General features: G+C 38.1%; 1 protein-coding gene and 1 long non-coding RNA gene across 15 annotated transcripts; one reads left to right on the top strand and one right to left on the bottom strand.

The window, feature by feature from the left end:
- The first annotated feature begins 13,906 nt into the window (after positions 1-13,906).
- Positions 13,907-186,012, top strand: RPS6KC1 (ribosomal protein S6 kinase C1). Of its 14 annotated transcripts, none has more exons than XM_001488504.6 (15): positions 13,907-14,343; positions 29,277-29,312; positions 34,929-35,049; positions 50,440-50,555; positions 64,336-64,429; positions 75,544-75,906; positions 111,286-111,404; positions 119,069-119,161; positions 144,212-144,259; positions 145,472-145,604; positions 154,875-156,470; positions 156,742-156,831; positions 173,904-173,986; positions 175,051-175,146; positions 185,036-186,012. In XM_001488504.6, the coding sequence occupies exons 1-15, from the start codon at positions 14,239-14,241 to the stop codon at positions 185,144-185,146; spliced, it is 3,204 nt and encodes a 1,067-aa protein (XP_001488554.2). In that variant the 5' UTR covers positions 13,907-14,238; the 3' UTR covers positions 185,147-186,012. The 14 variants fall into 14 exon arrangements, with proteins under 14 accessions (XP_001488554.2, XP_023496506.2, XP_023496505.2 ...); XM_070266696.1 differs by lacking the exon at positions 13,907-14,343 and adding an exon at positions 22,595-22,714; XM_023640737.2 differs by lacking the exon at positions 119,069-119,161 and having other exon boundaries at positions 14,081-14,343.
- Positions 105,937-107,403, bottom strand: LOC111773474 (uncharacterized). The gene is made up of 3 exons (XR_002807930.2): positions 107,034-107,403; positions 106,720-106,816; positions 105,937-106,320 (listed from the first exon to the last, which is right to left on the bottom strand). It is a non-coding gene; the product is annotated as an uncharacterized lncRNA (long non-coding RNA).
- Positions 186,013-253,070: the final 67,058 nt, after the last annotated feature.

Genomic DNA, 253,070 nt, shown 5'->3' with positions numbered 1-253,070 from the left:
CTCCCAATTAGCGAAGTTATATAATCATATATAGATGTACATAACATTTATATATAACTATGGAGTACAAAAATTATTTTTGCCCTTTTGCTCTAAAAAAACAGGATTTGGCAACATGTGAATTGCAAGGAAAAGCTGAAAAATAAAGATGAAAATCCAAATTTGAAGTGTCTCTCAACTCCCACACATGTTCTTATACTTCACTCTCAACTTCCAAATTCCAGAAAATGTTTCTGTATAACCTACCGACTCTCTCATTAAAAATATCCCAGGTTGTCATGGTGACTGTGGTTCTTACCCCTCCAGAACCTTGTAGTCTGGTGCAGTGGTTTTCTAATTCCTTATTGTTGGAGAATCTTTCCTTTCTTTTTTTTTCATACTGTTTCTCATTTTTTTTCAGCCTAATATTACATCTGAGTCTGCTAGAGTGGTGGCAAATCAAAGATTTATTTTGGAGCAGGGCAGACTTAATTAATGGTCTCTCAGTAGTCGGTAAGTTGGTCTGGAAAGCTGATGGCATCCTCCCTGAGTATATGTTCTGCAGTGGTCCTTGATGAAAACATTGCAGCACCCAGCCCTTGCTAGAATTTCTCATTTCTTTCTGAACCTGTATGGGCTGATTAAATTAAGAACTCTTGGTGTCTAGGCTTTTAACACAGAGGTACACTGATCTGAATTTGGTAGTCAGGATATAAAATTCAGGTAAGCCTTTGTCTTCCCTCCACCCCTTCACCCTTTCTTATTCCCCTCTCTCAGTCCCAGCATGGGGGCTTTGCAGATTTGTGAATCCCTATAGTGCAGAGGCTTGTGGATGTTATGGAATTGAGCTCCCCTCTGGCAAATGATCTTGCTTGGTCTGTTTTAGGGCTCCTAGAGTTATCTTTCCAGGGGAGTATTAAAGAGCAAGGGCAGACCTCAGCAGGGGGTCATTGGACAGAGAGGAGAATGAAGAAGCTGAGAGATGGAATGGCAGAGGAGAGCATGAGAAAGCTGCATGTAAGAAAGAGCAAAAATGCTTTTTATGGTTGTCTAATACCTATTTGAAGAGAGAAACCATGTCTTCTATTTGTCTAAATAATGAATAAATAAATGGCTGTTTGGTGGTACCTTTACCAAGTATTTTCACTCTGCCCATGCCAAAACTAGACATTTAGCTAGAAGCAGTATATGTCCTTTGTGAAGGCTAACATTAAGGTGTAAGGTATGCATCACTTTCTTCTCTTTAATGAATCTTTTGGTCATAAATACTTATCCCAACCTGGGAAGTCTGGGATCCTAGAGGTCAAAAAAGATTTAAGGGAATCTTTGACCTATCATAATATTTTGAAAAATCTAGTAGAAATTGAAGAAAAGTCCTCAACAAGGTAGCAAATGTTTACCAAAATCTCAAGTTTCTTTGCTTTTCACTGATATTGTATGAGTTTAGTATGGCTATATGTGTTATTTCATTCTGGTCAGAAGCTCAGCTCAGTAGTCATATGTCTCTGACTTTGGCAAAGAAGATAAAACAAATAATTATAACAATACATTTAGTTGGGTTGGCAGGAAAAAATCCTTAGAGCCATGGAGTTCATGCATTCAGCAAATCCCTCTTACCTTTCAGCCCCTGTGGCAGATACCGGGGTGCAAATGCAAAGGAAGAACAGCCCCTGCCTTTAAGGAGCTCACAGTGTAGTGAGATAAAAGTATGGCATCCCTAGGGGCCAGCCCTCTGGCGCAGTGGTTAAGTTCTGTGTGCTCTGCTTTGGCAGCCGGGGTTCATGAGGATCATAGGCCCTGAACCCTGGTGTGGACCTACGCCACTCATCAGCCATGCTGTGACAGGCTGTGACAGGTTCCACGTATAAAATAGAGGAAGATTGGCACAGATGTTAGCTCAGGGCTAATCTTCCTCAGCAAAAAAAAAAAAAGTATGTCATCCCTAAATTAGCCTATGCAACATATCACTGCCTTGTAATAGCTGGCTCCCATAGTAGAGATGTGGAATAGAGATGTGGTAGCAGAGAGGAAGGGGCACCTAATTTTCATTGAAAAGGAAGATGGGGGCTGTGAAAGAAGGTTTCAGAGAGAAATTAGTCCCTGAGTGAGCTGATTCCTGAAGGCTGGTTGGGGGGCGGTGTGAGGTGGTGATTTCAAAGGAAACAGATGGTTTGAAGATCTGAAGGTGTGAAATTGCAAAGGGTTTGGATGAAACCCAGAGAAATGAGTGACAGTTGAGGAAGGACCAGACAGGATGGATCCTAAAAACTATGACAGAGAAATCATGGCAACAGGACCCACTAAAGAGTTTTACAGAATTGTTACATAATGACATATGCTTTTAAAATGAATAATTTTAATGGGAAACGAAGGATGGATTGGAGGGGGCTAGGGAGACCAGGGTAGTTTTTATTGCCTTAAAAAAATTGTTTTAACTTATTAATTGGGATACAACATACACACAGTAAAGTGCACAAAACTTAAATGTTTAGCTTAAGTGTTTTCATATGTATACACTTAAGGGACCACTAACCAGATTATGAACTTTTCTGCATCCCAGAAGAGTCTCTCTCATGCTTCCCAGGCAATACCCATTGTACCTTCCACCCCACATCCCTGCTCTCTGTGGATAGCCACTACTCTGACTTGTATCGTCATGGGTTAGTTTTAATTGTTCTTGAACTTTATATAAATGGAATCATAGAGTATGTACTTATATCTGGCTCTTATGCTCAACATTATGTGTATAAGATTCATCGTTGTTGATGCATGTGGCAAGAGTTCATTCTTTTTAATTGCTGTGTAAATTCCATTGTATGATTTTATACCAAATTTAACTTGTTCATTTTACTGCTGATTCACACTTGGTTGCGTCGAATGTTTGGATCTTATGAATAATAGTGCTATCAACTTTCTTATGTGTGTCTTTTTTAATAGATATACCCACAGACTTTTCTTAGGTATGTATCCAGGAGTGAAATTGCTATTACTGTCAGTATTGTTACCTTTAGGTATTCTGGTACCACAGTCTGATAGGTGGACACTTAGGTTATTTCCATTTTGAGGTCATTATGAATAAAGCTGCTATAAATATTCACACATAGGTCTTTATATGGATGTACATTTTCACTTCTCTTGGGTAAAATATGGGATATGTGGTAAGTGTATGTTTATAAGAAATTGCTAAACTGTTTGTCAATATGGCTGTATCATTTTGAATTCGCACTGGCAATCTATGAAAGTTCCAGTTGCTCCTGTCCATGTCAACATTAGGTAGTGTCAGTTTTATAAATTTTAGCCATTGTTGTAGTTGTAAGGTAACTCTTGTAAATTTTTCAAAAAATTGAGATAAAATTCATATAACATAAAATTCACCATTTTAAAGTATACACTTCAGGGGCCGGCCCTGTGGCCGAGTGGTTAAATTCGAGCACTCCGCTTCGGCAGCACAGGGTTTTGCCAGTTTGAATCCTGGGCTCAGACATGGCACAGCTCATCAAGCCATGATGAGGTGGCATCCCACCTGCCACAACTGGAAGGACCCACAACTAAAAATACACAGCTATGTACCAGCGGGCTTTAGGGAGAAAAAGGAAAAATAAAAAAAATCTAAAGTATACAACTGAATAGTTGTTAGTATATTCACAAAATTGTTCAGTCATCACCCCATCTAATTCCAGAACATTTCTGTCACCCCCAAAAGAAACTCTGTACCTCCCAATTCCCTTGTCCCCCTCTCCCCCCATTCCCTGTCAACCATTCACTAGTCCCTTGTCTGGACATTTCATATTAATGAAATTATACAATATGTAGACTTTTGTGTCCGGCTTCTTTCACATAACATTGTGTTTCCAAGATTCATCCATGTTGTAGCATGTATCAGTACTTCATTCTTTTTTATGGCTGAATAATATTCCATTGTTTGGACATGTCATGTTTTGTTTATCTTTTCATCAGTGAATGGACATTTGGGTAGTTTCCACTTTTTGGCAATTACGTATAATATTGGTATAAACATTCACGCACAAGATTTTCTGTGGACATGTTTTCAATTCTCTTGGGTATATAGTTAGCAGTGGAATTTCTGGGTCATATGGTAACTCTATGTTTAAGATTTTGAGGAATTGCAAGCTGTTTTCCACAGGAGCTGCATCATTTTAAATTCCCACCAGCAATGTATGAGGGTCCAACTTCTCCACATCCTTATTAACATTTGTTATTGCCTATTTTTTAAAACAGCAATCTGTGTCATTTTGCTGGGGCTACCAGAACAAAGTCCCACAGACTGGTGGCTTAAACAACAGAAATTTATTTTCTCACAATTCTAGAGGCCAGGAGTCCGAGATCAAGGAGTTGGTAGGGTTTGTTTCTTCCAAGGACTTCTCTCCTTGGCTTGTAGATAGCTGTCTTCTCTCTGTGTCTTCACATGGTCTTTCCTCTGTGTGTGTGTGTGTGTGTGTGTGTGTGTGTCCCCTAATCTCTTCTTGTAAGAACACCTGTCATACTGGATTAGGGCCCACCCATATGACCTCATTCTACCTTAATTGCCCTCTATAGGCCCTATCGTCAAATGCAGTCATATTCTGAGGTAATAGAGATAAGGACTTCACCATATTCTGTGAGTTCTCTTTTCACTCTTTTTATAGAGTCCTTTGCTGCACGAAAATTTTTAATTTTGATGAAATCCACTTTATTTATTTTTAATTTGGTTGCTTGTGCTTTTGCCGTCATGGCTAAGAAACCATTTCCTAATCCAAGATCACAAAGATATACACTTATGTTTCCTTCTAAGAGTTTTATAGTTTTAGCTCTTGCATTTAAGCCTTTGATTCATTTCAAGTTAGTTTTAGTATATGATGTTGGTTAGGTGTCCAAATTCATTCTTTTGCACGTGAATATCCAGCTTTTCCAGCACCACATGTTGAAAAGAGGATCTGTCCCCACCCCGCCCCCCCATCTCCCATTCCTCTCCACCCTTCCCAGCCATTGAATGGTTTTGGGATCCTTGTCGAAAATCACTCGACTCTAAATGTATGGGTGTATTTCTGAACTCTCAACCCTATGCCATTTATCTATATATTTATCTTTATGCCACTGTCACACTGCCTTGATTATTGTAGCTTAGTAGTAAGTTTTGAAATAAAAAAATGTGAATCCTTCAACTTTGTTCTTTTTCAAGATTGTTGGCTATTCAGAGTCCTTTGCATTTTGACATGAATTTTAGGATCAGCTTGTCTATTTCTGGAAAAAAAACAGTTGGAATTTTGATAGGGATTATATTGAATCTGCAGATCAATTTTGGGAGTATTGCTCTGTTAACAATATTCCAATCCATGAACAGGGGATAGCTTTCTATTTTTTTAGGTCTTCTTTAATTTCTCTCAAGGATGTTTTGGAGTCTTCAGTATATAGTCTTGCATTTCTTTGGTTAAATTTATTCTCAAATATTTTATTATTTTTGATGGTATTGTAAAAGGAATTATTTCCTTAATTTTGTTTTCAGATTGTTCATTGCTAGTGTATAGAAATAAAATTTATTTTTGTATATTGATCTTTATCTTGCAATTTTGCTGAGCTTGTTTATTAGCTCTGTTTTGTGTGTGTGTCTGTGTGTGGATTCATGAGAGTTTTCTATGTATGAGATCATGTCATCTGCAAATAAGAGTTTTACTTCTGCCTTTCCACTCTGGATGCTTTTTATTTATTGTTCTGGTCTAATTGCCCTGGCTAGAACTTCCAGTACAATGTTGAATAGATGTGGAAAGAGTGTACATCGTTGTCTTGTTGCTGATCTTAGGGATAAAGCTTTCAGCCTTTCACCACTGAGTATGATGTTAACTGGAAGCTTTTCATCAATGTCCTTTATTGGGTTGAGGAAGTTCCCTTCTATTTCTAGTTTGTTTCGTGTTTTTATCATGAAATGGTGTTGGATTTTGTCAAATGCTTTTTCTGCATCTATTGAGATAATCACAAGTTTTTCTTCTTTAGTCCATTAGTATGATGTATTACAATGATTTATTTTCATATGTTGAACCAAACTTGCATTTTTGGGATAAATCCCACTTGGTCATGGTTTTTAATCCTTTTATTTTATTTATTTTATTTTTCCTTTTTCTCCCTAAAGTCCCCTAGTAGATAGTTGTGTATTCTAGTTGTGGGTCCTTCTAGTTGTGGCATGTGGGATGCTACCTCCACATGGCCTGATGAGCGGAGCCATGTCTGTGCCCAGGATCCAACCCTAGGCTGCTGAAGCAGAGCGTGCAAACTTAACCACTTGGCTAGGGGCTGGCCCTGGTTTTTTATCCTTTTAATATGCTGTGTGATTCAGTTTGATAGTATTTAGGTGAAGATATTTGCATTACTCATAAGGGATCTTGGTCTGCAATTTTCTTTTCTTGACATCTTTGTCTGGTTTTGGTATCCAAATAATACTGGGCTCATAAAATGAGTTCTCTCATCTTCTATTTTTAGGAAGAATTTGAGAAAGATTGGTGTTAATCCTTCTTTAAACATTTGGTGGAATTCACCACTGAAGCCATCTGATCTGGGGCATTTTCTTTGTTGAAGTTTTTAAGTGACTGATTCAAGATTTTTACCTTATAGGTCTATTCAGATTTTCTGTTTTCTTCTTGAGCTAGTTTTGGTTTTGGCTTTGGTCAGTTTATGCATGGTTTTCTTTAGCCCTTTCAACATATTTAAAATAGCTTATTTAAAATCTTTGTCTAGTAAGACCAACATCTGGGCTGCCTCAGGACATGGTTTTTATTGAATGCTTTCCTCCTGTGTATGGGCCATACTTTCTTGTTTTTTAGGATGCCTCATAATTTTTTGTTGAAAACTGGACATTTTGAATATTATAATATGGCCACTCTGGAAATCAGATTCTTTTCCCTCCCCAGAGTTCATTGTTACTGCTTGTGGTGGTTGTTTGTTTAGTAAATTTTTTTAGCTAATTTTGTAAAGTCTCTTATTGTTGTGTGTTGCCATTCCGTTAGTTTAGTGGTCAGCTAACAATTGGACAGAGATTTTCTTTTTTTTTCTTCAAGATTTTATTTTTTTCCTTTTTCTCCCCAAAGCCCCCCGGTACATAGTTGTATATTTTAGTTGTGGGTCCTTCTAGTTGTGGCATGTGGGACGCCGTCTCAGCGTGGCTCGATGAGCGGTGCCATGTCCGCACCCAGGATTTGAACCGACGAAACACTGGGCCGCCTGCAGCGGAGCGCGCGAACTTAACCACTCAGCCATGGGGCTGGCCCTAGAGATTTTCTTAAATGCTTGAAAATATAAAAATCTCCCAGTCTTGCAAAGGGGCTCTGTTTGTATGTTGGGGACACATCAACACTCGGGGAGTTTATAACTCTGCCTTAGCCTTCTTTTCTTGCTTTTGAAGAATGTCAAAGTCAGCCAGACACAAGAGCTCAGGATCTTCTTAAGCATATGCATTGTTCTGGTTATGTGCATGATTTTCTAGAATCCCAGGAGTATACTGGAGCTTTTCAAGGCCCTTATTCCCCAAAGCTTGTCATTCTCCATCCTTTCCTCTCAAGCTTCTTGGGCAGTCTGTTGTTTGCTCGACTGCTATCTGTTGCCTCAGGTGACAATGACTAAAACATTTGCCTTTAAAAGTTTTTGACAAATGTCCCTTGGTTAGTGGCTTTAGCATGGGCCAAGTTCAATGAGATAAAGACGAGCCTTGTGAGCCTTTCAGGGAGCCTTCCAGGGAGCCGCTGGACAGGTCAAAACAAATAACTATTATTCTGTAAGAATCAGGTCTTTTGTGCTCTCTCCAGTACTGGTACTAGAAATATAGGCTGTTATTTTCCAGGATACCCCTGAGTTGAGGAGTAGGGGATGAGAGTAGGGTAAGTTAAGATACTAGAAAGCTTGCTGTTCTTAGAGATTCAGCTGTTTTTCTTGAATAAGTGCTCCCTGGGTTGCTGCAAGCTTTTGTTAGTTTTCACAGTTCTGAAAAAGCTGATTCTGACAGATTTTTTTCATTGCTTGCATGGAGCAGTGAACTTTTGGAGTTCTCTACTCCCCTATTTTCCCTCATTGTGGTTTAATAGTTATTTCCTTAAAGATGAATGGTGTAAAACATCTTTCTGTGTGCTTATTTGCCCTCTGTATTTGTTTAGCAGTGAAATGTACATTTAGTTCTTTTGCATATTAAAAAAATTGGATTGGTTGTCTTTTGTTTGTTTGTTTGTTTGTTTGTTTGTTTTTTGGTGAGGAAGATTGGCCCTGAACTAACATCCATTACCAATCTTTCGGTTTTTGCTTGAGGAAGATTGTCCCTGAGCTAAGATCTGTGCCAATCTCTCTCTATTTTGTATGTGGGGTGCTGCCACAGCATGACTTGATGAGCTCTGTGTAGGTCCACACTCAGCATTGGAACCTGCAAACCCTGGGCCCCTGAAGTGGAGTTTGTGAACTTCACCACTACACCACTGGCCCCTGGTTGTCTTTTTTTAATGATTGAATCATAGAGCTCTTTATATATTTTGGATATAAATCCTTTATCAATTAGATGTTTTACAAATAGTTTTTCCCAGTCTGTGGCTTCTTTTTCATTCCTTAATGCTATCTTTCAGGGTGCAGAAAAATTTAATTTTGATGAAGTCTAATTTATCAATTTTTTTTTAAATTCGTACTTTTTGTTTCCTAAAAATTATTTGCCTAATCCAAAATTATAAAGATTCTTTCCTCTGTTTCCTTCTAGAACTTTTATAGTTCTAGGTTTTACATTTATGGCTATGATCCACTTCATGTTGCTATTTGTAAATGATGCAAGCTAAAGATTGAGGTCCTTTCTTCCTTTCCTTTTTTCTCTTTTTCTCATTTTGCATATGGTTGTCCAAATGTCCCAGCATCTTTTCTTGAAAAAACTATCCTTACCCCCATGGAATTATGTTGGCGTGTTATCAAAAGTCAAATAGTCATTTGTGTGTGGATCTATCTTTGAACCCTCTCTTGTGTTCCACTGATCTGTATGTTTATCTTTATGCCAATATCACACTCTCTTGTTTACTGTAGCTTTATAGTAAGTCTTGAGATCAGGTAGTGTGAGTTTTCCAACTATTTTCTTTTTCAAAATTGTTGATATTCTAGGTCTTTTGTTTTTCCAAATAAATTTTAGAGCAGCTTTTTCAATTTTTGTAAGAAAGATTGCTTGGATTTTAATTGGAATTGTACTGAAGCTTTAGATCAATTTTTAGGAGGTTTGACATATGAACAACACTGAACCTTCCAATCCATGAACATAATATATCTCTTCATTTATTTTCCTCTTCTTTAATTTCATTTAGCAATGTTTTCCATTTTCTGTGTGCAGGTCTTACACACATTTTGCTAAACTTATTGTAAATGGTATTTTTAAATTAGCTTTCTATTTTTGTTGCTAGTATATAGAAGTAAATTACTTTTTGTGTATTTACTTTGAGTCCTGTGATTTTGCTAAATTTACTTATTAGCTCTATTAGTTTTTTGTAGATTCCTCAGGATTTTCTATGTAAATGATCGTGTCCTTTGCAAATAAAGGCACATTTATTTCTTCTTTCCCAATCTATATACATTATTATTATTATTATTATTATTATTATTATTATTTTTGCACTCTACAGACTCTCTGGTACACACTGTTGAATAGAAGTCATAGGAGCAAACATCCTGGCCTCATTTCTGATATTAGCAGGAAAGCATTCAGTCTTTCACCATTAAGTATAACGTTAGTTTAGTTTTTGGTGTAGATGCCTTTCGTAAGGTTAAGGAAGTTTCCTCTGTTTCTAGTTTGGTAAGCATTTTAATCATGAATGGATGCTGGATTGTTTTTCAAATGCTTTTTCTGTGTCTATTGAGATGATTATATATATAACATTTATATTATATTTAACATATTAAATATTTTTATATATAAAATCATCTCAATATATAAAAACTATATATGTATTTGAATATATATATGTGTGTATGTATATATATATATATTTGAATGTTGATCCAACCTTGAATTCCTGGGGTAAAACTCACTTGGTCATGATGTATAATCCTTTTTATATTTTGCTGAATTTGATTTGTTAATATTTCTTAAGGCTTTTTCCATTTATGTTCATGAGGGATATTGGTCTGTAGTTTTCTTTCCTTGAAATGTCTTTGTTTTAAGGTAAAGTTGACTTCACAAAATAAGTGGTAAGTGTTCCCTGTTCTATTTTTGATGAATTTTTGTAGAATGGGTATCCCTTCTTCCTTAAAAGCTTGGCAGAATTCACCCCTGAAGTCATATTGGCTTCAAGTTTTCTCTGTTTTGAATGAAGATTTCAAATTCTTTAACAGATATAGGGCTATTCAAGTTCTCTATTCTTGAATGAGCTTTGGTAGTTTATGTCTTTCAATAAATTTATCCATTTCACCTTAGTCATCAAATTTATTAACATATAGTTGTTCACATAAGTCTCTTATTTTCCTTTTAATAACTATCGGATTGGTAGTGATGTGTCTTCTTTCATTCCTGATATCTACAATTGGTTTTTTCTCTTTTTCCTTTAGCCCTTTGGCTAGAGGTTTATACATTTTGTAAACTTTTTCCCAAAGAATCAGCTTTTGGTTTCATTGATTTTTCACTATTGCTTTTTCTATTTTTATTTTCTCTATTGCTTGTCTATTGCTTATTCTCTTTTCCATTTCATCAAGTTCTTGCTCTTCTCTTTATTTTTTTCTTCCTTATGCTTCTTGTGGGTTTAATTCAATCTTCTTTCTCTAGTGTCTTAAGGAAGAAGCTTAGATTGTTGATTCACGCCCTTTCTTCTTTTCTACTATAGGCCTTTAAGGCTATAAATTTCCCTCTAAGCACTGCTTTAGCTGAGTCCCACAAATTTTTGATACATTATGTTTCAATTTTAATTCAATTTTTTTTTTGGTGAAGATTGACCCTGAGCTAACATCTGTTGCCACTCTTCCTCTTTTTGCTTGAGGAAGATTGTCTCTGAACTAACATCTGTGCCAGTCTTCCTGTATTTTGTATGTGGGATGGCACCACACCATGGCTTGGTGAATGTTGCATAGGTCTGTGCCCGGGATCTGAACCCACAAACCCCAGGCTGCAGACGTGGAGCTCACAAACTTAATTACTACGCCACTGAGCTCACCCCAACTCATGAATTTTTAGGATTATGTTATTTACTTTCCAACTATTCATGAATTTTACAGGTAACTTTCTGTTATTAACTTGTGTTTAATTCCCTGAGGTCACAGAGCACATACTATTTATAGTAGTCTTTTTAAATTTGCTGACATTTATTTTATGGCCCAAGGTATGGTCTGACTTGGTGAATGCTTTGTGTGCACTTGAAACAAATATATTTTCTGCTGGTCTTGAGTGGAGTGCTCTGTAAATGTCAATCAGGTGGAGTTGGTTGATAGAGCTTTTCAGGTCTTCTCTATCCTTACTGATTTATTTTTCTACTTGTTTTATCAACTATGGAGAGAGGAGTGTTAAAAGTCTGAACTAAAATTGTGAAGTTGTCTTTTTCTTCTTTTAGTTCAAATGGTTTTTACTTTATACATTTTTAAGTCTTATTATTAGGCACATGCACATTTAAAACTGTTATGCCTTCTTGATGAGTTGAACGCTTTATCATTAAGTTTTGTCCTTCTTTATTCCTGGCGATTCATCTTCTTTCTTAACTCTTCTGCGTACAGTTTTCAGGGTATATTGTTTTCCTATTCTTTAAATTTTAACCAATGGCATTTGCCAAATCAAATTTGGAGAAAGTGGGAGAGAAAGTTGCTAAAGATGATTCCCAGATACCTGGCTAACGTAATGCAAAAGAGAGTAAAATCAGTCATGAAGGCAGGGATAGCCTTATGAGGAAAATAAAAGTTCAGATTTTATTTTATTTATATATTTATATTTTCTCCCCCAAGCTCCAGGACATAGTTGCATATCCTAGTTGTAAGTCAAAAGTTCAGATGTTAATCTGTCCTGTTTCAGTGGTAATTGGATATAAAGGTAAAGATGTAGGTAACTTGAGTCAAATCCCAGAAGAGAGACATGCCTGAATTTAGAGATTTGTAAATCAATGGGAATAAAGAACAAAGGATCAAAGCCAAAATCCTGAGGAACAGGAACATTAAAGGGTTCCTGGAAAGAGGAAAAATCAGCAAAGGAGACTGAAAAGGAGTGAATGACTTACAGTGTAAAAGAAAGAAAAAGAGAATGCTGATTCATATGCTAAAGACGGAGAGGAGTTTTGAAAAAGTGAATGATGCGGGGTCAGTGAGCCGAGGAGTCGAAAGAAAGATTTCTTGGACTCTCAAGGTCTGGCAGTAGTGCTCTTTTATTTAGAGAATAGTATAGAATAGCATGGGGACAGGACCCATGGGCAGTCAGAGCTGCTGCGTGGGGACAGGGCCCACGGGCAGTCAGAGATGCTGCCGGCATGGGGAGCTGCTGCTGCCGCCGCTGGCATGGGGACAGGACCCATGGGCAGGCAGAGCTGCTGCCGGCATGTTGCTGTTGCTGCTGCCGCTTCTGCTGCAAAGTTGGGTGGAGAGTAAGGCTAAATTTAAGGCGTAGGTATGTGAGTTATCTCTTTACGAGACAAAGAAAAAAAGTTAAAATGGTACCAGTGCCGGTAGGGTCTGGCCATTGGGCGGTCCCACAACTTTTAGATAAGAATCAAACCGGATTGAGTAAATGGCAGAAGTCACCGCTCAAATATTATCTTCAACTAAAGACAAAGGAGGATTTTGGGGTGGGGGGTCAGTTACATGAGGTTGCCAGACAGTAAACAACTTAAGTTCTTGCCTTCCCCATTAAGAGTTTCCAGAGATAAGGCCATCCCCCCTTCCTCCTGGTGCAGAGAGGGAGGTGAATTCAGGTTTAATGAATGAGTAATAGATAGATTTAGGCATATGTAGGCTAAGAAGAAGGAGCCAGTGGTAAGAAAGAGATTAAAGATACAAAAAGCAGAAGCGGCATGCCACTGATGGAATAGTGTCTTTAGGTCTGCCAAAGAGTACCCGTTTCAGCGCACAGGTGGACTGATTAGTCTTAAAAATGGGGAAGGGATATATCTACAGCTCACATGGGAATAGAAATGTGAGAAGATTGAAGCAATGTTACTAAAGGCTCCTTTTTTTCCTCTGTAAAGAAGTCGGGGACGGGGAGAAAAGGGTAAGAAGGCAAGACGAGGAGGAGGAGAGGTGAGGAGAATGGTAAAGACTTGGAATGAATGTTACGGGGAATGAGAAAGAATCCTGATCAAGGAAAGGTAAAGGAATTGCCAAGCAGTACATAGCAACCAATTGAAATGGGAAATTATCTTCGTAGTAGTTTTGAGAGGTGGTGTGATTTTTTTTCGCCCCCAGCTAGACGCAGGCTCCAGCTTGTAGAATCTGAGGGGTGAATTTTAAGATTGATATAGGGTTGGGGGCTTGTTGTGGAGGTAGAAAGACAGGTGCACAGGTGCGTGGGATTTGTCTTAGAAAGAAGGAAGCGTTATGTCTGCGAGAGTTCAGATGTTGTTGTGGGTATTTAAAATGATAGGCCGTGAGGGGCTGGCCCCGTGGCCGAGTGGTTAAGTTCGCGCGCTCCGCTGTAGGCAGCCCAGTGTTTCGTTGGTTCGAATCCTGGCGCGGACATGGCACTGCTCATCAGACCACGCTGAGGCAGCGACCCACATGGCACAACTAGAAGAACCCACAACGAAGAATACGCAACTATGTACCGGGGGGGCTTTGGGGAGAAAAAGGAAAAAATAAAAAAAATAAAATCTTTAAAAAAAAAAAAAAATGATAGGCCGTGAGTAAGGAAGGAAAGAAGATGCTCAGCTAGGATATCCCTCCATCCCTTTACGACTTCAAATAAGTTTGTACACGGGCTGGGCGGGGGTGCGGAGGACCAAGCTCTCGCCAGTGTGTCGCGGCCATCATAGCTCTCGCAGAATCTAAGAGGGGACGGAGCAGGGGCACAAGGAGACTTAGTAAAGATGTCTGGGCTCGCCGCAGTGACGAGAGCGGCGGCATGAGCAACCTGGTCACCGCCCGCTTGCCAGACCCACTCTGGGATGGGGGTCAGCGGGACGCTGCCTGGCCCGGAAGCTTCTTTGCCGACCCGGAAGCAAAGCCGGGCGGCGGAGGCGCCGCCGTGGAGCCACCGCCTCTTGGCCGCTTCGCCGCTGCTTGGGGATCCGGGACCGCGGCAGCGCCGGGTTGCCCTGATGATCCCCGGCAGGCGGCGGCGGCGGCAGAGGCGGCGGGAGGATGACCTCTCCTCGGGAGCGGGGTGCCGACCTCGCCCGTTTCTACACTGTCACCGATCCCCAGCGACACCCGAGGGGCTACACGGTGTATAAGGTCACCGCCCGGGTGAGTGCCAGTGTCGGGCGGGGGTAGGAGCCTGAATTGAGACATGCGTGACTGGGGAGGGGACCCTGGTGTAGGTTTACCTGACCCCGGGTCAGAGCCGAGGGTGGGTCTGGGTGCACCTAGTGCCGAGACAGGCGTCGGAGGTGGGGATTTCAGGAAGGCTGGGGTAGGCGCTGAGTACGGGATGCCCAGGACTCCGCTGGAAAAGGTCGCGGTCGTGTCCCCATTCCTGGGTGGGGCAGAGGTTGATGGTTTTAAATTGATGACTCAGCCCCCATTCCATTTAGCTTTTTCTTCTGAGGCTGAAATTTGCAGAAGTGGTTTTGCTTGTTTCCCAGGGAAAATGCAAATTTAAAACATTAATTTTTATATTATTTGGTATGTGTAATGGAAGGTATTTCTTCTCTTGACTGTTTATACAGCGTCAGGGTTGCACTGAGGCAGACAAGACTTCTTGGGAAGGATGTCAGTGTTAGGGCCACCAGCCTGGGACCTCGGTCTGGCTGTGTCTTTTTGCCTTCTAGTTTTTCATGGTTTACAGAAGGAAACGTGAGAAATTGTACTGAAGGTGTCTTGTGTGAGTCGTCTTGAGGGCTCACTTAGAAGTTGCGAGCCTCCTTTGCATCAACTGACCGATCCATTTTTAAATACCCACTTTATGTTTCACTGCTCTTGCGCTTTTCAAAGAAAGTTGTCATCTCTTCTTAGAAAATACGACTAATAAAATCAAATAAGTATGTATGTAATGTATGTATGAGTAGGTGTGTATGTTAGACATTTTGTACAGGTCACTCAATCCTAATTTTAATGATGAGGAAACTGAGATTCAAGGAAGTTTCGTTAACTTGGCACACGTGGGGTTTGAGCCCACTTCTCCTTAACTCCAAGTTATATAAAAAGTTAAGAATTAACTCTATCATTATCATTAATTGTTAAAAAAAGAGAGGTACAGATAGTAGTAATAGTATAATATACATTTGGAGGATGTAGTAATCATATGTGATAGAGAGCTCAGGAAGTAGGCCTTGAGAAGAACCTTAAAAGTTAAGTAGATTTAGATAAGCACAGTGGGGCATAGAAGTGGCATGTAATTTATGGAAATGGTACACAATTCAGACATATGTGAGAAGATGGTGTTGATGCAAATAACCCATAACCAGACTATAAATGAAAATGTGGGTGAATTTATTCTGAGCCAAAATGTCAGGACCACATAGCCCACGTGTGAGGACTGCCTGCCCCAAGGAAGGAAGGGCACCAAAGAAGTGGGGTGTACAGAGTGGTTATATACCCTCAAAGAGCATGTTTCACATGATTGAAATGTCCCTTTTACAGTAGTCACAAGACTGGGCACAATGACTGATGGACACAGCAGGGAGCAGGTCTGTTGTCTCCAGCTGGGTGGTCACAGATGAGCGCAGCACTCAGTTCCTAGCCTAGGGAAAGATGCTTATCCTTAAGGAAACCTTTATCTTAAGGGCATTTTCAATGCATGTGCCACGGCCATGTCAGGCCCTTTTGGAAAAAGTCAGGCCGAATTAGGTTTACACCCGGTGGTTTCCTCATATACTCCAATATGTCCTATTGCTTGTCGTTTCTATTTGTCAATGGGATAAGCAAGTTTGTTTAAAGATACTAAGACTAGGCCTGATCATTGCAGAGGGCTGTCCTGAGAAGAGAGAGAAATTCACTACTCCCTGTTTGCAAGTAAGGTTGTTATATAAGTGGAATGTTAGTTTCAGGTTATGTAAGAAATTTCTTAAGATTAAGGGGCCCTTATAATACTGCTCTTGAGACCTTTCTAGTCATTGGGTCCTTCAAAAAATCTAGACTTAGTTTCCTAATATAGTTTATGGAATTAGAACAAATTTTAACATACGTATGTTCCCCTCACAGCACCTGTTCATCCCTTGTTATAGCACTTACCACAGTTATATTGTATCAATCTGTTTACATGTCTGTCTCTAGTAGATTTAGAGCAGGTCTCTATCATGGTTATTTGTTTCCTTTTATATCACTTAAGGCAGTGGATGGCACATAGTGCATGAAAAACTATGGTTGAGTGTTTTCCTCTCCATTCTAGGCAGCACACCCAATAAATGTTTAGTTCCAGACACTAAGTGCTGTGAGGGATACAAGGCTGAATAGTGGCCCTCCCTTTCAAGGATACTCGTAGTAGAAGAGAGCCTACTGGACTTGAGGAAGTATAGTACAAGATAGAAAGGGTTGAATGTCCTAAGAGACTACAGAAAAGAGCTATGGGATTTCGGAAGACAGAGAGGTTGCTTCTGGCTCCAGGGATCAGGGAACATGTACCAGTTAAGACAGGGAGTGAAAGATGGGAAGAATCCAACAGGTGGATAGAAGGAGAGGGCATTGCAGGTAGGAGGGATCGAGCCCGTAAAGGCCTAAAGAAAGCAGTGTGAGTGTGGAAATTGAATAGGAAACACTGAGTATGATGATTACTTGTATTCTTACTTTACGAAAGGAAAGGTTAACCCAATTTAGGTCTTAAATATCTTTTCTTAAGCTGTGAACTGTTTACAGAACTATTCTGGCTACATAAATTAGAAGATAAAGTAGCATATTGCCCTAGAACCAACCAAATCCTTGTAATATGCATGCCACACATTGCTGTGGTTATTTGAACTCGAAAATTCCTTACGTTGCCTTTTTTCTCCTTGTAAATGTTTATGTCCTCATTTATTGCTAATGTTACAGATTTTATTTTTTGATTTTGAGGTTTAAGCGTCAACATTGAGAAATACTTTAAAAATAACTGTGCTTAATATTATAAAACAAGTAAAATATTTATTGTTTTTTGAGGCTTAAGGAGAAAAACATCTTTCCTTAGGAGAATTAACCAGGTAAGTAGTGGTCCCCTGAGAGAAGCTGATGAGATAAAAATTAGGAATGTCTTCTGTATGTTTCCTACTGCTGATTTACTTCTAGCTTTAAGGAACAAATCTCTTTATTCTTGATCCTTGCAGGCTTCTTTCTTTAGCAGGAGAATTAGAAGCCTTGGAAGTACCAATGCTAAGTTTTGGGGAGCATAACAACTCTTTTGTCTTAAATTTCCTTTGTACTTTTTTTCACTTCTCTGGAACCTGGCAGGCTTAGAGAACCTTGTGGTCAGTGAGCAAACTTGCTGACAGATTTCTTAGTTTAATTCTGTTTCGCTTCTTAATTTTTACCTAGAATAAGTACCTCTATTCAGAATTGGAAAATTCTGTAGATTTCTTTTGATTCTTTAGTTGAAGGAAACATAGATATAAAAGAACCATTAGCAGTGTTTTTGGTTGTTTCATCATGCTAAGTTTACAAAATTCTCATATTGTAATCTGGATTTCCCAGCAACGTTAAGTGCATGGTAATTCTTGCCTGTATTCTTTCAATGAAAATGGGAAGCAAAAGACAGACTTTTATTCCTAAAAGACAGTGCCACCTTATGACTTTATTTTGTTTATATTGAGGCATAATTTTATATACAATAAAATTCACCAATTTTAAGAGTACAGTTCGATGAGTTTTGGCAAATGTATATAGCTCTGTAACCACCACCACAGTCATCACTGCAGAAATTCCCTCATGTTCCTTTGCAGTCAGTCCCTTCTCCCCACCCCCTGTTGCTAGGCAACCACTGGTCAGCTTTCTCTCATTATAGATTAGGTTGTATTTTCTAGAATTTTATATAAATGGAATTATATGGTCTGTACTTTTCTGGGTCTGACTTTTTTTTAACTCAACATGATTATTTGAGATTCATCTATGTTGTTGTGTGTTTTTATTCTCTTTTATTGCTGATCAGTATTCCATTGTATGGTTACCCTACCATCAGTCCATTTACCTGTTGATGGACGTTTTGAGTTGTTTCCAGTTTTTGGCTATTATGAACATTTGTACGCAAGTCTTTGTGTAGACATGTGCTTTCATTTCCCTTGATAGCTCACATCCTTGTTTACTATAGCTTTATACTAAGTCTTGAAATCAGGTCATCTAAGTCCTCTAACTTTCTTTCTCAAAATTGTTTTGGCTATTTTAGATTGTTTGCGTTTTCATATAAAGTTTACAATTAGCTTGTAGGTTCTACAAACATGCCTACCCAGATTTTGACTGAGATTACATTGAGAATGTAGATCAATTTCAAAAGAATCGATGTCTTAACGATATTGAGTCTTCTGATCCATGAACATATATCTTCCATTTATTTAGCTCTTTAGTTTGTCTGAGCAATGTTTTCTAGTTTCAACGTGCAGGTCTTGCACATGCTTAAAGTAATTTGGGTTTGTTTTCAAAATGTGAGAATACGTAAGTCCTCATTTTACATAGCTAATATTTGTTGAGTAATAATTGCAAACACTTATATGGTGCTTACTATAAGTCAAGCACTGTTCTAAGTACTTTATATAAATTAGCATATTTTTCACGGCAGCCCAGTGAGTAGATGCTATGATTATCCTCACGTTGTCAATGAGGAAATTGAGGCACAGAGAGATTAAGTAACTTGCCCAGGGTCACACAGCTAGCTAGTGGTAGAGTCTAGATTTGAAGCCAGGTAAACTGGCCCCAGTCACAGTGTGTGCTTTTGATCCCAGTCCTGTGCTGCTGAATACCTATATTATAAAACACATTTCATTAGATTCTGTAGGTGTACATATGAGGACTCCTGTTTGTCCCCTCAGGGCCCTTACTGTAATTTGGCAAGAGTGATGGATACATGGATAATACAGTGACCATGATGACGTGAACAAAGGGGAGCAAGGGAATGAATGGAACAAGTGCTCAGCTTGACTTAAGTCTGAAAACGGACATTTCCAAAGATGCAAATAGAAACTCTGTTTGTATTGCTTGGAGGGAACCTGCTTTCAGTTCCTGACCGTAATCTTATGTGGCCTGCTTGAGCTTGGGAAGGGAATTATTTGTAGTTTCCCAGGTGTGCTAGTATACTGTGTTTTCCCATGCCGCTCTGTTAGGTGCTGTTTCCTCTGTTTGGAATGCTCTTCCCTGTTGTCTTGGCAATCCCTGTCCATCTCAAGTGTGTTCTCCTAGAAGCCATTCTTACCTGCAGGACTCCGTGTGTCTTTTATACTCCTGCATTAAAGCCTTTATCATACTGTACGTGTCTGCCCCCTCCTCTGAGGGCAGACTCTGTCTTTTTAACTTTGGATTCTTGGTGCCTCGCACAGAGCCTGGACTATAGTAGAGACTTGAGATAAGGCTAGAAATAGGCAATACTTTTCTTTTTTAAGTTAGCATACAGTAAAATTGATTTTTTTTGTTATGTAATTCAGTGAACCTCGACACATGTAAATTCGTTCGTCCACTCACCATAATCAGCCAGCAACAGTTCCATCATCCCCAAAACTCCCTCCTGCTCTCCCTTTTTCACACTCTTTTCCCCACCTCTTAGCCTCTGGCAACCACTCACCTACTCTCCACCCCTCTACTTTTGTCTCTTTTAGAGTGTCATATAAATAGAATCATATGGTGTTTAACCTTTTGAGATTATTTTTTGCCCGTTTTTTTTCGTTGGGTTGTTTGTTTTCTTACTGTTGAGTTTTGGGAGTTGTTTATTTGTTCTATATGTAAGTTTTTTGTCAGATACGTGATTTGCAAATATTTTCTCCTATTGTTTAGCATGTCTTTTCATTCTCTTAACAGTTTCTTTTACAAAGCAAAAATTTAAGTTTTGGTGAAGTCCAGTTTATCATTTTCTTTCTTTTATGGAGTATGCTTTTAGTGTCATGTCTAAAAACTCTCTACTAACCCCATGTCACAAATATTTTTCCCCAATGTTTTCTTCTGGAAGTTTTATTGTTTTGCCTTCTACATTTAGCTCTATGATCATTTTGAGTTTATTTTTGTATGAGGTGTGAGGTTTAGATGGAGCTTCATTTTTTTTTTATTAAGGTTATGAAGGTTAACATCCTTGTGAAATTACAGTTGTACATCATTATTAGTCATGTTGTAGGTACACCACTTCACCCCTAGTGCCCTCCCCCCACCCGCCTTTCCCCTGGCAACCACTGATCAGTTCTCTTTGTCCATATGTTAACTACCACCTATGAGTGGAGTCATACAGAGTTTGTCTTTCTCTGTCTGGCTTATTTCACTCAACATAATACCCTCAAGGTCTATCCATGTTGTTGTGAATTTGTCCTTTTTTATGGCTGAGTAGTATTCCATTGTATATATATACCACATCTTCTTTAGCTAATCATCAGTTGCTGGGCACTTAGGTTGGTTCCATGTCTTGGCTATTGTGAATAATGCTGCGATGAACATAGGGGTGCATGGGACTTTTGGAATTGCTGATTTCAGGTTCTTAGGATAGATACCCAGTAGTGGGATGGCTGGATCATAAGATATTTCTATTCTTAACTTTTTGAGGAATCTCCCTACTGTCTTCCATAGTGGCTGCACCAGTTTGCATTCCCACCAAGGTGGAGGTTCATGTAGATATCCAATTGCGTGTAGATATCCAATTGCAACAAAACGCCATTTGTTCAAGAAACTAGCCTTTCTTCATTGAATTGCCTTTGCACCTCTGTCAGAAATCAATTAGCCATATGTGTGTGGGTCTGTTTTGTTCCATATAACATTGTCTTGATTATAGTAGGTTTATACTAAGTCTTAAAATTAGGTAGTATGATTTCTCCAACTTTATTCTTCTGTTTCAAAATTGTTTTGAAAATTCTAGTTCCTTTGCTTTTCCATGTAAATTTTAGAATCAGCTTGTCTCTATCTACAAGAAATCCTGATGGGATTTTGATTAGAATTGGATTAAATTTGTAGATCAGTTGGGGGAGGATTGACATCTTTACTATGTTGAATCTTCGAATACATGAACATAGTTTGCCTTGCCATTAATGTAGGTGTTCTTTGATTTCTTTCATCAGCATTTTATAGTTTTCAGCATACAGATTTTGTACATGCTTTGTTAGATTTATTCTTCAGCATTTCATCTTTTTGTAGCTATTGTAAGTAGTATTTTTTTAAAAAAATTCAGTTTTCAGCTTTTTATTGTTAGTATAAAGAGATTTGGTTCATTTTTGTGTTGACGTTACATTCTGTGACCTTTCCACAGTGACTTATTAATTCTAGGAGTTTTCGTAGAGTCCTTATTTTTTCCTACATAGGCAATCCATGTTGTCTGGCATAAGGGATAGCTTTATTTCTTCTTTCCAATCTGCATGTCTTTTATTTCCTTTTCTTGCCTGTTGCACTAGCTAAGACTTACAGTGCAATATTGCATAAAAGTGGTGAGAATGGACATCCTTGCTTTGTTCATGATCTTAGGAAAAAGGCATTCAGTCTTTTACCCTTAAGTATGATAGTCACTGTGGAGTTTTTGTATTTGGGTGGCAACATGTTTTAATTTTTAGTTTAGTTAGCTTTTTATTTTGAAAGTAATGCATATTCATAAACATTTCAAGTAATAATTTGAGTTACTTTAAAGAAATAAAAGAGCCTACTAAATTTTAAACCCTTAACCTCTTACATTATTACAAATGCCCAGTGTTAAAGCAGTGAGAATTATTAGTGTTCAGTTGTTAAAACAGTAGCTCTGTGTAGATTTCATGAAGAAATATTGGTTTTGGCTTAATTTGGAGATATTTTCAGCAAATGAAGTAATTATGGGGGTAGAGAGGGAGATTAGTTTGTTGTAAAATGTAATTATGCTTAAAATCTTTGAAAAATCATGACTCTCAAGTTGTTCAGTTTTTCCCAGAGTCTGTTTTATTCTACCCTTTGTTTTTGATTCTTAATATTGTTAAGTAGAAAACTATGTTGTGTACCAAAAATTTAGTAAGTGGATTTTTAAAAATTCCTGTTTTTTGTTTATTGACAACTTGTATGCTCAGATATTAAGATTTTATGTTAAATTGCAAACTTTCTTTAACATTGAGAATTTTGATTCTCCTTGAACTTTGAATGGAAAATAGTTTACCTTAGAGTGGTACCATATAATTGGTAAAATTTAAGTGAGAAAAACAAGTTTAAGTGAGAAAGCAAATGTTTGTTGAGTACATAGAGGTAACTTGTTGTAGTTTCTTTATTCTCTCTTGAAATTTTCAGATTTTAATAATGTAGAAAACAGCAATTCCTTACTTTCAACATACTGCTTTTGTCAAAACTTGTTAGAAAGTTGAACGTCTGAAATTTTTCCCATTGGCTTATCTATCTTATGTTGGAGTTCTTCCACTCCAGAGAACTAAAAAATGTAAAATGTCTATTATGGTTTGTGCAGGTGCTGTCTCTCGGGTCCAGACTACCTGGCTGGTGGGTGATAACCAGCCCAAATATTCCTGCCAGCCAGTGACACCTGCAGCTCTGCAGGGAAAAGAGGGAGAGAGGAGCTGCGATGCAGGTGATGGGGTGGGAGGGAGCTTCAGCTGGGTAAGGGAACGCCTGCCCGTGTGCTTTGGGCGCTTTGAGGTACCTGCTCTTCTTGCCAGAGTTGTTTTTGTGTGTGTATGAAGTGCAGTTTAAAGGTTTCAGTATATTTATACGAAAGTGCAGATTTTATGAAAGTCAAATGTCTGAAAGTCAGGATTGCATGCATTATGTTGATGAATGTGCCATTCGGTTTACCTAACCCCCACGATGGGAAATGTTCAGTATAGCTTAGCCTTCCATTTTTGTATATCCTGTTGTACCTGTCCTACATTTGGAGAGTCGTATCTTTGAGAAATGAAGAGTGGGCCTGCCCCTCCTTTTCTTTTCCTTTTTTTTCATGTTTGATTACTTGTATCTTGACATTTAATTTTTAAAAAATCTATGTTACTCTTGGACTTTATCTTCTTAACCCTGCTGCTATTACCCTAAACTAGCAGCTGAACACCAATAGTGAAGTAGCCATCAGAAGACTCGACACATAAATTGGTCAAAAAAATACCTTCTTAAACTATGTGTTTAACTTATTTCTGTTTGTTTCTAACGGGAGTTATTTTGTGATCGTTTTTATTTAGGAAATCTAATAGTTAGATTTGAATAATTTTTGTAGTTTTGTTTTCCGGTGACTATCTCTTACTCTTATAGAGAAGACAGTTCTTCTCAGTCAAAAGGATAATTTCAAATCATTATTATAATAGTAATTAGATAAAAGAGTGCTTTTGACTTGACTTGTAAGGAGACTTGGTAATGTTCGTTAAGAAGTAGATAAAACAAGTCAGCTCCCTAGAAAGGATATAGAGGATTAGTGACAGTATGATCTGTTGATTATTATGGGCCTGAGTTAGGCCAAGCCACATCTGGTCTTTGTTTTAAACATTAAAGAGGGCTCATTTGAAGGTTGCTTTTTCTTTGGTTTATTACTGAACTGGCGAAAAAGCAGTTCGTGGCTAGTGTCAGGGCCAGTATGCAAACCCCTGCATAATTCTTTCCATTCTCCCACAGTGTTGCTTCAACTTCTACTTTTTGGTTGACTTAATTTCTTTGTAAAAGACAGAATGGGTTTACCTAACAGGCATGGGGAACGTGACTCGCATGCCTGGGATTTTCATCTCTTGGAGGGCCGATTTAGTTCTATCCTGGAAAGAGCATTTTGTTTGGAATCAGGGAGTTGTGAGATCCCGTCCTGCCTGTCCTGAGTGTATGATGAGGATGAGTGTTCGTCTGTACTGTCTGCTCTTGGGCCTTGGAGAGCTCATCCTACCGGGCAGGGCTGTTGTGATGAGCCAATGAAGGACGGGAGTTAATTTTTTAGCACAGTAACAGATAGTTACCTTCACTGTGAGCCCTTATTTGTTTTCCTAAATTCAGAATTTGCTGTTGGCATTAACAAAGGCAGATGGACTACAAGCACTGCAGAAGCATTTCTCAGCTGTTTTCCAAATTTTGGGAGGTGTTGCACTAAATGCATAAAATAATAATAAACAAGATAGGAAAAAAAGAAGTAGTTGAGTGGATAGATTGTCTTGGGAAATACTACATATCTTCCTTTTGGAGATTTACTAGGCATGGTAATGTATTAAAGACTTTGAGAAATTCTGCTGTAAGAAAGTTTTTTTAAACAAAAGTAAACTGAATTGATCATTAAGCCCTTCCTTTGAGAGCACTGATTTTGAAGAATACTGGTATTCCGTGCAGCATGGTTTATGAAGCACTGCTTCAAGGTGGTAGTTTTCAAGATGATTTTGTGATAGAATTCTCTATAGCAAAAGGCTCTTTAAGGTACTTACTGAGCCAGTGGTAGTTAATGCTTGCAGTGGAAATTTATGAACTTTAAATGAAAGGAATCACTGCTTTAACTTCCAACTTTTTTGGGAATATATTCGCTGAATTTTATGACAAAATATTGAAATTCACCCAGAAAAAATTACTAAATGCTAGCAGTCTATATCTGGGGAATTTATAGTATTTTTGTTTTAAAGTTGATATTACTTGTTGAGATAATTGGTAATATAGTATTAAAAGTTATAAAAATCTGGGTCTGAGGGCTCAATTTTGTTCATTTTCAGTATGATCGTATTCTTTCCTCATATTTCTGATTGATATTCTTATTTTTCATCAATTTTGCAGTCCCTAATTGTTGTTACTAATGGACATTTGGGCCCAATTCATCTTATCCTAACCCTTTTGTGTTTTTGGTTTCCATTTCAGAGGACACATTGTTAAGTTATTTAAATGAGATTATACATGTGGGAATGCTCAATCCCTTACATTGGGGTGCTAAGTGGTTGAACTGGGTAATGTATTTAGCAAGTGATTATATTTTTATAATGTAGTGGCATGGGAATCAGATCTAGTGTATTCTCCATTGACTTCAGTACCTAGTAACAGAGTAGGCACTAACATTTGTTAAATGAATAAGTGAAAGAATAAATAAAACCTAATAGTGACAGGGTTTTGTGGAAGTGAGAAAACTTAATTATTGCTGCAAATTCTAGAGATAAATTGAGGGATGCAGTATAGTGCAGTGGAAAGAGCACTGGACCAAGAGTCAGAAAATCTGAGTTCTAATTCCGAATCTAAAGGTGAATAACCATGTGACCTTACACAAGTCTCTGGATCTTGTTTCCTTGTTGGTAAAAGGGGGACTCATAATAACCACTCCTGCCTAATTCATAGGTTGTTGAGGGAATGAAATGAATCATTGATATAAAACGCTTTGCAAATGTAAATGTGCGAAGTGAAGGTTTTTTCTCCCATGCCTAGCACAGAGCCTTGAACAGCGTTAGAACAGATAAAGACTTTCTCTCTTAATACTGAAAAGGAGGCTAAGAAACAGAGTTTAGGACTGATTCTTGGCGTGCTCACAGAGTGCTGAGGGTAGAAGGAGGAAGAGAAACCTACAAGGGAGAAGCAAAGGAACCAAAGAGGAAAGAGAAGGGTCAGGAAGTGTAGCCCTCCACTTTCCAGACATGATTTTCACTCAGCTTTGTTTATGCTGTTGGGAAAGGGATATTTTCATTTGATTTTCTGAACTCTGCCTAAGTAAAATGTCCCCCGTTCATATGAGAAGTATTTGAGGGTGAAGAGAAATTCTTAGAAGCTTAAAATTAAAGACTTTCACTTAGGTGGTGTAAGAAAATTTCAACTTTGATTTTCTGTAATAGCCACGAGTAACTTATTACCATGAAAACGTTAACAGTCTTAAATCCCTGAAGTGTTCTTGACTGCTTTGGGGATGCCACTGTAGTCTGGACAGCGAGCACTCAGTGTCGTGGCAGTGCTCTGGGATGAAGTGCTTCCCAGTCTGTTGCTTAGCACACTGCTGTTTTCTGAGATACTAAAATAAGTTTGGGAAATGCACCCCACTCCATCTGCATGCCCCCTGCCCACCAGCCATGCGAACCGCTAGGCTGTGAGGTCCCGCAAGGCAGGCGCTTTGTTCTGCTCTCCAGTGTAGCCCCAGCACATAGCAGAAGTATGCGAGACACTGAGAGTGTGGATGAGAAATCGTAATCAAATTGGTTATTTCTGACAAGATGATTTTAAAATTGTAGATATTGTTCAGGGATGGCTATCATATTTTTGCTTGTATAGTACACATGTATTTGATTTCTAGCAATGGCTTACCTGGAGAAAATCCAAAATGTAATTCTTCTAATATGTACACTAAACCAGGAAATAATGTCTTTTGTCACAAAAATTTCATTTGCATATGTAAAGGACAATTACTTAAAATAGTAGGATACTTTGGTATATTTATAAAATGATTGAGGGGCTGGCCCCGTGGCCGAGTGGTTAAGTTCGTGCGCTCTGCTGCAGGCAGCCCAGTGTTTCTTTGGTTCGAATCCTGGGCGCAGACATGGCACTGCTCATCAAACCACGCTGAGGCAGCATCCCACATGCCACAACTAGAAGGACCCACAACGAAGAATATACAACTATGTACTGGGGTTTGGGGAGAAAAAGGAAAAAATTAAAAAAAAACCTAAAAAAAAAATAATAAAATAAAATGATTGAGTTAAATTCAGGAAATCTATTAATTTTTCCAAAAAATATAATTTGTAGAATGTAAGGTGTGCCTGAATAAACCCTATTGCCAGTGATCATATCAAATATATGTATACTCTATAAACAAAAAGATGTTAGCCATCCCTTAACAATAGTGACTATTTTTGGTGGGTGGATTATTAGTAGGTTGATTATCCCTGACTTTCTTCTCATTAGCGCATTTTACAAAAATATGAGAAGGATTTTTAGGAGGCAAAATTAAATCATTTAATAATGTGAAACAACATAATTTTGCAAAGGTGTGTGTGTGTTTGGTCGGGGGGGGCTGATATTTGAAAGTAATAGCTAAAGTCCAATATTTTAATAATATATAGTTGTTAGTTACTTGTTCTAGCCTCTTATTCTAAATTTCTGTTGTCTAATATGGTAGCTGTTAGCCAGATGTGGCTATTTTTGTTTAAATTAAGTGAAATAAAATTAAAAATTTAGTTCTTCAGTCACAGTAGCCATGTTTCAAGTGCTCAGTAGCCACACGCACGCTTGTGGCCAGGGGTTACTGTGTTGAACAGCGCAGATAGGGAACTTTTCTTTCCATCATCAGAGAGAGTTCTGTTGGACAGCACTGTTCTAAATTAATGAAAGTTGCTAAGAGATTTCACCAAATTTATATATCCTGAAAGTTGGAGGATAGAGTAGCAAGAAATTGGAAACCTTTCCTGTCTGGAATTCTTAGGGGGAATTCAAGATAGTTAAATTCTCTAGTAAGGGATTGAAGGAGCTAACTTTTTTCTTTTTAAGATTTTATTTTTTTCCTTTTTCTCCCCAAAGCCCCCCGGTACATAGCTGTGTATTCCTATTTGTGGATCCTTCTAGTTGTGGCATGTGGGGTGCCACCTCAGTGTGGTTTGATGAGTGGTGCCATGTCTGCGCCCAGGATTCAAACCGGCGAAACCTTGGGCTGCCGCAGCGGAGCACGTGAACTTACCACTCGGCCCCGGGGCCGGCCCCGGAGCTAACTTTTTAATTAGAGAGTTCTTGGTGCCTTCTTGTTTATGTCCACCACAGCCAGGCCAGGCAGGGAGCATTATTCCTGTTTTATAGAGGAGAGCAAGCCTGTCAGTGGAGGAATCAGAAGGTGAACTCTGGTTTGTCTGACTTTATAAGAACATTAAATAAAATGGCATAAATTTCAGATGCACACAACTACAACTTTTTTTTTGGTAAGAACATTTAAGATTTAAAATTGCATACATTTAAGATGCACACGACTACAACTTTTTTTTTTGGTAAGAACATTTAAGATTTAAAATTGCATAAATTTCAGATGCACACGACTACAGCTTTTTTTTGGTAAGAACATTAAAGATTTAAAATTGCATAAATTTCAGATGCACACGACTACAACTTTTTTTTTTTGGTAAGAACATTTAAGATTTAAAATTGCATAAATTTCAGATGCACACAACTACAGCTTTTTTTTTGGTAAGAACTTTAAAGATTTAAAATTGCATAAATTTCAGATGCACATGACTACAGCTTTTCATTTTGGTAAGAACATTTAAGATTGTCTGACTTCAAATGGTACGTTTTTTGTTTTTGTTTTGGACCTCCGGAGTAGTGTTGATTTGATCATAATCTCCAGTTCATGGTATTGTCACCAGTCATGAAAGACTTTTTTCGTCTTCTCATCCATAGGAAACCATTTTAATATGTCTGTATCTTTTTTGTTTGTTTTTGCAAAATGCGTATTGTCGTATCAAGTTGATAAATTTTACATTTACGTGGATGGCGTTATGCATCTAATGTGAGATTTTCCCACTCTGCAGTGCTGTTTGATGATAAGCACCATGCCTTCTTCTTTTCCTAGGTTTTGTGAGGAAATCTTTCTAAATAGTGTTAGACTTTTTGTCTTTTGTAATTAGAGAAATCCGAAAGAATCCCCCCTCAGGGGATGTTGGTGGGATTATTTGTCCCTGAATGTGGTATATAATTTTTTATAAGTTGCTTTTGTTTTCTTCTTTACCATTAGGTGGTCAGTGATTCCTTCTCATGGATATTGGTGTGTCTGAGCATTGTGGGTGCTCTTTTTAATTAATTGAAATTTTTATTGAGCTAATTGTAGATTCACGTACAGTTGTAAGACATAATACAGAGCAATCCTTTGTGGACTTTGCCCAGGCGCAGCTGCTTTTTATGCTTCCAGTGTATATACAGGCTGGGAAGAGGGGTAGACAGGCTGGTTAGAGTGATGTCAAGGAAGAGCGAGGGCCTGAGGCCTTCTCTTGTGAATGTGTAACGTGAACTTTAGAGTGTGGACCTTACTTTATCTGCCTTTTTGCTTAATTTTTTAGTATGTGTTTCAGATGGTGAAGTTACTGTGTGGCTGAGTTCTGCATAAGTGATATAGTATGGCATCTTCCTTTAAACAAATTGAATCTTTCATACAAATACTATTATAAGTAATTATACAAATGTGAGATCTTAAGTTTTGATAATGATTAGATATTTCTGTGTATGTTTTATTTTAGGTTGTTTCACGAAGAAATCCAGAGGATGTCCAGGAGGTAACATGTTTATCCATATGAAAATTTTATTTTATGTATTTGACACAAATTTAATTAAATGCTTTATTGAAGTAATTGAATTATTTGTATGTCAGTCTTTGTATTTTTATGTTTGTGTGAAGATTGTTGTCAGCTCACAAAATAGTAGCTGAACTGTCCTATTTCAGACCTATGAAAATGTACGTGTTAAATTTTAGTAGGTGTTAAGTTACATAAATAAGAATTTCAGGAATTATTCACACCTGTTAAGTACATATTAAGTTTTTGTAGGTATTAAGTTATATAAATAAGCATTTCAGGAATTCTAGTGCCGTTTAATAATGTGATAATTTTTCTGATAAATAGCACTCATAAAATTTCAATAGTAGTTAAGGGCCCCTACTTACTTATTTCAAAATCATGATGCCTGTTTAATAAAAAAATGAAAAGTATTTGGTAACTAGTATTAATTTTAAAGCTGATAATTATAAATTATGGATTTCTCTTTACTTCCACTTTTATATTGAGTTGACGTATTGACATCTTGGAAAACTGCTTTGGGCGTAGATATTTCTTTTTAAAATTTCGTAGTTAGTTCTTTTGCAGACTCTTTCCCTCTCTCTAAAATGATACCAGCTTGTTATGTTTTTGTTTAGAACTGTGGAATTCTATATTTGTAATTACTTTGTGCTTGTTACATATCTTTAGGAATCGTAACTGAGGCGTTTACTTCTTTTAATGTTTTTTGACTTGCTTTCGTTTTGGTACTTGTTCATTTACACTAAGATTAGAAGGACATATATTGGGGATTTTTTCCCCCTTACTAACGTGTTTAAAACAGATGCTGTAAATTGATAGTCTTGATTCTGCAATGTTTTTTTTCCCCTAATTAAATTTTAATGTTTTTGAGTGGGGTATGTACTTTCTATTTAGCCACAAGCCCCACTACTCCTTACAGACAAACCCGGCTTTCTTTATAGATTTAAGTTGATTGTTTGGTACTGGTTGGTTTGAGTGTGTGACAGCAAGTTTAGACAATATTTTAACTTCTATACATTACCATTTCTTGCTACTTCTGATCTGATATTTGTCTTTCTTCTGTGGTTAAAAAGAGTTCAATAAAAGATACCTTTTTAAAAGATTTCCTACTATTTTCCTTACGGGTTTAAGATAGCTTACTTTACCCCTGCCAATAGCCAGGAAGAGAATATTGTAATACTGTTATTTTGGAAGAAAAGGATATATATCTTTCCAAAATAACTAGATATATAGATGGTAGTGAAAGTAATTTGCACCATTGATTAATTAAAGTGTCTACAAAAGGGTCAATTGATTAGTATGTCCTATTCTTCTGAATTCCACTAATTATGTTGAATTAATAGTCAATACCAGGCTATTCTGCTTTTGAAAATTTACCACTCTGTTCAGATTGAAACTGGGTTGTGTTTCCTTTGAATACACTGTCTGATTGCTGTGCTGTAGTTTGTAGCTTGATGTTCCCCTTTTCCAGGGAGAATCCTGAACCAACCTACCCATGAACATACTCTCTGCCATTTCCTTAATCCTTTTTTGGGGAAAACTCTTTTATAATAACAACTGTTGGTGAACCATTCATCATAAAACTCTTGTAAGTGTCCTTTAGTTAGATTTGCATGGTCCTTTGTTAGAAATGGTATAAAATTAAAAAAAAAATGTCTTCTCTCTACCTGGCTTCTTAAAATATAGAGTAACCTTGAAATTATATCAATTTTTTTTTTTTTTTTTTTTTTTTAGTTTCCCATGTGTTTCATTTAAACATTGTAATTCCCATTTAGGAGAGGAATTCACCACCTAGAGTTTGTTTTCATTTCCTTTCCTTTTGCTTTCCCTTTCCGTTAACTAATTCATTTAGTTACTGCTTTAGAATTTAGTTAGGCTTCACAAGGGCTATTGAGGATTGGTAGATCCACTGTTAGTCTAACCAAATATGGGGCTAATAAATGCTGTTCTTATAAGACTGGTTTTCTTTTATATATGTATGTGTGCGTGTATATGTATATATATATGCACACACACACACACTTGGCACATGCTACCAGATATCAGTGTATTCGTCCTAAGAATGCTAAATACTCACATGGAGGAAATGGTTTAAAATTGTCTAGGATGGCTTGCTTGCTTTCTTTTTTTAAAAAAATCTTTAAAAAATTCCCTCTAAATTTTTATTTAGTAAGAGCAGCAGAAAGGGGAAAGAAAGAGATGGAGATATTGGGCCCTCCCTCCTCCACCTTAAAAAAAAGTAATCTAAAGCTCTGTTTCTATATAGGTAGTAAATTTCACTGGTGAAATTTGGGAAAGGAAAAGAAAAGAACTGAAATAGAACTTTCTATGTATCATGTCAGAAGGCTCTAGCTTTTAAGTCATTTCATGAAATAGTTTTAGAAAAACTATTTGAGAACATTCAGAAATGTGTCACGGGAAAAAAAAGGCTCTTGAAAATTGGGAAAAGAAAATCTGTAAACAGATAGTATGGTAGTGATGTTGGTTGCAAGAAAAAGTGATCCAGCAAGTTTTAAATACTATGAGGGTAAAGAGGACAGTTAATTGAATGGAGTGGTTTTGTAAAATACAAGAGATCTAAAGGTTTTTTGGTGTCGTTAAGTGAAATTATCTGAAAAGAAAACATTTATTTTATGTAAAAAATACTTAAGTGAATGTTTTTAATGAAAATTAAACTTTTGTTATTATAGTCTATGTATGGTTGCCACTGAATTAATATTTAATTGAGGAATTTTATTCAGAGTAACTTTAATGAATAAGAAATTTCTGCAGAGTTGGTTCAATAGAGCTATGGCTATTATACAACTATTTTTTTTCCAATAGGAAAGAATTGATCATTTATTAGAGAAAGTAATTTTCGCGTGTGTCTTTTGGGACTTTGTAGTCCAAATATAAACATGAGTACTTGCTAATATAATGGAAGTGTGCTTTTGTTCACTTTTCCATTTTGAAGATTTCTAGAAACATCAAAGTTTAAAAGGAGTGAGAAGAAAAGGAGGCAATGGATGTGACATGTTGAGATGCTTTGGTTTCCTGCATTTCTTGAGGGTTTACATTTGCTCTTAGGTATTTTGATTCTGTAGTCCCTGTGTTGAGAAGAAGGAATATGGAGTGAATAAATGAGGGCATGGTGGAGAAACACACATTCTCACTGTTGGGGTTCTAATTCTTGCTCTGACAGACTATCTACTGGTTTACATACCATGGTATTATTATCATTATTGTGATTAAATTATTAACTTTTTCTCCTTAAGTTACTCTGCCTTTATTTAAAAATGACCCTAATTAGAATGTAAGTTTTATCTGCAGACTGACTTCTTTCCCTGTACTACAGCCTTTTGAATAGCTCTCATGTCTAGTTCATAATGGCTTTGAGGATGGCATTTACCTTATGTAAGATACTACTTTCACAAGCCCATCACCATCATATTTGATCTATTTTAAATATATGAAAATAACATTGTTTTTTCCCATGACAGAATTATATACATGTATCAAAATTAGAAACTACCGAGAAGCAAAAAATAGGAAAATTAGAATCACTTGTAATTGCACTATCCTGAGACCTTTTTCTTTCCAATGTTAGTTGGTTCTCTTGGTTAGTTCCTCTTGCTGTGTCTTCTCCTGAAACTGTTGGTTCTGCGCTGTCAACATTTGTCTTGTTCACCTCCATTTTAAAGTAAGATCTCTTCTTCCATCCAAATGGCCTATCTCGTGGCACAGCCAAGCTTCTTAAACACTTTGCACTTGGTTTCCTCTTCCAACTCTCCCTGGGCCCTCAGGGTTAGGGTTCCCCAGCATTCTGTTGTTAGACTCCTCATCTCGTTACAAATCTAAGAAACTGTCCTGAGTGATTACCGCGTCTCTGCTGATGAGTCCCAAATTAATACATCTTGCTAGTCCTTACTCTTGCACTCCAAACCCATCTACCCTTTTGGACATCTCCAGTTAGACACCTCACAAGCACCTGAATCAAATACATCTAAAATTGAACTTTGTTCTTATCTCAAAACAGCTGCTTCTCCCTTGCTCTACACCTTAGGGAATAGCATCACCATTTTTCTAGTTGCAAAAGCCAAAATTCTAGTAATTATATTTGGCATCTTGCTCTTTTGAAAGCATCCCCAACCCCTTCTCTTTCTTTACTTTATATTTGTTGGTCTCATCACTACTTCCCTTCAGTCTGCTCACCTAGGGTATTACTTTCTCTAAGCCTTCTTAGATACCCAAGGCTGGCTTAGGTGGTCCTTCCATAACACCCTTGGGCTGCCCTTCTCAGCATTTATCACGCCGTCTTGTAATGTAGTTACTGTCTTGGCTTATTCTTTCTCACTACTCCAGGAGCTCTCTGAAGGCAGGGACCATGTTTCTCATTTTTTCATCCCCTTGTGCCAACACAGTGCCTGGCACAGAGCAGGGTTGTGAAAATGTTTGTTTTTGATGACTATTTTTGTTCTTGAATAAATGAATAAAAGGAAGCTTCAGGAGGAGTAGTTTGTTTAAATTAATTCATATTATAGTCTGACTAGTCTCCTAGGATTATAACTATATTAAACAGGAAACTTAGTAATCATGGCAAAATTTTTAGTAGTATAACAAAATTTAATGAAGAATTTCTTATATGCGGAGAGTGAATATTTTAACAAGAGTCTCTTAAATCACACTTGGTTACCTGCTTGGCCTAAGATTTGCTCGTTGCCATTACACTATTGAGTTTGTTAGAAGTGAGGTAATTGGGATTTTCAGAAGCAGAGGCCCCAGTATACCAGGTAACAGAATTTAAAACTCAGTTTTACCCTATTTTGTGGAGACTGAGCAGCTGAATCAGTGATATCAAGGCCATGTGTCAAATTCTTTTCCTTTACAAAGTGTTTTTTTTTTTTGGAGTCTGAGTAAGGTAGAACGATAATTCAAACTAATGAAGGTAAACTTTTATGTATTATATAATCTAGGTGATTGTTATTTTGTTTTTGAAATATACTAATTTTAATGGCATTCTGATCAGGATTTACCTTGTCTTCAGAAATCTTATTACTACTTTAAATTGAGATTTATGAAATAAGATTTATGAAATGTAAAAGTTCATGTTAATTACTTGCTACATGGCCATTTCTTCAGTTTTATTCAGTTTATTTATCCTTTTAGGCAAATGCTGAGTATGTACTTTGCTTAAAAATTGCCTAATTAACTATTTTGTGTTTATAAACGTGCTGTTTTTGAGACAGAATCTATATTTTGATATCTAGCTCATTTCCAGACCAATAGTAATTGATTTTTGAAGAAGTTAAGTGACATTTTATGTAGTATAGATGTTCTTTGTACTAGGTTGAATATTTTTCCAGTATGAAGAAAACGGTACTTGTTTAAAGTGAAATGTAAAAATCAAAACAGAGCAGTTGGAGGAAGAATTGCTGCTTTGTGTTTTTAAAACAGATATTAGTGGTTAATTCCATACTGTTAACCGTATTGGTTAGAACGTATATTTCTTGCCTTTGCATAACAGGTGTTAGTACTTTAATGAGGATTGTTTGTGGTTCAGATGTCTGAACCTAAATAGTTCCACTATGAGATACCCATTTGATTTTTTTCTCTCTATAGATAATCGTATGGAAGAGATACAGTGACTTTAAGAAACTACACAAAGAACTATGGCAAATTCACAAAAACTTATTTCGACACTCAGAATTGTTTCCTCCCTTTGCTAAAGGAATCGTGTTTGGTAAGTGATTATTTTGAAATTGTGATTTTATAAAATGATGATTAGCTGATTGTGTATATATGCTGAACCTTGAAATACTGTCCCATGAAGTCAGAAGCCACTTATTAAAATAATTCATATCATACAGTAGGCACTTGAAATTGTTTTTTTGTTCTTGGTGTAATTTTGTTAACTCAGAATGCATTTATTCCTCCCTTCCATGAAAGAATAACACAACTCCAACTCTAGCCAATCAAGCAAATAAAAAAATGATGTAGGAACATAAGAAACGATGATATTGAATCATTCTTAGGGCTCTGAAAGTTTTGGATCTTTAAAAAGTAAGTCTATCCTGTGTATATTTTCCTGACATGTTTCTCGTAATATGAATGGTTGTGGTTTGAGGCACTAGTCCAGATATGACCATTTTGGGACGGTGCTCTGGGTGTGTTATTGATTAACAACTGTTAGATTCCCAGAGTGTCTGAGACCAGTCAAGTAAAAAGAATATTTGATATGATTTAGTTACGTATTTGACATGGAATAACAAATATATCAAAAATAGGGACAAAAGGTGGAAAACGTGGAGAAGTACAAAGAAAAATAATGATGACAAGAACAGAACAAAAACCACTCAGGGATAAACATAATTATGTGGTTAATATTTTGGATTATGTCCTACCAATCTTTTTTTCAGTGTGGTTTGTATATGTGCACAGTGATTTAAATTAATGTTTTACTATGTATATTGTTTTGTAGGTTGTCCTTTTAAAACATATCAATTTGTTGGGAATACTTTGCTATGTCAATAAATAGTCTTCTGGGACATGTTTGGGAATGGCAACATGTATATATTTATCACAATTTACTTAGCAATCAGTTTTCTGGCAGACCTTTAGATTGATTTTAATTAGTTAAGAGCATGGGGGTTAGGGTCATTTGGATCCGGATTGAGTTCCACCTTTGCTATTTACTACCTGTGTAACTTTTGTCAAGTGACTTCTCTTTTCTAAGCCTCTGTTTTCCTATCTTAAAAGTGGGCATAATAATGTGCGGATTAAACAGGCAATGTGTATAAAACATTAGCATGTCTGGTACGTACTGAGGGTCCAGTAACTGGTATTATTTATATTATTTATCATTATTAATATTTTTACTGGTTAATAAGTCTGTTTTTTTTTAGGTTTAAACTTACCTTTTTATACCTTTTTGCAATCCCACTCTCTTGCCAGCAGTTTTTTGTTAGTCTCTGGCAAAAGGGGGCATTGGAGGGAGCCTGGAAGGCTGGAAGAAGACACAGCCTGCCTGGTCCTGTCCACATGAACCCAGCAAGCCTCTTCGTTTGTTTCAGCTGCAGGACTTGGTTTCTGGTTGTGTTTTTCCCGCATTCCCAGAACTTGTCTTGTCATGTCCTCCCTCTTGTGGGCTGCCTGCGCCTGGGCTGCAGGAGATACCAGCACCAAGGTGCCCTCCTCAGAGGTCTCAGTTTCAGTTCCACGGCCCCTCCTCTAAGCCTCTCAGTGTTAATAACTCCACCCTTTTCCCTTTGTTTTCTCCAGAACTAGGGCTAGTGGTTATATTTTCTTTCTTTTGAGCAAGCAAAATTAAGTTTAATAGGAAAAATGTAAAGTACTATATTTAGAAAACCAATTACACAAATACAGAATCTAGTAGCCTTGTGGCTTGATAGTAGTTCAGATTAAAAACAAGTAATTTTGGGTAGTTAACTGAAAAAGATCAGAATTAGCCAATAGTTTGACAAGGTTGCTATTAAAGCTTTTATAATCTAGGGGTTTATGTAATTAAAAATTTTTTTTCAATTGGGGTAAAATATACAGAAGGTAAAATTTACCATCTTAACCATTTTTTTTAAAGATTGGCACCTGAGCTAACAACTGTTGCCAATCTTCATCTTTTTTTAAATTGCTTTTTCTCCCCAAATCCCCCCAGTAAATAGTTGTATATTTTAGCTGTGGGTCCCTCTAGTTGTGGCATGTGGGACGCTGCCTCAACATGGCCTGACGAGCGGTGCCATGTCTGCGCCCAGGATCCGAACCGGCGAAACCCCGGACCCCTGAAGGGGAGTGTGTGAACTTAATCACTCGGCCACGGGGCAGCCCCAACCATTTTTAAATGTATAATTCAGGGGCCGGCCAGTGGCACATTTACAGCTTCCAGGGATTAGAACCTGCTGTCTTTGGGGCCCTTTTTCAGACTACCACACACGGTATATTTGTCTTCCTTTCTTGCTTGCTTGCACCCTTTGGGCAACAACTTTTAAGATCATGAAAATATCCTGCTCTTCTGGAAAATTGCCCCTTAGACGTAGCATCCGTTGATGATTCTTGCATGAACCAATGTTTACATGATGGTTACAAAATAATGGTTGTCCAATTCTAGCAACCCCCTCCCCCTACATTTGCCATTGTCGTTCCTTCTCACTTCTCTGTGTATCTTTGTATCTAGGCTTCTGTGTATCTGTTTCTATGTGTCTGTATCTGTATCTGTATACTTATTCATCTAGCCATTATTTATTTGGACTCGTGTACTACTTTTTTTCCTAGTAGTGTAGCATTCATTAATGTTCTTAATTATTTTGATGCTCAGATTGTCCCAGTTTTGACCAGTAGGAACCCTTTTACTCTGGCTTCTATGTCCTGTGACTTCTTCCTATCATACTAGATTTTTTTTTTTTTAAGCACTTCTGATTTTTAGACATAACAAGATGTTCAGTGCTCATCTTGAGTTTATTCTGCTCCAGCCTTGGAATTAGCCATTTCTTTAGGGAGCTCTGGTTGCTTTTGTGGGCAGTGGCATTAGAAACTATGGTAGTTATCAAAGTATTGCATTTTAGCTCTGCATCCACCTTTCATTGCCTTGTTGGACATACTTTTCCAATTTGCGTGTATAAACTTACTCTGTAGAGGGTGTTAGAGAGACCCTGTAGGAGGTAGGTTTGAGCAACCCAGCTAACTTCTCTCATCCAGTGTGCTGCAGCCACACTGTCTCCAGTGAGATCTGAATCCCAGCCTTGGGGAGGAGGCACCCCTTCCAAGTACTGCCTTTGGTTCTCTCCCTCAACCCTAGGGTACTCCTTAGAGTTCTCTTTTATTCCCTCTTAGTAGTTAATCCTGTGTAAATAGTTAATAATTCTTTGTAAGATTTTCCCTGTTCAAATTGCTGGGTGGATTCCATTTTCTGGCTGGATCCTGGCTGCCACAGAGATTACTATCTGGGTAGATGTGCTCGTTGCAACTTCCTTCTAGGCTCTTTCAGCAACTAGAGTTAGGAAACATACCGCATTTATGTACAAGTGTATGTACAACACACACATTATACATACTTCCATTTATATACAAACCTGCATACATACGTATTACTGTGTGTATATGTATTTGTATATACACATAGATATACGTATTTTATGTTTATGATAGCTTTTGCCAAACAAATTTTTATATGTTCAGTTCTATTTATGCCCCTTTCTCCCCCAAGATTTTGGATTTCTGGTCTTCATTAGAAATGTCTCCCAACACCTGTTTGCTTGCAAGATGATTTTCATAGCTTAAAAAAAATCCTTTTAGGGCCAGCCCAGTGGCATAGTGGTTAAGTTTGTACTCTCTGCTTTGGCGGCCTGGGGCTCACTGGTTCAGATCCTAGGCGCAGACCTACACACTGCTTCTCAAGCCATGCTGTGGCAGGCATACCACATATAAATTAGAGAAAGATGGGCACAAATATTAGCTCAGGGCCAGTCTTCCTCAGCAAAAGGGGAAGGATTGGCAGCAGATATTAGCTCAGGGCTAATCTTCCTCAAAAAAAAAAAAATTCTGGGGCTGGCCCCTTGGCAAGTGGTTAGGTTTAGCGATCTCCGCTTCGGTGGCCCAGGGTTTCACTGGTTCGAGTCCTGGGCGCGGACGTAGCAGTGCTCATCAAGCCATGCTGAGGTGGTGTCCCACATGCCACAACTAGAGTGAACCACAACTGAAAATACACGGCTATGTACTGGGGGGCTTTGGGAGAAAAAGGAAAAATAAAATCTTAAAAAACAATCCTTTTAATAATCGATGTGGAATTTATATTTGAATGGGATGTCAGATGATGCTCCATTTTACTTTTTTTAGATGGATTGACATCTGTTCTAAGATAATTAATTAAATAAATCCATATTTTTTTCCCAATAAAATTTAACTACCATCTTTGTTATATATTACCTTTTTGTATGCAGTGCCATTTATTAAAGGTTTTCTCTATTGTGACATTTATTTGTCTATTCTTATGTTAATACCTATTTCTACACCATGTTGATTTTTTTTGTAATGACTTTATAGAGTGTGTTCTGATACAGACTATATTTCTCATCGACATTGGGGAAATTGCTGCCTTTCAAGATCAGTCTGGAATACCTGGGGCTCTTACACTGCTAATTCTAAGAAGCCATGCCAGTTAGCCATTTATTGCCTCTTAGCTTCCAGTCTCTTCTTTCATTTCCTATTCTGCATGAATGGATTGGACTTTTAAGTATTTTTGCTTTACAGTGAATATGTTGTTAAGCTTCACAATGGAGGGCACTGGAGGGACTTTGCAGAAGGATAGGGGCTTCTCTGCCTTCTTCCAGTTTGCTTTGGATTTTGTTTTTCTTTTTGCTTCTACTGTGCTTTTGCTAGAGGCGTCTGCCTCAGACATGTACTTAGAACACAGTCTCTTAACAAGCTTGCAGCCCCAGCCAGTTTGGTGGCCATCTAGCTGGGCACACCAAGGCACCCTAGTCCTACTAGAGAGTGAGCTTCTGACTGTGACTCCCTCTGTGTACCTGCCCCTCAGCTTTAGCCTGCTAGTACTTCGGAAGGTTGCTTCCTGTGCGCCTCTTTACAGGGACACCGTCGACCCCAGACTTGTCGCCCTGCAGGCGAGCAGGCTCCTGATACCTCTTTCCTTCTGCGTGCTTGTCTGCCAGCCTTCTCCTGACTTTACCCCAGAAAGTTGTTTCCCATGGTCTTCCCAATGCAGATCCTCTGTACCCCGGGCCTTGCATTACCTTGCTTGTGAGTGGGCTCCCAGCACTGTGACTCTCTCTTTTTGCCCGCCTGCCAGCAGCCTTGTCCCATCTGAACTCTGGAGGGGTCTTTCATGCTTTCCTGGCAGCTGTGGACCAGCTCTGGCCCGGGAAACCCAACTAACTTCTCCCTCATTCAGTGGCTGCAACCACACCTTCTCCCAGAGGATCTGAGTCCCGACCTTGGGGAGGGGTTCCCCCTCCTAAGTCGTTCCTTCCTTGGGTACTCTCCCCACCCTGGGGCATTCTTTAGAGTTCTCTTTTCACCTTTGTCATTATTCCAACTGTCATGGTTAATAATTCTTTATATTCAACTTTTCCTCTTCAAATTACTGTGTGATTCTGGTCTCTTAACTGAACCCTACTTGTGCTCTATTTGATTCAGGACGGATCCTGGATGATCTGAAATTACCCTGTCTCCATTGACTTGTGGCCCACAGGGCGTAGGGGTTTCCCCAGGCTGACTGAGAGCCACAGTGCTCACTGAGCTTCACATTGACTTCTGCAGGATGTTCTGCACGTTTCACAACTCCTTGAGATCTGGGGAGAAGATGCAAAGCATCTTATGTAGTATAGCATCATCAGTGGCATTTATGACAGAATGAAGTCATCAAAAGGTTGTTGCTACAGTTCTTCAATTTTTACAAATACTTAATATTAACAATTTATGATATATAATGATATCTTTTTTTTTTTAAAGATTGGCACCTGGGCCAACAACTGTTGCCAATCTTTTTTTTTTCCCTGCTTTATCTCCCCAATCCCGCCCCATACATAGTTGTATATCTTAGTTGCAGCTCCTTCTAGTTGTGGGATGTGGGACACCGCCTCAACGTGGCCTGACGAGTGGTGCCATGTTCGCGCCCAGGATCTGAACCCTGGACTGCCGCAGCGGAGCGCACGAACTTAACCACTTGGCCATGGAGCCGGCCCCTATAATGATATCTTGAAATATAAGTAATAGCAAAGATATTTTGGTGCATAATTAAAGAAAGCATTTGTATTTTCTTAGGTAAAAACCAGTTGAGGGATGTGGGCAACAGGTCACTAGCAGTAGAACCATTAGTTCTGATGGGACCATCAATTCATTCTGTTCCTCTACTAAACATTAGGGGATCCACAAACTCTTGTTATTGTGTAGGCTGTTAACCTTTGACTCTTTGCTTTTGGCCTTTGAGCCCACACATTCAATGATGCTTTGCATTTCTGTTCCCTTCTCTTCATAGTTACTGTGCAACATGTGTGGTTCCTTTTTTTCTTGGCACCTGATTAAAGTTGTAGTTGCTCTTTGCCATTGAACTACTGCCTCTTTTGACCATGATTTTGCTTGTTCTGTGCCTGGCAAACATGGTTGCATGCGACAGTCTGTTATTAATAGAATCATCTTTGATTAATTTCAACCTAATGCTTAATTATCTGGAAATTTTATGGGCACATTTAACTCAAGAAATATTTTAAAAATAGGCACTGTGAATACAATGACTCAAATAGCCTGTCTTCTGACAAACTTAGTCTTGTAGTTGGAGTGAGCATCATGGTCCAGAAGTCGAGAAAGGGAAGTGCTTTAGGATGTGACATTCTCACTGTCAAGTTTTTTTGTTTGTTTTTTGAGGAAGATTAGCCCTGAGCTAACTACTGCCAGTCCTCCTCTCTTTTGCTAAGGAAGCCTGGCCCTGAGCTAACATCCGTGCCCATCTTCCTCTACTTTATATGTGGGACGCCTACCACAGCATGGCGTGCCAAGCGGTGCCATGTCAACAGCCGGGATCTGAACCGGTGAACCCCAGGCCGCGGAGAAGCGGAACGTGCGAACTTAACTGCTGCGCCACCGGGTCAGCCCCCTCACTGTCAAGTTTTTCAGTCTTTTGGTACTCTACTTTAATTATCAAGATGCAAATAATTTTAAAAATTCACCAGTCTGAGAAGTTTTAAGAACTGTGCTTCTAAACCCACACCAAAAACTGTTTTTTTATATTCTAAAAGTAAGAATCCTCCCTTATATTGTACTTAACTCTTTTCCTCCCCCATTCTCTGATTCCTTGACATTAAGCTGTGTGAGTGAGAGACTGCTTCATTCTTATGGAATATCTTCAGCATGTAGGCCCATGCCTGATAGATAAATGCTTGAAAAATAAGTTGAACAAAAACAAAGAATGAGTTAAGATTTAAGAGGTGGAGTAGTTACAGGCAGTGATATCACTGAAGGTCAATCTTAAAGCAGAAATTAAAAAGTTTGATCATACCTAGTGTGGGAACAGAGATGCACAACAGGAGGAGTATAAACTTGCGCAGTTTTTTGGAGGACAATTTGAAATATACCTTTTCTTAGCAATTCTGTTTTTAGTAAATTTTACTGCACATCTATTCTCATTTCTGCATAGGAGATATTTATCAATGATTATTAGACGTTTTGATCTTGAAAGTCTCCTTTACACTCTTAAAAAAATTATCAAGCACCTTGAAAAACTGTTATGTGGTTGTACCTATTAATATTTACCATATTAAAAATTAAAATGTACTATTGTATTAAATAAGAAAAAATACACTGCATGTTAATATTTTTATGACAAATGACTTTTCCAAAGCAAAAAAAAAAAAAGGAAGAGTAGCATTAGTTTACCTTTGCAAATCTCTAATGCCTGGATTAAAAGAAGATAGCTAGATTCTCATATCTGCTTCTGGATCTAGTCTGTGGTGATAGAATGTTTTGGTTGAAATATATGACGAAAATTCAGGGAGATACAGGTGATTTAGTTGAAAAAGGGAGGAGTATTTTAATAGCTTTTCAGATAATTGAAGATATTCATCTTTGATACACCAAAACTTGACAAGTAGTAATTTCTTGAAGGTTTAGTTGCATTATGGAATCTGAAACCCTATCAACGAACCTTTGGTACTTTGTTATATTAAGATCCATTAGTTTGTCTTAGATTTGAATGGATCTTTTACCTATGCGTGAGCTTATAACATCAAGCATTGGTCATTTGAAAAATATTGGTTCCCCGAGTTATGCAGATTTTGCAAATGTTGACCCATTTCATTAGAGTACCAAAAAATTGTTAGTATCACAGATCTCTAAAGGAAATTTTTTAAGTATTGGGAAGCTGTCAAGCTCACAGTGACTTGACAGCTTCAATTTGATCACTGACAACAATGCTGTTGGTAGTTTTCCTTGAAGTGTCAGGCTCACTTTGTTTATTTTATTTTATTTTTTTGGTGAGGGAGATGGACCCTGAGCTAACATCTGTGCCAATCTTCCTCTCTTTTGTGTGTGGGATGCCACCACAGCATGGCTTGATGAGCTGTGTGTACCACACCTGGGATCTGAACCTGTGAACCCCGGGCCACTGAAGTGGACTGCACAAACTTAGCCACAAAGCCACTGGGCTGGCTCCCTCACTTTGTTTAACTTTTGAGAAAATATCTGCGAAATATCCAAGTCTGAATAGTTATAGTTTGTTTATCTCCCATAAACTTTTAAAAAGAAATGGTCTCAAGGGTTGAGATTTAATAAAGTTAATAATTTTTACTGCTTCATCAAGGACGTTTTCCTTTTGAAATTTTATTTATTTATTTTTTAATTGCAATAACATTGGATTATAACATTATATAGCTTTCGAATGTACATCATAATATATTTTGAATTCTGTGTAGATTACATCATGTTCACCACCCGAAAACTAATTATAGTCCATCCCCTCACATGTGAGCCTAATCACCCCTTTTGCCCTCCCAAGGACATTCTTAAGTGAAACTGGCATTTAAAAAAATTTTGATATGAGAGAGTGGCAGTAAGGAATATGCTGGTTACTAGTAAGTATAGTTTGGTGCCGTTGTCTTGATTCATGCTAAGAGGTCAGCAATTTTACTGCCATTGCTTTTAGATTATCAGGGCAAATGTCAATGTGGTGAAAAATGCAACTACTGGCTTAGTATTATTAGAAATGATTTGACCTCGTTGATCCCTTGAAAGGCCCTCAGGGGATCCCCAGGGGTCTGTGGACCATGTTTTGATAACATACACACACAAATACGTGTACACATGTATGTACATACACATAGGTGTTCCTTGCAAGGTTTTCAGTAGAAGAGAACTGAAAATAAGCTGAATTTTCTCAATAGGTGATTGTATGGATGTGCCATAATTCAGCTCATTAACAGAATTCTTCAGCTATTTGATATACACTGGGATAGAAAGATGTCTAAGATGTATTTTTAAGATACAGAAAACAAATGTTGCACAGCTATATGTTTAGTAAGATCCCATCTGTGTTTAAATAGACATATGTATTTGTGTGATGACATGCCTAAACACGTCTGTGTAATGTGTGTAACCTCTATGGGCATGGGAGGAAGGGTAGTTTTGCTTTTTTTTTTTTTTTTTTTTTTTTTTTAAAGATTTTATTTTTTCCTTTTTCTCCCCAAAGCCCCCCGGTACATAGTTGTGTATTCTTCGTTGTGGGTTCCTCTAGTTGTGGCATGTGGGACGCTGCCTCAGCGTGGTCTGACGAGCAGTGCCATGTCCGCGCCCAGGATTCGAACCGACGAAACACTGGGCCGCCTGCAGCGGAGCGCGCGAACTTAACCACTCGGCCACGGGGCCAGCCCCTGGGTAGTTTTGCTTTTTGCCTTATACTTTCTGTGCTGTGGAAATTAACTGCACACATATACCTTTAACTTTAATATTGGAAGATACACAGCCCAGCTTCTTAAACAGTAAGCTTGTCACTGGGTAAAAAGGGAGTGGCTTCTAAATTGGTTGAAGTTCTTAGCTATTATTGTCTGTTACTAATGGATTATCTTCAACTTTTCTGTGCATCCTTTCATATTATAGAGTGAAAGTTTCTTATTAATCTTAATAAGTAAGCAATTTATCTCTTTCAATAAATGGTACAGTCCATTTGTAATACTTGATGACTGCAATGAACCCTGCAGGTAGCAGCTGTGGTTGTGTGCGGGGAATTGTTGGTTGATCATCTATCTTTTTAGCTACTCTCACATTTTTTAGTACATAAACCTCAGCAGCAAAAGAGAGTCCTATTGTAACTTACAGAACCACCAGAGATGTAGTTACTGTTATAGTGGTATAGTGAAAAGAACATGCCTTTTGGAATCTGATGGGTTTGGGCCCAAATCTTCTATCCACTATTTACTAGTGGTGTGATCTTGTACAAATTAACGTCTTAGTCTATTTTCTTATTGGTAAGATAGGGATAATACCTTCGTGTTCTGAGGATTGTATCTGTGGCGTGTCTAGCTCAGCTGCTGGACACGTATGAGCTATTGTTAGCTGTCATCTGTTGCTCAGTTGCCATTCCTCTCGTGTACCAGATTCTCTGGTGTCTCCTTCTTCAGTGTTGCGTTGCTCCACTGCCAAATTTCTGGTTAGCCTCTCAGACTGGTAGATGTGTCCTCTTCTAGAAGTTCTCTGTTTCCTTTAGGCTGAGTTAGTTGTTTTCGCCTTCTGGTTCTACATCTCACCAATATAGCACCTAACTCATTTTGGTTTTCCCCAGTTTTTTTAATTTGAAAAATTTTCAAATTTACAGGAAAAAAACCCCAAAAGAATAGTATAGTGAACACTTTTGCTCACGTTCCCTGAGTGTTAACAATTTACCACATTTTTGTATAACTCTCTATGTGTGTGTCTCTCATTTTTTTCCTAAACCATTTGAGAATAAGTTGTAGATATTGTGACATTTCACCCCTACTTCTCATATTCCCCTACGGCCACAATTCCATATCACACTCAAGAAATTTAACATTGATAGAATAATATTACCAAATATGCGATCTGTATTCATATTTCCCCAGTTGTCCTAAAAATGTCCTTTCTACATTTTTTTTGGATCCAAGGTTATACCTGTAGGTTTGTTTCTTTAATCTAGAATATTTCTTATGCATTTCTTTTTGTTTTTCATGACATTGACATTTTTAAGGAGTATAAGACAGTTGTTTTGTAGGTTTCACAATCTCCATCTGTCTGATTTTTTTTTTGTGATTAGATCATTGTTTTTGTTTCGTATCTCTTATTAAACTATGATTTCCCATGAGAAGGAAAAAAGCAGCTCCTGACAGCTGAGAAAGAACTGGCCTGGCACTATCCACCTGTTTGACCTTGGTGTTTCTTAGAGTTGGCCTGGCCTTCACAGTTAGGCTGTGTCGTTATTCTGCTGAACGTAAACAGTTTCACAGAACGTGAGTGTTTGGCAAGTCCACTCTGTGTCCTTGGACCAAGGCAAAAACAAGACTACTTCATAATCATGATCACAGACAAAAACATGAACACTGTTTATGTCACAAAAATAATCAAGCATATCTTCATCCTGGCTGCCATGGATGACTACTGCTTCTTTATAAATCACAACCTTAGCCTCTCTTCGTTCTTGTTGCCTCAAAGTAAGATTTATTTAAATCATAAAATCGTAGAATTAGATAGAATTCACAGCATTACAGTTACCCCAGCCTCCTGACAGCATCCAAACCAGGGCAAAGCCCCACTTCCGTGAACTTTTTCTGAAAGCACCTAACACAAGCCCAGACCTTATAAGTCCTTTCTGATAACCTCTTAGTGAAACACCCCAGAGTTCCCAGGGTTCTCCCTAGTTGTAAGAAGTAGTAAATCCAACTTGTTTCACTAGAGGTGTGTTCTTGGTGCTGTTCCCTAAAGGGAATTCATGCCTGAGATCCTTGGCCTCTCTTTTACTCTGTGAATGGATTTTTATTACAGTTAAGAATCAGCATCAAACTATTTTAATTTTTTACTGGTCAAGGATAATTTTTAGTTCTAATAACTAGTTTTTGATCATTGATATTTGCATTTTAAAAAAATGGTAAACTCTGCTGGCTAGGAGTTGTTCTGCATAAAAAAAAAAAAAACCAGACATAGAGAAGATCCCAAAGGCAGCTTGTAAATCAAAGAGAGACACTATTTCCAGTGATTTATTAGCTTCGTTAGAATGTTTGAATTTAAACCCCCCCCCCAACTTTTAATAAACCATTCATTGTTGGGTAATTGGGAGCAGGAGAGTGACTTAGATATGATATATACACACTTATACACAAATAATATAATACATAATATATAATATTGCCCAATAAATCTTCTTAGGAAAAATTTGTTTTGCATTTTCTATCATAGATTATCTATAATTTTTCTACTCTGTTTACAGAAAAATTAACATTGACCTCGTGAATGGAAATTTAAAGCAGTGATAAGAGAAGCACCTGTTTATGATTTCTCATTGTGGCTGCTTTTCAAGTGAAGCTTTGATGATATTAAAGGATTAACAAGTAGAGAAGAGCCACTAGGGTGTTGTCTGCCATTAGGATGACTGTTGAATCTTGCTACTTAAAAAAAAGTTGTTTTTAATTAGGTGGCTTTGTTATATATATTAGGGCCAGTAGTTATTGCATTAAAATTCATCTGCTTCTCTTTGGTTATGCTATCGATACTAAGTATTTTTTCTTATTTTGAAATATGTTAGGAACAAAGAAGTGAGTGTGTTCTTTCACCATATTTGTTCTGATGATAGGATTCAATGTAATTGAACCTTTTAATGCATAAGCCTTTATTTTTGCTTGTACTCCACTCTGAAAAATGTTTTATCTCTGCTTGTCCAAGTTTAGTGGAATGGAAATGCATAGATCAATAGAAGTACAATGAAGACGTGCTTTTGACGTATTTATTCTATTTAGAAGTTGATATATTCATTGCTTAAGCATATTAGTCTAGCTTAATGGGGAGGTGGGAGGAATCATTGATCACACTAGGAGTAAAGCTCCCAGATTTTTATGTATTTGTTTCAGCTACTAAATAAGATTATTTTAGGGTGGCGTTAAATATTCGGGAATTTTCCATTAAAATTTCTCAACAAGTAGTTAATGTATTTAAAGATAATATCAGTTGGTTTTTGGGTTGAAACATAGTATAATAGATGCGTTTTTTTGCGTTTCTGTCCTAAGATTATAGATGTTCACAAAATTATTAATATTAATTATTAATAAATTAATATATAATAAAATTATTACTATATAATAAAATTATTAATATTAATTCGCAGGCACTAGAATTTACTTTTTTGTTTAAAGGATAAATATGTTGGACTATAATCATAACCACCAGTGTGTACTTAATTTCTTATTTAGGCAAAAGAAAGAATAACGTACAGTTACCGGTGATGTTAACCTGTTTGGCCAATAGATTTTCCCCAAGATTGAATAACTTAGATTATTTTCTGGCCAGAGAATTTGCTTTATGGGTTGAGGAGTTTGTTTCCAGATGATATTATTGATAGGTAAGCTAGCAGTGTCATTTTAGGTGTGCTTTTGTCATTGGGAAAGTCAGGTTTAATTTAATTGTTGCATATGAACTGGAACTAATAGGAAAACAGACTTAGCATAATGGACTATATTAGGTGTGGTGACTTGTGACAAAACTTAAAACCAGATAGAAGTCAATTTCTTTCTCATGGTCTAAGACCTGGATGTAGCCTCAGGCAGGGCAGCTCCACAATGATAGGAATCCAAGCTTCTGCCTTGTTGCCGTGTCTTTTTTAACTTCTCATTGCATAGTCCTTCCTGGAAAGGGAAAAGGAGAAAGAAGAAAAGGTGAGGAGAGAGGGTAGATCAGCTCTCTCTAAAAGACATTCCTGGGGAGCCAAATATAACTTTGTTTCTATGTTATTGGCCATAACTTAGTCCACGTCCACATGTAACTGCAAGGCAAGCTGGAAATTATAGTCTTCTTTTACTGTGCTGCTGTGTCAGCAGTTAGAAATGGGGGATTATTTTACTAAGGAAGAAGGTGAGAACAGATAGTGGGATAGCAACTAGCAGCCTATTCCCTGGTAAATAAAGCAGTTTACTGGATGTTAGGAATCCTCTAATTGACTGCCACTTGCCTCCTAACCTTTACTGGGCCCTGGGCTCTTTGAGGATGCTGATAAAAGTTATAGACCCTTTCCCTAGAAAATGTGTCTGTGGACATACTCATGAAATTTTGTAGGATTGTGTCTCTGAAACCCACCCATTAAGCCTGGGGGGTTGTTTATGGACCCACTGTTAAGATTTTTTTTGTTAGTGAAAGATGACTGACTTATATTCTAGGATAGAAGGTCCTGCTGTAAGACTCCTTTTTTAAAAAGTTTTTCTGATTTTCCATTATTCACTCATACCGTCAACAAAAATTAATTAGCATGTTCCGTATGGTAGACACTATGATGGTACTTGAAGGTTCAAAGACACCATGATTAATTTATTAAGTGCTTACTAGGTGCCTGGCATGAAGCTGGAAACCCTCAGTACATTGTTCATTTTCTCCATTTTACAAAGGAGGAAGTAATCTGCCTAAGATTTTATACTTAGTGAATGATGGAGCTAGTATTTGAACCCAAGTTTAACTCTAAAACCATTTCTTTTAGTTATCATGAAGTAGACCCTTTGCCGTAAACATAAGACACATTGAGCAGAGGGTATTTAGTGGTTCAATTTTAAATTCTTGCCTTGGGTTATATAACCAGGAATCTGTTTCTGCCTCAGTTTTCTGTTAACATTTTGCAAAGCCACTTAAAATGTTTAAGTATGTGATGATGTTACTCTTGATTTTGCATTTTTTAAAACCTTTATTGCAATCAGTGTGATACATGGCATGTGACAAATGCCAAGCGGTAATCTGATCTAAGAGTAGTACAAAATGATACTTTAAAATATCTTATCAGCATTCAAATTATATGTATCGTAAAAAACATTTTATGAAAACCACCTTTCAATCGCCTTAGAAACCAGAGCTCACTGGTGCTTTGTGTTCCCTTTTTTCTCACAAGCGTGCTGTCATATATGCTGACAGCATCACACGTTGAATTTGGCTCAAAAGCTTTTTGCTTCAAACTGAGACTTTTGACCCCACTGATACACAGATGTCCTCATAATTTCCTCTCTTCAACTCCTTTATAAATAAAAAAGAGTTGGAAAGGGAAAATTATATAAGTGATTACAGTATTAAATAACTATAGAAAACCATTTGAGTTCTTCATAATTCTCTTTTCAGCTTTGGTTTCAAATCACCAGCTTCTTAAATGGTAAGTTTCTTACACTGAGGCCTTAGATTGAGACTGCGCCGTTATTTATCGGTTGACACCTCTGCCTCTTGCCTTATCAGATACGTGATTTTCTTTTCTGGCGTGAGTGCTGCTGATTCCAGTTGTAGACTAGACTTGACTTCAGAAGAGTTCCTAATAAGCACAGCACATGGGCCGTGGTAGGCCTGCTGCTGCTTTCTAATCTGTGGACATACACTGTCGTAAACTGGTGTTTGCTGCTGCTTTCCGTAAGTGTTGATTCTTATTGAATTCTAGGACGGTTTGATGAAGCTGTTATTGAAGAGAGAAGACAGTGTGCCGAAGACCTGCTGCAGTTCTCTGCCAGTATTCCCGCTCTTTACAACAGTAAACAGCTTGCAGACTTTTTCAAGGTTTGCTAGTCTTTCTGAAATATTCGGTATTTTATTAAATACCTTTGTCTTCTAATTCATAGTAAAGTGAGATTCAAGTTTTTTTTAAACAGAAAATGTCATTTACTTTTGAATTTCATGATTCAATAAAATAAGTAGAAGTTAGTAAAGTTAGTAGCTAGATAACAATGTCTATGGCATACCTTCTGTTTTTAGTATAGAAATGTACAAGATTTTTGATTCATAGATTTTAAAAAATTTATGTGAAGGGCTTAGAGATTATCTAACTTTATCATAATTGAAATAAATTAAAAAAATTTAAGTACTATGAATTTCCAGTAGTTATCTTCACTTTTTGAGATGTCTTTCAGTGGTAGATTTCTTTTTGGACTAGAAACCACTGTAAGTTTATGTAAAATTTATTATAATTATATTAATTTGTGTAAATATAGAAAAAATAGTCACTGTGCAATTTTAGAGAGTTACGCTAGTACAAATTATATTGCCAGAAATCATTGGATATTAGTGTTTTAAGTTTCTTGACATGTAATGCCTTCATTCTGAATTCTTTATTATTTTTAATAATAACTTTCTATTTATTTTGAACTGAATCTGTGCAATTGTTGGTTGATATCAATGTCTTTAACAAGCACAGTTTTCCTCCTATAGCCTTATGTATTTTCTAGCATTTAGCCTTCTATAAAAATGCTAGCTGATTGTGCCATAATTGTTTTTCCTTATTTAACTAAAAATCTGCTCATTTGTATAAATGTATTTCTTAGAACATATGGTCAGCAAGGTATATGAGCAGTGGGATTTTTAAATTTTCTTGATGCCAGTGCATCTAAAAAGGAATTTATTTATTTATTAATTTTTTAAATTTCATAATTTTTATTTGTTAATTAAAAAAATTTTAATTATTTTATTGAGGTCATAATACCTTATCACATTGTGAAATTTCAGTTGTACATTATTATTTGCAGTCACCAAAAATATGTGCCCTTTTACCCCTTAGGTCCACTCCCGACCCCTTTCTCCTCTGGTAACCACTAAATGGTTCTCTTTGTCCATGTATTTATCTTTCACATATGAGTGAAGTCATATGGTGTTTTTCTCTATCTGGTTTATCTCACTTAACATAGTACCCTCAAGTTCCATCCATGTTGTTGCAAATGGGATGATTTAGTCTTTTTTATGGATGAGTAGTATTCCATTGTATATATATATATATACACACCACATTATCTTTATTCATTAGCTGATGGGCATTTGGGTTGCTTCCACATCTTGGCTATTGTGAACAATGCTGCAGTGAACATAGGGGTGCATAAGTCTCTTTGAATTGTTGATTTCAAGTTCTTTGGATAAATACCCATAGTGGAATAGCTGGGTCATATTGTATTTCTATTTTTAATTTCTTAAGAAATCTTTATACTGTTTTCCATAGTAAGCTGCACCAGTTTACATTCCCACCAGCAGTGTATGAGCTTCCCTTTTCTCCATATCCTCTCCAACAATTGTTTTTTATCTTGGTGATTATAGCCATTCTATCAGGTATGAGGTGATATCTCATTGTAATTTTGATTTATATTTCCATAATAATAGTGATGTTGAACATCTTTTCCTGTGCCTGTTGGCCATCTGTATATCTTCTTTGGAAAAACGTCTGTTCATATCCTCTGCCCATTTTTTATTGGGTTGTTTGTTTGTTGTTGGTTGTATGAAGTCTTTATGCATTTTAGAGATTATCCCCTTGTCGGATATTTGATTTGCAAATATTTTCTCCCAGTTAGTGGGTTGTCTTTTTGTTTTGTTCATGGTTTCCTTTGCCTTGCAGAAGCTCCTTAGTCTGATCAAGTCCCATTTGTTTATTTTTTCTTTTGTTTCGCTTGCCTGAGTAGACATCGTATTCAAAAAGATCCTTCTAAGACTGATGTCAAAGAGTGTGCTGCCTATATTTTCTTATAGGAGTTTTGTTTTCAGGTCTTACATTCAAGTCTTTAATCCATTTTGAGTTAATTTTTGTGTATGGCGAAAGATAATGGTCTACTTTCATTCTTTTGCATGTGGCTGTCCAGTTTTCCTGACACCATTTATTGAAGAGACTTCCCTTTCTCCATTGTATGTTCTTAGCTCCTTTGTTGAAGATGAGCTGTCCATGCATGTGTGGTTTTATTCCTGGGCTTTCAGTTCTGTTCCATTGATCTGTGTGTATGTTTTTGTACCAGTACCACGCTGCTTTGATCACTATGGCTTTGTGATATGTTTTAGTGAGGGATTGTGATGCTTCCAGCTTTCTTCTTTTTTCTCAGGATTGCTTTAGCTGTTCAGGATCTTTATTGCCCCGTATGAATTTTAGAATTCCTTGTTGTATTTCTGTGAAGAGTGTTGTTGGGATTCTGGTTGGCGTTCTATTGAATCTATAGATTGTATTAGGTAGTATGGACATTTTAACTATGTTTATTCTTCCAATCCATGTGTATGGAATATCTTTCCATTTCTTTATGTCATCATCAATTTCTTTCAATAATGTCTTATAGTTTTCATTGTATAGGTCTTTCACCTCCTTAGTTAAATTTATTCCTAGATATTTTAATCTTTTTGTTGCGATTGTAAATGGGATTGTTGTATTCTTGAGTTCTCTTTCTGTTAGTTTGTTATTAGAGTATAGAAATGCAACTGATTTTTTTAAGTTGATTTTGTGTCTTGCAACTTTGCTGTAGTTGTTGTTTATTTCTAAAAGTTTTCCGATGGATTCTTTAGGGTTTTCTATATATAAAATCATGTCGTCTGCAAACAGTGAGAGTTTCACTTCTCCCTTTCCAATTTGGATACCTTTTACTTCTTTTTCTTGCCTAATTGCTCTGGCCAAAACCTCCAGTACTATGTTGAACAAGAGTGGTGAGAGTGGGCATCCTTGTCTCGTTCCTGTTCTCAGAAGGATGGCTCTCCATTTTTCCCTGTTGAGTATGATGTTGGCTGTGGGTTTGTCATATATGGATTTTATTATGTTGATGTACTTTCCTTCTATACCCATTTTATTGAGAGTTTTCATCATAAATGGATTTTGGATCTTGTCAGATGCTTTCTCAGTGTCTATTGAGATGATCATCTGGTTTTTATTCCTCATTTTGTTAATGTGGTGTATCACGTTGATTGATTTGCAATGTTGAACCATCCCTGCATCCTTGGTATAAATCCCACTTGATCATGGTGTATGGTCCTTTTGATGTATTGCTGTTTTCGAGTTGCCAATATTCTGTTGAGGATTTTTCTATCTATGTTTATCAGTGATATTGACCTATAATTTTCCATTTCATGTTTTCCTTGTCTGGCTCTGGGATCAGGGTGATGTTGGTTTTCTAGAATGTGTTAGGAAGTATTCCATCTTCTTCAATTTTTGGAATAGTTTGAGAAGGATAGATACTAAATCTTCTTTGAATGTTTGGTAGAATTCTCCAGAGAAGCCACCTGGTCCGCGACATTTATTTTTTGGGGGGTTTTTGATTACTGTTTTAGTCTTTTTACTTGTGATTGGTCTATTCAGATTCTCTATTTCTTCTTGGTTGAGTTTTGGGAGGTTGTATGAGTCTGAGAATTTATCCGTTTCTTCTAGATTGTCCAGTTTGTTGGCATATAGTTTTTCATAGTATTCTCTTATAATCTCTTGAATTTCTGTGGTATCTGTTGTAATTTCTCCTTTTTTGTTTCTAATTTTATTTATTTGAGCCTTTTCTCTCTTTTTCTTAGTAAGTCTGGCTAAGGATTTGCCAATTTTATTTATCTTCTCAAAGAACCAGTTCTTAGTTTCATTGATCAAGAGGATTTATTTTTTGTGACCTATTTTAGTTTACTGAAGAGAGTTGATCTTTTGAAAGGTATTATAAACTTATGGCTTATAGTGATAGTACTAGCAATAAAAAAGTTTGTAGGAACAGTAAGATTCCTGCTGATTGACTTTGTTGCTTAATTTTTCGTTAGTCTGCAAACTAGGCTGAGATGCATTTGGCTTCTGCTTATGACCTAATGCAGATCTTTAGGATAAAAGCCCAGTCAAATTGATAGAGTATTTAGCTTTGCTGTTCTTGGTTACAGCTGTTTCTCTGTGGCAAGGAGTCTATGCATAGAAAAAGGCAACGTTATTAAGAAGAATATTACTTTATAGAAATTGTGAAAGGTAGTCATGTAAATTAGCACATGCCAAGGGCTAAAAAAATCAGTCAAGGGATATAGAAATCAGATTGTAGACTTTGGAAAATTTAAATAAAAGTTACCAGTTCATTCCTTTTCTTTTGGATCTGGGAATTGCTGATTGTAACTGCTGCTGGAGGACACTTATGTTTAGGCTTTGTGAAACTGGAGACAAAAGAAGAGGAATAAAAGATTGGGCAGTTTAAAAGAAGTCAAGCTAATCTTGGAAAAAAGCAGTGTGCTGGGCAGGAGAGGGAGACTGATTTGACAATATCACAACAGTGGTATTCATTCTCTTTAAATAGAGATAAGGAAATATGGTTTTTGAGGTTATTTAGCTGCAAATAAACAACAAAAACAATGAAGCTGGCCATGTAAGAAAGGAATTTGTCTCGTACAACAAGAAGTCTGAGTGAGGAAGATAGGACAGGGCTGGTACAGAGCTCAGTAATGTCATCAGAGACTTAGGTTTTGGGTTTGAGTGTGAAAGGCAAAGGGCCAAAAGAAACATGGCAGTTTTTGAAAGCTGTCCCAGAAATTCTACCTGGAGATAGTCTTTACATGTCATTGGGCAGAACTGGGTCGCAGGACTATCTTTAGCTTCAGAGAAGTCCTGGCAGATGACTCTTTTTAAGTGTGCAAGTCAGTTATTTTCAGTAAATTTATAGAGTTGTGCAGCTTCTACTACCATCCAATTTTAGAACATTTCCGTCACCTCAAGTTCCCCTGTGCCCATTTGCTGGCAACCGCTTTTCCTAGCTCCATCCTTGGGCAGCTACATACCTGTTTTCTGTGTATGGATTTGTGTTTTCGGGACTTTTCAAATATGTGGGATCCTACCGTATGTGGTCTTTGTTCTGGTTTCTTTCCCTTAGCATAATGTTTTGAGTTTCATGCAGGTTCCATCATGTATCAGTATTCCATTCCTTTATGGTTGCTTAATAGTATTCTATTATATAGATTATACCACATTTTGTTTATTCATTGACAAATTAATGGACAGTTGGATTGTTTTCAGTTTTTGGCTCTTTTGACCAATACTGCTGTAAACATTTGTGTACAGATCTTTGTGCAGATATCTGTTACATTTCTCTTGGGTAGATTCTGAGGATTGGAATTGCTGGGTCTTATGGTAAGTTTAAGTTTTTAAGAAACTGCTAAACTATTTTCCAAAGTGACTGTACATTTTACATTCCCCAGCAATGTATGAAGGCTAGTTCTTCCATAACCTCACCACCACTTGGTATTGTGTGATTTTTATGTTATAACTGTTCTGGTACGTGTATAGTGGTATCTCACTGTAGTGTTAGTTCCAATTTCCTAATGACGTTGAGCCTATTTTCATATGTTTATTCATATATCTTCTTTAGTGAAATGTCTATTAAAATCTTTTCCTTTTGGGTTGGGTGGTTTGTTTTATTATTGAGTTACAAGAATATATTCTGGATACAAGTGCTTTATTAGATATGTGAGTTGCAAATATTTTCTCCCAATCTGCAGCTAGTCTTTTCATTTTCTTAATGGTGTCATTTGAAGTGCAAGAGTTTTTGGTTTTGATGAAGTATAATTTATCTTTTTTTTTTGGTGAGGGAGATTGGCCCTGAGGCAACATCTGTTGCCAATCTTCCCGTTTTTGCTTAAGGAAGATTGTCTCTGAGCTAACACCTGTGCCAGTCTTCCTCTATTTTGTGTGTTGGACACTGCCACAGCATGGCTTGTTGAATGGTGTGTAGGTCCTTGCCTGGGATCCGAAGCTATCAACCCTGGGGCACTGAAGCAGAGCACTTGAACTTAACCACTGGGCCTCTGGGCTGGCCCATAATTTATCGATTTTTTTCTTTTTTGAATCATGCTTTTATTGTCATATCTAGGAACTCTTTGATTAAGCCAAAGTCAAGAAGATTTTCTCCTATGTTCTTTTCTAGAAGTTTCAGTCTTACATTTAGTTCTGTGATCTATTTTCAGTTAATTTTTTTAGGTGTATAGTGACAGTCTGAATTTGTCTTTTGGCGCGTGAGTATCAAATAGTCTGAGCACCATTTGTTGAAAAGACTATCCTTTCCCTAGTGAATGCCTTGGCACTCTTGCTGAAAATGAATTGACTGTAAGTAGAATGGTTTATTTCTGGACTTCAGATGTGTTCTATTGATCTGTGTGCCTTTCTTATACCAGTATCATACTGTCTTGATTACTGTAGCTGTATAAAAAGTTTTGAAATCAGATAGTATAAGTTGTCCCACTTTATTCATATCTTTTCAAAATTGTTATGGCAATTTTGAGTCCTTTGAATTTCCATAAAAAAATTTTAGCATCAGCTTATTCATATGAACAAATAATTCTGATGAAATTTTGATTAGAATTGTGTTTAATCTATAGTTCAATTTGGAAAGAATTGTTTTCTTTTTTTTCTTAAAAATTTTTTTCCTTCTTCTCCCCAAAGTCCCGCAGTATATAGTTGTGTATTTTAGCTGTGCGTCCTTCTAGTTGTGGCATGTGGGATGCCACCTCAGCTTGGCCTGATGAGTGGTGCCATGTCTGCCCCCAGGACCTGAACGTGTGAAATCCTGGGCTGCCAAAGTGGAGCATGCAAACTTAACCACTTGGCCACAGGGCCGGCCCCAAGAATTGTTTTCTTAACAATACTGTCTTCCAATCTATGAACATGAAATGACTCTCCATTTATTTTGGTGTTCTTTAATTTATCTCAGCAGTGTTTTGCAGTTTTTCAGGGTATAAGTCTGGCACTTCTTTTGTTAAATTCACTACTAAGTATTTTATTCTTTTGAGGTTATTGTGAATGGAATTGTGTTCTTTCACTTAGCATTATGCTTTAAAGATTTATCCATGTTGTAGTATGTATCAGTACTTAATTTTTTTAATGGTTGTATAATATTTCTTTGTGCAGATCGATGGATATACTGCATTTTGTTTATCCTTTTATCCATCGGTGCACGCTTGATTGTCTCTCCCTATTGGCTATTATGAATGATGCTGTTATGAATATTGGCATATAAGTTTTTGTGTGGGCATATTCTTTTAGGTATATACCTAAGAGTGGAATTGATTTGGGAAGATTTAAAATTCTAATTCAGTTTATTTACTTGTTACAGGTCTATTCTGATTTTCTCTTTCTTTCTTCTTAAATCAGCTTTGGTAACTTGTGTCTTCCTGGCAGTTTTCATCTAAAATTGTGTAATTTGTTGGCATAAAATTCTTCACAGTATTCCCATATAATGCTTTTAATTTCTAGATGGATGATATTGATGTTTCCTCTTTCACTCATGATTTTCGTAATTTATGTCTTGTCTGTTTTTTTCTTGATGAGTCTAGCTAAAGTTTTATATTTTTGTGGATCTTTTCCCAGGACCAACTTGGTTTCATTGGTTTTTCTCCATTTTTCTATTTCACTTCTTTGATTTCTGCTCTAAACTTTATTTTCTTCCTTTTGCTTGCTTTGGTTTTACTTTACTCTCTATCTAATTCTTTAATTTCATTAAATGGGGGCTTAGGTTATTGATTTGGGATGGTTCTTCTTGTCTGATACAGGCATTTACAGCTATAAATTTCTCTGTTAGCACTGTTTGAGCTTTATCCCTTACATTTTTATGTTTTATTTTCATTTTTATTCAGTTCAATATATTTTCTGATTTTTTAAAAATGATTTTTCTGTTGACCCATTGGTTGTTTAGAAATATGTTCTTTAATTTCCAAATATTTGTGGATTTCCTAAAGTTTTTTCCTGTTGTTGATTTCTAATTTTGTTTTCTTGTGGTGTGGTCAGAAAACATACGTTGTGTGATTTGACATTTTAACTTTATTGAGACCTGATGTATTTCCTAGCATGTGATGTCTTGTGGAGAATGTTCCATGTGTGCTTGATAGGAATATATATTCTGTTGCCAGGTGGAGTTGTATGTGAATGTCGTTTCGTTCAAGTTGGTTGATAGTGTTACGTAAGTCTGCTATATCCTTACTCATTTTCTGTCTAGTTCTATCAGTTATTGATAGTGAAGTATTGGGGTCTCCAATTATTATTGTCGAATTTTCTGTTTCTCCTATTAATTCTGTTAAATTTCACTTTAATTATTTTGGGGCTCTGTTGACGTGTGCTTATATGTTTACAATGATTGTAGCTTCTTGATGAATTTATTTTCTTAGCCTTATGAAATGTCCCTTTTTGTCTTTACTAATATTTATCTTAAAGTCTATTTTGTGTGATTTTAATATAGCTACTCTAGGTCTCTTACAGCTGCTGTTTGCATGGTACCTTTCTTTTGCTTTCAGTCTATATGTGTTATTGAACCTGAAGAGTGTCTCTTACATGCACTTCATAGTTTCATCTTATTTTTAATCCAGTCTGAAAATTGCTGTCATTGATTCAGTTATTTAGTCCTTTTATATTTAAAGTAATTATTGATATTGATTGAATTTTTGCCTGCCATTTTGCTATTTGTTATGTCTCTTGTTTTTTGTTCTTTTCTTTCTCCTTTATGCCATCTTTTGTGTTAAATAAATATTGTCTGTTATACTGTTTAAATTCCTTTTTTTTGTTTTGTTTTTGAGTTATATTCTTAGTGGGCGATCTAAGGATTAAAATATGCATTTTAATTTATTTGAGATTAATACTAACTTAATTCCAGTAAAATATAGAAGGTTTGCTCCATAAAGCTCTATTTACTCCCCCTCTTTTGTGTTATTATTTTCATATATATACCTCAAATATATTATAAACCCAACAATACGGTATTATGATCATTGTTATTCAATCTGAGGTCTATTAAAGAAGTTAAGAAAAGAAAAGAGAAAAACATATATTCATATAGTCTTTTATATTTACCCTCATATTTACTTTTTTTTGCTAAATGTCTGTTCTTTATTTGTTCAGGTGGATTTGAATTACCATATGTTGTCATTTTTTTTCAGCTTAAAGGATTGTCTGTGGCTTCCTTTTTCTTGCAAGGCAAGTTTGCTAGCAACAGATTCTCTCAGTCTTTGCTAGGAATGTTTTTGTTTACCCTTCATTTTTAAGGAATAGTTTTGCTGGACACATAGAATTATTGTTTGCCAGTGTTTCTTTTAGCACTTTGAATTGATCATTCCACTGCCTTCTTCATTGTTTTTTTTTTTTAATGAGAAGTCAGCTGTTAATTGTACTGTAGTTCCACTGTATAAGTCTTTTTCTATTGCTACTTTCAGAATTTAGCCTGTGTCTTTCAACAGTGTGAGTCTAAGTGTTGATCTCTTTCTATTATCTTATTTGGGGTTTAATTTTTCTTCTTTATTTGTAGATTAATGTTTTTCATCAAATTTTGGAAACTTCCCACCCTCATCTCTTCAAATATTTTTTTCAACCCCTTTCTCTCCTGTCTGTCTGGTACTCCCATTACATGTAAGTTGGTATGCTTGATGTTATCCCACAGCTCTCTCTGTTTCTCTTTATTATTAGTTGGTCTTTCTTTTCTATGATTTTCATATTGTATAGTTTCTATTGATCTTCAAGTTCATAGATTATTCTTCTTTCTCATATTTGTTGTTGAACTCCTCTAGTTATTATGCCTTACAATTCAGGATTTCTATCTGGTTCTTTTTTTAAAATTGAGATTAATTCACATAAAATAAAATTTACCATTTTAAAGTGTGCAGTTCAGTGATTTTTAGTACATTCACAAGGTTATGTAATCATTATCACTATCGAATTCCAGAACATTTTCACCACCCAATAAAGAAACCTCATACCCAACTTAAAGTCAACAATTCAAAGACACTCATGCACCCCTATGGTCATTGCAGCATTATTCACAATAGCCAAGATGTGGAAGCAACTGAAGTGGCCATTGACTGATGACTAGATAAAGAAGATGTGGTATATATATACAATGGAATACTACTCAGCCATAAAAAAGACAAAATTGTCCCATTTGCAACAACATGGATGGAACTTGAGGGTATTATGTTAAGAGAGATAAGCCAGACAGAGAAAGACAAATGCCATATGATTTCACTCATATGTGGAAGATGAACAAACTCATGGACAAAGAGAACAGATTAAAGGTTACCAGATGGGAAGGGGGTTGGGAGATGGACATAAGGGGTAAAGGGGCACATATATATGGTGACTGACAAGTAATAATGTACAACTGAAATTTCACAGTTATAAACTATTATGACATCAATTAAAAAAAAAAAGAAAAAAGAAACTTCATACCCATTAGCATTCACTCTTCCTTTCCCACTTGCCCCAACTCCTAGCAACCACTAATCTACTTTCCGTCTTGATGGATTTGCCTATTCTGGACATTTCACATGAATGGCATCATGCAATATGTGGTCTTTTGCATCTGGCTTGTTTCACATAGTTTAATGTTTTCAAAGTTCATCCATGTTGTAGCATGTATTAGTATTTCATTGCTTTTTATGGCTGAATAATATTCCATTGAGTGGATATGAGTATAGCACATTTTGTTTATCCATTCATCAGCTGGTGGACATTTGGATTGTCTCCACTTGTGGCTATTATGAGTAATGTTTCATTTTGTTCTTTTTTATAATTTCTCTTTATTTATATTTGCTATTTCATGGTCATAGTTGTCATACTTTCCTTTAAATCTTTAATCATGATTTCCTTCCATTATTTGAACATGTTTATAAACACCTGCTTTGAAGTTTTTGCCTTCTAAAGTCCAACATCTTTCTTCTCTCACAGTTAGTTTCTGTTGACTGCTTTTAGTCCCCCATGTGTGTGGAGCACACACTTCTCTGTTTCTTTGTATGTCTCATAATTATTTTGTTGAAAACTGGAAATTTTGGATAATATAGCAACTCTGAGTTCTGATTTTTTCCCTTGAGGGTTGTTGCCATTGTTTTATTAGTGTGTTTAGGAACACATCTGAACTAAATCTGTGGAATCTATTTAATGTGCAATGTATGACTGCTGATATCTCTGTTCAGTTTTTAATTTTAATTTTATTTTTAAGCCTGACTAATTAAGGGTTAGCCCTGTATTAGCATAGCTTAGTGATCAGCCAGTAATTGATCTTTGCTTGTATTTAAACAGTTTGTTCCATTATGTGCCTCTCCTCTCTGCATGTCTTCAGAGTTCAAGCAGTTTTTCAGTTGGCCCTGGCTTTTACTTTCCTTTGGGATCTCTTGTATTTCCTGTGTATGTGTGTGTACCATCTCATGACTTGCCAGGCATTTGTAGATAGCTTGATCTCTCTCTGGTTTCTCCTGTATGGATGGGTAGAGAGCTTGTTAAGAACCCCCATGGCTGTGTTATTTTCTGGATCTCCCTGCTAAATATCTGGCTAATGTGCTAGTCTTTTGCTTACCACAACTTCAGTCTTGCTGAGCCACTATTCCTTGCCATTTGTTTGGCACTGAGATTGCTACTGTTGCTGATAACACTGTTTGGTGTGGACTTTTTTCTGTGCTTCAGTCTGAATTATGCCAGCCTCTTCTGCAATTGAATCTGTTGGTTTTCAAGCCTTGCTTTGCCCTTGTATAATTACCATGGCAACCCAGCTGGGATGGAAGATGGGAGCAACCCCAGGCAAGAATGCCACAGACTCCCACAGTTCATACCTGTGGTTCTCTGGTTTTTCATGAGTAACCGCTTCTTCATTTGCTTTATGTTTTTGGTCAATTTCCAGAGCTTTCAAATGATTGTTTTGACAATTTTCTCTAGTTTTATCATGCATTTTGTGGGGAGCATTTGCTGATCTAGTTATTCTACCATACCTAAACTCCTTCTCCCCTAGGTTGACTTTTCATTAGCAAACTTTGAGATGCTGTGTAAGAGTTTCTTTTCACTGCATACTCAGGAACACCAAAAAGTTAATGTTTTTGAACTAAAGATTTAAAATAGAATTGTAGCATATTTTCCTACTTCCCTCAAGTTCCTGTAAACGATTTTTGTTATTATTTTGTTTCATTAAAGATTTAATCTTTATTATTTATTTTGTATAATATTGTGTGTTAAATTAGGTAGATAAAATTTCTGTAGATTTATCAGCTAAAACATTTTCACATTCTTTAGTATTTTGTTATTTTGTCATGTAAGCAGATCTTATATCAGCTAATAATAATAATAAAAATTTATTGAGTGCTTACATTGTCCTTAATGCTTCACGTATGAAATCTTTTAGTCTTAACAAGTCCTTGTGTTATTTATACATGTTCTTTCCATTTTATAGGTAGGCAACTTAAAGTCACACACCTGGTGGTGGAAGAGGCAGTTAATTAGTTGAAAGGCACTTTCTGTTAAATGAAATTGTAAATAAAATCAACTTTGTCTATTAAAATTCTCAAGAATACTTGCAGATTTTTCTTAAGATTTGGTTTGGATGTTGTTAAAAGGAAGGCTTAGTCTAGAATAGATGTTCTTTTTTTTGGAGAAAAAGATGGAAGCTGTGATTTCAATATTTTAATAAATAAAGTAATATAAATTCTTGCTTCTAAAGAGAATAATGATTTTTAAAGTTTCAGTTTAACTTAACACTCTGGGAAGTAAAATTTGGTAATTTGAGAGGGACCATTTCAATTTCTCTTTTTTAAAAATAAGCTGACAGAGAGACTTTTGGTTAGTTAAAAATAGTTGTTGGGTTCTCTGTGTTCTCTGTGCTGACGTAGAGAGGAAATAGGGGTCTTGTCTTTCTCTTGGGTTTTGCTATTCTGGTAGTAATGTTTGGGGGCATAGAACTATTGGTGGAAGGTAGAAGGAAAGATTTTAAGGGGCAGAAGAGCTATCATTTTCATTAGTTATAGTTATTTAAGGATTACAAGCTCTTATATCTGTGATTGGAGCATTCAGTCCGTAAAGCCACAGCACAAAATCACATGGCCACTCGCCCGATAATAACATTCTCTAGTTGCGTGAGGGTAAGAGAAAATAGTCTTTTGAAGCCTGAATTTGCAAACCTAAATATAGAATTAAAATGATGGTCACATGGAGAAATCAACTTTATGTTTATTAAAAATGTGTCTCCTTAATAAAAATATCTGACATTTGGTTTTACCTACATTGTATTCACATGGTTTTCAAATTTAAGGTACTTCTGGAATCGTTGGAGGTGCTGTGTGATAAGTTGTAGTTTTTAAATTTGACAAAATTAAATGACTTCTTAATGGAGTCTGTCACTTATCACTAATTAGAATGACCAATCTTCAAGGATGCTGAACAATATTCTTTAGCTGGTGTGTATTTTCTCTTGCAACTTTTTTGTGAGCACTATTGATAGATTAAAAAAATGTGCTTTCATAAAAAGCGACATATTATAAACATAATATTCCTTTTGAATTTTTTGTAATAGATGATTTTTTAGAGCAGTTTAGGTTTATAAAAAATTGTGTAGAAAGTATAGTTTTCCCATTTATCCCTCTTTCCCCTCACAAGGTTTTTCCTATTATTGACATCTTGCATTGCTGTGGTACATTTGTTATAATTGATGAACCAGTATTGATATTGCTACTGATTTTTTAAAAGCAGTTGTAATTTAGTTTGACAGTTTTTGTAAGTCTTATGCATACTCAGTTGAGATTACTATATTTCATTTATTACTGATTTTTCGATACTCTGATTGACAACGAAACACAATTACTCTGATCTTTATAGGGTGGGATAATTAATGATGGTTCTGAATTGATTGGTCCTGCTGAAGCCTATTCGGATTCCCTCACTGATAATTTTCCTGAGTGTAGTACAGAAGGTAAGAGATTTTAATATTTTTCATTTAAATGGTTTTGATTGCAGAAGACTATAAATCATATCTGCATTGCAAAAAGTAGATGAATATAGGAGTTTGAGAGTATTTCACTAAATCTAAGATTTTTTTTTCTTCACTTTTTTTTTTTTTTAAAGATTGGCACCTGAGCTAACATCTGTTGCCAATCTTTTTTTTTTTTCTTCTCCCCAAAGCTCCCCAGTACATAGTTGTAGATTCTAGTTTTGAGTGCCTCTGGTTGTGCTATGTGGGATGCCACCTCAGCATGGCCTGATGAGCGGTGCCATGTCCGCACCTGGGATCCGAGCCGGCGAAACCCTTGGCCCCCGAAGTGGAGCGTGCAAGCTTAACCACTCAGCCATGGGGTTGGCCCCTCCTTCACATTTTAACATCACTGATATTGGGTGCATAATGTTGGGCCGATGATATCTTACACTTAATTGACAGTTTTTTTCTTTCTTAATGATATGTAAAATAATAATTCTTCCTACAATTAATGGCATCTTAGATTTGATGAAATGTGGTATAATGACTGTTTAGAATTTGTATTGTCTAGTATAAGAATGCCTTGCTTTAGTTTATTTAACAGCATTTGACTTTTAGGCAGTTAATTTCAAGACTGGGTTTGAAAGTTTAAACCTAGGGCAGTTTTCATTGTTTTTGATATTTTATAATAACATGACTCTAAACCAAAACAATTTTTGTACTTTTAGTCACTTTAATTCAAGAATGCTTCATCTCGTTTCCTTCCTTTATTAAGCCGTCCTTACATTTCTGTGAAGATTTAAAATACGTGCGTTTTGATCTTTGGATTTCGTTAGCTAGTTTTCTTCCAGGGAAGATTTTGGAATTAAAAAATAAAGAGATCTAAGGATAAGGGTGGGGAGAATCTTGAAAAATAGATTTGTTTGAGGTGGCTTAGGTTTGGTTTATATAAAAGTAAAATCAAAGAGTAGATGATATTTGTTCATCTCTTTCACGAGTAAGAGTTTATGCTGGAGGAGGAGGCTTTGTGACTCTAACATGAGAGGTAGCCATGATCTTATTCCAGTGATGTTTTTGTGGGGATATGTGCTGATCTCATGTATCAACAGACACATTGACCTAGATCTGTTGCAGTAAATTCCCATCTTGATTTGGTAGGAGCAACAAGTTCCCATCCGTTGTGTGGGCTGATGATCTTAAAATGTATGTTATGTTTTGGTGTTACCACATTGAGAAGTGATTAGCTTTTCTTGTTTTTCATGGTGGCCCCCATTGCCTTAAAAGCAAAGTCCATTAATTTACGCCCAGTGCTCTGTATAATGTCTGGAGACCTCAGGCTTGGATCTCAACTGATTCCCAGTACCTTTGACTCCGTCTTGAATCAGCCAAGATCATAAAAAAACATTGTTGACAGTAACTTTACTTTACAATCCGTCATGTTTTTTTGGGTAAAAAAACCAATCTATTTTTCATCACCTGTTTTGATCCTGAGATCCTTTCTAGGCTTTGGAAAATTTAATCCCTGCTTGGGATCCCAATGTCATTCTGTTAATAGAACTAGTGTCCTTGAAATGTGACTTATCTGGGATAACCTGATCTGGCTATTGCCTCAGAGATACCCTACTCCTGAGACAGAGGGAGAGGGTGTTTTCTGCCCATAAAACTTGCTGATTCTGTGATGTCCAATAGAGGGTAAGTAGGAGAGCTAGGAAGATTTGTAGGAGAGTATTCAATGAGGAGCACAGTTCTTGGAAATTGCAAAATGCTTCTTTTCTCTCTCTCTTTACTTTCTGATACAGGAATTGAAGGTTGCATGATTTGGGAATGTTTATATTCTTTTGATATCCATAATAAGCCTTTATTACTAAGTGGGCATCAGCCATGGTGAGAGAAGTGTGTCTCTGGAGCCTATTTTAGTGAAAGGTCATTCATGGATGGGAGTGGTCCAGAGGTCTTTTGTCCTTTGCTATAGTCTAGGAGAGGAGGGGGGAGCATTATTATTAAGAATGACTTTTCTTGAGACGGAAGAGTATTTTCTAAAATATGGAAGGCTGTTCAGGATAAAAGGGCGACTGTATTATTGTTAAAGGAGGTATAACCTAAAGCTAGGGTGAGCTCTTAATTTATTGTCCAAACTAAGACACTTCTGAGAGTTAAAGAGGATGCTATTAATAAGTAACCAAGACAACAAGCATGAACCAGGACTGCTTCAGGCAAACTAGGCAGTATGGGCCACCCTACCTACAGCATTTGTTTCAGAGTTGACCTTTGAAGTTTCAAAAAGATGGGTTTTCCTTAGAAGGAATTCTCTTTTATGAATATGCTTTTATAAGAGAAATTGGGGCAACATTGCTGTTAAAAACACAGCAAAAGACTTATGCTGCCTAAAATACTGCCAACTTATCCTTTCAGTGCATAGTTAGTTTTCCAACTATATTACCATCTCAGAAACACACTGTGATCCATGAAGAATGAAAAACATGAACTGGAAATGCTGTTAATGCTTATTTTTTTACCCCCTCCCTTTGAAAGCCTTTATGCCTAGCTAATTAATCCTGCTGAAAGACGCCTTCTTGACAAATACAGATCAGTGTCATACAGTTTGCAAATTCATTGTTATTTGAGAGGGGAAATGACTTTTAAATATCATGAGATTGTCTGGCCTACTGGGCAAGTGGAAGATTTACTTTCATACCAAAAGGTCTGCAAACCCCGGAGACAACCAGGGAGGGGGCTTCTAGCAGCAAAAAAGCAGGAAAGCCGGCAGCCAGCCAAGCCCCATAGGATGCAGCGAAATGAAGGGTTGTAGAGGGATTGTGGTGGCAAGTGCTTGTGATTTGGATTTAGACGCAAAATGTGAGGAAGTGATTCACTCCGTAACAACTCCTCTGAGTGTAGTATTTTAAGTGGTGTTTTGAAGGTGGATTCATTTTTCATATGTGTAATTTAGTTTGCCAGTGGAATGAGCCAGAGGCACAAATCTTAATATATAGTCTGCTGTTTCAAGGTCCTTCAGTAAGAGTTAGAATGACATGGCAAGTATATCACCTCTCAGAGAACAGATGTAGAGGCTAAGTGATCATTACTTTTATTAGTACCATAAAAATGCAATCAACAGGTCTTAATTTACCTTGAAACAAAGTTTTCTGAGGAAAACATAAAGAGCTGGATTAGTGGTTTTTTAAAAAATTATCATTTTGTAGTACAGTGGGATAAAGGAAACCCCTTTAAGGTTTCATAAAAAACAGTAATTTGGTGCTTAACTGGTAAATATATTTTGTCTAACATGAAGTTGAAAATTATGAAATTATTCAGTAGATTTTTAGATAAAAAGTTAGCTTTGTTTTATGTTTTTAAAATGAAATGCTGGTTACTTTTTATCTCCTTTGTTCAGAGAAATTATATATTTTCTCAAACATGAAAAAAGATTTAATTGATTGTTAACATCTTATTTCCTTTTGAAACTTCCATCTTTTTTGTTGGATTAAACTTAGCTGTGAAGTTACTGTGACATTTGTGGAAATCTGGCCAAAATGGTACATGAGCGTTGAGCTTCTTGACATTTTTCTCTCATCTGTTGGCCTTCTTGAAGGTTGTAGGTTGCTTTTTACTGCCATGCTGGCCTTGATATGGGAGCCTTTGATGTTGGTGTAGTCTCATCTGGTAACCCGTGTCATTTCCTCTTCCTAATACGTTCTTGGACTTTCTTTGCAGTTTTGGGAGGGACATTTTCCAGGTGTCTGCAGCAAATAAGAGAAAATAATTAAATCAAATGGAGAGAGCAGCTTCTTACATGTAGCATGTCTTGAGTGAATATTCTTGAATGTCTCCAGAGTAGCCAAATTTACCTTTTTTTTTTGTGCCTGTAAGTTGTGGATTAAGGTTTCCATAGGTGCTCATTGTTAACACTTGTAGACACAAGAAAGGATCTATTAAACTGTGTTGAACTGACTGTAGTAAATGAGATGTGTATTTTGAGAATAGCATCTATCACTGGTCTAGACAGAAAGGGATCTCTTAAAATCATTTTCAGTCCAAGATTTGTGTATTTTTTTGATGGCAGGGTAATAATTTTTTCCATTACTTAGGTAAGGACAAGATAATGAAAGTGTGTGAAATTGAATAACGTCGATTATACTTAAAACATTAGGGGGGACTAACTGGAAAGGTGTATAGTTATTTAAGCTTGAAAAGAATTCTTCTGTATCAAAATACCATTTTATTTTATTATATTTTCTTTTTCTTATTGGTGTTATTTTCATTTAGTTGATTTAATGTTGACTGGGGCAGGATTATTTTAAAAAGAAATATTCTTCAGTTGATTGATTACTTAATAATCCAAATCTATTTTTAAGGCAAACGTAAAATCTATGCACTACACCGTGTAGTGTAGGATGACAAAATATAGAAAGCCCAATTAAAAGGAATTAAAATTTGAAGTAGAATTTAGTGCAGATGTCCACTAGGTGGCGCCATGAGAACTCTAAATCTTGATGCTGAGATTGTTCTAGTCCCTCCTGTATTATGTTAGAATATGCTTATTTAGTTTGATGTTTCTTTTTCTCTTAAGTGCTTATCTACTTAACTTTTACTTCACTGTCCCTTATTACTTGAATTTTCTTTGGTGGGGGAGCTTAAAATAAATAGGAAAAAAAGAACAGGTCATTATTCTCGAGATAAGTAAGCACAAATGAGAATGTGTCATTGTGTGTGCGTGTGAAACAAATGATACAAATTATGATTATTGACTCTTAAAAACCCTAGGGCTATTGAGGATAATGTTGGATATTAGGAGTTTAGGAGTCAAGTGGGACAATAACAGATGTCGTAGGAATGGGAATGATACAGATAAATCCTTTTATTTTACAGTTAAAAATGGGTTTTCAGAGAAGTTAAGCCATGTGCCTACGGCAGTCAGGGCACTCCAGCTATTTAAGAACAATCGCAGAACTATAGTATGAAATGAAGAGATTTAATTTTACGGAGAGGAAGGCGGTGAGAATACGTATTTGGTGTAGAAAGCTCAGCGTGAGCTACTCGTGTGCTGGTAGCAGGTTTGGTTTGCAGAGAAGATTATGGAGAGAGAGGAGCTGCGTAAAAAGTTCATTGGGTAGAAAGGGCAGCCAGCTCATAGATCTTTGTTGTTCATGATAAGATAACAGTATTAGGGTTGTAATTGTGATTGATGTGTTGTTTTCTGAGCTTATTCTGTTTTTCACCAAATATACAATAGATATTCTGATGCTCTTTTCATAAATTTTCAAGGGTAAAGCAAAGACGTGTCCCAAGGACGTTATCAAAATGTGAAACATCAAAGGAATGGTTCTTTTCGGTAACAATAGCTATTACTAAATGATTACTCCTGAAACGAGTACAAGAATCTTAACTAGCATCAAGTTTTAGATTTAGGTATTCGCTTAAAATCATATTTATAAGGGCTTGTTTCTTAATGGAGATTGATATGTATGTCTTCTACCTCAGGGTGACCTTTGTTCTGCTGGCTAGATATCTTGCTTTGTGTGTGAAGCATGAGTCATTGCTACTAGGAAAAGTAGAAATTCCCTTTTGTTGACTGTGGCAATATTTGAAGCTCAGGGCTCAGTGAAAGCTATCAGCTAATAATAATGAGGCCGTGTATTTTATATATAGTCGGCCATGAGAGACCACCTGTTGTTCTAAAGGAAACTGATCTCTTTTTGCAGATGGTCTTCAAATACAGATTTCTGATAGTTTATAGTATAAAGATTTCTTTCTGTGGCAACTCAACCTTTTCCCCTGGTGCCTTTCAGAGATGGTGTCCTAGACAGATTTCACTATACTGCCCGACTCTGAGCAGTTCAAAGCACGGAAGGTGAGGGTAGGTAGGTGAACTGGGATGCTAAATAAACCCCTCATGTCTGTAGCTGCCTTTTAACCAGTCACCTGGGGCCCTCTAATAGCCCTGAGACTTGAATCTCTGTGATAGGAACCCGGAGGCAGAATGCTTTCATAGAACCTTTGACTTTCCCCCACCCCTGTGTCCCTTCCAAAAAAGGCTTAGGTTTTTGACTTGATGGTGTTGGGGAAGGATGTGTCTTTTACTCTCCTGATGGCCCAGAGGGCCCCTTTAAACATGGATTGACTTCAGGTTGGTTTAACTTTTAGCAGATAGTCGCTTGTATTGTCACTTGTTGCCCTGCCTTATCCACAATGTTCTTCCTACTCACCTTAACTGAGAACCTCCCTGTATCTTACTTGTTAACTTTCTTTCTGGGTTTTAGGGAGCTAGACTCTACTTTATGTGATATTTCTATGTAGCTTTGTATAAAACAGGTTGAATGACAAGATTGTGATTTCAAGGAGTTAAGCAAGCACTGTAATTAGGATATAAGAGGAATAAACTAGGTATTGAGTGTGTATATATGTAATTCATTGTTGTGGGGGTGAAGGGATGTTTTCTTCTTGAGCTGTTTGGGGAATGCCTCATTGAGAAGGAAGGAATTTAGAAATTGCTTAAATATGGAAGAGAAAGATATCAGAGAGTATTAGAAGATGATTAGTTGCAGTGTATGGTCAAGGAGATATGATAGGGTTAGGCTTTTCAGGTATGGTAGGGCGTATCTGAAAAGGAGTATTAAAGGGAGAAGATAGACAAGGAAGAAATGTTAGGGGTTCATCTGCTTTAAACAGATCTGTCTTTATAATCATTTCTATCTTCTCTCTGAAATTAGCAGTTCCTTGGCACTGGCTGCTGGGTGATTCATACAGGTCTATATTTCATAAGTGTTATCTGTGTAACAAATCTTTGTTCTCAAACAAATTCCCAGTTTTAGTCCTCACTGCATCTCCTTTGATATCTTTCATATGCAGAGCCTAAGGGCCTTGCTATACACATACAAGGAATATTATGAGTCACCTGTAATCCCACCATACAGAGAAAATTACTCTTAGGGCTTGGTGTACCTTTCTAGCCTATTTTCTTTGTGTGTGTGTTTTTTGGTTTTTTTTTGAGGTAGATTAGCTCTGAGCTAACATCCAGAGCCTGCGAACTTAACTGTTGCACCCCTGGGCCGGCTCCTTTGTGTTTTTAAGTTAGAATATAGTGTGTGTGTGTGTATGTATGTATATATGTACACACACACACACACTACTTTGCAGTTTGTTTTTGCAAAATAGATCATGAATAGTTTAGCATTAAACATTCTTCTATAACAATTTTTAATAGTTGTATAATATTTTATTATAGAGCTGTACCATGATCTCCTATTGTTAGGAATTTATTTCCAAATTTTCATTAATTTTTGTGATGGGTATTCTTCTATATAGATCTTTTTTCACATCTCTAATTGTTTTTGGTAGAAATTGCTGTATTTCTGGGCCAAAGATATAAGCATTTTCTACATCTGATATGAGCTGCCAAATTGTCCTCCAAAAAGATGAACCCAGAGGAAGTCATTTTGTTTCCCTTTGCTGCTCCCAGTTAGGCTAAAACCAATTCCTCTTCTTAACCTGCTAGTTTTTATTTGTTTGCTTACTTTGAAAGATTCTTCATTTAGAATTAGGTAGAGTTTGAAAAGGAAACAATTTGTATAGAATATTTATGACTTTACTATCTGACTTTCTCCTTAGGTATTTTGATGGTCTCACTTTTCTGATCTAATTTCATTTAATTATGATTTCCTTTGCTAATAAAATAAGGTTGGAAAGGTAAGAGGAAATATGACTATGTCACTAGATTTTTGTGGTCAAAAGTCAAGAAACTGAGTACACATAACTTTACCCTCTTGCCCTTTGGTATTATTGTTCTTGTTGGAAAGGAAAATCAGGCCAAGCATGAAACAGTACAATGTGATAGATGATGTGAGGGTTACAGTGGCAAGACACCGGAGAGCAGACGAAAGATTGATAGCAGCATTTCCTTTCTTTTGTGATTAGCCATATAAACCAGAACATTTTCTTAAACTTTGTCTATTTGTTTATTAATTTCAGTGGACCAGCTTATATAATGACACCATTTAAGGAAATAAGTTGCATTGAAATATATAAAATATTTTAAAGTTATTTAAAAAAATCTCTTATAAAGTCTATGTATTTTTCAGAACAGTGGATAAATAATTTTATAGATTGCTGTAAAAGTTTTTGATTTTGAAGTACTGTCTGTACAGTTGAAATGTCAAGGAATTGAAAAGATTTCCACCAGGTCCCATGAATCTCATCTGAGATTGAGGACTTAATGAAATCTCTTGCTTTTAGGGAACAAAATTGGTTCTTTATGGGCATTCTAAGGATTTGGAAAAAACCCCCTGAAAACAGGATATATTGACAGGGTGCCAAAGTACTGCCTAAAGCTGATTTGAAATTTGAGCTAAGCTGCCAGTAAGCATGTTTTTACCCTAGCTTATTTTATTTGATATGAAGTAAGCAATTTACATCTCTAACAGGGGTTGACAAACTATGGCCCGTGGGCCGAATCTAGCCTGCCACCTGTTTTTACGTGACCTACAAGCTAAGAATGGTTTTTACACTTTTAAATGGTTGACGGAATTCAAAAGATATTATTTTGTGGCATGTGAAAATTATATGGAATTCAGATTTCAACATCCATAAATGAAGTTTATTGGAGCACAGCCATGCTTCTTCATGTGGCTGCTTTCATGCTACAACACCAGAGTTGATTAGTTGTGACAGAGATTATGTGGCCCACAAAGCCTAAAATAATTCATTCTCTGGCCATCAGAAAAAAAGTTTGCTGACCCCCCCATCTAGAGTTGTATAGTCTAATCCACCTTTAATTTTGACTTTGTATATGATTCTGAGGAAGTAATTTTCTTCTTCGTACATTTTCTTTTCTGAGAAACTTGGCAGTCAGTATTCATGGTGATAAAGATCTCCTAGTTCTTCCCAAACCTAATTTTTACAAAACCCTATTGTCAGTCTTACTTACTGATAGATCAGTGCCTCTCAAAGTATGATCTTCAGATCACTGAGTATTCCTGAGGTCTTTTCAAGGGGTCCCCAAGGCAGAAACTATTTTGATAATCTAGGAAATTATTTGCATTTTTCATTGTGTTGACATTTGCACTGATGATGCAAAAGCAATGGGGGGTAAGACTGCTGTGCCTGAGCATGAATCAAGACAGTGACACTGACACCAGACTGTAACAGTAATCATTGCACATACTTACAGTAGTAACTAATTTCACCTAAGAATGTCCTTGATAAAGCAGTAAAAACCATTCATTTTATTAAATCTCAGCCCTTGGGTGCATGTCTTTTTGATATTCTATGTGGGGAAATGGAAATATACATAAAACACTTCTGCATGCTGAACTACCGTGGTTGTCCTGAGGAAAAGCACTTGTACAGTTGCTTGAACCATAAACTAACTGCTTTTTTTCCCGGGACACCATTTTTGCTTGAAAGAATGATTGACAGACAAACTGTCATTATTCAGACTTGGATATTTGGCAGATATTCTTTGAAAGTGAATAAAGTGAGCTGACACTTCAAGGAAAACAACTGACAGTATTTGTTGCCAATGATAAAATTTGAATTTTCAACTCAAGATTAGAAGTTTGCAGAATTTGTACCTGCCACTTTAAGCTTGACAGTTTCCCAATACTTAAAGAATTTTCTGATGATATTGGTGGTGATTTTGGGGGGATATTGTAATAATGAAATTTGTCACCATTTAGAAGATCTGTGTAACTCAGGGAACTGAGATTTTCACAGTGACTAATGTGTGATGCTACAACTCATGGATGGATAAAAGACCCATTCAGTGTGCAAGACAGACCAATGGATCTGAACGTCACAGAAACAGAAATTTCGTTGACAGGAATTTATATTCTACATAGCAACTAAGCTTTGAGAAACTACCACTTGTCGGGTTTTTGTGTAGTATCAAAAAACAATATCCACAATTATTTGAAAAGCTTACTAAAATATTCACTCCATTTTAAATTACACATCCATGTGGCATTTTCTTCAAATCTTTCAACCAGAACAACGTAAGACAACAGATTGAGGGCAGAATCAGATATGAGAATCTGGCCATCTTTGGTTAACAAGATTTGCAAAAATATAAAACAGTGCCACTTCTCTTACTAAATAATTTTTTGTTTTGGAAAATATAGTTATTTTTTATAAAAATTATGTTAACGTGTAATGGGCTTTACTGTTTAATTAAAAAAATTTTCAGTCCTTTTTCTAAATATCAATATTGGTAAATATTTGCAGATATCGTTCACATAAACAAAAGCTCTTTGAGGTCCTCATTTTTAAGAATGTAAAGGGAAGTCCTAAGACCAGAAAGCGTAATAACTGTTGTGTTAGGTCATGCTCATTTGCTACGAAGTCAGTGAAATGGCAGAGGTAGTTTTCATTGCTGAATATTTCAATAGCACCTCTTACTCATTTTCTGTCAGAAAACTAAGATGTGAGTACAGACCAAAGCTCTCTAAAAGCTTGTGGAAGACACTGAAACAAAAATTTCTAAAAGTTCAGTCCTTTAAAAAAAAACCACTAAATGACATACATTTTCCAGATATGGATGGTTACCTAAAAGCACACCTCTGAGGATACATTGTTTAATAGTTAAATAATTATTATATAATTGCTGTAATAGTTAGAATTTAATGATAGTCTATTAGGCTTTATATGCCTTAAGTCTATTCCTCGTTTAAAGCCTTGCATAATAAGTAATATTATTAAGTAACTTGCTCATGGTCACATGGTAAGTTTTAAGAGCTGGGATTCAAGGTCTTCTTTTTGTATTACTTTTTTGCCCCCTTTTCGTAATGTTGTTCACAGTAGCTGTGTGTACAAGCATCTTTCTGTAAACAGCTTTGTGTAAACAGTTTACAAGATCTTGTTGCTCTTTTTGACAACAAGCCTAGATAAAGACTTGTCTTCAGTTTTAGTTTGATAATTAAGACAGAGAGTCTTCCAGAGCAATGGAGAGAGAGTGCAGAAATGAACGAACTAAGCTGAAACAAATTGCTAGACACCGTCAGTAAATTACAGCCTTCCTAGTTGATTTGGATAGTATGAAAAATTGAATAGTCAGCATGATTTATATTCTTTTGGCTGATTCTCAATTTAATATCAGTTTTCTCTTTTGATAATGTTTCCAGGCTTCTCCAGCGACAGCGATCTGGTATCTCTTACTGTTGATGTGGATTCTCTTGCTGAGTTAGATGATGGAATGGCTTCCAATCAAAATTCTCCCATTAGAACTTTTGGTCTCAACCAGTCTTCGGATTCTTCAGCGCTAGGAGCTGTTGCTTCTGACAGCGAACAGAACAAAGCCGAAGAAGAACGGGAAAGTCGTAGCCTCTTTCCCGGCAGTTTAAAATCCAAGCTTGGCAAGAGAGATTATTTGGAGAAAGCAGGAGAATTAATAAAGCTGGCTTTAAAAAAGGAAGAAGAAGACGACTATGAAGCTGCCTCTGATTTTTATAGGAAGGGAGTTGATTTACTCCTAGAAGGTGTTCAAGGTACAATTTTATCTGTATTAATATGTTTTGGCATGTTCTCATGTTGGTATCTGGAAATAAAAGCATACATGTATAGCTGTATCTTGTGTATAATCCTGTGTAAAAACAAGGCTGGAAATGAGAAATTACTGAAGATTAAATGACCTAAATATGGACAGTACTTTTAGTTACATGAGATGGAAGACAGTGTCAGAGATACTTATTTCTCTACTTTGATTAATTAATGAACAAAAATAGGATTAAAAAAAAAATCAAGCCTCTAAGTCTCTTGTGTGAATAATAGTCTGTTTTTTCTGACATGGCCAGTGTTCACCAGCCTTCACCTCTCTCAGGAGATTCACAGAGATTCTTTAGTGCATTTACTCTTGATGGCCTACAGAGACGAGATGAAATGGGTTTTTAAAGTGAGCATGTAAAGCATTCTTGGATTTGCCTACCAGTCTGTTCTTTGTTAGTTGCAGTAAATTCTCAGCTGATTATTGGGGATGATATGGGACATGTAGAGCTGAATGTCTGTAAGTAGAATTTACCTTTTTTTGGGCGGGGTGGAGATTAGCCCTAAACTAACATCCACCGCCAATCCTCCTCATTTTGCTAAGGAAGATTGGCCCTGAGCTAACATCTGTGCCTATCTTCCTCTATTTTATATGTGGGACACCTGCCACAGCATAGCTTAATAAGCAGTGTGTAGGTCCATGCCTGGAATCCGAACCAGTGCACCTCAGGCTGCTGAAGCAGAGCATGCGAACTTAACTGCTACGCCATTGGGCTGACCGCTTACCTTTTTTTTTTCACAGTGTCAGTTTTTCTTTCAGTCATTTACCTTTTCCTTATAGAAGCAGAGTGAAGCATACTGCAGTTAGTTACATAATTTTTGGGACACAATAATCAAATATTGACAGGACCTTCTTCCAGTGGTTTTCTTTCCAGAAAATCGTAATTTTCATTGTTATTCTGTAGTCTTTGACTTGTTAGTACCATTCAGATTACCAGTGTCCTGTATTACTAATGCTTTTCTACGACGGTACTTCCGCCCTCGTTGTGCTGTAGTCCAGAAGCCTTCCTCGAGTGTGAACTTTCAGTCTTCGTATGTGGGGTCAAGATGAATACTTGGCGTACGGAGTGGAAGAGGGAGTGTGTGCAGTGGCATCCTAACTGCTTCTGAACCAGGATTTTGACTCATTCTCCTGTTGTTAGCCTCCACTCTCACTTCCACACGCAGCTGCCCAGTGCCACGAGTTCTGAAGTTTTGGAGAGATTTAGAGTGCTGTGTTAGCTAGGCAGCTTTCTTCAGTTTCCCAACTCAATAACCACTCATACTTTCTAGCTTCTAAAATTTTGTTTTTGCTATTTTCTCTCTCAATCTCATTGTCCTTGTGGAATTTTGCCTTAAAAATAATTCTTTTATTGTCATGTTAATGGAGTTTCAGGAGGGAGCATTTCTTGTGGTTTCACTGAAGAGCATTTTGATAAAAATTTCTGTTTTTCAAATAGTTTCGTAGTCTATTGGGGTTTTCTGTTTGCTAGTGGAGCAGCCTGGTCTTAAAGAACTATTCGTTTTTCTTCTTTGTCTTAATTCTCATTTTGGGTTGGGGGTTTAAAATGGAAATGAGTTGCAATCAGCTCTGATATTTTCCCTTTTCTTTTTGGATAACTTGTGCTAAAACATCAATAATGTTTAATTAATATAGATAAAACACATCAGTGTGATATTTTTCTGTGTAAAAGTTATTTGCATTTAACCTTAGAGCACTTCATAATGTTACCACTTGATGGCACCAGAAAAATAAAAATCTTTGCTTCAAAATGAGAATTAAGGATGCATATCAGCAAGTAACAAAAAATATATCACTTAATTAGTTACATTGTGATTATGGTAGTGAATTATTTCTCCACTAGAAATTGATACCAAACCTACTTAGACCTCTATCTTAAGGAATGTTACCATTTAAACATGTTTTTCCTTTTTGTTGTGTGCTTGTCTTTCTGAAACCACGATATCCATTCCTACCCTGGATTGTTTTTTTTTTTTTCTTTTTGATGAAGAAGATTGGGTCTGCGCTAACATCTCTTGCCAATCTTCCTTTGTTTTGCTTGAGGAAGATTGTCCCTAAGCTAACATCTGTGCCAGTCTTCCTCTGTTTCGTACGTGGGATGCTTCTACAGCATGGCTTGATGCGCAGTGTGTAGGTCCACACCTGGGATCCGAACCCATGAACCCTGGGTAACCAAAGTGGAGCACATGAACTTAACCACTATGCCACCAGGCTGGCCCCCCGGATTGGTTTTTATTGTTAATGTGCCATCAAATCAAAAAAGTTATTAGCCTTTTATTGTTTATTCATAACGTGACCAATTTTTATTTATACAAACCGTGGGAATCATAATCACAGAATTCTAATTTTTAACCAATATGTAAAATAACCTCTGTTTCAGTCCTCATGGTTATACGTTTAACTATGTGTCAAATGTAATGTCAGAGCAGTACTTCTGGTCTGTGGATTCTGTTTACAAGTATACCAGTCAACACCTAACAGACACACGGACATTATTCTTTTTAAAAAAATTTTTCCCCCAGTTTTATTGGGATATGATTGACATATAGCGTTATATTAAAGGTATATATCATGATTTGATATATGTATATATTGTGAAATAATTACCACAGTAAGTTTAGTTAGCATGCATCACCTCACATAGTTAGAAATCTTTTTCCTTGTAATGAGAACTTTTGAGGTCTACTCTCTTAGCAACTTTCAAATATACGATACAGTATTGTTAACTGTAGTCACATGTTGTACATTACATCCCCAGAACATATTAATCTTATAAATGGAAGTTCGTATCTTTTGACCGTCCTCACCCATTTCACCTATCCCCCCCCCTTGCATCTGGCAACCACCGATCTGTTCTCTGTTTCTATGAGTTTGGTTCTTTTTAGATTTCACATATAAGTGAGAATGTACAGTATCTGTCTTTCTCTGTCTGAGTTATTTCCCTTAGCATAACGCCCTCAAGGTCCATCCATGGTGTCTCAAATGGCAGGATTTTCTTCATTTTTATGGTTGAATAATATCCCGTTAAATGTACGGTTGTGTCACTTAACAGTGGGGATATTTTCTGAGAAATGCATCCTTGGGCAATTTCGTCATTGTGCGAACATCATAGAGTGTACTTACACAAACCTAGATGGTCTAGCCTGCTACACACCTAGGCTGTATGGTACTAATCTTAGGGGACTGCTGTCATATGTGGTCCATTGTTGACCTAATGTCGTTATGCGGTATGTGACTGCATATACCACATTTTCCTTATCCATTCATCCATTGATGGACCCTTAGGTTGTTTTCGTGTCTTGGCTATTGTAAATAATGCTGTGATGAACATGGGAGTGCTGATATCTCTTCAAGATAGTGATTTTGTTTCCTTCAGATATATACCTAGAAGTGGAATTGTTAGATCATATGATAATTCTATTTTTAGTTTTTTGAGGAGCCTTCTTAGTGTTTTCCATAGTGGCTCTACCAGTTTACATTCCCACCAACAGTACACAAGAGTTCCCTTTTCTCCACATCCTCGCCAACATTTCTTACCTCTTTTTGGTGAAAGCCAATTTAATAGGTGTGAGGTGGTATCGCATTGTGGTTTTGATTTGGATTTCCCTGATAATGAGTGATATTAAGTACCTTTTCATGTACCTGAAATTTGACATTTGTATGTCGTCTTTGGGAGAATGTCTATTCAGTTTCTCTGCCCATTTTTTAATCAGATTGTTTTTTTTGATATTGAATTGTGTGAGTTCTTTGTATTTTAACCCCTTATCAGATATATGATTTGCAAATATCTCCTTTCATTTGGTAGGTTGCCTTTTCATTTTGTTGATGGTTTCCTTTTCTATGCAGAACTTTTTAGTTTGATATAGTCTCACTTATTTATTTTTGTTTTTGTTGCCTTTGCTTTTGGGGTCAAACCCAGAAAAATCATTGCCAAGAGCCATGTCAAGAGCTTACTCTCCTGTGTTTTCTCCTAGGAATTTATGGTTTCAGGTCATACATTCAAGTCTTTAATCCATTTTGAGTTGCTTTTGTGTGTGGTGTAAGATATGGGTCCAGTGTCATTCTTTTTCATGTGGCTGTCCATTTTTCCCAGCACAACTTACTGAAGAGACTATCCTTTCCATAGTGTATATTTTTGGCTTCTTAGTCATGAATTGATTGACCATATATGGGTGGGTTTATTTCTGGGCTCTCTATTTTGTTCCTTTGGTCTATGTGTCTTTTTTATGCCAATACCATACTGTTTTGATTACTATACAATACTATACTATAGCTTTATAATATAGTTTGAAATCAGGAAATTTCATGCCTCCAGCTTTGTTCTTTTTTCTCAAGATTGCTTTGGCTTTTCAGGGTCTTTTGTGGTTCCATACAAATTTTAGGATTGTTTCTTCTACTTCTGTGAAAAATACCGTTAGAATTTTGATGTAGATTGCATTGAATCTGTAGATCGCTTTGGGAAGTATGGACATGTAACAATATTACGTCTTCCAGTTCATGAGCATGGAATATATTTTCATTTATTTTTGTCTTCACTGAGTTCTAATTTTCAGTGTACAGATCTTTCACCTCCTTGGTTAAATTTTTCCTTAGTATTTTGTTCTTTTTGATGCAAACGTAAATGGGATTGTTTTCTTAATTTCTCTTTCTGATAGTTCATTATTAGTATATAGAAACACAGCTGATTTTTGTATATTGATTTTGTATCCTGCAGCTTTACTGAATTTGTTTATTAGTTCTAACAGTTTTTGGGTGGAGTCTTTAGGGTTTTCTATGTGTAGTATCAGGTCATCTGCAAATGGAGACAGTTTTACTTCTTCTTTTCTGATTTAGATGCCTTTTATTTCTTTTTCTTGCCTAATTGCTCTGGCTAGGACTTCCAGTACTATGTTGAATAAAGTGACAAAAGTGGGCATCCTTGTTTTGTTCCTGATTTTAGAGGAAAACCTTTCAGCTTATCACTGTTGAATGTGATGTTGAGTATGATGGACATTATTCTTTAATTTGTGAGAAAATTGGAGGCTCTAGCTTACAAGCTGACTTGATGTTTATGAGCAGAAGAGATGTTTCCTTGGGGATAGTTTGTTCTAGTGTGGCAAAACTGTTATTGAAACATCACTATAACCAGTAATACCTATGAATCATTTTAATTTAACTCTTGCTGTAAGAATTGTGACCTGTGACCTTTGTTTGGACTGGTATGCTCCATGATAAAATAATATTTCTGGGTATCTAATAATCCAGAGAAAATAATTGTTCAGAGCTATATAGGAGTGCTTTATACAGGGATTCTTATGAGTTGGCAAATTTTGTTATCCTGAATACTATAGTCATCTTAAGTAAGTTCACCCTAGAGGAGTTTATCTGGGTTGTTTGTACATCTAATAAAGATGGCTTGATGTTTTTCTTACCTAACTGGTGTTTGCACAGCTGAGACTAGATGGCAAACACAATAGCAGCAGTTCTGCTTGCTCGTCTAGCAGAGAAGAAGCGTACCCTGATAGTAGTAACTTTGAATTCTCTTTTTGAACCCAACGCTTTACTTATTCCCTCAGTCTAGAAATGGCTCTTGAAATTAGGGTACTTTCTACTCTTCTAAGTCCTCAGGTCTTTGTGGATTTAAGATAAAAAATGCAAAAGTCAAGATTGAAGGAATCAACTTGAATCTTTGAAGAGAGTATTTCAGTACATATCCTTTCATTTCTGTCTTGTTTATGTAGTTCTGCAAGTGGCTCATATGATTAATCTGTATTCTCAGTGTGGGCTTATTGAAATAAATAGTTGTGATAATGTAGAGTGGCAAATACATGACATAAAGGTATGAATGAAATGTTTAAAAAACATCAATAATACCTGTCACTGTACCAGAGATTTTTCTTAATGTTATTTTTAGTCCTCAGAACGAGCTTATATGCTGAACTATGGCTGGTCATAATGGACTTTGTCTAAGGACACCAAAATTCAGAGGGTGCAAACATTTAATGTAATGATTCTAAAAGCTTGGCACCTAGTTAGCAAGAGTAATTATTTAAAACAGGAAGCTACCAGATGGCGAGCATTGTTAGTAACACCCATCTGTGGGCTACATTTTGAATTACAGAATTGATTTGAGAGCTGGTTTTGTTTAGTTTGTTCCAGGTGCCAACATTTCTGGTGTATTGTGTTTGTAAGGTAGATACTGTAATCCCCATTTTACAGGTGGAGAAAACTAAAACTTACATAAAGTAAGCAATTTGCTTAATGACACAAACCGGTAAAGGTTTCAGCCAGGATTCAAATCTAGGTCTTTCTGAGTTCAAATCTTGTCTTCTTTCCACTATACCGTGCTACTTCTCACAGATTTCTCCCCTAATTAGATTAGCTATTTGAAGTGGAGAAACAACAAGTCTTCTCCAGTATCGAACTTTTTAAACTTTCTTATTTTGAGTATTCATTCTTTTCCTTCTGCCCATTTGTTTGTTTGCTTATTCAACCATATATCCATCCAGTTGACCATTCAACCAACTTTTATTACTTCTATGTACCACGTGCAGTGATAGTGATTACAAAACTTTTTGAAATAAAAATATAGAATAAAATTGAGTGATGAGCCTTCAGAATGAGATCTCATCTCTTCTCTTTGTTTCTATTTAAATCTCCTGCGTAGACTATGAATCTTACAATGAAAAGAGCTCCTGGATGTTGTTGACATCTAATTTTTCTTTGATAATCTTGTTGATGTTTTTGACCAGTGAGACTATTTCTGATGTTACTATTCAGCTAAGGTAAGAGATGCAAACAATCTTCTACAATTTTCAGTCCGGTAAATGGTATAATAAGCAATACCAAGCCATTTTTTTTTAATAGTTTACCCCATCCCTGCGTACATGTGCTGGGCTCTCAGGCATATCCAGACGTATTTCAAAAACTATGACCCAGTGTGCTGAGGTACTGTATCATTCTGGGTCTCTTACTGGGTCTTGACTATTCTTCCTCTTCCCACAATGAGGAAGAGAATTCCTGGAGAAACCACAAACCCATATATACTTCTAGATTGCCTTTGAGTCATTTAGACTAGCTCAGAATTGTGGGTTGGTTCTAGAACATGTCCAGGCACTATGAATGTGGTTAGTCTCTGTGCACGCATAAGGATATATAGTCAACTGCTGTAAAAAGCAATTTTGGCCATTGATTTATTCCTTTGAGTGAGAGTTACTTAAATATTAGGAAACTCAAAGGATAAACTTGTCTGCTTTAGAATGGATGGATATATGAGAAAGGTAGTAAGTCTGTTTGATAAAGGGAAGCAAGTCAAATGATTTCTTATTGCTGAATTTCAGAAATGAAAATGTGTAAGTTTACAAATAAAATTTATTTGACTTATTTATGGTGTTTGTTAACTCTGAAGATACTACAAAAATATTGTCTAGCCTACTTTATCTAAAAGGGATTGCCTAGTTCAGTACAAAGTATGGTGTAGTATAAGGCTGATAAGACCAAAAGCTGTATTTTTAATATGCAATGGTGGTATGATATTCTTGTGTTTCAATGCGCTGACTCCCAGCTTTTTTGATTTAGGATCCCTTTTGAGAACTTTGTTCTTCTTTCTCAATAGTGTTTTGTCTATTTGGGTCCCCTTACAACTCTATATAAATTTGAAAATCACCTTTTCTTTCTTTTTTTTTTTTATTGTGGTATAATTGACATTTTGTTTTTAATTAATTTTTCAAATCAGCTTTTTAATTTTTGCAAAAAGGCTGTTGGAATTTTGATAGTGATTGCATTGTCTGTAAGTAAATTTGGGGAGTACTGCCATCTTAACGATATTAAGTCTTCTAATCCATGAACACAGGATATCTTTCCATTTATTTAGATCTTCTTTAATTTCTGTCAGCAGTGTTTTGTAGTTTTCAGTGTATGAGTCTTTCACCTCCTTGGTTAAATCTATTCCTAGGTATTTATTCTTTTAATGCTATTGTAAATGTAATTCTTTCAAAAATTTTCTTTTTGGATTGCTCATTCCTGGTAGATAGAAACAGAAGTGATTTTTTTTTTTTTAAAGATTTTATTTTTTCCTTTTTCTCCCCAAAGCCCCCCGGTACATAGTTGTGTATTCTTCGTTGTGGGTTCTTCTAGTTGTGGCATGTGGGACGCTGCCTCAGCGTGGTCTGACGAGCAGTGCCACATCCGCGCCCAGGATTCGAACTAACGAAACACTGGGCCGCCTGCAGCGGAGCGCGCGAACTTAACCACTCGGCCACGGGGCCAGCCCCAAAACAGAAGTGATTTTTGTATGTTTATTTTATATCTGGCAACTTGCTAAACTTGTTTATTAGCTCTAGTAGCTTTTTTTGGTGGATTCTTTGGGATTTCTATATATAGGATTATGTTATCTGTGAATGAATATAGTTTTACTTGTTCCTTTTCAATATGGATACCTTTTTATTTCTTTTTCTTGCCTAGTGCTCTGGCTAGAAGTTCCAGTACAATGTTTAATAGCATTGGGAAAGTGGTCATTCTTGTCTTATTCTGAATCCTAGAGGGAAAGGTTTTAGTCTTTGACAATTGAGTACGATGTTACTTATTGGTTTTTCATAGATGCCTTTTATCACGTTGAAGAAGTTTCCTTCTATTCCTAGTTTTCTGGATGGTTTTATCATGGAAGAGTGTTGGATTCTCTCAAATGCTTTTTCTGCATCAATTGAGGTGATCATTTTTTCCCCCCTTCATTCTGTTAATGTGGTGTATTATGTTGCTTTTCTTATGTTAAACCACCCTTGCATTCCTGGGATAAATCCCATTTGCCACAGAGATTTTTATCTTAGATTTAAACCCTGATGAAGCACATGAACTGAACAGCCTAACTATAAGATGTGAGAGGAGTGGATCAAAATGAGGAAGGGTAATTAGGCAGACACAAACAGAACAAATTGGAATGTCATTCTCTGCTGACCCTTTCTGACCCCACAGTGACACTTAATATGCTTTCTCCCCCTTCCTGTTAGAAAAATGGTTGTTCATATGTTTTCTCTTATATGTTTCTTAGACTGTAATTCTCTAGAGAACTCCATGATATCTATTCTTTTTACTTGTGATTAAGTTGTAATTAAATATATAGAAAAGCACATATCATAAGTACGTAGCTTGATGTATTTTAACACACGGAGCACGCCCATCTAACTGGCACCTGGATCAAGAAGCAGAACGTGACCCATACGCTAGAAACTTCCTTAGGTTCCTTTCCAATTACTACCTCTCCAAAGGTACTGCCCTGTCTCTACCAGTGCTGATTGCATGAGGTTTGCCTTTTTCTGTCCTTAGTCCTTACGAGGGCAGAGTTTTAGTTTCTGTCCTTTTCTGTCCATTCACCCCTCCTCTGTGCAATATTTTATGCATGGTGATGAGGCGAGGGGTTGGTGTCTTGCTTCTCTTTTTCTGTAGGATCCTTACCTTTCTCCTCTCATTTCCATCTCTCCCTTCACCCCTTCATTGTCATGTCTTCAAGATGTGGCATCCTTTTTTATATATCTGATTCTTCCCAAGAAGAAAAGCTTTACCAAAGCTCTCACTTTTAGTTCCACTCACTTGTTTATAGCCTGTGCTTTGAACTACGAAGTCCCAACCTGTGTTTAGTATTTTGGCATTTAATTGGACTGTCTCTCTCTGGGGGTATTTTTTTTTTTTTTTTTGATTCTGTGCTTTGGTGTAAATCCTATGTACCCCTCTAGACATCTCTTAAGCTTTTCCTCCCACAGTTTCCACATTCACAGGCCTGCAGTAGTGAGGCCCTGGGAGCTCTGTTGTGATGTGGTTTATTTCCCTATTTATAGATAATCCAAAGATCATAGTATTCTTCATTTCTTAGTAATGCTGAAGATAATGGATCATATGTGGTTTTATTTGCTCTTTTGATTTTTTGTTTGTTTTTTGAGAGGTTATGTGGACAGGTTTGAAATTCGGTGACTGCCCTTTTCCTCCTGACCTGAGATTCCACACTGATTGTTTTTTTGAATGTTCAACAACCTTTGCATTTCTGAATTAAACTTACTTGGTTGTGATCTATATCTTTTGTGATCTATATATCACTGAACTTGGTTGCTATTACTGAAGATTTATGTGTGTATTTTTATTTTTCATGTTTATCTATATCTATATACACACATACAAATATATATATATTTACTGAATTTAAAAATAAATTATAGATATCATGGCTTTGACCCATAACTAGTATATGTCTCCAGAAAATAAGATCATTTTTCTACATATCTGCAATGCAAGTATCATACTTAAATTTAAGAACAGTTCCAGGAGAAGGGTTTTAATACTACATTCTGTTTCTTTAAAAGATATCCAACTGTGGAAATTGTATATATTTCTTTTAGCAACTTGGGTAAATTGTATTTTTCAAAGAATTTGCCTATTTCATACAAACAGACAAATTTATCTATCTCTGCTCCTTTGCTTTATTTTAGTTTTTAAATTGAAATGTAATTGTCATATAACATTATATTAGTTTCAGGTGTACAGCCTAATGATTTGATATATGTATATATTGTGAAATGATCACCATACTAAGTCGTGTTAACATCCGTCACCACATAGTTACAAATTTTTTTAATTGAGTTCATAATAGTTTGCAACATCAAAATGAAATTTGTCATACATTATTATTTGTCACCATATAAATGTGCCCTTTCACCCCATGTGTCCACCTCCCAACCCTCTTCCCCTCTGGTAACCACTAATCTCTTCTCTTTGTCCGTGTGTTAATTTATCTTCTACATATGAGTGAAATCATACGGTGTTGTCTTTCTCTATATGGCTTATTTTGCTTAACATAATACCCTCAGGGTCCATCCATGTTGTTGTGAATGGAACGATTTTGTCTTTTTATGGCTGAGTAGTATTCCATTGTATATGTATACCACGTCTTCTTTATCCAGTCATCAGTTGATGGGCGCTTGGGTTGCTTCCACTTCTTGGCTATAGTGAATAATGCTGCAGTGAGCATAAAGGTACATAAGTCTCTTTGAATTGTTTATTTCAAGTTCTTTGGATAAATACCAAGTAGTGGGATAGCTGGGTCATATGGTATTTCTATTTTTAATTTTTTGAGAACTCTCCATACTGTTTTCCATAGTGGCTGCACCAGTTTGCATTCCTACCAGCAGTGTATGAGGGTTCCTTTATCTCCACATCCTCTCCAACAATTGTTATTTTTGTCTTGGTGATTATAGCCATTTTCACGAGTGTAAGATGATATTTTAGTGTAGTTTTGATGTACTTCCCTGATGATTAGTGATGTTGAACATCTTTTCACATGCTTATTGGCCATCTGTGTGTCTTCTTTGGAGAAATGTTCATATCCTCTCCCCATTTTTTGATTAGGTTCTTTGTTTTTTTGTTGTTGAGTTGTATGAGTTCTTTATATATTTTGGAGATTAACCGCTTGTTGGGTATATGATTTGCAATTATTTTCTGCCAGTTGGTGGACTGTCTTTTCGTGGTTTCTTTTGCCTTGCAGAAGCTCTTTAGTCTGATGAAGTCCCACTTGTTTATTTTGTCGTTTGTTTCCCTTGTCTGAGAAGACATAGTATTTGAAAAGATCCTTCTAAGACTGATGTCAGAGAGTGTACTGCCTATATTTTATTCTAGGAGTTTTATGGTTTCAGTTCTTGCCTTCAAGTCTTTAATCCATTGTGAGTTAATTTTTGTGTATGGCGAAAGATAATGGTCTACTTTCATCTTTTGCATGTGGCTTTCCAGTTTTCCCAACACCATTTATTAAGGAGACTTTCCTTTCTCCATTGTATGTTCTTAGCTCCTTTGTTGAAGATTAGCTGTCCGTAGATGTGTGATTTTATTTCTGGGCTTTCAATTCTGTTGCATTGATCTGTGTATCTGTTTTTGTACCAGTACCATGCTGTTTTGATTACTACAGCTTTGTAGTGTATTTTGAAGTCAGGGATTTTGATGCCTCTAGTTTTGTGCTTTTTTTCTCAGGATTGCTTTAGCTATTTGGGGTCTTTTATTGCCCCATATGAATTTTAGGATTCTTTGTTGTATTTCTGTGAAGAATGTCATTGGGATTCTGATTGGGATTGCATTGAATTGGTAGTATTTAGAATCTCTAAATAATACCATCTTTAGGTAGTATGGACATTTTAACTATTTTCAGCCAATCCATGAGCATGGAATATCTTTCCATTTCTTTATGTCATCATTGATTTCTTTCAGTAATGTCTTATAGTTTTCATTGTATAGGTCTTTTCACCTCCTTGGCTAAATTTATTCCTAGGTATTTTATTCTTTTTGTAGTAAGTAAGTGGGTTTGTATTATTGAGTTTTCTTTCTGTTAGTTTGTTATTAGAGTATAGAAATGCAACTGATTTTTGTAAGTTGATTTTGTAGTCTGCAACTTTGCTGTAGTAGTTGGTTATTTCTAATAGTTTTCTGATGGATTCTTTAGGGTTTTCTATGTATAAAATCATGTCATCTGCAAACAGTGAGAGTTTCACTTCTTCCTTGCCAATTTGGATACCTTTTATTTCTTTTTCTTGCCTAATTGCTCTGGCCAAAACCTCCAGTACTTTGTTGAATAAGAGTGGTGAGCTGGGCACCCTTGTCTCATTCCTGTTCTAAGAGGGATGGCTTTCAGTTTTTCACCATTGAGTATGATGTTGGCTGTGGGTTTGACATATATGGCCTTTATTATGTTTGAGGTACTTTACTTCTATACCCATTTTATTGAGAGTTTTCATCATAAATACATCAAATGCTTGCTCAGTGTATATTGAGATGATCATGTGGTTTTTATTCCTCATTTTGTTAATGTGGTGTATCACATTGATTGATTTGTGGATGTTGAACCATCCCTGTGTCTCTGGTATTAATCTTACTTGATCATGGTGTATGATCTTTTTAATGTATTGCTGTATTTGGTTTGCCAATATTCTGTTGAGGATTTTTGCATCTATGTTCATCAGTGATATTGGCCTGTAATTTTCTGTCTTTATGTTATCCTTATCTGTCTCTGGGATCAGGGTGATATTGGCCTCATAGAATGTGTTAGGAAGTGTTCTGTCATCTTCAATATTTTGGAACAGTTTGAGAAGGATAGGTATTAAATCTTTGAATGTTTATTAGAATTTTCCAGAGAAGCCATCTAGTCCTGGACTTTTATTTTTGGGGAAGTTTTTGATTACTGCTTCAATCTCTTTACTTTTGATTGGCCTATTCAGATTCTCTATTTCTTCTTGGTTCAGTTTTGGGAGGTTAAAGGACTCTAAGAATTTATCCATTTCTTCCTGGTTGTCCAATTTATTGGCATATGGTTTTTTATAGTATTCTCTTATAATCCTTTGAATTTCTGTGGTATCCATTGTAATTTCTCCTGTTTCATTTCATTTTATTTATTTGAGCATTCTCTCTTTTTTTCTTTGTGAGTCTGGCTAAGGGTTTGCCAATTTTGCTTATCTTCTCAAAGAACCAGCTCTTTGTTTCATTGATTCTTTCTAATTTTTTTTGCTTCAAAATTTTTTATTTCTGCTCTAATTTTTATTGTTCTAATTTTTATGTTCCTCCCTGTGCTGACTTTGTGCTTTGTTTTGTCTTCTTTTTCTAATTCTGTTAGGTTTGTTTAAGATTGCTTATTTGGAATTTTTCTTCTTTGTTAAGGTGGGCCTGTATTGCTATGAATTTCCCTCTTAGGACCACTTTTGCTGCATCCCATATGAGCTGGTATGGTGTATTTTCATTTTCATTTGTCTCCAGACATTTTTTGGTTTCTCCTTTAATTTCTTCAAGGATCCATTGGTTGTTCAGTAGCATGTTGTTTAGTCTCCACATGTTTGTCCCTTTCCCCATTTTTTTCTTATACTTGATTTCTAGTTTCATAACATTATGGTCGGAAGAGGTACTTGATATGCTTTCAGTCTTCTTACATTTATTGATGCTTGCCTTGTTTCCCAGCATATGGTCTATCCTTGAGAATGTTCCGTGTGCTCTTGAGAAAATGTGTATTCTGTTGTTTTTGGATGGAGTGTTCTATATGTATCTATTAAGTCCATCTGGTCTAGTTTTTTCTTTAAATCCACTAATTCCTCATTGACTTTCTGTGTCGACGATCTATGCATTGATGTAAGTGGGGTGTCAAGGTCCCCTACTATTATTTTGTTGTTGTTAATATCTCCTTTTAGGTTTGTTAGTAGTTGCTTTATGTACTTTGGTGCTCCTGTGTTGGATGCATGTATATTTATGTGTTATGTCTTCTTGATGGAGTATGCCTTTTATCATTATATACTGCCTCCTTTGTCTCTCATTTCCTGTTTTGTCTTGAAGTTTACTTTGTCTGCTTTAACTTTGGCAAAACCTACTTTCTTTTGTTTGCCATTACCTTGTAGTTTTGTCTTCCATCCCTTCACTCTGAGCCTGTGTTTGTCTTTAGAGCTGAGATGTGTTTCCTGGAGGCAGCATGTTGTTGGGTCTTGTTCTTTAATCCATCCAGCCACTCTGTGTCTTTTGACTGGATAATTCAATCCATTACATTTAGAGTGATTATTGATATATGAGGGCTTAATGCTCCCATTTTGTTTCTTGTTTTCCAGTTCTTCTGCATTTCCCTTGTTTCTTGTCTAGTATATTTTGGACAACCAGTTCAGTTTGGTAGTTATCTATGGTGGTTTTCCTGGTTTTGTCTTTATTTATCATTTGTGTCTCTGTTCTGATTATTAGTTTAGTGGTTACCATGAGGTTTGTATAAAAAATCTCGTAGATGAGATAGTCCATTTTCTGATAGCCTCTTATTTTGTTAGACTAAGCCGATTCCATTCTTTTCCTCTTCCTCTTCTAAGTTATCATTGTTACAACTTATTCCATCTTATATTGTGAGTTTGTGGTTAAAATGATGAGATTATATTCATTTGTGATGTTTTCCTTCCCTTTATCTTTAATGTTATGGTTGTTTGCTAACCTGTTCTGACAGAGCGCTGCAGTTTTTTGGTTTTTGTCTACTTATTCATCTCCTTACTCAAGGCTTCATAAACCCTTTTTTTTTTTTTTTTTCAGATATGAGGCCTTCTTGAGCATTTCTTGTGTGGGGAGGTTCTTGTGGTAATGAACTCCTTTAGCTTTTGTTTATCTGAGAAAGTTCTTATTTCTCTATTATATCTGAAGGATAGTTTCAGTGGATAGAATATTCTTGGCTGAAAGTTTTTGTCTTTCAGATTTTTTAATATATCTTCCCACTCTCTCCTAGCTTGTAGGATTTCTGCTGAGAAATCCACTGAAAGCCTGATAGGCATTCCTTTGTAAGTTATTTTCTTTTGCCTTGCTGCTCTTATTATTTTTTTTGTCATTGACTTTTGCTCCCTTTATTACTATATGCCTTGGAGAAGGCCTTTTTACATTGATATAATTAGGAGATCTATTAGCTTCTTTCACTTGTATTTCCAGCTTCTTCTCCAGGTTTGGGGAGTTCTCAGCTATTATTTCTTTGAACAAGCTTTCTGCTCCATTCTCTTCCTCTTCTTCCTCTGGAATACCTATTATACTTATGTTGCATTTTCTGATTGAGTCGAATATTTCTCGGAGAATTTCTTCATTTCTTTTTAGTCTTAGTTCTCTCTCCTCCTCCATCTAAAGCATTTCTATAGTTCTGTCCTCTAGACTGCTGATTCTCTTCATAATATCAGCCCTGTTGTTCAAGGAGCCCTGATTTTTCTTTATTACATCTATTGTGTTCTTCATTTCCAACATTTCTGATTGGTTTTTCTTTATAGTTCCAATCTCTTATGTGAAAAAGTTCCTCATTTTATTGAACTATCTGTATTTTCTTTTAACTCATTGAGATTTTTTATGGTAGCTATTTTGAATCCTCTGTCATTTAGATTATAAATTTCTGTGCCTTCAGGATTGAATTCTGAGTGCTTGTTGTTTTCCTTCTGGTCTGGAGTATTAATATAGTTTTTCATACTGTTTAATGGTGTGGGTTTGTGCCTCCACATAGTGATAGTATTCGGTTGCAGCTTCTACCTGTCGCCCCTGGGTGTGGGTTGAGAGCTGTATACTCTGAGCCTGCCGCAACCCCAGCTTGCTCACTCACAGCTGCTTTTCTATTGTATGTGCAGGTGCTCTGGCTGGCTGGCTGAGTTGGAGTGCTGGGTGGGAAGAAGGGGCACTTTGTTTCACATGTGTAATCCCAGAGGCATTCTCACTGTGCCCTTTCTATTTACTCTCCTAGGGTGCTGGCTTGATGAAGACACCCCTGCAATAGCTTAGGCACCTCCATGTCGGGCTTTCCCTTGCACTGTGAGGGAACTTGGAGAGCAGAAGTGTTCCTAGAGAGGGCTGCCCTCCCTGCTCTCCTCTTAGAGCTGTGCATGGTCCCAGGCTCTGGGTTGTTGCCATTGGGGGAGGGAGAGATGACCTCCTTGTCTCTGTCCACTTCGTGGCAGCCCAGCACCTCCACCTTCAGACATATGGCTGCATAGGTCTCTCAGACGTCTTTTGTGTTGTGTGAATGTCCTCTGTTGGTATATGAATGTCCTTTTCGTTGTATCTTTGGGGGAGAGTCTAAGGGAAGAGCTCATTTTGCCATGATGCTGACATCATTCCTAGTTAACAAAACTTTTTTTCTTGTGATAAGAATTTTTAAGATCTGCTCTTTTAGCAACTTTCAAATATACAGTACAGTATTATTAACTATAGTCACCATGTCGTACATTATACCCCCAGGACTTATTCATTTTTAACTGGAACTCTGTACCATTAGACCCCTGTTTCCCATTTCACCCACTTGCTACCTTCTGTTTCTGGCAACCACCAATTTGTTCTCCAAACCTATGAGCTTATTTTTTACCCCACATATAAGTGAGATCATATGGTATTTGTCTTTCTCTTTCTGACTTATTTCACTTAGTGTAATACCCTCAAGTTCTGTCCCTGTTGCAAATGGCAGAATTTCCTTCTTTTTTATGGCTGAATAATATTCCTGTGTGTGTGTGTGTGTGTGTGTGTGTGTGTGTGTGTGTGTGTGTGTATACCACATTTTCTTTATCCATTCACTCTTCACTGGGCACTTAGATTCTTTCTATGTCCTGACTATTGTCTATAAGGCTGCAATGAACTTGGTGGGGTGGTGGTGGAGATATCTTTCTGAGCAAATGTTTTAGTTGTCTTTGGATAAATATCCACAAGTAGAATAGTTGGATCATATGGTAGTTCCATTTTTAATTTTTTGAGGAGCCTCCATACTGTTTTCCATAACAGCTGCATCAATTTACATTTACACCAGCGTTGTAAAAGGGTTCTTTTTTCTCCATATCCTCGCCAACACTTCTCTCTTGTCTTTTTGATGATAGCCATTCTAACAGATGTGAGGTGATTTTTCATTGTGGTTTTGATTTGCATTTCCCTGAGGATGAGTGATGAGCACCTTTTCATGTACCTGTTGGCTGTCTGTATGTCTTCTTTGGAAAAATGTCTGTAAGATCCTCTGCCTATTTTTTAACTACACTGTTTATTTTTTACTATTGAGTTGTGTGAGTTCTTTATGTATTTTGGATATTAACCCTTTATCAGATATATGATTTGCAGATATTTTCTTCCATTTGGTAGGTTGCCTTTTCATTTTGTTGATGGTTTCAGTTGCTTTGCAGAAGCTTTTTAGTTTGGTGTAGTCGCACTTGTTTACTTTTTGCTTTTGTTGCCGTTGCTTTTGGTGTCAAATCCTCAAATTTATTGATTGTAGAATTATTTCTAGTATCGTTTTGTGTTTTTTGATAGCTATTGGATCTTTCCTGATATTGGTAATTTGTTATATTTTCTTAATCGGCCCTATTAGGGATTTATCAGTTTTATTAACGTTCAAAAGAATCAACATTTCTTTATTTTTTTAATACTATTGCAGGTTAGTTTTCTATTTTATGAATTTCTGTTCTTTTAGTTCCCTTCTTCTCAGGTCTTGCTATTCTTTATTTTTTGAGTTAGGATCTTGCGTCTTTGAGTTTTGGCCTTTTGTTCTATATATGTTTAAGATTATAAATTTCCTGGTAAGTACTGCTTTAGGTACATTCTGTAGGTTTGGATATGTCATATCTTCATTATTATCAGTTCAAAATAGTTTCTATTTTTATTTTATTTTAAAGTTTTAATATTTTCTTTGCTGACGAAGATTCATGCTGAGCTAACATCTGCTGCTAATCTTCCTCTTTTTTTTCATATATGCACTGCTGCCACAGCATGGCCACTGACAGACGAGTGGTGTAGGTCTGTGCCCAGGAACCAAACCCAGGCCGCTGAAGCAGAGCACGCTGAACTGAACCAATAGGCCCTTGGGGCTGGCCCTTCTGTTTTAATTTTTTTATTTATCCCATTTTATTAGTTTTCTATTGCAGCTGTAACAAATTACCACAAACTTACAACACAAGTCTATTATTTTATGGTTCTGCAGGTTAGAAATCTGACGTGAGTCTCATTGGACCAAGATGACTGTGTGGGCAGACTGTATTCCTTTCCAGAGACTCTAGGGGAGAATCTGTTTCCCTGCCTTTTCCATCTTCTAGGGGCCACCTGCATGCCTTCCTCCATCTTCAAAGCCAGCAATGTTGTCTCTCTCTCTCCCCTAGGTACAACTCACTCTGATCCTCAGCAAGGAAAGGTTTTCTGATTTTAAGGACCCCTGTGATTTGGTTGGGCCCACCCTGTTAATCCAGGATAAACGCCCTATCTCCAGATTCTTAACCTTAATCACATTTGTCAAGTTGCTTTAACCAAGTAAAGTATAATATATTCACAGCTTCCTGGGTGAGGATCTGGACATCTTTAGGAGTCCATTAGTCTCTTTCTCTGTCTGACTTACTTCACTTAGCAAAATGCCCTCAAAGTCCCATGAATTACTTCTAAGCAATATACTTCTAAGTCTATGATAAGTAGGCTATTTAATTTCCCAGCAGTTGAGATTTTCTAATTATCTTTTTGTTACTGATTTCTATCTTAATTCCATGTTGTTTAAAGAAGTTTGAATGATTTCATTTTTTTGAAAGTTGTTAAGGCTCTCTTTATGGCCAAGCTGTCCTGCCTATTTAATCATTTTAATTGGGGCCTTGAAATGGGGATGCTTGATACATTCAAAAAATTGCTTGGTGGTTTCATGATAGTTTTTATAAGATGGCTATCTTCTCTATGTTTGTAGGGCATTTTCTTTTTTTTTTTTCTCTTGAAGAAGATTGACCCTGAGCTAACATCTGTTGCCAATCCTCCTTTTTCTGCTTGAGGAAGATTGGCTTTGAGCTAACATCTGTGCCAGCCTTCCTCTATTTTGTATGTGGGATGCCCCCACAGCATGGCTCGATGAGCGGTGTGTAGGTCTGTGCCTGGGATCCAAACCTGCAAACCCTGGGCCGCCAAAGTGGAGCGTGTGGACTTAACCACTACACCACCAGGCCGGCCCCCATTTTCTTACCTTTTAGTAGTCTCTGCCTTATTTTTAGTAGTTAACCAAACATTATAGAACAGTCATAAGTACTTATGATTAAATTGATTTTTTAACTATATGAGATGTCATTAAATTATTCTCTGATTAATGGAACCATGCCTGTTTTACTGGCTGTGGGTGAAAAAGCTAACAAATATAATAAAATCTTGCTCTAAAATAGTTATCTTAAATGAGTGCAGATCAGTAGTAACCTCTTCCCGTACAAAAGAAAAGCACACTGCAGGACAAAAACAATGAAGACTTTGAGTACCCAAGGAAAGATAAAATTAGAGATTAGAAACAAAGAACTCCAAATTGGATTTTTTTTAGTTGATTGGTCTCGTACTTGGATGGGGAACAATGTCCTGACTTGCACTGTTAATAAAACGCCTGTCTTTACCCAAGCAACAAGAAGCAGGATTAGAAAAATGAATAATGAGAGGGGGCAAAGATGTGACATGTCAGTATATGGTAATAATCCCTTTAAATGAAGTGGTTCAGTAATATAGATCATAGACTGTTGAATTTGCATTATGTGATCTAGCAAGTTGGGTCAATTTATAGTCTAATTCAACAAAACATTAATGGATGACTACTATACTCACTAAAATCAATGAGGAGCTTATAAGTTATTAGAGGAGAGAGTGTGGTAAACAGTTTAATAAGTGCTATTACTTTGTACTTTCCTATTCTTCAAGTTACTTATTAACCCTTCTAGATGCCTGACCTACCCACTTTTTCTCTCTAGCATTTCTCAGCTGTCCTCCATTTCTCTATTTATCTTAGTTTTCATGATGCATCATTTTAAAAAGTCTTTTGGCAGATACCTTAATCTTGCTTCTGACGTTCTATCACATTCATGTGGCAAAATCCCAGCCCTGGATTAATTTATCCATTTGTCTTGGAGTATCCATGAGTTTTCCTTATTTCTTGCTTACAGAGGCAGACACCTGGGCCAACTGAGTGCCAGTGGAAGAAACTGCACGCTCTGGACAAATTGATAACCAAAATAAATTCATTGTTGCCAATCTTAACTCGGCCTTTATTAGTATTACTTATCCTTATTGTTCTTTTGTTAACTCATGTGTATACAATCTGCAGTGACTATTTCATACAACCTCAGCTTTCCTAAATCTCTTCTATTATTCCAATGACACCACACTTTTCTTACTTTAATAATTCTTGGGTTGACCTTTCTAAGTCTACTTTGCCAGCTCCTTCTTCCCCACTTGACCTTTAAATATTGAAGTTTATTGAGACTTGGTTGTGAACCTTCTTAGGCTCCTTACCTTACCTTCTTAGGTGATTTCAGCATTATATAATTGTATTAACTATCTCTACTAACACTGTATAGTAGAAATATAATGTAAGACATATGTAATTTAAAATTTTCCAGTAGCCACATTAAAACTAAGACTTCCACTGCTGGCCAAGGTGGGTAATGGGGACTGTATCCACCTTCCTTCCTGAAGCAACTGAAAGACCAGACAAAGTGTATATAACATGGTTTTCAAGACATTGGACGTTAGGCAGTGAAGGACAGTGGTTTCTGAGAGACAGGAAACAAAGGAAGTGAGTCTCATGATTATCCAGCTTACTGTGTTGAGTTTCCAGGCTGTGGTTCAGGAAGAGGGAAGCCAGCTGGATCATGGCAAACTCCAAGTTGAAGAGATGGAGCTGTGACTCCAGGAAGACCAAAGCTAGAGTTTTCAGTTAGAGCTTGCAGGACCATTGGCTAATGTCTAGTGTTTTATCTAGAGAGGAGATGGCTGTACAGAAATTTGCAGAGTGTCCTCTGGAATATTCAGCAGAGTACTGATTAGTGCATAGATGTGGAGAAACTACCCAAGACCAGGGAAAGATTCAGTGAAAGGATAGGGGAAACATTCTGGACACTCACCCAGCGGTGAGAGTAGTGTCTATTCCTGACGGTAGTCTCAAAAACCTCAATCATGGGGCACTGACTAGAATACGCAGAAGAGTCTTGCCCCAGTAGTGTGGAGTAACAGTTAGCTCTAGGCCCACCCTAACAAATCTTAGAAGCAAGAATCAGAAGGATCAGACTGCTTCCAAGAAACCTAACTATCTCACAATGAAGCCCAATATTTGTAGGAATTAGAAAAATATTCACCATATGATATAGTAAAATTCACAATGTCTGGCATCTAATAAATTACCATTCATTCAAAGAACCAGCAAAAATATGACCCATAAGGAGGAAAAAAATGAATCAATCAAAATGTACTCTGAAATGACAGATGTTGGAATTATCAGACAAGGACTTTAAAACTTATTATAAGAGTATTCATTATGCTCAAAGAGTTAAGTAGAAAAATGGAAGATTTTAAAAAGACCCTTATTGAACTTCTGGAGATGAAAGCTATATTATCAGAAATGAAAAATACAAGGAATGGGATTAGTGGCAGATTAGATACTACAGAAGAAAGGATTAATGAACTGGAGGACATGGCAATAGAAGTTATCCAAAATGAAACACAAGGATTCATAAATAAAGCAAAAATTAATATAGTATCAGTAAGCAATGGAACAACTTCTCTCCATGTAATTGTAACCCCTGAAAAGGGAGGGGGAGGGGGAGAGAGAAAATTATTTGAATAAATAATGCCTGAAACTTTTCCAAATTTGATAAAAGCATTCTACTGGTCCAAGAAGCCCAACCCAGCCCGAGAATAAGAAACATGAAAACTACACCAAGACACATTATAATCAAATTGCTCAAAATCAGTGATAAAGAGAAAATCTTGACATTAAAAACAGACAGAAAGAAAAGACATATATTGAAGAACAAAGATAAGAATGATGTCAGATTTCTTGTCAGAAACAATGCAAACAAGAAGACAATTGATTAACATCTTTAACATATGGAAAGGAAAAAAACCCTATCAACTGGGAATTCTATACCCAGTGAAAATATATTTAAAAAATGAAGGCATAATAAAGAATTATTAATTGAGAGTGATGGATATGTTTGTTATTTCGATGGTAGTGTCTTCTCTCTGTTTTTCTTGGTTGCTCTAGCTAAATGTTTGTCAGTTTTGTTGATGCCTTTAGAGAACCAACTTTTGATTCATTTGTGTTTTCTATATTTTTTTTATGTTCTATGTCATTGGTTTCTCTTCCTTCCTCTGCCTTCTTTTTGTGTAATTTGTTCTTCATTTTCTTTTTTTTGAGGAAGATTAGCCCTGAGTTAACATCTGCTGCCAATCCTCCTCTTTTTGCTGAGGAAAACTGGCCCTGAGCTAACATCTTTGCCCATCTTCCTCTACTTTATATGTGGGATGCCTACCCCAGCATGGCTTGCCAAGCGGTGCCATGTCTGTACCTGGGATCTGAACTGACCGGTGAACCCCGGGCCACCGAAGCAGAACATGTGAACCTAACTGCTGTGCCACTGGGCCAGCCCCTGCTCTTCATTTTTTAGATCTCATATCAAGAGTTGGAAGCTTAGGTTATTAATTTGAGATCTTCTTTTCAATATAGGTGTTTAAAGCTATGAAGTCCTTCTAAGCACTGCTTTCACCGTATCCCGTAAGTTTTGATATGTCATTTACATTTTCATTTAGCTTGAAGTGCTCTCCAGTTTCCAGTGTGGTTTCCTCATTGACATGTGTGTTACTTAGACATGTATTTTTCATTTTCAAGTAGTTGTGAATTCTGCAAATTTTCTTTTGTTGTCAATTTGTAGTTTAATTCTGTTGTGGTTGATGAATATAGTTCATATGATTTAAATTATTTTAAATTTATTGAGACTTCTTTTGTGACTTATCACATGATCTCTCTTGGAGAATGTTGTATGTGCACTTGTAAAGAATGTGTATTCTGGTGTTGAGTGGAATATTCTGTAGGTATTGGTTAATTCAGGTTGGTTGATATTGTTACTCAAGTATTCTACGTCATTGCTGATTTTCTGGCATCATTTCCCTTTTTTCCCCCCTATTTCTTGTAAGGCAGTCTACTAGCAACAAATTATCTAAATGTTTATGTGGGAATATTTATTTTGCCTTTTTTGTTGAAAGATAGTTTTTCTGCAGTTTGTTTTCTTGGTTGACAGTGTTTTTTCCTTGTCCGCCTTTTGAATGTGCCATCCCATGGCCTTCTGGTTTCCATTTTCCTGATAATAAGTCAGTTATTAATCTTGTTACGATTCCCTGGTACATGATGAGTAATGTTTATCTTTTGTTGCTTTTAAGATTTTCTCTTTTGGCTTTTGACAGTTTGGCTATTATGGGTTTAGGTGTGGATCTCCTCGAGTTTATCCTTTTTAGTGTTTGTTTCCTTGGTATTTGATGACTTTCTTGGATACGTAGATCAGTGTTCATCAAATTTGGGAAGTTTTCATTTATTATTTCTTCAAATATTTTTCCTGCCCCCCCCCCAACCCCCCATTCTCTTCTGTTTCTTGGACTGCATTATGTGCCTATTAGTGTGCTTTATGGTTTCTACAGGTGTCTGAATTTGTGTCTTCCCCCTTTATTGTTTAATTTTATTCAGCCTGGATAATGTCTGCTCATCTGTCTTCAGATTTGCTGATTTTTATTTCTGTAAGCTCAATGTGCTATGGAGTACTTTTTAACTCTAGATTTTCTATTATTTTCTTTTTTACAAGTTCTGTGTTTTTATTGTTAAATCTGTATTTGATGATTTATTGTCTTTGTACTTTAATTCCTTAAACATGGTTTCTTTTAGTTCTTTGAACTTATTTATAACAATTGTTTTGAAATGTTTGTCTACTAAGATTTATGTACAAATCCCCTCAGAGACAGTTTTTTTTTTTCTGCTTTTTCTCCACAAACACTCCTTGTACACAGTTGTATATCTTAGTTGCAGGTCCTTCTAGTTGTGGGATGTGGGACGCCGCCTCAACGTGGCCTGACGAGTGATGCCATGTCCGCACCCAGGATCCAAACCCTGGGCCACCGCAGCAGAGCGCGCGAAGTTAACCACTCAGCCATGGGGCTGGCCCCAGAGCCAGTTTTTATTGACTGCTTTTTTTTCTTGTTTATGGGCCATACTTTTCCTGTTTCTTTGTATGTCTTATATTTTTTGCTGAAAACTTGACATTTTAGAGAGTATAGCAACTCTAGATTGTACCCCTCCTCCCCCCATTTTCTCAGGTCGGTTGTTGTTGCTATGTTTTTGTTTTGTGGTCAACCAGTGATTGTTTAGAGATTGTGGTTAAACTGTGTGAATCAGTGAGGCTGCTACCATTTGCTGAGAGTCTCTGTGTATGGGTTAGGGCATTCAAAATTCGATCAGTTTATAAGTCTGTCCTGGCTTTTACTTTCTGCTTGTGCAAGGCTTCCCATTCACCAGGAATGTGTGGATAGCTGGGGCCCTCTGTGGTCTCTTCTGTGCTTGTGTGTAACTTTCAAGATCCCCGAGAATATGTGGGAGCTTATCAGAGCACACTATGACTATCTTATTCTGCAGATTTCCCTGTTAAATATTTAGTTGTCTGTTGTTCGTCATTCATTGCTGTTGGTTTCAATCGCATGGAGCTTTTCAGTGGAGATCCAAATCATACTAGTCCCCTCCAGCAGCAGGAAGGCTGTTGATCCTCACACCTACTGTTGTGTTGTACTAGGGGTTGGAAAGGAGTAGCTCCACGTTAAAACATTATTGTGTCTCTTATTGCAGTTTACTACTTTTTCTTATGTAAATATTTCTCAATTTGTTATATATCTCTAGTCAATTTCCAGAATTGTTGTTTTGATAATTTTGACCAGTTTTGTCTGGGGAAAGGTCTGCTGAGCTTTTCATTCTGGCATTCTGGAAGTCCCACCTTCCATCACCACTTTTATAACAACTTTATAACTGTTTATTTTGCTCCTGCTCTCACTTGATTCTAATCCATTCTTTCTCTACCAATAGCCTGAGTGATATTTTGAAAATGGAGTCTGACCATGTCACTTTCTTGGATTAAACCCGTTGCTTTGAGGCTAAAACACAAAGATATTACAGTCTACAAGGCTATGAATGATTTGGCTTCTGCCTCTCTCTGCAGGCTCATCTTGATCCCTCCTCTGCACTTGTTCTCTTTTGGCCACAGGGCCTTCTTTTACCTCTGGAAGGCACCAAGGTCCTTCCCATGTTAGAGCTTTCATAGAAGCGGTGCTCCATTTGAGTGCTTTACTGTGCTTCTTCAATTGATATCTTCTCCTTGTCCATCAGGTCTCAGTTTTCCTGACATTTCCTCAAGGAAGCCTTTCCTCAGCTCTGTTCAGACCAGAATGGATTTCCTCAACTTCGTCGTCATTGCACACTGTTTTGCTTCAGTACTTAGCATATTTACAATGAAATATATATTTGTGAAATTATTTGTTGAATTAATATCTCTTTATTTACTTGTAATGTCTTTGAAGGCAAGGCATTTTCTCATTCCTTATTGTATCTTCCAGCTTAGTGCCTGTTACGTAGGAAATTCTCAATAATATATGAATGAGAATGATTCTATAGATACATATGAATGGGCACTTGACCGGGGGAGGAGAAAGCCTATAGGGACAGCTTTGGAGGAGGTGATAAATAAGTTGAATCCTAAAGTATGTGTAGTAAACAGCCAGTATGCATTTAAGGTAGCTTCTGAAAATATCAGTGGGTTTAAAATGCCTCCTGTCTGGCATTGCACAGTCATTAGTATATTTGTCCCAAAGGTTTGACAATGTATAGGATTCAACCATTTAAAATGGCATTAATTATATGCATTATTACATTTATATTTGTAGCTATATATGTAGTGGAACTCGCTACTGGGACTTCTTGCTAATCTGACCCTGAGTTTGATTTCTAGCTTTAATAGTAAGCTTCTGTCTTGTTCGCTTTCCTTGTCTTGGTCATGTGTTTCCTATTCCAGCATCCTTGGAACTAGGGCTCTGTTCTCTTTGGATAAGACCCAACCCCAAATTCTCCAAAATAGGCATTTGACCCAAAACTCAAGCTTGGCAGCTGGGAAGCTGTCATTTGATTTGCTATAATACCTTTCTTAGGATTTTTGGAAACAAGGTGGGGATGGAAAGACACCTATAGCATATCCCTGTAGCTGATTAGACACCTGTAGCACATCCCCATAGCTGATGTATTTCACAGTAGCTAATGTTCAAGGAAAGAATGGAGTAGCTCAGTTTAGAATTATTTGTATCAAAGTAGAGTTACATAAACTTGGACCTGAAGGGCTAATTCCACACTATCTCTAAAAAATTTGGTTGTGAAAATAAACAAACAGAAAACCTTGTTCCCTAAGAGTTCTTTATTACCAAGGTTTTTCTATACTGCAGATAATCACCGTTGATATTTTAAAAATTGCCTTGTTTAAAAAGAGAAGGGACTCTAGGAAAATATTATAGAGTTCTGCTTCTTCATTGAGTTTAGATTTTGTTAGCTCTGGAAGCAGAACTTTAGAGATTACGTACCTTGGGCCTTCAGGAATGTCCATCTGAGGATGATTGTTGGTATGCAATATTAACATTATGTAATAATAGTAATAGTAATTGTAATAATTATGATGATCTTTCATGTAGTTAGAACTCAGGCAGGATAAACTGAATATGCAACAATATATTTTGGGCAGGGTTTGGTTCTTCATTTGTTGGTCTCACGTCAAAGATATATGCGTTTGGTGGGTCTAGGTGAAATGGCTATTATACATTAAAAACAATAAGGAACCTTCTAAACTTCTGATACTCAGGAAGTTTAGCATACTGCAGCTGATTGGCATAAACTGCTGTATTTCCCACAGAGTTAAAGCTGAAAGAAGAAAGTCTGGATGAATCGTTGCTGGGCATATGTTTCTTGAATTGTTGGCTATTTTGGTGTCAACTTTTATGTTGAAAGTTTCATGTTTTAATGACAAAAATATTTACTGGAAATTATAGCTTGGAAAAGAGAACCACTTTCCGGCTTCTGCAAAAAGCTAGGTAAAGCATTGATGTGGGGTAAAGTAGCTGTGGAGTTTTATATTCAGATTGTATGAACAGTAAACAGAGCATCTAAAATAACCACTTGCACATTGCAACAAACACATCATCATTTGCTTAAAAAAGAGTTATAATTACAGTTGACGAAGCATGGACACCATAAAAAATGCATTAGTTTGGCTTGACACATTAATTACCTGTTTTTGCAGATGTTTTTATGTATTGTTGTGTGAACAGTTTACAAAATAATTACAGGAAAGTCATATGGAAAATAAACTAAGTGGGTGGTTTCTCGTCTAAATATTTTCATTCATGTGGATCTGTGAGGCACAGCTGCTGTGTAGCAAAAGCAGAGAGACAGATGAGGATTCTCGAAGGGTTTTTTATTAGATGGTCTCTGTCATCAGTATCACCACATTTTTATATCTTTAGTAACACAGTTTAAAAACATTAAAATGAGAGGGTTGGTTTAATCCCTGTGATTACTAAAAAAAACTTGGTTCGGACCAGAAAAAATGTAGATATCTACAAGTATTTTAAAGTAAACCAAACTAAACTAAAAAGCTCTAAGTGGAAAACTGCCACTATTTCAGCATAGTCATGCACCCCATAACGATGTTTTGGTCAACGATGGAGCGCATTTATGACAGTGGTCCTTTATATAAGACTAGTACCGTAGAGCCTAGGTATGTAGTAGGCAAAACCATCTGGGTTTGTGTATGTCTACTCTATGATGTTTGCACAAGGACAAAATCATATAAGGACACATTTCTTGGAACGTATCCCTTTTGTTAAGTGATGCATGACTGTACTAGCAGGTTATTAGGCACTCTGAGAAAGAGTTAATCATATTTTTGTAATTACTGGAGTTACATTGTTTTATATAACTTATAGCTTAAGTTATATCTTAACAATTAAAAATCGAGTCTTGTATAAATTGCACAGAAGTTCAGCTTATCTATTCTTTTTTAGGAAGTATTGAACATGTAAACCTGGTTTTTCTCGGAAGCTTACTTTGTTGCCATTAGTGGTCTCAAACTGTGTTTCATTTGAAAAATAACCAGATCATTGTGTAGACATATTGTACTTTTACTAATTGTTAAGAAACACATTTTCCAAAATTGTAATTGTGAAACAATAAAAAGAGAGTTTATAGACTTCATTCTATTTTATGTAATGGTTTATAATTACTTAGAAAATCTGCAGTGTATTTCCCTCATTGATACTGTTATGACAACTTTTCATAAAATTAAATTAAAATGTAGCGTCTCTTATTAGACCAACCATGCCACTTCTATGCTCTGTTCCTCTACATTCCTTTTCTATGAATTTTGCCTACACAGATGATAAAGACAATTATTGTGCATGTTTTCTGACATGTGTTTCATATAACTATCATTTAAGTTAGAGAAAGGCACTAAGTTATAGAAAGAGGTAATTGGAGCATCTCTAGGCAGGAAGGCATCGTTATCAGACCATGTAAATATTGGTGCAAAATTATTCATTTACGTTTCCATTCATTTGTTTAACAAAATGTTGTTGAAGGTCCTCTATATGTAATGTTCTAGGACAATGTTGAGATGACTATAAGCATTGAGATGACTGCGTCTGAACGTAATAGATGCTCAGTAACTCTTAGGCAGCTCTCCTTCTGAAGGGGTAGGAGTGGCAGGAATAAGTGGTTTGGAGAACTTTGTCACTCTAGTGGCTTACTTAAAAACCAATTGTTGGGGAGGATTTTCTTTGTTATCCTGAGATACTCTCAGAGGATTGAGTGACACATTCTTTGAATTGCTTAGATGTGGGAGATACATCTGTTCATGTTAAATCAATCTGAAGAAAGATGGAGTGGAGTCTGTTCTAATTCTGGTATGCACTAAGTCGATTTATTTTTTAGGGTGGGGATGCATTAAAAATGTGAAATTTGTAGGATTGAGAAGAATTAACTGCTCGTGATCAGTAATTCTGTTGATCACTTTACATCATCTCTAAGGAAGAGTATGTGATTCAGTATCATGACTTAAGGAAAATAATTGTTGGACTTTAGAGTCTTCCATGGATTTGCTACTTCTCTTAAGGTGTCTCTTATACTCAGTGAAGGAATGAGCAAAAGCCTTTGTGGGGGTTGGGGAACTTTCCATATTTACCGGTGTGGCAGATAAAAAGTTCTTAGTTTATGTGGAGTTTCGTTTCCAAATTTTCCCCTTATTTTTATTATATCTCATATGGCAAAATTTTAGCTCCTTGGTTTTAATTTGTTCCTTTTTCCTTTAGTATATTGCTAACTCTTTTTAATCTTTTTACCTTAATCTTTTAAAAGCCATTTGATTACAGCATAAGGGAAATTTAGAGGATTATTACTGTTTTCTTAAGGGACACTTAGGGGGTTGATTATTTATTTACTTTATTTATTTATTACTTACCAAGAGTTTATTGTCACAAAGAGATGGGCCAGGCAATGTTGTTTTGAAGAGATTGAGTGATTAGTGGTTTGGGTACTACCCTTTAAAATTGCAAAACAAAGAAAAATAGGTTGGGGAGCAGAAAGAAATGGTTGAATCTAAGAGAAGGCTGACTCTGTAGGTGTTTAGCACTCTATGATTTAATGATGTGTTTGTTTTCATTCAGTATTAGTGATAGTGGAAAACCTGCTGAGCAGCATTGAAAGTGATCATAAGTGAGGCGGCGCCTGGGTATGAATATTATTATGACTTTTGCTTTTACTATCCTTTGATGACTTTGAACTTCGAGGGGTCACATTACACTTGGTTTTGAAAAAACATTAACAGGGGGTTGGTTAAATGCGAATGGGAAGCCGATTCCTTGACTGACCACGTTCGTGTTATACTCGGAAAGGCTGATGGCTCCAGAGTTGTGGTAGACGTGTAGAACCATAAATTACTGTTCTTCTCAAGGTTGCCTTTTGTTGTCAGAACACTTAGCATAAGTCAGAAATGGTAGGCTATACCTGAAAAGAACAAAAAGAACCCATTAAGTATAATCAGTCAGCACTTAAAAAGACTATAACCACCAAGGCCATCTCAAACAGTCATTCTTTTATGTGACTGAAGTTATAAAAAAAAAAAAAAAAAGGAAGCACCAACAAACAAAAACTCATTCCAGCAAACCCAGGTTGATTTCAGTGTTCTTTCTAATGTGATAAATCTGAGTGAAAACCGAGCGTGCTTGACCAATACAGCAGCATAGGGCCTATTGAAGAATGTTTGTGGAGTAGAGAAATAGAGATAAGAATATAAGATGTGGCTAAGTAGAGTTTTATGTGGGGATTAATTCTGTGCATGTGGTGAAAATCAAGTATAGTTAAAATACTCTTAAAATATCTCATAAAATACAGATGTAGACATACTGTCTTTCAAGAAGTCTAACATCGCCACTCCTTCCTCTAGCATTGCTCTTGTTTTGCTGGTCCAATGGTGAGGCATTAGCTATATTCTTTTCAGTGCCTAAGGGTAAAATAACAGAATTGGAAGAACTGCTATTTATTCTCGGTTGTGAAACTGATTTTCATTAGTTCTGTGAGTAAAAATGCCATTTTGGCTTTTTATGGGTAAATGAGAAAAGGCCTTTGTTTCCCAAAGAAGTCTTTGGGTAACAAGGATGTTTGAGAGACCAGTTTTTCTCAGAAAGGCTCCTTCTCTTTACATAGTGTGGAATTTATACCTCTTTGTAGCTCTGATTTTTTTCTGTGTGCTTGTCTGTCATCTTCAGTCTCTCTCCTTCTCTCTGATTCTGCTCTGCTACGTTGTCTGATAGGCTCCTGTCTCAACTCCTTATGTTTATTTTCTCTTCATCTTTGTTCCCATACTCACTTGTACTTGTCCTGTGCTCTGTATTTTGCTTGTTCTACTCACTAACAGCAGGATAATCGAATTCAAATTCAGTTACCTGAAGTGTGGTGTCAGAAGACCTGACTTAGGTTTAGCTTCATATTAATTTTGTACCTGAGAAGGCATTTCACATCCCTGAGCCTCAATTTCCTTAGTTATAAAAGGAAGGTACTCTATCTTCTGTAAATAGAATTTGATATAATGAAGGAGTTCCAAGTGGTGATGACTTCTTGGATAACTTAGAATTTCATGATCCTATTATCTGTAGACTATGCCTTGTATAAAACTTCTCTTAATAACTTAAGTCAGAGTTGGTGCTCTGAGAAACGCAAGATAGGCAATCCAGTGTTTCTAATAATTTCAGTGATAACTTTGGAATTTCTTCTCATTTCTATTCAGTTATACTCTCTTCTTTCACAGATCACACTGTATAACCACCTTATATCCATCCTTTCTCCTGATCAGAAATTGATAACATAGAGTAAAGAAATACACGTTGACACAGTATACATAAGACGTCTTTTATGGGACACCAGAACTTTTTGACATAAAGATTTGTAAATAATGGGAGCAATTTGTCTCTTTTGAATAGCGAAGCCTGGTGGAAATTCTTGCTTTATATGAATGATTAACAGAAATGTAGAGAAACTTATTGAAGATAGTGGTTTATCTTTAAGTAGAATGTAAAATATGTTTCCATTTTTAAAAGCATTTATTAAGTGTCTACCTGGATATATGACTGAAGAAATAGTATAGCCACATGAGATTTTAATGAGATTAAAAGTTGAATTCCAGATAACCTACTTTTCCTTAAAAAATAATCGTTATGTGCTGTGTGTCTTAAAATGAAGATAAATTAAGGGCAGGGTCTATTAAAATTTTTAATCAATATCTCTTTAAAGTCACATTTTTCAATAATTTGATCAGTTAGAATTATTCTGGAAATCTACAGAGTAATCTTTTCTTTCCTGGTACTCACTGTCCTCGGTAAGTATCCAGCAGCAGATATCTACAAGAGGTATTTTTCATCCTTGGCTGCTGCTATTGATCAGTAGTGGTTGTGACCTACTTTTAAGGGGCTGATAAGGAAGGAGTCGTAGTATGTATATTTAAGGTTACATTTAAAAAGCCTTCCAGTATTTCCATCACTTTGTTGTTTCCATGGAAGTGGAACCACTATCATCAGCAGGAGTCCATTTCAATTGCTGGCTGCCGGTTCTTGTTTCTCTGTTACTATGGAGACTGCCCAGAAAGTGACAGAAAAACCAAAAGTTTAAAAAACAGTGATTTGATTACAAAATATGGTTTTAACTCTAGCTTTAATTAGGTGTTCTATAATCTTGGCAGTTTTGAATTTCAAATTATTTTGGGGAGAAGTTGATTTTTTTTGACAAAAGCAAATTTCAAAGTTTTATTAAAGTTTAATCACACTGAATTAAAAACTAAATTGCCATAGTTTCTATTAGAGTTGAGCCCAAGATGAATCAAAAATTCTAAATGGGAATTTAAGTTAGGGCTTGAAAGGTATAACCTAAAATGAGAAGAGCTAATGATAATGGGTATAGCAGTTAGAGTTTACGAACGGTAAAGTCAAAACTAAAGTACTAGTAGTATGTATAAATAGTGAGTATTTCTTATTTATATGGCACATTTTATCTTCAAAATATGTTATAGTTACTTAGGTGATTTTCACAGATTATGTCCATTTTTCAAATGAGTAAAGATAAAATCCTTGTGTTTAGAAATTAAGTAAATTTTAAGAACAGAGGAAGGAAGTATACTGAGAGTAATTGAGATTTGAGGAGTTGGAGAGTTAATAAATTTAAATTGTTCCAGTTACAAAGCAATAGAGATTTTTTTCCTTTACCAAGACCAGTTATATTTGTGAATTACTCATAAAGGAGAGAAGAGATGGAATAGTAATGTAAAAACTGTAAAGGGAAGTTATTTAGCAAAATTGTAGTCCCAACTTTGTTGCAGTTTTTCTTTGAGGTCTGTATTCAGTGAGGGTTCTTTGGTTTGCATGTGACAAAATCCGCATTCGAACCGCCTTAGGCATAGAATGGCAGGAAAGTAGGTACAGCTGAAATCAGGGACCCCAGTCACACTAGGATTTCTTTTTTTGTCTCTCTTATCTGCTTCTCTCTGTCAAGTTCCTTCTTTCTGATTGGCTTTTTGTGCATTGGCAGAAACCATGGCTGCTGGCAGTTCCCACTCCTCTTATTTCCATCATCAATAACAGAGAAGGACTGATCGGCCCAGTTTGTGTTGCGCCAATTCCTCCCTTTTCCAACTGTGGCCAAAAGGGTGGGATTCTAACATTGGCTCAGCTTGTGACAAAGGAGCTCACCCTTGGCTAACTAGTAGTGACTGGGGGACTGAGATCTGCAACGAGATACCGGCTTTCATTCAAACCGTGTTGTTAAGAGTTGATAGCGGTGGCAGTGGAGAGGTGGAGGAGTATGCAGGGGAGGAGAAAGGGGCATTTCCCAGAAGAAATAGAAGATGCTGTTCCAGGCAGAAATAAGAAGAGGTTTTTCCACTAGTAGTCTTTTGGGGAAAGATGTCTGCTTTACTATGAATCAGTTCATTTCAATTCAGCAAACCAGGTAATATTATTTTATAGGATTTGGTTTTGAGAGAAAAACCAAGATCGAACACCTTTACAATTTAGTGCGTCCAATATTACTGGCTCTGTTGTAGCTTCTTTTATGTCTGTTGTCTCCATTAATCTCCACAGTCACTTCAGGTATGTATTTCCATTTTAGAGAACGAGGAAGAGGTTCAGAGAGTTGAGATGACCTATCATCAGTCACATGACTAATGAGAGGCAGAGTCAGAATTCAGATAACCAAGGTTTCTGGAATGTAATCTAGGGCACTTTCCACTGTATGATACTTGCTTTTTGGTTAACTTCATTCAGAAGATGCATAGGGTGGGGGCTGGCCCCGTGGCCGAGTGGTTAAGTTCCCGCACTCTGCTGCAGGCGGCCCAGTGTTTCGTTGGTTCGAATCCTGGGCGCGGACATGACACAGTTCATCAAACCACGCTGAGGCAGCGTCCCACATGCCACAACTGGAAGGACCCACAACGAAGAATATACATCTATGTACTGAGGGGCTTTGAGGAAAAAAAATAAAATCTTTAAAAAAAAAGAAGATGCATAGGATGAATTATAAAAACAGTACTATGTATTAAGTGCTTTGATAAAAATGAATCATGAATAGTATAGAATATTATTTATGAAAGGAACCTTAGAGATCATATCCTATAGTGGTTTTTAAACTTTTTGGCTTTCGGCCATGGAATCCTTTCTTCAAATGAAATGTTATATCACAGCCAAGCACATAAAGTGGATAAAAGCATAGGATTATCCCACTTTGGAGAGGAGAGAACCCAGTGCTTCATGGGCTGGTACACCTCTTTTTTAACATCTTGAGGTCTTTGGAGGCCACACTGAATACCTTTTGTTTAGGGAAACTGAGAGCCAGACAAGGTAAATGACGTGTTCACTTTCTCATAATTGTATATTACAAGGATTTCACTCACATTCTTGTTTTTAGTTGTAAAGTGGGTAACAATTTATTGTTAATGAAAAAATCATGAAGCTTTTAAAACTCAATTAGAGTGAATCAGTTACCTTGAATAATTTTACTCTCTAGTTTGGTGATACTTTTACAGCATGTTATATCCATGTCACAGCTGTTATTAAACATCTGTCGTATTTAGTCCTATTGGTTGAGTCGGACAACGGTATAGTGTCTGGACTAGGCTAGTCTTTTGTCTTCAGAGCTTTTTGCACTACATTTCTCGTATAGTGACTCATCCTATAAATTATATCAAGTTCTCTGTACATGTTTAAATGGGAGAGTTTCAGATTTTGGATAAATGAAATTCATGGGGATAATATTTAGATTTTGCTGAAATTAGTAACTTTGACGTTTGTTCCAGTTTTGAATCTCCCTTCTTTTCAGTTAGCAACGTGTACAAACAATGAATTGGGTAAAAGGGAGATAATCTTCAGATTGGATAAAACAAAGTTTATTTATTTTTTACATGTCCAGAATTTTGTTTTCTTCTTTTAGGAGAGTCAAGTCCTACCCGTCGAGAAGCTGTGAAGAGAAGAACAGCCGAGTATCTCATGCGAGCGGAGAGTCTCTGTAGCCTTTATAAAGGAAAACCTCAACTTGATGACGTAGCTCAGGTATGTCTCATCTTTCATTTTGTACTTTCTTTAGCCATTTTTCCTGTCTTGTCTCGGCTTTATTTCTAATTAGAATGTTTGAGAATTTTGGTCTTTGGAATTTTATCAGTAATTTTCTTAAAAGTTATTGGTGGAAAGAAAAGTGTTAAAGCAAACCAACCAAACATGGAATAAAATGGGGCTTGCTTTCTCCTTCTCTTTCTCAGTCCGTTGTTTCTTACTCCTTCCCTAGTATCCCCATGTGTAGGATGACAGTAATTTATACTGAATTTTATTTGAATTTTTTTAAGTTATGGTTCTTGTACAATTTCTTTATAGTTTTATTGATTCATGCTAAAATTAATCATTTAAGCATAAGCCCTACAAATATCTGCTATAGATCACCTAGAATTATAAAGGCATAATTCTAACAGGAATGTTTAGCTTATTTGGGACTACCTAGTCTTGTCTTGTCTAGAAAGCAGATGAATGCACAAAATATTAGAACATTGTGAATTATTATTATTGTTTTTATTTCATTTCCATCTGGATTTGGCAAATTCTGGAAGAAACTTTTCTGTTATTTTTTCTTTATATTAAACTAATTTTTTTCTGATGCAATTTAAGAATCATATCTTCTAGAGATGGGAGAAACTGTTTATTTTCTTAACTGATCTAAGAGGCAAGCAGGCTTGGATGTCTACATACAAATCAAGTGCCTGCCTTGTAAAAAGATCAGCCTCTCAGCCAAGCTTTTGTAACTTTATAACTAACTTAATAAGTTTTAGCCCTGTTTTTCATCTCTCTCCATATATGGCTTTATATACTTTTTTCCTCTTTTTTTTTATGCTTTACATGCTTTTTCAAAATTATAAAATGTCTCAATTTTCTAGTTTATAAACGGCCCCAAATTTAATCTTGATTCATTGGACCATTAAAACTTTTTGTTGTTTATTTTCTGAGTCCTTTTCATTTTCTGGGTGACCTTTTAAAACATGCAGTTATCAAAACTATCCATATTAGTGAGAATTTTTGATGTTAAGAGTTTGACCATTCCTTTTACAACAGAAAGATTATACTCCAACTTGGAAGTAATATACTCTCGTTACTTGCTCTAACATAATGAGTATGCTGTAAGATATCTGCTGACTCATTTTCAGATTGTTAATTATTGTGACTCTTTATTCTGTATTCTCTTTGCTAATTTTTCCTATTTTCTATCGTTGATTCTTAAATTATATTACTAAATTTATTTCCTTTAACTCTATACGATTGAATTTTATCTTTTTTTAAATGGAATATTTATCTAAAGATTACTTAGAATTCAATTTCTTATTTTCTGTGCAGTTGGCAACCCTTTTCATTCGCAATCCTGATGTATACATTCTTAATTCTGTTTTTGAGGACATTGATAAAAGTATTAAATAGGATGGACCCCTATGAACTTACTTATTTTACTAAATCCATCTTGTGTATAAATATTCTAAAAGTTTTACAGAGTCAAAATTACCAGTATTCTATTCTTCCTGTTAGCGTTAACTTTGAACATTCTACCGATATTTACTCTTTCAAACTCCCTACTTACACATTTCCTGTTTTAGTTCCCCATAATCATGTCTATGGAGGAATAATTTTTTAGGCAAATAAATATATAAAGCCTTCTGTGTAGCTTTTGACTTGGAGAAGGGAACCATGAAGCATATCAGCCAGAATTTCCCTTCAGTCATAGCTTCTAATGGAAATTAAACAGAAGATGGCAAATACAGGAAAGCTGATTGTATTAGGTTGTATATTGATTGACTGAGCATCTGTTAAGACTCTGTTTGCATGCACTATCAAACTAGGAACAGTTTGGAGTTATACAAAGATGATGACACAGTCTCTGCTCTTGCAAGCCCTATAGCATAATTGAGGACCAAAATAGGTACATAATTGAGGAAACAACACTTAGAGAGAATGGTGAGAGCTATATAGAATGATGGCAACTTAGAAAGGGTAAAAAGGGGTACCTAGTGAATCAGATTTTATGATCAGTTCTTAGGCAAGGAGGCTAGAGGAGAGTTTTTCTTGCTAGAGCAAGATGTTTTTCTTTTATGTGAGGAATTGCTTTTGATTTTCAGTTTTGTATTTTATTCTCTTAAATCTGGCCCTTATTTAGGTCAGGGACATGCTTGATTATTTTCCTATCCATAATTTAACTTAAATGTCTTCTAGAGGTTGGTTCTTGATTAGCTTGGTGAATTCATTATTTAACCATCTTTGGGCCTCAGTTTTAACAAACACAAGGAGAGGATTGATAGGAATGATTTCTAAGGGCCTTTTAGCTCTTAAATTCTGTGCAAAGCACATATTTCTCTCTTGAATCCTTGTTCAAACATTTCTTTCTAGCCTGGTTGGTTAACAGAATAAAGGAATCCTTTCTGATTTAAAAAATATTTGTGATTACTATTTTCCTCTTTGCTGCTGTCTGGGCCATGGCAACCTCCACCCAAGTTTTCTGTGAACGGCTTAAGCTTTTGCTTTATTGAATTTATTTATAAGACTTATGTGGTAAATATAAAAATTCTGAATTTCCCAGTCATTGATGGTAATATTCTTTTCAAAAGAGCCCAAGAAGGAACGAAAGTGCTCTCCTGTTCTTTCTTTTCTTCGTTACTTCATTGCTAAAAGGCTCCCAGAAGCTGTAAGGAGCAGCTTTCAGAAGAAAAGGACGTAAGCTTTGTTTGATGCAAAGGTGAAGTCTTAACTGAAGGAGACAGATTTTTTTTTTCTTCTCCTTTTTTGTTTTTAAAATTGTAGATGACTTTGAATAATTGAAGAATTAATATTAAAAGGAAATTTTCCTGCAAAAGACTTGGAATAGCTTTTATGCTATTTTTAGCTCTAGAAATTTTAAATTCAAGATGAATGAAATTTAGAAAAAGATAGTAAATGGTCTAAGTTTAGGACATAAAAGACTGTATAGTTTCTAAAATGTGAATACATTTTTTGTTATGCAGTTGCAAGGTGTGAATGAAAATTAATGTGTAAAAGGTATGCCTTGCCTGAATCTTTTGTAGATTGTGAGTACAATTGCTATAATGATACTGAAAATATATTTCTATTGTGCATTTTATTTCCTGGCATTATTGGTATTTCTCAATTCTTCTTTAGAAAATACTTGAAAATGAGTATTGTGTCATCCTCAGTGAGACGTGGGCTAAGTGGAGATGGCAATCAGGGGCATTTTAAATCAGTAATAAGACTGCGATTAAGAGTCACGCTTGAAATGTGATCTGAGAGAGGCTTAGGAGGCTGGGTGTTGAGGGTTAAAGATTGACAATGAAAGTCTTGGCAAAGCCAAAAGTCTGCAGATGAAGCCAAGTTTAGAAACTCGAGTGTATTAGCTCTCAGGGTTCACAGTGTGGTTTCTTGGTATGTTCTTTGTAATGCTTTCTTTTTGCCTTTGATTACTTATTTTCCCCCAAATAATGGAAACTTTAGTTGTTAGTGTCGTCAAGTCGATTCTGACTCCTGGTGACCCTGTGTAGAGCAGAGTGACACCTTGTCCAGTCTTTTTGCTCCATCCTCTTATCTTCTGGCATTATATCAGACATTGCTCTGCTGCTATTTGTAAGGTTTTCATGGCCAACTTTTTCAAAAGTGGGTGGCCAGTCCTTCTTTCTAGTCTGTCTTAGTCTAGAGGCTCCACTGAAACCTGTCCCACCATGGGTGACCCTGCTATTGTTTGAAATACTGGTGGCATAGCTTTCAGGATCACAGCAACATGCAGCCACCACAGTATGACAACTGACAAATGGATGATGTAGTTCCCTGACCAGGAACGGAACCTAGGCCTCGGCAATGAGAACACTGAATCTTAACCCTTAGACCACCAATGATGACTTATTCTCAGACTGTTTCAGGAGGAGTAGCTAATCCTACTCCAGATGTGGTTGGTGGACCAGCTTGTTGGAAATGCAGAATCTTAGGCCTCTCCACAGACTCACTGTATCAGAATCTCTGTTTTAACAAGGTCCTCAGGTGATGTGCATACGTGTTAAAGTTTGTGAAGTGCCACACTAACAGATTGGTGAGAATAGAGATAGAGCTCATTGAGAATAGGGAGTAATATCAGGTGAAAAGACTGTGGACAGAATAAATACTTCAAAAAAAAAAAAAAAACAACCAACCAACCCAAACCAAAAACAAAGCTTCACTTAGCTGTTTAGAGAATCTAGAACAAGAATAGAAAATAGACTTTCCTAGTGTGCTAACTCTAACCCACAAGTAGTAGCGTTCAAGAGCACTGTATTGAGCGGAGTGTGAGACAGAGTGTGGGGTTAATAGATGTGTCTGCCGTGGGCTTGCCCAGTTGAGTGATATGTACTTGCCATCTTCGGTTTTGAAGATTATTGGATCATCATATATTCCCGCCTCTTCCCCCTCCTTGCCCCTGTATTTAGTTTTGGTGTAGGTAAGTACAACTACTCCTTGCTTTTCTAGGCATCTTCTGCTATGGTAGCTCCTACATATAAGTGGAAATCTTACTTTTTTCATTAGGGAAATCAGCCATGTTGCCTAGAAATACACTGCATCTCTCTTCCCCCACCCTCACACCCACCTTATAGCGTTGGGCTAAAGTTTCCCCAAACAACGCTATATTATTTTCTAAATAAGATTTAATCCCCTCTTATCTGTTACTTAGTTTTGTCGTCTTAGACAAATTGCTTAACCTTGCTGCTTCCCAGTTTTCTCATCTGAAAAAAAAAGAGAATATTGGACTTGATCTCTGTCTCTCTTTATTCTTAAATTTCTGTGGATTTATGTTTCCTTTTGCCTTCTGAAAAAAGGAGTAGATCTATAGGGATTCTACCCAATTTAAATGCTGCATATAAGAAATACAGGATTTTTTTATTGATGATTTTATTTTATGATCTTTCTTTGTTCATTTCTCTGATCTTAAGCTTTTATAGATGGTTAAAGTAGAAAGAGAGCTTTAATGATCACTTTGCCTTTGGTCTTTCCCATTACCGTTTCACCATTCCCATCTTTGCAAAGGAAACCTTGCTAAATCACTGTTTTCACTGGTTTGTTTCTCGTATGAGACTTGTTGTCTAGACTCTGGAGAATATGATCCAGACTTTTCTTCCTGGCATTCAAGGCCTGTGAAAACTGACCTTAAGTGTATAATTTTATTTGCCTCTCTTCTCCAATTTGAATATTTTTTCCCCACCAAGCCAGTTTCTGTCCAATGCTGTATATAATATCCTCCTCCTAAGCTAATTTCTATATAGCATTTAAAATCACCTTTAGTCTCACTTCTTCCTGAGACGACAGTTTATCATACACTAACTAATCACTTAGCTCTATTGTCTTGTATTTTTTTAAAAAATTTTACTGTTATTTAACTTTTTATGTATTTGGCTTTTCTGCTCAAGTAAGTTGTAAACGTCTTGAAGCTAGGGACCGTGCCTTTTGGTGATATAGCTCCTTTTTGGTTATCATGCACATAATGGGCACACAGTAAGTATTTATTGAAGGTGCAGTAGAGATTCTGTAGTTTGTGATCTTCGCTGTTGAAATTGCTGAAGTGAGCTGATAACTTTCTTTGGGAACTGAAAGATCCAGTGACATGAGTGAGTAAAGAGGTGTAAGTAGGAGATAGGGATGTTGGAGGCATATTTTCAATGACTAATGTAATGGATAAATTATCATTTAAAGTATTCTTTTCCCCGTATAAGTTTTCTTCAACATCTCTTTTAACAAAATCACAGGCGGTTCTTACTCTTTCTTGATAATAGAGTAGGAGGAGATGAATTTTCCGTCATCAGACTGTGTTGCGTAGTAGAGGACTGCAGGCGTAGAGTAAGGAATTGGAGTCTAGTCTGGGATCGTCTACTGTCTCTCTTTCTGACCACAGTCAGCCACCCTGAACTCCCCTTTATTAGCTGTGAAACTGGGGATTGTAATAACAACTTCCTGTAAGTGCCACGCTCAGGGTGGCACGAGGGATGAAGATGAAATAATGTAATATAAACTAAGATAGAAGAGACTGTTTCTGTTATATGTCTGTTTACATGTATGACGTTAAGATACCTTGCTAAATGTTTTTATATCCTTAAAAATTCCCCTTAAATTTTAGGCTTTTAGGGAGGCAGAGATGTATTTGTTTTTTGTAGCATCTAGCTCAGCCCCTCATGAAGTGAGAAATTAAGTAAATGAAACATGTCCTAGAAGTATAAATTAAATCAATTTTAAAAAATTATTGTTATCCAGTCCAATTTCCACTATCACTGGTGTTCTCAAGTTAAATGTCTTTAAAAAATAAAAAGTCGACGTCGTCTTTTTCTTAAAATCAAACATCACCTCTTCAGACATATTGAAGTTCTTCTTTGCTTGCTAAAACAAAAAACAGAAAAATTTGAAAGCCATTCGAATTGCTACTTTTAGAAAATTTCACAAGTGGTAGTTTTCCCAGTTGTTGATGATGCCTAATTTATCTGTGCGAACTGCTCCGCTTGTTTCCCTCTTCTCTTCTTCCTTCCTCTGTTTTCTACTCCTTCTTCCAGCTAGCATCATAGACACGGTGAATATAAAGATGAATAGGGCATATTTCCTGTTCTCAGGGAGCTTCCTGAATAGTGATGTTGGTCCGTACAAGGACCTGAAGTATCAAAAATAGTATCTCAATATCTCTATTAATCATGACATTTGATTAACCAGGATATTTCTCTTCCACTCATGGGGATCACAGTGTTTCCTATATATTCTAATAATTTTTTTGACAACAAAAATATCTGCTTTGGGGATATAATAAGGCTTTGTGTCTCTTGTCATCCTTTGCAGCATCACTATTTTCATATAAGGATTAATATGGCATTGCTTTCTGGTTATAGATGCCAAATGGAAGTATCTTTGGAGTGTATCTAGTCTCATGTCTTCTTTACTGATAGGGAAAAACTAAGACCAGTTGGATGGGAAGTTAGGATCACAGATGTTTGAATATTTGAAAAAAAGTTTTCTTTATCCTGTAAATCATCTCTTTTCCAGGCTTAAACGACCTCAGTTTTGATAATTGTTGGTTCTATGGTGGAGTTTCTGAATTTTTTATCATTGTTGGTAATTCTTGTTGAACATGAATCAGCCAATCGTTCTTAAAATACATAGTATATATTTATAAAGTAACATTAAAGGACAGTAGTTTCATGATGAGAGAGAATGACTTGGGTTCCCTCTCTCCCCAAGTTTATCTATTATTACGTTGTTTTTTAGTCCCCTCCTCCCCCTACCTTCCAAATTACTCTTGAGGTCCAGTCTGGGATAAATATAAGGCTGTGATGGATTGTTGGCTCAGTTATGCATTTGTTACAAAGTTTCATTATAGCTGCACAGTTCTGCATTGAGTTATTGCTCTAGAAACTCTATCAGCTCATTAATTTTTCTTTTTAAAATTTTGTTTTCAGTGTTATCATGATTTATTTACTTGCAACTTTTTTCTTGCTTTTTCTTTTTGATTTTCTTTATTTTTGATTTTGTTATTTTTTTATTTTACATTACAGACAAACAGAAACTTCCTCCTTTCATCTTTCCGTTCTCTGATTTATGATAAATTTAGTTTCCTTTGGCCTGGCATTTGCTTTGGCAGGCAGTCTTCCTTCAAGTACCTCCCTGATTGATGTATAATCTTTGATATCTTCCATTAGCCTCCAGGATCACTAAGTTCAAGGCCCCCTTGGAACCTAAGGAGCCCTGCCGAGGAGCTGAAGGCCTTCAGAGTCCTTGGGGTGATTGACAAGGTAATTCTTCAGTGTCTCTTCAAGAGTTCAGTTATAAATCGACTGCATGCTGACATTATGTCTTTGAAGCTTTGGATCTTAAGGATATGAAACAAAAGGAGAAAATGACTCAAATGCATCTGCACTTTAAAATAACAAAAGCAGAAGAGAAAAAGCTTTTATCTAAGCAATTCATGTAAGGTCATGCAAAATATATTTGAGCTAAAGGAGAAAGTGCCTATTTATTGGCATTGTCAGAGTAAGGGGTTTGGTTTTATAAACCTGTGATAGCAGGGTAAAGATACATTTTGTGTTAGTTATAAAAACTTGTGAGTTAGTAGTTGTTCAACATTAACTGGTATAGTCAGCGTAGTGGTCAGAAAGAAAATTCCTTTCTCCCGATAACTCATTTATTGAGCACCTACTGTGTGGCAGACCATATAGTAGGCATTTTATATAAAACAACTTGCTTAATCCTTCTCACAGCCCTGTTCTTTGTATCTTAGTGGGAAAGTGATGTTTATAACAGGTTAAGTAATGTGATCAAAAGTCACAGAGCTAATTTAGGGTAGTGCTGGAATTCAAACCTAGATATTTGTGACTCCAAAAGCTGTGCTTTTTCCAGTACACCAAACCCCCCCTCCACACACACATAGTTTTATATCGGAATAAAAATACTGTGATAACAGAGATATCTGCCATTGAATTTTTACAAATTTGGTGACATCTCATAGATGCCAAACATTAACAGTACTGGACCTGTCAGAGAGTTTACGAGTGTAATTTTAAAACCATACACAATAAACCATGTTTTAAGTATATATGATCAACCACTACTTTACCTTTCAAAGTAAAAGAAAATACTTTATTTAACATTAGATATAAATTAATTTAGATTTTTTTACATTAACTATCTTTTATGAAGCACATTAGTGTTCACTTGTAACTTAATGTTCGTTGGGTACTTGTTGTGTTCTAAAGTGTGTGTGTGAGTCCATGCTCAAACTGAACAATGTGCAGTATATCTCAGGCAATTTAGACAGTAATTAACAGTTTGTGGTATTTCAAAGGGGACGTTAGGTGGGATGTTACATGAAGCTGTCAATGTCTTACTAAATTCTTACAAGCATCATTTTTCTCAAATAAATTCATGTGACTGAATTTTGAACTTAAAGAATTCTAAGCAGTAGGACTTTTGAGCCTGAAATACTCCCTTACCACATTTTTTCTAGCTTTTCCAGTTCGGAGAACATTCTGTTTGAGAGTACAAAGAAGCAAAATAGGAATTCGATAGTTCCTAGGTTCTTGGGTTTCTCTGCATGCAAATATGCTTTCTTGATGTACAGTGTCTGCTCCCTCTCTTATAGCTGTTTATTTTGACAAAGTGTGACCTTTCATTGCCATTCTCTAAACATGAGTAAGTCTCCTTGAAGTTCTGGTAATAGCTCTGAGTCTCAGAGATTTACCCAGGTAAGGGCTTGACAGTGGAAGAACTCCTAAATTCTGTGCTGAGGCATCATTTATTACTGTTTTTATTCTGTTAACCTGGGAAGTGTGTTTGGTTTTTCAAAGGTGACATTTAATTTTTTTAAGTAGAAATAAGGAAATACGTATTTGGGAATTAATAAGCTTTGCAAATAATCTTTTAGAATTTGTAACAGTCTCTACTTTATAAAAACATGAACAGATAGAATTTTGAAAATTTGAGTGGTTTTTTAAGATAAATTCCTTTCCATTGTACTGAGGAGTACCTAAAATTTGGGTTTTAGAAACTTAAGGTTTGGAAGAGAAATGTTGAATAAATTCAAACACTAGAATATACACAGGGTACACTCATCTAGCCTGTACAGAACAGTTTCTCTGATTCTGTTTCATTAAATTATTTGTTCTATATGAGTTATTTTGAGTATTAGCTATTAACTTAGGAAAATAAAATTTCCCTAGGAATAGGATTTTGCAAACTTTTATATAGAAAGTAAATAAAGCAGATTTGTTCATTAATGTCTAGACTGTAAACTCCATGAGAACAAGATTGTGTCTTTCTTGCTCACCTCTATGTTCTCAGCACCTAAAATCCTGCCTGGTGCATAATGGGCGCTCAATAAACATTTGTTGATTGAATGAATTGAAACATAAATAACTTTAAATACATCATATATAGAGTGACACCTACTGGTCTAATATGAGACTGCTTCCTAGCATCGTTCAAGATATTGAGGTGTCTTTACCCAGAGGAGCAGTAATTCTATTGCTGTATCTTGGCCTAGTATTTAAAGGGAAATAAATGACTTTCTGTTCTTTAATTGGTATTAGAAAATCCTTCATTAACATATATATGCAACAAGGATTTTAAACCTTAGGGTTCTTGGAATATAAATAAGCTGGTGTACATTCAGAAGCAAGAATGATAAGGCTAGTGAAGACTCTCAAAATTGTATCATGCAAAGAACAGCTGAAGAATGAGGGAAGGTTAACCCAATAAAAGCATGTGTGGTCTTCATATTTTTGAGGGCTATCCAGGATAGAGTGACTGTATAATTTTTTGTTCAAATCTTGAGGGCGAAAGAGGATATTAACTATGCCAGAACCATAGGTGCAAACTGGGATCATCTTAGGCAAATCAGGTTGTCTGGCTTTCCTGGAAGAAAAGTAGTGAGGGAGAACAGTTGCTTGTTAATATTCCCATAGGATATAGCTGCAATTAAATGAGTGCAAGTTTTCAGAATTTTGCCGAATGAGTGGAGATACCATTCAAAAATTAGGATTGACCAAAGGCAGACTGGACTCCTTCATATCTTGTTTGTTTGTTGCATTAGAGATATTCAAGTAGAGGCTGAAGGATCGTTGATGGGGATGTTGCCTTCATCCAAAATCGTCATACAACAGTTGATATTAAAATTGTAAGAGATACAGGAGAAACTTGTAAAATTGTAAGAGATACAGGAGATAGCCAGTTAGCTCTTACAATTATGGGCCAGATCATTGTAACTTTTTATATTACTTGAGTTTTCTGAGGACCAAACTCTTAGGATTACATACTTCCTGCATACCATGTACTATTCTAATGTCTGCACATAAACTATTTAATGCTCTCAAACTTCCGGCAGATAAAGAACCTGAACTCACAGAGATTGGGTGTATTGTCTAGAGACACCTGGCCACTAAGTGGTAGAGCTGGAGTTTGAACCAAAGTCCGTCTCTTTCCAAAACCAGAGAAGTCTCTCATATTCAGAGCTGTATTTTATGTGATTATAACATTTATGTCCTTTATCAATTTATTGTATTTCAATATCATTATTTTTTCAGCTTTCCCTTTTTAAAATCAGTATGCCCTTATTACTATAAATTAATATATGAATAATAAGAATTTTTAAACTACAGCCTTCAAAAACTCCCACAGTGATTAATAGGGTTTTGCTGTAACTAATTGAATGCGAGAGTCAGGTCTTATTTGATCCTTACTAACCACTATGCATTACTTGTTTTATAAACACTTTGATGCTTTCAAACTATACTAATTTAAAGGTAAAAATATTGAAATAATTATTGCATTTATTGATTAAAAAATTAGAAATTGAGATATACACCGTTACCATCTTTAAAGTATAAACCTCAGAAACTCTGTGTGATCCAATTGGGAAATGCTATTCTAAATTATTCTCTTTGATGGTTTCATACTATTTTATCATATACTGTAGTTTATTTAATCAGTTCCCTATTGTTTGGCTCAGTAGGTTGTTTTCCTATTTTTCTCTGCCCGTAATGAATATTCTTAGAGATAAATATCTTCTATTGTGATTCCTTTAGTGTACTCTTTCAGAGTTGGAGATCATGAGTCAGAGAGTATGTGTCTGTGTTTGAACCTCTCCAGAAATATTGTACTAATACAGGCACATGTCAGAGATATGGTGGGTTCAGTTCCAGACCACTGCAATGAAGTGAATATCACAATAAAGTGAGTCACACGAATTTTAGGTTTCCCAGTGCATGTAAAAGTTATGTTTACATTATACTGTAGTCTGTTAAGTGTGCAATAGCATTACATCTAAAAAAGTATGTATACCTTAATTAGAAAAACACTTTATTGCTAAAAAATGCCAACCATCATCTGAGTCTTCAGCAAATCATGATCTTTTTGCTGGTAGAGGATTTTGCCTTGATGTTGATGGCTGCTGACTGATCAGGGTGGTGGTTGCTGAAGGTTGGGGTCGCTGTGGCAATTTCTTAAAATAAGACAACAGTGAAGTTTGCCACATCGATTGACTCTTCTTTTTGCAAATAATTTCTCTGTAGCATGCGATGCTGTGTGGTAGCATTTTACCCACAGCAGAACTTCTTTCGAAATTGGAGCCAATCCTCTCAAACCCTGCCGCTGCTTTATCAACTTAATTTATGTCATATTCTAAATCCTTTTTTGTCATTTCAACAGTCTTCACAGCATCTTCACCAACAGTAGATTCCATCTCAAGAAACTGCATTCTTTGCTCATCTAAAGAAGCAACTTATAAAATGTTTTATCATGAGATTGCAGCAATTCAGTTACATCTTCAAGCTCCACTTCTAATTCTAATTCTCTTGCTCTTTCCACCAAATCTCCAATTTACTTCCTCCACTGAAGTCCTGAACCTCTCAAAGTCATCCATGAGGGCTGGAATTACCTTCTTCTAAACTCCTGTTAATGTTGTTATTTTGACCTCTTCCCATGAATCACGAACCTTCTTAATGGCATCTAGGATGGTGAACCGTTTCCAGAAGGTTTTCAGTTTACTTTGCTGAGATCCATCAGAGGAATCACTGTCTATGGGAGACAGCCTTATGAAATGTATTTCTTAAATAATAAGACTTGAAGGTTGGAATTACCCCTGGATTCCTGGGCTGCAGAATGGGTGTTGTGTTAGCAGCCATGAAAACAACATTGATCTCCTTGTCCATCTTCATCAGAGCTCTTGGGTGACCAGATCCATTGTCAATGAGCAGTAATGTTTTGAAAGGAATCTTTTTCTGAGCGGTAGATCTCAACAGTGGGCTTAAAATATTCATGTTACAACTGTGTTATAAACAGATGTGCTGTCATCCAGGCTTTTTTGTTCCATTTACAGAGCACAGGCAGGATAGATTTAACATAATTCTTAAGGGCCCTAGGACTTTTGGAAAGGTAAATGAGCATTGACTTCAACTTAAAGTCACCAGCTTCATGAGCCCCTAACACAGAGTCAGCCTGTCCTTTGAAGCTTTAAAGCCAGGTGTTGACTTCTCCTCTCCAGCTATGAAAGTCCTAGCTGTCACCTTCTTCCAATAGAAAGCTGTTTCGTCTTCACTGAAAATCTGTTTAGTGTAGCCCCTTCAGTACTGTCTTAGCTAGACCTTCTGGATGACTTGCTGCAGCTTCTACGCAGCACTGGCTGCTTCCCCTCGCACTTTCATGTTATGGAGACGGCTTCTTTCTGTAAACCTCGTGAACCAACCTCTGCTAGCTTCAGACTTTTCTTCTGCAGCTTCCTCACCTCTCTGAGACTTCACAGAACTGAGGAGAGTTAGGGCCTTGATCTGGGTTAGGCTTTGGTTTAAGGGAATGTTGTGGCTGGTTTATCTTCTCTCCAGACCACGAAAACTTTCTCCACATCAGCAATAAGGCTGTTTTGCTTTCTTATCATCTGTGTGTTCACTGGAGTAGCACTTTTAATTTCCTTCAAGAACTTTCCCTTTGCATTCATACTTGGCTAACTGTTTGGCTCAAGAGGCCTAGCTTTCAGCCTGTTGGCTTTTGGCATGCCTCCTCTCTAAGCTTAATCATTTCCAGCTTTTGATTAAAAGTGAGAGAGGTGTGACTCTTCCTTTCACTTGACCACTTAGAGGCCATTGCAGGGCTATTAATTGGCCTAGTTTCAATGTTGTTGTTTCTCAGGGAGTAGGGAGAACTGAGCAGAGGGAGTGAGGCGGAGGAATGGCTGGTTGGTGGAGCAGTCAGAACACATACAACTTTTATCAGTTAAGTTCTCCGTCTTATATGGGCGTGGTTCGTGGTTCCCCAAAACAATTACAGTAGTGACATCAAAGATCACTGATCACAGATCACCATAAGTATAATAATAATGAAAAATTTTGAAATATTGTGAGAATTACCAAAATGTGAAAGAGATACAAAGTGAGCAAATGCTATTGGAAAAATGGCACCAATAGACTTGCTCAATGCAGGGTTGTCACAGACCTTCAATTTGTAAAACGTACAGTGTCTGTGGAGTCATTGAAGCAAAGCAAGATACAAAGAGCTGTGCCTGTATCTGCTCCTGCTGCCAGTGTATTAGAAGGCCTATTTCCTAACATCCTTACCAACAAATGGCATTTGCTAGTTGAAAATTTGGATTTCCTTATCATTTTCATATGCAGTTTTAATGGCTAATGAGGATGAATTTTTAAAAATTTTTATTGGTTCTTTGTGTTTCTTCTTTAATGAAATAACAGTTTCATGTCCTTTTTCCATATTTTTTAATTAGAGGTTTATGTTTTCTTAGTGATTTTTAAGACTTCTCTCTTTATATAAAGATTTGTAAACCTTTGCCTTGAATATGCAGGAGTTATTTTTCTCATGTTTCTTCAACACAAAAATTTCAATAATACATTCAACAATACATTGTTTATTGTGGAAAAGTTGTGAAAGAAAGCTAAAATTAAAAAGATAGAATTCACCCATAACCCTGCCACTCGCTGAGAATCATTTTTACATTTTGATATATACTCCTCCTGTCTTTTTTCTGTGTGTAACACACACCTAGGCCCCATACACTATGTTTTCAAATGATGTCATAAAGACATTAACATCTAAATTATACTGACTTGGTAGCTCATACCTGCATCGTGGTGGGACCTCTTTCTCTCTTTTCTCCATCCCAGGAGTATTTCTGAGATTCTTTATAGCCTCCTATGAGTTTAAGAATGAATCTGCATCTGTGAGAAACTCCTGTTCTTCCTCCAGCCTTCCAGTTTTCAAGGAGCTCTCTGAAGGTCCCATGTCTGAATCTTTTTTGTTCCAGTTGCACCTGTAATTCTGCAGCATAGAACTTATTATAGTGTTTGTGATTGCCCTTCTCCCATGCTGAACTTTAAGCTTCTGTAGAGACCATACCTGGTATGTTCATCATGCTTTCGACCGTGTTGGGTACAGTACCTGAACAGACAGACAGTAAATAGACGTTGAATTGATTTGTTGACTTTTAACGTATGACGGAGGTGGGAGACAACCCCTACGTATTAATTTGCTTTTTAATTTTATGTATGATGTTAAATTTTTATCCACTATATTCTCAATCTTTTCTTTATGATTTACTTTTAGTGTTGTTTCTTAGTTTCTTTTTAATAGTCAGAAAGAGAACTTTTTGTGTCCGTTGTGTTTTTGCAGCACAGCACTTGAGGTTGGTTTTAGTTTTCAGTGTTAGTGATCCTGAGTAATTAGCATGTTAGAGTATATTGGAACAGATTACATAACTACCTCTAAACTCTCTCTTCTAGCAGCCTAAATCTGCAAAAGTTGTAAAGAAAACAGTTTTTCACAATTGTCAGTAAGCAATTTTTAATGTAATTGTTAATTTTTATAATAGACTTGAATGAGTCCAGTTGCTTTGCAAGTACAATGGCATTTGGCACATGAACGCACCTCATTTTAATACTGGCCAGACTATTTTGGGCATTGTGAACATTTTACCAATCCCAGGCAGCTTGTGGTATGCATTAAAGTGTGAAATACTTCTTTTTGGATTCATACATAAGTAGAATTGTGTTGTGTGCCTTGCTTAATCTATTATTTCATGCATCTTTGTTGGAGGATGACACAAAGAAAGTTGGTGTCAGAATGTGATTTCTGCTTGTAGTATACTCTGTTGATTTATTAAGACAGCCATTAGGAGACACTTGATCTTGTGCTGAAGACAGTTATATACTGAGCAGGAGGGCAGCAAGTTGGACAGACAGAAGTCGTAGTTTTAAGAATCCCATGGAATACCAGTTATTGTGAACGTGGGGAAAGCAATAAAGCAGTTGCATGAGGCAGTTTAAAAGGCTGTGTTGTGGGTGGAGGAGGGAATCCTCTCAGTCAAAGCTTTAAGAGTGACTAAGAGGCTAAGGAATCGTTACTAATAGGGCCAGATAGTGCAGATAACGTTAATAACCACAAATTAATTTATGTATATTGTTGAAGAGAATGTTGTTTACCCCTAGGTTTTATGTTTAGAGTCAGGACAGGCTTTGATTATAATTAATAATGTCATCTTTAAGGAACTACGTCTAGTATACCTGTTTTTTAAAATTAGGGACATCTTTGATACACACATGCGTTTTAGTTATGTTTCATAATGTTCAGTGCTTTGATGTGTTATTCTGTCTCCCTGTTGTTTAAATACATATCTTAATTATAATTAAGAGTATATATAATGAATTCTATACTTTCAAAACCCTTTATATGTGATATTAATGTTAATATATTGGATTAATAATGATTTTGTTCCAAAGAACTTAAATTCTTTTAGTATTTAAAGTATGATCCTCTAACATATTTTTAGGGATACGTTTGTATGGGGAGTTTTATAATAGGACAACCTAAGTAATTTTAAAGTAAAGGTACTAGTTTCATTTACCCCCTATGGCCTGGGGAGTATACATCTCAGAGTTAGAAAGGACTTTAAAGTCATCTGACCGAGTATATTATAGATCTCGTGGCCCATTTGTATTGTACCCTTGAATACAGGCCGTTCAGCTTCAGGGCCTTTTATTTATTAATTTAACAAACTTCTTTTGAGTGTTGCCTGGGGCAGGCTGTGTTAGATGCTGGGGATATTACGGTCGGTGTATAAGACATGGTTCTTCTCTTTGGTCCAGCAGGAGACGTATCGGTCAGTATGTAAATTCTAAAGCAGCGTGGAAGGGGCTGTAAAGAAGCATGAATAAAGACAGAGCTGCTTAGTGTTTCAAAGTCAGTCATTCCATTTTACACAGTTGAAACTCTTAGAAAGTCCTTTTTTCTCTTGAGCTAAATCCTGCTACTTTAGGTCTTAATTCTTCCCTTGTCCAGTAACCATTTTTTAGTTATTTCAAGATAGTTATGTTGTCTTTCTGATTGGTATTGTTTTTATGTTTATTCCTTCTAGTTTTATTTTGCTTAAATTTGGCCTAAATTTCAATCTGTTGAAATATCTCTGGGTCTTCCTTGTAAAAAATTTTGGTTTTTCTTAGGGTTTATAAATTGTCTCATTTTTTAAATTTGCTTAATTTTTCCTATGTGCCTGTCATTATTTATTCCTACATCCTCCCACAGAACTTTAAAACGTCTCTCAATACAATCAGACACCTCAGATAATCCTTCAGATCCATGGTTTTCTCAGAGCCCTCTCTCCTGGATTCCTTCTGTGTTCTGCTCAAGTCTGGATGACTTTGCTCTCTCGGCCTGCTACACAGCTCTCCTCTTCACTCTGCCACTTCCTGTTATTCTGGGAATTCCCTTCATCAGTCTTCTTTATTGTGTTCCAATTCCTGATCCTTTGTATGTGATCTATTTTTTCTTCCTCCCTCTCTTGTCAGGGTTGTATAGGATCATCTCTTTGTCCTGACTGTTCTAAAATTTCACATGGTATGTTTTAGTGTGGGACTTTTTTTCATTTGTTGAGCTGGGCATTTGGTGACTTTCAGTTTGGGTAACAGTCCAGATGTTTTGTTAGCAGACCTAATAAATGTCAGTATCTATGTCTTATTTTTTAGACCAATTGGTTTCCTTAGAAAAGAACCTTACAATTGCCTACCTACAGATCTAGTATAAAACCAGCAGCATTCTGGGAGCCCAGTGATGGAAGGGGGACTACGTCCTCACCAATTCGATGTGCAGATTTTCACATAATGCCTGTTTTAAATACCACTCCTCAGTCCCACCTTCAGCTGTCTGTACTGTCTGTCTGATTCCACAGCTTCAGAGAATGAACCGTAGTCTTCTGCTGGGGAGGAGCAGGGCAGCTACCTAGCTGGCTGTGCAGTGGCAAAGAGTATGTAGACTTTTTCCAATCCTTCTGTTTTCAGGAGATATCTGATACCTCTCATTTCTGGAGTTCTGCAGTAAGAATTGGCTTGCTTTTTGTTGGTTTATCCTCCGATAGACATTTAGCATCTGTTTTCTGTCTTCTAAAGTTTTTCCATCTTTTCTCGTCTCCTCTCTTGTTTTTCTTTTGTAGTATCACTCTATGTCTTTTAAAATTTCTTTACTGTTATTTAATGTATATGTATGTATGCATATTTAATGTATTTAGTGTTTCTATAGGGGATAGTGATTTATATTTAAGAGAATGTTAAATTTATCACATTTTGTAGCCCTCTCAGCTTCATGGTGTCCATAATTTTGATCAACATATCTTTGTTGACTTTTTTTTTTCTGCTTTATCTCCCCAAATCCCCCCGGTACATAGTTGTATATCTTAGTTGCACGTCCTTCTGGTTGTGGCATGTGGGACACCACCTCAACATGGCCTGACGAGCGGTGCCATGTCCGCGCCCAGGATACGAACCAGCGAAACCCTGGGCTGCTGCAGCAGAGCACGCAAACTTAACCACTCGGGCACAGGGCCGGTCCCTTTGTTGACTTTTTCAAGTTGTTAACAAATTTTTTTTGACAAAATACAACGGAGTCTTGTAGGTGCCATATAGCTAGAATAATTATTTCAGGTTGACCCAGTACCCTCTGGGTACTGCTAGTTACATCTAACTCATCTTTCCTTCATCTGTGTTTCAAATGAAAATTTAGGCATTCCAAATTATTTGTAATTTTAAAGGTATGCACTCTTTTCTTTATCCCCCCTTTTAAGATGTACTATTATTTGCCTCTAGTCTGATTTTCCTCCAGTTCATTGTCAGCAGTGCTGCCTGAATAAGTCATAAAACTGATGCTTTAGAAAAGTGATCTTTCTAAAACTAATAACTCTCTTGCTTAAAATCCTTTAATACTTTCACATAGTTTTTAGGATAACATTCAAACTTCTTAGCTAGGCCGACAAAGACCTTTGTGATCTGGCCCCTGCTTTCTCTATTGGTTATCAACTTGTTTCTTCTCCCTCGTTCCCCAGACCAACACCACATGCTTTCTTGGTCATAGCCTTGTTGAACTTGTAAGGTATACAAGGCATCATGTTTCACATGTGATGTACACCTCTACCTGGAGTGACCTTTTCTTCCTCACTTAATTTCATCTCATTCTTAATTATTGTCTTCTTCTCCTGGAAGCCTCCCTTACTTACCTCTACTGTCTCTTTTCAATGTCTTTTGCTGTGTCCGTTTAGTGCCCTGAACTTATCTGTCACAGCATTCATCCACATTGTATGGTAGTTTTTGATGTTATTTCTATGACTCCTCCAGCAAACTGTCATATGCCTTAAATGACCAAGCATTTTTCTTCTTCTTTCTAAAAATTAACATTTTTCTTTATTTTGGCACAGTGTTTACAGACATTTATTAGACAGAAAAGATAATCTAGATCCTGTGCTCAAGATAGTGTCTGGGGAGAATAAGTCTCTATAACATGTCAAACACCACTTAGTGACTATATCTTATTTAATTTTGTATTCTTGGCATTTAGCATAGTGGTTTGTAAACAGCAGATATTCAAATATATGTGTTGAAAAAATGAATGAATGAATGATACTTCCTTACTCACATTATCACAGAAAAGGTAGAAGGACCATTTATTCTAATTGGCCTGCCTCCTCACGTTCCTCTGCATGTCTTTTCCATTTCTATCTCATTTAGTTATTTATTTATTTATTCATTCATTCATTCAGCACATATTTACCGAGCTCCTGTATGTCAAGTGTGGTATTAGCCACTGGAGGTATAATGGTGAATAAAATACACCTAATCTCTACCCTCTTAGAGTTTATACTCCACTGGGAAATATAAATAAATAAACTGGCAGTTACAATACAGCGTGAAAAGTGCTTTGGGTGAAGGAAGTTGATAAATAAATGACAAGCAATAGGATATATTGGAGTATATGAGGAAGCCATTTGGTTTAAAACTAATTCGGCCTGACCTTGTTTTTCCAAAAGCACCTCATGTGGCCTGTTGAGCATGCATTGTGTATCTGCTTTAAACATTTACTATGTCCCAAAGACAAGAACGATGCCCCTAAAGAGAGGGATGTAACTTCCCCCCATACTGGCATGTCTTTAAGGATTTATTACTGGGAACTAAGGATTTATTACTGACCTGCTGTGTTCACCTTGTGACCACTGACCTGCTGACCACTGATCTGCCAGGCCAGCTAAGCATCTCGTGACAGTTGTAAAAGGGACATTACTGTCATATGTGATGTATGCTCTTTGTCCCAAGACAGTATATAACCACTCTGTACACCCCACTTCTTTGGTGCCCTTCCTTCCTTGGGGAAGGAAGGCCCTAGGCTATAGTCTTCAGATCTGGCTTGTAATAAACCCACCCCAGTTTTGATTTATAGATTGATTATGGATTATTTGTGTCGACAGAGTAAACTTGGGTATTGTGAGAACATATAGGAGGGGCACCTTGTTTGGGGCTCTCCAGAGGCTTCTGAGAGTAAGCAAAGCAAAGACATGTGGGGTGAGTAGGATTTAGCTCATCGAAGAGTGTTCCAGGCTGAAGGAATTGCACAAACATGGGTGTGGCAGACTCATAGAGCGTGCTTTCTCTCTAGTGTCTTCAACTTTTTCAGTTCTTCCTTTTTTTTTCCTTCTTGTCCGTCTATATTTAGTCCATTCTTTAGGACTTAGCTGAATGCTTACCTCCTCTGTAACTTTTTTTCCTTTCTTTGAGTTAAGCTTAGCATACAATTGTGTATTATTTTCACTTGTATGACTTTGGTGGCTTTAAATATATTGTTAACCTATCCTAGAGAGCAGGAACTATATCTTATTCCTCTTTATTTTCTCTGATAATGCCTAACTAAATATAATACTGTCCATGTAGTCAGGATTCAATAAATGCTTGCTGAATAGTTGTAAAGGGAACAAAAAGAGACAATATATGTGTTTTAAGATTTCCAACACTCTGTACCTCAAAATATACTACAGCCGTAGGATCAGAGCAAAAGGTTAGTTTGAACTGAAAACTGTCAAAACGTTCCTCCTGCTCCCCTTTTCACCGTCTCTCCTAGAACATACCTGTAGGTTGTTGGCAGGCTACTTTGTTGCAGTCAATAAAATTGTCAGTTTGAGAATGAGTGTTTTGTCTTTGTGTTTCATATGTACTTTAAAATATTTTGGAAATTTTCAGAACATGAACACATTGTATTCCTATACTAAATAAATGTTCTGGGTCATATTAAAACACTGTTAAATTTTAATCAGTACCAGAAGTTCAGCTTCATCTGTTCCAAAAGCACAAACCATTGAAAACATTTAAAAATAATAGCATTTAAATCTTCCTTGCTCTTAAGGCGTTTTCCTCTGAGTTGGAACTGGGCTCCCTTTGACATGGGCAGCTTAGCTGGACATGTGTGATGGGCTTGAAGATGTAGCCTCTGTGTCTGGTAGCGTTGTAAGATGGCGTTTATTAGCTGAGCGTACGCTGCACTGATTCTGAACGCTACAGAAAAACTATGTGGATGTATTTTTTAGGCATTTATTTCCATTTTCAGGGCCTATAAATTGATTTGAGCATATTTACAGAGCACATCTGGTAGCAGAATGAAAATATTAATACAGGCTATGAATGGACATAGTTTATAGCAGCACTAGAGTATTAGGTTTTTCTAGCAAATGCAAATAAGGATCTAAAGCTAAATACAAGAGACTATACTTTTTATTGAATTAATTTTCGTCTAAATTTAAGTATCAAGTCATTATCCCAAGTGAACTTCAGTATTCAAACCAGAGAAATAGAATAAATGGTTTCATTATGGAATTGAATGGCTTGAGTTGAATTTGGGCCTATAAACCCAGAACTTCAGAGTTTTAACCTCTCTTTAGCATAATCTCTTTGTGGCCTTGGGCAAGTTGCTTCGCAAAAACAGAAAACAGACGATCAAAATGAGAATGACAAAGGTGTAGAGATCTAGCTTTTAAAGCATTTGGATCTGAGAAGAGCCTCATAAGTGGATGTTTTTCCTAGCTCTTCAGTGTTTCTGTTTTAAACCCAATTTCTCTGTCTTTTATATTCTGCCTTCTGCTATATTTATATCAAGTTTTCTTACAAAGACACATCATGTCCTTTGGAAGCAGGTTTTATGAAGTAATAGATGTATAGGCCTAGGATTTGAAAAATTATACAGAGTAGAACTCTTTTAGCATATATATATAAAAGACATTTGTGTGATAGCTTCATTGTTCACTAAATCATTAACTTCACATCCTAGTGTGAGACATCATTGAGAAATGGCTCCCATTCATTGACATTTGGCTAATAGGAATATAAGAGATTTTTTTTTTGATTTTATGTATTTATTTATTAATTATTTTTCCTTCTTCTCCCCAGAGTCCCCCAGTACACAGTTGTGTATTTTAGTTGTGGGTCCTAGTTGTGACGCGTGGGACTCTGCCTCAGCATGGCCTGATGAGCGGTGCCATGTCCCCGCTCAGGATCTGAACCAGCGAAACTCTGGGCCGCCGAAGCAGAGCGCGCGAACTCAACCACTTGGCTACGGGGCCAGCCCCAGAATACAAGAGATTTTAAATTCATGTTTGTGGTCAAAATAATTACTCTTTGAATTATTTTCTGGAAAATAATGTGGTATTTTGCATTGCTCTAGGACAGGACTAGATTTACTTATTTGCCTACAGATGAATAAGCCAGGGGCTTGGCCAAGTTGTTACCGCTAACCGACGTGCATAACAAGCCAGTTAATTACAGCATCAGCTTTTGGGACAAGAGACCAGCTTTCTTCTGTGAGATTGATCTGCAGGGAGACTGGGGCTTGTGCCCTCAGATCTGTCTCCCCGATTCAGGATTTGGGGCAAAACTTAAGAGATTAGGGAGGACACGCTGGCACGTAGAAATACAGGTGGGACAGGTTTTGATTGGTGGGCTTCCAGCATTTATGGTAAGGTTGTAAACATTTATGATGAGGTTCCAAACTTTTATGGTAAGGTGGGGAAGGAATTGTAACACAGGATCTTGCTGAGTGACGGACCGCTCGCTCCTGATAAGAGTCCGACTTAAATTCTAGTCCTTTGGTTCTGTGGGGAGGAGAATCTTTGGTCCCCTGCTCATTTCAGGTCAAGATTTCTTCTGTGCATGCTCTGGCTACGTGACTTTACACATTTTCTGAAAGGCAATTCTTAACTACTCTTGATAAGATGGAGTCAGTTGAACTGATCCTGGAGGGCCCATGGTTACAAGGTGACTTTTCCATGGGAAATGGAGGAACGTTTTTTTTTTTCTTTTTTTTTGTTAATTTAAGGATTGGCACCTGGGCTAACAACTGTTGCCAATCTTTTTTTTTTTTTCCCCAAACCCGCCCCCCCCCCCCCCCCCCCAGGTACATAGTTGTCTATCTTAGTTGCAGGTCCTTCTAGTTGTGGGATGTGGGATGCCGCCTCAACGTGGCCTGACGAGTGGTACCATGTCCGCGCCCAGGATCCAAACCCTGGGCCACCGCAGCAGAGCGCGCGAACTTAACCACTCGGCCACAGAGCCGGCCCCGGAACGTTTTTTAAATCATTTTATCTTTCCTGATCCTGATATTAGCCTGTCAAAGAAGACAAACTTTGCCAACCATATTTCAATGCCTTGGAGGAATGGAAAAATGTAGGAATGACTGGCCTTTGAATTTTGAGTAAATTACTTGTATTTGTAAGTCTGTTTTAGCACCACCAAAATGTGCTTGTTTTCTTTTTCTAAAATTATGATTCATAATGTATCTTGGAAGATAAAGTTATTCTGGTAAGATTTACTCTATTTTTAGCTATCACAATGACAAACTATGACCCTTAAAAAAAGTCATGACTAGGGGCTGGCCCCGTGGCCAAGTGGTTAAGTTTGTGCACTCCACTTCGGTGGCCCAGGGTTTCACGGGTTCAGATCCTGGGCGGGGACATGGCATCACTCATCAGGCCATACTGAGGCAGCATCCCACATGCCACAACCAGAAGGACCCACAACTAAAATATACAACTATGTAGTGGAGGGATTTGGGGAGAAAAAGGAAAAAACAAATCATGATTAATATTGAAGTTACTAAGTATATGAAGGCTTAAATTGAGTTTAAATGGGGCATACACACACAGTACAGTATTGTATTAGGTTATAGAAACTGTAGGTAGTTGCATTCAACAGGTTGTGGTTGTTTTCGGTTTAAATAGAGGGCAGGACAAATGGGCTTCATTATGACAATTCTTTTTTATTTATTTTTTTGTGAGAAACATTGGCCCTGAGCTAACACCTGTTGCCAGTCTTCCTCTTTTTGCTTGAGGAAGATTGTCATTGAGCTAACATCTGTTCCAATCTTCCTCTATTTTGTGTGTGGGGTGCTGCCACAGCATGGCTTGATGAGCAGTGTGTAGGTCTGTGCCCAGGATCTGAACCTGTGAACCCTGGGCTGCCGAAGTGGAGCACACAAACTTAACCACTATACCACTGGCTGGTCTCATGACAACTCTTATGGTACATGAATGTTTAATAATGCCCTAGTTTTAAAGTAATTTATAACTAATTCCCTGTGCAAGCTTTGAGAAATTTTTAGATATCTGGATTAAGATTAGAATTAATGCAAACTAAATGCATCTGTTGCCATTTTAAAACCAAGAATAAAAAGATGCTTTTTGTATTATTTTCTGTATTGATTTTCTTTTAGCTGCATTTAAAATACTAAAAAATAAATCAGAAAGCAAATATGAAGCACAGGAAAATTTCATATTAGTTCATTTCTTTTAAGATGAATATATGCCAGTTATTCAATATTATAATCGAATATAATTAGGTTCTTGAGAATCTCTGTTTTTAATATTTTAAAAGACACCACAGTATTTTGTCTATATGAGGTATTGTGGTAAATGTGATCATTACCATAAATAAATGGCATTTTTGAGTAGCCAGAAATCAGAGTTTTTAGTTGGTATCTTGTGTATTTTATAAAGCCCTGTCTCAAAGTACGTTTTCTTTGGGTAATGTTTGGAATGTGGGTATGATAGTATCCAGAAAACAAGCCTTTCACAGCAAAATGCCTTATTTTATGACTACATAAAAATTGTATACCTGTATTATTATTCATAGACAGACTGATTAAAACACCTTAAAGTTTATATTTCATGTTACTCATTGTACAAAGCTTATTTTGAATAAAATTATAGGTGATTTTAAATGTGACTAGACCCTCACCTCTTTTTTTAAAAAGAAAAATCTTCCCATTGACTTAATTTACTTAAGTAAATTTCGTTAGTCTTAGTATTTCTCTTGTCTTTTTGTTTAGCTGCTAAAGTCTCTTGTGACCTTGGGTACATATTCTACAGGGTGACTGATGCTTCATGATGTTCCGTATTTTCCGGTAGCTTGGCTGTTGTCTGCCTCTGGGTTCGCCATCCCCTTCTGCTGACTTAGGCAGTATTTCTTCAGTCTCTTATCTTGGGGCTTTGATGCGTCTGTTCTGAAGGCGGCCACAGTGACTTTGGGTAGCAGCAGATGGTAAACCTTCAGGCTGCCACCGGCTGTACTGGTGTTAAGTTGGAAAGTTAGCGTTTGATGAAGAATCAGTAGTGCATATGAAAGAGCTTTCACTGCTGAAATGTCTTTTAATTAAAAAATTAGCATACTAAAACCTTTGCAAATGTCTGGGCATTTAAAGAAATCTAAAATCAGTTGTTTTCTTATAGAGATATTAGTTATTTACCAGCTTAGTTTTGTGTTGCTTGCTCTTCCTAATGTGGTTCTTTTCCCCCGTCCCTACCCCAGTTTGCTTGTAGTTAAGATAATTAGATAACTGAAATAGAGGATGATTTTAGGAGTTAAAGGTATTTGGATAAACATTTAAAGTATACTTTGAGTTACGATATTTTGGGTTTTAACAACTGAAGGAAATGTGGGTCTTGAGTACTGCCTCCATAGAATCCTGGTAGATGTGGTCTGTTGTTTCCTACCTTTGAAGATAGTTCTAGGTTATATAGAAGCCTGAAGAACTCAACCTGCCTCAAACAGATAATTCACCTTGTTCTGAGCTGGTTGGTGATTTTTGACTTTGCCGTCAATCCACAAAGCAATACCTTTTCCGGATTGTTTCTTCACTTACTTCATGATAATGTGCCCTCTTGGAAGTTCTAGCACAAATAAAACACTGATAAGACTCCAAAGGATGTTTTTTCTGTTCCCATTAAATCCTAGGGGTACATTTTATGCTTTTCTCTACTGAAAATATATCCTTCAGAGTAGTAAATGAAAATATTCTTTAGGCCAGAGTTATAAGTATCCATGTCAAATTTTACTCTTCATACTTCAGTTCTCATTAGTGAAACAACTTTTGTGAGCATATGACCACCAAGAGCAGATTGGTTTCATGGCATAATATGAGAGGAGTGCCTCTGCACAGTCTGTTCATGCTGATGCTCTTAACGCTGCAACTTCTGATGGACAAAAGCTGTAGGCTCTACATCTTTTGCTTTTGGAGTTGCTGGGCAATGGTACAGGGAACATTGCTAGCCTTCTGATGCCAGAGAAAGAGAAAATTAGACCACAGTGGGAAGAATTGTCGGTATTAAAGGTCACCTCGTACTATTCCTTGTTTTCTGGTGGTTGAATGAGATGGTGGTTTTATGAGTTATCTTATGAGAATAAGGTTTGGAATGAACAGTTAAAGTAGAAATACGTTTTGAATATTTGAGATGAGTCTTCAGCAGTAAATATAAATAACATTGGATTATCATCATGTAGTATTGGGGGCAAAGCGAAGGTCTAGGCTTGTTGTTCAAAACCGTTTCTACAGAACCATAGCATTACCAGCTTCTGTAAGTCTGTCAAGATGAGTTTAGTTAATAACTCGTCTAATAATGGTCAAGAGTGGACTGTTTTAAAAGAGAACACGGTATTGTCTTATTCATATAAGTATTATCTTATTCATCTGAAACTTATTTTGAGAAAAACTGCCTAATTTGGAGATTTGGACTGTGTGTTTTCTCTGGCTTCTTTATTATGTTGATCCCATTTTTTTCTGGTATGTTTATTTATATTGAATTCCCAGTAGTATAACTTGCACAGTTGAAGTCCGTTCACATAATATCTAGCAAGCACGAATAGTACTGCAACATAGTAAGGGAAAGGCTGTGTTTGTCCAAAGTGATTATCTCTGTAGACTTTTCTTAAACATTTTTTTAACTTTTATTAATTGTTTTGGAGTCCCGTGAAGTAATAGGCCCCAAAGTAGACAGATGTTCCCTCAAATTATCCAAGTAGTCTTTCTTTTTAAAGGAATTGGAGCTGAAGTTATTTTTAGAGATTTAAAGACTTGGAATGTCAATGTTTAAATTAAATATCTAAAAAGGTTCCAGAATGGGTGACACTTAATCCTCATTGAAGGGAACTCTCCATACTTCCCCATGACAATTATAGTGACTTTATAGTAGCATTTCTCTCTTTTTTTCCTCCAAATTTATTCTTCATATGCTTAAAAAAATAATGATCATTTGGTGATTTGATATACTCCCCCACCCCTCCTGTCTTTCCAAACATGGTACCTAGTTAAATATTAGGCCTTCCCTATTCTAGTTAACAAAAAGACCCAGACCTATAATCATTTGGAGCTTTTGCTACTACTGTTAGGAAAGAAGAGTGGACAAGTCTCATTTTGCTGGTGGAATTGAAGAACAGATGAGGCTAATCCTTAAGGGATAAGTTGTCTGCTTTTTTTCCAGTTAGGAGCAGTCATTCTTTGTATTACTACAGGCAAAGATGGAGTGATCTCTTCTGGTAGACCATATGCTAATATAGTGCTGATAAGTAAGTGTGAAAAATGAAAGGGAGAAATACGTTAATTGTATTCTCTCAATAAGGTATGCTATCCAAGATAATTATTTCATGACAGTTTTAGTTATAGTACTTGTTTTATCATGAAATAAAAGATGGTTTTAGGAGCCTTTTATTGGAAAGACAATTGTATCAAATTAGTACCAAATTAGATTTTTGTCTTTATAAAGGTGAGCAAACCCATGAGCAGTTTTTAAATTGATGTATTCTAGTCTACAAATGAACAAATTCTGTTTGAGGGTTAAAGAAGCTATTATTTTGTCCTTTATGCTGACAGCTTCATTACGGATTGGCCTACTGTTGGCATTAAAAAAATGTTTGGCTCCTTATGATCTTTGCGCATGCAACTATAATATTAATGCAGTGCCATAGCACTGTTCATTAACAAATGACTTTAAATGAGGTTGAAGCATGTAAATTTGGAAAGATACAGATGTTAAATGCAGTCGTTTCTCTTTGTATACAGCCGTATGGCTAATAATTTCCAAGTGGCTAAAGCTCTTGTTAGCAGGAGTGCTGGTGTGTTAAGAATGGCTCTATAAATAACTTTAAGAACTGAAGTTGAAGGTGCTTCTTTTAAAGACCATTGTTAACTAAACATTATTGCCAAACAGATGGAAAGCATTCACCAGCCTGATGTTTTTAGGTCTAATTATATTATCACCAGCCCTGTACGGCTCAGTTGAAGAGGTGTATCCAGAGGCCAATTTATAATCATTTAGCCAACACCTGTTTGGGAGAAATTGACAGTCAAAGGGCACATTTAAAAAAAAATCACATATGTTCTTGTGTTTATTGCCTCAATGTGAACGTTGTCTAGTTGCAAACAAACTTGGTAGGAGAAAAAAGTAAAAATGTAAACAAAGCAGCACTTCCTATCCGTGTTTATCCATCTTAATTTGGCCTTTTATCTGATCCACTTCGTGCTTCATGGATAAGTGAGACCAGTGAAGAGATATCACTCGTAATTTATGTAAGCATATTCTGTTTAGTCAATTAAGAGGCTTCCAGTAGGAAAAAGAAGTTCTTTCCCTTGTACAGCTTCCACACCTTTAGTGAAACATTTTCTACTTCATGTAGATATATCTTGTTTAAGAAGGATTGGCCTTCTGGTGAGTGGCTTAAAAGGGTCACAACTTGATGTAAAAACAAATGAGATTTAAGGAACACGAAGTGTCTTCACAGACTCAGTAGATGTGCTCTGAGCCCTCCTTTGTAGAAAGAGGGCTGTGCTGCCTCCTTTTTGCACTCATAATCTATTAATTTAACTCTCAAGGTTCAAGTTTTTAAAATGTGTTTCCATGCCTTGGAGGTTCAAGATTGGTAGAGAATATAGCTCAAAGGGAAATTATGGGGAGAATAGGTCTACCCTATCTCAAAATAGTTTGAACCTGATGATCCTATCAACTCTTCCATTTTCGTGTTTTGCCGAGTTCTGACGTATTTCGCTGTTGAAGGTTTTGTATATGTCACTTCCGTTTTCTTATCACCTGTTATTAACTCAGAACAGTCTGGCTTCTCTCCTTCCCAGTTCACTGCATAGTGCAGTATTGAAAGTTACCAGAGGCTTCCTAACTGCCTGGGGCAGTAATCATTTCTCAGTCCTCATTCTTCATGGCTTCTTTTTGTTGTTTGGCACAGGCGATTACTCTCGTCTTAAGCTTCTCTTTCCCTGACATCTGAACCACTATGTTTTCTTTGTAACTTTTCTCACTGCACTTTTGGTGGTTGTTGTCTTATATGCCCTCAATATTTCAGCTATTTATAATTTTCAAAATTCAGACATAAGTAGTATAGCTTAGCAGTTTAAAGAGGAAGAAGTCTGGAGCCAGACTGCGAGGGCTTAAATTTTACCTCTATCACTTCTTAGCTTTGTGAGCATGGGCAAGTTAACAGTTTTATGTTTGTTTCCTCATCTGTAAAATCTGCTAATAAAAGTATACCTCATTGGATTGTTGAGTGCATGACATGATTTACTTTTTTAAAACCGAGTACAGTGCCTGGTATAAAGTAAGCACTCCAATGGGGTACATTTTCATGTCTTTAGTTGTTTCTTTATGGAGAATGCCCAAATAGAAATCTTTAATCTCAACTTATTTTCTAAGCTCCATTCCCATATTGCCATTTACCTTCCAAACTTTTACAGTGAATTCATTCGCATGATTATTGAACAGTAACTATGGGAGAGGGATGTGTTATATGTTGGAGGAAATATAACTTCTGCCCTATATTAGTTTTCTATTATTGTCATAACAAATTATCACAAACTTAGCAGCTTAAAACAACGAAATTTATTGTGTCATGTTTCTTTGGATCAGAGGTCTGACACGGGTTGCCTTGGGCTCAGATCAAGGTGCTAACAGGGCTGCATTCCTTACTGGAGGCTCTTGGGAAAAATCTACTTTCAAACTCATTCAGGTATTGGCTGAATTCTTTTCTTTGCAGTTATAGGACTGAACTCTCTTCTTGCTGTTTATCAGCCAAGGGCTGCTTTTTGTGCCTAGAAGCTGCCTGTTCCTTCTTATTCTTGCTATGAGCTCATAGGGGCCTCTCTCTGGTGCTTACATGTGGGTCTTCTAGATCTTAAAGCCAGCAACTGTGCCTCCCTCTTATACTTCCAATTTCTCTGATTTCGCCTTCTGCCATTTCATTTCTGTGCTTTCCACTGCTGGCCAGAGACAGTTCTCTGCTTTTAAGTGTTTATGTGATTTGACTGAGCTCACTCAGATAATCCAGAATAATCTGTTTTAAGGTTTGTACCTTAATTACATCTGCAAAGTCCTTTTTGCCAGTAACGTAACATATTCACAGGTTCTGGAGATTAAGGTATGAACGTTTTTGGTGACCATTATTCTATCTACAATATGCTGATAAAAAGCTTGAAATCTGGTTGTGAGATAGACAGGTGAACAAATAAAACCAAAGTGAAGGGTTAGAAATGCTATAATAGAAGTTGGTACTGTATGCAGGGGGAGAACAAAGAAAGAAGAGTCAGTGTCACTGAGAGATAGACATTTGAGCTGAATATGGAAAGATGAGTACTTGTTTGATAAGTGGCTGGGGGAGCATTTCAGGGAGAAGCTGCAATAACAGCAATAGCAATATTAATAACAACTGGCTATACCAAGTACTTTTCAAGATTCTATCACTGAAAGTCTCAGAAATGGTAGACATCTGTTATTCTACCATTGTAACTTCTGCAGATGAAGCTATAATGTCTTCATACCCAGAGTAGGAATGGTAAAGTGATCTCATTCAGTGGTTGAAAGAATTAACACTGATTACACATGGCTAAAGCATACGCTTGGTAAACACTTAAGACATGGTGGGGAAAAGAGTGGAGGGTGGATCAGAGAGATACTTAGGAGGTGGAATTGATCGGAGTTGGTCACTGTCTATGAAGGTAAGGGACAGGGGAGAACTCATAGTGGCTTAGGGAGCTTTTTAGTTTGGGGGGGTTACCTGAATGGTGGTGTTATTCAATACTGTAGGAGGAGAAACAGGCTTTTACTTTGCTTTTAGGGGGGACAGGGCTTTGGGAAGCGGAAGGGATGAGTTCAGGCAGTATCTGTGAGAATATGCAGTTGAAATTAAATGGAGTCTTACGTAGTATAAAAATCAAGCACTGAGAAAAGAGGTCAAAGATGTTGTCAATATTACCTCAAACTCGTCATGTCTAAGATGGAATTTACTATCTTTTTCTCAAACTGCTTCCCCATCTTAACTCCCCTGTTTCTTCTCACCATTCTTTTATTTTTCTCAAGCTTGACATCTGTTTTTCATCCTTCACTCCCAATTCTCTGGAGAGGGGAAAAAGCCCTGTTTACAGTGTTTGCAGATTTTTGTGGTGTAAATACTCCTGCCATGGCCCGTTTCAGACCGTGGCTGCTGTTGTGCTATGATGGCAGAGTCGAATAGCTGCAACAGAGACCACATGGGCCTACAAAGCCCAAAATATTTACTATCTGGATCTTTATAGAAGAAAGTTTACCAGCCTCTGATATAGTGTCTCCAAAATAATAAAATATTAATATGGTAGGATAATTCCCTATCCCTATTCACTCCTATCCGTCAAGACCATCAAGATGGGTGTGGGGAGCGGGTCATTTGAGAGGGGAATGTGTGAGATCATGAAGGGACTTAGGCTTTTGCTTTGAATGAGAGGAATGACAAGGTCTAACTTATGTTTTAAAAAGAAAACCTTGGCTGCTATTTTGAGACTAGATCATAGGGCAGAAAAGACTGAAGCAGACAGATCTGTTGGAGGCCATTGTTGTAAATTCCAGTAAGTCTTTGTTTGGATCAGGGTGAAAGCTGTGGAAGTGGTGGGGTGAGTTCAGATCCTGGATACATTCTGAAGATAGAGCTGACAGGATTTGCTGATGAAAAAAGAGGAGTCAAGGATGAGTCCAGGATGGAGAAGTAGCACCAAAATGATGCCTTAGGCTGGAGCCTGAGTTGTTGAGATCACGTTATAGCAAGTTGCTATATAAGGAGTTTTAGGAAGAAAATTGAGACTTTACCAATTCTCATAATTTTTTTTACTTCTTCTTAACCATATATGTTTCATGAGGAAAAATTCTTTGTCTAAAATAATTTTTACTTTACTTTCAAAAAATGTATTTTAAGGGCTGGCCCCGTGGCCGAGTGGTTAAGTTCGCGCACTCCGCTGCAGGCGGCCCAGGGTTTCGTTGGTTCGAATCCTGGGCGCGGACATGGCACTGCTCATCAAACCACGCTGAGGCAGCGTCCCACATGCCACAACTAGAAGGACCCACAACGAAGAATATATAGCTATGTACCAGAGGGGCTTTGGGGAGAAAAAGGAAAAAAATAAAATCTTTAAAAAAAAAAAAAAAGTATTTTAAAATAAATGTAGGAAGCATAGTAAGGTTTCTGAAATATATCATTTTTAGAAGAGGAAACCATGATAAAACCCATGTTAGATAAGACTACTTTAATCCTGTGATTCGGTGGCTTTTTAAAAAAAATATATTCAGAAATTAACAATTTTGGCATAGTCAATGCCAACACCTCCCCCCAAAATCTTGAAGTGTAGTTTTAAAAAGTAATGAGTTAATGTTTCATGATGTTGTGAATAAATTATTACTCATGTCTTTTATGTAGGTTTTACTTGTAGTGGACACAAGGACAGAGCAGACATTCATTTTAAAGGTGAGTAGAATTTGTATGTTTAATGAATTTAGAAATTTATTTTCAAATTATGCTTCTGAAAGAAATAATATTTAATGTGTTTTTCCTGGGTGTTGAATGTTCTCTTCTGTCTGTGATAATCTGTATTTGTTTTACTTTCTGTCCTTCCATCATAGTTGATAAATGCTCTATAGCGTACATTTTAAAGGAGTTTTAGATTATAGAGAATGGGGAAAATAATTTGGATAAGTTGAAGACTCATTTCATGCTGTTGAAATGTACAGTGTGTAGTTTAAATACGTCTCAATGCATTTTGAAGACCACGCACAGTCTCACCTTTGACTATGATTGCAGCTCTTAAGAGCTGAAGTTTTGCCTTAAAGTCTTTGTTGCAGGTATTTGGGAAGAGTTATCTACATCCCTGGCCCTCTTCTTGATATAAATTCAATTTTGATTCTCTATATAACTCAATTTGTAACTAAATGAATAAGGAAAGAAAACTCCCTAAATTTTGTAATTGCGAAATTGTATTTGAAATGGATTGTGACAGTACCTATTCTAAAAATATCCTAATTTAAGCATTTCTACAGCATCCCAAATTAATCAATTTCAGATTAATTTTATCTTTCTTTTTCTGATACTTTTACTTATCAGTATGGCAATAGGTCACGTTGACATACACTGAAACAAATTTCTTTTTATGAGTATACTTCATCGCTGGGCTTTCCCTGGATTTTTAAACCAGGGTATGACACCAGAAACTACACACACCTGTTCATTTGGGGAAAACTTAAAATAACCTTTGTACTGTTTTGGAATAGAATTTGGAAATTGCCTGTTAAATCTGGGAATATCTTTTGTGTCTTAGGAATTTGAATTGATTTCACAATGTCTACTGCTTTAAAGATATACCTAAGTAAAATAAAACTTAAGGAAAAGGTCATAGAGAAATAACTGTGTGTCATCCTGATGACTTAGTTTGAGAGCATCTCTAATAAAAACACTGACCCACGTAATTGATTTTAATGGCAGCTTTGTGGCATCTTCCGTTCTCTGGATCCGCGCCAGATGCCATCAGCAGAGCCTCCAGGGACCAAGGGGCATAGAGCAGCAGATGAGTGGTTTCTCTGAAGCCCAGAGTAACTCGGATAGATTAGTTTGGTTGATAAACACAGAGCACAGCAGGCTCCAAAGGCAACTGAGGGTACAACTGACCTTTTTGTTCTCTGTCAGGGTCTAAGGAAAAGCAGTGAATACAGCAGGAACAGAAAGACCATCATCCCCCGCTGTGTGCCCAACATGGTGTGTCTGCACAAGTACATCGTTTCTGAGGAGTCGGTGTTTCTTGTGCTGCAGCACGCAGAAGGTTGGTTTGTAGTTTAAACTGTTTATGCAGCAAAGACTGTCACCTGTTTAGCTTTTCAGTTTCTATAATGTCCTTCTTCTGCCATTACATGAGCGGATAAAACATATGAAATGTGTGAAAAACTGTTTCCTTATTCCTCTGCTCTCCCTCCCTATTTTGAGTTGTGGGGGAAAAGAAAACCCAGGTGAGGAGCAGGTTTCATTTGAACCACAGCAACACTCTTGGATAGACAGCTACTTTCTCCTAGAATTGATCCGATAGGATGAGAACTTTAAGGTGAATCTGTGCTAAAGAGAGCCAGGCTTTATTTTAGGGATTTCATTTTGTTCTCTGCTAAAAAGATCATAAATGTTAGATGACTAAAATAAAAAGCATCCCCTGAAGAATTAATTAATTACCTCCTTTTTTAGAAGGCATGGATATTTGCTTAACATTTGACATTACCCAGTGATTCTGATCTGAGTTTTTACGAATACAGCCATTGGCATCACATATGGGTACAAAGCAGAGGTAAAGTGCTCTGCCTTCGAACTATTTATGAAATTTCAGCTCTTAGTAGAGGGAACAGGTGGCAAAAAAATGTTATGTTTTGATTTGTTTTTGCCCTTTAACATCTGAATTTAAGTAAATAGTCTTTTATTTAGAATGACTGAATACAGCATATAAATATAAATCCACATAATAAATATTGACTTTTGGCTTTTAAGAGGTGTTCTTAAAAATAGTAAAAAAATTTAAATTATTTGCCGTATTTCATGAAGGTATTATTATTTTTACATTACTGAGAATAAAGAACTGTTGTGCTTTACTAATAGGCATAACATTTGAATTTAATGCATTTTCCCAGGAAAATGAGTCATTGCTTTGTGGAATGAGGTCTCTTATAACTAATGCAAGATTTTTGACGGGGGCAATAAACTATTAATATTGTTTATTATGAAGTACAGCACAAGATAACTACAGATGGAGGGAAGACCTCCATATGTAGTGTTTAATAGGAAATTCAGAAGGGGCTCCATGGTCTCTCAGGTATTAAGAGAGTTAATTGCGTGTGTGAATTGGATAACTAATTCACCTTTGTTCAGACATTATAGACAGCTTTTATCTGAGGATACCAGTGCATTACAGACATTATTGAATTAGAGGTCATGTCATCTGATAGCGAAATACAGCCACCTCTGGTGTGGAACAAAATAACTTGCGTAGTAATAATCCATAATAATTTAGAACAAGGTCAGTAGGATGAATGTAATTATAGTCAATATTCTATTACCCAGTGTGGATTATTCATGTTGGAGATTATCTGTGGCAAATTTTCAATCTTGGTTTACCTCTGCTATTTGCGACTTCCTCTTCCTGTTCCCCTTCCTCTTCCTTCTCCAAATCATACTTCAGGTTTTCTTCTCCCATCCTCTTACCTTCTCTTATACTCCTTACAGCTGGTATTTCAACTAATTTTACTTTTATACTATAGAAAATCTTTATAATCTGTCTTAAAGACATAGACTTATGGCTTTCAACTTTTCCACTGTTTTAGATTATCTTTACCAAGTCTCTTTTCCTTTATTATTGACTGTGCCTGCCTTCAAATGGTCACATGACCATAGCATTTGTTCTGGATTATTTAAATTTGGCGGGGGAGGATCTCTTTTGATTGTCATTTCAGGTGTCTGTGGTTTAATTTTAAGAAGGTTTTATGATACAAAGATAGTAAATTATAATGCAAATAGGGACTCTGGCTTCATTTACTATTCAACAAATTTATTGAGCACATATTATGTACTAGGCTTTTAGGTGAACAAGACAGGAAAAGAGCCTGTTTCTTTGAAACTTACATTCTTGTTGTGGAGAGTCCAACAGAAAAACAAAAAGCAAGAGAATATTGGATAATAATAAGGAGTATCCTGATCTTTAACTCAGAGAGATCTAATAGAGAACGATTGGTGGGGGACTACTTTAGATTAGTAGTCAAGGAAGTCAAGGAAGCCTGCTCTAAGAAAGTGACATTTAAGAGGAGTTCTGAATAACAAAAGAAATAACCATTTGGATGTAAGGGTGAAGCACATTCTAGCTGCATGGGTCAGTGTAAGAAATCAAGATAAAAACAAACTTGGAAATGTTTGATGCACAAGGAGGGAGACCGTGTGGTTGGGGTGTAGGGGTGAGGGCAAGAGTGGTCTGTGAGGCTGTTGGAGAAGCAGGCAGGAGCCTTTCCAGCAGGGTTAGGACTTTGACCTTTAGTGACAAGATCTGATTTACACTTTAAAAAGATGACTCTGGCTGTTGTAAGGGGAAGGAAGTGTAGAAACGCAAGAATAGAAGGCAAGAGCTGGTTATGGCATGGCCTTCTGGGGTACTAGTGAAGATGCTTTGAGGGTAAAATCAGTGGGTCCTGTGATGGATTTGAGGTTAGGGAGAGAAGAATCTAGAGTAATTTCCTGGATTTGGCATGAGCAGTTGAGTGAACTGGATGATGGACAATGTGTTATCTTTTACAAGTCGTGGTACTTTCTTTGTTACCTCTGTGAGTTAGGCGGGTGTGCCTATATCATAAAAAATGTCACTTTCATATGTGCATATTACTGAAAAAGTTAATGTTGAACAATTGTTTTCTCCATAACCTGAATGTTTGAATATTTATGATTTGTGGCTTTAGCTTTCCTCTGCTTACAGAACTATTCATGATTCACATGAGTCTCTTGGACTCATTTTCTTTTCATTTTTAATTCATTTGGTTAGAAATATATTGACTGCTTACTGGGATACAGGCTTAGTTCTAATATGGTAGTGGACGAAATAGATGCAGACTCTGCCCGCATGGAGCTTACGTTACAGAGGCAGAACAGGCAATAAGCAAATACATGGGTAAATATATGTCAGATGGAGATGAGTGCTATGGAGAAAAATTAAATAAAGGAAAGGAGAAGTGGATGCCAGAAGGGTGAGGTAGGAGTTGCTATTTTATATAGAGTGGTTACCTTATAGAAGGATGTTTGGCCAGTTACCTGAAGGAAGTTAGAGAGAGAGCAGTGTGGGTACATGAGGGAAGAATATCTTGGCAAGAGAGAACAAGTACATAGGCCCAGAGGCAGGTGTGGACTTGATGTACAAGAAACAGCAAGGTCAGTGGGTTGGAGCAGAATGCGAAGAGTGGCAGGAAATGAGTTTAGAGAAGTGGGGAGGCGGGGTGGCAGATCCCGTGTGGCCTTATAGGCCGCTTTAAGAACTTGATTTTTATTAGAATACATGGGAAGTCACTGGGGGCTATTGAGCAGAGGAGGGACAAGATGAAGATTGTGCTGGCTGCTTTGTGGAACATCGAATACAGGAGGACAAGGGCCAAAGCAGGAGGCCTGGCTGGAGGTGGTTGCAGCAATCCAGGTGAAAATGATGATGGCTGGGGTAGAGTGTGAGTGGTGCAGGTGGTGAGAAAATGGTTATAAGATTCTGAATATATTTTAAAGCTAGAACTGACATGATTCTGCCTTGCATGGCTCCATGGTTTTTGGCTCAAATAACTGAAAAAATGGAGTTTCCATTTATTAAGATGAGGAAAGCTATAGAAGGCATAGATTTAGAGGAAAAAATCAGGATTCCGATTTGGACATGTGAGTTTGAGATGCTTATTAAATATCCACTTGGTCTTGGGTAAGCAGTTGGATATACAAGACAGGATTTTAGGATAGAGTTTTAAAATGTCTATTGTTCCTATTAATGAATCCCTTATTTTAACTTTGAGGAAGAAAAGGTGGGAAAATAATTGTATTCAGTCAAGGCCATGTGTGTTATTAAAACTTTTAAGTTCCTAAGATTAGGCATTATGTCATATTCATCATATATATTCCAGCATTTAGCAGACTGCTTGGTACATAGAAGGTACTCAGTGTATGATTGTTGAACACTGAGTCAGTCAGAGAAGAGATGAATGACTAAGTGAGAAGAAAATGATTTGACAAGTGTGGACCCACCTGGCAGATGGGGGATGGGAAAGAATTCTCCCCTAGTTACTTGGGGACCCACGGTTCTCTTTTTATTAACTAATTAAAAAAAATTATACGACTAGTATATAAAGAAATAAATTCAAACTGTATAGAAGTATATAAAGTGAAAATAAAAATTCTCCCTCCTTATTCACTTTAATGCCCAGTTCCATTCTCTAGAAATAGAGGAAGAAATTTCCTGTGTGTACTATAAACATATTCTCCCTACCTGTCTGTTTTTTAACAAAACAAACATAAATGGATCTTACATATTGTTCTGTAGCTTGCTTCCCCCCTCATCTTGGCAGTGTACCTTGGACAACTTTCCTTGTCAGTATATAGTATGTGTAGGTCTGCATTAAGAGAGGCAGCATAGTGTAGTGATTAAAAACAAGGATTCTCGAGCCAGACTAAGCTCAAAGCCTGGCTCACTATTTACTACTTGTATGACCTTGGAAAGTTATGTAACTTTTTTTGTGCCTCCATTTCCTTATCTATAAAATAGGGATGATAATAATGACCTTCCTCACAGGGTTGATGTGAGGATTAAATAGTTGAGATATGTAAAGCACTTAGAAAAATCCTGGTACATGGTAAATGCTATGTAGGTATTTGCAAATATTCTTACTATTTTTTTTTAGTAGATACAGAGTATTTGTTGTGCAGATTTACCATAATTTATTGGGCCACTCCCCTATTAATTGGTGTTTAAATTTTTCTGGTACTTTTACCTATATGTCTTTGTGTATTTTAGGGTTTTTTTGAGAACTATTTGTAGGACAGATTTCTTGAAGCAGAATTGCTGGGCTGAAAGATGATCTTGATCATTGGTCCAGTAATATTTTATTGTACATATTAAATTAAAGTTCTAATTCTGGTCAAGCAAATTTAACGAATTTTCTTTGCAATCTTGCAGAAAACCAATAGATTAAAAAATGACGAGAGACAAAGAGTGAGTTTTTGTTAAACCTTATGAATTGCTGTTTTCATAGTGGGAAATAAGTAATGCCTGCAATTGTATATGCTTCATTGGGCCTCAGAAAGGTGTCATTTATATTTTTAAAGTGTTAACTGTAAAGATGTTAGGTATTTTTTATTTATATTATGTGAGTTAACAATAACAGGTTTCTTTAGGGTTACTGTTTTTAATGTCACAATAATAATGTTGACATTTGTGTAAGTTTGTTTATTAGGCCTGATCTTAACTCTACAGAAAGGAAAACCCACTCTGCTTTAGTGGGTGAGAAACTTCACAGGGAATAATGTATTCTTATAAGTTATGTGATTTTCATGATTTTTAATTTAAAAAAAGTATATGATAGGACCAAATTTTATTTCTTTAGCTTGATATCGAGCATTAAATTTAACTGGGCACCCTGCAAAGAGTGGAGAAGAGCTAAGAGTTTTTTTCTTTCTTGAAAATGTAGAGTTTTATAATTCATGTTAAGGTACTTGTTTAGGCTAGGGACAAATTCCATAAAGAAAGTGCCAACAGTCACATTTAGAAATTTTATCTAATAATGAAAAGAATGGAAATTAAATAAGATGCCGTATTTGATTAATCAAATTGGTAAACTTGCTAATATCCAATATAAGCAAGTTGCTTTGAAGATGGCATTAATACGCATTGCTTATAGGAGTGGATTCTGGTACAACCTTTCTGTAAAGCAGTTTAACAACACATTTCAGAAGCATTAAAAGTATCTATGCTTCTTCATCTAGTATTTTCATTTCTGGGATTCTGTCCTAATGAAATAATCAGAGACGTCAAGTATTTGTATGTAAAAGTATATATTATTTTAATTCTTCAAATAGTAAAAGACTGGAAGCAACTTCAATGTCCAACAATAGAGGAACATTTAAATATATCGTAAGATCTATCACGTGGATATGCTATATAGCCATTCGAGTTCATAGTCTCATGAAAATTAGAAAATATTTATGATATGAGGTTAGTCGTGAATAAAAAGACTGAAAATAAACGTGCTGATGGTTAATAGTGTTTATGAGTGATTTGTGTATTCTGATTTTTTTCTGTTTTCCTTGTTATTTTCTGTATTTAAAATTTGTCTTACAATAAACCCATATATTTGTTTTAAAATAGAAGGTGTGACCAAAAATAAAGATGATATTAACATGAATAGACCTTTTTCCTTGAAGGTTTTCAAAAAATTTGTAAAGATGTCATCTTTTTATAACCCACTTTAATAAATAATTACTTAATACCTATTATTTTACATGCTAGACAGAATCCTCTTCCTGCAGTTGTGAAGACCCTGCAGTTTGGTAATGGAGACAATAAAAGCATAAAAGTAACATCACTATAAACTGGAATGTTGTAAATGTCCTAAGAGGGATGAAGTGGTATAGAGGATTCAGAGAAGATAGGAGTTGTATCCAGTGAGGGGATGCAAAAAAATTGGTAAAATAAAACAAATTTTCAAGGACCTTCAACAATGGGTAGGATTTTGACAAGAAGATATTGGGGAAACTAATAGGGAAGAAAATTCTAAGTGGTAGGTATAGTTTGAGGAAAAGCCCAGCATGGGTTATACATGGAGAAATCCAATTCAGATGAATTGTGTAGTAAGTTGAGGGAGAGGACCAATTCATGGGTTGATACCATATAACTGAGGGGTTCAAATGCCTCTGTGGAGTTGGTACATCATTCAGTAGGTGGAAGGGATTTGGGTTCTTGAATGGAGAAATGACATGATAACATCCGTGCTAAAATGGAAGATTAATTGGGCAGCGGTTAGTCTGATAGAGTGATACAGGAAGGACTTGAAGTAGCGATCTAGTTGTGGCTCTAACATTATTCGAAGAAACAGAGTGGTTAAAGGAATTGAAAGGAGGAAGACTGGTAGAACCATTATGGGTAGATCTTCTCGGACTTGGAAACTTGTCACATGTAAAAAGAACAAGGGAGAGAAAATAATCCAAGTTTGGTCCAAAGTTTTTGTGCTAGAGTGGCTTGGAAGTCAGAAAGAGGAGGCAATTTTGGAGGCAAAAATAAAGAATTTAAGCACATTGAATTTTAGATTTCAGCAACTCATTCCGGTAGACTTTGCCTAAGAATAGTGAAGCTTCTGCAGGAACTTTTGCAGGTCGGGTGTCTTGCCGATCACTGAAAACTTTACAGCTACAGATACTGTTTACTCTGTGATGGCACATTTCCTTCTGATGAGTTGTCATCTGAGTTAACAAGCATTGACTGAGTGCCTGTCATGTCCTGCACACCGTCTAGGGAGTAGATATACAACGATGAAAAAGACTTGGTCCTGTCCTCACAGTAGTCACCATCTAGGAGAATTGAAAACAACACGTCATGTTTTATTTGGATTGTATACAAGAGTCCCAGCTTCAGGTTCGGACATTATTCTTAGTGTGCCATAATAGAGGTGTTTGCGATAAGAGGAATGGGGTTATTGTTGTCAAAAGACTAAAAAAGGTGGAATCAGTGCATAGCTTCTTTTGTGAATGAGTTTCAAAGCCATATATGAATCCTAAAACTTTAGTTTGAATATGGGGAAATAGGAAACTCCGAATATAATCTAGTGAGGACAGAAAGTTAGCTAAGAAAAAATGAGAGGGAGAAGTCAAACACCATAATGTCCTATAGCACTAATTATTGTCAAAGTGGGAGAAAACCGTTAACTAGGTCACTGAAGAGGGGCTGTATCAGTACCCTAGGATTAATATTATGACAAGTACTCTTTATTGAGCATTTACTCTATGCTAGGCACAAGTATCGGGTGCTTTATCTGTTTATTGAGTTCTTCTAAATGAAATGAAATATGAAGTAAAAAAAGATTTTTTGGATGCTTCCATTGACCTTTTTATACATACAATTGACTGTCACTGATTATTACCCTTAAGATTTAGTATTTCCTTTGGTATTTGATGTTTAATAATGACATTAAAAATATGCTGAAAAAAATTGCCTTCTCAATGTTAATAGAGGGATTCATTTTTAACACACTGTTTCCCATTTTTGGAAACTACAGTTACATCTTCACAAAGTATGCTTCTGCAATTACTGTTTTTAAGATTTCTGGATCAAATTTAACTATTCTTTCTTTTTATAATACTCTTTCTAATCAGTAGAGCTTTGGTAGGTTTTTGATACTTATTATAGTTTATTTATTCAAAGATTCTAATTAGCAAAAGAGATTGAGTTTTTAATGGTTAAAACAAAAGAAAAATAAGATGAAATAACTATCTAACGTATTGCTGGTAAAATATTGGAGTATTTCTTGTTTATTTGATCTCTATATTTGTGAAATTGATTTATATACGTTTCTGATATATATCAGAATACCGAATCCCAATTACAATAGCTTGCCTCAATAATGGCTGCCCAGTTAATTTTCCTCAGTTGCTTTACTTGCTCTTAATACCACACATGATATATATGGGGAAGGGAGAAAATGGGGAAAATGTTACTAGTATGTCATTTATAATAGTATAATTATATACCAGATGCCGCATCTCCTTGCTGATCCTGGGCTGGGGCATTTTCAGAATGGAATAATGTTGATTTTTTTCCCCACTGTAGTATACAATTTTAAGCAGCACTTATTTGTATATTTCCGTTTGACCAAGGGGTCATACTTGAAAAAATTATTACATAAACAAATCAGAACATAATCAGATGTTTCTAAAACTAAATTATATTTAACTTTAAAGCAGAATTTTACTTGTATTTCATACTAGTATTTATTGTAACTGTTTTCCCTTCAAAGTAAGAAATAGGTTGTCCTTTTTTTTTTTTATTAAAGATTTTATTTTTTTCCTTTTTCTCCCCAAAGCCGCCGGGTACATAGTTGTATATTCTTCATTGTGGGTCCTTCTAGTTGTGGCATGTGGGACACTGCCTCAGCATGGTTTGATGAGCAGTGCCATGTCCGCACCAAGGATTTTAACCAATGAAACACTGGGTCGCCTGCAGCGGAGCGTTCGAACTTAACCACTCGGCCACGGGGCCAGCCCCTAGGTTGTCCTTTTAAAGATAATTGTTATCGGGAGATATGGTTGAAACTATACTTACCAGTCGGCAATAACAAGAAGGCATTTTATTAAAATGCTTGTCTTACACCAGACTTGATATTAATGGTTATTATTGACTTGCCTTTGATTGATTATTAGAATATTAGATACTAGAATATTAATATTAATAATATTCTAATATTGATACTAGAATATTAAAATTTTGTTTTTCTAATGGCTTCAATAAGTAACCACTAATTTGGGGATCTTAAAATTTTTTTTTGGTTATACTTGTTCACAGGTGGCAAACTCTGGTCATATATCAGTAAATTTCTAAACAGAAGTCTTGAAGAAAGCTTTGACATCGAGGAAGTGAAAAAATCTACACTTAGTAAAGTTCACCTGCAACAGCCGACTTCTGGTCCTCGGGACAGCAGCAGCTTTGAATCCAGAGGAAGTGATGGTGGAACCATGCTTAAAGTTCTGCCCTTGAAGACTAGTCTTACTCCAAGCTCTCAAGAGGATAGCTACCAAGATGATGATGGCCAAGATAGCTCTCCAAAATGGCCAGATTCTGGCTCAAGTTCAGAAGAAGAATGTACTACTAGTTATTTAACATTATGCAATGAATATGGGCAAGAAAAGATTGAACCAGGGTCATTGAGTGAGGAGCCTTTCATGAAGACTGAAGGGATTGGTGTTGATACCAAAGCTATTGAAAGCTTCCCGGCATGCCTTGCTCCTGACAGCGACAGCCCTAGCACACAGCTGATAGCTCACGAGCTAAAGTTCTTCCCTGGAGATGATGGCCTAGAAGCAGTTAGTTCTCCAGGAACATCAGATTCCCTCAGTAGATCTAAAAACAGCCCCATGGAATTCTTTAGAATAGACAGTAAGGATAGCACTAGTGAACTCCTAGGACTTGATTTTGGAGAAAAATTGTATAGTCGAAAGTCAGAGCCTTTGAAACCATTTTTCACTCTTCCAGATGGAGACAGCACTTCCAGGAGTTTTAGTATTAGTGAAAGCAAGGTAGAGTTGATAGCTCAGGACACCATTAGCAGGGGCTCAGATGATTCAGTCCCAGTTATTTCTTTTAAAGATGCTGCTTTCGATGATCTCAGTGGTCCAGATGAAGGAAGGCCTGATCTTCTTGTAAATCTACCTGGTGAATTGGAGCCACCAAAAGATGGTGCAGCAATGGGACCTACTAAATTTGTACAGACTAATATAGGCATAATGGAAAGTAAACTATTGGAAGCCCCCGATGTTTTATGCCTCAGGCTTAGTACGGAACAGTGCCAAGCATATGAAGAAAAAGGCACAGAGGAATTGAGTGATCCCTCTAGGCCTAAATCCCATAGTTTAACAGAGAAACACTATGCACAGGGCGAGCTTGGGATGTTATTTGCAGCAGCTGTTGATCACTGTAGTTCAGGAGACAGGTCTTTGTTACACAGCTCAGATCCTAAGTTTCAAGGGCTTGGAGTGGTTGCATCGGCTGTAACTGCAAACAGCACAGAAGAAAGCTTATTCCATATTTCTAACCCACTCTCAGGTGCTAATGAGTATAATGCAAACACGGAGACTTTAAAAACTGAAGAAGTATTGCTGTTTACAGATCAAACTGATGATTTGGCTAAAGAGGAACCGACTTTATTCCAGAGAGACTATGAGACTAGGGGAGACAGTGGGTTAGCACTACAAGGAGACAAGGAAATACATCACATTTTTGAGGACCTTGATAAAAAATTAGCACTAAACTCCAGGTTTTACATCCCAGAGGGCTGCATTCAAAGATGGGCAGCTGAAATGGTGGTAGCCCTTGATGCTCTGCATAGAGAGGGAATTGTGTGCCGCGATTTGAACCCAAACAACATCTTATTGAATGATAGAGGTCAGGAACTTTTGCAAATGCATTTCTTTTTATTCGCTGTTGCTTCCAATTAACTGAGTAGGCGTTTTATCTTGTAATTAGTATCTTCATTTCCTGTCTAGAGCTTCATTATCAGTGCAGCAAATTCACCCCCAGTAATAGCTTCTAGTACTTAATGATGCCATTATTCTTAATGATACTGTTTTTAGCTACAAAAGGAGTAATTACAGTTCACTTCTGCAGAAAATGGAAGAGAAAAATGTTTTGATTTCTCCTGTCGTTTTGTTTTTAGGACACATTCAGCTAACGTATTTTAGCAGGTGGAGTGAGGTTGAAGATTCCTGTGACAGCGATGCCATAGAGAGAATGTACTGTGCCCCAGGTTAGAGCAATCTCCTAAAATGTTTCACTTAAAAAAGTAGTTCGGCAGCTCTCATTTCTTTATAGAAGTTGTATTTTTCACTAGTAGTTCACATATGTGTTGGATTTGATTGTCTTTTTAACTCTTCAAAAAAGAAAATTGGGAGTTAAAACCATTATGTAATCCATAGTTATATATGTGTATGTATATGTGTGTGTGCGTATTTGTTGTTGTTAAATGAGTAAATGTTGAGTTAAATGAGTCTATACTTTTCTTGGAACTGTCAATGAATTCTGTCTTTGAAATGTCTTAACTTCTTAGTGTTTAGAAGGACCTTTAAATACCCTGAACCTTTAAATGGAGAGAGCTGACTAAAAGGGTAAGATTCCTAAGGCTAAAAATGGATAAAATGCAGAATTAAAGAAAATACAGTGTTGTAACTTTACTGTTGAGCCAACCTGGCATTTTAGAGCAGATTTTAAAGAGTTCTTTCTATATTTGACCAGTTTTAGGAAGTATGTTCTTTTTGTTTTAAAATAGTCTATTTAGCCAAGTATTTGACACAGAGGTTTCTCTTACTCTATTTACTGTATAGTCTTTATTTTCTAAAAAGTAGAGATTTATTTCTGGGGGTGTTAGATCCTTTGTTGATAATTACAGGTCGCTGAGGCATCTGAATTGGATTTGAGTTAGTTTCTCTCTGTCTCAGTGCAGATGGGGCTGTATTTGAATTCAAAGTCCCTTCACCTTTTGCCTAGTGTTCAGCCTCTTTGGATGGCCAAAGTTGTTTCACTCGTCACCCCTCTGGCTTGCAAAGGAGGTTCAAGCTGATTATATTGACATGATCTGCTTAGTTGTTGATTAATACAGTATTTAATGCTTACTAGCTAACCACCATATTATTGATGCTAACATTGTTTCCCTGCATCTTGGGAAATGATTATAATTAGGATCAAAAGAAGTATATTGTTTTTAGTTACAACCTAAATTGTTAAGATTTCTGTATTGGGGAATAGCAACGTGTTTCAACCTACAAAGCAAATATCCTAAAACTATTTCCTGAAAACAATGATTTGGATTTTCTTCTTACTTATACTCTTTCTTCTTTCTTCCCCCAAATTAGAGCTGTTTGATTTCATTTCTTCCTAGGGGCAATAGAACATGCCTACATTTTTTGTTTGTCTCAAATTTAGATAATGTTATGCTGTTTTTTTGAAACCTTATTAGTATGATTTAGTTAATGGGATAACAAAAAAAATTTCATAGTGAAAATCACTTTATTATGTTATCTGGTTCTTTTTTATCTTTATTTTTTAACAGACCCTCCCTCTTTTCTAATTTGATAAAAAATAAATCTTAATGTGGCCAGCCCAGAGGTGTAGTGGTTAGGTTTGTGTGCTCCACTTTGGCAGCCCAGGAGTCTCAGGTTTGGATCTTGGGTGTGGACCTATGCACCGCTTGTCAGGCTATGCTGTGGCAGCGTCCCACATGCAAAATAGAGGAAGATTGGCACGGATGTTAGCTCAGGGCTGATCTTCCTCAGCAAAACGAAACAATAAAACCCCCCCCAAAACTCCCCACAAAACATCTTAGGTACCAGTGTACAAAAATATGTATGTTAATTATAATGAATTTGGAGGTTTTAGGATCAAAATTAAATGTGAGAGTTCTTTTAAATGAAACCTGTTAAATCCTGAAGTCAAGTGCAGTATAAACCTCACATCAAAACCAAATGTTTATGGGGCGTGTTAATGTTTATAACTGACTCCTTATTTACTATTCTTATTGTCACTTGCCTACTGGAAACTCTGTAGGCTTGTCCTTTGGCATTCTAGCAGACTGTTTTTCTTTAGTTCAAAGTGCAGTCATATTTACTTTAACATCCGTAGCATATTGACCTCCTAAGAGTTTTAGTATATGTGGAACAAAACCATACTACGTTCATCAACAGATGCACAGTTTCAATTTTGTATACTGAAATACTGAGTTTAATCCAGACCAGTTTCCAAGTTCTAATTTTTAAGCCTTTTCCCAGAAATCACAATTCTCATAGCTTACCAGCAGGTGGCAGTCTACCATTAATGGATCTTTACTGTCATCTTCCAGGTTGTCCTTCACTAACATTTGGAAAAAGCTGCAGTCTGAAGAAGGGCTTTGTGTTAATTATTTGCATGAAACAATTGTACTTTCAAGCTTTGTGAGTTGCAAAAGTGTTCTAGTATAGTGGCATGCATTGGACAATGTGAGAAGTCTCTTCATTCCTTGGGCCTATTAATTTGTTTTATCAACAGGATAAAACAAAACCAGTAATGGCCTTAACTGAAAAGTAACGCTAGTGTTCTGATTTAGATGAGCTTAAACCTGGAGAGTTGCAGAACTCAGTTGTCTGTGTACTCCGGCCCCTTGTTTACAATGCAAGAGGAATTGGAGCAAACATTTGTAAATTACTGTTTGTCTTGAAACTGAATAGCAGTGATACTGATGAAAACTACAAGTAGGCTTTTCTCCTCTTCTCAAAGGAGTGGGAGCAATGATAATAAGCTAATATTTCAACGCTTAAAAGTAACAACTCAATGAATACCTGGGGACATAGAGTACTTAGTCATCTTTTGATCTATCCTTAGAAACGCTATGTGTTGAAGTAATTCTCCCCCTACATCCCCCCTGCCCTCCCATTTCCGAACTCTAACCTTAGTGTTATTGTCCAAGTAACTCTAAAGCATGTTAAGCAGCTGATGTTTGGTTAGAAAGTAAGTTGTCACAAGATTATGATGAGAACGATTCACTTCTGTTTAAACAGCATGCAACCTCTACCCCTACCACTCCTCCCTCCTGGGAATCCTTATCACATATTTGTCCTAAAAACATTATCCACCTGCCCTGTACTTTATAATATCAGCAATGTATCTTTTTATCTTGTGGATGATGTGCCTTTATATTTTGAGAAAAATTTCCAGTAACAGATTCGATTTATATGGACAGAAATTTGAGCAAATGCCAGACTAGCAGGGGGGCCATTATTCTACTCTATAAATAAGTTTAAAAAAGAAAAAACACACACACAGAAACCTGTGAATCAACATGTTTTGGTCTAATTGAGGGGAAAAGCAAGATAGATAAATTTTGAAATGCAAATGATCACCTTCTGTTATTTAAGTTTAGTTTCTGCCAAATTTGTGATCTTAGATTTTAAAAAGTGACAGTCATTTCAACAATGTACACTACCAAGGACGTCCAATATTCACAAGTTTCTACAACAAAACGAAGAACTTTTTTTAAAAAGTTGCCACGTTTTTTACATTAAAGAAAACAAATCCAACAACAAAAAGACAAAAACGATGGAGCTTTCTCTGTCTACATCTGTGAAAAAGCCAGTAAATAAATGGCTGCAGCTGCAGGCCCATCAAGAGGGTCTTGAGAATACGAATTCACTGATGAAACCCAGCCCTGTTTTCAAAGTAGAAGCCATTCCTTTTAGGTTCACTTTGTATCCTTAGATTATCTAGGATGATTCTCTAGAAAGGTTTTATTTTAAATAAACATCATTTGTGGTAAATGGGTACCTTTCATACCAGAAAAACACCGGATGGAGTTCAGGAAGAGAAAAGGCAAAGAAATAGTTCCCAAAGTAGGAATAGATTGTGTGGCATGACATTATAAATATAACACTGTCTAGTTTCCATTTTAGGAGACTTTCAGATGCTTTATTAATTTAGATAGGTTCTCCTATTTTTTGTTGTGAGAGATTATAGAATAACAACTGGAGTAATTGGTTATTCTTCTCTAGAGGACTTCCTTGTAGTTACTCTGATTTTATTTCTAATTGTACATGCACACTTGCACATACACACACACAGGATTTTATGTGCTTTGTCATTGGAGCTATTAATTTATCATAATTTAGAATAAATTTTTGTTACAGCATTTTAAGTATAAAGGAAAAATAAAATGTCCAGAAAGTATTTTTTCTTTTACCAGTATTTTTTTCTTAGCAGTCTTGACTCTCCTCATAAAAAAGCAGCTAGAAAATAGAACCTATAATATTAAGCAAATAAAATACAAAAGACTGTATTTGAAAGTTTAATATGCAATCTAAGACAAGTGAGTAAAATTGTTTATATGTTAGTTATTATGCTAATATAATAATCACTTAAGTTTCCCATTCCAGTCTTAACAAGTTGATGTGGTACCCTATCAGTGTGTGTCCTTCACCTTTATTTTCCACCCCATTATAAGCCTTTATAAATGCTTGAAATTTACATTGATATTTCTCATTGAATACTTTTCATACTTGAGTATGTATAGGTGAATATGTGTGTAAATTGAAGAAGTCCAAAATGCTTTTCACTGCAGTCCAATCTCCACGCTCCCAGATGTCAAATGACAGCTTTGCTTCCTCTCTTAGGCGATTTCACACTTGGAAACAGCTCACAGCTGACGGTGGAAAGTGAAACATAGAAAAATCATGCTGAAAACTATCTGCAAAATTCAGTTTTAGAGCATGACATTTATTTACTACCACTCTTTGCTCTTCTGGCCTGACTGTATCAAATAGTCCATGAATATATTTTTTGGGGGGTCGTCTCCCCTGCTCTTCTCCATAAACATGTTTTACTTGCGATTTGTTGCTTTTTAAGCATGGTGCTCTATGTGATAGTTAGGTATTTGATAATTAAATCTAAGATTCAGACCAGGGATGGTTTAAAAATATCATGAGGCCATCATAAGTTTAAGTTTTAGAATATTAGGGTGGAATTGAGAATTACCGAACCTTGATATTTATCCCACATCAGCCATGAACTCATTGCATGACCTTGGGCAAGTTATTTAAGACTTTGTAGGCCTTAATTTACCATTAGTAGAATAGATTTGTTGAGTATAAAAAAGATCACAGATGTCAAATCATCTAATAACCTTCTTACACAAAATTTAGTCTAAATTCAAGTCCATCTTATTAAGGCAAGAATTTTTTCCTCCAAGGATAAATATTGGTTTCTGGTCTAACATTAGTAGGGTTAAAAGAATTCTTTTACTTGAAGGACTTCTTAAGTATGTATTTTTACTCATTTATAGTGTTTTTACATAAAGTGTATAATGTAGAAATGAGGAATTTATAGAAAATATTTTCATTTAGAGGAAAAAAGCCAAGACAACTTGTGAGTAGGGTGAAATTTGAATGCCGAGATTCTCAAAAAACAATATTGTTTAAAGAAGAAAGAATCATTTAGATCTGAGAATTTTTAGGTTCTGGGTAACTTTGCTAAGCATGAGGAATCTAATCTTAGGAATGCAAAATTGATGAAGAAAGCAAATGAATATAGGTGTATATTTTGAAATAGTAATGATATAAAGAGGAAACATGGCTCTTCCTGGTGTAGTGTGCCCCCCCCCCCCCGCCAAAGAGAAGGAAGAGAAAGGCAAGAGGGAGCTGTAGAGATAATTTTAAAAGAGTAAAATATTTGTGGTTAATATTTAAACATTATGTTTCAAACAGTAACTCTTTTGTTTGATTTACCTTTAAGCGAAACTTCAACAGTAGCTCCCTTGTACATAATAAACATTTTAATGTTTTCCTTGAATGAATAGCAAGTACTTTTAATCTTTTGCCTTTAGTTCCTGTTGTCAGAAAAACTAAATCTATATCTTCTTTGAGAGAACCAGTAACTTTTCAGGTTTGCCATAGAATAGAGAAATTTTACACTGAGGAGAATTCCCTGATGCATTTCACTCCTATGTAGTAATGAAGCTTGTGCCGTGAGTATAGAGCTGTGTTAGGATAAGGAGAAAGAGCTTCAAGTCGACTCAAGTCTTACCTTGTCCAGGCAAGGCCCTGTGGTGGAAGGAAGGTTAAAGGGTTGCTTTATACAGGTCTCAGGGTCTGGAATCTTGGGATTCGTCCCTAAAAGATACATCCTGGAGCCCTCACAACCTCCCTAATGATGGGCCGGTCACCTTCACCTTTGCGTTAAGGTCACTCCATGTTGAAATAGGCTCCTTCTGAAATCGTACTTCTCATCCAGCCAGAATGTGATTTGTCTCTAGTGGTGGGAATGAGACAGAGTAAGAATAAAGTGTTCAGTCCCTGTTATTTGGCACCTTAGTGAATAACACATTAGCTCTTCTCAAGAGAAGAAATTCTTCAGCTGTTAGAACTAGAGAATTTATAAGGGTGAAAGAATTGATACAGTATTTTATCTCTTCTGTATGAAAACATTCTCTCTGTGCATTTCATAATACTACCTGATACTGGAGAGTGGGGGTTTTACCTCAAACTTCAGGTTATTAAAAGGAAGTTAATTTTAACCTGTTTACTCCAAACCTTTTTCTTTATGATCTTGGACAAATTTATTTTTTAGAAGAGGAACAAGAGACTGGATACTTGTAGTTTTAAGTAATGGCTGCATTGTAATGCTTCTTAATTTTCGGGTCTAGATTGATATTTGGCAATTATTCAGTTAATTGGCCTCACCACCATATCGTAAAGAAGAAAGTGAACTATCTTTTACTTCTGATATTCAACAAAGAAGATGTAATGCTGAGTTACACATCATGTACCAGAACTATTGCCCAGCTACTCTGACCAAATCATCAGTTTCTATTCCGTGTAAAATCTTGTCAGTTTGAATCTCCATGAAGTAACCAGGGCTTACTCCTTCTAAGCAATTATTCACAAATACTTTCTTCAAACAAATGATTAAAAATGCTAAGGTTTTAAAAAATTGATGATAAAGCAAATAGAATTCCTGATGTTCCTTTAATAGCAATGCCTGTAGCTCTGCCTGCCGAACACAGCAACAGAGCAGCGGAGAGAGACAGAGAACTGTGTCTGTCATTTTCACAATTTTCAGTTAGCCTTTTTCTCATCAATCAACTTTAATGGCTTTGGTTGGGTAACACTGTGACACCCGATGGCTATTCAGAATGGAGTTGTTGTGATATGATCAATGGAAAATGGAGCATGCTGTTGGTTTTTTTCCTACGAGAAATGCAGGGAGAGAGAGAAAGCAAGATTGTATAGAGCTCAGAATTATAATTATAGTCAGTCAACCAGAAGTCATATGGTAGTTACTCATTTCTTATTTTATCTCACAAGAAAACGGTATAGTAATGATAACTATAAACTCCCTTGAACAAGTAATTCTTGGCTCTGGAATGCTGAATAAGTTAAATGAAGGAGTTTTGACCCAAGTTGTGCAGATAATTGCAGGAAAACTCAGAACATGGTTGCCAGGTCACCACGACAACAAGAAATTCAGAGCTGGGTAGTGGGAGAAAAGCAGAATTAGGTATTTTGCAAGCCTAGCTTGAATTAGCTGAGCGTGGTGTGTACTTACATCCAAGTCCCAACGATACAAAAGGCCCAGGGTTTCAGATAACTAAATTACCTGAAAACCAACTGAATTAATGTGGTGGTGGCAGGAAGCAAGGCTAGAGCCTGGGATGAGCCAAGAAAGCAAGGGTGTGAAAGGTGGAGCAGGGCAGTATCTCTCCCATCTCCTGTGCACTGTGGAGAAGAGCAGAGACCCCACTGCTGAGGACTCCTCTCTCTGGAACGTGCTGGCCTCTGTCATTGGTCTTCTCTAGATAATCCTCTAACGAATTAGAGTGATGTGATATTGGTGACTTTTAAACGGTTCACGTGCCCTACTCGATGAATATGACATTTGAATAATCAATTGCGTACAATGTTGGAGGACTTTACGGAACGTGGAACAGATAATTGGGCAGCCAATATTTTCTGAAATAGTATAAAATAAGAGAAAAGGAGCAAAAGGCCCATTTGAAAGGATGGCCTAGGAAATGCAAATTCCAGGCTCTAATTAGTCTGTCACTCTGAGAATTAAGATCTTCTGCCTCAGAGACGTGAGACCTTAGGCAAGTAAGTTTCTTCTGTCCAAATTACCTCATTTCAAATACACGATCTCCAAGCAGTTGTCTACCTTCAGACTTTTAAACTTCGATAATTTATAGGTATTAGAGGAACAATCCAAACCTGAAATTAAAGTGAGGTTTTATTCTCAGAGTTGCTATGGCTTTTAGTTTTGCATTCAGTTGTAGCATTTTATCTTGCTGTTTGTGGAAACTTTAAAAACTGTGTCTCTATATCAAAATAATACCCTTGGGAAAACTAGGTAGTATATTTGTCCTACAATGCACTTCAATGAATTTGTTTTTGATGACACTTAAAAAAATTTCTAACTGATACTAGTTATCCCACCAGACCAGCTGCTGAACATTATAGCCAGCTTACACATTTGTAATACATTTCATGTAACGGTGTGCCTGAATTCCTTACACTAGGCAGAGGCAGGGGAAACCTTGAGTTATCCCTCACTCCTGTCTTCTTCCTGCTCCCAGGCCTTTTCAGCTTTTTTTCCTCGTCACATGCCCTCTGTGCCAGAGCAAACTCTAGCGGTCGTTGGGTTCTCCAGAGGGGAGCACTGGAACTTGGCCACTCCACCACTCCCCTTTAAGCATCTCTTGCCTAGACTACTGCAGTCATCAACTGACTGACCTCCATTCTCACCCTGCTCTAATCTGTGCTTCATCCAGCAGCCAAAGTATGCTTGTTCACAACTTTCTAGCCTACCACATGTAAAAGCGTAAAAGGACTTGAGGTAGATCTCTCTACTTAATGGGGCTTAAAGAAAATGAATGTGATGAGGTCTTTGTAGGTATTTTGAATACCTTGAATGAACAGTGCTACAAAACACAAAATGGTTTTATTTATTCAACAAACATTTATTAAATGCCTTCTCTGTCACAATCACTGTGCCTAGAAGCTAGAAATAAAAGACATAATTGGTATAATATTGATAGTTACTTTTGAAGATTTATATGAAAAAAGAGACTACCCAAATAGAAGACATATGCAATTGGTTAACTAGGACGTTAATAGACCTTTATAAGTAAATAGTTGTATTTATAGAACTGTAATTTACCAAGCTAGCAAAAGGTATGCTTAGCTGTCCCTCTTCTCACGGTTTGGTTCCCTATATTGTTGGATACAAAAAAAAAAATGCTTTCTTCCATGTTTCTTTCTCTTTGCTCTTTAGTTATCAGCTGTAGTGGAAGACTAATGCTCAGCCCCTGCGTAGAAAATCTTTATACACAGCAAGAGCTGGTGAGAGAAATCGACTAGAATTTTGTAATTCTAGTCCCTTTCAATTAGCAACAGATGCTGCAGGGAAAGATTGTCTGTGTAGGAACACAGCACTAATGTCTCTGTGCTCTAGCTGACACGGAATGCTCATTGCAGAAGAAAGATGTTCTTTTCCTTGGTCCAAGTATGTCACTAGTGATAGATCAGATTTTTTTTTGTTTTTTACTTTTCTCTACTATCTAAGGCCGTTAATGAAGGCTCACTCCCTTGGAAGAAAGTTCACAAATTCTTGACTATTTGTAATAGCATTTTAAATTTTATTGGTCCCTTACAGAATTTATGGAGAGTTTAGTGCTTAATTTTAAGGTTTATAAGAACATGGCTCAATTTTTATTTTGTTTTATTCACAGAGGTCTCTCTTTTATTCCAAAAGTCTAATGTATTTACCTTACTTATGTTTCTTTTCTAAAAGAGAGAGTTGGAATCCATAAGGTCAGATATTTAAAGTCAAATTTTTAAAAATTATTTTGGAAAAAAATCCTGTGGCATTAGAAAATTACATTTATCCTCCCCTTTCCCCAAAGTCTATTCACTACTGATTATCATTTTGATGTATTGTATAGGTCTGTGCCTTTAAAATTTTCCGTCATTCTTATATTTAGATAAAGTGCTGTATCATTTCTGTGACAAATTCTCCCAGCATCTAAAGGTTGGTTTAATTTGACTATTACATAAACCCTTTATTTGTAACAGTTGTTACTCTTCCTTGAGTTTTAAATGACCTCTTAATAACAGTTCCACAGTTACTATAATTTTGAGAGTGAAGAGAAATGAGGCTTCTAAGATTCTATTTATTAAAAAAGTATAGTTGAGGAAAACAGTTTTGGAGAAATATTTAAGTACTTGTTCTGAATTGAAATAGAATTTCTCTATATGTGAAATTCTCTTATAAGAAAGTTCTGCACTTACTGTATTTCCTACTATATCCTGGAAGGAAGATGGTAACAACAGAACATACAGCCCGAAGGAGGTTATGGGATTGTCTCTGGAGATTTTGGAACGGGGATGGACAACTCCATTGTTAGTATTCGTAGAGGTCAGGGGAAGGCTGAGATGACCTGTGTGGGCCTCCCTTAGTGGAAAAACCTGGGAACAGAATCAAGTGTCATCAACAGTCTGAAGTTGTGCCTTAACAAATCCATCAGCAAACTAAATGTAGACTATCAGACTCCCTTGTTTATCAAGCTTCATAGCAGTAATGTCTCTTACAGAAAAGTAAATTCCGAATTTGGGATGTTGAAGGCACCAGAATTGCTTAAGATGCAAGATGATTCATTTTTAGAAAGCTTGGCCTTCATTTAAAGCTTGAGTTTGAGACACATTTTCTAGCTTTTTCCATTTTCTATGCAGTTTCCAGCATTGTTTTAGCATTATCTGTGGTTATTTTAGAGTCACGTCTTTGATAAATCCGTGTAGTTTAAACTGTATAGTCCTAAAAGTCAGGGCCTGTGCCCGTGGATAAGCCTATGCCCTGATTTCAGTAGTGCCGGGATCGCATGGTCTCTCCAGTGTCTTTCAGACGTCCTCCTTCTCATGTCTGAAAGTGTACATTTTGCTTCTTTCCCATCATTTCTTGTACATAGATACACACATTTTATGTTTTCCTGGCTTTCTGCTTTTTTGCTCCTCTCGTTATCAGAAGTGATGCTTATTATAGTCATGGTTTTGGGGTCAGGTTAGCTTTATTATTTTTGGCTATAAGAAGGAGACTTAGTAAACTCTGATTATCGTAAGGACTATAAAACTCTCTTGTTCTATGTTTTAGCAAGCCCTTTGACAATATTGGTTACCAAGGCAGCATTGTTTTTCTGAAAAATATCCTGGCTTGTTGAAAAGTGTTCTATGAGGTGTTAAACATGAGTAAAACAAAGGTAGGCAAAGCACATTTTATGTTGTGATATCTTTATTGTTTTATTTAAACTTGTTTATTCACTTGTGAAATCTGAGAGTTTGAATCATTAGTATGAATCAATAAGATTCTACATTGTGTTAGAATATGAGAATTGATGCTGCTAAAATGAGAGTTCTAGAATTTTACTAAACTATTCTCAGATGTTTGATGTCCTTAAAAGATTTTGGATGAGTTGAAATCTAATCTGGATCTGATTCTGCGTCTTCCTTATGTTAAAAGATGACAACGGTTAGGTTCAGCGATGCGGATTCATTTCGCTTGCCACCAGGTCTCTAAGGTAAAGGGAACAGTGGCTGTGTAGAGAAGGGAGAAAAGGGAAGATTGAGGAATGCCAGCTCATTTTAGCATAATCCCACTCTTTGGGCATCTTAAGTTAATGGAGGGAGGAGAAGTTATGAGAAAGACTCATGAGTGCTTTTGAAAACACTTTCAGGATCATAAAATTACAGGTAAAAGAATATCAGAGGCCTGGCTGTCCTCATTTTCAGAGAAGCTAAGTGCCATACCCAGCCAGGCTCAAACGGGAGCATAACTAGAGCCTTGCCAATACATTTCTTTCACTCAAAGACAAAAATCCAGGATTCTTTGATATCACCATCTCTTTTTGAGTTTTTTTGGGAATCATCCGAGAATGCGTTTGATTTCTTGGGGAATAGTTTGGTTTTGCCCCTGATCATTTTGCTGAATGCCTCTAGTACTGCTGCACTTGCAGAGGATAAGCATAGGATTTACCACCCTGGAAACTGCAAACGTAGAATGTCGTGGTGGGGGAAGGGGTGGGCACGGAAACTTGACACGTTGGGTTTTATAGGAAAACACCTTGAAAATCGACAAAGCAGTGGTGCGATTTATCCTTTAAAATGATTTTTTTCTGCTCTTTTTTTTTTTTTTAGAGATTTTAAAAATTCAAGGTAGGAGTTTAAAGGGACTTCTCAGCTTCATTATGTTATACTTTTTAAATAGCCTCACAAATCTATTTGGTGTTTCTTTATATTCTCTGTTTCTGACGATAGACACACATCCCTGACTCTTCACCTGGTGTTTGTCGTAGTTATCATGTAGCTCTATATAGAAATCAGTGCTCTTGGTTTATGCTTACATTTTTGGTATAGATTTTGCAGGGAAAGCAGTTGTAGAGCTGTAGTTTTGACAGCCACACAACCTCAGGCTTCTTTTTGGCAATGTAATTTCAGGGTATATCTTTAAATTTTTAATCTAAGAATTATTGGTCCTTAAGGGATGTTAAAAAGACAACCAAAATCCTTTATTCTGATTATTAAAAGAAGAAGAAAATTCTGTTTTAAAACCCTAAAGAAGAAATTTCACAAGTACCTGCTTCCACTTGTTGTAATATTTAAATTTCCTAGCTGTTAGAGGTTCTTTTTTGTATCTTACCTAAATAGAGAACTCTTTGGTGTAGTTTAGAGTCATCTATGAAAATCAAGACCAGTTGGATAAGATGTCAATTTCACATTAATTAATGAACCCATGCTTAATACAAAGTCATTTTGACGCGTTTCAAGCTACACTGTTAAGGAGAAGGACTTAAAACTTGTTCACTGTCTTTTTTCTAGATTTCCATGAAAAAAATTACCTTTTCAAAGTTGTTATCCTTTTTTACTAGCCCAGTCAGATTGCAGATGGCTTTTAGCCTCGTCGCCTTCAGACTTTCGGAAGCAGTTTTTCTTAGATTGGGATCAACCGTCTCTTTATGCTTGAGTGCCATTAGAAAGCTTAACTAATGCCATCCAAGAGGAGGGAAGAAAGAGAAAATGAGGGGAGAGGAAAAGCAACAGGCTGTCATTGGGAGAAAGTAGAGGGGAAGATAAGGAAAGATGGAAAAAGAAATGGGGAGTGAAAGAAGTAGACTAAGGTTGACAGTGTCGAGTGTCACCAGCAGTTATGTCAGGCGCACTTGCCGCATCCTGGACTGAGTAGCGAGCTGACTGAAGAATGGGAAGTGAATTGGCTTTAGGACCTGCATGTGTCTCTTGCTACTGTCTGTGTTGCCTCACGTTCAGATTGGGGCCCATCAGGTGCTGTAGCAGTCCACGTTTGAGGCAGTATGTTGGTCCTTATCTCCCTGTTAAGGACTCTGGCAGAAAATTGCGAGGGATTTCAAAGCCGCATAAAACCAGTGAACCTAGTTGTTAGTCTCCTTAGTTGGGCAAGTTCACGGAAACCAAGAAAGGAATACCCCTTGTCTGTCTCATGAAGTGCCTCTCAAACTGTTCTGCCCAAGTGCTTCTGACTGTAGAGGTGATATGAAATGGGTACCCCAGGGGACTAGTGAAAGATGATCCTCAGTTTCTTTGAAGTCTTTTTATCTTGCAAGTCTTATGCAAGTTTTACTTTCTGTTTCATAATAGATCTGTGTTTCTTATAATAGTAAAACAATATCCCACCGCCTCCTACACATATAGAAATCTTTGATGCTCAGAAGATGCACTATGCTTATCTGGTAGCTTCAAGGCCCACCCCTCCCAACCTCTCCCCTACACACAGCAACACATTTCTCCTTGATAATGATGCACATTCCCAGCAGCGACATGGGAAATAGTCGCAACATATAGCTTTCGATGGTCTAGGCTGCACTGGTGATGGCACTTTGGACTTTCGCTGAATTTAAAAGGTGCCTTTATTAATTAGGTTAGCCGTTGATTACATTACATAGACTTGACTCAGCGACCTTCTGCTCAGTTCTAACAGGAAACCTTTGTGAGCAGACACTTAGGGTGTGGCTCTGGTCTAAAGCTCCTCAGGGCATGTTGTTAGACCCTAAAAACCCATCTCCGTTTTCGCAGCTTTCCCTGAGCTGACCAGTCCGATGTTCCTCTTTTCCATAGACATAGAAATGCAATATTCTTTCTCCTCCCAAGTCACTCTACCCAAATAAGTTCTCTATAAGATTTCTTGGAAATTTTAAATAATTCATGTAAAATGTTAAACACAGCTCCTTACACACAGTCAATAAACATTGGCTGCTGTTTTATTGTTGCAACTGTAATTAATTGTAGTGCGTACCGACTACAAGCAGAGCAACATTCATACAGGAAAGTGAGGCTTGTTGGTGGCACATTTGAAACAGATGGTTGATCAATAATTTCAGATCTTGAGTTGTGAACAGATAGCACCTCTGTAAAGCTGAGAAATATATACCACTTACTGTATGATCAAAGAAAGTGCAATAACTTAAATTCTTGAGCAAAAAGATTAAAAAATAAAACCATTGACCATGTTAGTGGGAAAGCTGATTTTAACTTCATATTATTTAGCAATGTGGCCAGCACAGAGAGTTCTGTGGAGGAAAATGCCTAGCATAGTGCCCGGTTTGTGCTGTTTATGTCTGGTGGGTGAATCAATCTGATAGATTGAGACCTCATTGTTGGGGCCTGAATATATACATGCCTGATTGAGCAAGACGTTTGAATGTTACTTAATGGTTAATGAGAAGCCATTTCAGAATTTTGAACAAAAGGAGATAATGTAATCTATTGCTTGCTTTAGACTGGAAAGAAATATGCGAAAGGTTCTATTTGATGACAGGACTATGGTAAATTTCTTTTACTTTTCTGGTTTCTAGAGCACACACCAAAGGTGATAATGGCTCTCCTCTCCTTGGGAAATGGGGGTGGGGGCAGTGTATTTGAATCTGAGAAGGGTAGCTTGAGTACTTTGAGAGCCCCCAAGGAATTGTCCTTCATGAGAATCACTATTTTAGGAAATCCTTGAGTATCAAAATTGTAGAATTTAGAGTTGAATTTAACCTAGAGGCCCTAGCTCTAACCCCTCATGTTATGGATGAGATCAAGTGAGTTCCTCAAGGGTCTTAACCCAGGACTCCTGGTTCCTAGTCTGTTGTTCTCTCTAATATCTAATAAAGTTGTGGGGGAAACTGTGTGGGCAAACAGACTCTTAGGGAGGATTGGCCTACATAGCTTTGTCTTCCCTGCTCCAACAAGCCTAAATGTTTTCATGTCATCTTGCTGTGCATTTAAAATTGTACCACTTAGAAATTCATGTAGGTTTATAAGTATAAAAATGAAAATAAAAATCTCACCACTCCAGAGGCAAATTGCTAAAACATTGTCATATTTTCTTACTAGTCTTTTTTTAGAATACATACTTTTAAAATTAGAATTCTGTTGTTTTATAGCTTGTTTTCTTTAATATATCCAGACGTTTACTTATATACTTAAACTTTGTATGAATACATCATTTTAAATCCTTATGTAGTATTCCATCACACTGATGTGCCGCAGTGTATGTAATTAAACCTGTATTGTTAGATCATTAGGTAGTTCTCAGTTTTTTTTAAACAAGCTATTTTATAAATGCAGATGGCTCTGGGAGGATTAGGAGACTTTTGAATCACACAATAGTTTGAGTTTGTTAAATATCTATATTTTCTTTTTACCGCTGAGCTGAGAGCAGCTAGTTAGAGAATGGAAGTTCTGATTTGGCATGAAGCAAATTAAGAAGGGCAAAGAGGGCCTGGCCCTATGGCTGAGTGGTTAAGTTTGCGTGCTCTGCTTCGGCGGCCCAGGGTTTCGCTGGTTCGGATCTTGGGTGCAGACCTAGCACCACTCATCAAACCACGCTGAGGCGGCATCCCTTATGCCAAAGCTAGAAGGACCCACAACTAAAATATACAACTATGTACTGGGGGGCTTCAGGGAGAAGAAGGAAAAATTTAAAAAAATAAATACATAAAATCTTTAAAAAGAAAAAGAAGAAGGAAAAAGACTGGGTAGGGGCTAGTTGGAAGGGGTCTAGTTCTACACAGGCCATTTGAAGCCTACAAGAGGGTAGGTGCAGATATGGAAGAGGGTTGCCCAAATGGAATAGTATCAGTATTTTGCATAGGAATGGCTGCTTTTTCTTTTTCTGGCCCACATGACCTTTGCTTCAAGACTTTACACTCAAGCTATTTTATGAGTTTTGTGGTTCTCCCACACAGTAGATTTACAAGTATTGGTTATAAGGCTGGGCACCTGAGCACCACTTCCAGTTATTACTTTCTAAATTTCAGCCTAACTACTTAAAAACTTTTGAGCATCATTGTTATGAGTTGTGGACTTCCTGCAGACAAATAAAAAGTGTATTTTGTCAGTCAAATGAAAATGTAGGGGCAGATATTGACAAGGCTTAGTGACTAATTGAATGTTGTTAGGAAAGGACAAGGAGACATCAAACATGACTTAAGAGCTAAAAGCCTCAAAAATGGTGAAATGAGGAGTTGTTGATCTGTGGAGAAACCTCAAAGATGATACCCGAAAACTGTATTACATTTGAGGAACTCGTGCTGGTGAGAGAGAGAGAGAACACAGATAAAATTGTAATTTGGAGATATTCTAAAAGCCTTTATCTTAGCCAGTAGTTTCACTTGTGGCTTAAAACAACATATCTATCTGTATTTCTAAATAACAAAATGGATAAATTTGCATTTCACATGCTTCATCTTTAGTTGGGAACAATTGATTATGTAAGAGAAGGGCGATACTAGAAACTAGGCCTTAGTTCTGCTACTGCTTTACTATGTGACATTGGCCAAGACATTTCACCTCTCTGGTTTCTGATCTCTAACTAAAAGGCTAATTAATACTGGTTTAAATGATTTTTGAAGTTCCTTCTGAACTTAGAGTCTTTATTTCTAAAACAAACAAAAAAATGGCCCCTGAGGTAGAGTTGGTCATACTTTCTCGAATTTGAAAAATCGAGCAAAATGCTGATCTAGTAGATTCATATAACTTTTAAGTACAGCGTCTTGAAGGTGTCCCTCTATCAACTAAAGAACAAATGTCCTCGGTTTAATATATGACTGCATCAAAAAAGAAAAAAAATTGCAACCACAGTAGGTGACCAAAGGGATAAGTAACTTTCAGGAATTTTGAAAGCCCAGGAGTATTTAGTATCTGCTCTCTCAGCATTAAAAAGGTCACCTTGCTAATATATGTTAATTTTGAAAGTTTAATTGACCTTTGGAATTTTAATATCAACCTTTTTTGGTGTGTTTAGAGGTTGGAGCAATCACGGAGGAAACTGAAGCCTGTGATTGGTGGAGTTTGGGCGCTGTCCTCTTTGAACTTCTCACTGGCAAGGTAAGCAGTGACCTGGACGATTAATAAGCTTGCCCAGATGCTACCTGGATTTCAAATTGAGAACATTTAGCCTTTGCCTTTCGTTTTTAGATCAGCAACTAAGTAAGAAAACCTGTGATATCAAAAAAAGCAGAAAAATGCAAGTTTATCAAGATTCCAGATTTTTTAAAAAGTAGAATTGTATTACATTGAATAAATTGATGGTAAAATTCTGTCATGTCCCAATGTTAGTACAAAGTGAAATATAAGACTAAACATTTTTTCTCTTCATTTTCTATAATTCAGTTTTAACAGAGTAAATTTGCAAGGTTCCTGTAAGGGTATGTTAGAATTCTCTGGATGTTTTAAACATCTTACCTGAAACCAGGAGGGAATTCTCATTTTAGAAAATTAGTGTAAATATTAAAGGTAACATGTTTTTTCTCAATACTGTAAATTTTTCCTATCTGTTCTAGCTTAAGGACAGAGTTTATACTGTCTCTGATAAATAACTTTTAAGTAAGATGTTTGAGGTTGATAGACTTTAATAGAGTGTTGTGTAGATGGCCTCCTGGGAAGAAAACAGAGAAAATGAACATACTTTTGTAAGTAGTCATCTACTTTAAATATGTAGGTAATACTGAACTCCTAAGGTGGTTGTGTAATTTACAAATCACCTGTACATACATGTAAATCGTAAGTTGCTATGCATATATAAAGTATTATTAAGAAATTCTAAACATTGAAGGTTTTTAAGAACATTAAAAAGTTTCAGAGATATCAAGTCCCTTTTTAGTTTCTATGTGTAACGTCAGCCTTTCTATTACGAGCCATTCTCGTTATAACTAAGGGGAAGAGCTGGCAGCATATGCTTCTGATGTGATTTCAGCGATTGCCTTCACCTCAGTGAGAAGTTCTGTAGCTCATGGCCCTCGTCCTAAACCGTTCAGGCGGCACTCTGTTGGTTACTACACCTCCAGTGATGATGGTTGTTGAGCTCTCTGTACTTGCTGTCCATAAATCCTGTGATAGAACAGAATATGATGTTATTTGGGATAAGAAGTGTACCTGATTGATTGTTTCAGACTCTGGTTGAGTGCCATCCAGCAGGAATAAATACTCACACTACTTTGAACATGCCGGAATGTGTCTCTGAAGAGGCTCGCTCACTCATTCAACAGGTAATTTAATTGACCTATTGGCCAAGTATATCAACCATGCAAATTAGCAGAGCCCACAGCTTCAAAACCTTAAAGAAATTAGTCTAGGGCAAGAAAGACCCATTACTAATTACAAATTCGGAGCTAATACTTCAGGCTTCTGCTATTTTCTAAGTATTGGTGAGGTTGGAGAGAACAGTTAAAGCTTATTGGTATTAACATTTTTTTTCCCCAAAAGTCCAGGCTAATGTTTAGTCACTTCCATCTATTTGTGTAGGTGTGAATTTAAGTACTTTTGCTTTTAGCTTGTCTGGAGCTGCTCTGTTTTTGCTATTACATTTTGTAACTGTGTCTGAATGGCTATTTTCAGTCTTTCATTCATATTTATATTAGGAATGGGCTACTCAGGTTGCTTAGGAGAGAAGTAGTGTTAGAAAATCTTGCCAAGTTAGATCACTCCAGCTCCATCCGTTTATGCAACTTGGGCATTGGTGTCAGTGCATTTCTGGTGGCTTTGAGGAAAGAGACTATGAGCTTCTTAAATTGATTCCCCACATTTAAAATGCTCCTCTAGTTTTGGTGAGTACGCTGAGGGTTGTCACCATTGTGCTATGATAGGCTCATAGCAAATCAGCAAGAATTGTCAGGCCTGGGATCCTTGTACTTTTATGAAAACAAAGGGAAAGTTTATTTAAAAAAGGTCAAGAACTGAAATTTTTGTTTGATGAAACATGAATTATTTCTTTCATCAGGGGACAAAATTTTAAAAAAAGGGGAGGAGGGTAGACTATATTAAGAAGAAAATCGCCTAGTATTCTCTTGAAGACTATTCTTGGTTCCATTCAACAAATCTATGCAAGGCACAGTGCTGTGAGCTACAAAGGAAAGACTGACGAGTAACTATATCACAGATGGGTCTGATAAAGGCTCTCAGAGAGGTTTAAAAAATACTTCGGCAAGTCAGGATAAGGAGGGGTTATAAGTTGACGCAGTGGTTGTATTAGGAAAGTTTTGTGTAGTGGATGTTGTTTTTGTGGAGCCTTAGACAGAATTTGGGCGTGGCAGGGTTGGATGTGGGGGGAATAACTAGGTGGAATGAACAGCTTCAACGAAAGAAGGAGTCTGAAAGACTCAATTTGGGCAATCAAAAGTTTGGTTTATCTAGAGTAGAGGGGTGAATATGGGGATGAATAATAGTAGTGGATAAGTGTGGAAAAATAAGTTGGGGTTCTCTTATAGGTTCTGCTATCATGAACACTAGGGTAGAGTGATAATATTTAATTCAGTAAAAAACTTGAGATTTGGAGTTTTCATGCAGAAGAGTGAAGGGATCAGGTTTTTGCTTCGAGAAGATTAATGCCCAGAGTCTGTAAAATATGAAGAAACATAATCAGGTTGGAAATACTGAGATGAAAATACTCTGAGCACTTTGCAAAAGGGCTAAGAGGTAATATAAAGATATATAAAACATTTCATTCTAATGGGAAAAAAGGACAGCTGCTCACTTGATTTCGTCTTATTTCTTGTGGCACAACAAGGTAAACTCAAAGTATTTTTTGGGTAAATAATTTAAGGAAGGCTAGCAACTGCTATTTTTTGTTTCTCTTTCTTTAAGAAGTAGCCATTATTACATAATGTTGAGAATAGAATTCCTTGCATTAATTCGTAAAGGTCTGCTGCTCCTGTCTTTATTAGCAATTATGTTGTAAAGGAGTCTATGCTTAAGGTATGTTAAATCTCCCAGTACACATACATACAGCTTAGATAGTAAATCAGCGTTCTATCATTGGCCTGCCTGAGGAAACTACCAGTCATGTTGAGGAAACATCATCAGGAAAGGGAAAAGGGGTCTCTTGGCATGATTAGCAATTTGTCATTTTGACTTTCCTCTTCCACTACCTCACAGGTCAGAGAGGTCATTTTAAAAAATCACAGAATGATTTATATGGAAATAATTATTCTGCTTTGGGGAGATTTCCCTTTCTTTGGTCTTTCAGCTCCTTGCTCTCTTCTTAGATTTCATAATCCGCAGTACTTATGGTTCAGTCATCTCGGTGAAGTGAATGATGCTAAAGTAAACATAGTTACATTTTAAGTGCAATTTAAAAAAAAGATACTTAACATTTTACAAATCCTCAGAGCATGTGTGTTTGTACTTCACAGTATACATTTAGTTAATTATGACACAGGTGCTTTGTCAGTTGGAAGATATATATGAGAAAAAGATCTTCAAAACAAATTTCTGTGCCTTTATTGCTCAGCTTTATTGCCTGTTCTTGAGGAGAAAGGAGGTTAGTGGTGACTATCTTGGATTTGTCACTGGCTGACACATTCTCTTAAGCAATAGAATTTGTGTGTAATCTCTCTTGAGGCCTGGAATAGTATTTAAAATTGCAGAATATGCAAGATAGTCATGGGTAAAACAATTATGCCTTTGTCTATAGGTTTGTGCTTGCAAATTTATAGAGGAGTCCATGAACTAAATAAATTGACTTTAGTAAAAGTCAAAATATGAACCTTTATTGGAATTTCCTAATGAGGTCATGTTTTGGAAAGAATGGGGGTGAAAAATTGTAACAAAGAAGAGAGAAATTATGTTTCTTGAAATGTTAAAAAGTATGCTATGGTTATAGTTAATTTTTACCAATATTTGATATTTTAGATTTATAATAAAATGTCTGATGCCCCCCACATTTCTGTCAGTAGACATGAATTGTCTCATTTTGAAAATGGATTTGATATATTTAGGATATTTTTATGGTGTATCTTTTATAAAACCAGCTTTTCTCTTAATGCATTTTAGCAGCTTCTAATATAAAAATTCTGGGAGCAGTTAGCTTTAATAAACAGTGGTCATTTTGAATGCTAGGTGTAACAATTTCAAGTGAAAAGACTGTGAGTGCAGTGTTTTGAAGTGTATGCTTCCCCCTCTCTGTGGATTTGGTAATATCAAAGTGAAGTCATAGATTCTTGGCATTTGCAGGCCACACACTTGTGAGGCAGTATAGTGTTGCGGTTAAAAGCATAGGTTCTGGAGCCATAGTGCCTGAATTCATATCCTCTCTTTGCTACTTACTACTTGTATGATCTTAAACAAGTCATTTAATTTCCCTGAGTTTCTGTTTTCTCATCTATAGAGACAATAGTGGTAGCTATTTATAGAGTTGTTGTGAGTTAAATGAATGAACCTATGTCAAGCACTTAGAATAATGCTTGGTACACAGTAAGTGTCACTTAAATGATTTGTATTTTTATTATTGATAGGGCAATGTTGAAGGTTCATGACATACAGTAATTTGTAATTTGATGAAGCATGTAGTTGAATTATAGGGCTGCTAACGTAACAGTGAGGCAACTGCTGGTGAGACAGGTAAAAAGGTCTGAGAACCCTTATGTTCATCACAGCATTATTCACAAAGCCAAGACTTGAAAACAACCTAGGTGCTCATCAAGGGACGAATGGATAAAGAAGATGTGGTATATATACACAATGGAATACTACTCAGCCATAAGAAATGATGAAATCCGGCCGTTTGTGACAACATGGATGGATTTTGAGGGTATTATGCTAAGTGAAATAAGTCAGAGGGAGAAAGTCAAATAGCGTATGATCTCACTCATAAGTAGAAGATAAAAACAACAACAGACAAACACAGAAACAGAGATGGGATTGGTGGTTACCAGAGGGGAAGCAGGGAGGGAGGAGGGTGAAAGGGGTGATAGGGCACATGTGTGTGGTGATGGCTGGTAATTAGTCTTTGGGTGGTGAACATGGTATAATCTACACAGAAATTGAAATATATAACAATGTATGCCTGAAATTTATATAATGTTATAAACCAATGTTACCTCAATAAAAATAAATAAAAAAAACCAAAACAAAACACCAAAAAACAACAAAAAAGAAAAGGTCTAAGAAAGTAGTAGACTGGCCTATAACAGGAAGTCAGTTGATATTTTTCAAACAAATAATTGAATTAATGAATGAAAGAAAAATAGAAATAAAGGAAGAAAGAAAAGAAATAGAAGTTTTGGTTAAATTTAAATAGTGGGATTTCCTATATGTATAGAACCATTAATGTAAAGAAATCAGTTAGATATTTCAGTTGCAATTGGCTAAATTTGTGGAAAAAATTATTTGCTATAGGAATATTCTCAGATTTGAATGGCTATAGCAATATGAGTAAGTTGGCAAATTCTCTCTTCAAAAAAGGAAATTATAAAGTTGGACAGAATTGGCAAAAACAACCATCTCAATGCTCTGGAAATTGATCAGAGGTATACAACAATCTGAAAAGTGTTTATGCTTGAAAAATAGCTTCACTGTAGGAAAGAACAGTGGGACTCTGTGGCATTCTTATCTGGGGCTGAACCCATTCTCTCTTTCCTGCTTGGTCAGGTGTAAAGGTTCTGCCAGATTGGGGTAGGGCGTGAGGACCAACCCTGAGGCTGCATGTATGTGCATAGGAGCAGGGAGAGATTCCAGAGGAAAGTAAAGAACAGGGCAGACTTGAACATGGCCTAAACTTTGAATGTGTTCTCCTATCCGCTGGCAGATGATGAAAGCTTTAATGGCTGAAGTATTCAAATGCAACCTCTTTTCAACCGCTGGTTGACCACTAAGCTATGCAGACACAGGGATGACCCCTAGGAAGTGAGGCTTAAAAATAAAAACAAAAAAATAAGCAGAGATATCAACAGTTGCTTGTTACAGTCGAGTAGGGGAAGCAGATTTACAGATCTAGCTGAAAGAAGTTACCAAACAAAGAACAAACCAGCCAACAGCAATGATAACAGTCTTTGTGGGAAAAAAATCAGATCCAGAGTTGCTAACATATGTTATTTAAAATGTCCTGTTTTCAGCAAAATATTATGATATACACAGAAACAAAAAAGTATGACCCTTATGCAGGGAAAAAAAAATCAGTCAATAGAAATTGTCTTTGAGTGTCCCCAGATTTTGGATTTAACAAAGACTTCAAATCAGTTTTATAAATATGTTCAAAGAACTCAAGGAAACCATGTTTAAAGAATTGAAGGAAAGTATGACAACAATGAATCAACAAATAGAGATTCTCAATAAGGAGATAGAAATTATATTTTAAAAAAAAGAACCAAGTAGAAATTTTCAAGTTGGAAAGTACAATAATTGAAATGAACGGTTCACTAGAGGGAAAATAAATTCACTAGAACATCTCAACAGCAAATTTGAGATAGATGAAAGAAGCATCAATGAACTTGAAGATAGAATGATAGAAAGTATCCAAATGGAAAAACAAAGAAAGTTGAAGACAAATGAACAGGGCTACAGAGACCTGTGAGACAATATCAAATATATCAATATACATATAATAGGACTCCCAGAAGGAGAGAAAAGAGCAGCAAAAATATTTGAAGAAATAATGGCTGAAAATGTCCCTAATTTGATGAAAAACATTGATATACATCCAGGAAGCTCAGTGGACCTTAAGTAGGAAAATACAGAGAACCCCACCTGAACATATTATAGTTAAGTTGTTGAAAGAAAAACAAAGAGGAAAATGTTGAAAGCAGCAAAAGAAAAGCCACTCACTGTATATAAGGGAACATTAGTGTTTGACGTCTCACCAAAAACAATGGAAAACAGAAGACAGTGGACTGATATAGTCACAGTGCTGAAAGGAAGTAACTGTCAACCATGAATTCTATATATCCAGTAAAATTATCCTTCAAAAATGAAAATGAAATAAAGAAGGTCCCAAATGAAGACTGAGAGAATTCATTGCTATCAGACCTGCCTTACAAGAAATAATACAGGAAGTCCTTCAGGTCTGAAAGGAAATGACACCAGATAGTAACTTGAATTCATAGGCGCAAATGAGGAGCACTGGAATGGTAAATATGAGTTAATAGAAAAGACTATATTTTTTTCTCATTTCTTGTCTCAATTTTCTTTAAAAGATGTAAGATTGTATGAAGCAATAATTATAACATTGTGCTCTTGGGTTTATAATATATAGATGTAATATATAATGTATATGACAGTAATAGACAAAATAGGTATGGAGCTAGAGTAGACCAAAGTTTCTACATTTCACGGGAACTGTTAGTGTTAAGAAGCATAAATTAAGAAGCATAGCAATCATAAAAAAATAGTAAAAGAAAATTAATAGAGGAACTGAAATAATACAGTAAAAAGTATTTGACACAAAAGAAGGCAGTAAAAGAAGAACAAAAAAGAAAGTGGGTGTGGAAAACAGACAGCAAAATGGCAAATGTAAACCCACCGTATCAATAATTACATTCAATGTGAATGTCTAAACATGCCAAACAACAGGCAGAGATTGTTAAAAAAGTAGGAGCCAAATATCTTCTGTGTACAAGAGACACTCCTTAAGTTCAAAGACACAAATAGGTTGAAAGAAAAAGGATGGGAAAAGATGAGCCATGCAAACAGTAACCATTAGAGAGCTGCAGTGGCTCCAATAAATACCTGACAAGATAGGTGTGAAGACAAGAGACTTACTCGAGACCAAGACAGGTGTTTCATAATGATGAAGCGTTAGGACGCAGAAAGAGAGAACAAGTATGAATGTGTGTGCTCTGATAGCAGCCTGAAAGCATAGGAAGCAAAGTCTGACCAAATGGAAGGGAAAAATACACAATCCGGTAATAATAAATGGAGGCTTCAATACCTCATTCTTGATAATTGATAGAAAATCAGCAAGGATATGGAGGAGACTCACATAACATTATTAAACAACTCTAACTGACACATAGAGAACAATGATTGCAGAGTACATTCTTATCACCTGCACATGGAACATTCTCCAAGATAGATCATATGCTATGCCATAAAACAAGTTTCAATATTTAAAAGGATTGAAATCATACAGTATACTCTAACCATAACAACTTAATTAGAAATCATCAACAGAAGGAGATCTGGTGAAGTCACAAATACTTGGAAATTAAACACCACATTTCTAAATAACCTATGAGTCAAAGAATTAATACCAAGAGAAGCTAGAAAGTGTTTTTATCAGAATGAGACCAAACGTACAATATATCAAAACTTATAAGATGCAGCTAAATCAATTCTTGAGGAAAACTTATGGTTTTAAACACCTATACAGTAGTCCCCCTTTATCCACAGGGATACATTCCAAGCCCCACTGTGGATGCCTGAATCCACAGATAGTACTGAACCCTGTGTGTACTATGTTTTTCCTATACATACATTCCCACGATAGAGTTTAATTTATAAATTAGGCAGATTAACAACAATAATAAAATAGAACAATTATAATAATATACTGTAATAAAAATTACTGTACATCTTAGCAATGTCAGCATACAATTTTTTTTCTTATTAAGTGGAGAATTCTCACCTTTTCAGTTAAAGGAACCACTTTACGGCTTGTCTTTGGCACATCTGAAGTGCCAGCAGCACTATTCTTTACTTTGGGGCCATTATTAAGTAAACTAAGAGTTACTTGAACATAAGCACTGTGATATCATGACAGTCAATCTGATAACTGGGATGGCTGCTACATGACTAACGGGAGGGTAGTATATACAGCATGGATCTGTGGGACAAGGGGATGATTCCCATCCTGGGCGTGATGGAGCAGGACAGCACAAGATTTCATGGTGCTACTCAGAACGGTGTGCAATTTAAAACTTAGGAATTGTTTATTTCTGGAAATTTGCACTTAATATTTTTGGACCACAGTGGACCACGGGTAACTGAAACTGCAGAAAGCGAAACCAAAGGTAAGGGGGGACTCTGAATCAGAAAAGAAGAAAGATCTCAAAAAAAAATCTCACCTTGCACCTTAGGAAACTAGAAAAAGACTATGAACTATAAAAAGCAAAGTGAATCCAAAGCAAGCAGAAATCAATGAAAAAGAAAAAAGAAAAATAAGGAAAATCAAGGAAATCACAAGTTGAGTCTTTGAAAAGATCAGCCAAATTGTGAAAAAATAGTCTTTTCAACAAGTGGTGCTGGGAAAATCAAATATTTACATGCTAAAACCAAAATGAACTAAGACCCTTACTTTATACCATATGCAAAAATTAACTCAAAATAACTCATAGACCTATATATGGGAGCTAAAATCATAAAAATTGTAGAAGAAAACAGAGGAGGAAATCTTCATGACCTTGAGTTAGGCAAAGTTATTAGATATGATACCAGAATCACGATCCATAGAAGAAAAAAGTTCCTAACGTGGGCTTCATTAAAATTAAAAACTTTTTGCACTTCAAAAGACATCAGTAAGAAAATGAAAAGATAAGCCACAGACTGGGAGAAAATATTTACAAATCATATAACTGATAAAGGACTTGTATTCAGAGTGTATAAAGAACTCATAACTGAATAAGCAGACACCTCAGGGTAAAGCAGGCAAAGATTCGCTAAGGAAGCTATGTGAATGGCTAATAAGAACGTGAAAAGATGCTCACTCTCATGAGGCATTAGGAAATGCACATTAAAACCATAAGATACCGCCAATACCACCCACTAGAAGGGCTATATTCAAAAAGATAGTTTCAAGTGTTGATGAGGATGTAGAGAAACTGGAACCCTCCCACATTGCTGGTCGGAATGTAAAATGGTACAGCTATTTTAGAAACGTTTGGCAGTTTCTTAAACAGCTAAACATAAACTTAGCACATGACCCAGCAGTTCCACTCTTAGGAATGTCCTTAAGAGAAATGAAAACATATGTCTGCACAAAGACATGTATGTGAATGTTAATAGCAATATTATTCATTATAACCTCAACCTAGAAAGTCTACATGTCCGTTAATGGGTAAATAGATTAACAAAATGTGTTATATCTAAACAGTGGAATGCTATTCAGAACTAAAAAGGAATGAACTGTTGATACCTGCTACAATGTGGATGAATCTCAGAAACCTTAGGCTAAGTGAGAGAAGGCAGCTGTAAAAGACAACATACTTCCTGATTCCATTTACGTGAAATATCCAGAAAGGGCAAGTTTATAGAGACAGAAAGCAAATCAGTGTTTGCTTAGGGCTGGGGATGGAAGTGAGAATTAACTGCAAACAGCATAAAGAAACTTTTTAGGGTGATCAAAGTGTTCTAAATCTGGACTGTGATAATGGTTGCACAACTCTTTAAATTTACTTACGATCATTGAACTGTACACTTACGATAGATGAATTTTATGCTATATATATAAATTATCCATCAGTAAAGCTGTTAAAACAAAATTTGAGGATACATGAATGTCAAGACACAGTCTTCCAGCATGCCCAGGGTCTACTATAATTGTATGTGACGACTACTGCTTTCTCACATTTAACAGTCCTGTTCCATGTAACACTATTAACTTATTTTATACATGATTCCTATTAGTGAAGAAGTCAAAACATGTTTCACTCATTGGATTAGATTATTCCATGTGAGCCAGCTATTCCAAAGAAGGTTATTTTGCAATACAAATTGGCTTATTCAGACTAGGTAAAGTTTAGTCTCAGTGCATCTGTAATTCACTAGGAGTTGAAAGATTGCGCGTCTCAAACTTTCTAATCATGAAAGTAACTGGATCTCTCAGAATTTGGTGCAATATCTAATTAATGTCACAGTGTGTTTTTGGAATAGGAAATTGATAGGTGTAGCTATCCTATTATACTCTATGAGGATGAGAGAAACAAAGTGAGTTACTCAAGGTCATACTTCAAATCAGTTGAGAAGCCGTAAACTCAAATTTGCCCCCTCACGCCACAGCTAGAGTGATGTTAGACATAGCTCCCTTTCAAGGCAATATAGTCAGTTGGATATTAATCAAGTCCATTTGTCACTGGGGTTGAATTTGAAAGTTCTTTCCTTTCAGATATTTTTGTTTTCCTTTGATTTGCTGGTTGGATTCCTGTTACTCACTAAATCCCTCTTTTTTAGCTCTTGCAGTTCAACCCTGTGGAGCGACTTGGTGCTGGAGTTGCTGGTGTTGAAGATATCAAATCTCATCCATTTTTCACCCCTGTGGATTGGGCAGAGCTGATGAGATGAACATAGTGCAGGATTATCTGCACACATTCTGATCTTCTCCGTGATGGGCGTCTCCAGCGCAGAGGCAGCTCTGCTTCATAGTCACTTACGGAGCACCGAAGCTGTGGGATAAAGACCTTCAGAGGAAGTGCGGGAAGGAAAAGGCTGAAAGAAAACAATTCCTTTACCGTTACTGTCTGGACAAGATATTGGCTTCATTTGCAAGGGGCTGTTATGTGCAAACCTTTAAGCAGGTGTGATCCCTGTTTTATCTGCCTTTACATGGTATTTCAGATGAGTTGTAAACCCACCTGAAAGAGGAACGCCCTTCAAGAACTTCCTCTGATATGAAGCTCCCAGTGTGGAATTAAGTGTTACTTGAAAGGAGGACCTTTACATGGCAGCTAACTGCTAACCAAGATTGGGTTATATGATCAAATTAGTATTTGCTGAATAATATATTAAAAGTGCTCCATGAATAGTGTCATCTCTGGAGCTTAAAAAGTGAGAAAGAAAGAATATACACATCATGTCTGATAGGAAACCTGTACCACAATGCTATATAACTAATGTATGTTGAATGTGGCCCGATATTGTTTCATCCTTTCAGAAGTCCACGTGAGAGGGAAACACTTCATGTTGTCACCTTGGTGCATTGTTGGTTGGTACTGCTTACAGAAAGTTCTTACAGGCACTCACTGGCTCTCTCTTTGACTTCATCTTTCTACTTCCTACACCCTTTGCCTATTCTCTCATATTCTGTTCTTCCTACCCCTACTAATACATATGCAACAGAAGAGGGAAGGGAGTATTTATTTCCCCAAATTGTATCAACGTAATAAGGACTAAGAAATCATGATGTAAAATAAACATGGTAAAAACTTAAATCTCTCCATTTAATTGCTTAAGATTTTTTTTTTAGGAAAGCCTCTCTTTCTTTTATTTTGGAATGTTAGCAATTTCTGCTGCTTCTTATGCTTGACTTTATTGTAGTTTTTGGCTTGATGTACTAAGAACCAAAGGATCTCATCTAAGTGGAATTGAATGGCAATCCTATTTTATTACTTACAGTGATGGGATTTCCAGATTTGACCTCCTAATCTGCTTGACTTTGTGTAGAAAGAATATGAGTATTTACACATCTCCAAACATTTATATTTATCTCTTTCGTGTTGCTAAGATAGCTCCTGTAGTCATGCATTGTTTACAACAATTTTCAAATGGTTTAAAAGTGTTAATATCTGTTTTTTGAACTTTATCCAAAGAAGAAATAAGGTCACTATTTCCAAGTTAGGAGCCACCAGAAATAACGAAAGTTTTCTATATATTCTAATCCTTTGTATTTTTGCTATCTGTGTGAGACCCCACCCCTACTGCAAGAGCATCTGTACAGCTTCCATCTGCCATCAGCCAGGTCCTCCCATCAAATTAAATGGAAGCAGCAAATGCTTTAGTGAAACACAGGAAATGTGCAAGCATTTTTCCTTTTTCTATTATCCTGCTCCCCCTTTTTCCTTTTTGGTCCCCTTATAACCTGAACCCCAGCTGAAGAACTCCGACACCACCAGGATGGGGAGCAGGTCACCAGGATCATAGCTCAGTCAAGATGACATCACGCCCTGGAACTGGATTTCAACTCATCAGCCACTGGCCTCATAACAGGAACTCATGCAGGTGAGACACAAGGATGACTTCCTGTGTAGGACTAGTAGGAAATCTGCAAGTACTTAGAGCTGGCCATTACAGAGCTTCCTTCCAGAAGTGCCCTATGACATGAAAGTAGGACTTCACAGCTAAGGTGAAGTTCCCAGCCCTACCACATGATTTTGGTCACTTGGATTCAGAGAACAGTAATGTCAACAGATGGTTACTTTGTCAGTGTGTTGACACAATTCCATTGCTTCAGTTTCTCTCTGTGTGTTTGATTGGAACTTGTGGTTAATGAAAATACATTATTCATAATCATGGTGGACAGGAATTATTTTAGTAATAAACACACAGGATAAGTGGCTTTGGAGTGATGAACCCAAGTCTGTTTTTATTTGATGATGTATATTAGAAATACTAGTATTTCTAATGCTGTGGGTGATACTGTTCTTCTTTTTTGTATTTTTTTTTTGAGCATATATAATCTGGGTCAAAATCATAAAAGAACTTGCACTTAGTATTTCTCATTTGATTTTGTTATTTTTATTTTTATTGTGGTAAAATAGACATAATATAAAATGTACCATTTTAACTACTTTTAAGTATAAAATTCAGTGGCATTAAGTACATTCACATTTTTATTCAACCATCAGTACTATGCATTGCAGAACTTTTTTTTTTTTTGGTGAGGAAGATTGGTCCTGAGCTAGCATCTGTTGCCAGTCTTCCTCTTTTTGCTTGAGGAAGAGTGTTCCTGAGCTAACATCTGTGCCAATCTTCCCCTGTTTTGTATGTGGGATGCTGCCACAGCATGGCTTGATAAGCAGTGTGTAGGTCTGTGCTTGGCATCTAAACCCATGAACCCTGGGCCACTAAAGCAGAGTGCATGAACTTTACCACAGGACCAGTCCCCATCTCAGAACTCTTTAATCATCCCAAACTGAAACACTGTACCCGTTAAACGCTAACTCCCCATCCCCTCCCCCTGCCCCTAGTTACCACTGTTCTACTTTCAGTCTCTGTGAATTCGACTCTTCTAGGTCTGTCGTATAAGTGGAATCATGTAATATTTGTTTTTTTGTGTCTGGATTATTTCACTTAACATTATTTTTTCATGGTTCGTCAGTGCTATAGCATGTATCAGAATTTCATTCCTTTTTAAGGCTGAGTAATACTTCATTGCGTATAATACCACATTTTGTTTAGCCATTTATGTGTCAATGGATGTTTGGCTGTTTCCAACTCTTGCCTGTTGGGAACAATGTTGTTAGGAACATTGATGGGCAAACATCTGTCCAAGTCCCTGCTCTCATTAGATTTTATATTTTTATATGAAATTACCAATGTCCTTATTATTTTAACATGCTCTTTGTGAGAAAGCTTTTCTAGCAGGTTGCCAGTAACATTATGGTGTATCACCTATCTTAAGTTATGATGTGAAAATCTACCATTTCTATTTCACAGATGGGTAAGTGAAGCTCCCTAAGAGTAAAAAAGAATGCCATCATTTTAGCAATTTGTTTTAACTCTGACATGAATTAATACTTCTTGAGACATAAGTCTTTTCAACTTTTGTGTTATAATAACTAAACTCTTGATAACATATCTAAATCTTCCTTTTAAATGTTTTTAAGTACTACAATTCCTGTTGTGTTTTGCCCCTCAAGCTTTTCCTATCCTATTTCAGAGTCATTGTGAACCAAGACTGAGTTTTGCTTTCATATAATGCATGTACTAAAGATTATAAAATTTATAATAATACTCGTGCTGTGACTAGTAACACTACACCAGGACCCCACACATAGTATGTCTTAGTTGAATTCACTTGCCTATAGCTTATAAATCCAAACAGAAAGAAGTCTGACTATAGCATTAAAAAGCTCTTTGCTTCTCAGGAGGCCTCTTATAGCATCTTTATTGGACTCACTTAGGAATTACTTTATAGCAAAGGCCAAGGCATAAGATGGATTGTCTTTCTTTTTAGAGTAGTTGATAAAACCCCTGATCTATCTATATGCTCTGGGTAATGAAGCAAGCTCTTTCTCTGAGGATTGTATAATATAATGGAAAGTCCTAGAGTGGAGTTCTGGTCTTATCTCTGTGACTAACTAGCCTTTTAACCTTAGGCAAATAACAATATTCTAGACCTGTTCCTTCTCCTATAGAACGAAGAGGTAGGTGAGTGCTAAGCTCCACAAGCCTACACTGGACTTTCTATTTTTCAGAGTGAGCTGATTTGATAAACCAACATTGTAGGAAGACAAGGTTAATGAAAATCTTTAATTGGTACTTAACTGTTTTCTTATAATTATTTTTCTAGTAATCCCAGATACTTGGGTTGCTGCCATATACCCGTTCAGTAGCATAACCCTTAGTGGTTATGTGGCTATAAAATTTATAAATAGAATGGAACATTAAAAGGTTATTTCTCAGTCAGCTCTACACTGGAGAAGGAGAGTTGAAGGTCCCGATAGTCGTACATGAGGTGAAAGGAGGTTAGGACACACCTACATTTGCTCACTTCTAGACCTTTCTCAATAACTGTGGTGGTATTCCTACCCCAGTTGCCCTCATCTCTCATATTTTATGTGTTTGTTTGACTCAGTTCTTTAGCAGGCATAATCAGAGTACAAAATTGATACTTTCTGTTCCTATTTAATGCAGAACATTAACCTCTACCAGGCTAGGTAATTTGGACTTTTGAGTATTTGATGTCCACTCAGCTCATTTTAAGGATTTCATATTAAGTCCTTATGCTGAAGGGTTACTAAATGGCAAAAGCTGTGAAGTCAGCTATTTCTGAATCAAGTTGTAAACATAACAGCAGTAGGGAAATGGGAAGCAAAGTACTACAGGGTTTTGTGCCTCAGCATCACTTATTCGCTCAAGGACAGTAAAGAGGAAACCAGAGAACAAGCTTCCTTTTGGGGAGGGTTTACAATGGTGGTGATACACAGTCAGATGGCATGGCTTTGCTTTTTTTGTTCCTATCACATGACTTCTTCCCTTGTTCCAGGGCTCTCAGCTCAGGGAGAAGTAGAGGCAGAGAAGGTTTGTGAAGGTGTAAGAAAGAAAGTAACTCGAGGGAGGTGGTCTAGGGAAATGCCGCGGCGCACTCGTCAGGCGGCGCACTCGTCAGGCACGTTGGGCCGGGGATCTGGAGCAATCGAGAGCCTTCTTTGTTGAGCTAGGTTGGAAATGCGATTCTTTGTTCTCCCTCCAGGAAGAGTTAGGCAGAAACGGAAACTGTTGCAGCCATCCCAGGAAAAGGTGCTGAACTGCCTCTTGGGAGAGGGCTAAGTGACAAGCTTATCTAGAGTCAGGGCATCCCCATCTCCTTGCTGAAGACAGCTGGGAGAGCTGGGGTAAAGGGAGAGGCCGCGAGTGTCTGCGGAGAGCTGCTGCGATTTCTTTGGGCAGGAATCCCTCTTAGTGGGTGTGGTAAGGAAGAATGACACCTGGACCAGCTTTGGTCACAGAGTTACTGGCATCCTGCTTTTGTAAATCTCAAAACATTTTATAGCAAAATGTTCAGATTCCCCCTAAAGCTAAACTACAAGGCAGGAATTCGACCAACCCCACCAAAGAGGCAAAAGTCGAAGGAGATTCGACAGATGTAAGGGGGTTTGAACCTGTTTCAGTGCCAAAATAATAATGACCACAATGTGATGTTGCCCTTGTCACGTGGGAGATATACATGTAATTGACTCAATGGCGACATAGAGGGAAAGCAAGGAGAAAGGAGGTGAGGTGGTGGCAAAACAAAAGAAAATTTGTATGACTATTCAGTCTCTTGGGATTGTTCTGGAAAGAAAAAGTGTTAGATATTTGAAGGCTCTGTCTTCAGCAAAAAGATTCTCAATGCCAAGGAAAACTTTAAAACTGAACTTTTTCCCCTCACCATGCTCTCCTACTGTTATCTCATTTCTTCTGCTTCTTCCCCTCTTCATGCCCTCTTCATCTACCCTCCGCCTCTGTTATGGGCTTCTCTGGTCACTGAACAAAAGACATGGTGCCCGTCTTCAAGGACCTTATCCCACCCAGGGGAAGGAAGGCATAAATAATAAGTAGGGCAGAATGTCGTAAGTGGCGTAGGTACAAATAGAGGATGGGAGCGCACAGAGGAGAGATCTGAGGAGCTGCAGGCAGGCTTCCTGTATTGCTGCAGAACCTTGAAGTTTGAACAGTATTTTTAAACATAAGGACTTTTTTTTTAAGATTTTATTTGGAGAGAAGGAAAGTTTCCAGGGGAACCGAAAAAACAGTTGTGTACAAAGGAGATGGGAAATGTAAAGCTGTGCATATTCTGTTTGGGCTGGTTTGTGGGTACGTGAATTTGAAAGGTAGGTTAGGGCCAGAGGACAGCCATGCTGAGACACTTGGACTTCATTCTCTATGTTGTAGGGAACTGGAGAAGGTTCTTAGAGAGCTGACATTATTGCAGCCTGCTGTTAAAAGGATAATTTTAGGGTTAGAATGGAGAATAAATTGGAGAGGGCGATTAGAGGCAGAGAAATCAGTTAGGGGTTATTGCAGAACCTCAGGCAGGAGAGAGAGTCCTGAGTTAAGGTGCTAGAACACAGAGGGCCACGTCAGCGTCCTCTTGTCCATGTCTCAAGTGGACAGTTTCCCTATCAAATAATTGCTTTCCTTTTTTCTTGAAGCCACTCTATACTAGGAGACTATGGATTTGTTGTTTGTAAATTACCCCCAGGGAACCACCAGAGAGACAAACAGTTTCCCCCATTGGTTGATAATGATATTTGCTATTCAGAGCTTAAAACCCCTGGGTCCCAACTCACTTTCTTTCATCGTTTCGTGGCACTCCTTCCTGCCTTTTGCTTTAAAATAGCTGGTTTGCTTTCTGTTTGGATCGTGTTCTGCTCTTGCTTGTGGAAGGAATTCCATCCTGCCAGGTGGTTGCTCCCTGTACCAGACCCCTGACATAAGTTCAGCTTAGCTCAGAGGTTCTCAAAAAGTGGTCTCAATCTGGGTCAAGAGAGTGGGGTGATTTTTACTCCTCTTGCAACTTTTCTTTAAGTTTGAAATTATTTCCAAGGAAAGAAGTTTTAGGAAAGTAAAAAAAAAAAAAAAAAAAAGTGATGCCCAGACCATCAACATTAGCACCCCCTGGGAATTTAGAAATGCAGATTCTCAGACCCTCTTCAAATCAGAACTCTGGGGCTGGCGCAGCAATCTGTTTTAACAAGCCTTTCCAGGGGATTCTGATGCACGGTTAAGTTCGAGAGCCACTGGCTTAGTTGAACGTCAGCTTATCGCCTCTGCCTTGTGTTACCATAAGCCTCCTTCCTTGTGGTATGTGTTTGGAGTTTGAAGACATTTCCCAACACTTAATATATTTCCCAGGAACTGGCCCTGGAAGTCCTTGCATCAGTGGGAATGACCAGAAGTGACAGGGGAAGATAGATCATGAGGACAAGCAGGAAGGGAAAAGGCAAGGGGAATAGCCAACTGGATAAAGAAATAAAACAGAGGAGGGGGCAAAAGGAGGAGCCCGTGATGGGGAGTGATTCCATTCCCCCAAAGAGACTCAGCCCCTTCTGTCATCGTTCTCTAGCTTCAGATAACTCACCCTCTATAGATAGCTTCTCTTATCTCAAATCCATTTTAGAAATAGAATAAATATCAAATTATAATGACAATTCTTTTGATTACGTGTTGTGTATTGTTGGCTTTTTTGCTCCTTCTTAAGCAGAGCCACAATGAAACTTAGTATTTAGTCCCTGCGTTGCTCAAAATCTGAATGAAAAGAATCTAAACTGTAAAGTTTGGGAAAGACACCAGAATGTTCTCTTCGGATTCTGAAGTGTGGCAGAGCTGCTCGATTGTCTCTTTAGAACTGAGGGACTCAGCTGGGGATGCTTTCTCAGTGGACTTGATTTGCCTTTTGAAAATGGACATCAAGCTTCCCAGGAGTGAAGTGAAATGCAGATGTTCCCCGAAGGTCAAGTGTGTTTGCAGGGGGCATGGGGAATGTGGGTGACCCACTGTCTCCGTATTTTTCACGTTAAGGCTCTTTTGTTTATAAGGCACCAAGATTATTAGATGAGACTGTTAATAAATTATATTTTGACCAAATATGTATTTGACCTGTCGTGAGCGTCTGCAAAGTGTTTCCATGATTTTGTGTTTTCGGTAGGTGAGACTTCATTGTCGGCGGTTGTGTCATCTGTCTCTGCTCTTGCCATGCCTGGACTCAGCCTCAGTAGTAATGTGCTGTCCTTCTTTAAAAAAAAAACGACAGTATGGCTTAAACCGCCATCGATAGGACATGCTTTGCACAATTTTTCCAATGGTAGGCTGAGGTTCCCACTCACACCGCACCCCCATGCACTAATTATGACCAGAGGCACACCCGGGTGGTTCTGGTTAGGGAGTACAGTCCCTGGTGAACAGAGAGAAGCCACTTTGCCCCTAAGAGAATCAACCCTCCTGTTGGTAAATGGCCTTTGGGGCTGTTTCCCCCAGTCTTCTGACTGCAGAGGCCAGGACTCTTCCCACCATGTAGTCTTCTCTCGTTCTCTTGCTCCTATAATCTGTCTTTCAAGTGTAAGGCCCTGAGCTACTCTTGACAAACATGATGTGGGTAAAGGGGATGCTACATAGAATTTGATATTTTGAGAAAGAAGAACTGCTGCCTGCTTTTTATTTTCTCGCCTCTTACTTCAAAGCCTAAATTTACTCAGTTCAGCGCACCCCTCCTGGGCCATACCTCCACCTCCTGTGACTCCATCAGGACCTGAAGCCTCATTCCAGCTGGGATCATCTTAGCATGAAAAGTCACCATGAGGCACAGGGCTTCCTTTTGCCTGCACCCTGTTCCTGTGATCAGCACACCCCTGATCACATCTTTCTTGATCGTAAGTATCCCTTCGAGACTGCTGGTCTGGATCTCGTCCTCAACATTCAGTTGGCCTTCCTGGCGCTGGTAAATCTTGGCACCCATAAAGCAGAAGGTGGCAGCCATCCTGATGTTGCCACTCTGTCCCTTTGCTGCAGATTTACGCTATATCCAGTAGCTTATCTCCACTGTGGGCTATCATGGCGTGAGGGAGAGGAGGGGAGAGTGCTTGCTGCCTGCTGCAGCTGTCTCCGTTTGAATCAACCACCCCCACTCCCCAGGTGCCAGAATAGCTCGCTGGGTTTCGAATGCTCCCCATCTCTACCTCTCCCGCCCATTGCAGCGTTGGTAGCAGCTTTCCAACCGGTCTTTTGTTGTGGAAGCTCTAAATCCATGGTAGGGAAATTACCGAGAGACTCTTCCACAGTCTGCCCTCCCTCCCCTTGCTCCGTCTCTTTCTTTCCTTCCTTTGTCTCCTTCCGTAGCTGGGGTCAGAATCCCTAGCCAGACTGAGAACATGGTTGCTATTCCAGGACCCAGATGCCAATATGTGGCAGCATCTGGCTTATTGGCAAGCGTTGCCGGCAGTTGTGCTGGCTGCTTCTAGGCCTGTCATGTGGCTGAGCCTGCTAATGGGGACCCTGTCACAAAACGGAGTTTCTTTGAGAATATGGTTTCAACCAAGGAACTCACCAGAAAACAATGAGCTGCACTGAGAGGACATGAATTATTGGGCAGGGTGACTGCAGACCGTAACTTTGATGCTGATCCTAGACCTGTTTTGCGAAAATCCCTGTTTCATGTTGTTGGAGTCTGCTCCTCGCGTAACCTTACCTTCTTGTGCTGTTAGTGTTTCAGGTGCCTTAAGGCATGGAGCTCCTTGAAAGAGAAACACAAATCACTAAAAATGTTGAGATAAAATCCTGCTCCTCAGAGGCGCCTGTTTGGCACGGGGAGTGCATGATAACAGCTTGCTTTAGAAAGGTGACATTTCTGCTGAAGGCTGAATAATAAAAAACGCATTTAAAACTCAGCTCTTCCGTGTCTTCTGATGGTTGACTTTTGGAGTCAAGGCCATTTCTTCGATGTGAAGGGTCTTTTTTGAGGCTAGCCTCCCCAGCTCCCAAACGTGTGTATTAACTCTTGTCATCCTTGATGAGGCTGAGGAGCTTTTTAAATTAATGATCACATAATAGGACTGTTAAGGCTTTTTTCAAGGTGCAAACATTGGGTGCTCAGAATGTGTCAAGCAGTGTCCGAGGCATTAAATCGGGGCAGAGGCAAAGATGAAGAACAGTTGGTTCCTGCTCCCCAGGACACAGGTCATTGGTGACCAAATTACTCATGCTTCCATTATTTTGTTTCTTCCCCACAGCTATACATTGGACAGGGCAAGAGATATGCACTGTCTTTTACAAATGGAGAAACTAAAGTCCTGAGAAACTGACTTGCCCTGGTTGGCGTGGCAAGCTAATAAGAGCTGTGATTGGAAATTAGGTAGTTGCAGTTCTGCCTCACTGAGTGGATGTCTGCTGGATTCTTAGGTTATAAACTCCTAAGGGCAGGGACTGTGTCTTTAACTTTTGCAACTCTGCCCCCAATTAGCAACCTCTGCTCACCCATGACCCCCTCTCCACACATCTCCCAAACACACGCACACACTATAATTCAGGGGCTCCTTACAAATGGAGGCCAAGTTCTTCCTGTGACAGGCTGACGGAAGGAATCAAGAGGAAGTATAGAGCAAAAATTAGCTTGAATTAAAAGATGATGATGATGCTGGAGGGATGGTGGTGGTGATGGCAGTAGCATGCTGCCTACATAATCCCGCATAAGCACAGCACAACTAGATGGCAAAATCAAAAATTCGTAGACAACATTTACAACAAAACTAGGTGACAAGATACCAAAAGTCCCCAAATAAAAGCAGTTGGAGACAAAAATACCAGTAACCACAAGACTTGCATGATACGGGTATCGTGTGTGTGGGAGACAAAAGAAAGCAACAGTGTAGCTTCTGACTGGACCCGCGAACAGGAGAACCCCACATAGCCAACTGGTATTCGCTAGGAAACTCAGCGGGCCGATTTGAGAACAGCCGCTGAAGGTGAAGGCGTTTTGCCTGCTCTAACACCTGGTGAGTGCAAAGAGCTTGCAATAAAAGGCATTAAAGGGGCTAACCCTTTGAACTCTCCAAATTGACCTGCCAGAACTGCCTTCTAGTACAGGGCCCTACGCTGAAGAGAAATTGCCGGGAATGGAATCAAAATTGAGCAGGGCAGAGACCAGAGAAAGGTCCAGTTCAAAGGAAGGGAAGAAAAGCAGCCAGGAAATCTCAGAAAGCAAGATGTCATACTTTTTTTTTTTAACTCTTCACAAAAACAACAGAAGAGGGAGCTCTATGAAGTTAGAGCCTTTTAAAATTTAACCCACTTTTTTTCTCATAGTTTTGAAAACTAATTTCACATAAAAATGCACAACAGAAAAGAATCAACATCAAGTCCTGTGCAAAGCGATTATAAGAAAAGAGAGAATTAGGAATAGAATAATATCCTTACAGACAATAAAAGCATTCCAGAAAGATGTGCTCACAAAACAGATGAAAACTAATTTGCTATTTCAAAATGAACTGAAAAGCATTAAGAAAATTATATAAGACATGAAAGAACAACATAAATCATAATTAGAAAACTCAGAACAGAGGTGACAATTCAGGAAAGAATTATAAACAAAAGAAAAAAATTATTTCAGAAATGAAGACTAAACTACAAGGACCAAAGGAGGGAATAAACACGACAGATAATGCCCTAAGAGAAACGTAAGGTGAAAAGGGAAAATTAAAAAAAGATTTTTATTAAGATTTTTAGAGCAGTTTCAGGATCACAACAAAACTTAGAGGAAGGTACAGAGATTTCCCATACGCCCTTTGGCCCGCACATGCATAGCCTTCCCAGTTATCAACATCCCCCACTGGAGTGGTAAATTTGTTACAACTGATGAACCTTCTTTGACACGTCATAATCACCCAAAGTCCATAGTTTGCGTTATGGTTCACTCTTGGTGGTGCACATTCTGTGGGTTTGGACAAAAGTATAATAACATGTATCCATGATTATGGTATAAAGAGTATTTTCGCTGCCCTAAAAATTCTCTGTATACCCCCTAATTCATCCCTCCTACTCACCGACCCCCAACCCCGGTAACCACTGAACATTTTACTGCCTTCATAGTTTTGCTCTTTCCAGAATGTTGTATAGCTGGAATCATACAGTATGTAGGCTTTTCAGATTGGCATCTTTGAGTTGGTGATACACACTTAAGATTTCTCCATGTCTTCATGGCTTGATAGCTCATTTCTTTTTAGTGCTGAATAATATTATTCCACTGTAGATGAACCACAGTTTATCTCTCCATTCACCTACTGAAGGACATCTTGGTTGCTTCCAAATTTTGGTAATTATTAATAAAGCTGCTATAAACATCTGTGTGCAGTTTTTTTTTAATAAAGATTGGCATCTGAGCTAACATCTGTTGCCAATATATATTTTATTTTTCTTCTTCTTCTCCTCCTCCTCCTCCCCCCACCTCTCCTCCCCCCCCCCAACCCCCAGTACACAGTTGTATATTCTAATTGCAGGTCCTTCTGGTTATGCTATGTGGGACGCTGCCTCAGTGTGGCTTGATGAACGGTGCCGTGTTTGCGCCCAGGATCCAAACCAGTGAAACCCTGGGCTGCCGAAGTGGAGCGCTCAAACTTAACCACTCAGCCATGGGGCTGGCACCTGTGTGCAGTTTTTTGTGTGGATGTAAGTTTTCAGCTCCTTTGGGTAAATACCAAGGAGCATGATTGCTGGGTTAAATGGTAAGAGTATGTTTACCTTGGTAAGAAACTGTCAAACTGTCTTCCAAAGTGGCTGTATCATTCTGCATTCCCTCCAGCAATGAATGATAATTCCTATTGCTCCCCATCCTTGTCAGCATTTAGTGTTGTCAGTGTTCTAGATTTTGGCCATTCTAATTATTGTTTTAATTTGCATTTCCCCAATGACATCTGATGTGAAGCATCTTTTCATATGCTTATTTGTCATCTATATATCTTCTTTGGTGAGGTGCCTGTTGAGGTCTTTGGCCCATTTTTAGATTGGGTTGTTCATTTTCTTATTGTTGAGTTTTACCAGTTCTTTTTATGTTTTGGAGAACAGTCCTTCTTCAGATATGTCTTTTGCAAATATTTTTTTCTCAATCTGTGACTTGTCTTCTTATTCTCTTGATGTCTTTTGCAGAGCAGAAGTTTTAAATTTTAATGAAGTCCAGCTTATCAATTACTTCTTTCATGGATGGTGCTTTTGGTGGTGTATCTGAAAAGTCCTCACCATAGGCAAGTTCATCTAGGTTTTTCTTCTATGTTATCTTCTAGGAGTTTTATAGTTTTCCATTTTAGATTTAGGTCTGCGATCCAATTTGAGTTAATTTTTTGTGAAAAGTGTAAGGTCTGTGTCTAGATTCATTTTTTTTTTTTTTGCTTGTGAATATTCAGTTGTTCCAGCAGCGTTTTCTTCCAGTTTCATTGAAAAGAAATTGACATACGTTACTATATAAGTTTAAGGCATACAGCATGATGGTTTGATTTACATATATTGTGAAATGATTACCACAATAGGTCCAACTAATATCGATCTTCTCATATAGACATATAGACATATATCCATCTTCTCATGTAGAGGAAAAGAAAACAGGAAAAAAATATTTCTCCTTGTGATGAGAACTCCTAGGATTTACTCTCTTAACAACTTTCCTATATATCATACAGCAGTATTAGCTATAGTCATCATGTCGTACGTTACATCCCTAGTACTTATTTTATCTTATAACTGAAAGTTTGCATCTTTTGACCATCTTCTGTAATTTCCCCCTCCCTCCGCGACCTCTGCCTCTGGTAACCACAAGACTGATCTCTTTCTATGAGTTTGGGGTTTTTTTGTTTTAGATTTCACATATCACTGAAATCATACAGTATTTGTCTTTCTTTGTCTGACTTACTTCACTTAGCATAATGCCTTCAAGGTCCATCCATGTTATTGCAAATGGTAGAATTTCCTCATTTTTTTATGGCTGAATAATAATTTCATTGTGTGTGTGTGTATATAGATATACTCACACATATATATACATATATACATATATACACATGCATATACACACACACACATATATGTATATATATGCACACACAAAATATAGAGATATATGTATCTTTTTGACTTAGTGTTTTCATTTCCTTTGGATATTCCCAGAAGTGGAATTGCTGGATCTTATGGTAGTTCTATTTTTAACTTTTTGAGGATCCTCCATACTGTTTTCCACAGTGGCTGTACCAATATACAATGCCATCAACAGTGCACAAGTGTTCCCTTTTCTCCACATCCACGCCAGCATTTATCATCGCTTGTCTTTTGGATAATGGCCATTCTAAGGGGTGTGAGATGATATCTCATTGTGGTTTTAATTTGCATTTCCCTAATGACTAATGATGTTGAGCATCTTTTTATATACCCCTTGGCCTTTCCTATATCTCATTAAAGAAATGTTTATTCAGGTCCTTTGTCCCTTTTTAAATTGTGTTATTTGGTTTTTTTTGTTACTGAGTTGTATGAGATGTTTATATCAGATATATGGTTTGCAAATATTTTTTCCCATTCCATAGGTTGTCTTTTCCCTTTGTTAGTGGTTTCTTTTATTTTTTTTTAATTTTTTTTTTATTGTTTTTCCCTTTTCTTCCCAAAGCCCCCTGTACATAGTTGTATGTTCTTAGTTGTGGGTCCTTCTAGTTGTGGCATGCGGGACACTGCCTCAGCATGGCTCGATGGGCAGTGCCATGTCCACGCCCAGGATTCGAACCGATGAAACACTGGGCCGCCTGCAGTGGGGCGCACAGACTTAACCACTCGGCCACGGGGTCAGCCCCTTGTTAGTGGTTTCTTTTGCTGTGCAGAAGCTTTTTAGTTTGATGTAGTCCCACTTGTTTCTTTTTGATTTTGTTGCTTGTGCTTTAGTTGTCATATCCAAAAAATCATTACCAACACCCACGTCAATTTATTCCTATATTTTCTTCTAGGAATTTCATGGTTTTAGGTCTTACATTTAAATCTTTAATCCATTTCAAGTTAATTTTTGTGAGTGGTGTAAGATATGGGTCCAGTTTCATTCTTTTACATGTGAATATCCAATTATCCCAGCACCATTTATTGAAGAGACTGTCTTTTCTCTATTGAGTATTCTTGGCTCCCTTATCAAGTACTATTTGACTGTATATGCTTAGGTTTATTTCTGGGCTCTTGTTATGCCACTACCATACTGTTTTGAGAACTGTAGCTTTATAGCATAGCTTGAAATCGGGAAATGTAATGCTTCCTGCTTTGTTCTTCTTTTTCAGGATTTCTTTAGCTATTCATATAAATTTTAGGAGTGTTTTTTATACTTCTGTAAAAAATGCCATTGGAGTCTTGATTGGGATTGCATTGAATCTGTAGATGGCTTTTGGTAGTATTGTGATATTTTAATATTAATTCTTCCAATCCATGAACACAGGATACCATTCCTTTTATATGCGTCTTCTTCGATTTCTTTGATCAGTGTGTTGTAGTTTTCAGCATAGAGGTCTTTCATCTCCTTAGCTAAATTTGTAAGTATTTTGTTGTTTTTGATGCTATTGTAAATGGGGTTGATTTATTTCTTTTTCAGAAATTTTGTTGTTAGTATATAGAAATGCTACTGATTTTTGTATGTTAATTTTGTGTCCTGCAACTTTACTGAATTCCTTGATTAGATCTAACAATTTTTGGTTGAGTCTTTTAGGATTTTCTATATATAAAAGCATGTCATCTGCAAACAGAGGCAGTTTTATTTCTTCCTTTCTAATTCTGATACCTTTTCTTTCTTTTTCTTGACTCACTGCTCAAGCTAAGACCTGTAGTACTATGTTTATAGATCTTGTCTTTTTTTGTTCAATTTATACCTAAGCATTTCATTTTGGGGGGGTGGGCGGTCATAATGTAAATGGCATTGTTTTTTTAATTTCAAATTCCACTTACTCATTACTGGCATATAGGAAAATATATCCTGCAACCTTACTATAATCACTGATTATCTCCAAGAGTTTTTTGTCAGTTCTTTCAGATTTTCTACATAGACAATCATGTAATATGTTAGTAAATACAGTCTTATTTCTTCCTTTCCAATCTGCATACCTTTTTCCCCCTTTTTTCTTGTATTATTGGATTAGCTAGAACTTCCAATATGATGTTGAAAAGAAGTGGTGAGAGGGGACATCCTTGCCTTGTTCCTGATCATAATGGGAATGCTTCAGATCTCTCACCATTAAGTATGATGTTAGCTGTAGGTTTTTTGTAAACATTATTTATCAAGTTGAGGAAGCTTCCCTCTATCCTACTTCACTGAGAGTTTTTATCATAAATGTGGTTGGATTTTGTCAAATGCTTTTTCTGCATCTACTGATATATCGTGTGATTTTTCTTGTTTAGCTTGTTGATGTGATGGATTCCTCAATTGATTTTTGAATGTTGAATCAGCCTTGCATACCTGGAATAAATCCCACTTGGTCGTGGTGTATAATTCTTTTTATACATTGTTGAATTTTATTGGCTAATATTTTGCTGAGGAATTTTGCATCTATGTTCATTTGAGATATTGGTCTGTAGTTTTATTGTAATATCTTTGTCTGGTTTTGGTATTATGATAATGCTGGCCTCATAGAATGATTGGGAAGTATTCCCTCTGCTTCTATCATCTGGAAGAGATTATAGAGAATTGGTATCATTTCTTCCCTAAATGTGTGGTAGAATTCACCAGTGAACCCATCTGGATGTTTTGTTTTGGAAGATTTTTATTATTGATTTAATTTCTCTAATAGGTATAGGCCTATTCAGATTGTCTATTTCTTCTTGTGTGAGTTTTGACTAACTTTGTCTTTCAAGGAATTGGTTCATTTCATGTAGGTTATCAAATTTGTGGGCATAGAGTTGTTCATAGAATTCCTTTTTTATCCTCTTAATGCCCATAGGACCTCTAGAGATATCCCCTCTTTCATTTCTGATATTAGTAATTTTTGTCCTTTCTCCTTTTTTCTTAGTTCAAAAACAGATATTGTATGATTTCTATTCTTTTAAGTTTGTTAAGACGTGCTTTATTGCCCAGAATATGAATATCTTGGTGAATGTTCCATGTGAGCTTGAGAAGAATGTGTATTCTGTTGTTGTTGGATGAAGTAGTCTATAGATGTCCATTGTATCCAGTTGATTGATGGTGTTGTTGAGTTCAATTATGTCTTTACTGATTTTCTGCCTGCTGGATCTGTCCTTTTCTGTTAGAGGAGTGTTGAAATCTCCAACTATGTTAGTAGATCATCTGTTTCTCTTTGCAATTCTATTCATTTTTGCCTCACATAGTTTGATGCTCTGTTGTTAGGCACATGCATGTTAAGGATTGTTAAGTCTTCTTGGAGAAATGACCACTTTATCCTTATGTAATGCCTCTCTTTAACCTTGCTTACTTTCGTTGCTTTGAAGTCTGCTCTATGTGAAATTAATATAGCTACCCCTACTTTCTTTTAATTAGTGTTAGTGTGGTATATTTTTCTCTATCCATTTAATTTTAATGTATGTGTGTCTTGATGTTTAAGGTGGTTTTCTTATAGACAACATATATTTGGTTCTTGTTTTTAGATTGACTCTGACAATCTCTGTCTTTTAATTGGTGCATTTGGACCATTGATGTTCAAAGTGATTACTGAGATAATTGTATTAATATCTGTCATATTCAGTACTGCTATCTATTTATTGTCCTTGTTCTTCCTATTTTTGTCTTCCATTCCTTTCCTGCCTTTTGTGGTTTTAATTGAGCATTTTATATGATTCTGTTTTCTCTCTTTTTTTAGCATATTGGTTATATTTCATTTTTAGTGGTTTCCCTCAAGTTTGCCATATACATTTACAGTTAATTGAAGTGCTCTTTCAGATAACCCTATAGCACTTCACAAGTATTGTGAATACCTTATAATAACATAAGCATCCTAATTCCTCCCTTCCATCCCTTTATCATTGCTGTCATTCATTTCACTCACTTATAAGTGTATATATATGTATATATGATATGTACATATATGTATACATATCATACAGACATAAGCATATATAATCGAATACATTGTTGGTATTATTTTGAATGAACTGTTGTCTATTAGATCAATTAAGAATAAGAAAATAGGGGAAAGGGGGCTGGGGAGAGGGCACAAAGGGTGAAGTGGTGTACCTACAACATGACTAACAATCATGTACAACTGTAATTTCACAAGGTTGTTAACTATCATAATCTTAATTAAAAAAAAGAATAAGAAAATAAAGTTTTTACTTTACCTTTACTTATTCCTTCTTTGATGCTCTTTGTTACTTTATGTGGATCCAAGTTTCTGGCCTATATTATTTCCCTCTCTCTAAAGAACTTCTTTTAACATTTCTTACAGGACAGGTCTATTAACAACAAATTCCTTCAATTTTTGTTTGTCTGAGAAAGTCTTTTTTTCTCTTCCACTTTTGAATATTAATTTCTCAGGGGTCAAAATTCTAGGTTGGTGGTTTTTTTCTCTCAACACTTTAAATAGTTTGTTCCACTCTCTTCTTCCTTGCATGGTTTCTGAGAAGTCAGATGTGATTCTTACCTTTGTTCCTCTATAGTTAAGGTGTTTTTCTTCTCAGGTTTCTTTCAGAATTTTTCTTTATCTCTGATTTTCTGTAGTTTAAAATGATATGCCCAGGTGTAGTTTTTTGGAGTTTTCTTGGCTTTTATCCTGCTTCGTGTTTTATGAGCTTCCTAGATCTGTGGTTTAATGTCTGACATTAGCTTGGGGAAATTCTCAGTCCTTATTGTTTCAAATATTTCTTCTGTTCCTTTCTTTCATCTCCTTCTGGTATTCCCATTACACGTATGTTACACCTTTTGTAGTTGCCTCACGGTACTTGGATATTCTCTTGTTTTTTACACTCTTTGTTTTCTTTGCTTTTTGATTTTCAAGGATTCTATTGATATATCTTCTGGCTCAGAGATTCTTTCCTCAGCTGCATCCAGTTTACTAATTAGCCCATCAAAGGTATTCTGTATTTCTGTTATAGTGTTTTGTTTTTTTTTTTTAAATCTCTAACATTTCTTTTTAGTACTTTCTTGGGATTTTTATCTCGCTGCTTGCATTGCCCATCTGTTCTTGCTTGCTGTCTACTTTATCTGTTAGAGCCCTTACCATATTAAACAGCTGTTTTAAATCCCCAATCTGATAATTCCCTGCCATGTCTAGTACTGGTGCTTGTTCTGTGTCTTCAAATTGTATTTTTTGCCTTTTGGTCCACCTTGTAATTTTTTCTTGATTGCCGTACATGATGTACTGGGTAAAATGATTTCCTAAATAGGCCTTTAGTAATCTGATGGTGAGGTGTGGGGGAAGGGGAAGCAGTCTATAGTCCTATGATGATGTCTCACTCTTTTAGTCAAACTGTGCTTCTTGGACTGTGAACTTCACAAGGGTTTCTCAGGTTTTTTCACCACCCTTAGGTAGGACAGGATGGCTAGAGCAGACTGGAGTTATTTCCCTTCTTCCAGGAAGGCTAGAGGTGACTGGAGTTAGGTATTTCCTGTTCCCAGGTCAGTTAGGCTCTGATAATACCCCGCAGGTTAGACCCTAGTTAACTAGTTTCCCCTAGGGCAGGTCTTATTAAGAAGAACAGAGTCCTCTGGTGTATTTCAAAATGGTTCCTCTTCCCCTCCTCTGCCAGAAGTGTAGAAGCATGAGAGGATTCTTCTTTTAGATTTACTGTGGGAACTTGGTCGAGCTCCTGGAGGTAAATCTCACAGCGTTGTGGAGACCTCCCGCATGGCTGAGTCCCCTGGGTTTTTAACTCTCAGACTTGTCCACAATGAGCCTACAGCAATTTGTCAAGAATAGTTCAGTTTTCCTACCACAGCATTGGTTCCCACAGTGGTTACCATGTGTGAGTCTCTGCTCGGCTAAGCCACAACTCTCTGTATTCACCTGTCTGTCTCTCCAATCTTGGGGGGCAGTGATTTGCTTTGTTTCTCTCTTACACATCCAAGAAGAGTTGTTGTTTAGAATTTTACTTGTTGTTAGGATGGAGTGACAACTTCTAAGCTCCATACATGTGGAATCGGAAACTGCAAGTCAGAAAAATTTTAAAAATAAAAAATTGAGAGAGAGAGATAAAAAAAGATTCAAGAGAAACTGCCAAAAATTGAAGTAAGCAAAGAAGATCAAACATATGGTTGGTAGGAGATAACAAAGAAAACCAAAGCAAGGCAAGTGAACTAATGAAAATTTTCCTGAAATTAAAAAAAATTGAAGCTACATAAGGAAAGAGCATCCTGCATACCTGAGAATGTTGACGGTATGAGTAACAGCAAGAAAAGGACAAAATGCTTTGAGCTTCTAGAAGAAAAACTGCACTTGATTTATAAGGGAGAAAAATTAGTTTATTATTACACTTCTCAACAGCAGTGCTTTTTTGAGGGGGAAAAATGAAACAACATATTTAAAATAAGGAAAGAATCAGCCAAGGATTTTTATACCCTGCAAAACTGACTTTTTTTTTCAGTGAGGAAGATTGACCCTGAGCTAACATCTGTTGCCAATCTTCTTCTTTTTGCTTGAGGAAGATTGTCCCTAAGCTAACATCTGTGCCAGTCTTACTCTGTTTTGTATGTGGGATGCCACCACAGCATGGCTGGATGAGTGGTACATAGGTCTACACCTGGGATCCAAACTTGGGAACCTCAGGCTGCTGAAGCGGAATGCACAACCCTAACCACTATGCCACTGGGCCAGCCCCCAAAACTGACTTTTAAGTATAAAGGGCATAAATAGTTATCAACATGCAAGTACTCAGGGGGTATTGTTCCCATGAGCTTTTCCTGAGAAATCTAGTAGAGGATGCATTGTAGATGACTAAAGTGATGAGAAAGACACCAACATAAGAACTTAAGCATTAAATAAGTAGTTGCCTAGAATAGAACTAAAGGAGGACTAAGGGGGAAGAGAGTACAGTGTGTAATGGCTCTATCCTCTGACAATGTAGATTTAATAGAACTATGTTTTTTAATGGAGAAAGTAGGGAGAGCTTGTACAAAAAATTTCTGATATTTTTGATAATCATATTGGTGGTGACGTTAGTATTGTCATTCTGAGACCGTTGTGCTGTAATGTGGGATAAAACAAGTGATATTAGCATGTTCTAATTCTAACATCCCGTTTTAAGAACTAGGCTTCTTAGAATGGAAGAAAGGAGATTGTCATGTTATAGAGAAGAGGTTAAGTAAAAGCTCTGTAGTATTGAATTTGAATAGAAAGTGTCGATGCACATTTATGAGATGTTTTTGTCTTTGAATCAATAATATTTCCTAGTTTATTTCACTGAAAAGTCCTAGAAACTATGTCTAACTTAGTTAAGAGCATGTCTAGCACCCAGATTGTGGTTTTGAGATAACGTTCTCTGTAAAATAAAATAGGGCTTCTTAGAGAAATAGGTATGTGGCAGGAATTTTACAAAATGAAGCTGGAATATCTTAGATAACAAGGAAGCTATCAAAGATTTCTAGGGTCATGTCAAAAAGATTCAGAGCCTCCTACTGGCCAAAGATGGGACAGTTTGACCTTCAATAATGATGAGAATTGAAACTCATCAGATATGTTTTAAAAATCCATGATTTAATAGTGATATTATAAAGAATTAACTACCTTCAGAGAATTATAGGGAAACAATTCATTACCTTGAAAACTGGGAAATAAAGGGAAGGAGTCAAGCATTTCTCCTGATTTTTATATAAACTATACCACTGGGTATCCAAATAGTAAATGAGGGCAGAGTCTCTTATAAACCTGTTCCAGCTACAGAGTGAAAAAAGTGATAGAATTAGAATATTACCCTTTGTAACTGCCAATGGATGGATACAGGCGTTCAGCATCAATGGCTGCTAAGATCACAAAAAGGAAGACAACCAGACATTTGTGCCTCCTATAGTATTGCTAGACACCACTGATAGTCTTGCTAAAGTGCTCCAAACTGGGTCTGATCCTTAGGCACTGAGCTTCCAATTTGCAGGAAATACAGAAGATACGGGAACTTGTTGAACTTTTCCATGAGTATGCCATCAGCAACATCAAGACTCTGGACAACTGTAGGTCAAGTTGCCTAAATTCTTCAACAGATAATTTGTTAAGAAATGAAAGGAGTGGAGGAGAAATCTATAGATTAAAGTAGAATGAAAAGATATTGAAATTTTTAAGAAGGGCAGGATGAAACAATAGTCTAGAGATGCACATTTGGGAGATAAAATGGTTTAAAAAATGCAAGGAAGTGACAATTGTAACAGGATAATTGTCACTTTGGGTGAAGTGAGGGGTTATGATTGAGTGGAGCACATGGAGGGACTTCTTGGGTGTATATATATATATACATAAAATTATATATAAACATTATAAATATGTAAACTATATTATACATTATATGTAAAATATTTATATATTTTATAAATATGTATAAAGATAAAAGGATGCTGGTTACCTTATTTTATAAATAAAATAAATACTTTATAAAATAAAGTAAATACTTTATAAATAAATAAAAAGATAAAAGAGGATGCTAGCTACCTGTCCTCTTACAAGATAGAAGTTTCTACAAAGCTACTGCTAGCCTTCATTGATATCTTTGTGCAGTTTGGAAAAAGGCAGCCTTTCCTCAAGGCATTTAGGCTATTGGCCAGTAAATACAAAAATCTGTAATGCCTGTGATGTGAAAGCTGCCTCTTTGATGGTGCTCTTATGCAGTGTATAACCTGCACAACTTTGTGAAATGACATTGAGTCTCTGTGTTGGTTCAAGCTCAACTCCTTTTGGTGTTATTAAGGAAAGGAATTCTTCTTGCAAGCACCATTTTGTTCTTTGAGGAATTTTACTTCAATGCAATTTAGCAATCCAGGGGGATAGAGAAAGTGCTATTCTAGCCAATATTTCTCTTGCTCATTTTAGCATGCAGCATCCCTGAGGGAGAATTAAGTACTTCCTGAGATGTTATGTAGTATTAGAAATGTTTAAGAGAGCTGGCTGCCTGGGGAGGCAGGAAGTTCCATGGTATACCCCTGCTGTAGCTAGCACAGTTTTGGCTCTAGACCCCATCTTGGCCAGGTCCAGAACTTGATTCACCATAATTCATCAGGTTCAGAGACATAGACACACATTAGCAAAAGTTTAAAAGATTGTGATATAAATCAGAATGTCAGTTTATTAATTTTTCATAATAATGGTAACTGCTAAATGAACTAGAGTGCTCGTGTTAGCTCTATTTTTCTCCCTTCTAGGCAAGCCCCTTTGAAGCCAAAAAGTGTGTGGTTTGCAATGGGAGGTGGATGATCCTAATGGTTGGTGACATTCTCATCACACTCTGATCCACCCATCTCCACTCCAGGGAGATACCTGCCAGCTGGACCAAAACACTTGTGTCAGCCGTGTCAACATCGTGCAATACACGCACTTACAAATTCTTGCTTTCTAGCTCATCTTTTCCCAGGTTTCACAAAGAGGGAGGAAGGGAACACCTTCCCAGTCAGTCAGAACATCTGGGTCAACCCTAGTGATTAGTGGCATGACAACTGAAGCAGCCAGCTCACCTCACATGCAAAGAATTTCAGGTAAATGTATCTAACAAACATGGAGCCCCTTCCATGGACTAAACACAAAGAGGAGCCAGCAGTGGTTCCTGGCCTTATGTAGCTTACAGCCTCGTAGGGCAAGATTTAAACACAGCTTCCCCATTTCCAGTAGCTTCCTGTTATTTAATAGCTTACAGCCTGGTAGGGCCAGTTTTGAACATCCTTTGCCTGCTTCTGCTAGTTGATATATACAGTGTGATTGAATCAGAGAAAGCATCAAAGTAAACTTCAGCTGGGCCTGTGTCTGAGCTATCCAAAATTCAGATTCCTGGGTTTCTAAATAAAGTTTTATTGGATTTCTTTTCATGGATTTTTGTATAACAGGACTGAACTATATCTGAACCCAATCCATAGACTTTATTAGATTGGATTGGATTTATAGGATCTTGTTGAATGCAGCCTTATCCGATAGAAGCCTGCTGTTTGATTGTGTATTTAGAGAAATAGCAGTAACTTCCTCTGAGGGTGGCAAAGCGCTGAGAAACGGGGCTGCACCTTCCTTTAAGGCTGCAGGTATGGGGGATGGAGTTTGGCTGGGTTTTTGTTTGTTTGTCTGTCTGTTTAAATCCGGCATAGAACGTGGAACTGTTGCTGCTGCTCCAGACTCTGGGCTCGTCCTGCTCTGAGCTCAGGTGATCACGGTGTGTGAGGCTCAAGTCTGTTCCTCAAGCCTGTCAGCCACACGGCCACTTGTATTATCTTCTCATAGGCCTGGCACCAGGTCTGGAAACATAGTATCTAAAATTACAGAGTTCTTTCCGCCCTGGAATTTTGAACTAACCTTTAGAACTCAAGTGAGGGCTTGGCGAGGGCAGCGAAAGAATTAATCTGGAGAGTTGAATGCTCAAAAAGAAGACTTAAAGATCCCATCCCTTAAATATATTGGACCTGAAATGGAGAAGATTATGTATATTTTGGATTTAAAAGAGTTTTGTAAAGAAATTTTTTTTCCACGAGTTTTTGGTTTAATTGCCTGGCAGGGTGGGAAATCCCAACACAGCAGCGTGGAACTGGGGCATGAAAAGCAGCAAGTGAAACGGATTTATGAAGCCCATAAATAAAAATGAAACTCATTTCATTGTCCAAATTGAGTGGAAAGGCACAATCTATCCCAATTCTGATAAATGGAAGAATGGGACACACATAGGGGAAAGATCTTTCCATTTTAATAAGGCAAGATAATGGGTGGAACATAACTGAGGAATTTCAGAAAAAGGGACATTTCATTTTGCCAGACTTGACCAAGAAGGCATGTTTCCCATATTTACTCTCTGGGGGAAAATGCACTTTTTTTCAAAAAGAAGTACAATTGACTGCATGTTTAAACAGTGCCCCAAATGAGCATTTTCCTATAAAGGCGACAGCAGTGAAAGGAATGGGAAGCCAAAGGCCAAGGTGGCAGCCACGTGAGGCAGGAGATTTCCATACTTCTGGAATTTGGGGGGTTGCCAGCCTTTTGTCATTCTCTCCTAAGAAGACCTTGGCGCTTAAGTGTTCTTTGAAGCCTGTTTGTTCCTGTACAAATGGATCAGATAAGACAGAGGTGAATGTCAACGATGAACATCTATATTACAAAAACAAAAGAGAGTGATGGAGAGTGCCTGCAACTTGAGGGCCAGGATGTTGGTGCTCAGTGGCTCCTCATGAGGTTTAGGCCACTGTCTGCTTCCTACTCCACACCGATTTCCAGCCCCACCTTCTCTCGTGTGTCAATTTAGCCTGTTCCCTTCCCAACTAAATTCTTAGGTTATTTCAGATTTTTGTTTGCAGTTTTTTGCTGGTCCGTTATCTGTCTCTCCCCAGGCCTAGTGTGACAAGGGCAGGTGTGCAGGTTGGTTGGTGTAAATTAAGAGCACAGTCACTGGTCCTGAAACGAGAGGGAAGCCAGTGGGTTTATAAGGGGATCCAACCCAGGCATGAACTTATCGTTTGATATGGAACTAAAAACTCACTTGTCATTTATTTAATAAACATTTTGAACATTTGTCTTGTACTACTCATCCTGCTAGGAATTTCCATGATTCAAGATAAATTAGCCCTGGCCCTCACCCTCAGTAATCCCACAGCAAATGGCAGTGTTTTCTTCCTCCCTCAGTTTTCATCAGCACCCCCAGGCCACCCCAAGATATGTTCGATCTAGGTAAAAATAGCAGGTTTGCTTTGCAAATGTTTCTTCCAGACAAGTTCTCTAAGCTCCTTCCAACTGAATTGCTCCCTAAGCCTGTCTTCAATAGAAATTCTGAAGCTGCTGCAGCCTCCCAAGTCTACACTGAAAATGCACCCTGATGACTAAAAGGCCACATCATCAAACCATCTCTTCATCTGTCTCTTTATCCATGCCTAATGGGAGACTTAAACTGAGGCTAAGAAGACAAGGACATCCCCTCCCCCTTCTTTGTGTGAACTCCTGGAAGCATCCTGCCGCATTTTTGTACGTTAAGGAGAAATCACCCTTCTCTGGGAGAGGATGAAGTCTCTTCACCGCCTCCTCTAGCCTCTTAGCTTCAAGAATCGACTCTGCAGCAATTTAGCCATCTTGATATAAAACACGTCCAATGCACACTCCTGGAATTGATCTTGCTTGGTTGGTGGTCTATCCTTGGATCGTTAAAGACCGGGACTGGGAAGAGCTTCCCGTGTAGTGAGATTTTGACTAATTGAATTACCACAACGAGAGGAACTTTGTTAGATGAAGCAAAATATGTGTCCATGAAACCAGGGAGGTATCTGCACTGAAAACCGGAGTCCAAAGTCAGCTCGTTTGCAGCACTGTGCAAGGAAGAGGCACTGTGTGCGAGGGATCAGAGCACTTTGACCACAAGAAAGAGGTTCCCTGTCGTGCCGAGGGGAAATTCCATGGGCCAGAACCCTCCCACACCATTCTGCTTTCCTGCTCTGCTGTTGAGTTCACCAAGGAGCCTTCTGATTAATAACTGAGCTTCCTTTCCTGAACACATTGATATTGGAAAGGGGATCACCTGGATAGGGAGCATGAGAATTCCAAGATCTAGAAGGGGAATTTCTGAACTCCTCCATGATAAATTATGATTTATTGGTCAATTGTGTGTTAATTTTGTTAGAATAAGGTCATCACTGAGAAAATCTGATTTGTAAGGTTGAGGATCATTCTCTGGAACTTGTTGCCTTGAGGTTCTTGAGAGCTCCTTTCCTGCAACCACCCCCATGGCGTCTTCCTGGATGCTTCCCCAAATTCCAGCACACTCCCCATTACTTTGGACTCAAGGATGAGACCATCCGTCAGACTATGTGCTAGTTAGGTTGCGAGTCTTAAAGATTTTATGTCTTTCTCTTCCTTACCACCTTATGATAGACAATAATTTTCTAAAAGGAAGTCGGATAGAGGGAGTAGGATTATGCAAATTAACATGATTACTAAGAAACATAGGAAGACCTGCAGGCCCTCTTGAATCCTAATTGGGTAATAGTTCTGATTTGCTAGTGGAGACTTGACTAACACCTTTCTGATCAATGAGTGCTCCCCCACAATGCTCCCTATAAAATGGGGAGAGAGAAGAAGAGAAACTCATCATTAAAATCAGGCCAACCTCCTCGTTGAATAACTCTGACATGGATGAGGGAAAAACCCAGAAGAAAAAAATTTGAAAAGTTTACTTCAGGTTGAGAATTTCTAATTCCACCACTTTTGTGTGTGTGTTGTTGTTTGATAGACATGACAGCATCTCCTCATTATTATGGAAAATATAGGGTTGGTGGTAATTACTATCTGAATATGAATGGGAGCAGAAGTGGGCATAGCCTGCACTGGCCTTTCTTTGACAAGGTATAACTTTCTTCTGAATTTCTGTGTTAATTAATGCTTATTTAAAAACCACTTTAATTGGTAGTAAACACCTCAACTTTTTGTACTCATTAAAATGCAGCCATTGATGTGTGATGGATTTTTTTTAAAGCTTAATTAACTTTCCTTCTGTATATATAACCTATAATAATGACAAACATATTGGGAAAAAATTACCCCTGCTTTTTCCCCCTCTCTCCCTACCCCCATTATAAAGACATTTTTAGCTGTGGATGTCTCACTTTGTTAGGCTCAGATGCCATTAATTTGGCATTTTGGAGAAGAGTAGGTGGCAGGAAATCAAAGCTTTTTGAGATCTTGGTTATTTCTAAACCAAATAGACATGTTTCTGATGAAGAAACAGGCTATTTTTTTAAAGTAAAGAAAATAATACCCTAGATGGTTCAAAACTTATCTTGAGTAGCTTCGTGGAAAACATCAAATTTTTAAGCTTTTTTGCAAGTCTTTTCTTGGAGTGATTATAATTGTATAGGAATCAAGTAATGCATCCCTTCCCTTTTTCATTAGGAGATATAATAATTACTATTAAGATAATATAACTACCTTAGAGAAATTTTGGAAAATAAGAAACGATTTTCTTAATAGTCTCATTATCCTCACACATCAACAGTTTTTAATTTTTCATAATCTCCTTGTGTTCTTTGTCCATATTGGGCACAAAATTGTTAAACAGTAAAACCACAGTCAGCAATGTAGAAGGAAATTGACCAGAGCACCATTAGGAGGAATTGGAGGAATGAGGTGGAATGATCCTGTGGTTTAATAGCCATTGGATGGGAAACTTGGGTTTTATCCAGAAGGATGGGAGGAACAGCTGCAGGGGCCAAGTCATACGAGGGCCACTGTGGGAAATTTTCAGTCACTTAGAGGCTCTTGCAGTCCCTTCTTTTGGTCAACAGGGAGAACAAGGCTCAGCATTTGATCAGATTCTGATTTGTTCACACCTCCAAATTATGTATCTCATGCTAGTTTCAGTCTCAGACTCATTGGTGATGACTATTAATCAGAGTTTCTTGTGATTTTTGCCCTTGTAGCTGAATTTCAATCATTTTTTTGAGCGAATGGCTGACCAGAAGCATGTAAGACTCTGGAGAGAACACAGTGAATGACTATGGAGACAACACATATTAAAGAAATTATCAAATGGCCTTGGATAATGCTTATTAATCAAGATCCTGACTCACCTAAGATCAGCCAGGAGAACAGTTCCATCCCCAACCCAAGGAGAAGGGAGGTTTGATATTAGTAAATTTGCCCAACACTTTGTTCATCCTCTTGATTTACTGAGGTTTAATCTCTGGCATCCAGAATAACATTACAGTATTAGGGAAAGGAATTTTAAGAATCTCATTTTAACAAAGTTTTAAACCAAGAGAGAAGGGAAAAGATAGTTATGAAAAGAAGAAAGAGACAAATAAGGATATGGCAGTCAGTGGCTTCCTGTGTTCTGGGGTCTTGATCTGGAGGTCATGGGCCAAAGCTGTCCATGTCTAGCTGTCTTGGGATTCTGGGAGATTCTTGGGAAAGCTGTGTCCTTTGGGATGCCATTTGCTTCAGAAGAATTCTGAAGGAGTCTCTGTTTTAGATCTCCAGTCAATATGGAAGTCCAGGATGTGGGCGTATCAGATCTTGGGAATCACGAATCCAATGGAAATGATTCCTTGGTATCTGACTGCAGCGTTTCTATTTGATGGTTCCTGATAAGGTCCCTTCCAAGAGGTACACCTCAGGTTTAAGACCACCAACCCAGAAAGTAGATAAGACAATTGTGATATCTTTATAGGGAGATCAGAGTAAGCCTGGAAGGTGAGATAATTAATAGTCTCTGAGATCAGGATGGCTTCGTTCAAGGACTGGATTTTTGACCACTCAATTTTGACATGAAAGATCTCAGGGAGAGCTGCCAAGAGATCTGTCAAATACTTTTGCCCTTTTCATATCCATCCGTGTTCAAATTTTGATCCACGTATTTGACATCATTTTGATAATCAAATAAACTGATAGGAGTCCCAGGATGTATGTTCCAAGGACAACCCTTAATTCTTTAGTGAACTTCTGTCTTTCCTTATTACTAGGGGTTGGGAAGTCCTTAACTAGCTGGTGCAAATCTGATCTTGGCCAAGAATTAAAGTTATAAATCCATTGGCCTTGGGGGTGATCTTCATCCCCATCTATATTAAAAACCATTGTGAGGAGACGTTGTCTATTAAGCAGGATGTGTTCAGGAAGGGGCAGCAGAGGAGAGGAAGGAGGGTCTAGTGACGGTGCAGAAGGAGCAGAGCAAGAGTGAGGAGGAAGGCGAGGTTCGGGCGACAAAGGAGAGGCCAATATGCAATCAATTGTGTTAGGAGACGGAGAAGGGAGTTTAAGTTTGGATTTTAGATCATCCAGGGTTTTATTAGCCTTTCCTAAGGAGTCCTTAAAAGAAGCAACTTTAGAATTTTCCTGTCTCTCAGAGGCCTTCTTATACTAGTAATAAATACTGACCATTGAATATTTGAAGTCTTTGATCCCTTTGATTCTAAAGTGCCATGCAGATGGATTATTTTACCCATATCCCAAGTTCACTAGAGTGGCCTCTGAAGTTCTAAATTGTTCTTGGTAAGATTGCATCAGAGCTTCAAAGATTTGGTGCTGTTGGCACCATGTTTGTATATGTAAGAAGCTGGAGAAAGACCCGGAGGCTCATTGAATGGCTGGGGACTCTCAGAGTCGCAGCACCACATAACCATCTTGTTGTTGGAGCCCTGAGTTGTGAAATAAATCAAATGAAAACTTTTCACCAGGGCACTTCAGAGAGAAGAACAAAGGCTTAGGTGGTGCTTCAATGTAAAGAGAGCCACGTCCTGTGTCAGGGGCAGGACTTACTCAGCTGTCCAGTCCCTGGGACTCCCAAAAGGAGAGACTCAAGGGGTCTGCTGCGTTCTCTGTCCTCAGTGGAGTGGTCTGGGCTGAGCAGCGGTGGATCCAGGCAGTGATTAGAGTCTTGGCATCAAAAACTGTGGAATATAATCCACCAAGGCACCATTAGCATAAGCCTTTGTTTAGAATGCTACAGAAGGAGAAGACGGAAGGAGCATTCTGCCTTGGGGAAGAAGGGGATCCCTTTTATAGAGCTTTTGCAAGAAGACTCAGCTGAAGCTCAGCTAGTTTGGGGAATAATTGGTCAAAGGTGGTTCTCAGAGCGGGAGGGATCATTCTTATGGTTTAGCAGCCATTAATTGGGCAATTAGAGTTTATCAAAATGGGTGGGGAAAACGTTTACAGGCTAAGTTCAACTGAGGGTCATGGAAAATTTTTCAGTTCTTTAGGATCCTTTATACAGGCTTGCTACAGCGACAAAAGAAACAACTCTAGTGTGATGGGAGAAGAGCGAGTAAAAGGGAAGAATCTTCCAAGCGGCCCTCTGCTCAGCAGTGTTGTTCTTTACAAAAGCAGGGCTGGGGAGGTGGAGAGGGTTGTGGTGTCGATTCTTCCTCTGTATGCCTTATCCTTATCTCCACCCTATTAGTCCCACAACTCTACCAAAGCAGCAGGAAGAAGTGAATTTATAACTAAGCAGGGATAGAGAGCAGTATAATGCAAAGTTCCAAAGAAGATGTTATGGACTGAATGTTGTGTCTCCCCATAATTCCTGTGTTGCAATCCTAAGCCCTGATGTGACAGTATTGGGGGTGGGCCCTTGGAAAGTAAGAATCTAAACACAAATATCCCTTGTGCCAGCCCAGTCCAGATACCTCTGCTTGCAATGTCTGCAGCAGTCTCTTTAGTTGAGGACCTTATAGAGTCAACGAGAACGATTAGCTGAGTATACCTGGGCCCACATGATGGAATGAACCGCATGCATTTAATAAACAAGTGATGTAAGCCTGAGTGTGCATACCTAGGAATAACTACACGTGGTTTGGTTTGGATGTAAGTTTCCCATCCTTCCTCTAGTTTTGCTGCTTCTTTCTCTGGTTTTGCCTTATCCACTGATCTCTGAGCATCGCAGTCCCTGTGCAAGCTGAGCCTCCCCAGCTTGGCTGCCTCAGGGTGAGTTCCAACTTGGGAAGATCCTCAGCCTGGTTGCAACAGCTGGGCCGCTGTCCTGAAGCTCCTTCACTATCATCCTGGGAATCCTTGAGTCTCTCCTGTGTTAGATTTCCAAATTCCTGAATCCCACGTCTTCATCTTCCGTGTTCTAATAACTTCCAGAGTAATGGTTCAGAGGAGATAACATTTTTTTGAGTGTTTTGCCTGAGAGTGTATAAGTCCTTCAAATTTGATAGTTTGGCTAGACATAGAGTTTAAGCTGGAACCATTTCACTCAGAATTTTAGAGACAATTCTCCTGGATTTTACTCGTATTCTTGACCCTCTTTTCCTTTTTGAAAGCTTTTAGGATCTTTTCTGAATGGCTATTATTCTGAATTTCCCCCTCATGTGCCTTTTTCTCAGTGTCCCAGTGATGAGGCGTTTGCGGGACCTTTTGATCTAGAGACGTGTATCCTTCAGCCTAGAGACTTTATTATATTATTTCTTCTGTTTGCTGTTCTTTCAGGAATTCCTGTTAATTTTGGGCCTTTTTGAGTGATTTAAACATTTTCTTTCTTTTCTATTTTCTTTTTATTCTCTCTGGGAAATTTCTTCAAATTAATTTCCCAGTGTCTCTATTGAGTTTTCTTTTAGCAGTCATCTTTTTAATTTTCAAGAATCTTTCTTATTCTTTGGATTCACTGATTTCATAGCATTCTGTTCTTATTTTATTAATGATGTATTTATGTATGTTTGTCTCTCTAAGGAAAGAGGAATTAGAGTTTTAGTTTTCATTTTTCTTATTTCCAGTGTGATTCCCTCTGTTCTGATTATCTAGTGCTGTGTAACAAACTCCCCTCCCCCTGATCTCAGTGGCTTATAATAATATTTGTGTTGCTCATGCACCTTCGATTTAGCAGAACTCAGTATGTACAGCTCATCTTTGGTCCATTCAGTGTCACCTAGGGCCAGAATCGTCTGAAGCCTTGCCCACCCGCATGTCCGGCATCTGGGTTGGGGAAATTTAGACAGCTGGAGCGTCTCTCTCTAGCAGCAGGTGTTCCTGCCAGCACAGCAGCTTCAGGGGCATCAGACTTCGATGTGATGAGTCAGGGCTCCTAAGGCACATGTCCCAGGAGTGTGAGCTGGGTGCAAGCTGCATCCTTTTTCTTACCCAGCCTCAAAGGTCACATAGTGTCATTTCCCCTAAACTCTACTGCAGTTCTGTGCAACTGAAATATAATGTGAGCCATTATATTTGCCACACGTGTTACTTGAAACTTTCTAGTAGCCACATTAAAAAAGTGAAAAGAAATAGTGAAATTAACTTTAATAACATATATTTTTATTTTATTATTACTTTTTTATTGAGGTAACATTGGTTTATAACATTCTACAGATTTCAGGTGTACATCACTATATCCTTATTTCTGTGTTCACCACCCAAAGACTAATTACGTCCGTCACCATACACATGTGCCCTAAAGTCATATATTTTAATTAACCTAATATATTCAAAATATCATTGTAATGTGTAATCAATATAAAATTGCTAATAAGGTATTGTACATTATTTTTTCCTAGTCTTCGAAACCCAGTTTATATTTCATACTTACAGCACATCTCGATTCAAGTGCTACATTTTTTTAAGATGCTAAATTTTGAATAGTTAATGAAATGTAGTCCTCAAAACAATCAAATCAGTGGAAAAATATTTTATACTGCTTCAATTTTTGAATTTAAATGATTTTGAATTGAATAACATTATCATTTCAGTTCTTCAGTTGTGATAGCTGCATTTCAAGGGCTCGATAGCCACATGTGCCTAGTGGCCACCATCTCTCGTATTGGACACTATGACTCTGTTAGTTGAAGTCCCACCCAGATTCCAGAGGAGAGAACTTAAACCCCACCTCTCAATGGGAGAAGGGGAAAAGTTTTAAAGAAGATGTGGGAACAGAAATATTGTGGCTGCTTTCGGAAAATACAATCCATACCCTCCAAGTTTTCCTTGGTTTATTTGCTTTGGTTTCTGTATTTCACGGTGAAGACTTTCCTCTGACATCTATTTACTGCAACTGAAGCTCTCAGAGGCTGATTGCAAGCTGTGTGTGTGGGACCAGGCTTATCTACTGGGAGACTTCACTGAAGGGTGATTGACGGGGCCAGTTATCTTATTGGGGATGCGTCACAGGTCAGCATCAGTTGGTTGTCTCTCTTAGGTCAGATTGTTCAGAGAAGAATCAATCTCCTGGGGGCATTTAAGCCTGGCTGTCAGTGTTCTGGAGGCAGTGGAGGAGGCAGGGGTGGTGTCACTTTTCACCTAACGCCATCACTTCAGTAAGGCACCCCACCTCTGCCCTCTGTTGCACCTGGTGTCAATACCAGAGCTGCTCTAATCTAATTAGACAAAGAATAAGCCTCTCAGGGCTTGCTGGGTTGGGAAGGAGTCTCCTGGCTGCCACAGGTAGGGTTGGGGAGCAGCCAGTCCTCTTCTTCCAGCTCCACCTTCCCTAAGCCTCCGGAGGAAGACTCCTGAGCGCCTCCGGGCCCTCTACTGTGAAGCTGTCCCACTTCAGGGGCCTCTTCTCTACAGGCTCTTATCTTTCATATTTTTCCGTGCTACTAAGCCAGTTATCACTCCTACATCCACTTTCTGTCCCCAAAATATTTGGAGACATTCGTTATGTGCTGTCTTCTCCTTTCTTGTTTTCCTTGTCCTTTGTATATCCCTTTGCTTACTATTTTAGCAGGGTTTTAGAAGGAAGCAGAGATAGCTTTAAGGAAGGAATGCCCCCATGTCCTGCTAATATGACAATGCCATGCGAACAAATATCGGGGCCATTTGGTGCCTTAGAACTGTTAGCTGTCGGGCTCAACAATTGTGCTGCTTTAAAAATTAAAATTTAGGGTCCAATTTTATGATAAATTACGGTTGATATAGTGACCAGTCAATAGATATTCACTGAGCAGCTGGTATACGCTGAGCATCGTCACTGCCATGGGGATGCAGTGGTAAACAGGGCCGAAAGGCACGTCGTCCGGCGCTCCCAAACTTTTGTGTGTGCAGGTCACTGGGGATTTGTTAAAAGTGCAAATCCTGTGTCAGTCAGTCTGGGGTGGGGCCTGAGATTCTACCGATAGAGAAGACTTATCCCCTCACACAGGACTCCCAATCAACTTCTGAACCCGCCACTCAACGTGAGCAGACATTAGAAGAAAGTCTCTAACATGAAAGATGTTTCATTATAAACTTCGCATGGGAGTGGCATGCTCTGCCTGTCTATGCTCTCACAAGGCTTTGCTTGGCCAGAAGTTGATGAATGGCCTATTATAGGCTTTCTCTATCCATTGTGTTTATAGGCTCCTGGAATCTCGGGATTGGAAAGGACCTAAGAAATGACTAGTGCAAAGGCCCCTCTGTATTACTTACATTCCTGTTGTGGTTTCCTTGTGGGTCAAGCACCAGCCCCCAAGGTTGCGGGATCGTATCTTCATATTGAGCACCCAAAAGCAGGGTTGAGGTGTGTTGGGAGATTAATACGCCAACTGCTCTAACTGTGGCCCATCCACGTGTGGGCACAGGTTTGATCATAGGCACCATCTATCTGTCCCAGTGGCTTCAGTGTCCCTCCAGACCCCTGTGACTAAGATCAAATCTGGGAGAAACCCAGGGACAGAAGTCACGGTGCCTGGAACATTGTAAGTATTCAAGGATAATAGCTCACTTTTTTGCGTATATCTTTCCCACTGGACTTTTAATACTTAAAATATTGTCTAAGGGCCAGCCCTGGTGGCCTGGTGGTTAAAATTCGACCTGCTTGCTTTGGTGGCCCGGGTTCAGTTCCCAGGCATGGAAACACACCACTTGTCTATTAGTGGCCATGTTGTGGCAGTGGCTCACATGAAAAAAAAAGAGGAAGGTTGGCAACAGATGTTAGCTCAGGGTGAATCTTCCCCAGCGGAAAAAAAAAAAACAAAAAGTGTAAGTACTAGAAGCATCACCTGGAAGCTTGTTAGACTCTCAGGCCCTACTCCAGATCTACTGAAACAGAACATGCAGTTTTACCAACATCCCCAAGTGACATGCGTGCACACTTAAGAAGTTTGAGAAGCAATAGACTATATGCTTTTTCCTGCTTTGTTTGCTACAAAACTTTGTCAGTACCATACCAGTGCTTGGCATCTGCTGGCTGCTCAGTAAGTGCTAGTTGACTGGCTGACTGCTGGTCACTGCCTTAGGTCCTCAGCAAGTCAGGCTGCAGCATGAATAGAGCTCGAAATCCATGCCAGGATGGGAGGCAGGGAAGAAGAAAAGTCTTTGCTTTGTGCCTGAGAACTTGGACCTATTTGGAAGCACAGTAGCAATAACTAGCATTCCCTTCAAGATGCATCTTAGGATCTTTCAGACTGAAACTGACCTTTGAGATTCCCCCATTTCTTAAACAGTCCTGGAAACCTGATGCCATCCCAGACTCCTTCCAGCTCTGAGGTGACTTGGACATTAGAGCAGATTTTGAGCTTGCTCAGGGGCAGCCCTGAGGACCGGAATTCCGGGCGCTGCTCTTCCCCAGACATGACCCACACGCTGGCTGTGTTTCCTACGACAAAAGGTGAGCGTAGGATGTGCCAAAAGCCAGGAGAATCCAGGACCTTCCTCCCAGCCGTGCTGAATTATTTTAAGAATCCTTGGATTTCAAATTACCTAATTTGAGATTAGCCTTATCTTACCAAAAGATTTTATAAATAACGTAACAATAAGTTTCTGAATAGTGTTATAATAATATTTTATTTAGTTAATAACATACCAACTGAAAAAATATAAAAATAAAATGTCTCTTCGATAGACCCATCATACTGAACACTGATGACCATTGTCTAGGATTGCATTTAAAAGGTACAGATTGTTGAACCAAAGCTTTCCTCACCCCAGAACGTAGCCTGGAATAATTAAAATCACTGAAGTCTTGATACAAATTTATTTTTCTTAAAGTAAAAATTTCCCCAAATTTAAAATAATATGTATTCATTAAACAAAATTTGAAAAATGTAGACACTTTAAAGAAGAGATAAAAATGTCTATAATCCACCACTCAGAGATAATCACTGGTAATGTTTTTAATATATTTCCTTCTAGTCTTTTTATGCAAATTATATATTGTTATACAAAACTGAGATTATTCTGTATAGAAAATTTTGCATCTTTTTGTTTATCTAACATTACATTGAAATATTTCACATTTCACTATTCTTCAAAAACACTATTTTGCTTTACCCATAATATTCTGTTACAAGGGTATCCCCTGGGTTTTTTTTTTTTTTTTTTTTTATGATTTTTCTTTTGCTGATCACTTAATTTCCATTTTTTGCTATTACAAGTAATGCCACAATATCCTGGGACCTGTCTTTGGGAAACAGTCTGAAATTCATGCAAAATCTTTTTTACTGGATCAAGCTGGGATTTAAGCTTATTTAAGACTCTTGCTATATACTTGCCAAACCAGTCTCTGGAGTAAGGTTCCACTTTGCTCTGGCTTTATGGAACTAGTTGTGTTTTCTTTTTTTTTAAGATTGGCACCTGACCCAACATCTGTTGCCAATCTTTTTATTTATTTATTTTTTCTTCTTCTTCCTCTCCCCGAAGCCCCCCAGTACATAGTTGTATATTCTAGTTGTGAGTGCCCCTGGTTGTGCTATGTGGGACGCCACCTCACCGTGGCCTGATGAGTGGTGCCATGTCTTTGCCCAGGATCGGAACCGGCAAACCCTGGGCTGCCAAAGTGGAGCGTGCGATCTTAACCACTTGGCCATGGGGCTGGCCCCTGGAACTAGTTTTTTGAAAAGTGAGGGTCAAAAACCCCAACTCCAATCAGTTGAGTGTTCTGCTTAGCTCAATTTAATTCAGTGGAGGTGGCGCCTATGGCTGAGCCTGAGGCAGGTATCAGAACACAGAGCAGGGGAGTGGAGAAGAGTTGAGAGTGGTGGCTGGGGTTCACTTAGTTGGTATCAGTGTTTCTGGTGTCTTAGGTAAGGACAGATCCCTCTAGACTAATGTAGCGCCACGAATTTCCTGGTAATGAATTCCTCTGTCCCTACCATCTCCTCTCACCTGAGTCCCCTGACCTCTCCATCTCCACCTCTTCTGTACCAGTGACTTTGCTCTTCCACCGACTTGTAACTTCTGAGAATCTGGTCATCACCACTAATGCACTGGGCTGAGGTTAGGGGGCAGGGGCAAGTATTCCATCATGGATGACAGACCTCATTCATTACTGTGGTCAGGATAAGCTAGGTAATGTTATGGTGACAAATAGTTTCAAAACCTTAGTGGCTTTATGTCATCAAGTTTATTTCTCCTTAGGCAACGGTCATCCAATGAGGTGTGACTCAATGATCCTGTTTGCTTGGATTTTGTGGCACCTTGATCTTAAGACGTGATTTCAGGATGACCATGGCAGGTGATGAGTGTACAGAAAATTGAACATTGTCTCTTAAGTACTTGCAACTGGAAGCAACACACAGTTCTAGCCTTCGGATCAAGACTAGGCACATGACTTCACCTAATTGCCTGGGATCAGGAAAAAGTGATCATCTCTACGTCTAGGAAGGAAAGACAACTGGAAATATTGGTGAGCATTATGATGTCTACTTGAATTACCAAAAAAGAGATCTCAAAATGTACTCCAAACACAGTAATTAGAGAAAAACATCATTATTAAATATGTGCAGGCAGTGTCGATAAATAATGACTTATGAGAGCACCCATTATATAGGATTCATGTTTCAAACAGAATTTGTTGTTTACAAATATATGAAATTGGATGCCTCATGATGAAAACAACTACATCAAATTAACCTGGATGTCATGATGGAGCTCCAGGTAACCCAGGGATCTACTTATATTTTCAGATGCAAATCGTATCACTTAAAGGGAGAGTGTTACGATTTAGCTAATTGTGAAGGGATGGCAAACAGGTTTCTATTTGTGTGCCACAGCTGCTTGATTGGTAGTAAGCAGCTTGGAACTCAACTGCTGTGTTGAGCAGGACTCTAAGGCAGTTTCTAGGCTCAGTGGGGAAGAGTGCAGTGATTCATGCATTCAACAGATATTGACAAAGCACTTACTGCGTGTAGACATGGTACCAAGTGCTGATGCTTACAGCTCACATGGAAGTTACAGTGTCAATGTCATTTATCGATGTCTGTCATGGGATGCTTGCGTGCATGCATGTGTGCATGCTCATGTGTGTAGTGGGTGAGGGAAGTGGAGGCACATTATTTTCTTCATATTTCCACCTCTAAGCTGAGATGACTGTTCAGTCAGTGCTAGATTAATTCAAGCATAGGAGTAATTGCTAATCAGCTGTCTCTCACATGCATTCCCATAAGAAGTATGCAGATTTTGAAGTATTTTTCTCTTGTCATGAGAGTCCTGCAGAACTAATCATATGCTTTGTCCCTGTGACATGTGTTTTCAAGGAAACTAAAGGTGTTAATGGATTACCATCTCCTTTTAAGTTTCTCTTCCCCCGGCTCATTCCTCTGGCTGCTATGTAAAACTTTGCTTATTCATATTAGGTCCCAGATTCTGCTCCCTCACATGGAATTTTCTACTTTCTTAAAAAGCTTAAACTAGCAAATGGGAATGAAATTAGCTTCCCCTCTCTGTTCCTATAATTTTTTTTTTAACCCACCCAGGGCAGAGCAGGAGGAATGCTACTGTTCCTCGTCCATTGCTTCAGCAGAAGTGATCTGAAGACCAGCAGTATCTCCAAAAGGGGCTCATTCTAGGCTGGGGCTCTTGGGTGGCTTCCCCATAGTTTCTCTACCATGAAACTCAAGTGAAATGATAAAGGGCACGAAGACAGCCTCAGCAAGACCAACACCGTCAATTCACTGGTTTCCTGTCTCCCTTTGTTCTTATCTGCAGCCTCTCTTGGCTCCCCAACCTCACTCCTTCCAGAGAGCACAATACTTGCTTGGGACCTTCTCTGGTTTGCAGTGGGCAGTAAGAAAGGGTGGTGCCAGCCTCGAATGGTAACAAGGCTGTATAGTGTTGGCCTATTTCCAAATTAAAAAGAATGAAGAATTTATTTCTAAAGAAAAATAGGAAATACATTGTTACACATTTTTCTTCTTCATTATTTTGATGTCTATATAATAAATATGAGAAGTCAAGGAACAGGTTTTCTAAAATATTTTCTCTATTGGGATCCACTGAGTATTTAGTACTTGTAATTATAATGATATATATATAGAAACAGATTTGGAACTAGATGTTAAAACACCATGTCTATCCATTAAAAGACATTTCACACCCACTATGGGAAACTTTTTGAAGCTGTTTCATTGGTGTAAGGATCCTTTTGTCCTCTGAGTATTCATTATCCGAATCCCCAGCTGCATATGGAAGGAAAAATCATCCTAATAAGAAAATTCTCAATAATGATGTGACTGCTTATAAAATCAGTCTCCACTCAAATGTCCCTCCGTACTTAGCACTAGAGTTTGAACCCTGCCCACTGGGTCAATGTCTTTAACATTTTTGGCTCTCAGTCCATCTCAGCTAATTTCAGGGTATGGGAAACATTTGAAAACACTAAGGCAAATAACGTGCAAATAGATTGCAAAGTGAAATTGCAAATATTGCAGAAGATCCAAGTTTTCATAAAGTTGTTGATAGTGATGCGGAGAACAGCAAAGCGCTTGACAGTGGAGATCTGGCAAAGCGGGGTTTAATAAAAAATTGAAGAAGAGACAATTGAAGTGGTTGATGACAAGATAGGTGTTTAAAAGAGAATTATTTGAACCCTAAGAACACTGATATTATACCTAAGTATTTAAAAAATTATCTGCTTTGTGCCAGCCCTGGTGGCCTAGTGGTTAAGTTCAGTGCTCTCTGCTTCAGCAGCCCAGGTTTGGTTCCTGGGTGCGGACGTACACTGCTCATCTGTTAGCAGCCATGCTGTTGCGGTGGCTCATGTAAAAGAAACACGAGGAAGATTGGCAACAGATGTTAGCTCAGGGTGAATCCTACTCGGCAAAAACACCCCAAAACAAAAACATCTGCTTTGTACTCTTATTTCATGCCAACAAATAAAGTAAAACAATATCAGAGTCCATAAGAACTTTAGAAATGTTTAGTCCAACCCTCTCACTTTAGAGATGAAGACCCAGAGAGGCTGAAGATGTTGCACAAGGTCATGCTGCTGGTGATGGAGCAGGACTAGCCCTCAGGTCTGCCTACCTTGCCAGTTCCTCTAGTCACTCCAGCTAGAGTCGTACTTGACCTCTTTTTTCTCATAGCCCACGTCCCACCCATGAGCAAATCCTGCTGCCCTCTCTTTCAAAACATACCTGGAATCCGACCGCTTCTCCTCCCCACTCTCCCATCCACCCTGGAGTGTTGCAATAGCTTTCCACCTGGGCTCCCACTCTCATCCTTGTCCCTAGACTGTCCTCCTCATAGCTGTCACTGTGATCCTTTTAAAACAAGTTTATCCCTCCTCTGCTCAAACCTTCCAGCTGCTTCTCATCTCCCTCAGAATAGAATCCCAAGTCCTTCCTGAATTTATAAGGCCCAACTGAGTCTTGCTCCTGTTGACCTCTCTGATGTCATCCATTTCACTGTCCTCCCCCTACGCTGTGCTCCACTCACCTGGCCTCTTTGCTGTTCCTCAACTCCCCAAGCTCACCCCCCATTCAAGGCCTTTGCTCTTCTTTTCCCTCTGCCTGGAGACTGTTCCCCCAGATACCCCACTTCCTTTTGGTTCTTTTCACATGTCCCGAGTGCCCATTCAAGAGAACACTCCACCTTGTCATCCTCTCCTGCTGTCTTTTTCTTCATAAGAGAAAAGATCAAGACTTGACAAGTATACGTATATGTTTGTTATCTGCCTTCCCACCAGAATATAAACTCTGAATTCATTGCCTGTTTTCAGTGTATGCATCGGGCATCTGTACCTCTCTTGTTTGCAGGTCCTGTTAGAGCACAAACACTGTTAGTAGATGCTAAATAAGTAATTCTTGAATAAACAAAGAAATAAATTACAAGAACCATGAAATGAATAAGTTATCTATCTACATTAGGGTTATGTGTGAGAAAATTTTTAAAAGTCAGAATGTTTTGTCCACTTTCTTCCTCCAACAGCTCTGCATCCTGTTGTGTGTTTATCTATCCCGTGCACTCACGCGCTGTGCTCTTTGCCGGGGAAGCTCACCTGGGGAACCAGGAGACTCAGCTCCCTGCTTCCCAGTCTCTTGGTGAATAGATGGGGGCAAAGTCACTTGCTCACACTTCAGGATCCCAGGCTTGCAAGGACACTGGGAGTCTTGCTCACCCACAGCCGTTGGGGCCGTGGAGAAATCACTTACATGGATGAAGGACTTCTTAAAAAACTTTTAAATTCAGAATGTAGGCAGCTCTCTCTTGGTCAGTGAGTTTTACGTAGTTTCAGGGTGTTTGGCATCTCTGTACTCCTGCATTTTGACCAGAAGGAAGGAGAGAAGTTCCATCCAAGTTGTCAGACTTGTAGTGAGAAAAGAGGTTGAAATTCCTGGATTTCAAAATCAGCTTCGCTGGATTTTTTTTCCTTTCTGAGGGAGCTTGGGGTTAGAGGTGTACTGGAGAGCGGGGCCGAAGCGGGAGCTCCCACGTTAAGGTGCAGATACTGTTTGGGGACATTTGTTTTGAAAGTTTGGGAAACATTTAAGGACTGAGGGATTTCTTTTTATTATTATCAATTAGTGGTGGAGCAGGGAAAGGGAGATAACGAGGTGAGGAGAGGGGAGCTCAGCGCAGAGTGGCAGCAGTTATTACGGTTGAAGGAGGTCAGGCCAAGCACGAGGAAGAAGTGTTACTGTGCACACGGAGAGGCCGGAGGTGTCACCCCAGAGCAGTAGAGCGGTTGCATGGCATGGAACAGCTGGGTCAGTCTCTTCTCAGGGGACAGAGGTGTCTGGGAGCAGAGATGACTCTAGGTGACTGGCTTTTATAATCCTTGATTCCAGGTTAGTCCCCTAAATTTCAGGGTCAACAATACTTAACTCATTTTAGTGGCGATTGACCTGACAAATTGGCACCTGGGAGATTTTCAGGGTTGGAAGATTCTATCTCATCTCCAGACCCTTCTCCCACAACAGAATCAACTTGGGGAAGTCGGCGAGTGGCGCTAAAACTCCTCTCCTGCCCTCGGCTTTGCCCTGTAAACCCCTGCCTGTAATACCCTGCAGTGTGGAATTTCCTGGCGCTATAGAATGAAAGCGAGCCTGGCCCTCAAACCTCGGTCCTGATTGAAGGATGAGTGAGCCTACTAACTGCCATCTAAGCAGCTTCGCCAGCCCCACAACGTGAGGACGGGGTAATGATGTCCAATTTTACACACTTCAGATCCATTAGTAGCAATTACCTTTCTCGAGGTGTTTTGAGTTAGTTTTAACATAGCATTCTTACAGTTGGTGGATAATGACAGTAATAATGTACACAACATTTTCAAGTCGCTGTTTTTAGCTACAATAACGCCATTAGTAGGTCTATTTAACAGATGCATTTCATGCTAAAAGTTAAGGTTCTCGTGATTCCTTTCCCTTCCCCCATGCGAACCTTAACTGCTGTTTTATTCAAGGGAGATTTTTCACTCCCGAGTTTCAGAGATATTTTTCCTATTCTGGGTCTTCCTGTTGAAACGGGATGGTTGTGTGACTGGTTCCACCTAGAATTGTATTTGTTTAGCTGTTCTTATTTAGCTCTTCTTTTCATGACATGCAAACTGACCCAGAAACCCACAGCTCACAAAAATGGAAAATGCGTGTATTTTCTGAAACTCACTTGGGATGTCTGTGAGAGATTACTGGATTTTCCATGCTGCTTCAAGGCAGATAGATGACCACTGAGCTGCTCGGGGGAGAATCTCTCAGAAGGGACGTGTCGGTCTCTTCTAGGGACTCCATCGAGTTGTGTGTGTGTGTTTTTAACTCCCTCCAATGAGCCAGAAGAGGAGTGTTTACTCCTCTCCGCCTCTGCCACCCCCGCCTGGGAGCCGTCTCTGACCGCTGCAGCCACCAGACAGCTCTTCTCCTCTCAAACCCTGCATCCGTGTTAGCAGGACTCCTTTTTGGACACTCTTCTGCAGGGCCTCCTCCCATCCGGGCCTCTTGCTTCTGTTGCTATTTGGGCTCCATTTTGTAGCTGGTCATTCATGTGTCTCATTTCCTGTGTTAGTTTCCCAGGGCTGCTGAAACAAAGTAACACAAACCGAGTGGCTTAAAACAACAGGTGTTTTATTCTGGAGGCTGGAAGTCTGAAACAAAGGTGGTGGCAGGGCGGTGCTCCCTCCCAAGGCTCTAGGAGAAGATCCTTCCTTGCCTCGCTCAGCTTCAGCTGGCTCCAGGCTTCCTTGGCTTGTGGCAGCGTAACGCCCATCTCTGCCGCTGTCTTCCCATGTCTTCTCCTCGTGTGTCTCTGTCTCTTCACACGGCATGCTTTTTATAAAGACACCAGTCATATGAGTTAAGGGCCCACCCTAATGACCTCATCTCAACTTGATCACCTTTGTAAAGACCCTATTTCCAAATAAGTTCACATGCACAGGTAACAGGGGTTAGGATTTCAACATTCCTTTTCAGGGGACATAATTCAACTCATAACACCCCTCAAGGAAAGTGTAACCTTCTTGAAGTCCAGAGTATTTGATGTACTTCTGTAAGCAGTGTTTCCTGAAACCTCGGCTAGGGAACAGGAATCCTTAGGTTCTTGTTAAAAAGAGTGTCCTTAAACAATTAGAGAATCGTTATATCTATGTCCCTGACCTGGGGACTCAAGATGCCTGTTAGCATATTAAAGGCTCTGAGAAATCTTGCTCTAAAGACACTTGCGTAAGTCAAGCTTATTTTCACTAGCTTTTTTGACCACAGGAACTTTTTTTTGCTCCAAGTTTCCTCCATTAACAGCAGTGGAATAGACTTTGGGTGAATATAGTGCCATTCAATGTTGTTTCTGCCATATGAATTGCCCCAAATGAGGTAAGCAGAATAATACGACATTCAGTTGAGTAATTTTTTTTTTTTGGTATAGTATGAAATGGGCACTGAAGAGCAGGAGCGATTTTTAAAAGACTCAAGTTTGACTGATACTCAAATTCAGTCGAAAGCTGGACAGGATCTACTCAGCTGACCCCTGTGTGGTTGTATTTCCTCGTTTGAAAATGGGGACAAGCATAGATGTTAAAAATGTACAGTGCATAATTACTATTTGAGCCTAGTAATTCAGCCAGGAAAATCAGCGAAGTCAGTAGGTCCTTATGCTATTCTGTGCTTTCAATCACAATGATTTTAAATGATGTGATAGAATGGTGAGCTGCCTGGGGAAAACTTCATTCTCTGCTTGTATTTAAAGGAACATAATGGTGATAATTTTCCAACAACAACAACAACTCCTCTTTTTGACTCTTTCAACATCATGTGAGTTCTTTATGCATCTTTTTGGAAAAAGTTCGATCCCAGGCGGACTTTGCAGTAAACCTGTGGTGGTTGTTTCTTTTTCCTCTCTGCCCATTGGTGTGATTTGGGGTTACAAATCCATTTCAGTACTTCCCTGGGCAAAATCTTATTAGGAAGCTCAATCTCTGGACAAGAATGTCACATATTATATTCCAAAGGCAAATGAAAATGTTTTTGGAATCATGGGTGTGTCCTGGTTTCAGATGAAGCTGGTATATTTATCACAAATGGATACATTAGAGGCCTATTTCATAAAAAGCATTATCTGTTTATTAAAATATATGACTTGGGGGGCTGGCCCCATGGCCTATTGGTTAAATTCAGTGCACTCTGCTTCAGTGGCCACAGTTCAATTCCTGGGCACAGACCTACACCACTTGTCCGTGGCCATGCTGTGGTGGTGGCCACATACAAAATAGAGGAAGATTGGCACAGATGTTAGCTTAGGGCCAATCTTCCTCAGCAAAAAAAAAGAAAAAAAAATTAAAAAATAGATAAAAAATAAAATATACAAGTTGGTATTCATAGCAAGCTCCCTTTAAATAGTAAATACTCCTTGTATATTTCAGTTAAGATTTAATTCACGGATATCTGATTTCTATACCAATTTTCAGATTGTATCAGTAGACACATACAGTGGTTAAAAGCACTGGCTTTGAAGTCAGTCAGACCTGTGTTCAAATCCTGATGACTACTCTCCTCGCTATCCCTGAGAGCTGGTCCAGATGGCTTACTGTGGGAGCTTCAGTTTCTTATCTGTTAAATGGGAATAATAACACCTACCTCAAATGGTTATTGTAGGGACTAAATGAGATGATGTCTTTAAAGCTCTATTACTGGTATGTAAAGAGTAGAGTTTAATGCTCAGCATGTATAGATGCAACATATATAGAAAGCTTAGCTCATCACTCAATAAATATAGCCAGTATTATTATCTACTCCCTTATAACCATTTGCATTTTCCACTCATTTAAGAAAATACTTACTGAGTGTCTACCATGTGCTAGGCACTATTCAAGTTGCTGGGGATATAAGAGAGAACAAATAATTTCCTGCCTATATGAGCTGGTGTTTTGGGGAGAGGCAGACAATTCAATTAATAAGCAAATAGTATGTCAGGTGCTGAGAATTGCTACAGAGGAAAATAAAGCAGAATGATGTAGGTAGGGTATACAGTGTGTGTGTGTGTGTGTGTGTGTGTGTGTGTGTGTAGGGGGTTATGGGGTGTTATTTTATAGAGAATGATTAGGGAAGGCCTCACCAATAATGTGACATTTGAATAGAGAGAAAGGAAGTGAGGAGAGAGTCTTCATGCATAGCGAGAAGCAGATGCAAAGGTCCTGAGGTGGGCATATGCTTGGCTGTGTTTGAGAAGCTGCAGGAAGTTACACGGCTAGGAGAATGAACCAAGGGGAGGAGATGGGGATGAGGTCAGAGAGGGAGCCTGGGCCTGGTCAGGGGGACTTTGCAGGACCTGGTGCATAGCCAGGATTTTATTCTGAGGGAGATGGAGCCATTAGCAAGTTCTGAGCAGATGAGTGGTAAGATCTGACTTACGTTTCAAGAGGACCTGTCTGGCTCTGTGCTGAGAACATATTATACTGAAATACGAATGGAACTCATGGTGTATATACATTTAAATCACGGGCTCTGAAACATAGCTTTCTGAAGAAGTCTTCTCTGACTTGTTGCTTGTCTTCTCCTTTTCCTAGCCCTAGTCTTCAGTACCCTGTTGGGCACTCTCCTTTTGTAGCTGCCCCTTCCCAGGGTGGCTAAAGATCATTGATGTTAATGGCAGTGTCTCCGGTCGGGTGACCATAACAAAATACCATAGACTGCGTGGCTTAAATATTAGTTCCGGAGGCTGGAAGTCAGAGATTAAGGTGCTGGCAAAGTAGTTTTCCTTCTGAGGCCTCTTCTGTTGGCTTGCTGTGTCCTTACATGGCAGAGAGAAAGAGACAGAGAGAGATGCTGTGTCTTCTTATAGCGACACTAGCCCTATCCGATCAGGGCTCTATCCTTATGACTTCATTTAACCTGATTACCTCCATGATGGCTCTATCTCCAAATTCAGTCATATTGGGGCTTGGGGCTTCAAAATATGAATTTGAGGGGGACACAAATGTTCAGTCCCTGACAGAAAGGAAGTGACATATTAAGAGTTCAGTTCTTTTGTTACCAGAATGGAGAGTATGCTCATTTAGCTAAAATAAGATTTGTCACCCCCCCTTAGGAGAAACCCAGTGGTTGCCATCATCTGTCACACTGAGGCGCAGCCTAGCAGAGTTGCCCTGGATGTGATAACATCTACAGGGATTGAGAGCCAAGGACAGGGCTTCCATGGGGATGATTTGACCAGGTTGCCTTTCAACATGAGAGGCTTTGGGAGGAGATGGTCACCGGATCCCCTCAGCAGGGCCGCCCCAGGCCTTGCGCAGGCCGTGTTCCATACACCGGCTCCTGCCGAAGGGGCGATGGAGGGCTGACCCCCAGCGGGCTCCTCCCGTCCAGCCCTCATGACGGGCGCCCTTCTCTGTTCACACAGACGTTCCTGTGGGCCGGCCGGCAGCAGTCTCCTTACTGCAAGGGTGTGAGCGGACAGTAACGACGTCTTCTCTGTCCTCAGAAGAAATTTCTCTCCGGTGTGAGTATCAAAAATAGTTGTGCTCCCCTTGGGCCACTGTTTCCTTTTATCTTCTGCATCCATCCAGTGGCATGTTGCTCTTCCATGGATTGTGAGAAAGCTGGGAATCAGGTTGGGGCCTCCTGGCCAGCAAGTCGATGGGATGTCGTGGTAGACATTCCGAGCACCAAGGGCCCTTATCATGCGGGATTCCTGGCCTCTGAGCTCTATGGGTGGGGCTGGGACACCTTATACGGTTATTAGTTTGAGAACATGTTTTCCACATTGCTTGGACTGGGTCCTGAGTTGAATTTTGGTTTGCTTACTTTATGGAATTATGATGTTCACATTCATTCCTTGATATTCATTGAGTATCCCTCTCTGTGCCGGTCACACAGGGGCGATGAAGACAGGCTCCTGCCCCACCCTCAGGAGCTTGCAGGCTAATTAGGGAGGCGGCAGGTAAACAACCGAGCAAGGGGATTGTAGACTGGAACAGCGGCCTACAGGAAGCAAGCAAGGTGCTTGACGGAGAGTTACTGTGTGGGGGGAGGGGGTGGGGGCTTCTTTCGACAGAATAAGCAGGGAAGGCTTCTAAAGAATGTCAATTTAGATAATGTAAGTTAAGACCTCAGCTTGGTGCCTGACACATGGTAAGCACTCAATTCTTGATAATCTGCTATCACTAGTATTACTGTCACCTCTCCCTCATTATATGCTGCCCAACACATGAAGGGCAGAGGAACACATGGCCAAATTTGAAGAAACGATGAGGGCTTTGCCGATGTGCCAGCCTTGGACGGTCGGGGACCTCCAGCTCATAATACCTGAGTGTGTCTTTTCCCTCTTTCCATCTTGAAAGGCAGGCCTTCCACGTTGGGTGGAACTAAGCAACTGCTGTGCATCTGCTCTTGGGTTTATCTTTTGAACCCTCTCCAGCCATCACCCCCAAGCATCCTTCTGCTGCAATTGCCCAGTATCTTTAAATTTGCATTTTCCTGATTGTTATTGTAGTGCAAGTTTCAATTCATGCCCATTTAGAACCAAGGGCAATTAAATCCTGAATTAATGCGGGGACAATGAATAGCAAAAGACCCTTCTTTGCAGAGATAACATTCAGTGTACAGGAGTGTCATCAAATGGGTTGAAATATATCCTCTCTAACTTCATGTTTTCAAGCACTCTCTGAGCTTCTAGAACAGTTGGCCTATCTGGTGGAAGACGAGGGAAGGTTTAGGGCTGGGAGTTTGGGCGAGTATAATAGGCTGACTTCACTGTAGTCCTAGGAAAGATGCGAAGCACCTGAAAGTTTGTGAGCGAACCTGGTTGAAGTACTTGGAAAGGCAGTGGCCTCCATCTTGCCCACAACTCGGTGCCTTCCCTTGGTTACCTGAGGGAATCCGCTTACGACTCTATTACCCGGTAAATTAGGAGAGTGATTCAGTCAGGTATATTTATCATGAAGAGAACTGAAGATAATTAATACACTGCATTGAATGCAAATTGCACCCACAGCACTTATCTCGTTTTCAATTAGCACAAATGTTACAGCGCTGCAGGCTTGTTATGGTTTTACCATGGGCTGGGTAATTAATTTCCGTGAGCCACATATCAGGCACCTGGTAATGCCGTTTATTAATAAATGTCACCCCAGGTATCGGTTTGTTAGAAGAGGTAAATAAATGGAATGCGCAGTTGTCTGCCCTGTGCAAATCTATTTTTACACCTCGCTGAATCTTTTCACTTGTTTGTTTATTGACGAGAGTGACGACTGAGATTACAATTGCAAACAAAGGAAAATCCCCACCCCTAATGTGGCCTCAGAGGGGGGTTCCTTTTTCTTCCCCCTCAGGGAGGGTCGGGCCTGTGAGCGGAGTTGTCACAGGTGAGCTTCTGTTGCTTCAGAAAGTGTTTTCCCACAAGAGACCCACAGGGGAGAGTCGGAAAGGAGAGGCTGCTTCTGGAGGCCTCCCCTATCTGACCACAGACTTGCTCGCTTGGACAGCGCAGCTCCCGTTTCCACATCTACGATTCTTTGGGGAGCAAGAGGTCATACAGAGCCCCTTCTGGTGTCCCTGTCCCAACTCCCCTCTGCCCGCTTTCTCTGGTCTACTTCTCATCCCTACTCTTAGCTCCCCAACCTTGTGCTATTTGGGCTCCAACATGAGCAGGTGAGTAGGATTTAGATGCTTTTGACAACGGGGGGCTGTTGAGCAGAAGTCTCATATTTCTGTGAGCTTGTCCCCTCTCTCCATATTGGCAGGTGACGTTAGAATTTTTTTTGTAAAAAAAAAAAACTAGCAGATTCTGACTGCGTATCTACTATGGGTTGGATAATTTCCGGAGCTGGAACGTTGTTGGCTCAGATGCCATTTTATCAACACTCCTGGGATGACATCAGTTTTTCCCAGGAAACAGTTTCTTCTTTTTGCTCTGAACCAGCTGGGATCAGCAATCAGCAATTCCCACCCCACATTTTGAATTCCGTTGCTCCTTGAGGTCCTTTGAGGACCCTGTGTGAAGAGCCACTGTGACTCGATTAACTGAGTTAATACGTGTAAAGCATTTACCACAATGCCTGGCACTTAGTAAGTACCCAGTGACTTAGCTGTGATTAGTATGGTTGTTGTTATCTGCACTGGTTATAGCCCCTCATGGACTCCTACAGGGAAAGGCTGGCAGAGGGTGATCATCCATTTAGCAGATGTTACTGTGTGCCAGGCACTGTTGTGGTAAGATACAACAGATAAAACAGACAAAAATTCTGGTCCTCATGAAGTATACATTCTGTTGGAGACAGGAAATAAGCAGATAAGTAAGGCATGTGGTAGGTCAGAGAGTTGAGTGCCGTAGAGAAACAGCAGGTAGGGAGCGGAAGGAGGTTTCAGCTGTAAAGAGGGCCCTCAAGGAAGGCCTCACTGAGGAGGTGCCATTTGAGCAACAACATGAAGGAGGTCGGAATTCAGCTCTTGAATGTCTGGGGGAGGGAGCCTTCTAGACAGAAGGAGAGCAAACATAAAGGCTCTGAATCAGGAGGATGCCCGGAGCCCCAAGGAGACCCGTAAGGCCAGAGGGGAATGAGTGGGAGGAGATGGCAGCAGAGAATGCCTCAGAAGTTACAGTGGCTACGTCAGAAAGGACCTTGGGGGTTATTTAAGAATTTTGTATTTTACTCTGAGATAGGGTGCCAAGGGAAGACATGGAGTAGAGAGGGATATGATCTGACTTAGGTCTTAAAAGAATCACTGTGGCCTTTGTGTTTAGAAATAAACCACAGTGGACAAGGGCAGAAGCAGGTAGACAGTAAGGAGGATGTAGGAGTTTCTTATTGCTGCTGTAAGAAATTACCACAAATTTAGTGGCTTAAAACAACACAAATTTCTTCTTTTACAGTTATGGGCATGAGAGTCCTAAAATCAAGGTGTCAGCAAAGCTGTGTTCCTTCTGGAGTCTCTAGAGGAAAATTCACTTCCTTGACTTTTCTGGCTTCTTTTTTTTTTCCGTCTGTTTTATCTCCCCAAATCCCCCCTGGTACACAGTTGTATATCTTAGTTGCAGGTCCTTCTAGTTGTGGCATATGAGACGCCGCCTCAACATGGCCTGACGAGCGGTGCCACGTCCGCACCCAGGATCCGAACCAGCAAAACCCTGGGCCGCTGCAGTGGAGTGCGCGAACTTAACCACTCGGCCACGGGCCACGCCCCACTGGCTTCGAAAGACCACCTGCATTCCTTAGCTCATGGCTTCTTCCTCTATCTTCAAAGCCAAGAGCATAGCATCTTCAAATCTCTCTGTCTGGTGTCTGCTTCCATCATCACATCTCCTTCTCTGACTCTGACCCTCCTCTTTCCCATATAAGGACTCTGGTGATTATATTGGGCCCATCTGCATAATCCAGGATAATCTTCTTGTCTCAGGATCCTTAGCTTGATCACATCTGCAAAGTCCCTTTTGCTTTAAGGTAACATATTCACAAGTTTTGGGGATCGGGACGTGTTCCTCTTTAGAAGGCTGTTATTCCGCCTACCACAGGGGTTAATGCATTAATGGAAGTAAAGGATGAAGGGGGCCTGGCCAAAGGTGGTGAGAAGCAGTTGGATCCTGGTGATGTATCAGGCTGCCTCATGTCTTGGGCCAATTTCACCCCAAGCTGAAATAATTCTCTGGGAAGCTCCGATAATTCTCTGGGCCTGTGGCATGGGCATCCCCTTTTTCATTATCATTTCCACTGACTTGGGGTCTATTCCTTATCACAATAGTTTGCCTAGAAACTAAGGAACCCATAGACAGTTGCAGCGGGAAGGGACTTTAGAAGATATGAAGTCCTCAATATCACTTTATAAATTCCTGCTTTGTCCTGGGCCCATTGAAAACTTCTTGGGTAGTTTTTACCAACTTTACCTATTTATTCTTTTATTCATTCATTCAGCACTTCCTGGGCATCCATCTGTTGAGTGCACTGCTCTCTGCTATGTAAAAGTGGAAATAGAAGACGTAAGAGTCACGATCCTTATCCTCAGAGATAGGGGTCTATCTGTAATCTATTTGGAAGGAATCAGAGAACAATTATAGAACTAAACGTAAGTGAGTGAAAAATGAAATGCAAGATTCATGCGTCAGTACCAAGGGAGGGAGGGAGGTGGAGAGGCTTCTTGGAAAAAGTAACAGGTCATAGATTTTTATTTTTTAATTGGGGGCCAGTCAGAGAATCTCCAGCTTTTAATTTTGTTAAGAATAGACATTAGAAAAGTTCTTACTATCTCTTATTTCCATCATTTCACAATAGGTAGGACATCTAAGACGTAGAAAGGACATGATCTCAGAATAAAGAGGGCATCCTTATGATTAAACATATTTAGCTTTATAAAAACTCACTATTTGTCTTTATTTTTCTCATTTCACTGAGGGTCGTTGAGGATGGGCACAGATCTCTAAACCTCCACCTAGAGACAAAAGGCTGTTTGAGTTGTTTACAGTTTGGATTTCTGACTTTGTTAAACACGATTATCTCCTTGTACTTTTTGGGGCTTCAACCTCAGATAGCTGGTGCCCAGATGACTAGGATCTGTGTCTCCCTTGTGTATATTCTCAAACCTTGTCACTACTCATTGGTTTCTTCACCAGAGGGAGCTTTGGGAGGCAGAGGCGGGAAGAGAAATGCAGACCAGTTTGTGTTGGGGCATCTGTGGTCATCTTGTGGTAAGCAAGTGGTTGGTTCAAGTGATAATCTAATTCTACATTGAGGTTTTGGGATTTTCTGTGGGTTTCAGTCATCGTGCTTGTGTTAGTTTCCTCTGGCTGTTATAACAAGTGACCACAAAGTTGATTGCTTAACCAACAGCTTAATTCTCTCACAGTTTTGGAGGCTGAAGTCTGAAATCAAGGTGTCAGCAGAGCCATGCTCCCTCTGAGGGCTTAGACAGGAATCCTTCCTCACCTCTCCTACCTTCAGATGGTTTGCTGACAATCCTTGGGGCTCCTTGGTTTGCATCTGCATCACTTCAGTCTCTGCGTCTGTCATCACTTGTCATTCTCCCTGTGTGTTTGTGGTTACGTTTGTCTCCTCTTCTTATAAGAACGCCAATCATTGAATTTAGGGCCTGCTCCAATCCAGTAACACCTCATCTTAACAAATTACATCTTCAAAGGCTGTATTTCCAAATGAGGTCACATTCTGAAGTTCTGGTGGATATGAATTTTGAGGGGATACTGTTTGGGGCTGGATCGTATTCTCTCAAAATTCACATGGTGAAGCCCTAACCCTCAGTACCTCAGAATAGGAGTGTATTTGGAGATAGGGCCTTTAAAGAGGTAATTCGGTTAAAATGAAGCCATCGGGGTGGGGCCTAATCCAATCTGACTGGTGTCCTTATAAGAAGAGGAGATCAGGACACACAGAGACACCAGGGATGCACACACAGAGGAAAGACCATGTGCGGACACAGAGAGAAGGCAGCCATCTACAGGTCAAGGAGAGAGGCCTCAGCAGAAACCAAACCTGCAGACACCTTGATCTTGGACTTCCAGCCTCCAGAACTATGAGAAAATAAATTTCTGTTGTTCTGACCATTTCTATTATTTGGTCTGTGGTATTTTATTATGGCAGCCTGTCAGACTGATGCAGACACTATTCAACCCAATACAATGCCCCATATCCTTTATTTTTAGTTTAGACAACCCAGCGTATGACTGAGGGATTCTGAAATGGATTTCAAGATGTCAGTGTTACACTTGTATACCTTTTCTTACCATTTGCTCCATGTCTATTCCTACAAATGGAGCAGAGATGCCACCCTTAGAGGGTGGGTTGGGTGGGGGGAGTGAGCACCTTTATATGTGATGTTGGGAGATGGTGGCACCAAGATAGACTTCTGTAGGCCACTGTCACTGGGGAAATTCTGCTTAGGTAAATTATGGATTTGCCACATTGAGAGTTCTCTTTAGTCCCAGCTTCAGCAGACGTGTGTCCATGTTGGGGGTCAGGTATGAGTGGAGGGCTGGGGTGGTGTGGGGGCTCTAACAGCCCTGGTTTCTCTGCTCCCAGCCTCATTATCACTCTCCAGGGACCTCAGTCTCACCCAGGCTAGCCCTGCCCCCTTTTTGCACCCAGTAAACATTGCCAGTTTGCTTTCTCATGAATATGGATTTCCATCATCCCTCACTGTGGGGATAGATGTTGGGGGCAGAGCTGTTGATTACATTTCCAGCCAATCATTGCCCATTAGCAGGGAAGAGCGGTGGGCATTATGCCTCTTCAGTGAGGAGCCATTTGCATTTGGTTGGGCCCCCGCTTTCTTTCTGAGCATCTACGGACCCTCAGCGCACTCAATTACTCCTGTATCCGGCTCTTCCTCTGTGATGCTCTTTTGCTTTCTAAGTGTCTTGATTGGATTCACCAAATAGCTTGGTGCTAACTACAGCTGTTTAGCATATCCCTGGGTGAGGGTGATGAGGACATCAGGGCTTGGGGCGGCTGTAACCATCAGGAAACAAATACCTTTTCCTTTCCCTTTCTGCTCACGCCTCTCCCCGCCCTGCTCCTGAAAGAATCCCCAGTCATTTGGAGGGAATAGCCCCAGCAGGCTGTGGGGTACATGCTCGTACATCTTTGCATCTTTTTAGGGGAGGACTGAGGCCCCTTCAATCCAGAGTTCTCTGCTCAGTGCCCTTGCGCATGGGGATGTTGGTCTCCTGATTGCTTTGGAGGGGGATCCGTGGGGTCTGGCACAGACAGATGCTGGGGTTCCCTCATCACTTCCATTTCTCAGGAAGGTGGGTAAGTGGGTCTAAAGAGAACCCATTGGGGAAGCAGTCTCCCCTCCTTTCCCAGATCTTCCAGCAGAGCTGCTGGGCCGTATGGGAAAAAGGGAGGCCTGACCTGGGAGACAGGCATTTTCACATCCTGTTCACAAATCCTCATCATCAATAATGTGTGAAGACAACTGGGAATGACAGAGGGTCTCTTTCTTTCGCAGGATCATGTTATCTTTAACCCCCTTTCCGCTGCTCGTGGTCCTCTGGACAGCCCTTCTCCAGCGTCACAAACATTTGCTCTTGTTAAGGTTGGAGCCGTTTTCCCTCCCTCCTCTGGGCCTTGCCCGCCCGTGCGCCCCCAACCCCGGCTCCCCCTCGCCTGTGTTACTAGGGATGCTGTTTTGTTTTCTTTTCTCCCTTTGTTTTGCCTCTTTAAGGAAAGGAAAGTGAGCACCTGAGAAAGAGAGCGAGAGGGAGGCCGAGGGAGAAGAGATGGCGAGCACCAAATGATCTGAGAATGATAAAGGAAGGTTACCTGTGTGTTTGTCAACAAGAAGAAATAAATAAGAGCAAAAAAAAAAAAAAAGAGGACAGCAGTCAAAGGCAATCAAATATGTATTTAATTAAAGCAAACATAAAAATAAAAGTTACATGTTGAATCAATAAACAGCACTTTTTTCTACATGCATTTTGAACAAGACAGATCAGAATCTTGCATGATGAAGACATAATGTGTCATAATAATTAGGAACACAGACAAAAGAACAGCTAATCAGCATGCAAATGTATGCAGTTCTGGTGATTCAGATGAGGCAGATTTCTACCTCTTTTTTGCTTGATTCATCTTCATTGCTAATCATCTGAAGGCTGCCAAATGTTCACTGACACTAATGTATTATAGGTCAAGAGAGGCAGGTCTTCACCTATCACCCCCCGAACAATATGCTTCCCTTCCCTGTTTCCTCTTCAGGATTTTCAGCAATCACTGCCAGATGCAATCAGACTCCTTGAATAGGAGCAACTGAGGCTTGTTTGTGGCTCGGATTCATTAGAATCAGGAGGCTGAAGAAAGGAATAAATTACTTAATTGCACAAAAAAGTTGCAGCCAAAGTGATGGTGAGAGAAACCGATTGTGTAGATACGCATTAGGCCACTCTTGGAATGGGGCGTCTTAGAATAGCTGGTACTTTGGCCTCACAGATTCAGTCAGATTTGGGTGTCCTCCAAAACAGATGGCTCCACATGCCATCTATTCTTCTCTTTGTCAGGTTTTACCATTTATTTGATCTTGGTCCCTCTCTGATGCTGGTTGTATTAGTTGTAACACAAATATGCATTCAGATCATATCCATTTAGTCTGGCCTCTCCCAACTTTTGTTCTTCATCTTTTTTCTTTTTCTTTCCGTCTCTTTTTTTTCTTTTGAGGAGATGATCAAGTTGAATAAAACCCTTGTTGTCCACCTCCTGAATGCTCCTTCGCACGAGATGCAGGAAACGGGAAGACCTCACCGGCCTGCCGCGCAGGGACGTGGGCCCCAGCCTGAACTGAGGAGGAGAGAGGGTTTGCTCAAATGGGGCAAAGAAAGAAAGAAGTTGCTCTATTTTCTAACCACTGGGATTCCTTTCTTGCCTCAGACTAACTCTTAATCTGTTAAAAAAAAATAAAAATAAAAAGGCACACTGTTAACCAGTGCTGTTCACATAGAAACAAGGGAGAAGAAACAAAACCGCTCAGAACACTCTCACGTGCTCCCCCCCATTTCTCTGGCACTCCGCGCGTCTCTGGCCGGGGGGCCTCTGTCTCAGGCGTTGCACTCAGGTTTTTGGTCATGTGCCCGACTTGTGGGTGGTCTTCAAGTCTTGAAGAAGGAACTTCATTTTCTCTCTGAAGTCCTTGCATGGCTAGTAGCTGTGTCTCTCTGTCTGTGTGTATATGTGTGTGTATGTAGAGGGTGTGAGAGGAAGAGGTTGATGCAAGACGAGGCCCCAGCAGGGAAGAAATGGGGAAAGAAATAATGAAGATGGATTTTTATTTGGAAAAAAAAATTCAAAAAGATGGGATTTTTCTGGTACTGTTGAGAAAGTGATTGGCTAAGCTGACTTACCCAGGTTTGCTCTGAGACGTCCCCTCAACCTCCCTTTGCTCTCGCTGTTCCCTCTGCCTGACAGTCCCTTCCTCCAGCTCTTTCCAAGCCTGGGTCATCTCATCATGCAGGATCAATCCCACGTCGTCCATGGGGCCAGCTCTGCCCTCCAAATGTCAGTTAGTGGTCACCCTTCCACCCCATCTCTATCATGTTAGTGTTTTTATTCCCTTTATAGCTTTTACTACTATCTGAATTTTATTTGTATAAGCATTACTTACTTATTTAATTTTATTTACACGTATATTATCTGTGGTCCCTATTAGAGGGTAGGTTTTGCGAGGGCAGAAATACTATCTGTCTGTTTTAGTCCCGTATCCTCAATGTCTACACCAGGATCCGGCCTTCAGAAAGCAGGCGATTCTTATTTGTTTTTTAAACAAATGATTTCTGGAAATGAACGCTGCCTAGAGGTCAAATCACATCACTCATCAGCTCCAAGAGGTTGCTGAAGTTATTTTCCTGAGCCGTGATGCTGTGACGAAATTTCCTGGAGGCTAACCTGCGGGCCACTGAGCTCTTTCAGTTACACACGGACATTTTTCCCAATTCTTCTTTCTAAGTCTGGTGCTCACTGGTTGGGGAAGCGAGGTAGTGACTTCTCGAAAGGAAAGACACTTCTTTTGGTGAATTCATGGTCTGTGTTGTGTCCGTTTAGTGTGAGCCGGGAGGCAGCCATCTTTCTAGTTGTGTGAAGACCTTGGGGTGTGGGTGGGAACCACTGGGAGGTCTGGGTGATGTGAGGAAAAGCAGGGAGCAGAAAAAGGAGGGAAGAGAAAGGAAAGACGTCCTAGACAAAGGAGGGTTAGAAGGCACCTTGAGGCTTGAAGTTGCACGCATTAGAGACCCTGGGAATGGACCGCACAGTGGCTGAAATGCTGAGTGAAACGCCAGGTTGATCTCTATTAGATGGGTGGACAAGGGCTAGCTGCTTTTTTCCAGGAGGTGAATAAGCCAAGAGAGTCACGGGGAAAGGCATTTATTTCCTCCTCTGGTTTTTTTTTTTTAAAGATTTTATTTTTCCTTTTTCTCCCCCAAAGCCCTCCAGTACATAGTTGTATATTTTTTTTAGTTGTGGGTCCTTCTAGTTGTGACACGCCACCTCAGCATGGCCTGATGAGCGGTGCCATGTCCACACCTAGGATCTGAACCGGTGAAACCCTGGGCCACCCAAGCAGGGCACGAGAACTTTACCACTCAGCCACAGGGCTGGGCCCTCCTCCTCTGGTTTGATCATGCCCTTTTAAAATTCCTGTTACAAAGACCAAGTTTCCAGGTGCTGCCAGTTTCAGCTCCCAACTCTGAGCTCCCCACTAGGACTGGGTGTTAGTTGCAGCTCTTGTAGGGAAGTGAATAAATCCTTTCCTTCTGGTTTAGGGTACCACTTCAGCCCTTAAAAACAGAGTAAAACCAAACAAGTTCTTCTTTTTCTGGAACTTGCCATGACTGATATAAATGGAAATTAAATTAATCCTGGGGCTTGTTTTGCTTTTTCCGTCTTACGGTTGGAATGATTCCTTTCTCCCAGGAAGCTCAGTGAGGCATCTCCCAATGGGCTTGATCTCATTCCCAACTTCAGGGGACCCATGGAGCACAGATTTATTGGGAGTGGGGAGTGGAGTGGGAGGCAGGTCCCGAGGGGGCAGCTCAGCTCCAGGCATTTTAATTCCATGTGGAGTTGGCAGGGAGAAGGCCCGAGCAGGCCCCAGACCATCTAATCCCTTATCGCGAGGGCCCCAGCTCCATGCCAAGAACGCGACTTTTGGAGAATAGCAGTCGTCTTGGGGGAGGCTCTCCTCTCTGCAGGAAGCCAGCAGGCAGAATGGACACCACCAGATAGAGCCTTCTGTAGCCAGTCCAGAGGCATCTGATTATTCAGTGGATGCGTTTTTTTTTCTGATCCAAATAAGCCTCGTATCCCTTCATCAGAACAAAGCTGAACTTTCCCACTCTCCGGCTGGCGGAGATCGCTGTCTTAGGCTCCTTGGAAAAAGCTCCATGGTTACCTTTCTTTCCCTTTTCCTTAGATCTTTTTGTTTGTTTGTTTGTTTTCTTTCTCATAAAGTAAGAAAGACATTCTTCTGGGCCTTGGCAGACAGCTGTCTGAGGTCCTTCCCCTACTGGGGTCTCACCGTTGGACCCCCAACCCCTCCCAGTCGCACAAGCGACAAAAGCTCCTCCTGCCTTGCCTTTCACATCCCATGTCTGAGGGAAGGAGCGGATCTCTGTGCCAGCAAGTGAAACCTTGGCACCCTCTCAAAGAAACCTGAAGTGACAAGGGTTCAAGAGGGAGGTCGTTTTGTGTGGAAAAGCTCTCACCGCAGACCTCTCCACCAGCCTGTCTGAGGGCCTCCTGGGGGGGAATGGAGAGATGGAAACCCGTTCACACTGGGCATTGTGTCCACCCTGGCTCCTTCAGCCATTACTTTAACTTTAAACAGATGAAGAAAAGGATTCCCGTGGGATGTAGGAGAAACCTAACCCCACTCCCCTCCCATCCATGTCTGCTCTAGATTTGGTATTTTAGTCTCAAAATGCCTCATTTTTCCTAACCACCAAGTTAGTTCACGGATTCTCTACCCGGAAATGCCATAACCGACTGGCCTTTTTGTTCACGTCTCAGGTTAGCACTTCTTTAGCACAAATACACGTTTATTGCCAGACATTGGGGAATTGGATGATTAAATCGCCGTCCTGTTGGAGTCCAGTAGGTGAGTGAGACGTGTAAACAATTAACTTACAGCGCAGTGTGATCGGTGGCTGGATGTCTGTGGCTTAGCCTGGAAGTTCCTGAGAGAAGCTCTTCCCGCACAGCACCTGGTCCCTGTGCAGTTGGAGTTGTTAAAGGCTCATTGATCCTGGTGACTGGTGGCCCTACCCTTCTCGACTGGGGTTCTCAGACTCAGGAGGAGGGAAATTGGTGGTGTTAAGACTACTGGAAGAACAGAGAACCCCGCTGGACCCTTTCTCATTTCACTCATACAGGGTGGTGACAAGCTTGGAGGGCAGAGAAGGAAATTTCCAGCAAGTCATGGGAAGAGAGTGTGCTGTCTACTTTCCTCTCCACTCCTCCTCCTTCTCTGGAGAAGGTGATCAGTGAGGACTCCATGATTTAAGTGTCCAGGTCTTGGGTTGAATGTCTTCATTTTCTCCTGGGGAAAGAACTTTTCATGGCATCTTTAGCTACTTTCAGAAGAAGTAATTTGCTAAAGCAAGAGGAGATCAGATCTCTGCTGAGCAGTTCACAAGCCAGGGAAGCTGCTGGAGAAGTGGAATCAGAAGGCAGCATTTTACCCTGGCATGTGAAGGAAGGAACAGAGAAGAGGTGGTGGTGGTTTTTCTTTGTCATTTGAAGAAAAAATAGAGAAATGGGCATTTAGCTATTGCTTTGTCCATGGTAGGAGGTGAACAAGTGTCCCTCTTTGGGTGCTACTGTCCTGACACAGGAGACCCATGACCTCAGCAAGAGCATAAACCTTTTCTGTTGTAATGGTGTGTGGAGAATTCATGTCTAAGAAGGTTGCACTTGATGAACTCTAGGTCCCCATCCAACTCTTAAAGTTCCACTTGCCATGAGTTAATCAGCAACATGGACTGGGTGCCCACTCTGTGCAGGAGGGTCCTCTTGGTGCTGCCCCTCTCAGCTGTGGGTGGGTACTTTGCTTTAGTTGGAGCTGAAAACTCGGCCTAGGAAATGAGAGTGATGTTGCAAGAGTATTGGGTGGTGGAGTCAAAGCTATGTTAAGTTCAGTTTGGTCAATTATTAATTGGACAAGTACGTATTACGAGCCTGGCCCAGTGCCCGTGCAGGGATACGAGGATGAAGCTGATGAATGAGGGCATGCGGAGGGCCTCTGTGATGGGGCTGGGCAAAGCTGGAACAAGGCCTCTGCACCCGAATGCCCACAGCACTGCTGTTGCTCCATGCTGTTAATGTCTGGACGTTAGTCGGTCCAGACAGGCAGGGTTAGCTGCCTGGGTAGGAAAGCTGGTGGTGTTGCTGTTATTTTGTTTTGAAGGAGGCCATGGCTTTTGTGTAAAACAGAGGTGAAACGGCTGTGGACCTTTTGTGTGGGCATGGCGCTACGTCACCCTGCAATTCTCTGAAGACTCCTGAGGAACTAGTGCCGGCAGATGAACTCCTGGCCTCTCCCCTGGCCTCCTCCCCTGGCCTCCTCCCCCACTGCCCGCCCAGGCCGCCTTTGTTTTGACATCTTTTTACTCTCCTCTCCATGTTTCCTGTTTTCATGGATCTTCCCCTTCTGCTGTATTTTTCCTGTGTCTGTTTGGTCTCCCAGATGTTGCAGGCACTGGTTATTTTGGTAGCTATCTGGGCATCACAAAATCTAAAAAAAAAAAAAAAAAAAAAAGGACAATGGAAAAATCCTATATTGCAAAAAAAAATTTCCATACATGTGACCCAGGTTGCATAATGGACCATCCCAATATTTCAAATGCATAGCTTGGGTGTTGTTATTATGACAGAGCTACCAACTGAAGTGTAGCAAATTCAGTTAAAAGGTCCACACTTCTTTCATATTATGCCACTTCCTTGGAGCACATCACAGCACCCCGCACATAGTTGGCTCTTGCTAAATGTTGGCTGAATTAAATTTATTAAGCACTAGACCCTCCCTGGAGATATGGTTTTAGGTTTGACAGTTCACAGTCCTTTAAAACACCTCTTCTCCACTAGCTGTCATATAGAAAAAAATCCATCGATACAGCAACCCAATCAAATGGCAGTGAAGGCCATGCTTGTCTGTATATGCAAATAAAAGAAATGCCACAGAAGACATATGCTGCTCCAATGGGGACTCTAATAGATCTCTGGCACCAGGATGGCCAGCAGTGCCTGGGAATTTGGCCTAAGAAAGGCCTATAGGAAGAGTCTCATTAGTTAATTCTGTGTGGGCCAGATCCCGCAGGTAGGTACACTGTTTCCTTAGACACCATTTAGTCGGCTCCTCTGTGGGTGGCTGTGGCGGTGGCATAGCTGGGCCGTGAATTCCTCCCTGTGTGGAGGAAGTGTCTTCTCTCTGCCCTGACCACAGACCACACTCCCATCCAGAAGGCCGACCTTGGATGGTGTGGCAGGACAACCTGCTCCTTATACACCACTCTTTCACACCCATGGTGAGGTGGGTCCAGAATAACAATTGATGAAAAAGACACAAGTCTCTCAGTGGATTTTCCCCCCACTCCATGGATTAGGTAGAGGAAGCCTCATTATCTTGCTTGGTTAGAAAGAAACTCAGGGGTCTAAGGGGCCAAGGGACACAGCTGGAAGAGCAGGGCTGAGTCAGGGCCTGGGAGTTCTAATGGGATCTCTTCCTGTTCTCGAACTGCTCGCCCCACATGCTATCAGTGGAAAAGTCTTATTGATTCTCCCTCCCAAACTATTTTCTCAAATCCATTTCTTTCTTTCCATTCCACAATCTTAGGTGAGTCCTAGGCCACTAGTTACATATTTAAAGAGAAATCGCTATTTCAGGATTGCTCTTGTGAACGGTGTAGACCCTCAAGCTTCTACAAGAAGATTTGGAAGAAGAGCCTGCAAACTGATCCTGCACATTTCATCTCATATTTGTGACCACAGTTCTCGGCCTTTCTCTCATTACACGGAGATCTGTATTTTCTAAGAGTGAAAAGTTGAATTTGATGTAATAAATTAAGGGAAAAGCCTAATGTATGACCCATGTTGGGGGTGTGAGACTTCCTTGCCCATGTGGTGATTGTCTCTTGTTCAGTGAAAACGTCCAAGTCCATCATCTCCATGTACACAGGAGACTTCAGTTGATCTGTAGGACAATCAACCCTAACGATTTATCCAGCTGTGTTGAATTGTCTTGTGAGGTGCTCAGGGTGAGATTTAGGGGCGTCATGTGTTTATTTGTAATTTTTTTGCTTGATTTTCTTCAGCTTCGTGTATGGTGTTGCTGTGGGAATCTTCTTGAGATTTTCTCCTATGCCCCTGTGATGCTCCATGTTGCTGATCAGGGACATTGTGGCAACAGAAGGACTGACTTTTTAATGTAACCAGAAGACACTCACTGTAGACCTTCCAGAGCAGGATTGAGACCTCCTGGTTCCAAAGGGGAAGCAGCTAGAAAGCTCTTCCAATTTCATAATGATAATAATAATAGAAGTAGCATTTGTTGAGGTCAGGCTACTCTTCAAAGTTCTTCATATGAATGAACTCCTTTCATCTTTACAACTACCCCATGAGGTAGATTCTATAATCTTTACTTTATAGATGAGGAAACTGAGGCACAGAGAGGTTGATTAGCTTGCTGAAGTTCATACAGGTGGTTTCAAATTTTGTCAAATTTGGAGTGATGTCAGAATCTTGGTGGAGGGAGTTGTTCCCTTTGTCTCTCCCCTTTAATTTACAACTAAATGGACATCCATTAGCCAGCAGAGGACTTCTGAGAGATGCATGCAGCTATACATCTGAAGGTGGGTGGATTGGATGGCCAGGAGGGAGTGGAAGTAGGTGAGGACACCCCTGCCCCTCCCCAGCAGCAGTGATCAAGTTTGTGGGTCCTCACACAGAGGCTTGTGTGACTATAAGAGGAGGCAGGGGCATCCTGGCCTTCGTGAATGCTTTTGGAGTTGTAGCCCAGCCCCATGGGAGCACCCACTGTGCTGTGGTGGCCCCACCCATGGGAACACTCCCCATTGAGTGGCGTGGCTTAGCCCCCACAAAGCACAGCAGCTCAGTTGAGTGGCCCACAAACACAGAGCCAGTGTGTGTGGAAGAAAGCATCCCCTTCCTGCCTAGGGCACCAGCGCATCTGGTCCCCTGCCAAGTGCAGTGGTCCCACACCAGAGCAACCCACCAGCAGAGCACAGAGGCCCCACCTGTGCATGCATGGGTGACCCGCCAAGTGGCTGCAGCCAGTGCGCAATTGCAAAGAAGCCCTACTAGCACAACTTCCAGCAGGTGGAGTGGGATCAGAAAACACATCTCCTAGGGGCTGGCCCAGTGGCGCAGCAGTTAAGTTCTCACATTCCACTTCAGTGGCCTGGGGTTTGCTGGTTCAGATCCCAGGTGTGGACATGGCACTGCTTATCAAGCCATGCTGTGGCAGTCATCCCACATATAAAGTAGAGGAAGATGGGCACAGATGTTAGCTCAGGGCCAGTCTTCCTCAGCAAAACGAGGAGGATCAGCAGCAGTTGTTAGCTCAGGGCTAATCTTCCTCAAAAAAAAAAAAAAAAAGAAAGCTTCTACTCTGCCCAACTGTGGCAGGTGGAATCTGTGACCTGATACTACCACAAATGCGCTGGCAAAAGATCACTTCATCAAACACCATGAAGAACTACATTAACATTTCAGAGCAGAAGGAAAATGATAAGTCTCCAGAAACCAGTCCTGAACTCACAGAAATTTACAATCTAAATGACAGAGAATTCAAAATAGTTGTCATAAAGAAATTGAATGAGTTACAAGAAAACTCAGAAAGATAGTTCAATGAGCTCAGGAATAAGATTAATGAGCACAAGGAATACTTCACCAAAGGGATTGAACCACCCCCTCCCCCGCAAAAAAAAAAAACCAAACAGGGGCTGGCCCCATGGCCTACTGGTTAGGTTCAACACACTCTGCTTTGGTGGCCCAAGTTTGTGGGTTTGGATCCCTGGCATGGACTTACACCACTTGTCAGCCATGCTGTGGCAGAGACCCACATAAAAAGTGGAGGAAGATTTGCATAGATGTTAGCTCAGGGCTAATCTTCCTCAAGAAAACAAAGGAGGAAGATTGGCAACAGATGTTAGCTCAGGGCTAATCTTCCTCAGCAAAAACAACAATAACAACAAAAAACCCCCAAAGAAAACCAAACAGAAATTCTGGATATGAAGAACACAATTAATGAGATAAAAGTAATCTAGAATCTGTAAAACTAAAGCTGACATTATGGAGGAGAGAATTAGTGATTTAGAGGATAGAAATATAGAAATGCTTCAGGTGGAAGAGGAGAGAGAACTAAGATTTAAAAAAAATGAAGAAATTCGTTGAGAACTATCCAACTCAATTAGGAAAAACAACATAGGGATCATAGGTATTCCAGAGGGAGAAAGGAGCAGAGAGCTTGTTCAAAGAAATAATAGCTGAGAACTTCCCAAACCTGGGTAAGGAACTGGACTTACAAGTACATGAAGCCAATAGAACTCCTAATTCCATGAGTGCAAAAAGACCGTCTCCAAGGCATATACTATTAAAACTGGCAAAAATCAATGACACAGAAAAAATTTTAAGGGCAACAAAGCAGAAGAAAATAACCTACAAAGAACCCTATCGGGCTTTCAGCAGATTTCTCAGCAGAAACATTACATGCTAAGAGAGAATGGATTACATATTCAGAATATTGAAAGACAAAAGCTTTTGCCCAAGAATACTCTATCCAGTGAAACTATCCTTCAGATATGATGGAGAAATAAAAGCTTTCCCAGACAAACAAAAGCTGAGGGAGTTCACCGCTACTAGACATCCCCTACAAGAAATGATGAAGGAAGCTCTTCTACCTGTAACAAAAAAGCAAAGGTTGACAAAACTTTGAGCAAGGAGATGTATAGACAGATAGAATCATAAAATTGCAGCTCTATATCAGAATAGGTCAGTAAACACTCTATTATAAGATAAAAGACAAAGGGAAGGAAAGCATCAAAAATAACTATAAACACTTCAATTTAGTCACAAATACACAGCACAGAAAAGAACGATTTGTGACAAGAATAACTCAGAAGGGGAAGAGGAAAGGGATGGAACCTGCTTAGGCTAATGGACATAAGAGGCTCTTGGAAAATGGACTATCTCATCTACAAGATCTTTTACACAAACCTCATGGTAACCACCAAACAAAAAATCAGAGCAGAACCACAAATCATAAATAAAGAGAAAACTGAGAAAACCATTGCAAAAAACCACCAAGCTGAAATGGCAGTCAGAAATACAAGGGAAAAGAACAATAGAAATATAGAACAATTGGAAAACAAGAGATAAAATGGCAGTATTAAGCACTCATATGTCAATAATCACTCTAAATGTAAATGATTGAATTCTCCAATTAAAAAACACAGAGTGGGTGGATGGATTAAAAAACAAGACCAAACAATATGCTGCCTCCAGGAAACACAGCTCAGCTCTAAAGACAAACATAGGCTCAGAGTGAAGGGATGGAAGATGATACTCTAAGAAAATGGCAAGCAAAAGAAAGCAGGTGTTGCCATACTTATATCAGGCAAAGCAGGCTTCAAGATAAAAAATACAATGAGAGACAAAGAAGGGCAGTATATAATGATAAAAGGGACATTCCACCAAGATGACATAACACTTATGAATATATACGCACCTCACACAGGAGCACCAAAGTATATAAAGCGACTATTAAAAGATCTAAACCAAGAAATTGACAGCAAAACAATAATAGTAGGGGACCTCTACATCCCACTTACATTAATTGATAGATCATCCAGACAGAAAGTCAACGAGGAAACAGTGGCCTTAAATGAAGTAGTAGACCAGATGGACTTAATAAATATATATAGAACATTCCATCCAAAAACAGCAGAATACACATTCTTCTGAAGTGCACATGGAACATTCTCAAGGATAGACCATATGTTGGGAAATAAGGCAAGCCTCAATAAATTCAAGAAGATTGAAATCATAGCAAGGATCTTTTCTAACCACAGTGCTATGAAACTAGAAATCAACTACAAGAAAAAGGCTGGGAAAGTCACAACCATTGGATCAATAAGAAATGAAAGGAGAAATAAGAAAACACCCAGAGACAAATGAAAATGAAAACAAAACATACCCAACTCTTATGGGATGCAGCAAAAGCAGTGCTAAGAGGGAAATTTATGGCAATACAGGCCCACCTCAAGAAAGAAGAAAAATCTCAAGTAATCTTAGACTACATCTAATAGAACTAGAAAAAGAAGAACAAACAAAGCCCAAAGTCAGCAGAAGGAGGGACATAATAAAAATTAGAACAGAAATAAATGAAATAGAGACTAGAAAAACAATGGAAAGAATCGATGAAACTAAGAGCTATTTCTTTGAGAAAATAAACAAAATTGACAAAGCCTTAGCCCGACTTACTAAGAAAAAAAGAGAGAAGGCTCAAACAAATAAAATTAGAAATGAAAGAGGAGAAACTACAACAATACCACAGAAATGCAAAGGATTATAAGAGAATACTATGAAAAGCCATATGCCAACAAATTGGACAACCTAGACTCATACAGCCTCCCAAAACTGAATCAATAAGAAACAGAGAATCTGAATAGACCATTCACAAGTAAGGAGATTGAAATAGTAATCAAAACCTCCCAAAAAACAAACGTCCAGGACCAGATGACTTCTCTGGAGAATTCTACCAAACATCCAAAGATTTAATACCTATCCTTCTCAAACTATTCCAAAAAAATTGAAGAAGATGGAACACTTCGTAACTCATTCTATGAGGCCAACATTACCCTGATCCCCTAACCAGCAAAGGACAACACAAAGAAGGAAAATTACAGGCCAATATTACTGATGAACATAGATGCAAAAATCCTCAACAAAATATTGGCAAACTGAATACAGAAATACATTGAAAAGATCATACACCATAACGAAGTGGGATTTATATGAGGAACGCAGGGATGGTTCAACACCCACAAATCAGTCAATGTGATACACCACATTAACAAAATGAGGAATAAAAACCACATGATCCTTTCAATGTATGCAGAGAAAGCATTTGACAAGATCCAACATCCATTTATGATAAAAACTCTCAATAAAATGGGTATAGAATGAAAGTACCTCAACATAATAAAGGCCATATATGACAAACCCACAGCCAACAACATACTTAATGGTGAAAAACCAAAAGCCATCCCTCTGAGAACAGAAACAAGTCAAGGGTGCCCACTCTCACCAATCCTATTCAACACAGTACGAGAGGTTTTGGCTAGAGCAGTTAGGCAAGAAAAAGAAATAAAAGGTATCCAAATTGGAAAGGGAGAAGTGAAACTCTCACTTTTGTGGATGACATGGTTCTATATAGAGAAAACCCTAAAGGATCCACCAGAAAACTATTAGAAATAATCAACAACCACAGCAAAGTTGCAGGGTACAAAATCAACTTACAAAAATCAATTGCATTTCTATACACTAATAACAATCTAGCAGAAAGAGAAGTCAAGAATACAATCTCATGTACAATTTCAATGAAAAGAATAAAATTTCTAAGGATAAATTTAACCAAGGAGGTGAAAGA

Source organism: Equus caballus, chromosome 5, assembly GCF_041296265.1.
Source record: "Equus caballus isolate H_3958 breed thoroughbred chromosome 5, TB-T2T, whole genome shotgun sequence".
NCBI lineage: Eukaryota > Metazoa > Chordata > Mammalia > Perissodactyla > Equidae > Equus > Equus caballus.
This window is presented reverse-complemented; position numbering and strand designations above follow the sequence as displayed.

Coding starts and splice junctions, on each gene's coding strand:
- RPS6KC1 (XM_001488504.6), top strand. CDS start 14,239: ATGACCTCTCCTCGGGAGCGGGGTGCCGACCTCGCCCGTTTCTACACT. Junction 14,344..29,276: donor TGTATAAGGTCACCGCCCGG/GTGAGTGCCAGT, acceptor GTTTTATTTTAG/GTTGTTTCACGAAGAAATCC. Junction 75,907..111,285: donor ACTCCTAGAAGGTGTTCAAG/GTACAATTTTAT, acceptor TTCTTCTTTTAG/GAGAGTCAAGTCCTACCCGT.